We start from the raw sequence: 216,455 nt of genomic DNA on the forward strand, positions 1-216,455 counted from the left end.
GTTTGAAGTACAACCTTTACCACAGACGCCCCAGAATACCAGACACCCCTGTGTGGCCGCCCTGCCTGTCTCCACCACAGAGTCTCTCCTAGGTGAGGGCCATGTTGCTGCAAGGGAGGCTGGAAAAAATGCTTCAGCTTAGCGTTAAAGCAGAGGGGAGGGGCAGTGCTCAGCACACAAATCTGTGGTGTCTAGAAGTTTAGATTGAGACCCCCTTTTCATCCAGAGTTTTGAAAGCATTGCTCCATTATCTTAAAAGTTCCAATGAGGGCCTCCCTGGTGGCGCAGGGGTGAAGTCTCAGCGCTGTCACCAATACAGCCTGAGTTTGATCCCAAGTCAGGCAGCTACCCCCACGGCGCAGCAGACCTCTCCTGTCTCGCCTGCTACTCCCCTCAGCAGTGCACTTAGGTCAATCTGCCGGTTCTGTTCCCCACTCTGTCTCTGGTGAACCCTCTCACCACCCGCCTGCACCTCTGGCCTACACCGCCGTTCTTCTACAAATAAATAAATAAATCTTTAAAAAAAAGTTCCAATAATAGCGTTAAGAAATGCCACTTCCGTTCTGGATTCTCTGCACATGACCGGGTTTCCCCCCTTCCATCTCTAGAAGCTTTGTGGATATCCTTTGTGTCATCGACATTCTCAAATTTTAGATCTGTGTCTTGGTGGGTCTTTTCTGCCCATTGTGCTGGGGATTGTGTGGGCCCTTTCATTCTAGAAATGTGACCTTCAATTCAGAGAACGGTTCTCCTTGCTGATGATTTCCTCCCCTTAGTTATCTCTGTTCTCTCACTAGGACATTCTCACTGTAGGGTATTGGCCATCCAGAGTTGATCTTCTAATTTAGTATTTCAATCTCACCAACTCTGTCTTTTCTTTTATGAGACTTTATTTTTCAACTTTCTTGTGATTTACTGACTTTTTCCTTGAAATATTTTCATTACATTGTTTACAAATATCATGCACATTGCCCTCATTGAAAATTCCTTTAAGTGGACCTCCCCGGTGGTGCAGCGTTTGAGCGCTGGGTTGCAAAGCCGCCCGCAGCCTCTGCAGCGCCAGTTCCATCCCCTGCTGCCGGCGAGGGTCACACATGGCGAGCAGACCTCTCCTGCCGCCTGCTGCTCCCCTCAGCAGTGTATTTTGTCAGTCTGCCTGCTCTGCTCCCCGCTCTGACTCTGGTGAATTCTCTTGCCCTCCTGCACTTCTGACTGTACCCAGTGCTTATATAAATAAATAAATAAATAAACAAATAAATAAATAAATAAATAAACCTTAAGAAAAAAGAAAATTCCTATAAGTAAAAGTAACAAAATGAGGTAACAATGAAATATGCTTCACCATAAAGAAAGTTCTTGTCATGAGAAAGAAAACTTGTATGACAGAAGAAACCAGGACATAGAGGTGAACAGACGCCGAGAACACAGAAATGTGTGTGCAGAGCTGATGTACCCATCGGGCAACTCAGCATCCCATTGTCTGTGTAGTGACTAAATCAGACTCTTACGAAATAGAAATGCGAACGTTAAGAAATAAGTGACCAACCCCTGCTTCTGATTTTCACAATATCAGGGCTAAGCTCACAGCATCTGCCCTGACTCCAAATGTTAAATGTTTGCAAAGTAACAAGCAAACAACTCTTACAGCCTGTGGAGCAGGTTTTGCTGAAATAGCTGATTTCACTACACACACACACACACACACACACACACACACACGGAGCATCTGACTCAACTTACGAATTTAAGAAGCATGAGTGATAAAGAACATCAGAGAAGTGCCACTAAGTAAAACCTGCACGTGCTGGTATTGATTTGAACCTTGCTCTACTTTAATTGAATGTCCATCAAATCAGCCAATGCTCACTATCATTGGATGTGTAACATCCTCTCAGAGGCTTTCACCCACCAGAAGTTTCCAGATATCTACCCCAGATTAGTATTTGCACACCTTTGCAGTTTATTTAGAAAAGAGAAACAGAAACAAACCCATGAGTCTTTATAATTCAAAAATTCATGTTCCACAGGAATCACATCTAGCGTTAACTTTGAACCAAGTTTACTTTTCCCCAAGTTTTATTTATGCCACCAAGACTTCCTCACAAAAGTCATCCTTAAGTGCATGGATGAGACCAACTCACGGTAGGATTTCCAATGCCCGCTTTCTTCCTATTGCGAAACGAAAATGTGAACTATTCTTGATAGAGAGATCAGTCAAGATTTACGGAGTAAACATTTTGTCAGGTAAACAATTTAATGAAAAAAAATTGACCATTGGGGCCTCCCTCGTGGCACAGTGTGTTGAGCGCAGTGCTGTGAAGCTGTCCACAGCCTCTGCAGCGCGGGTTCAATTCCCAGTTAGCCAGGGAGAAACCCACATGGCGCAGCAGACCTCTCCTGTCTCGCCCGCTGCTCCCCTCAGCAGTGTTTTCCGTCGTTCTGCCTGTTCTACTCCCTGCTTGGTCTCTGGTGAATCCTCTCACCTTCCCGCAGCTCTGGCCTGTACCCCAGTTCTTGTATAAATAAATAAATAAATAAATAAATAAATAAATAAATAAATAAATAAATAAATCTTTAAAAAAATGATGATTCTTTGAGGAAAAAAAATTGACCATTTAAAAATGTGCACAATCTCATAATAAGGGCTTTCCATGTCGAAGTGCAGCTTGAATTTCCAGAGGAGACACACGCTTTATTTCCAAGGATGAGGGTGATGCTGAGGGCCGTGCGTTATAAGCTGGAATGTCTTTCACACGATTCTGCTCCTCCCTGTCCATGGTGTTTCTTTAGAAGGTGAAACACGTTCCAAACTTGGGCAGTGGTCTCAGATGATGGACTGTGCAATATATTTGACTCTGTATATTTGGTACAGAACATCACTCCCTCCGCCAAGAGAATGAATGACAAAGTCAAAAAGTATAGATGGTGGGGGGGGGCTCCCTGGTGGCACAGGAGTTAAAATCTCAGTGCTATCAAGCTATCACCAGCCACTGCGGCCTGAGTTCGATCCCTGGTCAGGGAGCTACCCACATGGCGCAGCAGACCTCACCTCTCTTGCTCACTGCTCCCCGCAGCCATGTATTTCAGTGGATCCGCCTGTTCTGCTCCCCACTCTTGTATGCATAAATAAGTAAAAATAAACCTTTTTAAAAATATATATAAATTGGGAAAAATAATAGTAATAGAGCCAAACGAACTCTTTGCTGCTAACAAAGCAGACATTTTCAGCAATATTCTTAGCCTTGGCTACTTCAAGATCTGCAAGAGCAATGCACAAATGTCTCGTTGACCTTCAAAAAATAACAATGAGAACAACAGGCCAATTGTTCAATAGAGGAAAACCAGAGCTCAAAGGTGACAGAATTATCTAGAAAAAGAACATTCCTTCTGAGGTCATGAAAATTCTAATTTACTACACGTGTTCTCGCTGGGGAATTAAATAAATCTGATTCAACCCAAACGCATTAAGTAAAATTAGCAGTCATGGTCCCAGTATTAGAGATTTGAGGAACCTGGCTTGGCCTTTAAAACTTGCACAGATGACAAAAGTAAGATGAAGTTACCTCACCAGCACAAGTGAGCAGCTCCTTGAGTGGTTTTGTTATAGAGCAACCCCGATATTAAACGGGTTCCTGGCTGTGGGTCCTCACCCGCACGCTTAAACTTAAGAATACTCCACTACAGGCACACACAAAAGGTTCATAAAAGGTTTATTTACAAGGGAAAAGGAAATAAGGAAAATGGACAACTCAGGGAGAAAATAGGGAAATAAAGTCTTTCATGCGTCCTACCCGATCCGACGACCTGGAAACCCAAAGGCACTCTCAGAGCTGGCAGGACCCTGCGAGCTGGCGGGGAGCCAAAATGGGGGCCCCCAAAGCCCACGTGTCTGCCTTTATCACAACCTGGCTGCTTAACCCCACCCTCAGGTCCCAGCCACCTTCCCTTGGGTGGGGATGGGATGTGGAGTTCCCAGTGTCTTTGGCTTTGACCTGGGGTGGGGGTGGAGTCCACAAAGCCTGTATGGAATTAGCTTTGGGACATCCTTTTCCCCCTAACAGTTTGAGAATATTAGAACATTCATATCAAGCACAAACAATGAGCTTCTCCTAAACATCAGTTGTCTCTCCTTGATTGTCTCTCCTTGTCTCAACCCTGGTGGTGCAGCAGTTGAGCGCTGGGCTGCAAGGCTGCCCACAGCCTCTGCAGCGCCGGTTTGTTCCCTGGCCGCCAGCGAGGGTCCCACAAAAAAAAAAAAAGATGTTTGTGTTCACTGAGGAGATACTAAAAACACTTCTCACAGTTTTCCGTTGACTGCAAGTTCCCTTTACCACATACTGAACTTGGTATCCACTCCACCATTTGCTGAATTCTTATTACATTCTAGAAGCTTCCACCACTGGGAAACATGAAGCCCAACTGAATGTGACTTTTTATTAGCTGAAGTTTTGTTTGCAGGTAAAATAAAACCTAAAATACATTTTAATACTATATCAGTGGGCAAATTTTTTTTTTCAAAAACAACTAACACCTTTTAAAATTCTAATAGGATGACAGAGTTGATACAAAATAGGCAAAGACCAGATTAAAGGAGAGAACTTATTTCAATTCATAAAACAGAGGGGCTCCTTTTCCACTCACTATTTTAAGCTTTTATGATGATATGTTAAAATCCTCCCTTTTTTCTGACTTCTTTCTTTCTCCCTCCGCTGTCGTTGAAGGAACGGCCATCCTGCTGCGAGCTTCCCAGCCTCTGGGTCTAGCCGATTGGCCCATGGGTGGTGGCCAAGGTTTTCTGCCATCACCCATGTTGCCTTCAACTGGTGGTTGGACCCAGAGCCCGAATCAGCTGCAGGTGGGATTGGTTTGGGCAAGAATCTTTCGCAGGTGGCTGCGTGGACGTGCTGCTGCTTTGCAGGGAGAGACTAGTGCTTGGAGGTTTCTTTTTACGGGGATGATGCAATTGTTCAGCCTCATGGCCTCCCCTCCTGAGCTCATTAGCGTTGAATTAAAGGTTTTAACAGCTCTCAAGTATGTTTAATGCTATGTTTTGATAATCTGGTGACTTCCAATGTTTCACTTAAAGCTAAATTCTGCCCAGAAATGCATCCTTGGACTGTAGCAAGGAGAAAGAGTAGGGGCTCTTCCTTGTAGTTTGCCAGCGGCTACCTGACCAGCGGCCAGTGACTCACTCCCGGCTCAGACTTTTCTCACCTGTAAAATGAGGGCATTGTCAAAAGATTCTAAGTTATTTTCTGACTCTGAAAATCAGTCACTTTGTGACTGTAACTTCCCCAGATTGTCTTGGGAATGACCCTGGCTCCAGAAACAACACCTGGCCGTGGCCCAGGTGTGTACACCTGTCTCAATAGCTTCAAGAGCAAAAGTCCTGACGTGGACGTTTTTATTGTTTCTATTGACCCATGAACAAAATTTTGGTTCGCTAGCTGCTGAGACTGCAATCATGGTCCTACATGCTGGGAGCAGTAAAACCAGTATTACTACTCTTTGGGCGAGAGGTTAAAAGCATCTCTATGGTTACCCAAGCTTCACAGGGATTTTTTTAAATTATATTTGACATATGAGTGAATTCGGTGTCTTAGAGATTTTACAAGAAAATAGTCTTGAGTATCCTTGGTCAGAGAGAAATCTGTGAGCTAATTCTGATTTTTTGCGTGGCAGTAACTACAGAATTAGCTTGCCCTTTAGATGCCTGAACTTTTCACTAGCAACAGTTATCTCACTTCAGAACCTATTGCTGTCCATCCTAGAGTTCTTGAAATATAAAAAAAAATACATTTTAGCTTTCCTTGTTTGCCTATGATTTGCAATACAAATATACTTAACAATATAAATCAGATGACTAAAAGCCCTCTTATGAATATTTTAACAGGCACACAGACAAGAGAAAATGTAAATCAAGGCTTTCAGTTAAAAGAAACTCCAAACCAATGCTGAAGGACCAGAGGAAGGATGCCAGATTGCTCCTGTTTACAGAAGGCCTAAGTTTAAAAACTGAGCCCCCAAATCCTCATCTCTGACCGTAAGATTTACCCCACGAGACCACGTGAAGATGCTCCCGCTTTGATGAGACAGATGGTCCTTCAGTGTCAAGAAAGTGTCCCCCAGACAGCTGTCTCTATCCTGCAGATCTAGACCCCCGAAGTGATCTGAATTTAAAAACTCTGCAGTGGGGACGGTCTAATTTTTTATCATGACGAAGGCAGATTGTACTTTGTGTCTGATTGCAAGCATTGCTGGCAGAGGAGGAAAAGGCCAACACGGAGGCAGCGGCTGGGGCTCCGGGCTCACCTGAGAGCTGCCTTGGACTTGAACTTTATTATGCAGATGACTCTTTTGGAATATTTTAATTAACGTATATCGAATTAGATAGGCAGCAGGAAGTTGAAATTCAGCCTCTACTCAATCTAGCAAAATGCCTTCAGCCAACATGGAACTTTTTCCTTCTAAAGTTTGCCCAGAAGGGAGGATATTTACTGAAAACAGTATCTTGATTAAGGCTTCGGTGTGAAAAGACTTCCCGCAGATATGGTGGAAGGATGCAAAGAAACAGAAGGCCTTGAAACCCGACTGCAGGGTGGTGGTTTGCGGTGGCAGGGCTCCAGGGGTATTTCGGGAGATGGGATGTTGCCATCAAAGACACCTGACAGTCACTGACATTGTTGGGGGCATGAGTGTCACCCACGGTGATGGTGCCACGTGGGATGGACCTGCCGGCTGCATGGGAGCGCCAGGGAGGAGAGGGTGTAAGCACTGGGTCTCTAGGGCTCCAAAATAAGAACTCTAAGCTGTCTCAATTTTTTAGGAAAACAAAATCTGTATACATGGATTTATACTGGTATTCTCTCCTCTGTTAAAGGACAGTAGTTAAAGCAATAAAAATGTTTTCATCCAATGGGAGCGATTGCAATGGGGGAAAGAGACATCAGTATAGTACCTGACTCAGTCCTGAATAGAGCAGGTGGAAATCTACAGCCCTATGACTTCTCCAATTGTTTCTTGTGCATCTGGGGTGGCCCCAGGGCACCCCACCTGGCTCAGCCTACCTGATAGGGTTCTTGCCAGATGCAGGCAGTGGTGAGGCAGGTATCACCAAGGGGATGAGCAAGGGTGATATCAAGGGTGAGCAAGATATCAAAGGTGATCAGATCCTGAGAGTGGAAGCTCTTTGTAAACTGACTTAGCAGCCTTCTCGAGAAGCTTGGATGGTGCAGAGTCACGCACAGAAGTCCCAAAGCAGGGCCATTTGGGGCGAACCTGCACAGAATTTGGTGAAGAAGAGAATCTTTGTCAGGTCTTCCAAACTGGATTTGATGCCAAGTAGCTCGAAGAGTATGGCTGTAAGAGAACAACTCATGCAACAACGAAAGTGAAATGAGTGAGGGTCAGTAGGGAAAATGATCATCCACATCCTGGGCTGAGCACATCTACCGTGAATCAGCACGTAACCAGCTCGGCTTTTCTCAGAGATGGAGACAAAGTGGGAAACACGACCTATTTCTCATTGCCTTTGAGAATGAAACATTCTAGTTCATCATGGAATGAGCGTTCCTGGCCCTGGTGTCTGAGAGAGGCTCCTCCGGTGGGCCTGGCGGGGCCAGAAGCTGGACAGGTGCACTCAGCGTCTCACGAAGGAGGCGCCGGAGTCTGCTAAGGCTGTGCCTTCTCTTTTCCGTCTTTTCTTTTTAGCTTGGGGGCAGACTGAAAGCTGTCATCATGAATCCTTTATTTCCATTCTTTTCTTTTAATTTTTTGGTTGAGATCACGCTGGCTTCCCGTGCTATATGTGATTCAGAGGCACAGGCTCAGATGTATGTGACCCCACCCCCCACCCCCAGGCACCGCCAGTCCTTCACCACAGACCATGGGGCCCCTCCATACCCTGCTCTCTGGACCCTGCCCTCCACGCTCCTGCCCCCACCCCCACCAGTCTCTATCCTGCAGTCAGATCTCGGGGTTTGTTACTAGTTGCCTCTATCTGACCCTTTGTTCTGTTTCTCTATAGCCCACAAGTAAGTGCCCCATCCACTATTTGTCCTTCTCCTTCTGATTCATTTCACTCAGCATCATCCCCTCCAGCTCCATCCACATGGTTGCAAATGGCAAGATTTCATCTTTGTTTCGAGTGCAGCCGCCAGACATAGCTGCGGCTAATGTGGCCTTTGAATCGAAGCTGAGCGGGAAAGTGACATTTTTCTTCTAAGACGCAGGTCTGAGGGGACACACGTTGAGTCTGAGCCTTCCAGGGATTTGATTTGGTACAAAGATAAGAAGCTTGAGGGTCAAGTTCATGCCACAGGTCTGTTCTCACAGCTGACTGTAGGACAGAAACTCTAGCCACAAGCCAGAGCTGGTCTCTTATGACCCAGAAGCATGCTATGCGCCGTGGGGGAAGGAGGTTGGGGGCAAACGGGCCCATCATGAGGTAGGAGGGGCCCCTTGGGAGCTCCAACCACCCTGGGAGACGGGCAGCTGGACCCAGCAGGTCCTTAGCCATATGGGTTTTTTATTTCTCAAATTTTGGCTTTTACTCCTGGAACATTTGAAAGTAAATTTTGTGTCACCGTTGATCCAGACTGAATATCCCTGGAGATCATTGCCAGCATTTAGAGATCACTTTAAAGTGAGTCTTTCCAAGCTTTCAGATCCCACCCTTAGCTTTTTACTAAGTGGTTTCATATATTGTATTTTGATTGTGCTTTTTCTCCATTTACCCCCAATTCCTACTTCCTTATTACTAACAATTGGACAGACAGCACCTTAGAAAGATACCCAACGTGATATGTTTGGCGGCGTGGCTTGTCTGCAATGCTTGTGCTTAGCCCTTTCCTTCCATGTGGCCATTCATTTCTCTGTCGCCTTCAGACCCACAGGATCCACTGAGACTGCACGGCCCAGTAAGATAGGATTACCCACAGGTGCCTCCTTGCATTTAAATTCATTAAAATTAAATAAAACTAAAAACAGCTCTACTAAAAATTCAGTGGCACAAGCCACGCTTCACGTGCTCTTATGGCCGGTGGAGAGACCATGGACAGAGCAAAGGGGGCATTTCCATCCACACAGAAAATTCCGTTGCTCGGCGCTGCCCTAAGAAATGCAGTGCGCTGCTATTAGTACAAGAAATAATCCGTGACGTCATAGGTAAGCAGATTAGTGGAATTGGAGACAATGGGAATGTACCCGAGACCCAAAGAGAAAGGATTTGGGTCTAGCAAGAACGCAACAACCGATGAGAACGGCCATTCATTGCTTCTGAGTAGCAGAAGTAATGAGCAGGTAGTCATGTTAAGGTTCGTAATTGTAAAGATCAAGATCCAGGAGGACAATCGTCTGACCTAAATGGCATGTGGTAGGAAAAGCCAGGAGGAAGTGTGTGGTGGAACTGTAACAGGGTGGTCCCCAGGAAAGGGGGAGGTTCCCTGCCCCACCCAAGGGAGGGTGGAGCTGAACAGGAAGAGGAGAAGCTGAAGAAGAGACTGAGGAAGGAAGCAGGATGGAGCCAGGAGACCTGGAGGAGGCACATGGAACCTAGAGACACGTGAAGAAACTGCGCTTGTCTTTTGGTCGTGGACGGGGTGACACAGATGTGGGTGAGACCCGTGGGGAGGGGACAATGGCAGCTTTTATCTTGATGTTGATTTTGCTCCTTTCCTTCCGGGCTTGTCTGGTTGTTTCTGGCCCTTTTCTGTGGGTCCCCACTGGAAGATGCTTTAGACTTGTGGCAGGCCTTGGGGCCTTGCTCTGGGCCAATCCCATTTGGATGGACTTTTACCCACCAGGGCATGGGTAACTTTGGGTGCTTGATTTAGAAACTAGATTCTTTGCCTTACCTGTATTGTTTCCTAGTTTTATTAAAGTTCCTTCCCATTAAAGTCTCCTATGTTTTGTGTTGATGCGGCGGATGGCAGAACCCATTTAGAATAGGCAGGTTTGCGGGGTTTTGGGCTGCCCTTCTCCCTGTCCTATAACAGATTCTCCATTCATTGCACAGAAAAGCAATTTGTGGACCCAACGTTCTGGAAAGTGTGGGTTAAACAAAGTCAGGATTGCTTTATCCTCAGGTCGCCTCTGAGTCTGCCTCCTCCTAATGCCTCTAAGAGTGTGTGGTGTTCCTCAGTTCGTTTGGAATTTGAGGTCTTCTCCTAAAACGAGTCAGGTTCTGAGTCACATGCTGGGCATGCTCCTGTTTGATCCTCCCTGACACCACAGGGACCTGCACACTCCTCTCCTCCCCCAAACATCTTCGTAACTCAGAACACAGCGCAAGCTTCCTGGTCCTCTGCCCTCTGCAATGGCCTTGCTTTGAAAGGTGCTGACCTCTCTGCTTGTGAGCCTGTTGTGATCTCTTTGTAGGTGGGGAGTCCACGTTCTGGGCAACATACTTACCCAGAAATGGTCCCTGTGTGCACACTAATGCTGCTGGTATTGGGTAAGCATCATGGACGCATTTCCGCTAGATGTCAAAACGCAAGTTTAACACCAAGGAGGAAAAGGGGTGGCAAAGAAAACAGAGATTAATGATCAACAGGCAATTAAGGATGAGTAATTAAGGATGAGTAACATCTTGAAGTGTGTCATAAAGTGCATCATAAAGTCACTGTAATCTGGGAGGATTGGCTAAGCACCTGAGTGGTAGCCAGAAATACCAATAGCCTGAGTTTGGGTGGACTTCTAAGGGTTTGAAGGGAAAAGAGCAGCTGCTGGTGTACAGGGGCAGAGCCCCTCTTTAGGGAACAAGCGCCAGCCCCTGAGGGTGCTGATTGTGCTTACTGCTCCCAGTTTCAGGATGCATCCCCTAGAGCCAAGCGTGGGTTCTACTGTGGTAGAATTCCCCAGCTATTGAATGCGTATCCTGTGCCTGGGGCTATGCTAACACAATGCATGAGCTAACTTGTTTAATCTTCCCAACAGCACTGGGAGGAATTTTATTATACCCATTTCACAGAGAAGAAAACCGAGGTATAACAAGAGCCAATAACTTGGCCATGGGCTTGCTTCTAGAAAATTGTAGAGCCTGGGCTCAGAGTTTATATTCAAAATCTCAGCTCCTTCCCCAGTGGCGGTGCACTTTAACAAGTTCTTGATTTTGGACCTGGTGGGCAAAAGGAGAAAGAAAATATTCCTGAGAAGAGTGGCTGGAACAGTGGAGTCTTTGAGTCCTTGATGTATTTTCTCTTCCTTCCAAGATTTTGTGATGGTTGGAGCAGTGGGATAAGTATGGGAAACAATTCTGGCAGTGCCCTGGGTCTATCTTATTACATCCCAGTATTTCCTCTAGAACACATCCATTTGACCATTCTGGACTCCTGTACCTCAATACTTTGAAAACCAGGTGAGTCATCTGCTCCCAACAGTGACAGGAAACTTGATTCTCTATGTTGATACTCTAAAAAATGCACATACTAACTCAACTTTTTGATAGCGCCATCCACATTCTCAGCCAATTTGCTACAGTCAATTCTTTTATCATCAACACCCCTAAAAATGTTTCTTCTTCCCATTTCCATTTTATCCATTCAGCCCATCTGATCAGCCTATTTTTGAAGTTTAATAAGAAGTCAAGCACAATTGTAAATGTTGACAGCAGGGACCAACTGTGTCTCAGGACTAGATTCTAGAACTGCTTGTAGCATTAGTTACTCCCTAAAGAACAGCATATGATCAATTACATCTAATGCCAAAACCACCTGTTTGGCATTCAGGTAGATAACAAGCAATTGTACTTAACAGATGAACTTCTCAAATGACCGTGAGGCTGTTTTGCGAATAATTGGTCTAGGCGCTCCTAAACAGTCTGATTGCAAAGTTATATTTTTTACAGATGTGCTGGATTAAATTAGAAGTTGGTGTCTAATAATCAATTTCTTTCCTAAAAATCTCTTAGGTCTTTCTTTAGGGTGACAAACTTGACTTCAATTTAGTGACAAACTTGACTACAATTGAAGAGATTCAGAATAGCAGCAGTTCTAAGTCATATACTCTGGGGAAATGCTATTTAAATATAGTTGTTTATTCCCAACATATAATGGAATATCTATTGTTTTAGACACTTGGGATTCATTAGTAAATAAAACATAGTCCCTTCTCTTATAAAGCTTACATTTCATGGAGAAATTAAAAATAACATGGAATGGCTTTAAATAACAAAGCCAAACAAACAAACAAAAAAATCCAGGAATTTTATACCCAGTAATGTGCTCGAAGGATTTAACAATGGCTCTGGAAAATTTAGAGACCCAATTTGCTGATTTCCGTGACGTGAAAGCTTCCCCAAAAGCCAAGTGCCCCTGGGTGCAGAGTTAGGAGCCCACGTGTACACGCAGCCCTCGGGAACTGGTGTGTTGAGCTCCAGCTCAACACAGCATCAGATCAACTCTGTTACAATTTAGATGTCCACATAGCTCAATGGAGAAAGCTAGATTTAAAGAAAATAAAGGGATAAAGGGGTCTCCCTGGTGGCACAAGGGGTTAAGCACCACACTATGAAGCAATCCACAGCCTCTGCAGCACAAGTTCCATCCCCGGCCGGCCAGGGAACAACCCACATGGCATAGCAGACCTCTCCTGACTCGCCTGCTGCTCCCCTCGGCAGTGTCTTCCGTCCATCTGACTCTTTTGCTCCCCACTCTGTCTCTGGTGAATCCTGTCACCCTTGCATCTCTGGCCTGTACCCCAGCTCTTGTATGCATAAATAAATAAATCTTAAAAAAAGAAAATAAACGGAAAAAGCACTCAAGTTTACAAACATTTTATACATTAGATAATATATAAAACAGGAAAATCTCTTATCTTTATTCTTTTCATATACAATGGTTTGCAACCATCCCCGGCCGGGTAGGTTCATTGTCAGTTTCTTGCAGATGAAAAGATAATTTTGGAGACTTCAGATTTTTCCAGGCCTTTAATGCTGAATCAGGACAGACCAGTTTCCTCTCTCAGCAATTTCCTGGCTGCCTCCTTCTGTAGTCCCGCCTCAAAGTGATGCCACTGCAGATCCCCTGGCCCTTGGCACAGGTGACCCCACTGACCTGCACTTGTCCCCTGTGATCCGGACCCAGGTGTCCATCGTAACTGGTGCGCGGGCATGACCGCGGGTGCCGGTCATAGATGCTGACGGGGAGGGCAGGAAAAGTCCGATTTTTAGCTCATTCACCCTATGATAGAGGAAGTGTAACAGGGGGGTCCCCAGGAAAGGGGGAGGTTCCCTGCCCCACCCAAGGGAGGGTGGAGCTGAGCAGGAAGAGGAGAAGCTGAAGAAGAGACTGAGGAAGGAAGCGGGATGGAGCCAGGAGACCTGGGGGAGGCGCATGGAGCCTAGAGACACGTGAAGAAGCTGCGCTTGTCTTTTGGTCGTGGACGGGGTGACACAGATGTGGGTGAGACCCGTGGGGAGGTGACCATGGCAGCTTTTATCTTGATGTTGATTTTGCTCTTTTCCTTCCGGGCTGGTCTGGTTGTTTCTGACCCTTTTCTGTGGGTCCCCACTGGAAGGTGCTTTAGACTTGTGGCAGGCTTTGGGGCCTTGCTCTGCGCCATTCCCATATGGATGGAGTTTTACCCACGAGGGGACGGGTCACTTTGGGTTCTTGATTTAGAAACTAGACTCTTTGCCTTTCCTGTATTGTTTCCTAGTTTTATTAAAGTTCCTTCCCATTAAAGTCTCATATGTTTTGTGTTGATGCGGCGGATGGCAGAACCCATGTAGAATAGGCAGGTTTGCGGGGTTTGGGCTGCCCCTCTCCCTGTCCTATAACAGATTTGGCGACCACGAAGATTTAGGACAGAGCCATCCGTGGTTAGTCAGCCCCATGGGGAAATTGGGCTTCCCTATGGCACTGGCTACCATAAGTGCAAATGTGATTTTTGGTTTTGTTAACGCCAAATCTGTTATAGGACAGGGAGAGGGGCAGCCCAAGCCCCGCAAACCTGCCTATTCTAAATGGGTTCTGCCATCCGCCGCATCAACACAAAACATAGGAGACTTTAATGGGAAGGAACTTTAATTGGGAAACAATACAGGTAAGGCAGAGTCTAGTTTCTAAATGAAGCACCCAAAGTTACCCGTCCCCTCGTGGGTAAAAGTCCATCCAAATGGGATTGGCCCAGAGCAAGGCCCCAAAGCCTGCCCCAAGTCTAAAGCATCTTCCAGTGGGGACCCACAGCAAAGGGCCAGAAACAACCAGACAAGCCCGGAAGGAAAGGAGCAAAATCAACATCAAGATAAAAGCTGCCATGGTCACCTCCCCACGGGTCTCACCCACATCTGTGTCACCCAGTCCACGACCAAAAGACAAGCGCAGCTTCTTCACGTGTCTCTAGGCTCCATGCGCCTCCTCCAGGTCTCCTTTTGGCTCCATCCTGCTTCCTTCCTCAGTCTCTTCTTCAGCTTCTCCTCTTCCTGCTCAGCTCCACCCTCCCTTGGGTGGGGCAGGGAACCTCCCCCTTTCCTGGGGACCACCCTGTTACAGTTTCTCCAGTGTGTTTGTTTCATATGTCGATTTGCTGTTGAAAAACTGTCTTGGGCTTTGTGAAGATTCTGTGTGTTTTTGTGTAATTTGTTTGTAGTGACTTGCGAAGAGATTTTAATTTGTGGAAATTGTTCTGTGCCAGTTTTACTCAAAAGATTAGGCAGTACATTGGACCATGTGGCCAGATCAAAGATGAGTGGCCAAGTGGCGTCTGTGGCCACTTGGCCTGCTCTTGTAAAATTCAGAGGTTCTTGTTGCTAGGACTTTGGGACTTTTTTTGTAATCTCTACTGTCTCATTAGCATTTCTAAAGGCAATAATGGTTCTTCAGTGGTATGTTGCTTTGTCTTTGGCTACTTCCTGCTCTCTGCCTGATGGATTTTGCAAGCCAATTGTGGAGAAGTGGTGTTTAAATTAGCAAATGTATGCCTGGGTGTTAAGGAAAGAGTAGCCTTATCAGTAACTGGTAATTGCTGGTATCCTTGATGGATTCTTGGAGATAACTTGAATATTTGCAAAGTCTGGATCAGAAAAATTAACAAGATTTTGTCTGAGTCTGAAAGGATTTGCTACTGTGAATTTTGTCTGCACAATTTGTTTTGGGCATGTTTGCCATTTTGAATACTGGATTTGTTCAATTGCTGGTGTAAGACAAGATTCTAAGTTTCTACTTCCTACTGAGGAAGGTCTGTTGTGGAAAGCACTCTTTAGGGTGCATCATGTAACCGTACCAGGTTTTCATACCTGTGTTGTTGTTGTCCCCCTCTAGTGTGGGGGAGATGTAATCTGTGCTTAGATGTTGAATCTGCTCTTTCAGCTTCTGTCCCAGAGTGGCTAACAGAAGTAAGGAGATGACTCCTTTTAATTGAAAGTTAATTACTGATACTTTGATTTTGCTTTTTCAGGTTCTATTCCAGGAAACCCAAGGAGTGCCTGCTTGGTGGCTAACAAGAGATGACTCCTTTTGCTTAAAAGTTAACTTTTATTCTTTCAGTTGCTGTACAGAACACCCCAGGATTGACTTCTAATAAAGTCTTCAACACTGAAAACCCTAAGGTGATAAACAAGGTCATGTAACTCTTGTGATTAATAAAACTTTTCCTTCCTATTTCCAAAGTCTTAGGTTTGTAGGATGACAACTGGAAATTATTCTGCCAGCAACACTCCACATTTTTTTTTGGACTTTGACATTTTTTTTCTGAGCCTATGGAGTAAAACTGCAGTTACCTAACATATTCCACGTGGCATAACTTAAAAAAAAAAAACTGTCTTTGTCTATATGTTCTATGTCTGTATGTCCTTGCCTCTGTCTTGAACTCCAGTGATTGACAACTTGGTATACATGGTGTCCATAGACCTTGGGGAAAAAAAAAAAGAGTCTCCAGTTATGAGAAAAACAAAAGGTTATGGTTTGATTGTCAACATTGTGCTACTGAACTAAGCCGGTGCCTTCATAGAGATTGAATATTGTTGTTTCTGTTATTTTTATGATATTTATGGCAAAGCTTCCCAGAAATCTAAATTCAAGTACAAATTTGGTAGCCTGTCATTTGGCTGATGCAAGGAAATTTTGTGGAACCTCAGTAGAGCTCCTGAGACACTCCACAAAGTTTCTCCCTTTCCTCCTGGGAAAGGCATTAGATGAATTTGTTCTATTTGGCTCACCTAGTAGAGGAAAACTAGAAGGGAAGCATCGTCACTTGGGAAAACGGGTAACACCATGACCTGATATGGATGTAAATTGTCAATGATGATTGTCACCTTGTAATATTGTATACTTCAATTGTTTAATATCTACAGAACTTGTTTCTGAAAATATAGGGAGAAAAGGTCTCAACAAATTCCTATTGATGGAACTATTGAGAGTAAAACTTTCCTACTAAGGACTGAATAGACTTGGAAATACTCCTCATAATTACTAAGTTTTCCTTGACATAATACTCATGATTTTTTTGCATTTTGTTCTAAATCCACAAAGTTTTCTTGTTTTGGTGACCAGGATCTGCAGCAAGGTTGTAATTTTTTTTTTCCAACAAAGCTAACTTGTGTTTGCATTTTCTCTCCCCTTGATACCAACACAGCATAAAAATAGTGGTAGTGATCTTTTACTACTTATCTCAGAGTCTGTTTTTGCATAACTTCCATAGGGATTTTGTTTAAACTGAAAAAATTGGACATAAGTTTCATTGTGTGGCTTTGTGTGGAGCTCTTCCAGAAAGTTGAAACAGAGCTGAACCAAGAAGAGGAGAACCTGTTTGCTTTGTTCGTAGGGTTCCAGAGACCTCCAAAGAAGGTGAGGAAGCTTGCCTCCATTGGCAGGACTGGACAACCCGGCCAACGAAAAAAGCCCTGGTATCCTCGAGAAGAGGAAAGCCCAGGTGGAGTCTGATGAGACCAACTTTATACCTGAAGCCTACATCGACTGCATGCCACCGGTTCGCTCTGATCCTGTATGGAGTATTTCAACAAAGCCAGCTAAAAATTGCTGTTAGTTATTTCTGCCCTGTGATTTTATGCAAAAATAGGAAAAATGGTTTAAAAGTAGATTTAGTTTGCAAACTTTTGCTATGCTGTTAAAGTTTGGGATCAAGGTTGAGAGAATTCGTTTTTGCATAAGTTGAACCATTTTAACATTTTTTCCCTGTGATTTTGATATATTTGCTGTCTTGTTTTAGCCAATGCTCCAACTTTTTTTCTTTTGGCTTGGATAATGGACTATTTTTAAGTAATGAAACTGTCATACTAGACATTCATGGACAATGCTGCTGACTAATTGTTGCTTCTCTTACACACATTGTAACCCTGAAAAAAAGACTGTCTCCTAAGATTACACCATGAGATCTGTGCCACCATAGATATGGTGGAATAAAAATTAAAAGGGGGGATTGTAACAGGGTGGTCCCCAGGAAAGGGGGAGGTTCCCTGCCCCACCCAAGGGAGGGTGGAGCTGAGCAGGAAGAAGGGAAGCGGCAGAAGAGACTGAGGAAGGAAGCAGGATGGAGCCAGGAGACCTGGAGGAGGCGCGTGGAGCCTAGAGACACGTGAAGAAACTGTGCTTGTCTTTTGGTCGTGGACTGGGTGACACAGATGTGGGTGAGACCCGTGGGGAGGTGACCATGGCAGCTTTTATCTTGATGTTGATTTTGCTCTTTTCCTTCCGGGCTTGTCTGGTTGTTTCTGGCCCTTTTCTGTGGGTCCCCACTGGAAGATGCTTTAGACTTGGGGCAGGCTTTGGGGCCTTGCTCTGGGCCAGTCCCATTTGGATGGAGTTTTACCCACGAGGGGACAGGTCACTTTGGGTTCTTGATTTAGAAACTAGATTCTTTGCCTTACCTGTATTGTTTCCTAGTTTTATTAAAGTTCCTTCTCATTAAAGTCTCATATGTTTTGTGTTGATGCGGCGGATGGCAGAACCCATTTAGAATAGGCAGGTTTGCGGGGTTTGGGCTGCCCCTCTCCCTGCCCTATAACAGAAGGAATAATAAAATCCAATTAAGAGGTAACGAGGCTGTCCAATTACACCCCTAAAACCGAAAAGCTTTTTTTCAAACTCTTTATTTTCATTCAGAAACCATCAGATTCATTCTTACCTAAATTGTGCAACATTTCAGAATTATGTTTCATTGGTGATCACAATAACCGTGCATTAAATCTTAACATGAGGGCCTCCCCTGGTGGTGCAGCGGTTGAGCGCTGGGTTGCCAGGCTGCCCGCAGCCTCTGCAGCGCCGGTTCGTTCCCCGGCCGCCGGCGAGGGTCCCACAAAAAAAAAAAAAAAAAAAAAAAAAAAAAATCTTAACATGATCATGTATTTTAATGCATTTTATAAACAATAAGTCTGCAGAGTAGCTGATATTCCACTTGAGTGATGAAGAAACCAAGGTTAGAGGGATCGAGGACCTGTTGTTTCCCATTTGTTACCTCGATCTACTTTTCAAATCTGTGAGGCAGAAGTCTGTATTTTTCACGCTGAATGCCTTTGGCTTATGGAGATGTTCAAAATAGACTCTAGTTTTCAGAAACTCTTGAAGTATGCGGCGGTTCCCTGGGCATTTAGGGCTTAGGACTCCCCCCAAGTCAGGAGATCTTTTAAAGCCCTGGAGTCCCCTGGTATCGCTTCTACTGCAGCTGCCCCCAGGGAAACAAAGCAGACCTCGGAGGGCCCTGGGGCGCCTTGATTTCAGGAAGGCTCCGAGTTTGTCAAATATTACCCAGCTGTGCAGGGGCATCCAGACAGTGAGCGAAGGCCTCTTCCCACCCCGCACGCAGGCAGCTCGGGGCGCCCTGCACCCGGCGCTGCAGCTCCTCCTCTGCTAGGGACATGGAGACTGAATGGCTCCAGTGAACCCTCAAAAGCAACTGATATTTCAAACAATTATGAAATAATAGAATTTTACAACCAACTGGGACCTTCGACATTATCTAGTTCAAGTCCTCGTGTTGGAGACAAAGAAGCCGGGGCTCAATGACCTTCCGGAGGTCACCGACCAGCTCACGACCAGCTGGCAACCAGCTCAGTGCCCCCTGAGGTTTGCTCCCCAGTTGGGTGTTCTCACCTCCAAGCCCTGCGGGGCCCCTGATGAGGAACCCAGAGCAGGTTTAGGTCCCCCAGGAGGCCTTTTTAGAGAACTTGATACCTGGGGTCAAACAAATAGAATATATAAAAACTCTCTGGAACCTCATGTTTTGATGGCAGTAGTCAGGGGCACCAGAGTGGCATTTTCATGACATCTATACACGATTGAAAATTCCTTTACATGCCTCATGTTTGCTAACAATAACACCTTCTGTGTTCATTACACTTTATAATTTGTAGAATACCGTTTCCATATGCTGTCTCATGATTAGGAAGCTTGTTAGCAGTTAGGGATTCAGAACACCATCTTGTAGATGAAGAAGCTGAAGTTCAAGGGTCACACATCATCACGTGGTAAGTGACAAATACGGGAGCAGAAGCTCAGGGCCTGCCTGGCAAGGCTGTGTTTCTTCTCATGACAGCTCAAAAGAGGCAATAAGACGCAGACTCGTATACTCTGGTTACGGCAGACCCAGGCGGAGCAAAACAGGGACGACCCACCATGACATTAAGGGCCTGTGGCAGACTCGGAGAGAGACTGGAACTTCTCACAAGATGCTCTCAAACCTGCCTCACGGCATGTCTGCCCCTCACCCGTGGCAATCCTGTGAATAGAACACTACTGAATAGATCTCAAACATCAAGCCTCTCCAAATTTGATGAATCTCATTCTGCTTGGCCTGGCGACTGAAAAACCTCGGCTCTCCAGCACAGCTGCGTGCCTGCCACTTCAAACCGCGTTCCTCTGTGGCTCTCCCTCCCTGGTGTGGTGAGCTGGAATCTTTCCGGAAGGTGCATCCTCACTAGTAGAGGGAATAGAGTCTCTTTTCTCTGGTGAATCTTATGATGAAATAATTATTTGGCGGTTAACAAGCCAAGTCTTCCTTGCCAGTTTGGAATTGCACCAAGAGTGAGGAACAATTCAGCATTGACCCTCCAAATCGGAAAGTTAGGAGATTATGGTTAAAAGGGAAACCTATTTTCATGAGGGTGGGACAGAATTTCAGTGTCTCTTAAAATTTCCATTATTTACCTTCAGGAGATCATTTCGAATTGAGGTAGTGTAATCTGGATTTAATGTCAAGAGAACTATTTGCTTTTATTTAACTGGATGGTAATTGTTTTATCATCAGTGAGTGTAACAGAAGTATTTACTGTTTAAAATTCCTATATATTCATTGTTATCATTGGATGGTAAAGATTTCAAAGAAGAATGGACTAATCCTGGTGTGACTATTAACAGAATGTGTGGACAATATAGAATATGTGGGGATACAGAGAGACATAAAAGAAAAATTCCCAAAGGCATTCGATGTATTCTTAAGAGTGCAATTGAAACAAATGGAGATTCCATTTTTCTTATTAGTTCTGGGCTTTTTGGAGATACCATTTTCCTTTGGGCCAGCCATGTCATGAAAGTAACTCCAATCTGCCTCCAAATCCCAACTGTGTAGTCTTTGCCAAATAGTTTCCCAACACGTCTCAGAACCCTGGCTGCGTAATATGTCGTGTTAGTTTTTAGACTCTGTAATTTTGTTTTATAATATTCCCTTTGGACACTGTCTCCAGAAAGGATGTGGGTCTTTAGAGACACCTTGAACAATTTAGGAAAAGATTTCATGGGCCTGCCGCGGTCACTTGGGACAAGCTGGCAAAGTCACTTTCACTCGTGTGAGTCTAAAGTTCTAAAACATTTCTTAGTCGGTGCTAAAACTCTGTAAATAGCTGAGGGAAAAACAGAGGTACTGATGCATGAGATTGCCTCAATGATTTAGGCAGATGTAGATATGATGTGAATATTCAAGGCGCACAAAGGGCATTAATAAGTAACTGGATACATTTAAGCCATTGTTTAAAGTTAATGATATTTGGAGACTATATTATGTTACTTCTCGGAATGCTTTGAGAAAAACTATTATGCCAAGCAAAATCACATTAAAACCTATACCGAAAGTTGGCATCGGAATTGGTTCTGCATGCCAGTACACAATAAAGCAAATTTGCTCATCTAAATGCTCTTTGTTGAATGGCACAACCCCTTCTCCTTGCCAATTTGTCCAGGTGCCAAGTTTTATTGACTGCTCAGGACAGTCGTTTTGAACTCTAGCTTTTGAGGTTTTCCTGTCAATACATATTACCTGACTTTCCAAGAATGCCCCGCTCTACATTTCAGGTGTCACAGGGTTTAGAATTTTGTTTGAGATTGAAAAGAGTCTGAAAGATAAGTTTCTTTTCGCTATGATATGGAACTCTCTCCAAGGTAAGTGAAAATCCAGTGGCATTTTCACCTGCGGTGAAGAGGGATTTCTGATCCAAGGTTGTTGAAATGTGCTAGACTGTTCTCCCTGGAGGGTGACTCCTCTGTTTACTCATTATACTGCTCTTGTGACTGTCACTTGCATAAACACGGTCTGGAAAATAAACATAAAACATCACAACTTTTTGTATACCGAATTCCTTCCTTTAATCTATATCAAAAGAACTATGACCATTCAATGGAAAAGAAAAAACTCTTCAGCACATGGTGTCAGGAAAACTGGACAGCCACATGTAAAAGAATAAAATTGTAACCCTCTCTACTTCAAGGCACAAAAATAAGTTCAAAGTGAATTAAAGACCTGGAGGTAAGATCTGAAAACAGAAGGAAACATCAGTGAAGCGTTCCATGACATAAGCACTGGAGATGTCTTTGGAGACTCAACCCCAATGGCAAGGGAAATGAAAGCAAAAATAAACAAGTGGGCCTACATCAAATTAAAATCTTCTGCACAGCAAAAGAAAATATCAACAGAATGAAAAGAGAGCCCACAGAATGGGAGAAGTATAGACACATCATATATTCAATAATATTCAAGCTCTATGAAGAACTCATAAAACCTGACAACCGCAAAACTACTCGACTGAAAAGTGGTCAGGAGAACTTAATGGACACTTCTCCAAAGGAAACATACAGGTGGACCAACAGTCACATGAGAAAGTGGGCCTCCCCAGTGGTGCAGTGGGTTGAGCGCAGCGCTGGGAAGCTGTCTGCAGCCTCTGCAGCATGGGTTCGATCCCCGGCTGGCCAGGGAAATACCCACATGGCGTAGCAGACCCCTCCTGTCTTACCGCTGCTCCCCTCAGCAGTGTACTTCAGTCAGTCTGCCTGTTCTGTTCCCCACTCTGTCTCTGGTGAATTCTCTCACCCCCCCCCCCCACAGCTCTGGCCTGTACCCCACTTCTTGTATAAATAAAAATAAATCTTTTTTTAACAAAAGTGCTCACCATCACTTATTAACAGAGAATTGCAAATCAAAACCACCATGAGCTATTAACTCACACCAGTGGAAAAGGCTTACATCAAAGACTAGTGACAACAGGTGTTACATCGAAAAGGCTAGTAACAACAGGTGTTGTCAAGGGTATGGAGAAACATGAGCTCGTGTACATGGTTGCTGGGAATGTAAGTTGGCACAACCATTTTGGAAAAAAGTATGAAACTCCCTCAGTAAACTAAAAATAGAACCATGATCTGATCCAGCAATCTCACTTCTGGGTATTTATTCAAAGAATACAGCATCATTAGCTCAAAGTGTTATATTACCCCAATGTTTCTTGTCGTGCTCACAATAGTGAGGCTGTGGTGACCACCTGTGAGCCCACTGCCAGGTGATCAGATAAACATGTGGTATATACATGTGGACGACTATTTAGCTGTTAAAAAAAAATGACATTTTGCCATTTGCAGAAAAATGGAAGGAACTTGATGGATTATTGCAAATTGATTGGCAAGGAGGCAGCAAAGGAGTCAAATTTTATTGGCTGAGGTGTGGAGCAAGGGCAAAGAAATGTGGCCGTGCTGGAGTTTCATGGCCAGTTCCAGGGAAGCTGATACCTGAAGCATGAAGAGGCTTTTGTTGAAGCAACTAGAGTTTCAAGGGCCTCCCCAGTGGCCTAGGGGTTAAGACTTAGCGCTTTCACCACTGTAGCATGAGTTTGATCCCCAGCCAGGGAGCTGACCCACGTGGCGCAGCAGACCTCTCCTGTCTCCCCGCTGCTCCCTCAGCTGTGGATTTCAGTGGCTCCATCTGTTCTGCTCCCCACTCTCTCTTTGCTGAATCCTCTCACCCCCACACCTTTGGCCTGTACCCCCGCTCTTGTATGCATAAATAAATCAAACAGATTTTTTTAAAAAAAAGAAAAATGAGCGGATAGGTTTGGTCTTGTGGGCAGAGAGGCCTTGGGAGGTGTGGAAAGACACAGGCATGGGTTCAAGGAAATTAAATAAATGGCAACAGTAGAAATGAGACTACTGTTAACTCTTGAAAAAGCAGACTTTCTACAAGAAAGGGAACAACAGCAGGGTATCTCTGGGCTCAGCAGACATATATATTTATTTTCCAGTGGGGCAGCGCAAATGGAGGCTGAAACTTTACCTCACACAACACACAGAAAATTAAGTCAGTGGCTCATAGGCCTAAAAGTAAGGGCTCATATAATAAAAATCTTTTTAAAAAGCACAAGAGTAAATCTTTGTGGTCTCTCAGTAAGTCATGGTATCTTGAATACAACACCAAAACCACAAAAATAGGTAAAGCAGATCACATCAAAATGTAAAACACTATGCTCCAGAGGACACCATTAAGAAAGTAAAAAAGTAATTCACGGAATGGGAGAAAATATTTACAAATCCTGTACCTGATAAGGGACTTACCTCCAGAATATGTAAAGACCTCTTAAAATTCATACAACTCATCACAGTAAAAAATAAAAATAATAACCCAGTAACTCAACTTAAAGTTGCAAAACATTTGCATAGACTTCTCCCCAAAGCAGACATAGGAATGGCCATAATGGAAGGCTGCTGGACGTCACTAGCCACGAGGGAGCGCAAATCAAAAGCACAACAGAGATGTCACTTCATACCCACTAGGGTTGTTTTTTTTTTTAAGATGTATTTATTCATGCATACAAGAGCTGGGGTACAGGCCAGAGGTGCGGGGGGTGAGAGGACTCATCAGAGACAGAGTGGGGAGCAGAACAGGCAGAAGGACTGAAAATACTGCTGAGGGGAGCAGCGGGGGAGACAGGAGAGGTCTGCTGTGCCATGTGGGTAGCTCCCTGGCTGGGGGATTGAACTCGTGCTGCAGAGGCTGCGGACAGCTTCATAGGTTGTGTCTTCACCCCTTGCACCACCAGGGAGGCCCCCGCTAGAATTTCTAAAATAAAAAGACAGATCCTATTGGCATGGCAGGAAAATCAGTGTGGGGCAACGGCTGGGGCTGGATTGGATGCGATGAGGTGTACAAAAGTGTCTCGCACACTTTTGTGAATGTTCTTTTCATTCACTCATTTGTTCACAGTGAAACGAATCATGATTCAGAAAAAACCACCACCAACAACAACACAAGATGTCCGCCCCCAAAGGCAGATGTGACCGCATGATTATTCTCATCTGCCAGAGACAGAGCCCCACTCCAGGCCCGCTGCTCACGCTGTCTTCGGGACACGCTCCTCTGTGTGGCTCCTGTTCCTTCCAGGGTCTCCTGCACAGTCACAGTAACGGGTGGGAACTCATCTGTGAGGTTCCAGAACTCCGAGCCCCCGCTTGGCTGCTGTAATACCCGGTGTGGGACCGCAAATGCTCTGGCCGCCCCTCCCCGGGGCCTGCACGGCAGGCACTGAGCAGAGCTGTCCCGTTTGGCGTGGAGACAACACGCGGTGAAGTCTCCGTCTTCAGAATACTTGCCCTGGGCAAACTCTTTGAACTCGGATTTGCTCTTCTGCAAATTGGGGCTAATGTATTATGCTCCCCAAAGCTATGTGCTTCTATTCCACACTGAAGGAAAGAAGTAACCAAGGAGCGTTTGTTTAAGAACATTCATATAAGGATACAATTCAGTGGCATGAAAGTCACCCTAAGAGCTTTTTGACACAGCATTTTAACTACAAAGACAAAATTAATTCGCAAACAAACCGAACTCTGGCAAGGTTTGCGTCCACAGTGTCTGGGTCAGCACACCTGGAGCAACTCAGTGTGGCTACCCCCTTGTTACAGGTTGGGATTGAGATTTAGACAGTAAGGAACTAGGACCACTTGTCCTGGAGACAGGACTCAAATCTGGCCAGGGCAGCCTCCAACCCAGGCCCCTGGGTCTCTAGGGACCCAGACGTGCTCCAGCTGCGGGGCAGCGTGGCTCTGGTGTCCTGAGCTCTAGGGGGACCATGGGTGGGTGAGGGTCCACACGATGGGCCTTGGGGACCCCACGGCACAGCAGCCAGGTCAAGACAGGAGTCGTGGTTGGTCTGTTTGCCTTTAAAAGCAGAGTCGCGCAGACGTTACCTGCGTTAGCCACGTCCTCGTCTGTCTGTCCGACTGCTCTGGCCCATGTAAACACAGACTCAGAGCACTTCAGTCAGCAGAAAGCCAACCGTGGGGCTGGTGCATCTTTCTTCCGGGAGCTGCAGCTCAGCCCGGGCTGATCTTGGGTATTATCTGTGCACACAGGCCTGTTTACCGCGGCCTCACACTCAGCTGTTCGATGTTATCTCTGAATAGGTTCTATAAATAGCTAAGAGTTCCACTGACGGGGTTCAGATTCCCATCATGCCACTTCAATGGTTAAATAGAAACATCAAAAATATACCACCCTTTTTATAACCCTGTTTCGAGAATGCTTATTATTATTTATTGGTTGATTGGTTTTTATTTTAAGTGCATGACAAGAATGAAACCCCATTTGTCTCTAGAGAATCCCAGTTCACGTGTCTGTTTCCTGCTGTGGAATGTCATTTCTTTGCAGTTATGTGAAATCACATAGTAATTAATGGAATTTGTTGGATTAAAAAAAAAGCCTTATACTGCCAATCTTTCGACCAATAGATCACCAATTTTAGAACCTCTGGGATAAATACCACCAACAATAAGGACAGCACTTACAGAACCAAAGCAAATGAAAAGTCTAGCAATAAAATGTCAAGATGGCTACCTGGTTTTTGGCTAATTCAAAAACTAGTTTTTGCTGAAAATACCGTGGCTTTCTTCCCTGGTTCTGACATCACCTTTCTTGAATTTATTACTAAACTAAAGTGACTTGCTCTACTTGGATTTAAAGCAGCATTTTAATTTAGGGGTTGCTTATTGCAATGGTACTTTAAGCATCTAGTTGAATACAAAAGACAAATCTTAGGTTGAATTTCAAACGTTTCCTTGCCCTTGATGGATAGTTTTGTGTTTTTCTGTTGGAATGAAAATGAAAGGACTATCACTTCTTAGAGCAAAACAACTCATCATAGTAACTAGCACAGTGTGGGGCACATAGATCGATGTCAAGGAGGACAACACCGTGTCCCAGGTGCAAGGTCAGGTATTGTAAGGACGACGCCTCCCTCTGAGTGGCTATCTCTGAAGTACACTCTCATGGCTATAGGATGGGGTTCGGATAAATCCATAAGACCATTGGGCTTCTGTGACTTAAAATATAACCGCTATCAACTTTCCACCCCAACTCCTTCCAAGTTCTGACATTTTGTTGGACGCCCAGGAGATGTGCGCTCTCTTTCCCCTGAGCTTCGCTTAACTAGTCCCTGCACTATCCTCTTTGCAATAAATTATTGCTTTTATATCTTTGTTACTAGGGAAGAGATGACTTAATCAGAATAACTTTTAGAGACCCAAAGTCATCTTTAAAATGAAATTCTGGAAGCATTTTTTGAAGATCTAGAATGTTCTAAGCTACACCAGGTGTGTGTGTGTTATGGAAACCTTGTGAGGTGAGACTCCCATTTTACAGATGAGAAAAACGACACTGTGGAGTCACTTACAGAAGTTAACAGTGAATCGATGATAAAACACACATGTAAGCCCAAGTCGTTCCCACCTCGCGTGACACTGTCCTTCTAGTGTCCGCCCTCTCCTCCTCTGCAGAGGCCTTGCAGGACGGCAAGGTGTGGCTGGAGAGCACGTCTCTGATCCCCAGAGTCGAAGGGACGAGGCCAGCACCAGTGGGTTTAGCGGCAGGTAGTGGGCTATGCGATTCCTTTTCTGTTCTCAAAATTCTCCTCTGGGGAGAGGCTAACTTGCAAAGGATGCCGCGAGCAGACAGCCCTGGGCAGGCTCCACAGGTGGGGCCAGGCGGGTGGACTCGGCAGAGGGCTGACCACTTCCTCCGTCTTTATCTCCTTCCCTCTGGGTCCCGGGCCTGCTTCTCAGTTGAATTCAAATTCTGCAGTGAAGAGAGGGGTGCTGTGTGCCTCTCCCCTGCCTCCCCTGTGCACCTGGGAGCTCTCTGGCTGCACAGGATGCCTGCAGTTGACAAGCTGCCCCCTCCCCTTGTTGGTTCTGTCATCGTGTGCCAAGGGCCTGCGCTCTGGGCTGGGCCCCTGTCTTCTGGGCCACCACAGATGCCCTGAGGTCTGCGCATAGAATGTGCTTGATAAACACATGAAGGTAAGGGTTCCAGTTCATTCTTTTGGGCAAAAATGCGATTTTTCTATTGGGGTATAATTTTGGAAGTGCCCTGGCTACATTAGTGAATCAGAAAATGTTTGTTTTCACTTCTCCTTCAGAACCTAAATAATCAAAAGATAGGGTTGCTGACCCAAGGAACTTATAGTTTTGTTCACATACGGACAAAAAAAGAATGACTCGTGAAAGTAGAGAACAAAAGCCAAATCAATTCCCCATGTAGGAAATGCTATAGCTCATGCAAGGAGCTGGTAAAGGGGAGCTTGAAATAAGTGGGGTTTCAAAGAGGGCCAGCATTTAAAAAAGAGAAAGTGACCTGGAGATGATATTTAATTAAGCAGAGGTGCGGGAGGGGCATGACGGGAAGTAGTTAACACGGAGTGTGACCCAGCCATCCCACTGCTGGGACCCATCCAGATAACCGGAAACCATTGCCTCAGAATCTCTAAGCTCCACGATCCTATTGCAGCACTATTTCAATAGCCAGGACAGGGAGCAAGCTAACTGCTCATTGATAGAAGAATAGATCAAGACCATGAGGTCTGTGCACCCCGCGGAACACAACTCAGCTGCAGGAAAGACAAAGCATTGCCATTTACAGCCATTGAAGGAATTTTCGGGAATGGTGGGCAGGGAAGCAAGTCAGAATGAAAGACAAAAACTGGGTATTAGCACAGGGGACGATTATAAATGCCAGCAAACATTAATAAATGCAGTGAGGTTTCTGAGATTAAGGAAGGAGGAAGGAGAAGGAGAACCAGGAGTAAAAAGGATGGTGGTAGGAAAAAATAAAATAAAAAGAATATTGAGCATGCTAAAGGGTTTTAATTAAGAAGTGAGTTTCAAAACGAGAAAAAAAAATTAGATTATTTAGAACTTTGCTGTTCTTAGGCGATTAGATGTAGTTTTGTAAGAAGTAAGCATGTGTGTCAGAATTATTTTGGCTGCATATGATATAACGAACTCAATCTAGTTTAAGAGGGGAAAGGAATTTTAGGGAATTTGAGTATCTTGCATGTGGTAAGTACTTTACATAGACTTGTCTGATTGAATTGAAATTCCTTTAAGATGAACTGAAAGAGTGCAGAGAAGCCCAGTAGCTGCGCTAAGGGGGCATAGAGGACAGAGAATCTCTAAACTAAAGGTGAGGCCACTCTAATTCAGTGTTCTCTTGCCCCGTCTTTATTCCTTGGGGTGCCTCGATCATTCCCAGAAGGCGTGTTTGTGGCCGGAAGCCCTGGCTATTCTGACTGTTTTCTCTCTGTCCTTATGCCCCCAGGGCCTGAGTCTCCTATGGAAGGAAAACAATTTCATGGAAGGAGCTTTTCCATTTTCCTCACCACACAAAGTACTTTGTCCATGTCTCATTCTGCACAGAGCCAGAAAAAGCCCAGTGTTGTTTTTTCTCAAAAACAAGTTTAAAAAATGAAGAGCAATGTAAAAAATATATAAAAGAAAAAATAAATGAATAAAAACAAATATCCAGAAAGGGGGAAAAAAAAAAAAGCCTAAGGGGAAAACCGATCTCTGTGCGGAGGCTTGTCAAAGGGTTTCTTCACTGTATGTCTCAATCTTATTTTGAGAATTAATTCAGAGGACAAACTCCACTCTGCCTGTTAATATTAGAATAAGCAGCTGAGAAAGCAGGAACTGTTTAAAGAAGCTGCGAGGATGGGTCAGACAAAACCAACACGCTCCGTTTGCTCAAAGAAGATGAAAGAAAAAAAATTAAAAGAAACATTGAAATCAGAGAGGAGAGAGTCTGGGAAATGTAAAGAAGCACATTTCTCATCCCTTTTTTCCTTTCAAAAAACAATTATGAACTTTTGTGACTTCGGAGACAAAAACGTTAAAGTAACATGAAATGGTTGTTGCTATTATTCCCATTTTACTTCAAATCCTTTCATGTCCGTGCACAAGCTTTACGTCATTAGACGGTACACCCCAAGAGTTGTGTTCTGGTTTTTGTCATTTTTATTTTCAATAAATGTGTGCTTGTGCTGACACTAGTCAGCACACTTATCATTTTAATATCCCTTCAGCATCCTATGTCGCTGGCTCAACGCTGCAGTACTTGGGAGCTGGAGAGGGAGTTAGAGGATTTTCACGGGGTCACAAGCCCTTTCTGGAACTACACATTGTCTCACTACACATAGAAGAACACGGGGTCAAAAATGGTGCTGGGAAAACTGGGTCGCTACATGCAAAAGAATGAAGCTTGACCACCACCTCACACCATACACAAAAATCAACTCAAAATGGATTAAAGAACTAGACATAAGACCTGAAACCATAAAATACATAGAAGGAAATATAGGCGAAACACTACGTGATTTGCACATCAAAGACATCTTTACAGACACATCACCCAAAGCAGTGATAGTGAAGGCAAAGATAAACAGCTGGGACTACATCAAATTAAAGAGCTTTTGCACAGCAAAAGAGACAATAACAAAAACAAAGAGAAACCCCACCAACTGGGAGAACATTTTTGCACCCAACACTAATGATAAAGGACTGATCACAAAAATCTGCAAAGAGCTGATGAGACTCAACAACAACAAAGAAAATAATCCAGTCAAAAAATGGGCAGAAGAGCTTAAAAGAAACTTCTCTGAAGAGGAAATGCAAATGGCCAACAGGCATATGAAAAAATGTTCAACATCACTTGCAATCAGGGAAATGCAAATCAAAACTACCATGAGATACCATCTTACACCAGTGAGAATGGCACATATTAAAAAAACTAGCAACAACAAATGTTGGCGAGGGTGTGGAGAAAAAGGAACTCTTCTGCACTGCTGGTGGGAGTGCAAACTGGTCCAACCACTGTGGAAAGCTGTGTGGAGATTTCTGGACCTACTAAACATAGAGCTTCCATATGACCCAGCAATTCCACTCCTAGGTATTTACCCAAAGGACACAGAAACATCAATTCCAAAGAACACCTGCACCCCTATGTTTATAGCAGCACTGTTTACAATAGCTAAGCTTTGGAAACAACCCAAATGCCCAAAAATAAATGACTGGATCAAGAAGATGTGGTACATATATACCATGGAATATTACTCAGCATTCAAAAAAGATAAACACATGCAATTTGCTGCAACATGGATGGCGCTGGAAGGGATCATGCTCAGCGAAATAAGCCAAAAAGAAAAAGAAAAATACCGGATGGTCTCACTCATAGCAGGAATCTAGAAAACTTAAATAATGGACCAGGAAAATGAATAACTATAAGAAAGTGAAAATCAAAATCAACAAAAAACTATGAACCAGAGACACTTTTAGGGGGGCGGGGGCGGGAGGGGAGGGATTGGGGTCAGAATGGGGGACTGCAATTGTATGGGGAATATAACAATAAAATTTATAAAAAAAAAAAAAAAGAACACGGGGTCAAGAAGGCGGAGCAAGGAGGAGCCTCACGCGAAGGGTTTTGCTATTAGTGCATTTTTTTTTTCCTCCAGGAATAAGATTTCCTTAATAACTAACTCTGCTTGTGAGTTTTTTTACCCATAAAAAACCACCGGGGCAAGATCGTAATTCGTTCAGAGTGAATGATCGGGGCCGGCTGTTGAGTGATTGCCTCTAGTTCTCCCTTCCTCTGTGATGCTGGCGCTGGGTCTCAGCAAACGTGTTTCTGTGTGGCCAGCGCCCTGTGCTGGTTCTGTCAACAGGGGCACCAGGGGGGCTTAACAAGACTGGAAGAGAAGAAGGACCTGCTTCTTCCTACTTGCTTGACTTCCTGCTTAATTCTGGTGTGACCTCTATCTACTTCCTGCCGGCCAGCCTGTCTATTTCTTGTGTGACTTCTGTCTGCAGTATGTGACATAGTGTATATAAAGGGCTCCTACTACTTGATAGCAAAATAAATAAAAAGAACCCAATTAAAAGCTAGGCCAAAGACCTGCACACACATTTCTCCAAAGAAGACCTGCAGATGCCCAAGGGGCACCGGAGAAGGTGCTCAAGGTCACTAATCATTAGAGAAATGCAAATCAAAACCACAATGAGATATCATCTCCTACCTATTAGGATGACTATTGTTTAAAAAAAAAAAAACTATTATAAATGCTGGCAAGCATGCGTTAAAAAGGGAAAGCTTGTACACTGTTGGTGGAAATGGAAAACAATATGGTGTTAACTCAAAAAAAAAAAACAAAACAATAGAACCATATGATCCAGCAATCCCAGCTGGATACATCCCCAAAAAGAAATAAAATCAGGCTTTTGAAAAGTATCTCACTCCTTGTTCACTGCAGTATCACTGACAATAACAGAGCCGTGTCCACTGACAGACACGTGGGTAAAGGAGATGTGGTGTGTGTGATGGAATATTACTTGGTCTTTCAAAAGATGGACATCCTGCCATTTGTACAGCATGGATGAATTGGAAGATATTATGCTATGGGAGACAAGCTGGACGCAGAAGAACAAATACCACATGACCCCACTTATAACAGGGTCCTAAGCAGTAGACCCACAGAAGTAGAATAAGGTAGGGGCTACCCCAATCTGGGGGGAGGGAGTCAGGGAGGTGTTGGTCAAAGGTACAAAGTTTCACTTAAAAAATTGAGTCTGACTATTACATAATCTCACTTTGCGTCATGGGGGGAATTGTGTCCCTCCAGGGTTCATATGTTGAAGTCTTAACCCGCGGCCCTTCAGAATGTGACCGTACCCAGAGACAGGGTCTTCCAAGAGGTGATGACATAAATAAGGTCATTAAAATAAGCCCTCATTCAGCACAACCAGCATCCTTATAACAAGAGGAAATTAGGACGCAGACATGACAAAGACCAAGGAATGCGTGGGGAGAGACGGCGGTCCACAAGCCTAGGGAGACCTCTCAGAATACGCCCCCGCTCCCCCGCCAACACCTTGCTCTAGGCCTTCCAGTCTTCAGAACTAGAGAAAATTGCTGTTGTGCAATTGCTGCTGTGACTCCTCCAGTCCTTTGCTGTAGGAGTCCTAGCAAATGAATATGTGGGTAGTAATAGAGATGGATGGATGGATGGATGATGGACTTTGATTAAGATCCATCAAATTAGGTTAATTTGAACATCTTAAAATGAATCGTTTTGAAAATGGGTATGCATAGCCTCTGCACTTTCTTGGGGTTCACCACAGACGAACAGCAGGATGACAAAATGTAGGAAAGAGTGGGTGGCAGTGGAGGAAGGGATCTTCAGGGGCACCGTACACGGGCCCTGATCCCTCGGCCATCAGCTGTTGAACTTCTCTTCCCTGGCACATGGGGTTTTAGTGACTAGGGAGAGCTGCTTAGGGACCACATCTGAGAGGAGCACCGTCAAGAACTAGGGCTGGGTGTGTGCATGCGTGCATGCGTGTGTGCGTGTGATATTCCTAGTAGACCTGGTCCACTTAATGTCCTCATTCTTCATAGCTAGATCTGGGAAGGGTGGAAGAGGCTGAGATTCTCTGTTCAGGCAGGCGTGGATCTCTTATCTCCGTGCGTGGAGTACTATTTTTCTTCAGCCAGCCCCTGGAGAACCAGATTGGGGTGTCTCCAGTTTCATCTGGGGGAGACGCTGCTACAAGCAGTGTCAGTGGTTTTATCCCCTTGATCTCAGCTTCTCCCGTCCGCGGGCCGCTTGCGCCATATGGCGTGGTGGTTGGAGTGTGGGCTCCGAAGTCAGACTGACCTGTTTTGGAATCTTGGCTTTTCCTAATTGTCTGTTCTTGCACAAGTGTGACTCCCTGAATCTGTTTCCATACCTATAAATGGTCGTAACAAGAGGGCTCGCGGAAAGTCATTCGAAAAGAGCGTGGGAAACACTTGGGCATGGCAAATGTGAAAAACTGAACGGGAGTTATTTATGATGGTGACCGATGTTTACGAGGCTTCCTAGAAACAGCAGCGACAGCATGAAGGCGTTTTCAGAGGCCTCTTCCTTAACAACCATCTTGGCCTGCACCGGTGAGCAACATTCTCCTCCCGATGGGGTTGACCTGAATGCAGAGATGGGAAGTTGCGGGTCACGCTAGCTCAGGGCATTGCCTTCCGGGCGTGGGGTCGATCTCCCCCAAAAACATTCAAACAGGTTTTTTCTAAACCATGTCACCTTGGTATATGGAACTAAGGTTAATAGAGGCCTCCGGCCTCTGCCATAACCTTAAACAATGCAGTTTTCCTAGACTTAGGGACAGCTCCAGAATTCATCATTTTATCAGAGAAACCCATCTCAAGGCAGGAGAAGCATCTAGAGGCAAGGTCTTGTCCTATGAAATCACCCCCTCCTCCTCCTCTAAAACCCTTCCCTTCCCCTTGACACCCAGACCCCCTCCATTCCTCGGCTCAGGGTTAAACCCTCATTTAATCTGAATTTCCAACATGCACAGTCTCCACATCTTTGCCAGGAAGTTCAGTCCCCTCTGCTACTCTGTCTGAGGTTCGTTTGTTGGTTCCACCAGCCCAAGAAGAACCTCAGAGGGGCGGGGTTCTCCTTGCACCCTCACAATAGGTAGCCTTGTGCTGCATCCCAATTCCAACTGGACACGCTTTGGAGGGTTGGGGGATCAGAAGGCTCACATCTGCACATTCTCGCAAGAGCTATGTTCTGTCTCCAGAAGGCCCACTCTTCACTAACCAGCAAGAACCTTAGCCACAGGGAATTTGCTGACCTGATTCTGAAAGGTATAGAATTAATTTCCAGATCTGACCCCCCACATCTCAGAACCAGGGCCCAGCTTTCTTCCGGCACTTTAAGAAAGACACCTCTTCAAATCCCCGACTAAACTTGGGAATATCTTCTAGCATAATTTTTTAATTGCAATGTCTGATTTCTTCTGTACCAATAATTATTGCTAGGTTGGATCTGATGCAGGCATCTGGGGTGGTTCGTTTTACTGACACCCTTATCAGCTGTTCCTATAATTTAGCTGTAATTTGGGTTTTCCCTGCTGGTGGGTTGTCAGTCCCACTGTGTCTTGGCGCTCAACACCCCATGACATCCTGCTGATGGCTTGGCTTCTCTTAGAACATTTATCACGCAGACTCATCTCGCAGAGACACAACACATGCCTTTATAACAGCCTTTCTTGTCTCTTCTTTCTCTTTTATAAAAAGTAGTCGGCATCAGCTCCTTTGCGTTTCCTTTAAATCATTCCATTACTTCACAAATGTGAGCGAGTTGTCAGAGTTAATTTTCATTGCCTTGTGTTTTTTTGTTGAGGTTTTCTTCATTATGTTTAGCTTGGTGTGACATTGCTTTTCTCCTTCTAACAATGATGTATCGGGTAGGAGAGTTAAACAGTCGGTTCATCTATCTGTCTCCTTGTGATAGAGATCATGGCTTTCTCTAGTTCAGTCTGTTGAAACAAGACTTATTTTGTTTCTTTATCAAGGCAACAAAGCTCTAGTTTTATAATACAATTGTCTGATCTGATCTTCAACTTGGCCAGGCATCCTAAACACTGCCCGTGCCCTGGTCTCCAACGAGATCAGGAGGTGAGCCAGAACAGTGCGCCATCAGCACGAGTTAGAGACAATAGCGTTACCAGTGCTCAGAACTCTTGGCCATAAAGAAATCTGCAAGATTTTATCAGCAGATGATAAAAGAGATGAGCTATTGAGGATGGTCCCCTGGCTGGGTGAGTCCTGTAACCAGGTATCGGGAGGGCGCCCCCAGCACTGGGCGCCTGTGCTCACTCAGCGCCAACGCAGCGATCCATCCATGTCAGCCCACTGCTTCTTCCATCCTTAAACCCCGAACTTGCGAGCGCTTCCTTCCCATGGACAGTGTGGCCAACCCCTTCATAGCACAGACCTTCCTGATACAGAAGTCTGGGATGAACTGTGTCCAGGTTACCTGGCTGTCAGAGTCTCAGACCTGGAATCTTCTATTCTCTCCAACATCGAGAGCCAACAGGCAAGTGGCTCTCCCTCTGAGGAAAGAAGGGCCTCCCCTCCCAGAGATGGGGGGAATATTTTCCTTTAATTCCTTCCAGATGGATTCAGCAATGAACCCATATTTTTAGCAATGAAAACAAATTTGGGGCAATGATCGATCAATCTACATTAATTTCTAAATAAGTCCTTGGGGGGTACAGATGTATATGGGCTGAATTGTGTCCCCCTATAATTCATATGTTGAAGTGTTAACCCCAGTACCTCCCACTGGGACCCAAGGTCTTCCCGGAACCAGGGTCTCCACTGAGATGACTCAGCTACCATCAGCCCAGGGCACGCAGCGTGACAGTGCGCTTCTGAGAGGAGGCGGCAAGGACACAGACACGCAGAGGGGGGCCGCGTGAGACAGGGGGACGGCGGCGTCTGCAAGCCAAGGAGAGGCCCTAGGAGAAACCAGCCCCACAGCCACCTTGACCCTGGACTTCCAGCCTTGGGACCGGGAAGGCCACCCCCAAAGTCCCTGTGTGTGTGACGCCTCGGCACACCCCAGCACAGCAACACAACACACCCTCCAAGCGCAAAGCAGGTCGTGGCAGGAGCTTTGTGAGTAGACGCCGATTTAGGACAGTGGAAGAATAACAGTCGGGATTAGCGCAGGGATAGAAACCGCAACTGGACTCCTGGATTTTAATTCCAGACCAGCCCTTGACTGCCTACCCGGCCTGGTACCTGCTGAGTAACTTCCCTAGATCTCGCTTCTCATTCTATAATAAAGGGGCTGCACCAGGTCCTTTTAAAACTCTGCTTTCAGCGGGGGAGGGAGAGAGAATGGTCAAAACGGGAGGGAAGGGCGCCCGAGACTGTGGTGATGGGTCAGGGGCCTGTGGCGGCGGGGGGGGGGGGGGGACTCCAGGGGCCGGAGGGGAGACATCAAATACTCTGCAGAAAGTAGAGAAGATGTAAGAAAAGAAATTAATTAATTTAATTAAATTTAAAAAATAGTAATAAAACCCAAATTGGGACTTGAAAATATCTCTGTTTCTAAGTCTGAGCTTGATAAAATATTTAACCCCCCCATTCCAGTTTTCACAAAACCTCCTGTGAGCAACCCTGGGGCTTCCAGATATCAGACACCACAACAAGAAGGGGCCACTAGATGTGGGGAGCTCTGTGTTCTAGGGCCCACTTGGGAGTGACCCAAACCTTGCAAGCATTTTGAAGGGTCTTAAAAAAAAATCCTACAGGAAAGAAAACTGGGTTTAACCAAACATTTCCTAAGCTTTGGGAGCCCGGATCTTGTTCAAAGCATCAGCCTTTGTAAACTTCCTGAGGGTTAACATCGAAAGACCCTGCCCAGACAGGACGCACTGCCTGCAAGTGACCCTGACATGCAGGCGACAGGGGTGACCTCGCTGGGGGACTCCACAGCTTGGGGAGCAATGGAAAACAGCCAGGGAGAGACAGAGGGTCCTGGAGGAGAGGGACTCAGGAGTTGGGGGATCCTGGCTGAACTGGCCTAACAGGATTCTTGCTGTGGCAAGCTAGCGGGGGTGGGGAATTTGATCAGAAGTAGGGGTGATCAGATATCAAGGATGGGGGGGCCTCTTGCTAAAATTAGTTGGGGGAACGCTTGTGGAAAACGGGCAGCCTGATGACAAGGCCTGGGAGAGTCCTCATCACCGGCTGGTAGAGGCGGGGTCTTTGTTGCAGATCTGGCCCTGACATCATAAGAAGCTGCCTGAAATCATTGCCATGCAATCTTTTTTATTTATTTATTTATTTTTTAAAAAGATTTATTTATTTATTTATTTATACAAGCACTGGGCACAGTCAGAAGCGCGGGAGGGTGAGAGAATTCACCAGAGCCAGAGCGGGGAGCAGAGCAGGCAGAAGGACCGAAGGACACTGCTGAGGGGAGCAGCGGGCGGCAGGAGGGGTCTGCGCGCCATGTGGGACCCTCGCCCAGCGGCCAGGGAGCAGCCGGGGATAGAACCGGCACTGCAGAGGCTGCGGGCAGCTTCGCAACCCAGCGCTCAACCGCTGTGCCACCAGGGAGGCCCCATGCAATCTTTTTTAAATTTTTATTTATTTATGCATACAAGAACTGGGGTACAGGCCAGAGTTCTGGGGGGTGAGAGGATTCACCAGAGACAGAGTGGGGAGCAGGCCAGGCAGATGACTGAAACACACTGCTGAGGGGAGCAGCGGGGAGACAGGAGAGGTCTGCTGCACCATGTGGGTAGCTCCCTGGCCGGGGATGGAGCTCAGGCTGCAGCGGCTGGCCATAGCTTGATAGCGCTGAGACTTAACCCCTGCGCCACCAGTGAGCGGCTGCCATTCAATCTTTGAATTCCTCAGTAAGTAATGTCAACGGTCTCGTTTCTGGAGGGGGCCAAGATGAGACACCAGCAACAGCATGGCCACAGTTGGTTCCGGTCCAATTGCCACACAGAATCGACTGTGAAAACAGGAAGACCTGCACAGTAGGGGCCAACCCCTCGGGGCTGACCCGCAGGGCTGACAAGGCCCTGGGCATCCCAGCCCCTTGGTGCTGCTCAGAGGCTCTTCAGGATGTTCTGACAGCCCAGGGCAGCCGGGCGATGGGGGAGGCCGCCGAGTCCGAAGGCTATTTCCGTCTGCAGGGCCGCCACATCCGCTCTTCTGTCTGTCACCTCTTTAACTCCCAGCAGCCTCGGGGCACTTCTGCGGCAAGGTGGCACCACCCTCATCCGCTGGAACATGGATCTGTGTGAAGTGAGAATGTCGTGTTCACAAAAAATGTGGCAAAAACAGTGGTGCTGCCCCTCTCCCCGCAACGTCACTGTTTATCAGAAGCTATTTATGACAAAGGCTGAAAACCCAATCGGAAGGGAATGGGGTTACAGAAACTCTTCCTTTGCACCTGCCCCTGCCCCTCAGACTACAGTGAAACGCTAAGAACGTTCAGTAAGAGTAAGGGGGGACTGGACCATCTGGCCCAGGGAGTCCCCGGTTACCTGCAGCTCCAGCATCAGCCCACCCTGTGGGTTCTACTGATGGAGGGAGAGGGTAAGGAAGGGATATTCTCAGATTTTGAGAGAAAACTACATGTTAAAAATCCCCTTGGGGTGGGCCTCCCTGGTGGCGCAGCGGGTTGAGTGCAGCGCTGTGAGGTTGTCCACAGCCTCTGCAGCGGGGGTTCAATTCCTGGCCGGCCAGGGAGCTACCCACACGGCGCGGCAGACCTCTCCTGTCTCCCCGCTGCTCCCCTCAGCAGTGGATTTCAGATCTGCCTGTTCTGCTCCCCACTCTGTCTCTGGTGAATTCTCTCACCCTCCCGCGTCTCTGACCTGTGCCCCAGTTCTTGTATAAATAAATAAATCTTTTTTAAAAAATCCCCTTGGGGAAAAAAAAATCCCCTTGGGGGCTTTCAGGTCCAACCAGGGTTGAGATTGTTGGTTCATTTCCGCCTCCTCACTTTATGGATGAGGAGACTGAGGCCCAGAGAAGGAGATCAGCTTGTGAAAGGTCACGCAGCTAATTGTTGGCAAAGCCAAAAAATAAGACCAGCATTATGCAGCACTGCAAGTTCTAAGAGGCTCTCTGAGCATCACCGGGTGACCTCACTTAGCACACAATTTCTTGCAGTCTTAGAAAAAAAGGAGCAGAATCTCGAAACTTCTGACTGGTGTTCATCTGAATTCACTCATGATTTAGTGCTGACTACAGGAATGTGATGTTACCTAAGAGTAATTAGAAAAAAAAGTTCTGTTTCAATGCTTGGGTTTAAAAGTTTTTAACGTTCACCCTTACATGGGTCACATATTATATTTATCATTAAATATCAATTAATCATTAAATATTAAATATTACCATGACCTGAAGATCATTGATACTGGGAAGAATCACTGAAAAATAAAACAGAGACTGAATGTTTACAGAAAATGATGAAAAGATGGACTGAACTTTATCTCAAAAAACGGAACGATATCTTACACTTACAGTTGCCATGACAACCTGCCTCTCAGCCTGAACCAAAATGGACAACTGTCGTTGCTTTTAACGGCATTATTTCCCCGGAACAACCCACCTCAGCCTTTACTTCTCACTTGACTTTCGAAAAATGATCCACGAGAGCACACGTGCACGAGACAGTCCGAGCTCCGAGGAGCCCCCACGCCCGTCCGTTCAGCCTTTGCTTTCCAAATCCTCCTCCTTTCAAGCAGTTTCTTCTCGTTGCCCCCTGGTCTTTTGGGGGCCATTCTTACCCTCACTTCACCAAGTTCATGAAAATCCTGTTTCTTGAAAACTTTGTACTATCACTTCGCAAGCAATTTGCTTTCTATTTCCTTGTGTCACTCCAGCTTGGGAGAGATCGGTGGAAATGCAGCTGGTGCCACAGGGGTACGGGCTGGCAGTAACTGGCACGCACATTAGCTCGGGGACTTACTTTACTACACGTGCTGGGCTCTTTCATAAATATTTCCCTATAGAACGAGTCTTTTCCACACAGCCATTGACAGCTGTGGAGACGGGGTAATGCTGATTCAGACGGTGGCCGCTCCCCACACCATGTGGCTCACCGTGCCGTTAAAGGGAACCCTCGGAACGGAGCCCACCAACCATCTTTGCAGCAGGACGCCTTGCCATCTCATGCCGCTTCCGTGCTGGTCTCTGCCTGGAGTGCCTTGCTTACCTTGGGGGTCCCAGAGTCCACCCTCCTGGCCACAGAGGATGGACAGTGACCGCTGAGTCAGCCATTGTGCTCCCCACCTTCCCATCCAGAATGTGGATTGGCTGGCTTTGTGCTTGGCCGTGGTCTCCATAGACATGCGCAGCCCTGGCTGCTGGGAGCCGAGTTGGGGGATCACAGCAAGAGGACACGAGTAATGTCGCCTCTGCCTCGAGGACTTGCTGTCTGGGATTCCTCTGCCGGCTGCCCCTCTGGGGAGGTCTGACGTGGGGGCGGTGCCCCTTGCCCTGAGCTGCTGGCAGAGCAGGGCACACAGCCGGCCCCCCGGGGAAAGGAGACAGGAGGGTGTCTTGTTGAGGATGGGGATGAGCAGCGAAACGCTCAGGCTTCCTGGCCAAATGCTGAAGGAGCAAGGCAAAGACGTGTCGGCCCCCGGCCCTCAGTTCAGAGTGATCTGCCATTGCCCTGCTGCCCAAAGGGGGTTTAGAGGGAAATAACTTGCACTGAAGTCAGGGTGGACCGAGGCGGCCTAACCTGCTGGACTGTTGATATGGCGGGTGGGCAGTGACTTGTCATTAATCCAGGGTCATCGTCCATAGCCTGTGCTGGCGGGGGCTGAGCCGGGTGCCTGCATATGGTGAGGGGGCCCCTAGACAGCCTCCAGAGTCAGGCGCCACAGCGCAGAGCGTGAGGATTGCAGCCCCCATGAGGGTGGCCACGTTTCCCCGGGGGCCTGGGTTGGGCAGAGAGACCAGAGCCAGGGCTTCAGGGCAGCCGCCTTTGTGTGTGGTCTTCTTCCTTCTTTTTTTTTTTTTTTTTTTAATAGAGGCATGTTTTATTTATTTATTTGTTTGTTTGTTTGTTTTTGTTTATACAAGCACTGGGTACAGTCAGAAGCGCGGGAGGGTGAGAGAATTCACCAGAGCCAGAGCGGGGAGCAGAGCAGGCAGAAGAACCGAAGGACACTGCTGAGGGGGCAGCGGGCGGCAGGAGAGGTCTGCGCGCCATGTGGGACCCTCCTCTGGTGGCCGGGGAGCAGCCGGGGATCCAACCGGCGCCGCAGAGGCCGCGGGCAGCTTCGCAACCCAGCGCTCAACCGCTGTGCCACCAGGGAGACCCTGGTCTTCTTCCTTCTATCACACAATTGCGGATCGTTTGCCACTGAGTGATTTTTATCACCTCCCCTAACTCTTTATTTTCCCAGCCTCACGTTGCCCTCCCTCTGTGACAGCCACCAAGGGCGAGGGAGACGCAGCTGGGACAGAAGTCGGCGTTTCCAAGCACCGGAGCCCGCTCAGGCACCGCTGAGGGAGTGTTGTGTTAATCCCTCCCTCCGGCTGTCAGGCCACAGAGCCCACGACGACCTGGAATGGCCACGAGCCATCGAGGTTATGACAAACCCACAGCCATGCACAGCCTCACTCTCTCCCTTTCCGGAGAGACACTGACAAGCCAGGAGCCGCACCCACCCTCTCGATTAACCTCGACGGCGCCGAAACGCGCAAGGCCCAGAAAAAGCCAGGACTGGGAGCAGCTAGTTCGAGAGATGGTTGGAAGGGCCTAAAATTAAGTGTTGTAATTAAATACCGTTGACAGTTACCTGATCCCAGCCCCACTCTCAGAAGTTCTCCTTCAGCCTGGAGACTTTCCAAAGGTGGTGAGTCCAATTTTCCATTTTGACACGTTAAAAATCGTCATGGGTAAATTGTTCCAGAGATAGTTTTGGGTCTTATGCCAATGCAATTTCCTGTGAATTGAACAAAATTGCTCCTAGAGCATTGAAAGGCCTATATTTTATCTGTGAGGAAAGAGACTTAGAGATGACACTTCCAACCTGGGTTATGTGGAACTTGTATGACCCCAGTTATCTCGAACCATAAAACCAGAATCCAATTTGTTTCAACCACCGTAGTTCAAAAGATGACCCTGAAATAGTTTTCCCCATGCGTGGAGCCTCCAAAGCCTGGGGGCTTCCTCAGACAGTGTCCTGCCAGCTGCATTCTGAAGACCCTAGCCCTGACGTTGCACCTGTCAACTGTGAGATGTTGATGGCCGGGAGGGCGTGGGGCAAGAGGCTAGGAAAGGGCACAGATGTCCCAGGACCTGGTCCTCACTCCTCAGGACACAGAAGACTGGGGAGGAAATAGCCAGTCTTTTTATTTATTTATTTGGAGTTTGCGATGTCATTAGTCTCAGCATGAACCAAATTTGAGGGGATGCAGGAGGAACCTCTGGTTTTATTTTTTTTTTAAAGATTTATTTGTTTATGCTCACAAGAACTAGGGTACAGGCCAGAGACGCAGGGGGTGAGAGGACTCACCAGAGACAGAGTGGGGAACAGAACAGGCAGACTGACTGAAATACACTGCTGAGGGGAGCAGCAGGGAGACAGGAGAGGTCTGCTGCGCCCTGTGGGTTGTTCCCTGGCCGGCCGGGGATCAAACTCATGCTGCCAAGGCTACAGATTATTTCCTAGTGTGGTGCTTAACCCCTTGCACCACGAGGGAGGCCCAGGAACCTCTGGTTTTAAAGTTTGAATTCTAAAATCTTCCCTGGCCAGTGCTCACAGCGCAGGATGGTGGAGGCAGCGTCATGAGTAATCACGTGAGCAGCATTAAACAGGTCACCTCGGGGAGCTCAGAGGCAAGTTTTAGCACTAACAGGCCTCCAAGAGCTGGGGCAAGAGAAGCAGTAACTGCTCTTCTACTTTTTCCTTATGGTGGGAAATATGCAACTAGCCAGCTCAGACCTGTGGACTGAAGCGCAGCCTGAGCAGACGAATTGACGCCTGCCGGCTGCGAGGCCTTGTCCCAGGCACACCTGGGTGATTAACAAAAGTGATTCCAAATTTCTGCTGATAAGTCACTAAAAGTTTTATGCTCCATGAATCTTGCAATACATGTTTAATCAAAATGTGTCTATAAACAGGACCCTACAAAGATTTATTTGCCCAGGACTCCTCAAGCCCTGGGGCAGGCCTGGCCAGATCTATATGGGCAGAGGGGGGAGAAAGACTGGCAGGGGGAGCTGGCCTGGGGGTGGAGGGAGCTGAAATATGTGAAGGGTGTCAGACTGGGGTTTGCTGTTGTGTCTCAGAGGGAAGCGGTACGGAGGGGGGTAGAACGGGTGGGGAGAGGGTGGCAGTGCCCCGTGGTAAAGTGGGTGCCAAGAAAGAGCAAGTGTGAGATCTGAGTGGGCTGGGGCCACATGAATGGAGATTAAGGCGTCAGAGATCCTTCCAGGAACTGTCCAGGAAAACTCGGGCTGATACGAAGGCTCCTGTGGAGAGAGGTGGCCCATCGGCCAGCTGGTGGTGGAAATTATTATTATTTTTTTTTAAGATTTATTTATTTTTACAAGCACTGGGTACAGTCAGAAGCGCGGGAGGGTGAGAGAATTCACCAGAGCCAGAGCGGGGAGCAGAGCAGGCAGAAGGACCGAAGTACACTGCTGAGGGGAGCAGCGGGTGGCAGGAGAGGTCTGCACACCATGTGGGACCCTCCTCCAGTGGCCGGGGAGCAGCCGGGGATCGAACCGGCGTCGCAGAGGCCGCGGGCAGCTTCGCAACCCAGCGCTCAACCGCTGCGCCACCGGGGAGGCCTGGTGGTGGAAATTAAAGGGAATAGAAGATTCTTCCAGGAGAGAGGCAGAGCAAAGACAGCAGCAGCCGAGGCGAACCCCATGACCAAGTGGTGACTTTATTTGATTCCTCCCCTTGCCCAGCACGAGATCCCAGCCTCAGAAGCAAGCAACGATTATGAAACCCCAACCACTGCACACAGCACCTACGTGCCCAGGGCTTGCTGCGAAGGGAATGAATGTACTTCTCAAGTGGAAGAGCTGGCAACGGGACACGACTTACATATTTCATTAAACATGTCTAGAATAAAAACTCAGAACTCAATCAAAAAAGGAAGTGGAGAGACAAGCGAAATTAATCTCAATGTCGTATTACTGTGTTCAACTGTTTGGTCCCTTAGGATGTCAGTTCGTATTAGCATCTCCTTCCTCTGGATAGTGATGCTTCTGGAAGGAGGGATGCACCTTTTTTTTCCTTAACAATTGGGTTGTCTAGCAAGGGAATCTAATTTGAGTTCCATTTTTAGCTATGTTACTATAAATCCGCGTTGAAGGCCTCAGGTCCTCTAAGTAAAAATAACAATCGAAGCTGAAATTAAGCAGACTTCACAACGAAGATAAGTCCAAGACGGTTACTGTCGGTTGAAGTGGAGTTAGCTATCCATTTTCATAAATACCAGGCTTTACCTCCTTCTAGATCAAGTCACGTGTATGTCAATCAACACGTGAACAATTTAGCCAGGTGATTTTCTTTTCGATTCACTGACCGCAGATTTTACCCACAAAGCCTACATCGATGTCATGACACTGGCTAATCAGCTAATCACGCTGGGAGGAAGCAATGTTCCTGCAGTGACTGTCACTGTTATTATAGCACAGTGACATAGAAGATTACACACCAACAAAAGATAAACAGGAACCGTAACTCCCAGGACCATTCCATTTTAAAAACAATGAAAAAAATTAATTTTTTGAGGAACTAGCCCACTCACCGTGCTAACACACAAAAAGTTATTTTCATCTGAACATGTCTGTTATTTTGGGGATATATATGAACACGTTGTTAGAATCACTTCATACATGTACTTTTACAGTCTGATTTTATAAAGTTTTAAATCTTAAAATATTTTGATGTTCATATATACTCCTATTCATTGTCATTTCTTAAAACTCCGCATGTTGATGAGCTATAATTTTATAGGCATTCCCTTGTGGTTGGATATTTTAGTTACTAATAGCTTTTTGCTTTACCAGGGGCCATGGCAGTAAATTCACAGCAATAATTCTCTTTCGTAGAAGTTTGCTTTCCAATGAGGACATGCAAGAGTGTCCACTTGAAGTCCCAGTTTCATCATGTCTTCACCAACATGGTGCATTATCACTTTTTAGATGTTTTGATAGATCCCTCAGCTGTAATTTACATTCCTTCGGTTATTAGAAAGAACATTTGTTGCATGCATTTGTTCACTACTATTAGAGTGCTAAAAATAAAATAAATAATTACATAACTGATAAACTGACCACAGAGATTCTACCTGCTGACCAGAGGGATTTGGTCTTCTCCCCATCTGTCAACTTCATTGCTATTAAACACTTGGAAATCTCAAGCTCCCCAGCTTTCCTGCATTCTGAGTAAGGAGAGAAGCATATTTGCTGACCCTGAGCTCAGTAACTACCTATAATCTGAAGCACCTGTAGTCTAAGGCAGCATTCAAAATGACCAATTCCTTTATGTTTTTTGTAGTACTACCATTTTGTCCCACTGACGAGGAAATTGAGGCTACGAAGGCAAATTACTTTCTCAAGCCCACAGTGATTTGGCAAAGTTACGGTTTAACTCCACATATATCCCACCAACATTCACGCTTTCTCCAACGTGCTCTTCACCCCAGCTGATCACAAAATTAACCTACCTCAGATTGTTCTAGTGAACAGCTTATTTACCTCAACTCTCAATCAATGGAAAACTGGGAGGAGATTCTCAGTAGCTTTCCTGCATTTGTGGGGAATGAGTTGAAGAGCACGAGGCCTGCCATCTCCAGCCGTGATCCCATCAAAAATGGGACACAGAGACTGACACGTCAGGGCCCCGTCTTCACCGTTGCGCAGGAACCCTATATGATGATCTCTTGCTGAGTGACCTGATGAAGGTTCCAGAACCTTGATTCACATCCCGAGATGCATCGCTCACAAAGAAGCCTGCTGTGCAGAGACCTTGGCGTCCTGATTAACACAACCCAGGACTCTTCTTTCTCTTGCTGTCTTTCCAAATGTTTCCTTTAGGAACATTTTTTTACTAATGAGATCTCGGTTACTACGACAAGAAGTCATGCTAGACAGTGCTGTTCTCTTTAACACTTCTCCAGTCTTCCACTTAGCAGTCAGTGACTGAGCAACCTTGACCGCCGGCATCACCTCAGCAGGCTTTTCACCTCCCTCCCTGGTGAAATTCATGTATTTCATCAACGCTTCCAAATAGACTGGCATAAAGTTATTAATGATGTCCTCTAATTTTTTCAATCAACTTATCTGATCTTAGGATAGCTAGATTAGCTTCCTTCTGTTTTTTTGTTTTCTTTGCATAGAATTATTTTTCCTGAACTTGATTTTCTTCTGCAACAGCCTTACCCTTCCATTTGATCTTCTGTAAGCAGCACACAGTTGGTCTTTCAAATTTTTTAATTTTAAATTTTTTATGTAGTGCACTGAAATTTAATATAATTATTGTCTATTGCAATTTAAATCTACCACCTCGTTATTTGCTGTTTGTCCCCCAGCTCTTCTATTGCCTTTCCTCTTCTTTGCCTTCTTTGTGTTAATTAAATACTTGCTACTAAATCACCAACCAGCTCCTGCACCTTTGGGTCATGGTACCGTGTTGGCGGGTGGTAAGATTATTCCCAGAAGCAATTCTTACAGAAACAACTAGAACCAACTTAACCACACACAAATGTGGATGCAAATCCCCAAATGCATTTCAACAAATTGAACTAAATATCCTCTTATCTCAGACGCCCCTCAGCCAGGTCCCAAGTGCACATCATTGATGTTTTGTCTTTCAACCCTCAGATCCTGCACATATTTCATGCGATGTGTGCTAAGTAGGATACATTTTTGGAGTGCTGGTTCAAATGCGACCCTTTTTTATTTCAATTTTTAATTATTCATTACTAAACATAAAAGTAGGATTGGTTGGGTTTTTCAGATTAATCTCGTATCATGTTGGAAAACTCACTGGAGAAACTTGCTGGTAGATTCTTTGGGGAATTCTATGCTCCTGCCATCGCCTGCGAATAGACCCAATTTGGCTCCTTCTTTCCCAGTGTGTGTGCTGTTCGCTTCTTATCTCTGCCTATTGCTCTGGCTGGGTCTCCGTTTGGCACTAAAAAGGGTCACAGCAGACAGGCTTCTTTTTTCTGGATCCTGGGGCGGGGGGGGCACTGAGCTTTCACCACTAAGTGGGATGCTCGCTGCAAGACTTGGAATACGTGCCCATTAGCGGGTTCAGGAAGTTCCCTTCATGCCTAGTTTGCTGAGAGTTTTTGTCACAAGTAGATGCTGACTTTCAGCATGTGCTTTTCCTGAGTTTTCATCTGTGGGTGTGGTGAACGATACTGACTGATTTTCAAGGTGTGGGGCATGTTATTCATTCATTCATTAGACAAAAATTTGTGAGCAGCTGTTCTGCACAGGGACTGTGTTAGGTGCAGGATACACAACTCTTTCTGTGGGGACAGTCCCTGCCTCAGGGAGCTCAAGTCTCAGAATATCCTTTGGGGCCAAGGTGAGGCCTTGAGCTCACTGTCTTGGCATCTCCATACCCCGAAGTGGGATGACTTGGTCTTCCTCACTCTCTGTCATGGCTGCACCAATTGACATTCCCACCAACTGTATAAAAGATGAATCTTCAGCTTTAAACGTGAAATTGAGCAGACCCGGGACCTGGGGTGCCTGGGGAGCCAGGAGCGTGAGGTCGCTCAGCATGGGCTGTGCCTGGCATGGGCAGTGGGCAGTGGCACCAGCGCATGCCTAGAAGGAGGTGGGTCTGGTGATCAGCAAGTCCTCTAGGGGAAGGCGTGCTCCCCACAGGTGTGAGGGACCGGGCGGTGAGTGGACACGGGCATCCTCCTGAGTTGTCGAGTTTACACAAAGATTTAGGATGAAATCAGTAAATGAAGTAGTCAGCAATTTAAATTTTGATTTTTATATTAAAGGCAACAATGGCTAAATTACGGAGCAGGATGTCAATATAGCATGAATTCTAGAACTAAGATGGGAACTTTGTGGGACTATCATGGCTTTGGAACAAACATTATGGAGCCAACGTTCACTCTTCTTGGAAGGGGTCAGGACGGCCCTGCTCACTGGAAGGGCAGCTTGACCTCTGGGGCCTTCCCCAGGGAGCACCATTTACGGGACACGGGTGGGCACAGGCAGTGCCTGCCCGTCTCTTCTCAGCGACTGCTCCCACTGCGGCTGTTGCCACACAAATGGACACAACCCAAATCAGCTCCCTGGGGCGACTGTGCCCTCACACAGCTTGGGCTTGGGAACCCCGGGGGGAGGCCCCCACCTCTGCCCACACCCCTCTGCCAGTGGAGAGGGCAGCTGGGCAAGGGAAGCGCTGCTGCAGGGGCCCGGCCTGCTTGATATTCCAGGCGCGCACAGCCGCGGTCAGAATCCCCAGCTGACCCCACTGGCTGCCCGGCCGAGCGCGCTTGGCAGGGCGGTGGGGAAGCCAAGAAACAAGCACAGTCTCCAAAGGCACCCGCTGCCAGGGGGCCAGGACAGGCAAGCCCACGGCTGCCCCGCACTGAGAAGATGGCCCCTGCTCCGGGGTCCCCGTAAGTAGGCCAGAGTGGGGGCGCTGGGATCCGGCAAGCTCACTGCGTCACTAAGGGCCTTGCTCTTTAGGTCCAGTTTGCAAGTGACACTACAGATGACAGTGGACACTGCCAGGTCCCTAAAGTCCTGCAGGGGTGGGCGTGCAGGGGTGCGGCGGGGCTCCCGGCCGACCACCACCACGTCATGGATTCGGGGGGAGTTAGAGTTGCCCAGTCCCCCCAAATGACAGCAGGGTTCTGTGCATGCGCGCTCCGGCCCCGGCCATGCCCAGGGTCCAGTGACAGAGAGAACAGCCCAGGGGGACACGTAGCCGGGGAGCTGGTCTCCTTGTCGAGGGGTCCTTCTGAGCAGCACCCCCTCCAGGGCTTCTTGCTGACCGAGTTCTGCTCAGTGGCCTCCCCAAAGGGCCCCGTGTCCATGCAGACCTCAGAGGAGGGTGAGCCAGGTGGGCTGGCCAGGCCCACATGGGCCGCTGGCCCCTCCGTTTCTGCTCTGCCAACAAGGAGCCCTCTCAGATGTTATCAGATGCGCCATGTTATCAGAGGCGCCCAGAAACCCCTCAGGCCTGAGGCTGAAGCTCGAGACCCATGACTCTCCCCCAGGGCCTCAGGTGCTGAGGTGGCTCTGGCCTGCACAGAAGGTGCACAAGGGGCACACAGCCAGGATGGCCACAGGCTCGCTGTCGCCTGGAGGAGCCCTGGCTCTGGCTGGGGCCCTGGCTGGGGGCCCTTGCCGGACCCCCACCAGGTCCTTCAGGTCTGGGCAGGAGGGTGTGGGCAGAACCCCAAGGAAGACACCTAACCAGGGGGCCTAGCATAGGCCCTCTGGGGCCCTGGAAGTAGGTGTGGGGGTACCCAGTGGAGTCTACATGTGAGGGGTGAGCACCACCCACAACCTCTTCATTAGGGGACAGTGAGATCATTAGGAAACTTGAGACAAGGCCACTCTCACTGTCCCAAAGGCGGGAAGTCCTTTCCCAAATCCTGACCCAGGGCTGTGTGAGAGGCAGACCTGGAAGGGGGGGTGGGCAGTGAGCTCAGGGAAAGGCCCCAGAGTAGTGGAGGCTTTGGTCGTAGGGGGGCAGCTCAGAAGCACCCCCAACCAGCGGCTCTCCAGCCCTCAGGCACTTCCTGCTCCAGGACCCTGGTGGCCACAGTTGGTGGACACTGAAAAGTCAGGAATGTCAGCGCTTCCTGCTGCCCTGGCAGCTGCGGCCTTGGGGCGGGGGTGTCTTTGAAGGAAATGTTATGACTATTCCTATTTATAGTGCAGCATCCTGCCCCCAGGCCTGGTCCCTGGAAGCCCCTCCCGGTTACTGCAGCTGTGAGTGTGTGGGTGTGAGTGTGTGGGTGTGAATGTGGGTGTGAGTGTGAGTGTGCCACTGCTTCGACAGTAAGTCATGCCCTTGACCTTGGGGTGGTTCTCGGCCCTGCATACCGGTGCGGGGGAATTCTTTTCTGTGATGGGGGCCATGGCACGACTTGGCTCCGGTTTCGTCTTTGTCTTCCTTCCTGGCGGGGTTCCCTGGGGCTGGTGCAGCGTGCTGGTGTGGGTGTGAGTGTGTAAGTGTGTGCATCCACCTCTCAGACTTTGGAATAGCAGTTGGATGCCCAGAGCCAGGATCTGGGTTCAAGCCACGCTGCCCACGCCATGAGGCCTCATTAGCACTTCCTGGACCTCTCTCCTTTCACCTTTAAAAAGGGATCTAACCTCTCAGAGGTCGTTCAAGAATCAAGGAAAATTACAGATGTGAAAAGCCTAAATGACTTTTTCCAGTGAAAAGGTGTGTGCAGTCGCTGATTTGTTTGCGTTCGTTCATCTGCCAAACACTCCTTGTACCTGGTGCTGTAAATGAGAAGTGAGGCGAGAGAACTGGCCGCGAGCTTGTTCTCAGGAAGTTGACAATTTAGCAGGAGAGACAGGAGTGGATACGGAGCGTGCCGCCTGTGTTCATTGTGACAAAGGGCAGGAGCAGCAGGCTCCTGAGGGGGCTACGTCAGACACGGGCTGGACCTGAAGTCCGGAAATCTGTCCACAGGGGACAGGACACAGGCTGCTGGGCCTGGACGAGAGCCTGGGAATTCGTCCAGGCAGAGACGGGGCAGAGGGCAGCAGACAGGGTCCCGGGACTGCAGACAGTGCCAGGGACGCCTCGGGGGAAGGCTTCTTAGAGGCCAGGCGTGCAGTTCTTTGGGGGAGCAGTAGGACCATCAAAACCCAGTTTCTGGAGAAGGGGGGGGTGGTAAGGTCACAGGCTGGGGGTCTGGAGCCTCTGTGGGAGCAGGCTGGAGGCTGAGGTCACAGCCCCCTCGCCTTGGTCAGGCCCTTCCCGGAGCCCAGACCTCTTCTTGGGTTTCGTCTCTGGCACCCGGGTCTCACACAGGTTCTGGCTTCCCCACCTGGGCTGGGCCTCCACTCTGTTCAGGGGCAGAACTCAGATTTAGTTCCTTTCCTGCCCCAGGCAGCACTGGCCTCCAGACCAGCTGGCCAGCCAGACCCTTCAGGCCCTTCTGGGAGGGTTTGAACAGGGAATCCTGGAGCCTCTTGTCAGGAACAGAGTGAGTTTCAGCAACTGGACAGACACGCTTCCAGACGGAGGTTCAGAGCCCCCGGCTGGTCGGCAGCAGGGTGTGGAAGGAACGAGTGAAGGAATGAGAAAAAAACCCAGAGAGCAGCCATCCGGAACCAGGGGCCTGTCTTCAACGGAAGAGGAACACTTGAAGGAGGCCAGTTTCCAATGCAAATAGAAATGACTATCGCCCAAAATATCTTTTTCTAGAGGGATTTCTAAAAGGTTAACACACACACCCCTGAAAGGGTTTGACATTTGAGTCCTACAGACACAGGAAGCAAAGCCGGGCTGGCTCCTGACATCACATCATCTGCTTAAGTGCCCTCCACCCCCACAAGGGCTTTCCTCTCTGCCCGCAGAACGTCCTAGGAGGCAGATGCTATTTGCACCTATTTTAAAGGTCAGGACAGTGGATTCAGAGAAGGCGGCACTTGGCCAGGTGTGGCTGGACGCAGCCGTCCACACCTGCAGCCGTCCACACCCACAGCCATCCTCACCTGCCGCTGCTTCGACAGTAAGTCGTGCCCTTGACCTTGGAATGGTTCTCGGCCCTGCATAGCCGGTGCGGGGGAATTCGTTTCTGTGATGGGGGCCATGGCACGACTTGGCTCCGGTTTCGTCTTTGTCTTCCCTCCTAGTGGGGTTCCCTGGGGCTGGTGCAGCGTCCTGGAGCCCCACATTTTCATCAGCCACATGCCCAGGACACTGGTGTCAGAGCCCGCACGAGTCTTGGGCTCCGCAGCTGGACACCCCGGGCCTGGTGGGCAGGCAGGGCGCCCTCCCCATCAGCCCACCATCGGGACACGCTCAGGGCCGATTCCCAGGACAGGCTGGGGTAGGAGAAGGGATGTTTCTATAAAGGAAGCAAAATTCCAAGCACATCCATTTATTGTGACACAGTAGGGGGGACGGTTCCAGAAGCAGGGCCTTGGCCACAGTGGGAAGGAGACAGCTCATGTTCATGCCATCTCCTCCCCAGCACCCACAGAACATCCCGCCTGCCAGTGGATCAAGTGTCCACCTGCTTATCCATGGCCTCTCCTGGTCCTGGCCTCCAGGCCCTCCCGATGGCCTAATGGTTGCTTCTCAACAGCTCCGTGCTGAGGACAGAAAATTCTGGGGCCGGGGGCAAACATCCTCCTGGAAGCAGGTGAAATATGTCACCTCGTGCCTGGTGCGGAATAAGTGCCCACAAATAATAAATGCCACCTAGTATCCCTACACCAAGGAGGCTGGGAACTGCAGACACGGGTTTCAGCGGGACGTGACGGCTGCAGACAGCCAGCCTGCGTGTCAAGTCCCCTTCGCTGCAGTGTTGACTTGGGGGAGTTTTGGGGTCCCCCCGCGTAGCTGGCAGCGATGGAGGCAGAATTCAGTGGTGGTTGGCAGAAGCCCACACTCCACTTCCCAGGAAGAGCAGAGCACAGGGAAGGCAGCGCCATCGTCCCGAGAAGTAGGCCAGTTAAATAAGGGGAGGAACCGGCAGGTTCCTGCGGGTTCCAGTTCTACTTGCCAGGCGGGGAGCACCAGGCGGCATCGGGCAGCAGGAGCACTGGGCTGGGGAGGGCAGGACAGCCCCAGCGGCTCCCAGCCAGATGGGAACAGGGATCGGCACAGAGGAGGCCGTGAAGGTCAAAGCCGGCACAGACGCAGCCTAGGGCTGAGGAGCGCTCTGCGGGCCAGCGCTGGCGAGGCCCGGAGGGCTCAGGGGGAGCCCTGCAGAAAGGCAAGGACCCGCTTTTATGTGGGTGTCAGGAGGGGCTCCGGGCCCAAAAAAGCCAAGTTGGAGGCACAGGCCCCCAAGCTGCATCAGAACTGGAGGGTTGAGGGGGGCGCCCCCGGTTGGCCTCAGGGGAATAAGGAAGAGTGACTTGAGTTTGGGGAATTGTTTTGTTCTGACTTTTTTCTCCCTAAAAAACTGGCATCTGAAGCGACCTCTCAGCTTGTCATTGACTAGAAAGATCAGAGGCCCAGACAGATCTCAGCAACGCGCGGGCACGGGCGCGGGCGCAGGGCTGCTGCGGGCACCCGGCTCGGGAGGAACCAAGGGAGGAAGACAAGGCCCCTCCGGGTCTGTGTCGCTTTGTAAATCAGTGGTTAATCAAGAAAGTAAGTAGATAATATTAATAATAGTGAATCTTTTTACAATAAACCACATGCGTGTCTGTGATTTCACCAAGGTTTCCCGTCCCGGTCGGTGGGTCAACTATGGCCTGAGTGTGATCCCCGGCCAGGGAGCTACCCACACGGCGCAGCAGACCTCTCCTGTCTCCCCGCTGCTCCCCTCAGCAGTGCATTTCAGTGGATCCACCTGTTCTGCTCTCTGCTCTGTCTCTGGGGAGTCCTCTCGCCCCCGCACCTCTGGCCTGTACCCCAGTTCTTCTATGCAAAAATTTAAAAAATAAATAATTTTTTAAAAGTTTCCCTTTAAAATAAATAGAAATCCCTTTTATTCTCATAAAGGAAATAAAAGGCCACATCCAGAAATGGAAAGAACTTGGCTGTAGACGTCCAGGGTGAACGGGTGAACCCGGCCGGCCCCGGGTGGCTGGTCCTTCTGTCAAGTGGGATGATGGCAGGAGACAACGGCCTCAGCGCACAGGGAGGACTCAGGTGGCCGGGAATCCCCGCAGCACACAGCCCGGGGATGGAGGGTGGCTCTGGGGTCACTCTTTACAGATAAGGACCCGCTGAAGAGTGAGGGGGCAGGAGCCGCCCCCAGCGTCGCACGGCGGCCGCCCCCCCACCCCAGGGCGGGCTTTGGCTCGTGGGCCTACCCTTCCCGGCATGCTTTGCACGGCCCCTTTGCTGGCCGCTGGAATGTGTAAGCAGGCATTGCTGTACGTTTGGCATCCCCCGCACAGAGCCTGGCACACCACAGTAGCTCAGAAATGTCTGTGCAATGAATGAAGAAGTAAGACGAGCCCAGAACAGGTTGGCCGGGCTGCGTGGGGGCCTGATCACTCGAGCCTCCGGCCCTTGAACGGCGGTGGTCACTCTGCAGGGATGGCAGCCCCACGGCCTCCCACGCCGGCCCCTTTACAGAAGGGCAGGTTGTGGAGGAGCACTCTGTCGGGGTAACAGAAATCCCCCCAAACAGTAACAGCACAACTGGGGGCCCACCGGGAAACCAGTGATGAGATCCCTGACATCAGACGGGGTGACCGGCAGGAAGCGGCTGTGGAAATGCCGAGGCTGCAGGGAGAGGGGTCGCCGCTGCGCCTGGGACAGATCCCGGACCAGGTCTTGCTGGGGCTCTGTCTGGGCTCACCTGGGCTGTCCAGAGAGGGCAGAAAAAACAAAGGCCAGGACAGAACATGGTTAATGATTAAGAGAATTAGGATTTAAGGAATAAAACCCAGGGCAGTGCTCTCTCCCTTCCCCCACCGTATTCTGGGCACAGCCCTGGCCCCCAAGGCCCCGAGGGAGTGCCTCCCTTGGTGCCCAGTGGAACACAGACATGCCTGACCCCCCCCCACACACACACACAAACACACACACGTTAGCTAACAGAAGAGGAGCAGGAGCAGCAGGGCCGCCTCTGGGTCTAGGGCAGGCTACCAGCAGCCACACCTCTGCTGAGAGACAGGCCTCCCGGCAGGCTTTCCTATAAAAGCCACTACCCCCTGCCCTGACCCCGGCAGCCCCCCTCAGCCCAGGCGGCCTGGGAGGGGCTGCACCAGCCAGGGGCCTGTAACCGCTGAGTGGAGGCGGCAGGCTGCCGCCCACGGCCTCCTGGCACCGCTGCTGAGCGAGCTCATGACTCGAGCCCTCCAGACAGAAGCAGCATGTGGCTCCTGCCCCGGGCACGGCTCAGCCCCCAGGGGCCTGCGCCCCGGCCTGCTGGGAGAAGTCACGCCGCTGCCAACACCGTGCAGGCCTGCAGAAGCGCTAATTAGGGTCTCACCTGGCCGGCTGCACCCCGTGACCAGGCGCTGGCGGCTGCTTCCCAGCCCCGGTCCCGATGGGGCTCCGCCACCGCCCTCGAAGGGGGCCTTGGATTTCCTTGATCTGCACAAACAAAACTCTGCTGTGTGCTGACAGCAGGATTAATCGCAGCTGACTCCACACAGGCCCGGTGCTGGCCCTGATGGTGGAGCCAGAGAGGGAACGGCCCCCCATGTCGCGGGGGCAAGGCCTGAGGGGGGCAAGGCCCGAGGGCAGAGGGAGGCGGGAGCGAGGCAGCTGCAGTGCTGGGCACGCGAGCTGGTGGAGGAAGGCTTCCTGGAGCACTCGCCATGCTCCGGGCCTGGGGGGCAGGGGACGGGGAACAGGACAGGACACAGACACCGCTTCACCCCAGACGTTATTGTGATGTATCAACTGGGTGGGGCTAAGGGTGCCCAGATGGCAGGCGAACAAGGCGCCCACGGCAGGCAAACATGGTGCCCCATGGCAGGCAAACAAGGTGCCCGGGTGTGTCTGTGAGGGGGTTTCCAGAAGAGAGCGGCACATGAATCAGTAGACTATACAGAGAAGACCCCCTCACCTGTGCGGGTGGGCGTCTTCCACCCCTGAGGGTCTGAGTATTAGGGGGAAAGGCTGTCCTGAGCAAACTCCGTGCAGGCTTTGTGGATGCCACCGCCATGCCATCAAGACACCGGGAACTACAAATCCCAGGATCCCCAAAGGGAAGTTGTGAGGACCTAAGGGCGGAGTTTAAGCAGCCATTTTCTCTGTTTGTAAATAAAACCAGCCGTGTTAGTGGGGTCTGGGGCAGACTTGGCTCCTGCTCTTGGCCAGGGAGGTTTGGTCTGGCAGGTCTTTTGGGATTCCAGGTCAGCAGAATGGGTAGGACGCATTTAAGAATTTATCTCCCTCTTTTCTCCCTGAGTTGTACATTTCCTCCTTCCCCTTCCCTTGTAAATAAATCTTTTGTTACCTTTTTGTGTGTGCCTGGAGGGTAAGTCCCTTTTAAGCATGCAGGTGAGGACCCACAGTCAGGCGACCCATTTTAGAGCGGGGTTGCCCTGTAACATGAGTAGGACAGAAAGGTGGAGGAAGGAAATTGCTCTGACTAAGCTGGGACACCATGTCCTCTCGGTGTCAGGTGTTGGGGCTCTCATCCGGGGGCCTTCCGGGCACTGAATTGTACCACTGGCTTTGCAGGTCCCCCAGCATGCAGGTGGGAGCCATGGAGATGTCTCAGCCTCCACAGCCATGTGAGCCAATTCCCATAATAAATGTCCTCTTGGATGTCTGTGTCTGTCTGTTTTTCTGTCTATCTGTCCTCTCTCCATCTGTCTGCTTGTATCTATCTTTCTATCCATCTGTCCATCTGTCCACCTGTCCATCCATCCATCCATCCATCTATATATCTGTTATCGGTCCTTTTCTGTTTCTCTGGAGAACTCTGACCGGTACACCTGTCTTCAGGTGACACAAATTTGGAAATATGGCAATGCCAAGTGCTGAGGAAAGGTATGGACCTACAGGTTCCCTTTGTTAGTAGGAGTCTAAATTAGTCAACTACTTTGGAAAGCAATTGACCAGTCCCCAGAGGCACCACATTTACTCTTTGACCCAGCAATTCCACTTCTAGGGAGATACCAGAGAAAACCTTTTCTGCATGGACAAAAGTGTTGCTAGCAGGTGTGTTCAAAGGCTCATCGGCAGAAGCTGGATCAGCCACCCTGGGTCTCTTCTCGCCACAGGGTTTCACACATCAGCCAAAGTCAGTGAACTTCAGTGTCACAGAACAACAGGAGTGGTGCTTATCAGCTTAATATCAAGTGAGCGGAAGATGTTCTAAAAGATCACATGCAGTGGGACACCCTCTGAAAGAAGGTAGAGACAATTAACATTTCATAGATCTATTTTAGGGACACATAGAAAAGAGACGAATGCCACAGACGACGTGAGATGACGGGGAAAGGAAAATGGGAGAGGAGCCACCCAGGATGCAGACAGGGCCTCCTTCGAGAAGGGAGGCCATGGGAGGCCACACAGTTGGGTGTGTGCCAACGTTAAGGCCAAGGTTCCAGGGCGGGGCTTGGTTCAAGGGTGGTTTTATTACTTTAAAACGTGCTACGTCACACGGGTAGATAAGTAAGTCAGTAGATAGGTAGGTAGGTAAATAGGTGGGGCCACAAATGGAGCAATAATAAAAATACATCCTGAGCCAAGGATTATGATTTAGCCAATCTGTGCCCCTGAAGTCCCGTAGTTTCTGAAGAGGTCAAGCACCCAAGGAAGGGGGGACTCATGGGCCCCATGCTGGCGTGCACTGGGGACAGAAAGGGGCCAGCCAGACCTGCTGGCACAGAGGATGGACGGCCTGGGAGTGGTCCTGCCCCAGCACCCCCTGCAGGCTCCAGGCTCTCGAGTAGGTCAGATGCTTGGAACTCCTGGAACCACACCCAGACCACTGAGGGCCCAGGCCCTGACCTTGTCTTCTAGAACCAGAGCATTGGGAGGCTCCCACCCCCAGAGGAGACCAAGAGCTGGGTGTGAGCAGAAGGTGGGTGGCGGCCCCAGCTCTCAAACCAGGGCGCACTCCTGCTGCAGTGCTTGCCTGTCCCTAGCCCTAATTGGCACCTCTGCATTGGGAAACTTTGCAGCAGATCAGCATCCTGCCAGGCCTCAGACCCGCCCACAGCCCGGGACACTGGTCTGGTGTGAAGGGAGGGCCTGGTCCTGCTTGCCAGGAGCCCTCCTGCTGGCCTTTAGGGCTGCTCTGGTGTCCCCCTCAGCACCAAGGCGGGACCCCAGGAGAGCTCTTGCCCACACCTTCTCCCAGGGCCTGTCCCTCCTGTCCCTCCCACTTCAACCCTGGACCTCGAAGCTCTCCCACTGATTCCTTCCCCTCACTCAGCCTTTGAACGTGACCAGGTCCAAACCGAGAGAGAAAGCTTCCCCCTTAACCCACCATAGTCACCCCAAACTCCCCTTCAGTTTACGTTAGGGTCTCTGAAGAAAACCTCCTCTCTCTCCACTTTGCTCTGGTTTGCCCTCCTCAGTTACTTGCAACCCGAATTTTACTCCATACCTGCCCCCGCCATGCTTCCTGCAGCAGTTCAAGCTCTCCATGGTCCTTCGAAGAGCATAAGCAGCTCCTCAGGCCCTTGCTGCCAGCCGGTGTTCCCGCAAGCCTCTTGGGTCTCACTGTCCCTCTGGCCTCCGTGGTCTCTCTCGGCTTTCCTCTGCTTCCAGGGCCCCTTCGTCATTTGTCCCTAGTGCTAAAGGGCCTGTCTGTGGCCACTCCCCTCCCCTCCGCTCACTCTCCTTGGAAAATGCAGCCATTAGTTGATTCAGCCACCCCCGCTGCGACTCAGCTCTGCCTCCAGATGAGCCATGAAGAGCCCACGTCCCGCAAGTCCTCGCGCCTGATGACCTCGGGCGCCTCAAGCTCACCTGTCACAACAGGACGCATCACTGTGGCCCCAGACTCGCGGGTCCTCTTCTTTTTTTTTTTTTTTTAAAGATTATTTATTTATTTATTTATTTATTTATACAAGCAGTGGGTACAGTCAGAAGTGCAGGAGGGTGAGAGAATTCACCAGAGCCAAAGTGGGGAGCCATGTGGGACCCTCGCCGGCGGGCGGGGATCGAACCGGCACTGCAGAGGCTGTGGGCAGCTTCGCAGCCCTGCGCGCTCAACCGCTGCGCCACTGTGGAGGCCCGCGGGTCCTCTTCTATTTCCCCACGTGGTGGGCACAACCATCAACCCACCCAAGCTGGGATTTGCCCTTGATTTCTGCCCCCCACACCCCGCACCGCTCCCCGCTGCTGAGTCAATCCTCAATTCCCGCTGATTTTACTCCCTCGATCTTTCTTCTCTCCTTTCCTGCCCTTTCCCTCCTTTGGGCCTTAGCATCTCTAGCTGTTGTGTTGCAGAGGCCTCCTTGTCTCTCATCCTTCTCAAATTCCCCTCCCGGTGTGGCGCCTGTTTCTACAGCCCAGGCCCCAGCCATGCCGTTCCCCTCAAGGAGAAACTGGGGGTTTCTGCACAGGATGGGAGGTCCCCTGAAGCCCATCCTCTCACCGCTCCCTGCTCCCCGGCCCACCTTCCACCAAAGCGGGGCTCGTTGTAGCTGCCTGCTCCGTCCTATACATCTGCCTCCTTGTAGGTCCTGGTTGTGGCCCTCCTAGGGGGCGTCCCTGCTCACCCTCAGGGAAGACAGCTCTTGCTCATCTTCTGGGGCTCGGTTCAGGCTCTGCGTCCTCTGGAGCACAGCTCCTGGCTCCCCAGTTGGGCGGGGGGGCCTCCCTAATCTCGGGGTGAACCACATCACATGCCGTTCATGTGACGGCATTTGCCTGCCTGAGTGTCTGCTGCCCACGTGGATCTGGTCAGGCGCTAGGTTTAGTCAGTCTTCTGTCCTGTTCCCCCCCCCCCAAGATGTAGCTCAGTCAGCGCCTGCTGGAGAGAAGGAATAGCCTGGGAAGGCCCTTCCACTTCTGAGGCGTCTTTCCTTGTTCACCACAGAAATCACTGAACTTTGAACTTCAAAGGAAGCAGGAGAGAAGTGAGGAATGTGGAAGAAGCCTTAAGCCAGAATCAGCACTGCTCTGGGAGCCTTTCCGTCCTCCCTGGGTCTGGTGGACTCAGTGCTGGCCCCGGTCACAGGGAACCCCTGAGGTTAAAAGCCACGTTCAGCTACTGACTTCCCAAGCCCCCTTAGAGGGTGTTAATTTTCTGGGCTTCCACCTCCCAAGGATAAAATGGAAGTAGTATTTCATGCTGGGTTTACTGGTTAAGCAGACATTCTCACAGTAGTATGTTTCCATATCTCAGCCCAGATAAGGTATCCAGTACCAGTAGGTCAAGGGACAGGACCAAAACTAGCCACCAAAAAAAAAAAAAAGAAGCAGCAGCAGCCAGAAATGCACATTTATTCTAGCAGTGGGGCTGTAAGGGCAGGAATGGATAGGGCAGGTTTTCTATGATCCAGCAGACCGGGTAAAGGAGGAGAGAGAGTTCTGGAGCCCTCAGTGGCTTTTGCAGGCTTTCATTGGGATTTACCCGGTACATGGCAGGCAGGGGTGCTGGGGGGCCGGGAGGCTGGCAGGCGTCCCAGGCCCCAGCAAGTCTTCACTCTGTCTGGGCTCTCCGGCCTTCTCTCTCGGCTTCTGCTGCTTCTTTCTCGGCTTCTGCTGCTACTTTCTCAGCTTCTCTTTTAGCTTTTCTTTTGGCTTCTACTGGTGTCCTCATGACGCCACCCTTAGAAGCCCAGTCTTAGCCCAGGTGAATCCCATCTACCTATGCCCACACCCTGCTCCAGGTGCCGCCATCAGGCATGCATTCAGGACCGCCAGGATGGCGGGAGGGCAGAAAAGCCTGACATTTTTTCCTTACCCTACAGGGGCGAACATAATTTCCAACTCTTGAAAAACCGAGCCTGTCACCAGACAAGATAGCTGGGTTTGAATAAATAAATCTTTGTATAAACAACAGAATGGGGGAAATATGTCACCCTCATTACTGCAAAAATTATGTCGCCCTTATTCCGCCCTCATTGCTGTCACTAAGAAAATGATTAAAACTGGTGAGTCGCAGCGCACAGACCTGGAGGCCCTTCAAAGCCGAGAGCCGAGAGCAGATGGTTTGCTCAGCACCGTCGGGCCCCAGGAGCCACTGTGTGTCCCAAGCCAGCCTCCAAGCAGGCTGAGCCAGGGTCCACACCTCCCGCCTGCGCTCACCTGCCTTTCCAGGTAAACAGGCGTAGTTATGTCCCCACAGCATTCTTGGGAAGATAAATTAGAGGGTTGTCGCTGTGGCAAGCATTCAAGAAATAGGGTTATGATTAATATTATCACAGGGTGAAAATGGGCAGCATTGCAGGCAGGTAAAGATGGGAGATTACGACAGTTTCAAGGTATTGAGGAGCAGAAAGATACCCAAATTCACAAGAGGCTTGAACAAGAATGTTCCTAACAGCTATAGCCTGAATTTCCAAATCCTGGAAGGAGCCCAGACGTCCATCAGTGGATAAATTGTGAGATATTCATGCAGTGAAACACTTGTCAGCAGGAAGAATGACTCATGGCACAGGCCAGAGCGGGGCGGGCTCGCAGAGCTAACCAGCGTCATTACAGCCTCCAGGTTCACACTGTGGGTCTCTGTGCCAGGGGCCCTGGAACCTGGTTTGCGGTATTGGTTGGCCTGGCCCTTGCTCCCTTCCTGTTGGTAAACACCTAATCAGTGGGCTGCGCTGCCCTCACTGTGGGGCGGGGGGGGGGGGTGAATAAGAGACTAGTTACAGCACCTGTGCGTACTTAAAGGTCCTGAAACCCAAGCTAGGGAACCGCAGAGGCCAGCCAACACCAGCTCACAAAAGCTCACAAAAGCCCCCTCAGCCAATACCCTGCTGGCCCGACGCCCCATCTGGTGATTAACCCCATAAAACCAGGACCCCCTCCCTTTCTACTGGGAGTGTGACTCAGGGCCCACCCTAGCCACCATAAACGTTCCTCACGTGAAACCAGTTATTGGAAACTCACATGGGATGAATTGATAGAAACCAGTAGCAGTTCCACTTGTATGAACTTCTGGAACTCCAAGGAACAAACCAATCTATGGTAGAAAAAATCAAAATAGTGATTGTCCCTCAGGCAAGGTCAGGGACTGCCTGGGAAGGAAGGGTGAGGAACGTTCTGTGTTGTAGCAGGTGTTCGAGGGCACATTATCAAGACACACCAAAGGCACACTTAGGAGCTGTGCTTTTCACTATCTGCAAATTTCCCTCAAAGGGGGAAGCTGTCGACAAATCTTGACCCCCTACTTGAGAGGAAGGGAGATTCCTGCAACTTACTGTGAACTGTACAAAAGCAAGAGCAAGTCTTGGTGGCCAGACCACGGCCCGGTGACCAGGAAAATCTAGTGACTGCGGAGGGCGGAAGGAGTGTTCACTGTGAAATTAGTTCAACTTTTCTGCTTGTTTGAAGTCGTTCATGATAAAATATTAAGATGAAGAAAGAATTGACATTTATAGGACAGAGCGGACTGTAGAGCTCATTCTACGTGCGGCCTGAAAATATTATTTTCATCTTTCTGCAGGATGCCCCAACCAAATGTACATATTTTGTGTTTTTTTTAAATATTTATTTATTTGTTTGTTTTTTGTTTGTTTGTTTGTTTATACAAGCACTGGATACAGTCAGAAGCACGGGAGGGTGAGAGGATTCACCAGAGCCAGAGCGGGGAGCAGAACAGGCAGAAAGACCGAAGTACACTGCTGAGGGGAGCAGCGGGCGGCAGGAGAGGTCTGCGCGCCATGTGGGACCCTCGCCCGGCGGCGGAGGATGGAACCGGCGCTGCGGAGCATGCAGGCAGCTTCACACCCAGTGCTCAACAGCTGCATCACGGGGGAGGCCCCAAATGTACATATTTTGATCCAGTAATATATCCTTGGATAATATATCCCAAAGAAGTGACTGTTAAGTATGTGTGTATGGAAGCAGAGAAATGTTAAAAAACAACAACTTCAGTTTAGTGCTGGGCACCACAGTGAGAACAGAACACCTGCAGGGCAACGAAGATGCTCAGGCTCTGCGCCACTGGCATCTGTGGCCATCACCTGTGGCCTTGGATGCAGGAGGCGCTGTGGCGCATGGGCCTGACGGTGGACCCTGCGGTGTGGTGTGGGCCTGCGTGTGGGCGCACCTGGGCCTGGGGCTGAGGCTATAAGGGCAGCGTCACAGAGGACAGGGCGGCGGAGAGTGGCAGAGAGACCACAAGGAACGTCAGAGAGTGCCCAGAGAGTAAAGATTCGCCAGGGGCTGCAAGGTCTGGCGCTGCAGACAAGGCCCCCCTACCTGCCCGGGCCCTGCCTGCACTACACACAACAAATAGTACGGAAGGGCAGGTGTGCACACTTACCTGGGACATGTCAATTATTAAAACGACATATGCATGACTCCCACACCTGCCCTCTTTCTGTGGAAAACTGGCGTTAAGCTAGTAGACGCCAGGCTCACATGTGTGTATCAGTTAACGCCACATGTAGGTGTTCATTTTCAACAGACATTTATTCAGCAATTCTCTGCACCAGGCCCTGGGAAGTCAAGAATGGGGGAGACCCGCCGTCAGCCCCAGGGCCTCATGGCCTTGCGGTTCTAGAAACTGTGGGAGAATATTGTGGCAGAGGCTCGCGAAGGGCATTCTCCAGACCAATAATAACGGTGTCTGCAGACATTTAAATGGTATGAATTGAGTTCAGTTTTCTTTTTCTCCTCCAAATTGTTCAATTTCACAGCATAGCTCTGGTCTAAGGGGGGGACTCAGCTTTCATCTCCCTCCTTGGAAGATTTGTGAGGATTCGTGAACCAGAGCAGGTTGCCAAGTCGCTGCCGGAGGCCTGGGGCACGTGGCCTTGGCCCCACGTAGCAGCCAGAACCCATCTTCCACCTGGGAGGGCCTGGGGACATCCTGGCGGGGTCGGTCCCAGAATTCTTGTTTTAAATATTTATTTATTTATGCACGCAAGAGCTGGGGTACAGGCCAGAGGTGTGGGGGTGAGAGGATTCACCAGAGACAGAGTGGGCAGCAATAAATAATTTCTAAAATGGAGGGGGGCGGTCAAGGGAAAATATCCCAGTCACCTTATTTAAAGTATGAAGGAAAATTCCAGTGCAATTGAAAGTTCTTGCCTCTGAGGTGTGGAGCTCAGGGGAAAGGGTGAGGCAAGGGACAGCTATTTTTGTTGGAGGTGTTAAATCTAGTTGACTTTTAAACTATGTACATGTGTTACTCCAGTGAAACAGGAGGGGAAGGGCTTTATTTTATAACTGTGAAATTAACAAATATTAAAAAAGAATTGTTATGAGATTGTGGTGGAGCTAGAATACTTAAAAAGTCCCGCTAACAACAGAAATTTGTACAAGCCCATTGGTGTCAAAATTTCAAAATTCCTTTGAAATTTAAACATTTCAAAGGTTGATAAAATGTCCCTGTCTTTGTTGGGGGTCTCCCCGAGGGTCGAGCGGTGAAGTCTCAGTGCTATCATCTTAACGGCCTGAATTCAATCCCCGGCCAGGGAGCTACCCACAGGGCACAGCAGACCTCTCCTGTCCCCCGCTGCCCCCTCAGCAGTGGATTTCAGTGGACCCACCTGCTCTGCTCCCCACTCTGTCTCTGGGGAGTCCTCTCACCCCCCGCACCTCAGGCCTGCCCCCCACTTCTACATATAATCTTTTTTCAAAAGTCCCTACTTCTGGGGCCTCCCCAGGGGCGCAGCGGTTGAGCGCTGGGTTGCGAAGCTGCCCGCGGCCTCTGCAGCGCCGGTTCGATCCCCGGCTGCTCCCCGGCCACCGGAGGAGGGTCCCCCATGGCGCGCAGACCTCTCCTGCCGCCCGCTGCTCCCCTCAGCAGTGTGCTTCGGTCCTTCTGCCTGCTCTGCTCCCCACTCTGGCTCTGGTGGATTCTCTCACCCTCCCGCGCTTCTGACTGTACCCAGTGCATGTATAAATAAATAAAAATAAATCTTAAAAAAAAAAAAGCCCCCGCTTCTGGACCCAGTTCCCCGCCGGTGAGCCGGGCTCTGCAGCCCCGGCCGGGCCCGCCTAGGCTCGTGCCCGTGCTGTGTGGCCCACGGGCCAGGGGGGCCGTGAATTCTATAACTGCTGAAAAGAATCGAAAGACGTGACGTTCCGTGACGAGTGAAACGCCGACTCGGCGTCCACAGCCAAGTTCCGCCTGGCGAAGCCCGGCCCCCCGTGCCCCCCCGTGCCCCCCCCGCCGGCCGTTCCGGCCGCTGAAGCCTCCCCGCGGGAGCTCGGAACGTGGCTGCGCCTGGGGAGGCGAAGGGGTCTCTGAAGAGGCGATGAAGGGCCCTGGGGGCGGCCCGAGCCCCGTGGGACCGGGGCCCCCGGGGACAGCCGGGGGCGCCCCGAGAGGCGCCGGGCAGAGGCCGCGTCTCCAGAGCGAGGGGCGGGGCTGCCGGAGCCGCCTGGCCTGGCACCCGGGGGCCTGAACTCGCGGCCTCCGGGCTCCTGAGGGAACGAGGTTCCGCGGTCTGAGCTTCCAGACTCGGGCGCTCTGCTAAGGCAGCCGGAGGCGCGTGTCCTGAGACGGTCACGGCGACTCCCAGAGAAACCCGGCGCCCTCGGAGAGGGGGAGGGAAAGATCTACTGGTCGCACTGGCGGCCCGCAGGGTGGCTCCCCGAAGTCTGAGCCCCGAAGAGCAGGAATGGCAGGGCGTTATGCAGCGGTCTGCGGCAGCCCGTCACCCCGTCCATCGTGGGCTTCCCTTACTGCGCGGACGGGGTCAGGACGGCCGTCCAGGATGGCTCGCTGAGGGCGAGCAGCGCACCAGCCGCGCCGCCCCAGCGGGCAGCAGACGCGGGCAGCAGACTCGGCCACCTCCTGCTGCGGGGCCAGTCGGCCAGCAGCGCTGAAATACCTTCTGGTGCTTTACAGAAAAAGGCCCCTGGCGCGGGCCCAGACCAGGGGTGCTCCGTGGGCCAGCCCAAATCCCAGCTCCTCTGGTCACCAGGTGTGTGAGCTTGACCAAGACCCCTCACTGGGCTGCCACTCCGTGTTCTCCTCTAAAACAGAGATCCTGTGGTGCCAGCGCGTGGGGCCGTGGCAGAGTCTCAGCCTGAGGAAGAACCAACACCACGGAGCCCTCGGCGTGTCCCTGGGGAGTCCCCAGTACTGGGAGCCGGCGGCGGCAGGCTCTGGCAGGCCGGTGCTGGCGGGGGCAGCAGCCTGGCACGTGGCACCCCAGCCCCAGGCCCAGCCATGGCACCAACCCGCCCGCTCCGTGGGTGCAGCAGAGCCACTTCTGCTGACGGCGGTCCTGAAAGTCCCTGCCCCATGGGGGTGACGAGAAGCATGGGCTTGTGGGGAAGATGCAGCAAAGGGCTTCCTCGGCAAAAATAGAAGGACCCCACACACACATTAAAAAAAGTCACACAAGTAAAACTCTGCTTTACTGGTTAAATGGGCAGTCTGTCAATACTACAATTCACATGGCTCTCTGCCTTCAGGTTTGCTTGAAGATGTTGAGGGTTACGGCTTACGGGCTGTGAGGGGGGTGCAGGAAGGAGGGAGGCGTGGGGTGGGAGGGGGTGTGGTGGCCCCGGTGGCGGTGGTGTGGCTCTAACAAACACAGTGAACTGAGGTGCAGGGAGATGCAGGGGGACTGTGTGCACACGTATGTGCGTGTGTGCATTTGTGTACGTGTATTCCTAGGCGCCGATCAGCGGCGTGCAGAGTCCCACGATGACCCAGTGTTTCACCAGACATAGTCGTGCAGAAGCAAATGCAAAATTTGAAGCCCCATCAGGCTCAGCCTCCTCCCTGCCTGTCAGCCACGCGGCACGGACGCCTGCTCCCAAGACCAGGAGCACAGCAGGACCGAGCCCACACATCCCCCAAGGCCTCCTAGACACATGTGGGGAAGAAGGTTCTAGGAGGTGTGGTCAGAGGCAGGAACTCTGCCCACTCCAGTTCGAGGTGTGGTCAGAGGCAGGAACTCTGCCCACTCCAGTTCGGAAACAAGAAGCCTGTGTGTCAGAACCCAGGGGGCCGCAGCAGGCCTCAGGGCCGCCCCAGCCCGTGGCAGGCACTGGGCCCCCAGGCTATGTTCTCCCCGCTGAGCCTCCTGCCCACACCAGGTGCCTGGGCTGCTGTTTACCAAGCCCTTGCACACACCTCTCGCCTCCTGCCGGCCTCCCGGGAACAAAGGGCAGGTGCTGGCAATCCCCACTTGACAGAAATGGAAAATGAGACGCAGGGAAGTTGACAGAGTCCCGAACGAAAGGGGGGTGCTCGCTCCACCAGGCCCAGAGGGTGCCTCGCACAGGCCCCCAGGCTGCGGGTCCCAGGAGAAGGCTGCAGGGGCCCTGCCCCCGGGAGGAAAGTGCTGGAGACAGGGAAGGCGCCTGCCTCAGGTGAGCTCACTACTCTGACACCTGTTTCTCCTTTTAACAGAAAGGACAACCTCCATCGGAGCTGCGTTTTTAAAAATCACGCCCAATGAGGCTGATGAACATTCTAGCACAACCAAGACTTTTTAGCAGGGGTGCAGTTCCGTTTCAATCACAAGCCAGAAGCCCGATAAAGAAGACATGAGTAGCCTGCAAGGTGCAGTAGGAGCTTGGTGTTGATTCTGTGCCAGGCAGAGGTTTTTATTAAAATATGTGAACTACCAGCACCTGACCCCACCTGCCCTCCACTCTCAGGCGGGGGTGGGGCTGCATCTGAGCAGAAAGAGGCAAAGCTCATGACATCTAGCAGGTGGGCTGGCTGCTCCCCCTCACTCAGTAACCCCCTCAGCCCCACTGAACAAGGAGCCGGAAGGAAGCCAGAGTCAATTAGATCCCCCCTGCCGCCGCTCCATTCTAGAGAGGCCGCCGGCCCCGGGGCCTGGGGACCATGCTTCAGAGACCTGAGTGTTTCACACTCACCTGGGCCATTGGACACGAACATTTGCACTTTATACCTGCCCCCAATGCTTGCAAACATACATACTAACATACATGCACACAAGCACGGATACACAGCACAGACACACATGCCCATACACACCCACATAAACACACCCCTATGTGCACAGGTGTGGGTGCACGTGCAGATACAGGAACACACATACACAGAACACAGGTGAGCACATGCACACCAGTGTGCTCGTAAATACAGTGCATGCAAGTGTGCATATGTTACCACTCACGCATGTAGGCCAGTGAGGGTATATTTGCACACATATGCAGGCATGCCTCTACATAAACATGTGCACCCGTGTTATATTCACACACATGCCCGCCAGTGGACACACGTGCATGAGATGGCACATGTGTGTGTTGGTGTGTGGACATGTGTGTATTGACACGTGCATCATGCATGGACACGAACGCTTTCAGGTGCCCCATCCATCCTCTAGCTCCCGGTCCCCATCCCTCCCTTTGCCCTAAGCCAGGTTATCCTTTCTCTGAACTTAGTAAGGGCGCAGCCTTCTGACCCAGCAGCGCCACCTTCTGGTCACATTGGAATTTCTGCAGAACCTGATTGGCCATCAGCACTGGAGGTGGAGAAATGGGGGGGACCCCTTAAAGAAATCACCTAGATGGTGGGGTTCTCAGATAACTCTAGATATGATATGTATTTATGGCTCTAGAGATGGACACAGAAGGGCTGGAATCTTCAAGAAGACAGTGAATCTGACCAAGTGGGGAAGGGCTGAACCCCAAAAGAATCTGGCTGACCCTGGCAAAGGTGGGAGAGTTCACCCCAGAAAAGGGAAGATGAGAACTTGCTGGTGCTGCCCTTGGTCTTCTGAGGCCTTGGGAGTGAGCTGGGCTCCGTCTCACGCTCCACCTCGCACGTGACCCTGTGGCCAGGCCTCTGGGCCGGATGGCAGCCCAGGTGAGGGTGCGCCTGGCTCGGAGGGTGGAGGGCGGTGGCAATGGTGACCCAGGGGTGGGGTTCCTGGGAATCAGGGGAGTGAGCTGATCCCTGGGGGAACCTGTAGTGAAAGAGAGTTCTGGAAGAATGAAGCCAGGGAAGTGGACCCTGGGGAAGTGGGAAATGCCTGTCAAGGTGGCTGACAGGAACAGGGTGTGCTTCTCAAGTCACAGGGCTCAGGTTCCCCCAGCCCCCCAGCAGGAGGCCCAGCAGGTCAGGAGTCTGGTTCCAGCTTGGAACTCTGACTTGTTACATAGCAGCCCCCAGCCCCCAGCCCCCCACCCCCTGCTGGCATCTGCTAGCTTGGGAGTGCTCCTGCCTTCAGATCCTCCCCCCCACCCCCCACACCCCCGCCTCTTGGAATCTACCTGCCTCTGCTTGGAGGCACATGGGGCATTCTCCCCGCCCCTCCCCCAGGCTGCTGGGGTCTTGGCTCGCTCAGGGTCCCCACCTGTAAAGTCAAGAGCTTAGGCTGTGTGGTTCCCAAGCACTCCAACACTCCACAGTCCCCTGAAAGTTCCAGAGCCGTGTAGCCGAGATGCTGGTGACAGAAGAGGAGGGTGGCAGCAATAAGTGATCTAAACATACAGGCGCACAGACAGGTGTAGAATAACTGTAGGTGCTGCCGTGTCTGCGCGCACGCACACACACATACACGTCTGTGCTTAGCCACACGCCTGCACACATACATGGGAAGGGCCTGGAGCAGTGACCATCTCCAGCAGCAATGAGCACACCTAGATAATGACCGTGAATTACACTCTCCACTCACAAGACCGGGGCTCTTTGGAAAGCTGGCTGATCTCAGTTCTCTGGGGCAGAGGAATGACAAAGGGAGCTGGGGTATCTGATTGTTCCAGAAAGCAAGGGGGCATGCCCAAAGACACAGAGACCAGCTTCCGGGGGACCCAGCCAGAGACAGCGTGGGCCTCGTGGGCAATATGGGATTTGGAGGTGAGCAGAGCAGGGATGGACACTTGGCCCATAAGCTGCATGGTCATGGACAAGCCACTTAAACCTCCTGGGTGGTCTCAGCTTTCTGTTGCATAAATAAGGTCGGTCACGCCTGCCTTGCTAGGTTGTGGTGTGACTTAGAGTTATGTAGGATGCCTGGCACAGTGATGGGTTGGGCCCTGGCCGGGTGTGCCTCAGAATCCCCTGAGAATGTTCCTGTCCAGAAGATTCCTATGACCCCCGCCCAAAGGGTCTCATCAAGCTCACCTGTCCGGTTGCAGCTGCACTTGTTCGCCTCTCCCACCTGACACTGGACCCAAGTATTTACAGTCCTAAATGCACCATCGTGTGCTTTGCACATACAGTTCACCCATGCGGGATGCCCCTCCCTTTTGCCTGATTAGAAAACTCCTACTCACCCTCCAAAACCCAGGTGCAATGCATTCCTGTTTGTGAAGCCTTTCCTGACCCCCTGCTCTCAGCGCTCCCTCCTGCGTCTGACCAGCTGTTGTTACATGCAGAAGCACCTTCCTTTTAATGACTCTCTCCTATTCACTTTACAGCGCACATGAAGTATGTCTTCGAAAAAAGACACCAGGGACTAATTATTAGCCCTGTTTCCTGTTTACATACATAAAAGCTGAGCCTCAAAGAGTTTAAGTAGCTTGCTCAGGTCCCACAGCTGGCAAGGGCAGAGCCAGCACGCAAGGCCCAGGCTGCGGCCGGGAGTGTCTGGCCTCAGCCATGGCAATCCTGGCTCTGTCTCCTCACGTGGGTGCAGCTCGCAGACCAAGGGGCTGGTCCCATTCGTCACTGGTCTCCATCAGCCAACACAATTCCTAAACACAAACAGTAGGGGCCTGCAAACAGGGTGCCTGCCTCCCACTTCCACACCCTTCCCGCCCCACCTGTTTTCTCTGGGCGGGGTGAGAGGCCGCGCAGAGGCCAAGGTGAGAGGCTAAGGAGGAGCAGGTGGTTTTCGCAAGGGGGCCGCGCTTCCCCAGGGTGCAGCGCCCGCGTCTGCCAGCAGGTGGCACTGCGGCGCCGCCCGGGCTCGCGGGCCCAGCCCCGTGGTGGGGGGGTCCCCTGGGCGTGCGTCCCGGGCTGCAGCCGTCAGAACCTGCAAAATTCAGAGCTCGTGGGTGAAAGGATTAATGTGCACATGACAGAATAAAAATATATAGAGCATGAAATTGATACTCGGGAAATAGAGCACCTCCCCCCTCTTGGGGGAAAAATACCCTCGGAATGGAGCTGCCGGGACTGTCAGGAAAGCTTGGAAAAAGGTGCCCGAGGGCAGCACTTAACCGGGAACACCTGGCTGGGCGAGCCCCACCCTCACGGTGCTCCAGGTCCACCTGGGTGTGTGGGCCGCTGGGCCTCGTGGCCTGCTCAGGGCCTCGGGACCCTCGGAAGAGATCTGGGTGACAGGCATGGAATGCGCACCAAGCAGGTGAATAATTCACATTTCCCAAGCCCTAATTTGGTGCACATGACCCCACAGAGGGTTCCAGAGCACCGCACTTTCTGGGGGTGTAGCCCACGGACCATTAAATTGGCATTTCTGGGCCAGTGACCTGGAAGACCCTGGGCAGGCCCAGAAGACCCAAGTCCCAGGGCCTGGACACAGCGTGGGGCAGGTAGAGAGTCACATGCATGCACGTTGCACACACAGACACGGTGTGCACACATGGTGGAGAGAAGCCGGTGTGTTCCTCCGGCCTATGACTGGGCAGTTTCACTGCCTGGCTTGTGCTAGAACCGTGTGAGGTGCTGCCACTGAGTGAGACCACAGAGCTAATTATACATTTTTACAACTTCCTGTGACTTTGTAATTGTATGAAAAGTTTTTTTTTTAAGATTTATTTATGCATACAAGGTACAGGCCAGAGGTGTGGGGGTGAGAGGATCCACCAGAGACAGAGTGGGGAGCAGAACAGGCAGATCTACTGAAATCCACTGCTGAGGGGAGTAGCGGAGAGACAGGAGAGGTCTGCTGTGCCTTGTGGGTAGCTCCCTGGGCAGCCGGGTGTCAAACTCGTGCTGCAGAGGCTGCGGACAGCTTCACCGCTGTGCACCACCAGGGAGGCCCTGTTAAAAAGTTTTTAAAAATGTAAAAGATGTCTGCAGGCCGAGCCTCCGGGTCCAGGCCATGCTTCCTTCCATCCTGAGTTCCGAGCATTCCCCAGTCCAGATCCCCCCAGATTCCTCAAATCAGCGGGGCCCTCCCCCCTCACTACCTCCTGCCACCTGCTCTCCCTGGTCCCCAGTCCCACCCCCAACCCCAGACCAGAAACCCCAGCAGCCCTTAGCTCCTCGGCCCTGCCTTGCCTGGACACTTCCCACCCCAAGGCTACTGGTCTTCCAGCCGGTGGCACTGCCCGAGCCAGGCCCTCATCCCCACCTAGACCACTGGCCCAGACAGCGCCATGCGGGCTCTGTGGCCCAGACTCGCCCCCACGCCTGTCCCCATCAGGGAACCGTCCTGTCTCAGTGCTTGCCGCAGCTCCGACTCCCCAAGCCTCTGGCCTCGACCCTGTGGGCGGTGGGCGGCCTTGTCCGGCAGGTGTTGCCAGTTGTAGCAAGAATCCTAAGTCAGTTTAGAAAGAACCCCGCCTTGTCACCTCGGCATCTAATCAGATCCCGCCAGCCCCAGGGCTGCCTCCAGCAAGATTCCTGCTTGGTCGGCTCAGCAGGCCGCGCTGCCCCTGCCCACGCCGGTCTTTTCCAGCTGCCGGCCCCTCCTGCTCCTGTCACCCCGCTCCTGTCCACGCTGCTTTCGGAGGTGAGCCCAGTTCCCTGGGGTCTCCCTTCCTGTCCCAGCTCCGGCTTCACACCCACGCCCAGGGCCCTGCCTGCGGACTTGTCCAGGAGCCCCGGACGGCTGCCTCTCCTTGTGAGCGGGGCTCCCGGGGCCGGGGAGAAGCCAGAGAAGCAGACACTTCTCACCCGTGTCCCCCCTCGCAGCCCGGGCACACGGGAGGGGCATCTCGTGACCCACAGCTCAACTGCTCGGGCTCAGGGAATGAAAACCTTCCGTTAGCCGTGGTTCCCCAACAGGATGGGGGTGTCCTTTGTCCTGGCCTGATCTGAACCCCAAGAAGTCAGTACGAGCTTGGCTTTTCCTCTGCAAGGAGAGGGAAAGTGAATGCCAGTCTGCACAGAAGCCCCTCATTCATGGCCGCACCCCGGCTTTGCCCAATTTTGCCCAAGGCCCAAGACACATGGTTCCAGCAGACCCTGAGTGTCCCCCGAGGCTCTGCTCAGCAGCGGCGCTGACACGCTTGGCAGAGCTTCACCATGTCTACCTATGAGGGTGCCTCGGGATGCCAGGGACACTTCCCTAATGCAGCTGGGGCCCAGACCTGGGGTTTTCTGTCCAAGGTCCCTTCTCTTTCCCCCGTGTGAGGCCTCCAGGAAAGCAGGCAGGCCCCACAGACGGCAGTGAGTGGCGCTGCCCCCGGGACCGCGGTCCATCCCTCCCACGGGAGCTTTGGCGGTTCGCGGCTCGGGCAGCGCAGAGAGCGTGTCTTCATGAATGGGCTCTGGACGGCAATTCACCAATTAGTTAGAAACGGCTCCTGATCGATTTTCCCCTGAGGTTTAGCTCCAACCGCTTCTCGGAAAGAGCCAGCTGTGTCCCCGGCGCTGCCCACGGCTTCCTGTGTCTGTGGCCAGCGGGAAATAAATCTGGAAGACAGACAGCAGTTCACTTGCGCGGCGCTTGGCTGGCGAGTGCAGGTTGTTGTTATTAAATCATCAAGTCAAGTGCTGTGCATTAAAAACAGAACAATTTTACTCGCGAGGCCCGATTGCACCCTAGTAGCCGGGGCAGGGACACGACGGCTCCTGAGCCCATGGACACCCGATGTGTTAGTGGCCCCAGCCCGGCCAGCTGGTGACCTGGACACTCCCGCCCCCACCCCTGCTCTGCCAGGACGTGTCGTGGGACTGAGAAGTCAGCCCCGGGGCAGGGGACTCACAGCTCTGGGAGGCCGACTGCGGCTGGACTCCAGTTCCGACCCGGCACTGGGAGGACAGGGCGGTGAGGGGGCAGTACCACCTCCTCCTGGGGAGAACCCCCAGTGGGAATGCAACCTTTGGCTTGGACTTGTAGAGCGGGAGGGGAGACATGAGCCCAGATGTGCGCAGTCTGGACGGAGCCTCCCGCTCAGGTCAACCTCCACCGCAGGCGGAGAATTGCTCCCGGACCTAACCGTGTCGGGGACCTGTGGCTCCCTGGCTCGGTGGCCCGGTGAACTCGGTCCCCTGGACTAGCCAAGCTGCTCTGTGGGCTCCGCCACGGCCGCCAGGCTCCAGGTGGCAACGGGCGAGCGTGCAGGCACACGTCGCTGACTTGACGAGCCTTCCTCCCGGTAGCTGAACACGAGCCGCAGCCCTGCATGGCCCACATCCACCAGCAATCCGAAGGCTTCAAAACCTCCTGTTCTGAGGAATCATAGAATCTTAGAATCCAAACATCTCAGGAAAAACAGCCATACCACCAGCAGGGAGGGGGTCCCAGCTACTAGCATTTTCAAGGCGCTGTTAGCAAATCAATTTTAATTAGGGATTTAGTAACATTCTTATAATAAATGTCATTTAGTGAAGGCCAGATTACAGAGATTATCTTAACAATTTGGAATGTTAAGAATTGTTGTTTGTGTGCTCAGGTCCTTGTAATCCTGCTTAATGTGAGGTGATGAGGGTCTGTCCAGGCAGCAATTATCCCGACAGTCTACGATTCAAGGTCAAGTGAAAGGCATTGCTTCCAGCATGCTATGGGGCTGGACAGAGACAGAAAATGATACATCTCAAGAACCAAGCAGCCAACACATGGAGCACTCTTGTGCCAAACACGGCTAAGGGCTTATCCACCCATTTCTCTCAATTCTCAAACAACCCCACTGACGAGGGATTGTCATTATATTAACCTGTTTGGAGAAGGCCCTGAGGCTGGGGAGGGCACTGACTGCCCTGGTGGTGGAACCAGTAAATGGGAGTTGGAGCGGCTGGACGAGGCTGTGTGGCTACAGAACCCGCGCTGTCAGCCGGTACCTGCTGCCCACACCCGAGGCGCTGGCGGGTAAGTCTGTCTTTGGAGATTTAACCTGCCCCAGACAAAAGGGTCCAATTGCCCCTGTTCACCGTGGGGGACTTGAAAGACCATATTCATCCTGGTTAGAAGAACAAAACCTCTCTTTCCTCTGCACGCAGCTGCAGCGTGAGGTTTTCTGACCTTGCCCGTGCCTGGAGCAGGCAGCAGGGAGCGCAGCGTCGCTCCAGGGCCCCAGCGTACTCCACTGACTTGGCCCCAAGCAGCACAAGCACTGACAGAAGAGGTGGTCCATGGCTTCCAAGGGGCGGGCTTTGAAGGGTGGTAAGTGGGTGCTGACCACCTAAGGGAGACTGCTCCGTGGGAAAGGAACAGTGAAGTCCAGGGGGCAGGGAGAGGCCTGGCCCAGCCTGTGCACAGCTGGAGCTGAGAGCTGGAAGAACGAGGCTGATGGTTACAGGAAAGAGCACGAGAAAGCGAGAGGCTGGGGCCAGGCCTTCACACTGACGTCCTCCTTATGGAGAACCCCCAGTCGCAGCCTGCCCCGCCCTGGCCACGGCATGCAGCTGGGAACCCCACGGACATGGCACCTGCAGGCGGGTCCCTCTCTTTAGGGGGCTCACCTCCCAGGGCCACAAATCAAGGCAGGAGAGGGACATAGCCCATCGGGCACAGCTGGCCCTCGGTGAGCCGGCGCTGATCGCCAGCCAGAGCCACGCTGGCCCGAGAGCGGGCCCCTGCCCCAGGCCTCTGCTGCTCACCAGGATAAGCCCGTGTCCTCGGGACTCGGGGACCCATGAGGTCCCTGCTGGCCCTCGGCTTCAATGACTATTGTCAGCAACTTGCTGCTTGGCCTGTGCCATTTATCAACATTGTCTGTTTGCAGACATGAGCCTTTCATCTCGGGCTGGCCGCCTGACCCCGTGTCAATATTCAGCACAGCAGCAAGGAGGCAGCGCTGCCGCCCCTGCCGCCCGGGCCCCAGACACATCATTAGCTGGGGAGACACTGGAAGCACTTCACCTCCGTCTGCACTGTCAGCTTTGACTTCAAAGGGCAGGGACAAGTGACAGGCAGGTAGGTCAACCCTGGAGTTGGCCGACATCGGAAAAATCTAGAGATCACTCGGAGGGCACTCGCAATGCTGCGAGAAATATGCTTTTTATGTTTCGTCTGAGCTGCTCGCTTTCCCACGAGAAAGGCAGAGAGAGAAATTCTGAGCATTCGCCCACAATAAGGCATTTTTCTTGAGCTGATTTCTGCTGAGGGATGTCAAGGAACTTTCTATCCCAAAACCTTAATCAAAATGTGAATAGAAATCAGGGGGTTGTTTTTTAAATTTTGCCCCAAAGCTGAGATTCAGCCCACGGATCAGGAAAAGTCAGTATTTTGAAGATAAAAGAAACTTCTATGTGCTGTTGCAGCATCACGAGCAACGGCAGGAAAATTCAAGCCAAGTGCATATACACAGGGGCGCCCCCACCCCGCGCAGCACCAGAAACCCTCACCCAGCAACTGAGGTGGTTGCGTCTAGGCCCCGAGGTCACGGTTAAAACACGCCCTTTGCCACCTTCATCATTCATTCGGCGCCATGGGGACAGCGGGAGCGTGCAGGCCGAGTTTTCCTGCGTCGGGTAGGGTTTGGCCCTCCTGTCTAGAATAGAAGGAACAGGACGCATGTGCAATCAATTGTTATGTTGCTCAGAGATTCTCTTCCCTACATTCCCAGAGGCAGCTCCTTCCTGCAGACAGCCCCAGCTCCGCTTCCTGCGGGCAGTCGGAGGGCAGCACCAAGGCGAGTGGCTGAAAACCCTGTAAGGACTGGGGCCTCCCTGGTGGCCTAGGGGTTAAGCTCAGCACTGTGGTGCTATCCCCCCACCAGGGAGCTGCCCACAGGGCGCAGCAGACCTCTCCTTACTCCCCGCTGCTCCCCTCAGCAGTGGATTTCAGTCAATCTGCCTGTTCTGCTCCCCACAATGTCTCTAGTGAATCATCTCACCCCCACATCTCTGGCCTGTACCCCAGTTCTTGTGTGCATAAATAAATCTTTAAAAAAAACAACTACCACCTGAGTGTGGGCAGCTCAGAGATAGGCTCAGAGATGGAGCGTCTGCTCCCAGGCAGGCTGGGGTGCCAGGGAGGGGGGCAGTGGGGCGAAGGTGCCAGGTGCCTGGATATGTGGGTTGTGTGGTACTGTGGGGTGAAGGTGCCAGGTGTCTGGGTGTGGGGGTCTGGCCTCGGGAGGGGCCCGGGGGGCTCCACTCAGTGCTTCTCTCATCCCCTTCATCTCAGGTATCTTCACAAGGGGCTGATGCCTCAGGGACGGGTCAAGTCGCCCGAGAAGTGAGCCAGGACTGACCCCCCCCCGCCCCGCCGCAGCAACAGCACTACCCCACGGGGACACACTGGCCCCGCAGACAGAAGTATCGAGTGCCCTAAAGCTGCAGCCGCCCAGCCATGGCACGTCCACAGAGGCCCCCTTTGGATCCAGCTGTGGTGCGAGCAGCCTCTTCAGAGGCGCCAGAGCACCTCAAAGGCGTGTCCAGATCCCGAAAGCCGCGTGAGCCGCACTGCTCAGCTGTCTTCCAAGAAGCCTCAGACTGAAGCTGTTTTGTTCCTGCCAAGTGACTCATGGGCGCCCGTCCGGGGAGAGTGAGCAGGCGTGTTTTGGGGAAAGCACAGAGAGAACGCGGCGCATTTTTCCAAACAGCCTCCAAGCCACCTCGCGTAGGCCAGGAAGGGCCGGCCAGCTGCACTCAGGGCCAGCTGCACTCGGGGCCGACCTCCCCCGGGAGGGCCTCATCCTGGGCCCCAGGGGACATGCTGATGCAGCGGGACAGGCACCCAGCTTTCCCAGGGCTTGGGCTTCCAGGGCACCCCTTGAACAGAGGCTTCTTGCCGCGAGAATGTTGTTTTTCCGGGTGCACATCATTTTCAGTAGCTGCATGATGAGATCACCCTAAAAAGGTTGGGGCGCGTTGACATAACACTTGCTGCGTGCTTTTAAATGTGGCTCCGCATGGTGATTCCTGCCGCTCTCACAGCCTCCCAGTGAGCACCAAGACACCCGCCCCAGGCCGCCCGCCCAGCAGGGCACAGCCGGGGTCTGAGCTGTGGAGGCAGCACATCCGTGCAACCAGGGGCACGGCCTCATCAGGCCCCTTTCGGGTCTCGTGCTTCTGGACAGTGGCGGAGCCGCCCGCCCGGGCCTCGCTTTGGTGCTCTGGTCTGAGGTCAGCACCAGCCACTTTCCAGGGCACCAGCTCTTGCTTGGAGTGTCCTCGATACACATGTGGGTCTGACCCAGAGCGGAACACATCCCTAGGGCCTGACATTCCTGCAGATGCAGACACCTGCCCTCCACTCTGCCTGGGGGTGGAGAGGCAGGAAAATGCAGGTGAGCCTCAGCTTTGCCTCAGGACATGTCAGCTCATTGCTGGGAAATGGGGTGAACTGGTATTGACAGTGATACACACACCCCCCCCCACAACCCTCCCCACCACACGCACCCCCAACCCCCGCCCCCCCCCACATTCCAGTCACCTCTGCACACAAGCAACTGCCCTGCGGAGGGCGCTGTGGATCTCATTTGTGTGCAAGGGCCGCAGGCGGGTCATGTCTGCAACAAGGCCAGTGCCTGTTGACATGAGGCAGTGTCCAAAGGGGACCCGGGGCCAGGTGCCAGAGGGGCTGGGCAGAGGTGGGGGGCCACTCAGGGAGGCGGTGAGCATCCAGCCGGGGGGCCAGCCCAGCTACGGCAGGGGCGGTGGGACAGGAAGGCCCTGGGATAGGAGGGAAGATGGACACAGGGCTGCTTGGATGCGGGAGGTGAGATGTGAACAGCGCCATGGGGAGCGCTAAGTGGTGACGCAGTACTTCGGGATGAGCTGCTGGGCAGACGGGCTGGTGAGGGAGATACGTGAGCATTTGTCAAAAGGCAGCAAGAACTGCCGCTGTGTGTCAGCTTGTTGGTTGACAAGTGGCAGGGTTGGGGACTGGAGGGCGGCTGGGCCCAGCTGTGCTCTTTCTCTGCCTGGTGACACCGAGCTTGCTGCTAAGCCCTTCTGAACTCCAGAGGGGCCGCGGCTCCTCACTTGGCCTGGCACTCGGGCAGCTCCGGGCTAACGGCCATGCCCCACACAGGTCGGAGGCGAGCGAGGTCGTTAAGCCGAAAAGAGCCGTGATAGACTCCGCATGAAGGTCCGTCATCTTCACCCTGGAGTAGACCCTCGGGGCATCAGCCGGTCCCGATAACCACTAAGACAAGGGCTATGGGGTGGGCCCGGAAGGACGGTAGGTGACCGTGTGGCATCTCAGCTTGCACCCCGCCCTGGGATGGAAGCTGGACCACGTCCTCCTTCCGGCCGCTGCGCTGCCCTCCCGAGGCACAGCCTGTCACTAATGAAGGAGACTGGCTGGCTCTGGGTGCACAAAGTCTCATCTGTCAGGCGAGCAGAGTCAATTATCCAGGCCCGGACGCCGCCTCCCCACGTGCTGGATGGAGCTGTTAGCAGGTCCTTGGCACGGACCTTGGCAGGCTCTGATGCTGCCGACGCCGGGGCCAGGCCCTCCGGGCCGGCCAGGACCAGCCTGCCCTTGGAACGGGAGCTTCCCCAGGTCACGCGGGCCAGCGAGAGCCTCTGCTGCAAGCCCACCGGCTGCCTCTGCTCCGGCCGGGCCGCCGTCTCTGCGTGACGCTGCGGAGCCGGGCTCAGGACAGCGCAGATCCCGCGCAGTGTGGTACTGGAGCAGGCGCAGAGCAGGACTCCACGATCCCAGCAGGCGGGTAAAGGAGAGTCCCGGAGCCCTCGGTGGCTTTTCAGGCTTTTATTGAGCTTTGACCTCATTTGTAGTGCGGCCCCAGGCACGCAGCAGGCAGGGGACGGGGGGCCTGCCAACCTCCTGGCCCCCGGCGAGTCTTCACTCTTTCTGGGCTCTCCGGCGGTCTCCGTGTCTCTGCTACTCTGCTGGTTCTGCTCTCGTTCTGCTGCTGCTCGTGCTCGTTCTGCTGGTGTCCCCATGACGCCGCCCTGATAAGCCCAGCCCACCTACACATGCCCACACCCTGCTCAAGGTGCCGCCATCAGGCCATCAGGCATGTAGGACCGCAGGGATCCATCATTAACGCTAATGGCGGGAGGGCAGAAAGGCCTGATCATTTCCACTTACCCTACTATGTCAACAGCGGGGAGGCCAAGGGGCCCGCAGGCCCGGCTCCCTGACCCCTCAGGAGGTGACACCAAACCGGGGCCGGGGGGCTGGGGGTTGCCCAGGTGCTAGACCAGGGCCTGCCTGCTGGGCCCATTTTGCCATCAGTTCAGGAAAGCGCTTCTTGAAAAGAGAGGGAAAAAAAGCAGAATTTGATATTTAGACTTTGCTTGACCTTTAATTTCCCAGAGAGGTGCTCTTGCCTGGACATTGTGAGGAAAGGGGGGTCTGGAGCCCTAAACGGCCCCCCTTTTTCCTGAGAGACAGGCCCGTCGCAGCGCTGATGCCCATTCCAGGAGACGCAGCAAGCAGGCCACCGCCGGGCGTGCTGCGAGGTGTGCTCTGGCGTGTTCCTCCTGCTCTGGCTTCTGATCCACTGGGATGGGGTTTTCTTTTGTGGCAGGGAAGGTGCGACTTGGGGTTGGCGTGCTCCGAAGGCTACACCACCTACTCCCGATGACTTTAGCACCTGTGTCCTGACTTCCTGTCTGCAGGGGAGGTGGGAGGAGAGCTGGGGTGGGGGAGAGGGCCCTCCTGTGCCCAGCACTGCCCTCCCCGGGGTGGATTGGAGGTCACTTCACTGTCAAACAGGGGCTAACACCCCTCCAGATTGTAGAACCACTCACTCCTGAAAAGCCCCTGTCCACACCTGGCCGGGATAGCATCCTAACCCGTGAGTCTTTTTATAAGACCTGGCTGCTGTCTGCTGAGTACTTAACTCACATGTTGAACCCCATTCACTAGAGGGTTCGGGAAATAAAACCTAGGGGTGAACCATATGAGGCAACCGATCTGCATTTTCAAGGGTCACTTTTAGGAAGATCTTCTGGCGCCGTGTAGCAGCGTGGAGGGGTGTCCAGAGCAATGAGTCGCCTTCTTCTGCGCAAAGGGCGAGGCCCTGAACCAGTGAGGGAGGAGGCGGCACGGGGGAGGGCTAGACAGAGATTCACCTGTGCTCCGAAGGGCTGGATTCATGGGGAGAGGAAGGGGGAGGTGGAGCATTGTTTCTGTTTGGACAATCAGTGAAGGTGGAGGAGTGAAGTAAATGGACAGACAGGCTGTCGCTCTCGGGGGCCTCTGTCAAAGGGCCCCACCTCTGCACAGCTTCGGGTTGGCCTCTCTGTAGGGAGCCCGCCCGTCTGTCCTTTGTGTGCCGAGGGACTCAAGACAGACAGAAGCACTTGTTTGGAAGGCAAGTCAGCTGGACTCTGGGCCCCTCCTCACCCCCAAGGAGTCCATCATCCCCCCGGTATGACATCAGCACCTTCAACAGGATTCCAGGCCTGTGAGAGGAGACCTTGGCTCCCCGGAGCTATAGGGTGTGCAGCTGTGACCAGTGATGGGGCCCGCATGGTCCGGGCCCCTCCTCGCCACACCCCACCCCTGAGCCCATGTGCCTGCCCACCCTGTCCCTGGGTCTGGCACAGCCCGGCTATCTTGTAATGTCTGGGCAGGGCCCAGCGGAGGCTCAGGACAGGACCCCACACAGGTTGGGAGCCCCAGAATTGTGCTCTGAGCCTGGTGGAAACTGAGCAGACAGCACAGTTCAGTTCTTGGCATCTGCAAGTGGGACTCACCAAAATGGGATGCACATCAGAGTGAGGTCAGCTTTGGCTGAGAACCTCAAACAGAGGGGAGTCCAAGAGTGAAAGGAAGGGGACCCTGGGTACATGCAACCAGGGTGTGGCCCTGGCTTAAAAAACAGCCACAGATAAAGGAGCTTGGAGGACGAGAGCTGGGCTCACCAGCTTAGTTGGGCCGGCTTCTCCGCTGATGTCAGGCCCGGGGGCCGCCAGACCCTGCGCTAGATTCAGCGGCCAGGCCAGCGAGAGCCTTGGGGAACAGCTCACAAACCCTTTCCAGGGAGTCACCCCAACAGCCTCGCAGGCATGCCACAGAATTGAGAAAATGAAGTGTCTTTAAAGCCAGGGTCTCTTCTGTGATCAAGAGGCAGAAATGGCCACAGCTCCAAGGCCGCCGCCCTGGGCAGGAGTTAAGCAAGCACTTTCAGAATGAGCTTTTAGATCCCTGGGGAGGCTTTTGCTCTCAGATCCTAACTTTGTAAGTGGTTCCCCAGAGAGCTGAGGGAGTCACACTCCTCGGTCACAATCCCATCCCCAGGATCGGCCCCCACTCGTGCAGGTAAAGAAACCCAAGCATCCTGGTTCTGAGTTTGTCCTCTAAAATGCTAGCTAAAGCTTCCCAAACCTGCTTTTTCTAAAACCTCCAGTGCATGTGTTCAAAATCCAGATTTCCAGGCCTCTCCCCCAGCAGCTGTGTCAGTTCCACAGTCGGGCCTTCTGGAGTCTGGATTTTCAAAAGGGTCCCAAAAATTCTCACGTGCAGTCAATGCTTTTGAGCCAGTGTCTCTGGTCAAGGGTCTCTGGCTATTCCCAACCCCGGCAGGTAGGCCGTGACCACTCCGGGGAGGAGACCGTGCTGGCCTGGGTGACCGGTGGGACCTGGTCCCGGCCTGTGCTGGGCAGGGACACTTAGAGCAGGACTGGGCCCGGGGGCAGATTCTGCCAACCATTCAACTTCCTCAAAGTTCACAAGACCCTGCCTGATGAGATATTCTGAACTAGGCCGCTGCAGACATGATGAGTCATATCACTAGGATTGTGGGGATGGAACCTGTTCCAGACTTAGTGGCAGTGAAATTAATTAGACCGGCTGGAGAGTTAGGAGAAAATGTAATGGGAGGGACCTTAAAGCACTTGATGCTGAGAAACATGGCGCCGTGTCACAGGGATCCAGCCTGGCTCGGAGTCTACTTCTCGTCAACCTGAGCTCCCCTTCTGTGGCCTTGAGGGACTCTCCTCCGAAGGGCATCGTTTCTGAGTGAGAAACCCACGCCCCTGAAGACACCACCTCCCCTGCCTCTCCATGTCCCCAGGACAGCGGGGATCTGCCCAGCATGTGGCCCACGAAGCCCCGCGGTCACACTGAATGCCCGTACATCCCTCCTGACCGCAGCGCTCCTGGCCTGTGACTGGGGTCAGACTCGCGAGCAAGGGAATACTAGGGCCTGCTTCCTCTTCAAACATCAGGACGTGCTTAGACTCCATGTGGGCAACTTCTCCTCCAGGGGCATTTCTGGGTCAGTTGCTCCCCTCCCCTGTCAGACATGCTGACTCTGGGTGCCCCCCCACCCCCCCAGTGGACCAGCTAAGACCCTCCAGAGGCAGAAAATAACCCAGGGGCCGATGGGCGCCTCCTGCCCGCCTTGAGTGGCTCTGCCCCACCTTAGCTGTGCAATCCGGCCTCACCCGGCCCCGGGCACCCTCTGAGATCACCTCCTCTGGCTCACAAGCTTCCAGCGGCCGGACTTCTTCCCACAAGTCCCTGCCCCATTCCGCCTCCCGACTCTGTGCTCCCTGTTTCCCCGAGATGCTGTCCTGAGGGGTGTGGGCGCAGCGGGCCTCTCTTCACGCCGACCTCAGCTCACACATCACCTCCTCCAAGAGCGTCTCCTGACTCTGCACCTTCCCGGCCCCAGGTGTTTGTTAGACACCATGTCCCTCGCCCCCATTGGGCCCACGGATGTCACTCTGCATATTCACCTGCTCCCTGCCTTTCTCTGCTGGAACCCAAGTTGAGTAACAGCTGCGGCCTGTGGTTCGCTCCCTGACGCATCTTAGCGCAGCTTGGCTTGAGTCACCGAGCAGCACAGCACGGCAGCCCTGGAGAGAAGGGACCATTACATGGCACCTTGAGACCCAAAATAAACCTTCAGTCTCGGGACTGGAAAGAGCTTTGGTCCCATCAAGTCCCATGAGGCATCGAGGTCACCTAACTTAGAATGTCCGGCTTCCGGCAGGATGTGCCCCAGCGTATCCTGTGTGGGCCCAGGATGCAGGCTTCTCAGATTACCAAGTGCAAACAGGTTACTGTGGGCCTTGTTCCAGGCAGACTCTGGCCAGCAGGTCTGGGATTCTGTGGGTCCACCCAGCTCCCAGGGGATGCCGACGTGGCTGGCCGGGAACCGCACTTTGAGTATGAGGGTTCAGGAGCATCTTAGCTCACGGGGATGGTCTCCTCGCCAGATGTAGAAAGAGCAGCACAGCTTGCAGGAGGAGGGGAGACCACACGCTTCAGTCTCACACGGGGCAGGTCATCAGCAATCCCGATCTGGACTTCACTCGACAAACATCTTTCGCTTTTGTTTTCTTTCTTGTCTTTTTTTTTTTGCTCTTGGTTTTTTAATCTTGTTTTTTTCCCTTTCTTTGGTTTTAATGTATTCACACTTATTGAATTCCATTTATTTTTGTGTTTTATCACCAAGCATGTCTTTTCATCGTGACAGGACCACCACTGAGGCCCCAGCCCAGGGAGGCTCAGCTTCTCCCACGTCTCTCTGACTCTCTTTGGCCAGCAATATTGCTTCACCTGAAGGTGACAATGGACACATCAGGGAGGAAGGGCAGGGGGCACCTCTGACAGCATTTTAAGAGGTGAAGATGGGCGCTGGAAAAGGTCAAAAGTATCTGGGTCTGGAGGGTGGAGACGGTGGATTCGGCCGATAATGTTCAAAAGCAATTCCAGGAGGGAGCTTTGGATTGGATCCTGAGAGAGGCCCAGAAGTTCATCAGCTGGACGAGAGGCAGAGTGTTCTGGGCCAGGGGTGCACGGTGAGGAATAGTGGGGTGTTTGATGAACAGTGCGAGGTCAGGATGGCCGCGTAGGGGCTAAAGGGGTGAGGGGCAGTGAGTGGCCAGGGTCGGGGCTGGTGCAGTGGGGATGCCTGGGAAAGGCCTGGGGCTGTAGCTGGAAGGCAGAGACCTGCATTCAATTCATCCAACACAAAAGAGCTCTGAGTTGGAAGAAAGGAGAAGCTTGGTGCAGGTAGAACAAGGCCAGCAAGCATTTCTGCAAAGGGCCAGACAACACTGACCGTTTGAGGTTGGTGGGCTTCGGGTGTCCTTGCAGAAACTTAGTTCTCCCACCACGGGGAGTGTGAAAACGCATGTGTGGCCGAGTGCAAAAAAACCTCTTTTTTTTTTTTTGCCAATAAAACTTGATGAGTACATGAATTTGCATTTCGTGTCATTTCATGTGTCATGAAATATTCTTCTCCTTTTGATGGTTTTTAACCTTTTAAAAATGTCAAAACTATTTGTGGCTCAAGGGCAGCATGAAACCAGGCTGCATATCTGGGCCATATCTGGGCCCAGGCCACAGAGGGTAGGGACAATTTTTTCGGGTGAGGGACAAGTGAAATTCTGTGCCACCAAAGAAAGGGTTCCTACTAAATCTAAGAATGGGTCTCAATCGAGGGGGAAGTGATTGGATTCAAGAAATTAAATTATTGCAAGAGTTCTTTAGGCAGCTTAGCGAAATCTATTTACATACAGGGTACTAATTAAACATTTTTGGCCTTTTCATTAAAACAGACCGCACCCTCTGCTGGCCTGTGTTTGTGTTGTTCTAAGCACTTAAAGACAGCAAATGGCATTTTCTTAATTACCCTAAGACAATTTTGATTAACACAAGTTGCTTTTGTGTGCATAGTGCAACTCATTGAGGTTTTATCCCATATGGGCTTGACCCCGTAAGCATGACTCAGAACTGGTAGGTCAAAATGCCCAGCCTCTTGGCAGGGAGGAAATAATTCTACCCAGAAGGGGATGGTTAATGTTTAACAGCCTACTCTCTGAAAAAATGTATGGGCATATATAGGTACAGTTGTTTCATTTTCACGGAAAGAAAGGTTGTGAAGTGCCCAATTAATAAGTGATAAATTATATAATACTCTTTATTGTGAATTCCATATAGCTAATTAATTCGCATAGAATGCATTCGCTCATTTTTGCTGAGCTTTTGCCTTCACAGCTCACCGCTGCTTGCAGCAGTCATAATTTGGCAAAGCAAAACTATGAATACATGTTTGATTATTATCCAGTCAGCCCAGAATTTCCTCATGTCATTGATAAGTGAAATGAGTCCCAACATGAATGTTGATTGACATTTTTATGTTCGTGACTGAGGCCTAAAGGGGAATGTTGCGACTTCAATGACATGAGCAACCTCTGCTGACTCATAGGACAGTTTGAAAATACTGCCAGAATAGTCACTCGAACAGTCTCACTAGTCACAACATAAGGCTGGAGACATGGCACATTTTTAAAATTTAATTTGCATTTCCCCCGGTTTCCCTCACTTTATTTATTAGACAATAAATAAAATAATAAAGTCTCGATTTTTAGCGTTTGCCAATTTCACTGGTGTAAATACTCCCACCCTGGATCATTTCAAGCTACTAGAAGGTAGAGTTGGGAAAAGATGTACCGTTATGATATTATTTCTATAGTACAATCAACAGCTTGCAAAATTCCCGAAAATGTGAAGATCAGCTCTGGAGTCAGCTCAGACTGGCTTTGGCTTGAGTACATGTTACATCTCATTTATCTAAAACTGTCTTGCAGGTAGCAACCAAGAACTACTAAAGAAACTGCTTTGTTAAAATTTAAAAAAAAAAAAAATGAAAAGACAGTAAGGATCTCACTACGCAGATAGCTCAGAATCAGTTTGTCATCTAAATCTACCAGCTTAATAAAATGACAACATTCTCAAAAGTTAACTCTAAAAAAATTAGCCCTCGAAACACAGGATTCTCAGGTGGCTGAGACCAAAGATTAGATTCTCTGTAGCTATCTGGCCTGGGGCAATGTCCCTCCTGCATCCAAACTACATTTAACTCAGATAATGGAATCTGGGATGTCAGAGCAGGAAGGAGCCTTGGAAATTAAACAGTCCAGTTTCTGCTGTTTTGCAAATGAGGAAAGTCCAAGGAGGTTAATTTACTTATCCAAAGTCACAGAGATGACATCAAAACCTAAGTTTTCACTTGTAAAATAGTTTCTGTGTGCTAATTCCCATCCTACCTCCCCGAATGGGTGCCAAGGTGACATCACGTGGTAAATGCATTCAAACTTCTCTCACTTTGGGGATAAGTGGGTCCCTTCAGCAATACAGTTTGGGGGAGAGTGTTGTTAAGCGATGGAAAAGAAATTTCTGGTTATGTATACGCATGTTCACACCACTAGGTTGTTAGTTTGGTTGTTTTGTTTTGTTTTGCTTTATTACAGTGTTTACCACGGTTCCATTAAGGTACGGATCTGCCCATTCCCAGAGTAATCATTTACAAATGACTACCAAGAGCACTGGATAAGACTGGTGTTCAACCTACCCAGCCTCAAGCAAATTTCAGAGTTAAGAACATATTTTATACCTTGGTCTGAGAGTCAAAAATCTCTGGTTCTTGAGAACTGTTGGCAGAGCTCGGTTCCTTTGGAAAATGGGCGTTAAGCAATCTCAGTGGGCTGCTAAAAATTTCATTTTTTGAAAGGAGAGTTTCTTTCCTCTTCCCTGGAAGTGACAAATCTGCCACTGTACACCTTCTTTGCTTCTTTTTCCCCCCTCTCTCTTTTTTAAATAATACACACTTATACCCTCTTTTCTGAAACCCTGGGGCCAGATAAGAGCGGAATTTCAAGTTTTTCTACTTTTAGAAGGGTAGCACTGCACATACACTGGATCTGAAGTCACATTAGTGGGGTCTGGAGGAAGACTCCATAATCAAGCACATTTCTATATTGTGGCAAACTATAAATATTCATATGAAGTGGGATAAACAAACCTATAAATAGCTTCATGTCAGTGCATTTCAGGTCAATTTTACCACTGATGGAGTAATCTTTAAAATTAACATTTCAGAGCTATTTAGATTTTTCAGTCCTGGCTAAGAAAGGATAAGCCTGTAGTGTTGGCATCAACGTGTTCTTCATGCATTAAATAAATGTGTGTATGTGTGTCTGTTTTCTTGGTCCACATTCAACCCTCATTTTATTAATGCACATTGGAAACGGCTCATTTTTGTTACATTTCTCTCAGAGAGGCGTTAGCTATATTTCGCTCTGATCTTGCTTTAATTCTTGGCTTTGCTCTGGGTGAGGTTTTCTGAGATGCTTCGGGATGGCTGGATGAATAAATTGCTTTCATGTTCCATCTCAGATGGTCCCCTTGCACCATCAAAGGACTTGGTAATGACTTGCTTTGCTTTCCACTTGTACAATGCAATGCAGTTTTGTTATTTTATTTGGGGGGGGGCTACTAAAGGTACCCATACCTGAATAAAATTATATTCAGAAAAAAAAAGGTGCAGGTAACGAGAGAACAGAGCACACTGTTGAACTGTCTCCTTGCAGAAAAAGAAGTCTTGACCAGTCTGATTCATTTTGGAAATGGCAAGGAAAACTCTACTTTTCTTCTCGAATCTTCATAGTCTGATAAATACTAGTGCTCTAAAGATAGATACTTGAAGAGTTATCCAGAATATTCTTCAATGTCAACAATGAAAATTGTGTTGGAAAACTAGCTAGCAGGGAAAAAAAGGATCTGCCTGGTGTAGGAGAGGCTATATCCACAGAAATAATATGTGCAGGACTTGAATTGTTGCAAACAGAGGAAACCACTGACTATGCCAAAAAAGTGAAAAAGAAAGAAGCAAAGAGCTACAGGTTTTAAAATTGTAACTATGGCCTAGTGTATAATAAAAGCTATCCAGTAGCAGAGCTATTTCCGAAAGCCACTTTTCACATGCAATGCCACTAAAATACCAAAGGCCATACATAACGTCTGACCCTTGCTGCCACCTCATATAGAAATTCTTACATGGGAGCTTAAAAAAAAATTTTTGCTTGACTGGTCCACTGTCCTGCGGCCACGGAGACGGCTTTGTCTGGAATATTCCATTTCCAATGTCTCTCACACTTCCCTCTTTTCAGATGCACAAAAGGGTTTTGTAAAGTTTCTCTTGGTTTTATTGCCGGCGGCTGCAGAAACCACGCCACATGCCTGCTGGAGGGTTATGGGGTGTGATTTTATGGGACTGGTGTCTTCCGAGCTGCCCAGATTTTTTTAATACGGGTGAGTTTCCCGAAGGGCTGTTCAATGAAAACCTGTGGTTATTCCAAGTCTTTGCTGGACGGCGGTGAACAAAGCTCCTTCCCGGGCCGCACGCGGGGCCGGGCCCGCGCCTCCTGCAGGGACTCGGGGTGCGGGCACCCCTTCTCGGGCTAGGTCCTGGGCTTGGGCCCTAAAACCCTTTCTAACTAGTGAGACTGCGCCGCTTGTGCCGGCTCCGGCAACACCGCGGGGCGTCCACTCCGCGGCCCCAGGAGCCCCCTCGGCCAGTGGCCGAGCACCCCCGCGCCGACGCCCCGACTTCTGTGTCACCATTTCTCTGTCTCCCTTGTTGGAGGCTCACTGGGGTAGCCCTGGTCTGCGGGGGGCACCGCCGGGTCTGTCCGCTCCGCAGCGCGCACCTCGGCGGCCACTTTCCACGCTGCCCGACGACGGCCCCTCTGCCCCTTTCACCCCTACAGGGCACCCCTTTCTCGCTTGCACCCGCCTCCCCGCCCCCTGGAGACCTCCACCCCTAAGAATCGGCAAAGAGCCCCCCCTTTCCCTGCCTCGGAGGGGGTGAGGCCTGGGTGACTCCAAGAGGCCGGGCCGGCTCCAGCCTCATCCTGGTGGGGGACCCCGACCCCAAGTGGCGGGTGGGGGGGGGGCCGCGGGCGGAAGCGCCCAGAGCCGCGCGCAGCGTCCGGTAGGGGGCGACCTCCCCCCGCTTTCTGGGCGGCGCTCTGGCGGGGGGGACCCCAAGGCGGGCGGCCGCGGGGATGGGGGCGCGGGGGCCGGGCCCGGCCGGGCGGGGGGCGGGGGGCGCGGGGCCCGGCGCCGAGACAATGGGGGGGCCGGGGCGGGGGCCGGGGCGCGCGCGGGGCGGGGGCGGGGCGCGGCGCCTCCTTCCCGGCCGGCTCGGGCGGCGGCGAGCGCGGGGATTGGCGGCCGGACCCGCCCCCGCCCCGCCCCGCCCGCGCCGCCCCCCGCCCCGCCCGCCCCCCGCCCGCCCCCCGCCCGCCCCGCCCCCCGACTCGCGGCGGCGGCGCTCCGTGTGCCTCGGGCTCGGGCTGCTCCGGCGGCGGCGCCTGGGGGGCTCGGCGGGCCTGAGCGCGGCCCCTGCTCCCGCCGCCGGCCCGCGCCCCGCGCCTCCCTTTGTCCGCGGCCGGCGAGCGGCGTCCGGGCGGCCGGCTCGGCCCCGCGCCCCGCGCCCCGCGCCCCCCGCGCCCCCCGCGCCGCGGCGATGCCGGACCAGATCTCCGTGTCGGAATTCGTGGCCGAGACCCATGAGGACTACAAGGCGCCCACGGCCTCGAGCTTCACCACGCGCACGGCGCAGTGCCGCAACACCGTGGCCGCCATCGAGGAGGTGCGCGGGGGGCGGGGCGGGGCGGGGGCGCCCGGTGCCCGCCCGCGCGGCCGGGAAAAGTTCCGTCCCCCGCCGAGCGCACGGGGGGGCGCGCCCCGCCGCGCCGGGGCCCTTTGTTCGTGCCGGGGCCCCCGCGGGCCTCGGGCCGGCCCGCCCGCCCGCCCGCGCCCCGCTCCCGCCCGGCCCCCCGCCGCCCGCGGACCCGCAGGTCGGGGCGCGGACTTGGGGGCCCCGCGCCGCCGCCCGCCCGGCGCCGATCTCCCCGCGCGGGGCGCGCGGCCTCCCGGGTCGGGGGCGGGGGCGCGGGGAAGGTGCGCTCCGGCCGGGGGCGCCCGCCGAGGCCTCGCCGCGTGTCCCCCCGCCCGCCCGCCGAGGCCTGGCTGCGGGGCGCCGTCACCCCGCCCGGGGCACGCGGGGAGCCCCCGCCGGCCGAGCATCCCCGGCGCGAAGGGCAGAGTCTGGGGGGCCGGGCCGGGCAGCCCCACCCCTCAGGCCCGCCCGCCCGCGCGCCTGCCCGGCGCCCCTCGGGGCTGCGGGGTCCGGGAGGCGCCCCGAGACCGGGACCCGCCGCGGAGCCGCCTCCGCCCGCCGCCGAGACCTCAGCCTTAACATGGGGGTGTTGTGGGGCCTCGGGAGAGGACCGGCGTGAGGAGAAGGGCGGGGGCTCTGGCGAGGGGTGCGCGTCGTGTCCCCGAGCGCCGCGGGGCGCAGCCTGCGCGCCCGGGAGCTGCTGAGGGAAGAATCCGAGCCGGCCCCGGGCTCCTCGCGGACCGACCTCGGGCCCGCGCAGCGCGGCCAGAGCAGACGAGAGAGACTCCGCTTCTGGATGCTGTGCGCGCACGAGAGCCCCCCACCCCCCCACAGTTGGCGAGGGGCTCCCCTGCGCCTCCCCAGCTTCCCTGACCCCCACCGGGGCTCCACTTGCGGCGCGGGGCTCACGGTGCCGCCTTCCCGGGGCAGGTGGCCGTGGGTGGGAGTTTCCCCAGGAGCGCTGGCTGAGCAGCAAGAGGGAATTTTTTCAGTGATTTCAAAACACACCCCCAGTGTTTGTGGCGGGAGGACGACCCCACGGCCGCTCTCACTCGGGGACAGGAGGGTCCGGGCGCACCTGGGAGAAGCTGGGCCTCACCTTCCGCTCTTTCCCCCCTGCAGCTTGTCAGGTAAACACAGTGGGCCGCCGAGCTTGCAAAGCCGAGCAGAAGGGAATTGCTGTTAAAATTGCTGGTACTTTTGCTGATTAATTTTTGTCTACACTGTCATTCCCAAGCCCTCCCTGTGTTGTGAGTAGATCACCCCAGCTCAGGGACCCCGCGGAGGAGGAGGAGACTGGGTGTCGGTGGTGAAGTAACGGTGCTGAGAGGCTGGCCTGCTCCGGGCGGCCGTCCGAGCCCGGGTCAGCGCAGGCCTCAGAAATGAAGTCGTGGACGTGGCTCCCTGTCTTACTGTCAGCAGCTGCCATACATGACAGCAGGACAGGTGAGCCGGGGCTTGCGACCCAACTGGAAAGTTGTTTCCTTCCTGAGGGTCGTTCCCTGGAGTCCTGGGCCGGCCGCTCCTTTCCAGAGAGCTTGAGTCGCCCCCATTCCCCAACTTGTTCCAGCTCTGGTTGCGCGAACAAGCAATGCCCAGGTATCTCGGCTCTCAATAAGCCTCTACTTTCTCCTGGAAACAAGACTGGAGAGCAGGGCTGGTGACAGAAAACTACTCATTTGGCTGAAACTCAGCACACAAAATGGCAGTTTCCATTGCAGCCGGCGAGCGCTCGGCTCCGCGGCCCGAGGGTGCTGCTCTGACCGGCGCGCCCGGGCTGGACTGTCCGCAGCTCCTCCGTCCCCATCTGCGCTCAGCCCACTCCTGTTGTGGCCACACCTCACCCCTGCCTTGCCCGAGGAACCTGAGACTGGGAAAGGTTTGTTTTGTTTACTCAAGGTGACAGAGCCATTAAGTGGAAGAGCTGGAGTTTGAACTTGAGTCCAGCTGTTTTCAGAAACTGCCGCTTTCTGTTTCTTCTGACAGTGCTGAAGGCTCCCACCGCCGCTGTCAGCCAGGCCTGGGTGCAAGTTCATTCTCCCACTTGCTAGTGGTGTGAACTTGGGGGCGGGGGTGGGCTAACATTTTTTCCTTTTCATTGGTTTTAAAGTCTGGCTAACAATGCCTGTCTGCTTCAGAGGGCCGGCCTAGGCTTCCGACATGACCCACAGCTCTGGGCCTGGCAGACAGGCTTTAAAGATGCTGCCTGCTGCACGGGCCATCTTAAGTTCATCATTCACAGAAGGGCAGGGTTGGGGGGGGGGTGTTGGGCTGAGGATGGGGATTACCTGGGGGAGAGGGGAGTCGAGGAAGCGGGTGAAGCATGAACCCACACTCCCCTTTTAACCCTTGTCATGTCAGAGCAGGTGAATGTAAAACTGTTTAAAGCACTGACTTGCTGACCGTTTTCTCTGGGTGAGTTATTTTGGACACTGGTGCTGCAACTGTTGTCTGTCCTGTGTTTTTGGAAGCATTGGGGAAAATAAGTAGATGTGAAGTCTGAGAAGTGAGCTGCCGGGTATTTCAGTTTCAGTTTCATTGAGTCTCTGGGCCCTCAGAGATATTCTCAAACAGGGGAAGACCGTGTGCATACTTGGCATATTCGTGTGTATCATTAGACTCCCCCCTTCAGAGCCGCGTCCAGCCGGCCTTGCTTATTTGGCTGTGTTAGATATGGGGTTTTAAAAATAAATTGGATGTTGACTCTAAGTATTAAATTTTAATCTGCTTCCTTCCGGGGCCATAATTCTCTACTCTGTTGTCCTTGGTTACCTTGGAAATCTCGTTGCTGTCACAGCACCGGGCTCTCACTGCGGGGTGCAGTGAGCATCTGGGCGCGCCGACTCCCAGGGGGCCCTGCTGTCCTTGGGGCCAGGCGCCCCTCCCCGCAGTGACAGTGGGAACCAGGCCTGCCAGCCTTGCAGGCAAGAATGTGATTCTGAATCTCGGCGCTTGTGACTTCTCCGCGCAACAGCTCCTCGAGTCCCAGATGGCAGATTTCAGTTGCGTTGTCAGGCATCACCTCCTGGCCCGGTGCCTTCACGCAGTGGGGCGCGCCCGTGTGGGTCACGCTCGGCCACCTTTGCCTCCTGGTTCTGAAGTCTGGATCTGTGTGTTTGGGGACTTGAGTCATCCAGGGAGGGAACGATCTTGAGTGATTCCTCCCCCATTCAGCTTCTCCCCTAGTGATTCAAGGAGCGGATGCTGGCCCTAGAGGCGCCGGCCCTCCCTCGTGGGCAGCGCGGCTGTGCGTCCCGGCCGTGGCCTGCTGGGTGGAATTTGTTCTCCTTTGGAAGAGCAGGCAGCTTAGTGGGGCAGACAGAAAACCTATAAACAGGCCAGTGCAACAAGATGCGGCGGGGACTTTGGCCCCTGGATTGCCCAGACTCCTGCATGCCCAGGGATGGACACGGTCAGGAGCGCCTGGGGCTGTGGCTGGGAGGGCCTGGTATGATCGCGCGGGCTTGAGTCCGGGGAGTCAGATCTGTGGTCCCCCAGCTTCAGTCACTAAGGCCTCTCAGCATGGCCTTGCTAGCTGCCTCCCTGCCTTAGGCAAATATGGGTCCACCCCTGCGGTGGCGGCCAGCGAACCCTCCGGTCACGTTCACCCAGCACCCTTCACAGGGCTGCTCAGGGCAAGAGTTTGGCTTCATACACTCATGGAAGGCGCTGATGCCTTCCTAGACACGCGCGGCCTCCGTCGTGTGTAATATGAAAGGTGAACATTTGCTTCCTCAGCAGAGCCGTCCGCATCGCAAGTGGCCACACGTGTGCTGGCCGGTGAGCACGTGGTCCTTGTTGCAGAGTTATGTGGACAGTGCGCGTTCAATCCCTGCACCTCCCAGAGGGCCCCCAGCCCGCTGCCTGGCTCCAGGGAGCTGCGGGAGCCGAGCCCTACCCGAGAACAACGAGTCCAAGCCCACACTCGGGCCTTCCCTGGAAGCTTTCGGCACATTAACGCTGGGGAAGCTCTGGCCGGGCCAGGAATCCTGGCTGCGCCTTAGCATCACTGGGGCGGGGGGTGGAGCAGAGACGCCTGGCCCCACTCCCTGGGGGCCAGGGAAGTTCAGACTTAATTGGCTGGGGTGGGCCTGCAGTGTTGGCACTTTTGAAGGTGATGTCAGGTAGCGGTGAGTGCCGTGAAGAAGAGCTTGGCAGAATACAGGCCTCGGAGGGGGCGATCAGGCGAGGCCCCTCTGGAGAGGTGTTGTCAAGCAGAGCTGGGCTGGACTGGAGAGGCACCGGCCTCTGGAGAGGCCAGCGTTCGTGAAGAGACGAGGGGAGGAGAGAAGAAAGAGAGGAGAGGCGTGGGCAGGACGGCATCACCCAAGGCCTTGCCGGTCTTGGTGGGCGATTTGGATTTTGTGCCTATGCGACGGGAAGCTGTTGGGGAGCTTTGAACAGGGAATCGTTTGATCAGATTTACATTTTAAAAATTCCTCCGTGGTGGTTCCTGGGAGAATAGACTCACGGGGCTTGAGCAGAAAGAGGCAGGCAGGGTCAGGGATGGGGGTCTGTGGCCGTCGGAGGGTTTGGGCCAAGTGGCAGCTGTGGGGGTGATGAGAGGTCAGGGGGAGGTGACGCCTGGGTAGAGGGAGGTGACGGCCGTTCTCTGCTGTTTCCAGGCCGACCACAGCTGGTGACACTTCTTGGCCGTGTTGGCGCCTGATGCTGGCCCGACCTCAGCCCCCGAGCTCTCCTCTCTGCCTGCCGAGAGGCGTTGCACTCTGCAGCCTTGCTCGCGCTTCTCCCCGTCACGCGGCCCGGAGAGCAGCTTGCAGGCCCTTCCCGGATCTCTGTGCCATGGGGGGTGTCAGCTCCGGTGCTGAGTGACCCTTCACCCACCAGCACCAGGCTGTGATGCCCCGTCGTGGTGATGGTGGTTTTCTCAAGGACTCTGGTGTGTGTTGATCCTTAAGTCCTTAAGTTACGTGGGGGGCGCCCCAGGCCGGGGCTGCAGGGGTGGGGTGGGCCGCGCTTGAAGCGCACATGCGTGTATTTTATGCTCTTGACCTTGTCTGTGCCGTGGGCCCCCGATACTCTGGTGACGGCAGAGGCTCGCTTCAGAGGTCATAATGCAAAAACTGAAATACACAGCATCTCACAGGGGCCCACATATATAGAAACAGTTGAAAAATCGGCATCCTTGACGTGTGCGTCTTTGCTGAAGCTTCGATATCGAGATTCTGGAGTGACTTTGGTAGATGTCCTCACGTGGCAGCGCTGCCGGTGGCGCGACCTTGCCAGCTGTCTCCAGCCTCGCCCAACTCTGCAGACGCCTTTTGTTGGTGCCACTCGTGCTGCCGGTGTGCGCCGTTTTACATTCGCGATCAAGGACAAATGCTAGTTTTTCATGAGGGACAATGAAAGGCAGGTGTAATTCTGCTTTCCTGTCCCAATTGAGGGCACCCCGGAATTCAGGCTGAGAATGGCAGGCTCGATGGCAAGCTTCTCGCGCGAGCGGTACCCACGCCGGTCAGGAGGCTTCCTCCTGGGGATGTGGTCATCGTCGTGAGTTGGTCTCGGGGTCTAGGCAAGAAGGGCTCCGCTCTGCGGGGGGAGCTTTTGGGGGGCACCCTCCACTGGTGGTGGTTTGACCGCTGTGGGGTGCGCTGCACGGTTCTAGCTAAGGGCTCGGGGGTCCCTGGGTTGGTCCATCTGCTCACACACGCCCCGTGTTCGGCAGAACTTATGTGGCGTCTCAAGTCCTGGGCGCGGGTCCTTTCTGCCGGCCAGCTCTGCCGCCCTTCCAGGCCCTGTTCTTCTAGCACATCCTCCACTGTCTGGCGCTCCAGGGAGTCACCCCGGGTCCCTGCCTCTGGGGTTAAGGGAGACTGCAGGCTGCGTGGCTTTCAGGGGGTTATGTGCGCCAGCAGGCGCAGAGCAGGACTCCATGATCCGGGCAGGCGGGTAAAGGAGAGTCCCTGAGCCCTTGGTGGCTTTTGCAGACTTTTATTGAGCTTTTTACATCATTTGTAGCGCGGCCCCAGGCACCCGGCAGGCAGGGGGTGGGGGACCGCGAGGCTTCACTCTTTCTGGCCTCTCTCTGCTCTCTCTGCTTCTGCTGCCAGTGCTGTTGCTTCTACTACTGGCGCCCCCGTGACGCCGCCTTATAAGCCCAGTCTCTCAGCCCAGGTGCGCCCACCTGTGCATGCCCACACCCCACCCCAGGTGCCGCCATCAGACGTGCCTTCAGGACCGCAGGGGTCCGTCATCAGTGCTACTGGTGGGAGGGCGGAAAAGCCTGGCAATTTCATTTACCTACAGTTCCAAGTCTGGAGAGAGGCTGAGGATGCGGGGTGTGCTGGGGTATCCAAGGCATGGCCTGCCTGTCACTGCCCCGCACCAGAGGCCCCTCACGCCCCCTGTCTTATTAGCATCTGCTGGGTGCTTACTGGGCGCCAGCTTGCTTCAAGGCCTTTACATACACAGACTATTAACTTGTTTCATTATTACAATCACCCTGTAAGGTCCAGAGGACCTGAGACACTTCACCAAGATCACAGAGCGGGGAAAGGTGGGGCCTGGATTTGAACTCAAGCATTTGGCCGCCAGAATCTGCTCTTTCCACCCACATGTGGAATAGAGAGCACAGAGCCAAGGAGCAGGCAAGCTGACCAAAGTGTACCCTAGAAACAGGCCTACAGAATTGCAGATCCTGGGGGGGAGGGTAGAACAAAGGGGGGGAGCCTGGTGAACTGTGGAGGAGACTCGGGGTGCTCCGGAGTGGGTGAGTTGTCGTGACATATGCATCTGAAGAGGCATGAGCCTGTCTCCTAAATCGCGTACAGTGCTGTAAGCCAGGGTTACACCGATAACAAATAAAAGATAATTTTTTTTTTAAAGCATCTGCTTTGTCCAGCCTGGGCTGGTGTCCTTGGGGGCCCTGGGAGCCGCGTGGCCAGTCCCCACTGCTTGTTTCAGAGGGTTTGTCTGTGGCATTTCTGGAGGGGCTGCCCCCGGAGGCCCGTGCTGCCGCTGCTGCTGCTTGGTGCAAGGTGGTCGTTGCTGCAGGTTGAGAGTTGCTGGCCGTCCCCCTGGCTGCTAAGAGAATGCGTGGTCACCTGGACTGAGCCATCGGACACGAGCCTGGGGGTGCTCCCATCACAGGTGTTTATTAAATGACTTTAACTGCCATGCCGTGAGTTAAAAGGACAGACCGACCCCTTTCAGGGGACACTGTCACCGCAGGTTGTGGACCCGGGCATCACACAGCCCGGGGGGAGCCCCGCAGTTGTCGGCTGTGTCAGCAAGTCTGTATCTGGAGAGGTAGCTGCTGAGGCGTGACTGGCAGGTGGCGGGTCTAGGACTCAGCTCTGCTGTCAGAGAGGGCACCTGGGAGACGCAGAAAGAAGGGGGCCTGGCAAGTCCTTCCCCGCGTCTAATCCGGGAGGCCCCGGCCTGTGACTAACCAGCTCTTGGACGTGGGCAGGAGCCTCACGGGTCCAGCCTCACTGGCCTCGTTTGTAAGTGGAGAGTTGGGTGAGATGAACCGCGGGGACTTTGCAGCCCTGACACCTGTCTGCACCTGCCGCACAGCTCGCCTGCCTCTGGCCGCACATGACCTTTTCAGCGTCTCCTGCACTTTCTCTTCGTCTTGCGTGTTCCTAGTTATTCCTTTCGGGTCCCCTTTAAAAGTCCCTTGTGTGCTTGGCCCCGGGACCGGACCCTGCAGGTGTGTGGCTGGTTCAGGAGAGAGACGGGCTGGGTCGGCGGCCTCCTCTCTCACCCTGCCCCGATCCCGCAGTCTTCGCTCCCGATTATATCTGTTGTGCTTTGCCTCAGGGGAAAGGCAGGTTGTGTTCGTGGTCACAGGGTTTTGCCATCATTAAATAATTTGGACTGTTGAACTTCGCATAAACACTGAACTTTCTTTTATTTACGTTCCAGTGGCATGTCCCTGGGCGTGGGGGAGCCAATCTTCTGCCCCTTGGGAGATGCGCTGTCGTCTCTAACTGTGGGGTGGGCTGTGTTTCTGTGGTGGAGTGGAAAAATGGAAAACTATTCTGCTTCTCATTCTGTCTCCGCTTTGCTGTTTGACCTTGAAGGGGTCATTGCCTTGCAGCCTGGCCTCCAGTGAGGGGCTGTCGGACGGGTTGATCTCTGATTTCCCTGCCTAGCCTGAAGACCCCGGGATTCTTTGCGTCGCCGATATTGAGAATAAAAGTCAGCAAGGAATGGCCAATTTGTTGTCCTGAAAGAAAGTCTAGATTCTCAATGGCATCTTTAAGTTGATTTTTCTTTTCTTTAAGAAAATCTTCCTGTGGGTTCTTGAGACACTTATTTTGTGACGATGCTGCTCTTTAAAAAATTGAGATGCCGTACACGTACTGCAGAACCCACCCTTTCGAAGTGTCTAATTCATAGAATTTTTTTAGTATAATCCTCAAGTTGGGCAACCCTCATCCAGTGTCCAAATTCCAGAACATTTTCATCACCTTAAAAAGAAACCCATACAAATTATGAGTAATGCTGTTGTGAATATTCTTTTTTTAAAAAAGATTTACTTTTATTTATTTATGCATACAAGAGCTGGGGTGCAGGCCAGGGGTGGGGGGGGGGTGAGATGATTCACCAGAGACAGAGTGGGGAACAGAACAGGCAGATTGACTGAAATCCACTGCTGAGGGGAGCAGCGGGGAGACAGGAGAGGTCTGCTGCGCCATGTGGGTCAGCTCCCTGGCCAGGGATCGAACTCAGGCCACAGTGGCTGGCGATAGCACGATAGCGCTGTGACTGTAACCCCTGCGCCACCAGGGAGGCCCTGCGGTGAATATCCTTGTATGTGGGTTTGTGTAAGATGGACATATGCTTTCCACGGTTTATACCAAGGAGCAGAATTGCTGGCAGGTGGTGTTCTGGTTAACTTTCTGACGAAGTACTGGATTGTTGTCCACAGAGGTGGTGCCACTTTGCATCCCCAGCAGCAAGGGGTGGGGTTCCACTTTGTCCATGTCTTTGTCCACACTGGCTGGCTGTCCTGAGTTTAGCCGTCCAGTGGGTGTGAAGAGGGAGCCTGTGGACTTGGTGTGCGTTGCCCTGGTGGGTAGGTTGATGCCTTCATGCGCCTCTCACCATGTGTGTCTTCTTTGGAGAAATTCTTTGCTTGTTTAGACATTGGATTATTTGTCTTTTTATTGTTGAAACGCAAGAGTACTTCACATATTTTAGAAACTAGATTCACACACACACACAAGCATCTATATATATAAAATCTACGAAGATTTTCTTCTACTGTTGGGTCATCACCCACTTGATGGTGTCCTTGGAAGTACAGAAGGTTTTACTTTTTATAGTCTCAAACATCTGTTTTTCCTTTCATTGGTTGTACTTTTGGTGTCGTACTTTTGGTGTACTTTTGAGACCAACGTAAATCACAAAGATCTGCACCTGTATTTTCTTCTACGGGTATAGTTTTAGTTGCTGCGCTGAAATCTTTCATTTTTAATTAGTTTCATATATGATGTGAGGGAGGGCGTCCCTCTTCATTCTTTTGCCTGTGAATATTCACTTATTCCAACACCATTTGTTGAAAGGACTAGTTTCATGGAATTATCTTGGCACCCTTTTTGCAAATCAATTGCTTTTTGATGTATGGGTTTATTTCTGGACCCAAGATTCTGTTCCGTGATCTTTATGCTGGTAGCATGAAGTTTTGGTGATAGCAGGTTTGTGGCAATTTTTGAAATGAGAAAGTGGGAGTCCTCCAATTCTATTCTTTTCCGAGATTATTTTGCTATTCTATGAATTGTTGTATGAACTTGTTGATTTCTCTAAAAATATCACCTGGGACATTGATGGGGATTGCACTGACTCTGTAATCAGCGTGGGGGAGTGTAGACATCTTAATAACTCACCGTAACATCTTCCAATCTGTGAATTTAGGGATTTTTTCTACTTATTTAGATCTTTAATTTTTTTTTTTTTATTTTTTGTGAGTTTCCAGTGTACAAGTGTTGTAGCTCATGTTAAATATATTTCTAAGTATTTTATTCTTTTTGATTCCATTACAAATGGAATTGTTTATTTGATTTCTGGCTTGCTCACTCCTAGTGTATAGAAAGAAATGAAATTAATTTTTATATATCAATCTTAGTGTAATCCTGCAATCAGCTTTAGTAGTGTGTGTATGGCTCGGGCCCTGGGGGGCCCTCACGGCGTCTGACTGACCCCGGCCGGCCAGCGCCGGGGCTTTATCTGCTGCCTCCCTCGGACCACTTAGTCTCAACCTCCACGTTGTTTCCAGTACTAGAGAATGCAACATGACTGAGGATTCTCAGAGGAACTTTGTTTCAGTTTATTATGAGAAAGTGGGGTTTCGTGGAGTTGAAGAAAAGAAATCATTAGAAATCTTCCTAAAAGATGATCGTCTGGATATTGAGAAACTCTGTATTTTTAGTCAGATTCCCTCTCCCGTCCATGTACCGTGCGTAGGTATGGAAGGTGCTTCTAGGGATCCTACCTCCACATCATGAGTCCCGGGCCCAGGTGATGATGTACCGTAAGGAGCAGCACTCTGATGTCCTTCGCGCCTGAATGCTGTTCGCTTTGTCAGCGATGCCACACCTCAGGTTGAAGTCTATCTCCGCAAGTATCAGCTGGAACCTGGGAAGTTGCCTTGAAGTCCCTCCTCTCCACTGGAGACAGAAGATGAAGTATTTCTTGCCATTGCAAAAGCCATGGAAGAGATGGTGGAAGATAGCGTTGACGGTTACTGGATCATCCGATGCTTTGTCAACCAATTAGATAACAAGTACCGGGAAGCTTTACCCCAACTGCCAAAGGTGTTTGAACAATACTTGAATTTGGAAGATAGCAGATTGCTGAGTCATCTGAAGACGTGTTCTGCACTGTCCAAGCTTCCCTCTGATCTCTGGTGTAAGAGGTGCTTTGCTGGATGCTTGCCTGAATCCAGTTTACAAAGAGTTTGGGATAAAGTTGTAAGTGGATCCTGTAAGATTCTAGTTTTTGTAGCTGTGGAAATTTTATTAACCTTTAAGATAAAAGTAATGGCACTGAACAGTGCAGAGAAGATAACAAAGTTTCTGGACAATGTTCCCCAACACAGCTCAGATGCGATTGTGAGCAAGGCTATTGACTTACAGCACAAACACTGTGGGGCTCCAGTACATCCATCCTGAACATACCTGATGGTTGTGGTCAGTCAGAGGCCTGCCCTGAGCATTTTGTTTGTGGAACATATTCTAAACTGGTTGAAAATAGGGTTCTTGCTTTGGTGCTCAAAGTGTCTATTTTTTATTGCCAGTAAAATTATTGAATTAAAAAAAAATAGTGTGTGTGTGTGCACACGTGCGTGTGTGTGCGAGCTTTAGGATTTTATATAATCATATGTTCTGCACATAGAAGTAGTTGTATCTCTTCCTCAGCAATCCAGGAGCCTTTTATTTCTTTTTGTTGCCTCATCAGTTTTTACTCCTCTTTAAATGCCCAAAAGGTCTCACAAAATATGGCCCCAATAACCCGATGCAGTGACTGACTTTGGTATTAAGACAGTTTTACAAGGACAGCTGAGATTCCTTGTATTCATTTGTCTTGTTTGTTCTCTGAGAAAATGGGAATATTTGCCTGCTTAGTCTTCAGCTGCGCAGTAAGCTAGCGGGAACATCACTTGCACTGGGAAAGTGTTTCTGCAAACATTGGCCTCGTTCAGTCCGGGTGTGAGGTTGTCACCTGGGAGGTTCCGTCCAGAGCCAGGCCAGGCCTGCCCGCTGTAGCCTGAACCAGGGGCCCTCAGGGCCGTCACTGTCACTGTTTGTGTGGCTCTCTGCTCGCTTCTTTCCAGAATCATCACCTTGATTTGTTCATCGTGACCACTCACTTCTTGACAGAAGGTAACATGGTGATTCCAGGTTTTCTTCTCACCTTGTAAATTCTCTTGTTTGTTTTTCTTTCCTGGCAGGTGGGGATGAGGTGTGTTTACAGCTCGGGCTGTTGGGCTGTCAGAACCTGTAGCTTTTGTTTGCCCTGCCGGTCGCTTGCCAGGTCTCCAGTTTTTGATTTGGTAGGGAGGCTGGTTGGGTGTTTGCCAGCAGGGAGAGAGCTCAGTCTCCGTGAGCCAAACTCAGCGGCTCTCGCCTGCATCCATCTTCCTCCCTTCCCACCCTCCTCGCTCCTGCTGTCGTCATTTCCTGGGGGACCGGGTTGCCTTTGCTGCAGTCTGGGCCGTGGTGTCCAGTGTGACAATTCTCGTCCCCCCACCTTCTCTCTTCCCTGCACCGCTGGGTGTGTTCACAGACCCTGGCCCTGTTTACTCCTCCGCCCGAGGAGTCTCGGGAGGGAAGGTTGCATTTGGGATTTCTCAAGTCACGCTGGGGAGAAGACGTCAAAAGTTGGCTCCTCTGATTCTCTCTTTACAAGTGATGTTTGGTCTTGGACAGCAGCGCTGGCGTTTTGAATCCTGCCATCCTCTTTACTGTCAGAGCGAAGTACAGGCGGTCTGACCGATCTCAGGACAGTGTTGCTTTCGTCACAGCAAATCTGAAATCTCTTACGGCCTCCTAGGAGATTTTGCTCTTTGAATTTATGAACCTGCACGGTCCCTCCAGGGTCTGTGCACGAAGCCTGACCAGTCTCCGCCTGGTTCCGGCTCCAGACACCTCCAGCCGCCACGGGTTCTGACGCTTGGTTAGATTTTGGGTTGACTGAGGGAGGGTTCCAGAACTTGATGTTGTTTTTCCAAATGAAAATGTACTATTGAATAATTAAAGCACAGGAGCGGTGGGGGAGGAGAGTTAGACCCGCTCACAAGTGGGGTCCACCACCTGCTCCGGGACTCTCTGGGCCCCCCGAGGGTCTCACTGCACCACAGCGGAGCGCGTCGAAGCAGAGTCGAAGCCTTGCAGACGCCCCTGGCATTGAAGCGGCTTCACAAAGCGGTGGCAAGTCGGTTCTGAAGAATCGGTGCCCTCTGCCGTGGCACCCAGGGTGCTCCCTGCCTCCGGGCAGGAGTGTTGCCATGAAGGGGTTCTGAGCTCTGCTGTGTGATTTGGCCGAGCTTTAGCTGACTGAGAGATGAGCTGACACGGAGCCGCACCTCCCTTCACTGGGCTGGGCCCAGGGAGTTAGTGGGGCTGGGGCTGGGCCCTGCGCCGGGCCCAGTGGAGCAGAGGTCTGCCCTGCCCATGGCCCTGCCTTGTCCCTGGCCCTGCCTTCATCCCATGGCCCTGCCCTGTCCCTCGGCCCCTGCCCCACCTCATGGGTCCTGTCCTGTCTCTGGCCCTGCCCATCCCATGGCCCTGCCCTGTCCGGGGGCCTGCCCGGCTGCAGGACGCAGGGCACATGAGGGGGAGGAGAGTGTGCGGTCTCCTCTCTGACCTCAGCTTATACCAGCACTTCCTTTTTGGGGTGAGGGCTCTTTCCCACATTTTCAGTCATTAGTTTTCTCCTTGGACTCTGCCCCAGGCAGAGTATGTTGCGGGGGGGTGGGGGGGGTGGGGTTGCTTAGACTCCCCAGGGCCCAGCAGGAGCCCAGCTCCTGGTCCTCAGCAGGGTCCTTGATCCGAGGGGTTGTTCACCTCTCACTCCCTAAGGCTCGCCCTGTGCTTAGAAAGAGATCTGCTTTGACTTGAGAAACCCACATTGCGGTGTCATCCTTGGAAACAGCTGGAGAACAAAGTCTTCTGAAGAATGGCCCGACCCTGCTCTCCAGGGCATCCCAGGCGTGTCTGACTTCTCTGTCCAGCCTTCCCCAGCATCGCTGTCCGTCCGACTGCTGGCCCCTCTGGTTCTAAAAGCAGCTCCTCCCTGCCCACCGTCCTTCCATCCTCGGGACAGACCTGGGAGGTCTCGCGCCCGAAGCATGGGGTGTCCTGATGTTACAGGGCAGAGGTGGGGGGCACTCCAGACCCTGCGAACCTGCCTGATCTAAATAGGTTCTGCCACCCGCTGCATCAACACTAAAACATGAGACTTACAATGAAAGGGAACTTTAATACAGTTAGTAAGCAATGCAGAAAAGGCAAAGAATATAGTTTTAAAATCAAGCACCCAAAGTGACCCGTCCCCTCGTGGGTAAAAGTCCATCCATATGGGATTGGCCCAGAACAAGGCCCCAAAGCCTGCCCCAAGTCTAAAGCATCTTCCAGTGGGGACCCACAGAAAAGGGTCAGAAACAACCAGACAAGCCTGGAAGGAAAAGAGCAAAATCAACATCAAGATAAAAGCTGCCATGGTCCCCTCCCCACGGGTCTCACCCACATCTGTGTCACCCCGTCCATGACCAAAAGACAAGCACAGTTTCTTCACGTGTCTCTAGGCTCCATGCGCCTCCTCCAGGTCTCCTGGCTCCATCCTGCTTCCTTCCTTCCCAGTCTCCTCTGCAGCTTCTTCTCTTCTCTTTAGCTTCACCCTCCTTTGGTGGGGCAGGAAACCTGGAACCTCTCCTTTTCCTGGGGACGCCCCGTTACACTGAGACTGTGGTCAATGCAGCTGGGGGTGCTCCCGTGGGTGCCGTGGCCTCCGTGGACCAGGAGCCTCACCCTGGGAGGAGGAGGCAGCCGGAGCGGCCCTGTGGACGTTGGGACTGTGCCCACTGGGTTTAGGGCGCTGAGTTGTTGCTGTTTGGTCAGGGAGAGTTTGGCAAACCGCACCCCACAACCTGGCTTTGTCTGCAAAAATATGTCAGCTGAAAGTGGCGTCCATAGTTTCAAAAGAAATCTGATGACTCTGCAGCAGAGGCCAGGGCTCAGTGGGCAAAGCCCAGCGCGTGTGCCCTCTGACCCCTCGTGGGCCCTCCCTGCCCTGGCCAGAGCACTCAGCTCTGGGTGGGGAGCGTCTCCCTCATGCTGGGGCAGAATATGTGGGTGCAGAGATGATACTGTTGCTCAGCTGAGGGCCACATGTCCACGGGCCCCTGAGTTCACCTCCTTGTTCCCACCCCAGGTGTGCCAAGGGGCATCTGAGGCTTGCGGTGGGGTGAGATGAGCAGCATAGGGGCCAGGGGTGAGAGATCACCAGGGAGAAGGACCCCGGTGAGGAGCCCAGTAGGGAGAAGTGGGCTTAGGCCCTAGTCTGGGCCTTGGGCACACGCGGGAGGGGCCCCAGCAGAGGGACGAGGGCTGCTCCCTGTTGGGCGTCCCCTGAGGGGGGTTGTGCTGGGTGGTCCAGACTCTGTCGCTTCACTAAACACCTGCAGAGCCTGCTCTGTGGCCTGGACTCTGGAGATCCTGCCTCAGGGGCGCCCGTGGGCCAGATGGGAGGAAAAACGGTGTTTCTACCAGTGAGAGGGTGAGGGAAGCTTCTGGACGGGGGCAGCGGATAAGCCCCTTTGGCCAGGGGTCCTTCGTGTGTGTGTGTGTACCACTGCCCTGACTGCCGGGGGCTGGAAGTCCTGTGTTTGGTCTCTGGCTCAGGCCATGTGCGCCGAGTGTGACGCTGTGTAGAGTGACATCCGCTGACAGCTCTGGCTGCAGTCTTGCCGCTGCCTTTAAGGAACTTACCTTTTGAAAGTGGAAGATGAGCCATTTACCAACAGCCTGTTTCTTTTATATGAAGTGTATGACACACCTGTGTGCAGGCGTGTGGTCACCTCGTGTGCACAGTGGTCACCCCATGTGCAGGGAGGCAGGGTCAGCTCCCCCGGCCATGTGGAGCTCAGCTCTGGTCAGCCTGCTGCACGCTGACCTCTCTCCTCCAGACGCCTCTTGGAGTCAAGATCTTGATCTGACCGTGTCCACCTGACTTCGAGGCCCCTTTGGGCTTGGTCCATGAAGTCCCGGGCTGGGCCAGCCCGCTGGGCGCTCAGCTCAGGGAGTGGCTGGAGGAAGCGGTGCTAAAGCTGTCCAGTGCTGAACCCTGGCCTCTGCCAGCAGGTCGTCCCGCTGTCCCGGAGGGGTCATCCTGGGTCACTGCTCTCTGCAGACTGGAATGTTGGTCCCAGAGCTGCCTCGGGGTGGGAGGGAAGACTCAGGGGGAAGCTGGAGAAAGCCCGTGCCAGCCACTAAAATGCCCACCGTCGGCAAAGCCTGCCTGCACTCTGCTTCCCAGCCTCAGTCTCCCCTGCTCTCCCTCCAGCCCTGCCCTGGGCGTGAGAACTGCCTGCTGGTCAGGAGAGAATGCAGGCGGCACTCTGCCGGGAGCAGCTCCTGCACACACCCTGGGCCAGGGTCACGTCGTTGTCCAGCCAGCCCAGCCTGCAGGGGAGGGGGCTGGTGCACACCCAGCCAGGCCGCTCAGTCTGCTGCCTGCAGACGAGTTTGTGCCAGGGGCCGACCCGGCAGCTCCTGCCCAGCCCCACTGTACCTGTGTCTGTGTGTCGCCGGTGGCCTCCATCAGCCCCAGGGCACCCCAGCCAGGCTTGACCCTTCAGCCGTCACTATAAAGGCCACACTGACTGAAGGGTGGGGCTCGGGGCAGGCCCCCTGTGCCCGCGGTGCCCAGCACGGAGGTCCCTCCTTAGTGCCGAGTGACTCATCTCTTCGGAGACAAATGCACCATTCCACTGCGGGCCTGCTTCCTGCGTTTGTGTTCTCGTTTCCTGACTCCCAACTGCAGACTCCTGAGAGCAGGAGCTCCCCACCCCCCAGCCCCAATTTTTCTCAATAATAAGCTGGCGTTTTTATTTCTATTTGACTATTTCCAAAATGCTGCTTGGGTGGGACGGGTCTCGTGCATGTTTTACAGCCGAGGAAACAGCCTCCTGCGTTTGCATGTTGAACGGGGATTGCGGCTCTTGTGCAGGAAGCTCTTTCTGTTACCTAGAACCGCCGAGCGCTGCGAGCCTCTCAGGGCGCGTTTATGGCGCTAGACGGGGTGGGGGTGGGGGTGGGGCTGGCGCTGGGCCACGGGCCTCTGCAGATTCCACGTGCATCAAAACTTCCGAAATTGCAAGTGTTGTACGTGCGTTGTTGGTTGCCCTTTTTAGAGATGACTGGAGAGGACAGATAATTTAGAAATATTTGCACATGACGTCAGAAGAGAGCGAATAGTCCCCGTTACTATTAATACTGGTGGTATCAGCTGTTCCGGGAAAAGGCATCTACTGCTTGCTCCTAATAAGCAGGTAACAGCAGCGGGATCCAGGCGGCCCAGACCGGGGCGCGCGTGTCGGTGTAGGTAGAATGTACACGTACGTGGTGGTTCGAGGAGCTCCTGAGTCGTAGCGGAGGCCGGGTTGGCCGTGTCTGGGAATGGGAGGCACCTTTTGACATTGGCGAACTCATCCGTTTCGAACGTTTACCCTTGGAATCAAATATCCTTCTGCGAGGATCCTGTCTTTCTTCAGTGTTAAAAATATGTTTGCTCTGTCACGTCTGTTACGTTGCCGATTTCCCTTCAGCAAGTCCCCCCACCTTCTCTTTGTTCATCCTGAGGAGGGAGGAGGGGTTTTTAGCTGCTTGCTAAGTGGGGCCCGGTCTTCGAGGCTATAATCCCTTTCCCCGTTTTTCACCATTTTCCTCGTTCCTTTGGGTTGCTGTGGTTTGCCGTTGGATTTGGGGTGTCTGGGGAAGAAGAGGCGGTGGGGCAGCTGCGGGAAAATCGAGCCTCTTGGCTGAGAGCCGGCGGAATTCACCAGGGGGCCCGGGGGTATCTTTGTGTCTGGCTGTCACACCGGCCGGCTGTGGAACGAGGGCGTCCTTGGACATTGAAGTTGTCAGACTCCCAAGGGGCAGCAGAATGTGGCCAGGTGCAGGCCTGCCCAAATGCAAACGACTTCTATTGATACCTAATGCATGTAAATTTATGCTGCTGGGTTGACAGACTCGAGGCTGGATAACCAAAAGCTTAGTTTTATCTCCTTGAGCTTCTGTGACACTTCCAGCAGCTCCAGAGTCCCTCGAGAGGCTCCCGCCCCAGAGGTGGAAGGTTCTCATCTTCGGGCGGGGCCACTGCCCGGCCCCTGCTAGAGACCTGGGCTGCCCCTCCCCGTGGAGATGCCTGGACTGAGGGCAGGGAGGGGGGCAGGTGGGCAGCAGGATAGGGATGACACTCGACAGAGAAGGAGCGTCTTAGTACACGTGTGGGGAACGAGAGAAGAGAGGAAGGACTTTGGAAGGAAGTTACCATGGTTGGGGTGCACGTGCGGAGGAGCCCCCGAGTCTTGGCGATGCGTCCATTTTCTCTGCTTTGCAGTTGCTCTGGGGAGTTGGGCAGATGTGGCCAAGTGGCAATGGCAGGGGTGATCATTGACCCCCATAATCCCAGTTCTGGTGCCTTCATCCCCTGATCCCGTTGGGTCTCCACTGACCCCTCTGCCGATTAACCAGCCTGAGCACCCGGATCCAGGCCCCGCTGAGCTGGGCCCTAGGGCAGCTCTGGCCACGCTGCTTGTCTGGAGAGGAGGGTGCTGGTGGCTCCTGTGGGGGCCTGAGCCTTTGGGGAGCTGCAGCACAGGCGGGGGCCGGCGGCCTGGTGCACAGAATACCACTGGAGCGCGTGACAGGATAAATGATGAAGGGCGAGCGTTGTCAGTGGGGGAGGACCCAGCATAAGGCAGACTCGACAGGACCAGGAAGCGGGTCCTGGAGGCTGTGCCCACCCTGGTCACCTCTAGCCTGGGGGGTGGCTTGGGGCTCTCTGTGGGCCTGGGTGGCTCCCATCTCCCTGGCTCTGGCAGTTGTCTGGGGGGCTGGGATGGAAACCAGCGCGCGCGGTGAAGAGGGGCCCGGCCTTCCTGCGAGGAGAGGGTGTTGGTTGAGAACAGCTTAATGATTCTGCACGCGGAGATGGCTGCGTTTGCGCCTGCACTGTCACGCGGAGTGTCCGCCCTCCGCGGGCCCTGGGGCGCCTGCTAGCCTGGAGAGAGTGCCCAGCTTTCTAGGACTCCAGTCTCCCAGCGTAAACAGACGCGTAAACAAGCGATTGCTGTACGTCTGGTCAGGGCGGCGAGGCAGAGGCTGTTGCTACGGCAACGCCAGTCTCTCAGAACAACCTGCGGCATGAACAGGCTTGCTGCCGGGGTGGGGGGACCCAGCGGGCCAGGATGGGGACTTGAGGGCTCTAGCCTGCAGAAGTTATAGGCAGACGTGGGCTCTTGCTCTGGAAGCAGCAAGAAAAACCCACGCTGGCTCCCCAGAGGGCAGCCTCCGGCCAGATTGGGGAAGTTGTGTCTGGGAGGCACACCTCGGGGAGGGCAGCCAGGAGGGTCGCTTCTACACCCAGACCTGGGTTCTGCCCGGAACCCAGATTCCAAATACAGTCCTGCGTCCCCCGCACTCAGGACAGGATGTTTCTTGTCTCCCATCCAGGTGGGGTGTAAGGGCTGGTGTCAGGAAAGCAGGGGAGGTCTCCCCAGTTTGAGGGACGGGGGTCAGCGGTCACAGAAGGCGCCAGGGCCCGGGAGGGCTCCCTGAGAACAGTGAGAAGATGGTGGCAGCGCCCGGTCAGCGCCAGGCTGTGCTGTGAGCCGGGCAGGGGTCTGGCAGGGCGGCCCTGGGCCTTTTCCACGTGGGACAGGACGGCTCAGTGTCAGCCTCCTGACAGCCGGAAACCTGCCCTCTCCTGGGGGGCACTGACTGCCCCGGCGGCCTGCCTGTGGTTATGTGGGCCACTTTCCCTGCCTCTTCCTTCCCTTTTCTTCTCAACCAGTCTGAGCAAGGATTTCCTCTGCCCCCTCCGGCCAGCAGGATGGACGGCCAGGCCTTTCTGCCTGTGGAAGGGACAGGGACAAGGGCTTGTCACCCCCGGGGAGCAGGGGCCGTTCTCTTGACGCCTGCTGGGGCTCTCAGGCTCCGTGTCGGGTCCTGTGTCCTGCCTCCCCCCACGCGCTCTCCCCTGACCACGGTGCAGAGGGCCCTGCTCCGGGGTGGCCATGAAGTCACGTCTCACGCTGAGCCCGGTTTTCTCGGCATCTGGTGTGGTGGTGATGGCCGGCTCCGTCCAGACTTGGGTTTGGGTCACGGCAGCTCTGCCACCTGCTCAGCAGGAGCCAGTCAGTGGCTGTCACTGCTGTGGACAGGCGCCTTCCTCGAGGCCAGCGCGGCCCCTGCCCCTGTCGAGAGCCCTGGCCCCTGCCTGCCCCGCCCCGGCAGCACCACTCCTGCTCCTCCAGCTCCTGCTGACTGTGAGTCAGTGCCCCCCTCAGTTGCTTACCTCTGACCTTGACCTCACCCTTCTCTACAGCTCCCAGCATCACCCAGAGGCCCCTGACCCCCCCCCATCAGAGTGACCTTCCTGAAACAAAGTCTTGACCTTCAACTTGGGAGTGAAAGTCTCACAGGGGCTCCCCTTGTATTTTGGCTCATGACCAGACTCTGGCCCCGAAGCCCTCAGTAGGGGCCCTGCCTGCCTGTTGCCATCAGCTCCCCCCACACGCCCGCTCCCGCCTCTTCCTGCTGTGAGAGTCGCCCCTCCTGGCCCTCAGGGTCATCGGCCCGGCTCTTTCTGGCGCCCCCTTTGACGGCGACCTGGGGCTGAGAGACCTGGCTCCTTTGTTTGGGGTCCGCACTCAGGAAACGCTGGAAGTAATGTTGCTGTCTGGTGTGGTTCTTGGCGGGAGAGGCCCTTGTCTTCTGCACCAGACCCCGCCTCCTCCGCCCGGCCATCTCCTCTCCCCCATCCCCTCCAGTCCCTCACCTCCGCAGACGTCGCCCTCTCAAGGGCCTGCATGCCCCCTTTGAACAGCCCCCCAAACCTCTCTTCACCTCCACAGGTTTTACCGCCTCCTGACCTGGGACGTGACTTATTAGCATTTTCATTCCCCCTCACCCCTGTGCGCTCACAAGCTTCACGACCAGGGCCTCGGGCAGGGAGTTTTTAACTCAGTTAATAGCGCCTGCCACAGAACACACGTTTGTTGAATGAATAAAGCTGGTGGCAGGTGCAGGTACAGGTGCGGCTGCGGCGGCAGGAGGGGGGCACGGTGTGGAGGTGTGGGGTGGCGGCCTGGCTCCCGGTTCTCTGGCCTTTGGGAAGACTTGATTCTCAGGAGCAGCGTTTGAAAAGTTGAGTTAGGGCAAGTGCAAGCCTCTAGAAACGAGGGCATGTGTGGGTGACTCCGTTCTGAGCTGCGGCCCTGGGCCAAGGGACGCGAGGTTGCCTGTCCCCCGAGGAAGGGACGGGGCTGTCCAGCGGCTCCTCTGCCGCAGCGGCCTGGGCCTTACCTGCAGGGCTCTGAGCAGGGGCTGCTGCAGAGTGTGGGGAGCCCTGCCAGGGGCTGCTGCTGTTTCTTCTCAGTGGGGCAGAGTCGTTCCAGGTGGAGATCCAGAGAGGCCGCTCGGAGCCGACTGAGGCGAGGGCTGAGCCCCAGGCCGCGGGGAGGCTGGCGCGGTGTGGAGACCCTGAAGCGTCCGTGCGTCCATCCCTGAAGGAGACAGGGAGGCCCCCGCCCGGCTTCCTTCCGTCTGTGGTATTGTCCTGTGGGAATCGGTTTCTTTGTTAGTGTTAAGGCCTCCAGAACAACAGCTGGGACTGGACTCCGGGTTACAGGCTCCCCGAGGGGAGGCCTTTGTGTTTTCCTCCTTTTCTTCTGCGGGTCCTGCTCGTTCTGCAGTGTGTGTCGTCGCCCTTCAGGGACAGCTTTTTATAGTCTTCAACTTCCACTCTGTGGGCAGCAGCTCCAAAACTTGTGCAGGGACCTGGTGCCCGTCGGCCAGAGGGGCACCTGTGCCAGCCTGAGCTACCCCTTACCCGCTGTGAGCTTTCGGCTGCTCCAAAGCCACCTGGACACAGATACCGGTTAACACCTGCGTGCACACGGGGGCTGCCCTGCTGGCTTGTTTCATTTAACAGACATAGGCGCTTGCTGCCGCGGGCACGGAGGGCCCCAGCCCCGTGGGCAGGGAGCATTGTTAGGAGGGGAGGCTGGGATGCAGAGAGGCAGACCTGCCAGTGTCCCCGCCGGCAGCAGTGGGCATGGGGTCGGCACGAAAGTTCAAGGACAAACCCCAAGTGGGACCCTTGGCCCATGCTAGTGGGCGGGGCTGCTCCTCGGTCCAGTGCAGGGAAGGAGGTGGGAACGAGGTAGTGCTGGCACGGTGTCCTCCCTGAGTGCCGGCCCAGGGTCCTGACCCCACCTGCGAAGTAGGCAGTGCCCCGCTTGATGGATCCAGCAGGTGCTCTCATTGCTTCAGAAGCCCCCGCTTGACTACAGTGAGTTGCTAAAGAAGGGTTTGCTGGGGGTCCAGGGGGGAGTGGGGGTTTTAAGGGCTGGGCCCCTAGGGGCCAGGCTACAGAGCCCACTTCCGGCTTGTGAGTGCCTAATTAGCTCCGCATATTGTCTTTCTGTTCTCTCCTTTAGACATTTTCTCCCACACCTTCCTTCCAGGGGCTTGCTAGAAATACCCTCGCACATGACTCATCGACTGGACACTTCCTGTTTGGGGAAGTGTCGAGAGGAATTTCGAGTGGTGTGCAGGGTGCCCGAATGATGAATGGTGCAGGTGGGAGACGGCTCTGCTTTGGGGCTTCCCCCAGGGAGACCCAGGCCCCACCCTCCTGTGTGGTGTCTCGTGGCCTTGACCTGGGGTCCACCAGCTGGACTATCCCCGGTCGCATGGCAGGCAGGGGTCTGTGCGTGCTTACAGAAGGGAGGGGCGGTGGAATTAATCTGGTTAGAGATGGGACCTGGGTTTGAACCTGGCTGAGTTGGGTGACCCTTTGAACCAAGAGGCTGGGTGCGTGCATGCCCATGCGGTGGTGATGAGTGGAGCCAGGCCCTGACACCTCTGTGGTCCCAGCCTCGGGCGGCCATGCCTCTCGGCGGGCGGCACGGGTGTGGCATCTGGGGCCTCTCCTTTGGATGCTCAGATTTGCTGTGACTCACTGTGATTCAGTTTTTATTAGCGGCCTGGCTCATTCTTACAGAGGCCGGATGTTTTAAATCATCAGTGGGGCTCCCTTTGCACAGCCCCAGGCCCTTGGCAGGCCGATTGGAAAGCTCCAGACACTCGGGAGTGAGAGGATAGTAAAACAGGATCAGGAGCACCCGAGCCTCCATGCCCCGATCTGGGGAGATGGGAAGGTGCAAGAACTGGGGTGCCCATGGTGGGGTACGGGTTTCACACCCTGGAGAGCATCGAGGACATTTCAAGAGAAAATCAGGCTGTTTGTCTGACACGCAGAGTGGGGTAGGGGAGACCCAGAGAACATTGGTGGAAGAGGCAGGGGTGCCGGGCTGGGGGTTGGGGGTCGGGGCTGAGCTTCCAGCAGAGCTGCCCGGCCTGGAACTTTTGGCAAAGTCCAGAGATGGGTTTGATGGGCACAGCTGGGCACAGCTTGTATCCAGTGGGTGGAGACCAGGGATGCTGTTACCCACCCTCCCATGCCAGGACACCCCCAGGGCTCCAGGAAAGTTGTCCAGCACAGAGAGCCATGGGGGACCCCGGGGCAGCCCTGTACCTGTGTGCTGTTGGGCCGACTCCCCTGCGGGAGGTGGGGGACTCTGGGTGATGCTCAGTTTCTTTTGAAGCTGCATAGAATGAACATGACTTAGAGGTTTCCATAAGCTGCGGCTCATGGGTAATCAGGCGCCACAAGGTAGCGGGCTGACTTCAGCCTCCGATACATTAGGTCAGTGAGAGCTTCAAAGAGTTGCCCCGAAACACTGAGCTGCTGGGACACCCGACGTGTTCGCGACTTCTCAGGGTTAATGTTTGCTGTGTTGAGGCCAAGTCTTCTCTGGGGGGTGTTTGGTTCCTTTTTCGTTACAAAGATGAATAAAATTAGGGCTGCCTTAGTGCTGACACAGAGATCTGGAATTTAATTTACCTTGACAATTACCTGTATTTAAAATATCTTAATTCAGTAGCTATAAAAGTGGGAAGGCTTTCCATTAACGAGCTGAAGGGAAATTTAAAGATTGCTAGAAAAAAAAAGCAGGCTGTTACCCCATTATTGACTATTGTGAGCTTGTGGTTGTGTAAGGTGGTGGTTTTGTGTGTGTGTTTGTGTAGTTGTGTGTATAGGTGTGTGTGTGTGTAGGTAGTTGTGTATGTGTGTGAAGGTGGTTTTGTGTATACGTAGGAGGTTGTGTGTGTAGGCTGTGTGTTTGTATGTAGGAGGTTGTGTGAAGGTGTGTGTGTCATTGGTTGTATGTTTGTAGGTGTGTGTGTGTGGGTGTGTGAGAGAGAGAGAGAGAGAAACACAGGAAGCATTCTACTCTTTTTTCAATGCCCTGCCTTTAACATTTAGAATCACACTTTATTTCCAAACCAGAAGAAAAAAATCCTTTTTCCTTTCTCCTTTCCTTGTCAGATAAAAGGTATTTGTTTTCTTCTGAGGGTGTGTTGACTTCTGCTTTATTTCTTAACAAAGCTGAGCCTGGCGCTGAAGCTCTGGACATGGCCCTGCTTGTGGCGGGAGTCGGGGTGAGGGGGGTCAGCAGGCCCCTCTGAGGCCGGCCGCGGGGCAGGCAGCGGCCAGGGAAGGGCTTGGTCTGAGGTCTGCGCCTGGGCAGGCACCAGGAGCCAGGGTGGACGGGCCACTTGGGGAAACAGGACCCGCGCCCTGGGACCTCACGCCTATGGGGGCTGAGGAAGGGGTGGGAACCCAGGAAACACCCAGGTTTCTGGCTTGAGTGCGTGGGAGCTGGAAGAAAGAGGGAACCCCGTGGCGGTCACTGCTGCTCTGACTTTGGCTTTTCAGAGTGAAAATGGAGACGTTCTAACAGCCGCCCAAGGCCGGAGGCTGAGTGGCGCGTTGAGACCTTCTCACTCGCTGTGAACTGCAGGAAAGAACCGCACTTGCTGCCTTTGGCAAGAGGGACAGAGGCTGCCGCTTCCTTTCCGAAACTTGGGACGCACGTTGGGTCCGTCAGCCAGAGAGGGACAGGCTGGTCCTGAGCGGCAGGACAGGCCCTCAGGATGCTGCCTTGATTTGGCACCTGACATCTGCCAGCTTGGGCGCTGACCTTCCAGTTGCTGCCCGCAGTGTCCTGGGCACGGCCCCTGCCGGAGGGCGTGGGTCCGTCCCACCCCTTGTGCAGCTGTTTCATCCCTGGGTTACTTAAAACGTCCTCCTCAAGGGCCTTTTCTGATTTCTAAGTCTCCCTTGAGGAGGGGAAACCACAGCTTGAAGGTTTTCAGACGTCAGCCCACCGTTGTGTTTGCAAGGGGAGGAGAGGCGGCGGGCTGCAGCCGGGAGGCCTGGCCGAGTGCCGTCCAGCTCTGCTCAGCTCTGTGGCGGTGTGATTTACACAGAACAAGGCTGCTGCCCTCAGAAACCTAACTTGATGAGCTCTGACTGCCACGAAGTCACCACCACGGTTATGATACTTGACACTTCTCTCTAAACCAGCTCCCGGTGGTTCCTCGTCTCTCTCTCTCCCCGCGTCCTCGGCGCCCTCTGTGAATGCCGCGTCTTCCCCCTTCCTCCCTCTGTGCCTCTCGCCTCTTGCTCTGGCCTGGGTGCACGCCACAGGCTCGCTCTGCAGGCTGAGAGGTGGGCGGGACCCCGGGCCTCCCCACCAGGTTCCCTGAGCTCCCGGCAGCCCTCCCCCGCCCCCCGCGCCTCGCCCTTCCCCAGGGTTTCTTCTGCTCTAGTCTGCCGAGCGTTTCCGTCATGAATGGGAGTTTAATTTTGTCAGATGCTTTTTCTTGCAGTGGCCATATGGTTTTCCTTTTTTAGCCTGTGAATGTGGTGAGGATCATGTTTAGTGCGGTGACTTCCCTCTGGTGTGGCAGCCTGAGCGCGGGGCGTCTCCGTACACCCCGTTACACACAGCACCGCAGCCCCGACACCACAGCCATATAAATAGCCGCCCTCGCGGGGCATGCTGAGCTGGGGCTGCTCACCTCCTCGCCGTGCGGCGGTGGCCCACCAGCCCTGCGGCTGTGCTACTGCTGGGCACTCACGACCTCATCCTTCCTGCGCCACCGGGGTGCAGGCACCGTGCCCCCTTTCACAAACGAGGGGCTGGAGCTCCACCTCCGGGGGAGGGAGGGCGCACGTTCCGTTTCCCGTGGCCGTGTTGGAGCAGCTCCCCGGCCGTCGCCGCCCGCCTGCAGGCCTCCGAACACGGCTGCATCGCCTCCGCCTGGAAGCTGCCGGCGGAGGCCCGGCTCCCGCTCCCGGCCCGACTTCCCCGGACTAACGACTGCTGCTGGGGGAGGCGTGTGGAAGGAGTGGAGTGGGGGTGAGGGAACCAGTTTCCTGGAGCTGTGCAGGCGACATTTTCACAGCCCACCTTTCTCAGGCCCGCCCGAGTAGCTCCGGGAGCCGAAATACGTTCCCAAGCTGAGCTTGTCTCACCTGTCATTGGAGCCGTAGTCTGTCTTAATTCGCGTGCCGGGAGACAGCCTGGAGACGAAGCAGCGATGCTGCAGGCTTCGGTCCATGTGGAGATGGCGATGCTTCACCTGATTAGGCTTCAGGGGAGTTTTCACTGGACCGTTCTGCTCCGGCCGGCAGGTCCACAGCGGTCCGGGGTCCTTCCACAGCCCGGAGCTGAGCCCGTGCCTCCTGCGGGGGGAATTGCTTGATTAAGCGAATGCTCGGGCCCCAGCAAGAGGCCTTCCCGCACGGGCCCGTGTGTGTTCACGCCTCGCGTCTGCCCTGGTGGGGCGAGTCAGGGGAAGGGAGAGGACAAAAGAATGGCCCCAAAGGGTACACTCACCAGTGAGAAAGAGAAGGCTCAGCAAGACTGGGCAGGCAGAGGCGTCTCTGCTTGCTTGTATTGGGGTCCCGGTAAGTTTCATGTTCAGGGGAGCATGTTGGAGGGGTTAGGAGCTTGGTCCTGGAGGGACACGGGTGACTTTCAGGCCCTTTGGTTAGCCGAGTTTAGCTTGTTTCCTCATGTGAGAGGCGGCGAAGGGGCCTTGTCTCCTCACATCAGCAGGTGTGTGCTCCTGTCTTGGAAGTGCGGCCGGAGGCCTGTGTCCGCGTTGCACGAGACTGGGCCAGGCGGTCTGGAGAGGCGTGCGGACGGTGATCCTGCAGGAGCAAGCTCTGGCGGGTCACTCAGGCCCCGCGCCCGCCTGTGTGGTGCAGCCTTGGCCCCTCACCCAGCGCCCTGGGTGATGTTGTGGGTGAGCACACCAGGGCTCCGCAGTAACCGCTGGTGCTCTGCTTCTAGAAGTCTTTCCTGGAGGAGTCACCCCTTGGGAGGTTGGGTATTGTCCACCGTGACTGGCCCTGCCCTGCGGCTGCTCTGTCCAGCTGGCAGTGGTGGGGTTTTGCTGTGCCTTGGGCCTGGCCTGGAACACACATCTTGGCGGGAACAGTATTCTGTTCTTCTGCCTTCTTTCTGAAAGCTCCGGCAAGTACCTGGTGGCAGCATCCCTGTTGGAGGAGGCTGTCCAGAGTCCGTGGCTGCTCGCCCTGCCAGAGGACACCACCACCGCTGGCCACCATTCTGTCCCTTTTTCCTGTCTCCCTTTCTGCTCCCGCTTTTCTTCTCCTTCTTTAGGAGCCCTGTCTGGGCTCACCCGAAAGTGGGTGTTGTGCAGCGTCCCAGGCCAGGCGGCTCACGGTTGACTCGGGCAAATGGGTAAAGAATCTTGGAGCCTCAGGTCTCTCCAACATGCCTTTACTGCTGAAGAAGGGGACCGGACCACTAGGCTCCGCGACTGCCTGCTTCTTGGCCCAGCGTCCGTGTTGAACAGGTGCTTGTGCCCCGTGCTCACACTCCTTAATGCTTTTGCATCATGGCATCACGTGTAGGTAATGAGACCTGGAGGTAAATAAAGCCGCAGGTGGCGGCCGCAGGGGCTGGCAGTGGAAGGCAAAAAGGAGCCTGAGTTACCCCACGTTCATTCCAGCAGAGAAGCAGTGCCTGCCACGGGGGGTGCATGGGTCTGAGACCTTGGTGAGGTCCCCTCCTGCGTGGACGTCACTCAGGCCCAGATACTTAAAAATACGGTTTTGCTAAAGAAAAGATGCACAAACAGCCTTATGTGCTAAAATGTTGGGCTTTAGGCATCAGAGAGAGAAGGCATATGGATTCACAAAGGCTGGTGCTTCAGTTTCCAAGAACGGGAACGTTTTGTCCTAGCAAGCCTTAAATTTTTTTATAATGCACATTTTTTATTCAAAGATTAGAATCCCAGTTGGTATAGGAACTCAGATGGAATATGGCATTGAATCCGAGAAGGAACTGTTAAGATGATATTTTGTTTAAAAGCATCTGCTTACTGTGTGCCAGGCAGATGAAATTAATTAAAGTACCTTCAGGACCCAGTTCAGTGGCAAATCGCAGGTGCACTATGTGGTGCGGGAGGCGGGGCTTGGAGGCTGAGGTGGTGTTTCCACCTGGGGCGACGGACTCTTGTTTTCTCCTTCCTGGCCTGACTGGAGCAGATTGGATATATGCCAGTGTGCGCTCATCACTTGTTTGTTCCTTTACCCACCAAGCAGCTTTTCGCTGAGAAGTTCCTACGCAGGGCCCTCCCGGGGCTCCGTGTCTGTGGTAGGGGAGCGTTGTAATTAGGAAACTGCAGAAATAGCCGGCCAGTGTCAGCCCCTAACGAGAGGTGTGGGTGTGTGTCAGCGTCCATGACTGTACGAGAAATTTCCTTGGGGGAATTGGTGGGAAAATCACTTTCCTGTTGACTTGCCACTAGAGGAATTGGACCGTCCTCGGGCCGCCGCATGCAGAGCGCCGTCACGGCCGAGACAGAAGGATTCAGTTCAAGGGCTTGGTTTTGGAGCATCAGTGAAGGTCAGCCTGCCAGGCCCAGAGGGCTCTGTGGACGCCTCCCGCGGAGTCCCAGGGTTCACGGCGCGGTGGAGCGGATCTCGGTGAGGACAGCACGGAGCCGCCCTCACTCGGGGGCCGCCCTGTCGCTCCAGGTTGAGGTGCCTCTCACGTCACGCGTTCTGCCTCGGTGGCTCTGCTGTTTGCTCGGCTGGAGGACAGAACCCCTAGCGAGGGCTCCCGAGTTGTACCCGGGTGTAGACGAGGCTTTTACCAGTGCCCGCTAGTGTGTGGGAGCACATGTGCATTTACTGATGTGCCGGCAGACATCCCCAGAGGCGCTTTGGGAGGCCTGGAGAGAAGCCTGCAGAGGCCCAGCCAGTGAGCCTCGCTGTAGAGTAAGCGGCTTCCTTCACACGGCCACCTCTGGTGCTGAGGCCGTTCGTGTGTAGACAGCGTGGGGTGGATGCTGACGTGGAAAGCAGAAGCAGCGATCACACAGGCCTGCCTTGGGTGTGGTCTTTTGCCCTGATGGGGAGCGTGACCTCGGGCACGCGGAGAGCCCAGTGTAATGATGCGTGTTCATGCCTCTGGCAGTTCACTAACCTGGTGCCCGGTGAAGGTGGTGATAAAACCATCACTGTCACGCGTCCGGGTCCCGGAGGTGCCAGGAACTAGGCCAGCTCCTCCCAGACAGGAGCTTCTGGTCTGAGACAGTTTGGTGATACCTCTGCTGGGAGGATCTTTCTAGACCTTAGCTGACTCTGCTGTAAAGGTGCTGCTGCTGTTGGAAGGTTCTGGAAGCCCCTTGGGTGGGCTGGGGGCTGCCTGTACCAGGAGGGCCTGCTGGGCCAGTCAATTCTGTGTCTGCCTGACCCTTCCCACTGCCAGGTGCGGAGCGTTCTGTGAAAACAAACCCTAAATGATTAGTCACAAATTTATTTTTAGTCACTTCTCGAAATGACGACAGCTACCTTCTGTAGCGCACGCTGGCTTCTAAGTCTTCTTTGCACGGGCTGTGCCCAGGCCTCATCTCCCCCTGACTCCCCTCTCTGAGGAGCACCAGATGTTACCACACCATGCCCACCACTCACGCCCCAAAATCTTCCACCTCTGTCCACTGGGCTCCTATCCCTGCCCCCTCCCTCCATGGTAGCTTCCATTCTACAGTCAAATTTTAAGGATTGTTTTGGTTTGATTTAGCTTTTTCTGTTGCTGTTTGTTTCTTTATATCCCAGTTATGAGTAAAATCATCTGACTTATTTCACTTAGCATAACCCCCTCCAATCCCACCCATGTTGTCACAAATGGGAAGAGGCCATCTTTTTTATAGCTGCATAGTATTCCCTCATATGTAGATGTCATCTTGATCCACTTGTCTGTCCTTGGGCACTTGGGTTGTTTCTGTAACTTGACTCAGTCGCACTGCAGTGGACACGGGGGTGCAGATGGCCTTTGCATTAGTGTTTTTGTGTCTCCCTCTCTGGCGTGTCCTAATGCTGTCACTGCCTGCGCTGCATGCCCACACTCGCCCGTGTCAGTGCCCCTCAGTGTGCTCCGACTTCGGGCAGAGATGTGTTCAATTCTCTACCAGCTCTGGGCCCGAGCGTAGCTTTGGACCAGTTGGGTCCTCAGTACAGATTTTGCTGTCAGGCTGGTGGTCAGGGCTTACGTTAAAGAAAGGTGGTCCCCACCTCTGATTACACAATAATCGAAACTTCTTGAACTATCCTATGTGGAGGGGGCTGTTGAAGTTCAGTGAAAGGACGGTGGGGCAGGAGCCCTGGTTTGTGGGCCTCTGCTCTGAGGCTGATCAACTGTGATTGTGGCAACTCTATATTATAATGTGAGTTAAAAATTGGATGGGGTGGGCCTTCCCTGGTGGCGCAGCGGTTGAGCGCTGGGCTGCGAAGCTGCACGCAGCCTCTGCAGCGCCAGTTCGATCCCCGGCCACCAGTGAGGGTCCCCCATGGCGCGCAGACCTCTCCTGCCACCCGCTGCTCCCCTCAGCAGTGTACTTGGTCAGTCTGCCTGTTCTGCTCCCCGCTCTGGCTCTGGTGAATTCTCTCACCCTCCCGCACTTCTGACTGTACCCAGTGCTTGAATAAATAAATAAATCTTTTAAAAAAAAAAAGTTGGATAGGGTTTTCTGTGACGACACCCCAAACCTATGCTCCCAAACCGTTAAACACAGGTAGACTTCACCCGCTTTTCCTGTGCACGTAGCTTCTCAGTCACCCAGGTCGTGTGCTCCGCAGGGGAACCATATGGAATTGTATAAGTGCGGCTTCCTCCTGCGTCCCGAGCCTTTAAAAAGCTGTCAGGTGTCTCCAGTTTTGTCATTGCCAGTATAATAAAGCTTTCCTGCTCTTCTGTCCTTGGTGCTCTCCCTAACCTGCACATCCAGTTCAGCGAGCCGGTGAGGCGGTGACGGCTTCTCGACATGAGGAAGACTCCCTGGGAAGTTAACGGCTTCCCGTGCCCTGTGTGTGGTGTGGAGACGCGTGGGCCCAGCTGGCCGCAGCAGTCCGTCCATGTGTTTTGACAGCACCAGCCGCAGGGAGCCGGGTGGGGGGGCTGCAGCTGGAAGTGCTGATGAGGATGGACTCGCTGCCCCTCAATGAAGGAGACTTGCCCTTTGCCAGAGGCAGCTTGGATGGGCCCAGGCCTGGCGCCTGGACGTCTCAGGTGGTCCAGGGCCCTGGGCAGCACAGCGATCGGGTCAGCGGTTTGTCTGATATGACCTTGGCCTTGCGGACCTTATGCCCCACGTGCTGCTTCCTGGGGTGGTTTCGCGTGAGCCTGGTGCTCTGTGGAGCGGCAGCTGCTTCTGTCGGGAGGGTTTTTAAAGCGGGGAGCTGTGGTGAAGGAGCATGAGTGGCGTTGGCGTGTTGCAGGGTTCCGCTCCCACCTCCGCTGCTTACGAGCCGTGTGTTGGTGTTGAGCGCTCAGACTGGGCCTCACCTCCTTGTTGTGAAATCATTCATTAGTTTAAGCCGTTTTCAGAAAGCTCCGAGACCGCAGCGGGCAGAGTAGGTGGTGCGGGCGGGGCCGTCGCTGTCATCTCTGTGCGGGTCCCCGGAGCCTCTTCCTTACGTGCCGAGGCTGTAAAAGGAGGGCTGTGGGGAGGGGTCAGCTGCGCGGGGCTGGCTGGGAGCCGGGCGCGGTGCGGTCACGGTCACGCTGTGCTGTGTGCAGAGGCTGGAGTCGCCCCGAGCCCCTGCAGCTGACGTCAGCCTCAAACCAGTGTTAGTTCCTCTGAAAAAAACTTAAAATCTGGTGCTGCTGAGCTCAGTGACCAGGAAACTCTTGGGGCTGGCTCCTCGCCCCCTCCCCCCACTCTGATAACCTCCCTACGCTGGGTCCCCCCAGCTCTTAGCGTAATTACGCTCCACTTATCTGGAGGTCAGGCTTTCAGCAACCCCTGCCATCTGGAACTTCTCCAGGAACCGGAAATAAACAGCAAAGGCCTCTGAGCTCAGCTGCCTGGAGTCGGGGCCAGAGGACGCGGGAGGGACACAGCACAGCAGAGGGCCCTTCCAGCAAGGCGGCCCTGGCCCCCAAAACCCTCGGCTGGGGTGCTGCAGGCGGGCGGCGCTCGGCGCTCCCCGTGGTCCCGAGTACCCGCAGGATCGGGCTCAGCACCCTCTAAGAAAACGGGAAGATAGAAAATTTGGTTTCTGGGATTTACAAGCAAGATCTTAAAAAAAAAACCCTCAAAAAAAACCCTCTGAATTTGGGCCCTGTGTCTGCCCTCGCTGAGACGTCTCTTTCCTGAATCCAGCGGGCACAGCGTGTTCAGTCCTGCCATCTTCAGCTTTTGTCCCAACCCCCTCCCGTGTACAGTCTTAGACCCCCTAGAATGTTGGGTCCAGAAGAAGGGAGCGTCTCGCATTCCTGAGGCAGGCTGCAGGTGCTGGGCAGGGCTGGGAGGTGGCCCAGGCAGGGCTGAGAGGTTGTCCCTCGGCCCAGGCACGCAGGCTGTAAGCGGGCCTCTCCCCTGGTGACAGCAGGTGGGTCTAGTGCCTCGTCCTGCTGTGAGGCCTCAGCCTCCCAGTTCTGCCCTGGGGACCCTGCTTGGCAACCGCCCCAGGCCGGCTGGGTTCGTGGGTAGATTTTTCCAGGCCTTTAATGCTGAATCAGGACAGACCAGCCTCCTCTCTCCGCACTTCCCTGGCTCCTCCTTCTGTAGTCCCGCCTCAGAGTGACGCCGCCTCAGATCCCCTAGCCCTTGGCACAGGTGTCCCCAATGACGTGCGCACACTCTATGCACTCTGGACCCAGGTGTCCGTTGTTACAGGAGCGCGGGCACGACCACGGGTGCCGGTCACGGATGCTGATGGGAGGGCAGGGAACGCCTGCCCACTCGTTTACCCGCAGACCCTGCCGCATGGGGCGTGCTCAAGTGCCGGCGTCTGTGTGCCTCCCACCCCGGGCTGGCCCTGCCCGCTAGCCTGTCCGCCCTGTGTCTCCCCAGGGGCGGCACTGCCGGCTCCCGGGGGCTCCTCCTGGGGCCGAGTCCTGCCAGATGACCAGGGCTTTGTTGGGGCCAGTCCTGCTGAGGGTCTGTGAGAGGAGGGGGGGCAGCTGGCGAGGTGGGCTGAGGCCCCCGCCTGCTGCCCCCTCAGGCACAGTGCTGCTTGTGGGGGGCATCCCTGGGGGCTGCGGGCTGGGGAGGTGGAGCCCAGGCAGCGGGGTGCTTGGCCTGCTTCTCTGGAAGTGCGGCCCCCTGGCCTCCCGCTCCTGGCTCCTGCCTGTGGGCGGAGGGAGGAGATGAGGCTTGGGAGCAGGTGGAGGGACCCGTGGACAAGCGTCCTGCTGGGCGCCGGGCTGGCCTCTCCCAGGGACTGCGGGTTGTGATGGAGAAATGGCGTGGTGGGGGGCGGGGCCGTGCGGGACGCGGGGAGGGCCGCCCGGAGGCTGGGGGCCGTCTGTGGGCAGAGGGGCCCAGCAGGCCCTGGGACGGGCTGGAGCGGGTCGAGAGGAGGCTCCAGAAGCGGGCAGTGTGGGCCGGCATCTGTCTTTCCTTAAAAAAAAATTTTTTTTTTCCAAAGATCTTCCCGCGTGGGGGGCTGAGTTTCTTTCATCAATGTTTTGTAAGGAGCAGACTGGGTCCTCGGCACAAGCCAGGGGGTGATAGAGGGGCAGCGTGGAGCACGTCTCCCCAGTATCAGGATGGTGGGCAGCTCACACCACACAGGCCCCCCGGGCCCGGGCCGCGATGTTGGGCGAGCTCAGTGTTGAAGGAGCTGTGGGGCCGGTGGCTCTAGAGAAACTTACTTGTTTGATGAATCTGCTTTGGAGGCGTCTGCTCTGGCAGCATTGAGGAACACTGCGGGGGGTGCCTGCGCTGAGCCCCAGAGCCCCAGTCTTGCCCGACTGTATGTGGTTTCCCTCCGCCTCCCCCTGCCCGCGTCTCCCCGGAGCTAACCCCCCGGCGTCACGACACCCGGCCACGGTGGGGTGATCATCAGAAGCCACAAAGGCTTCCCGAAGGTTATTTACGGGAAGAGAACAGTCATTTGAAGGAAACCAGCAGGTTGGGAAGCTAAGAAAGGAACCCAAGTCGGATTTTTTGGTTCCATTTTCAGTTTTGAAAATTGGCCGCGCTGAGGTGTGTTGCACGCAGTGACGGCCGCGCTTTCCAGCGTGCGGCTCAGCGAGCCGTGTCAGATTCCAGTCCTATCACTGTACTGGGGTCCCGACACGGGAGCCCCCGCCTGGTGTCCTCGGGGTCAGTCCCGGCTGGCCCTGGTGTCACTACCTGTCCCTGCTGTTTGCCTTGGGGGGATTTCATGAGCATGGAGCTGTTCTGGGATCCCCCCAGAAGCAAAGGGGCCTGGCACCAAAATGAATTCATTTTAGGATTATTTATTGGTGTGCCGGTGCGTAGCTGTGGGGAGACCACGCTCCTGGACCCCGAGTAAGACCAACCGGGCCTCTCTTCAGTTCACACCAGAGAGGTGTGGGGGCTCCATCGGGGGTGTGGGGCCACGACGAGCACGGTGGGGGGTTAGCTCAGCCCGTGTGTGTGCAAGGACAAGGCCTCGGTCAGCCACAGGCACAAACCTCTCCATGTTGTGCTGTGACGGGCGCCCTCTGCGTCTCCAGTGTCTGGGGTAGACGTGAGGACTGCCAGGAGGCGCGGGCTGCTGTCCTGAGGGAGAGCTGGTGCTACCCCGTCTGCATTCGTTTGAATAAAGAGGATCCCGGCTGTGTTGTGAAGGCCGTCCGGGCCATCTGACTCTCCGTATGTGCACGTCGCAGCGTCTCTGTCTCGTGTGCTGCAGTGTGCGGGCCCTGGCCTCCCCCGCCTGTTTCCCAGGAGTAAAAACAGCCTTGTTCACATGGACTTGGGTTACAGACGTGATGGTACTTATGCCTCCGAGCGGCCTGCACGCTGTGAGAGACCTTCCCGTCCTTTCGCGCAGAGGAATTCAGTTGTTTTTAGAAACACAACCTGGTGGATGAAGCGCACCTGAACTGTCTCTGAGCCGTGTCCCGTCCTGGCCGAGCACATCCTGCCCTCCCCGGCCAGCCCTCCCCGGCCAGCGCCTGCCCTGTGTGGCTGGCGGGTCCACCCCCTGCCTGGGGTCCCTGCCTTTCCCTCAACCTGCTGCTTTCTTCAGGATGTGGCTGTGTACTCCTCTTTAAAGAGCAGCTGAGCGTGGTCTCATTCCAGGCACATGGAGTGTTCCAGGTGCCCCGCTCTGCCGGGGAGGCCGGAGCCCTGCCCTGAGGAGCGGGTGGCCCAGGAGTCTGTTTGCTGCCCCTTGTTTCTGAGGAGTCTTGTCTTTGAAAGCAGAGACCGTTTCCCAGACACTGCCCCGGGAGGAGACGGCTTTATTTTCTTGGTTTGTCGTTTCTTGGCTAATAAGAGTGGTTTGCCTCGAACAGACTAAAGAAACAGCACGTGATGTCAGAAAGAACCACAAATGAAGAGAATGTGAAAAAGTATTTTTCGGGCTGAAAAGGAAATTCCACAGGTGGCGTCTTGGTTTATCACTTGGCAGCCTCAGTGGCATGTTGTTGAGATGCGTTGACCGTGGGCACCGCTGCGGAGCTGGGCGTGGGCCGGCCTCGTCGTGGCTGTAGGCCCTGTGTCTTGACGGCGCCGAGCAGGCGGAGACCTTGCTAGTGCCTCCCCCACAACGCAGCGTCACGTCTGCCCGGGACCCGTGCCTCACTGGTGCACGCACACGCCGAGAGTTTTGAGAAATCCAAGCCCAGGAAATGTAGAATCTTTAGTTAAAGTGACTTTCTGTCATGACCGAAAATTTTCGACCTTTGGACTAGGACTGGCTCACGATATTAATAGCAAGTCACTGGTTGATTCTTTTATAGAGCCTGTCAGGCAAGGCTGTTTCATCTGGAAAATTAATGTTATATCACAGACCTTTGCAGTGATTGCAGCCCCATCTTGGAGAGAGAGCTGAGGTCAGACTGTCTTAAAGACGGCACTTCCTAAAATTTTGTATCTGGAACAAGGAGGGAAGTGACTTGTCCCCGGCCCTGCTGGGAGTAGGGGGCAGAGCCCAGCTGGTGCCCAGCCCTTGCCCTGGCCACGGCCTTCCTGGCTCCACACAGCCCTGACTCGCCCAGCCCTTCCCCTCGACGCCGCAGGTAAACGTGCCAGGCCCGGGCCGCGCGGCTGAGCCCGCGGAGCCCACCGCACGGCCTTTTCTGCGGGCCACTGCCAAGCCCACCGCACGGCCTTTTCTGCGGGCCACTGCCGCTCCCTCCGGCTTCTCGGGACAGCAAATGCTTTGCACGTTGGCCTCAAAGCAGGTAGCGCTCTGGTCTGAAAATCCTGGGCTGCCTTTGTGGTTACGTCTTACCTCGATATCTGTCTCCCTCCGCTCCCTTCTGTGCTGGGGCTAAAGCAGTGACTACGGGCGGCGTCTGTTCTCAGGACTGCGCGTTCTGGACTTCCCTGGACTGCCGCGGACAGCGGACAGCGGGCAGCGGGCGCTGCAGGCACCTGTGTGTTTAGCAACCCTGGGGGGCTGCACCCCAGTGCGTGTGGGGGAAGGATCACCCGGCCCCTCACTGGGGCCGCCCAGGGGCCCTTCCTCTTGCTCTCCCTCCTGTTTTATGGGCTGAGGTTTTGAATATTTTTTCTTTGAATGGAAAACAGACCAAGAAAATAAAACTAATGGTCTGAAACCTTCCCTGGGGAGACATGCTCAGGGCCCAGATGCTGAAAATAAACAACCTTTAATGACCCTTGGAGGCGAAGGAGCTTCTGAGCCGCCCCTGCCAGGAGCCCTTCTGTCTGCTGCCTGGGCCCTCCTCGCCTCGGTCCTCTGCCCTTCCCTGGGTGCCTGCTCACCTGGCCGCACCTCGCCGGTCAGGGGCTGCTCAGCGCGGCCAGTGTCCTTCAGAGGGACGAGGTGAAGGTGGTGGGTGGCATCGAGCCGGCTCCCCCGTGGCTCCCAGGCCCCCTGCTCCCACGACCCCTGCCAGAGGGCACCCTGTATGGCCTCCTGTCCTGGGCAGCGGGAGCCAGGCTTGTGTGTGCGGTGAGTGTCCTCCAAGGAGCACTCTGGAGGCCCGCGTGGAGAGCCGGCCACTGCGGACTGCAGGACAGGGTGAGGCTGGGGGAGCCAGAGCAGGCCCTCTGCAGCAGGTTCCCCTCCCCGCTCTGCCGCGGGGCGCTCACGGCTCAGGTGGGCCTGCTGCTGTGCCTTCTGGGGGCGCCGGGCAGGGAGGCCCTCGCACAGGCCCAACACGGCACAGCTGCCCGGTGGGCTCCTTCCAGTGCAGCCCTCGGGACGGCCTGGCCGAGCACCCAGGGAGGTGGACTGTGGGCCTGGGGCGCCGAGCAGTTTGTGTGTGTGGCAACGAGGGCGTTAAAGCCCGGTTCCGCCCTCCCCAGGCCCCCCACCCCATAACCACGCCACTCGGACTGGGGGAAAACGAACATTTAGTTCCGTGAGATGACAGGTCTGGGGGTGGGAGGCACCGCACCGGGCGGTGAGGCAGATGGGCCTGAGTGGACCTCAGCGTCAGCCCCCATTGCAGAACCCCGCACCCCGCTCCCCTGCCAGCTGTGTGCGCGGCCAGCTCCAGGCCTGGGGTGCCCTCCTTCCTTCCTCCGCCTGCCGCTTCCTGGAGCTCCCGCCTCCGGCTTCCCGCTCCGTGCTAGGGCCGGCCCGGCCTGGGCTGGGGCAGGAAGTGAGAGCCCGAGAGCCAGACCTGACTGCAGACCCTCATCTCCCTGTAGCCAACCCCTGCCCGGGCACGGGTGAATGGTGGCACCACCCCTCCCCCCAGCTGCCCTCACCCCGCCCCCCCCACCCCCCTCCCCCGCCCCTCCTGGAGCATCTGAGGCTGCAGAATGGGTCACACAAGGTGGTTTGGGCGGGTGACCTGGGTAGGCAGCGCTCAGGGCGGAGGCGTGGCCAGGGTGGCCCAGGCGAGGAGCTGCTGAGCAGCTTTCTGGGTGAGTGGGCGTGGGCAGGGCAGCTGAGGGGCAGGGCAGCCCCTGGTGGCTTTAGCTCTGGCTGAGCCTAGTGGGGAGGACTTGGAGGAAGCATGAGCACGGGGGCTGGGAGGGGTGTTTCCCCAAAGCCTGGAGAAGGTGGCAGCGCCTTGTGCTCTCCTGGCTCTGGGGGTTGTCGGAGGATGGGCTGGGAGCGCAGTTCCGGAAGCTTCTTCGACTGGCTGGAGCTCTCCTAGCCTTTCATTAGCTCCAGTCAAACGCCCTGGGGCCAGTCACCTGGACTCTTTGGGTCAGTGCTCTCTGGATGGGGGAGCCTGAGGGCGGTTTCGGGAGCTGCTGTAAATACTGGGTCAGGTGATGGATGTTCAGGTGCTCCGTGGAATGTGGTTTCGTGTGACACTCAGGCCACCTCAGCTGCTGTCCTCGGAATTAGAAGCCTGTCTCCAAAGCCGACCACCTCACCTAAGAAGTGGGTGGTCCTTTTGTTCCCTGGGACGCTCTCAGAGCTTTGGGGGTCATTTGCTTCCCCCCACACTGTATACAGTCTGGCTGTTCGTGGAGGGAGAGGACAGGCCAGCCAAACCCACCTGGAGGCAGCCAAGGAGTCTGCAGGGTGGGGATGGGGGCAGCAGACCCCAGCTGGCCTCCTGCTCCCCTTGCACCTTAGAGTGGGGCCCCACACTCTGTTCTGGGTACCCTGACACTGAAGGCCAGGAAGGGTGAGTGACTCCCCTCCCCAGTGACTCCCCTCCCCAATATTATAGTTGGTACAATAATTTTTAGCATTGTAACAGATTTAGATTCTGTACGTAGTCTAGACCATATGTGTTTGATACTGACCCAGAGACCCTGCCAAGCCACCTGCCAAGTGGCCCTGCCTTTGTCCGCCTCACCCCTGGGGGGGGGGGTGTCGGAAATGAAGTTTTAATTGAAATGTTAACGGGAAACCGTATTAGCTGGCGCAAGCCACAAGGCATTATTTTCTCATAAACATCAGACCTGAGACTGTTTCTCGTAAGACCGAGGCATATTGGGGCATCTCAGCTGCGGCCCCGCTTGGCAGGGGTGGCGTTCACTCCTTAGAGGGCTGTTGGCTGTGAGGGCCCTGTGTCCCCCGAGAGCTCAGCCCGCGGGGTGGTGTCGTGAGTCCTATTTACAGAACGGACGCTGGGGCGAAGGGGTTTGCCCAGACCCGTCACCCCTAAGTGGGGTCTGGTTTAGGACCCAGCATGTCGGATTCAAGGACTAGCGCTACTGAGCTTGGGCACTGAGGGGCAGAGCCGAGGTCAGTTCTTCTAGGCGCTTCTTCCCCGTGTCGTTCGGTAGTGGCAGGTGGAGCTGGTCAGGGCACGCTGGCGGGACGCTGCCCCCACCTTGCCGCCTGCGCTGCGTGTGGTCGGCCTGTGCAAGGCGCATGGCGGGCAGCCAGAGGACTCCAGGGAGGCCCATTGAGGGCCGACTTGGAACTCGAGAGCCCAGAGTGCTAGCAGGGTGGGGGGCAAGAGGAGGACCCCAGAATAGTGAGCAAGCTGGTGTCTCCAAGCTGAGTCCCGAGCCTCCGGAACCACCCAGCCCCTCGCTGCCCGTGGAGCTCAGAGGGACATGGGCCCCTCAGCCGCCTCTCCCCGTTTACGTTGTTGGAACAGAGCTCGGGACCCTCCATCCCTGCTTCCCGGGGAAGCCGGCCTGGCTCGTGACCCCACGGTCTCCCGGGACGGAGAGGGGGGATCCTGGCTGTCCCCCCAGCTGCCGGTCACCTTCCCACCGCTCCCTCTGCTCCCCCTGCCGTCTGTCTGTCTGTCTGTGACTGTTCCCCGAGATGGCCCGTTTCCTGCCGTGACCGAGCTCTTCTGCCGTCCTGGGGGGCAGAGCTGAGGTAAGGCGGGTGGGGGCCCAGGGCGTGAGGCTGGGGGTGCCCGTCTCTGCTGCTGTGTCGTAGCCGTCTTGACAGAATTCAGCTTTCCCTTTTCAGCTCCCAGAAGCCTTTTCCTCCTAATTGAAAACCAGGACGTGGAGACTTTATAAAGCTGGCGATCGCTTCCAGCTGCTTCCGTTTCGCTAGCACAGTGACCTAGTGGAGCCCGTGGGGCTGCGTCTCCAGCCACGGGCTCCCGAGTGTGAGGCGCCTGGTTCTTCAACTTCACACCCGCCCCCCGCCCCCGGGCGCTGTCCTGGTCAGCGTGGCCTTTGTGCCTCTGGGTGCATTGCCTGGTGCTGCCGACCCCCGGGCAGCGGTGCTGGCATGCGTGGTGCTGCTTTTCCCGTCTCATCCCAAAGGCCTGCTGCGCCCATCTGTGCAGAAAAAGCTCGCGTAGAAAGGAGGGGCCAGGCCCATGGCTCCGGCCACCCAGGCTTGCTCTCCTGGAGACGGCAGGCAGTGCTCCCGGCACCGTCAGGCCTGGTTCCCGTGTTGCCCACGCCCGGGGCCTTGCCCTCTCTTGCCGTTTCTGTCCTCTGCCCAGGCCGTCTGCGTAGCGCCTCCGGCCGCGTCCCCCTGGCCCTGCGTGGCCCACTGTCCCCTTTCACGCCACAGAGCTGTTCTCTTTTTAGCCACAAATTCACCCATAAATCCACTCCTGGAGTAAATATCTCAAACTACCAAAAAGGGGTCTCCCTTCACGGGCGTTCCCGTCTCCTTGGCAACCGCTGTGCGTTTCGTGTGTCTTACAGAGGAATTTTCCTGGGTATACATTTACACGTGGGCATCAGCAATTCGAGTACTTGTTATTTCTCTGGCAAGTGTTTGTGCGCCATGTGAAACAAATCCACTGTCCTCAACTGGACATAAAAGTAAGTGAAAGAAGTTCCCTTTTCATTTTCCTTGTTAAAAAGAGAAACTCCGGAGCCAGGAACTCAGGTCAGGGACAGCTGGGAAGCAGAGATGCCCTAGGGCCCCGCGGCTTCCCGAGGACACAGCTGCTGCTTCCCGTGGGGTCCGGCTCGCCCTTTCTTTTGGAATGGGTCACCCTCCTTTGCAGAGGCCCGCTCAATGGCATTTATGAGCGACCTATGTTTTCTTCCCAAGGAGCTCTGGAAAAGCGCTGTTGCATTTTGATCTTCGGTGAAGTTGCTTTGATTGTTTTTTATTCTCAGTGTCACCTACACGTGAGTCATTGGCCACGGCTGGCCCCATGCACAGGGCTGGGGTGCAGGAGCCCTTCCCCCGATGGCTGTGCGGCAGGGCGTGGATGCACCTGTTGTTAGCCCTTGTGATTGAGGACGTGGTGAAGGCCAGCAGGTGGTTGGGGTGAGGGACTGGCCTCCTCTCAGATGCCCTTGGGCCCCAGCCCTGGTAATGGCAGAGGCACGGCTTCCCCTTGAGAGGTGGCCGCCATCCGGGCTCAGAAAAGCGTTCTCTTGAAGATCTGATGAAGTGGTTTGGTGAGATTGTGCCTAAACATTGACTCCCGCAGCAGGGAACGTGGCAGATGCTGCAGGAACAGGCCAGGTGGGAGCTGGTGGGGCTAGGGTGCGTGTCCACCGGTCTCCACATGGCCTTGCCTCTCCGGCTCTCAGTAATTTGGGGCTATGGGACGGGGGCTCCCCTAGTTCCTCTCACTCACTGTCCATGACCAGGATGCGGGGCTGCCTCTTCCCCCCAGTTCTTAAATTCTTTTCTATTAAAAAACTGCTTTACACTTTTATTAATATAAGCAGATCATCTGTACTGTGAGAATATACTGTAATTTAGATGATCATGAAGCAGCTGCGCACTCAGCTATCACCTGTCCTCCTGGCCCTGGTCAGCAGCCCGTGAGTCCCTTGTGCCCAGGCAGCCACCGCCCCCACCACGCTGTCCTCGCCTCCTCGCTCCGTCTGTAGATTGAAGAGCCCTTATCCACCTGCAGAGAAATGAAGACACTCAGGCTCTTGCGCTGTGGGCCTCTGTGGCTCTCACCTGCAGCCCTGAATGCAGGAGGCGCTTGGGAGCGTGGGCCAGGGCAGCGTGCCTGACTATGGACACCTGAGCATGCGTGTGTGCACATGTCCAAGTGTGCAATCTGTGCCTGCAGGGCAGGGCTGTAAGGGCAGCAGAACGGCTGCGGGAGACCGTGGCTGCAGAAGCGGTGAGACCGTGAGACGACACCAGCGCCCAAGGAGAAACACATCCAGATTGCCCGGGGGCCAGGAGGCCCCCCAGCCTCCCCCGCTTGCCCGCCTGCCGGCTCACCCGCAACAGTTGGTGTGGAAAGAGCATTAAAGCCTGAAAAAGCCACTGAGGGCTCCAGGATGCTCCTTTACCCGTCTGCCCGCATCCCTAGAGAGCCTGCCCTGTGCCTGCTCCCACCACACCCCTAAACGTAAATTAGATGGGATCTAAGTTTTTGAATTTGAGGACATTGCAGTTTGCAATTGCAGTGTATGTTTCTGCAGTTTGCTTCTTTGCTTAACTTTTTTGTGAACACTCATGTGATTTTGGGTGGTAAGGTTTGCTCTTCTCCGTTGCTGCCTAGCGCTGGATTCTGTGAGGGGGCCGCAACCTGTCTCTGCAGTCTGCCTCTGACCGGCGTGGGGGCTTCGCTTCCGGCTGTTCTGACAGTGTCGTGCTGAGCATCCTGCGCGTGTGCCGTGGCGCCCGTGTGTGTACGCTGCGAGCAGCCTCGGTTTTCTTGGCTCACCCAGGCTGTGTCCTTCTGGTTTGGCCCAAGGCTGGGCACACGTGTTCTCCACAGCTGTGATCGAGCTTGGATTTGTATTTGATCTTAATACTTAATGACACCTGCTATTCCCCAGGCCTCAGCTTTATTCCCAGGAGGGAGATCCATTATTACTCTGGCTTTCAATTGAGGCTGCAGGCCACTGTGTATTTCTGTGCTTCCCCAGAAGCTTCTGGAACAATCTGACACTGTCCCCGATGCTCTGCATTACCGCAAAAGCAAAGGCAAGTGTGCGCTGAGGCAGGGCTGCCACCTGAACGTCCACGTGGCTCTTTCTAGGAAGAGTTGTGCCGGGGGCACGAAGCTGAGAGTGGTTTTGTTTGTTGTGGTCAGAAATGTCATTTCTGCTCTTGGGGGCCATGTTCAGCAGGCCATGTGTGGCTGCAGCGCTGGAAGAAGGTGGCAGGACATGAAGACACAGTGTTTGTCTTGTTGGATTTTAACGAGCCCGTGCTTGGTGTTGGTGTGTGGCTGGTGGCCGCCCTACTGCACAGCACAGGTCTGAAAGGAGCTGCGTCGTCTGAGGCCTCTGTCTTGGTCTCTGTCCCATCCTGTCCCGTTGCTCCCTGTGGCAGCCACACCTAGATGAGCAGGGAACCCCCTGAGGAGAGCGGCTTTCTCAAGCAAGTAAGAACCACGCTCTTAACACCCCAGCTTGGGCACTGGGACAGACACTTTTAGAGTGGGTGAAACAGGTGTGTGCTTCCTCTGACATGTGGCACACACGCCTGCAGCCTGGCTCACTGCTGTGATGAAGCAGAGCTCACAGATTCACGGGCCTGGCCGGACATGGCGCCCGACGCTCAGCGTCCCCACCCGTCTCCCACCCCAGCCCTGGCTGCAGGGACGCAGCTGTGGCCTCTTCATGCACATGTCCTGGGGCTGCCCAAAGCCTGGTTTCCTCCTCCAAGCCCGGAGGCGGTGGGTGAGCACCCGATGTGGGGAGAAACAACACCTGGTTGCTGCATACCTTGGTTTCTTGAGAATCTCAAGTTGTGTTGGTTGCAGATTCCGTGCTGAGTTCGTGGTATCCTTGCCTGAAGACTGCTGCTAGTGCCCAGTCTTCACCCTTCTGCCTTCTCTTGACCCAGTGTAATCTTACTGTCCATCAGTAGGTACCATAGTGGTGTGTTTTTGAGTGGAGGTAATTGCTTTTCTCTCTTGCAATTTTAATTAGAAATTATCTCTACGCTGACCTCACCTTTATTTCCAGTCTCTTCCTCGCCGACTGCAGGAAAGTACATTCACCCGCTCAGGCCTGGTTCAGGACACGGCACTCCCCTTAGCACATGGGCTCTCCGTGGGGGGCGGCATATTTCTACAAGACCCTCATGCAGTCAGTGATGGGGAAGCGTGTGTCCTACCACCTAAAGTCAGAGGAACTTGCTGGAGTTCACAGTGTTGTTGTTTTAGTTTTTTATTTTATTTATTTATTGTGTAGAAGAACTGGGGTACAGGCCAGAGGTGTGGGGATGAGAGGATTCACCAGAGACAGAGTGGGGAGCAGAACAGGTGGATCTACTGAAATACACTGCTGAGGGGAGCAGCAGGGAGACAGGAGAGGTCTACTGCGCCGTGTGGGTTTCTCCTTGGCCGGGGATGGAGCTCAGGCTACAGCAGTGATAGTGCTGGACCCAACCCAACCCCTAGGCCAGCGGGAGGCCCAGTTCACGGTGTTGCACAGTACCCCTCCCCTGTGGCCTCCCGTTCTGAAGTGTGTGACCACCACGGGCCCCTTTCCCTGGGCATGATTATGCCAAGCTCCCATGGACAGAGCCTGGAGGGCACAGCCACCAATTTCCGTGGCCACTCAGACTTTTCTAGAATGTCTGCTGCTTCGCATTGAACCCAGGTGTCCCCTTCGTGGTGGGCCCGGCCGGGTGCCTGGATCTCCCTCCCTGCAGATTCTCATGGGCTATTGTTTCCTTTCTTGTAGATTAGAGACCTCTGGGGAAAACGAAGTTAATTCTCCATGAGACATTTTGACTCCCCGCTATCAGTCCTTACCCTTTTCTTCACTGTATCGGTCATCATTTTTTAAATGCCAACTTCTTTTTGAATCGTAACCAGCCTGTCCAGTGCCTCATGGCCATCCTTCCATTTAAAACCCTCAGCACTGTCACATCTGCTTCCAGCATCCAGCAGAGTAGTTGCTGCCACAGTAGAGCTGGGACTTGGTTGCTGTGTGGGGCAGGGCTCGGAGGTGCTGACTCAGGGAGGCTGAAGTCGAGAGTGTTTCTCTGAATGGCTGGTCCATTCCAGGCAATATGCCACTGTGGTTTTTTATGGTCAGAATTCGTAGTGGGTGCTGGGACTGTGGTCAGGCACCTGCCATATCCCAGGCAGTGAGCAGGGGCCTCCTGCAGGCCCCAGCTGGCCTTCCCGGTGCTACTGCACTTAAATGTCTGGGCTGATGGGCTATGGAACAAACCCCATGAGTGTCACTTGGTGCCGGTCATTGCTGCAGTGAGTGGTTGGTCTGTGAATACTTGTTGAAGTCTTCGTGTTTTTAATCATTCAACCTGGCAAAGTCGGAGCTATTACTCCCGGTTTCTGGGAGAGAAATCAGACTGGAGAGGATTAGGAACATGCCTCTGGGTCTCTGCAAACCTGAGCGGGTCTGTCTTCCACCCGCCCCGGCAGCCTCCGGCCAGGGCCCACCATTGCTTTAAATTAGCCATCTTGGGGGGGCACAGGGCACCCTGCCCACCATCTACCTGCCGTCCCTAATTCCTGTTCACGTCCGCTGACTCTGTCACGGGAGGAGCGTGACACAGTGGGGCACCCCTGGCAGCAGGCGCATCCAGAGCCTTTCTGGTTCCCAGGGAGAACTGATACAGAAGTTCTTCCCAGGCAGAAGTAAGGCAGTCCAGGCCCCTCCACATGGCCCTGATCTGGCCACTCTCCCTCTGTAGTTGTGACTGAAGGTCCAACACATGTGTTAATTGATGTATTCTCTGTGTTTCAGGCTTTGGATGTGGACCGGATGGTTCTTTACAAAATGAAGAAATCCGTGAAGGCAATAAATATCTCCGGGCTGGGTGAGTATGCCTTCGTTCCTGGCCTCCGTGGGGGACGTGCTGTACTGATCACTGTTCACTGGGCGTGCAGAGCCCTAAGCTCTGCGTTGGGGTGTGTCCTGCCCAGCCCCTCTCCAGCCCGCCTGCCTGTTCCTCCAGCCCTGCCCCAGCTCCTCCTGCACTTTCTGGTTTTCTGTGGCCACCATCACTAATGACCCCCAACATGATCCGTGACGCTCACAGTTCTGGAGCCAGGTGTCCAAAATGGTCTCGCGGGGCTGAGCGCCAGGTTTGCAGAGCTCCTCTGGGAGGCTCTGGGGAGAGTTGCCTGGTCCTCCCAGCTTCCAGAGGACACCTGCATCCCCTGGCTGTGGCCATCGCCCCTCTTCAGAGCCAGCCGTGGCTGGCAGCGTCTGCCTCGCATGCCATGTTCCTCGGGCACTGGCTTAGACTTCAGAGGCTGCCCTGACAAAGCACCACAGACGTGCTTCCTCGCGGTCCCAGAAGCCAGAAGCCCAAGGCCAGGCCACCAGCATGACTGGGCCCTGGTGATGGAAGGCGTCTCCCTGGCTCGCAGAAGGCCACCATCTGTCACTTATAAAGACGCTAATCCCAGCACAGGCCCAACCCATGTGGCCTAATGTTAACCTGATCCCCCTAAAGGCCGCCCCTCCAAAGGCCATCACAGGGTTAAGAGTTCCACGTGTGAATGGGTAAAGGCGGGGTGCCGTTCATTCCACACCAGACGCAGACTCTTCTGCCCCCCTCCCACATGTAAGGACCCTGTGGGCCACCCAGCTGATCCAGGATCTCTCCCCAATGCAGGTTTGCCCCATTAACAACCTCAGCCTCCATCTCTGGCTGGGTGGCATAACTTCTCCCCAGGATCCAGGAATTAGGAGGTGCCGACTTGGGGAGTGTCTTTGCCTACCACCTCCCCTCTGAGTTCTGAGGCTAAATAACTTCTGATTAATGAAATAAAGGAGAGAGCAGATCTACAATGCAGGCACAGTTCACGGTAAATGCTGCTTTATGTTTATTGCTCCCTAATAGTTTTATGTCTGTTGACCTTTGCGCCTCAAAGAGGTGGCAAGTGCAGTTCTTGGGGCAGAGTACAGCAGGGTAAGAGCACGCGGCCATAGAACCCAGGAGGCCTGGAGTGGAGCTCTGTGCCCCTTAGGTCTTTCTGAACCTCAGTTTAATCTTGGAGCATGTCAGCCACAGATTTGCTTCCGGGGCATCCTGAGAGTGGCTGGCACGGGGGCTGCTGGCACGTAGCGGGCATGCGGCAAATGTTTGTTTTGACAGTTCTGCTGGACGCTCTCAGGCTGCCCTTGCGGTGTGGGAGAGAGACTTGCCATCTCGGGCATGTGCTGTGTCGGTCTGCAGGCTCTCTGTTCTGTTAGTTGACGGTTTTTATCGGATTAAGTAGAAGAGGGATTTGAGATGCCTCGGAGCAGCCATCTTTATTTTTACAGCCTGGGAGCTCAGATGACCTTCACTGTCTCACCACTTACCTCCGCCATCACCTCAGTATTTTCTCTTGGCCTGCAAAGCCTTTCCTATTTATTCCCTGACTTTTTAGGGAAAAGTGTGCCAACCCTTGCTTTAGAGAAGTGGTCTGAAATGTCAGCCTGTCCCCAGGACCCCCTGGAGGGCTTGTTACTACGAAGATTTCCTCCCCCCCCCGCCAACACATACCCCGCCCCCCCCCCAGTTCTGGTTCAGTATGGCCAGGATGGAGCCTGAAGAATTTGTAATCACGTAAGTTCCCAGGTTGATGCTAAAGCTGGCGGGCTTGGAGAATGCTGTCTTTGATCTCGCCTCTCACCCCCACTTCAAAAACATTGTTCTGGACCAAAGGGGTATTGTTGTGACCCACATATATACAGAACAATCGTTTCATTACATAATGGCAAGTGTATTTTATTTGCTTCCAGTTTGCAAAAGGATGGTGAATAATCCAGTTGCATGTATTTTCTAGAACATTTTGTCTACAGGTTTGCAAAAGTAGTTATTATAATGACTTGTTGAGAAACTTTCTACAATCATTTTTTCCCACTCATCATAGATGATTATGTGATCTTAAAAAAAGAAAGAAAAAGCCCAGTTCGAGCACTGAAACTTGCACAGCTCGAAAATTTCCCAGGCTCTGCCTCAGGCCAGAGGTGTGTTTCCCTCCCCAGGAAGTTAAAGCTAACATTTTTCAGCTGTGTCTGACATAGCCGTGGGTGGAAAATTTCATCTTTATCGAGAAGTAAGCAACAAAAGACTTTCATTTTTCACTTCCCTCAAATTACTCAATCTAAAACACTCAGTGGAGCTCTTCTGGCCCCTCCACCTGAATGTCCTGGAGGAATCCGCACATCTCTGAAAGAAAAAGGATGAACAAAGACATACTCAGGTTCCCTCAACCCCTTCGCATCTTCCACCTGCAAAGAAAATGAGAACTCCGCTCTGCGTTGCTGTTACTTTTCATGCTAGTTAGAACGTGGCTGCAAAGTTACTGCAGAGCTTACAATTAACGCCAACAATTGCTTCCATGAAATACCTTGTATGATCAGGATCGCGCCATTCAGAAGGATCAGGCCGTAGTTTAGGGCGTGACCTGTAAGACATCTGGTGTGGCTTCCACCTATTACCCTGAAAATAACCTGCCAGCAAACCTGGGGAGAAGGCCCCTTTGTTGGAGGTTCTGGGAAGCACTGGGAGTGCATGGCAAGAGAAAGGAAAATCTTCACATGGGAAGACACACAGAGTGCTGTGGCGTTGCCGTCCCAGTGCCAGGCCCCAGCCCCCAAAGCCAAAGGGGAGAGCCGTGGGCTGGAGCCGTGGCTGTGTGGCAGCCGGTGCGGTTCCTGGTGCAGACTCCAGTGTGGGCCACCCCTGTGATGACAGGAACAGAGGCATGTGGCAAGTGACCATGGCAAAGAGAAAGTGACTCTGTATTGATGCCCATGGGCTTCAGAGCAGAGAAAGGAACCGCAGTGGTCCTCTGACACTGAGGGCGTCTTTGTCACAGGAGGCACTGGGCAGTGCTGTTCCCAGACGCCCCGCCTCGCAAGACTCCGTGTTTCAGTCCCGGCCGTAGCCCAGTCACAGATGCCGTCTCCGAGACCCAGAGCAGGAACGTACCTGGGGGTTTCCGGAGCCAGAACTGGAGGAGCTGAGACTCAGAACCAGACCAGCTTCCCTGGGTCTGCTCTGCTCGTGGCACCTCACTGCCTGGGTGTCGTCTGGGCCGGGCTGAGGGTGTGCAGGACAGAGACCACGTGGTCTCTGGGAATGCCACGGGGACATCCCAGCTGTCACCCAGCCGGGCACAGTGATCCAGTGAGAGCACCAGGTGGTTCTGCTGGACCCCCAGCTCAGTAGCAGCCAGTGTGTGACAGCCGTGCCCAGGTGAGCCCTCGGCGCCCGCGGGACGCGTGTCGTGCCTGTGAATGTGAACCCTAAGAGCAGTTTCTCAAGCAGAACGTCAGACTCTTGGAGCTGCAAACTGCTGTGGGAGAGCTGGGCTCGGGGCGCACAGACACACTTGGGGCTTCCTTGGGAAGGGGAAGCAAGACTTGGCTGTTCCTCTCTCGAGGGTAGATTCATGGGAGCAGGTTTTGACCCGAGTGAGGGAGAAGTTAGCAGGGTGAGCAGCCCCAGTGAGACTTGGCCATTGGGGAGGAGGAGGGTCTGCCGGGGGCTAGTGGCCCTGGACTGGAGGGAGTTGCAGGGGAAGGACTGTACGTGACGCTAAGACCTTGCTGTGTCTCTTCAAGTAGAAGCTCTGGCAGTTGCTATTCTCTGGCTGAGAATAGAGGGGTTCAGAGGGGTGACTTGTGGGTTGCACTTGCTAGGAAACAAGGTGGTCCAGGCTAGGAGTTTTTTCCTACCTGGCATCTTGGTCTGTGGACAGGTGCAGGTGGTCTCTGCACCCCAAGAGATGGTATGGAACACTGTGCAAAGCTGGTTCTTCCTGGAGAGACAATCCCAAACCCTTTTGTGACTTCTAGTATATGTGCAGCCAAAGTGAGTGTGTTGTCCTGACTTTTGTTGGTATCTGTGAAAACCAGAAGACGGAAGGACCTATGTAGCCACAGCCTGCAGTTACAGTGGGGCGCCTCGGGTGCCCTGACCAGCTGTGACGCCCTACAGCGCCACTTAGCAGCTCTCTGGGCCCAACTCTGCATCTGGAAACCTTGCAGTGATAGAAAAGATGGAAGAGAGAGAGAGAGTGTGTGTGTATCCCATGAGTGGTAGCTATTGTGATCGGTGGCTTTGGCACCATGGACATTCTAGGGCTACATGTCCCTGAGGGGCGCTGGCCCCTGGGACTTATCGTAGGAGGCCTCTTTTCCTCCCGTCTGTGCTCTCTGCGGAGGTGGGGTGCAGGGCATCTGGGAGCGTCTGAAAGCACACTTGTGGTGGCAAAACACACATCCTGTAATGCAACTCCTCAGATTGCTCTTCCAACTCAGGAATCAAGGTAGCTGCACATACAAGTTGTGCTGTCCGGCCCTCCACACTTGCAGCTGCTCCAAGCACCACCTGGGGTTCCGGCCACAGGGGAGCTGGCCAGCTCCCGCGTGAGGCCTCTGTCTGCTGGCTTCAGTGCTGGTCTGGTCTGGCAAGCAGCTCCCCGGGGAAGCAGAGTCTGGGTGGCAGGCAGCAGGCACCCAGCCTTCACCTCACCTGCTGAGTGGGAAGCTCCTGTCGCTTCACCGCCTCTGAGAAGTCTTTCCTGTCACCAGCTCCAGGAAAGTGACTTATCCTCACAGACAGTGTCGTCTCTCCCTCCGGGAACGTGGGTGTCACGTGTCGAGCCTCACAGCTGTGTGGTGGCAGGTGTGAAGCGTCATTCGTCCTTGGCCCTCCAAATCCTGCCCTCGTAAGTGCAGGGCCTGTCACGTCACCACGCTCCCTGGTGGCTCCTTCGTTCCTGGGGTGACGGTCTCCCCGGCCCTGCCTGCTCCCGGCCACCTGCCCCGGAGCCCCATGTCCTCCATCTCGCCTCTGACCTTGCACCAGATGGCTGGCGTGAGTCTGCCTCTCGCTGAGGCCTGCTCGCCGGGGGGCCTGTTCCATGAATCTTAATGGTCATGTGGTTGGGTTTTAGCCGCAAGTGCCCAGAAGAGTCTCGAACAAGGAACAAGAGTCAGGAACAAGGAACAAATAAGAGTGAGCGTGGCGTGTTTTCGGTGCTGTGCGCGTGTGACGTAAAGTGACAAAGCACCAGCGTGAACACAGTCGGTTTCCAGTGGCTCCGTCTCGATTCTTCACCCCTCTCTCTCCAGCCAGAGACACGAGCTGTAGTTTCCCGTGGAGTAACTGGCGTGTTACGCTCTTCCCACAGACTTTCAGCTACCATTTTCTTGCCTCTAGTTTAAGACATCAGAGAAGGTGGGGTGAGCACAGACGCCAATTTTCATGTTTCAGCGGTCAGCTCACACCTTGGCCTGGGCGCGCGTGCAGCTGCCCGGCCGGCCCTGCCTGGACCGAGCATGTCCTGGGAGGACATCCGCAGGGACCGGCCGTTTCCTGAGGAAGAAGGGTCAGAGGGGTCACCCGTGGAGAGGCTTCATGGAGATGAGTTCTGAATGGGGCTTTGGAAGTCAGAAGAGCACAGTGTGGTGGGGAAAGTGGAGGACGTGTCGGGCGAGTCGCCCGGGGCCTTCTCCAGCTGCTGGCTTGAGCCTGGGCTCAGGGGCCGCTAGGAGGAAGGGCGTCCTCGCTGCACCCACAGGCGTGGGCTTGGTGCCTTCAGAGGTGAGGCAGGTGCTCAGGTTCCAGCTCACCCCGGAGCACTGGGAGGAGAAACATGGGGTGAGATTCTCGACCAGCACGGGCACAGAGAACTGGCCGTTGGAGCTGGCACTTCTGATTTCTCTGTTCTGTTTTTTCCTTTCCTTGCTTTCTGAGTGTGCAGGTAATTGGAGCTTAGTTTAGAAAATTTAGAAAATCAGGGAAAAAAGAGAAAAAAGTCAGGGCCTGGGCTGGGCCTCTTGTCCCCATGTCACACAGAGGCTCGGGGAGGCCGTGACTTGTGCGCCCCGGCCACGGCCGCAGCCTGGATGCTCACAGTGGCCGCCCCGGCTGGGGATTCACATGCCTGGCTTGTTGCCACCCTGTGAACCCCACCTGGGAAAGGGGCCAGTCATGGGGCAAGCACTTGGCCTGGCATTTGGCAGCTTGGGGTCACGGCTGACTCCACCGTCAGCAGAGGAGGTGTTCGCCCTTCACAACGCTTCCTGCGTCTCACCTGTGGAATCGAGAGGAAGTAGTCAGTGGTGTGTCCTGCCTTTTTGAAACTTGGCCTCTGTCCTGACCCTGCTCTTGCATGCTGGCCTGAAGCTCTGGGACGCTCCGTCCTGCAGTGACGCTCTGGGCCGTGTCCACACTGCGGTGCCGGCCACACTTTCTGCTTTCACTCCTAGAAGCTGATCTGTCTGCACGTCACCACGAGTGTTTCTAGTCATCGATTTTGAGAAGTGGGATTAGTGGGTGGCAGAAATCATGGGGGGTGGACTCAGTGCAGATTATCTATCGAATCACGCACAGAAAGCCCTTTATCTGGGATGGTTCTAGAAATAAAATTCTAAAAAATTATTTCTTCCATGGGATGGCCAAGGGAGAGAGCATGTGCAGAAGTGGGGGTTCTCTTGCTTGAGGTGTCTCTTTCCCCTGAGACTTGAGACCCAACGAGGTGGAGGCCCAGCTCCGGGGAAATGGCCAGAATCCACTGCGCCCATCGTCAGCCGCCCTTGCCTGGGGCACATCTTTAGGAAGCTGCCCGTCTTTTCAATGAGCTGTGTGGCCTGGGCTGCCCCGGGTTGGTCTGGAGGGTGGGGGGGCTGGATGCACCCCAAGAAAGTATCCGCAGCTTCTGAACAGGGGGCTGGACGTTCCCCAGCTGACACCTTCCTGTCCTGCTGCTTCTGTTTGGAAGCGGCTCCTGACTTTGGAGCCCCAGGCGCTGGGTCCTCCATGCCCCGGCACATGGCAGGCATCGCTGCCTGGATTAACATGTCTTCCTCGACATTGATGGCACTGGTCTTTGTCCCCCGTGGCCAGGCTGTGACATGTCTGTGTTGGGGCTGGAAGTAATGAGTGCAGCATCTGCAGTGATGCGGAGGCTCCTGATGGAGCAGAGGCGGCCACGGTGGATCGCCCTGACGCAGCATCTGTGACTGGCTTCCTCAATGTGGCAGCCCCTGGAGTAGGACTAAAGGGGCTGCCTTGTGTCTTTTTTTTTTTTTTTTAAGATTTATTGATTTATTTATACAAGCACTGGGGACACTCAGAAGCGCGGGAGGGTGAGAGAATTCACCAGAGCCAGAGCGGGGAGCAGAGCAGGCAGAAGGACTGAAGTACACTGCTGAGGGGAGCAGCGGGCGGCAGGAGAGGTCTGCGCACCATGGGGGACCCTCCTCCACCGGGGAGCAGCCAGGGATCGAACCGGCGCTGCAGAGGCTGCGGGCAGCTTCGCAACCCAGCGCTCAACCGCTGCGCCACCAGGGAGGCCCCTTATGTACTTTTTTGGATCCAACAATTTTTGCTTGAACCAAAAATGCTAACTGGTCCTTTTCCCTGATTTTTGAAAAATAACAGAATTGAGTAAACTAAAATTACACCCCCAAACCAGGCCCTCAGCGCTCACCGCAGTGTGCACCTCGCTGGCTTCATAACAAGGCCTGAGCGTCCCTCCTCATCTTCCTGTGCGCGGCGTGGTGGGAAGCGTGACTCCTGTGCAGCCAAACAGGAGCGCTGCGGGGTCACACCCGGGAGGTGCCGGGTCTGGCCCTACCCTGGTCTCAGCAACTCCGAGTCTCGCTTTCCCAAGCTCCTCCCACGTCGGAGACTCTGAGGTCTGGATCATTAATAAAAACCAGAGTTGAAGATATATTTAAACAAGTGGGAGGTGGGAGAGCGAGCTCTTTTTAGAAGATCAGCTTTCACAATTCTGGATATAAAAGCTGATAGACCCAGTTTGGGTTCTTTCCAGAAACTTTATTATTCCCAAGCTATTTATATTAGGTTCCTATTTTAAGTTTGCTTTTGGCAAAAGAAACATAGACGCGCTCGACTACTTTCTGTCTAGTAAGACAATCTCAAACTTGGGGGATCCGGAACAGCTCACAGGTGTCTGTGGAGGGGGGGCTTGCTGCCCTCACAGTGGGTGCTGCAGGCTGTTCGGGAAGGCAGGGAGCGACCCAGGGTGGTGGCTTTATCCAGAAGCTTCCAGTTTGTTTGCAAGAAGAGAGAGATGTGTTATAGACTCCAACTGGAGTGGCAAGAAGAGATGCCCCTGCCCCACACTGGGGCCGTTGGCGCTTCCGGCAATGATGATGGTGGCAGTGGAGCCAAACACATGAACTATAAATACATGAAATGAGCAGGAGGAGCCAGAAGACTCACCAACCCGCCCCGGACTGCTGAGGCTGGCGCGTTATCTGGGGATGTGTAAGGGCGGGAATTTTACCAGCCGGACCTGTACCAGGTGGCCGGTCGGGGAGCCCAGCGGGAAGGCGGGCGGCAGCCTGTTCTGTTTCTGGAGTTGGCGCTCAGCCTCGCTGCGCATCCCTTCTTGGGGGCTGAGTCCTGGCGAAGGGAAGCGGGGTCCCCCCTGCGGTGCCTGTGGGCCGGAGCAGCCGCCGTGTGACCGTGCATGGGACCTGGCTCCTGTCTCGCCCCCTCCCACTGTGCAGTCCTGGGCAGGTCATGTCACCCCTCTGAACCCCAGATCATCCCAAAGGAAAAAAGGGTGATCGTAGTTGCCTCAAAGGGCTATTACCTTGAACTGAGCAAAAGGCTTAACAAAAGGCACGTACTAAACCCTCCTCACTGTGGGCATGGACCTAAACTGCTGTAACGGGGTCCAGTCACCATGTTGGGGGGGTGCTCAGAGCTCCCAGGGGAGGTACAGCCCTGCTCAGCCATCTGTGCTTTTGCACTCACCTCCCCCAGCCCCATGAAGGATACCCCGGAGCAGACTCCTCCAGGGTGTTGCCAGGAAGCTGCTGTGAACTAGGGGGGAAGGGGCCGCAGCCTTGATGCTGTTCGTGGCCACCGCTCCCTCTAGACCACCCTGGCGTGGCCCCTTCAACCCCTAGTTCTGAGCACAAAATAGCATTTGGTTTGTAAGGATCTGCCTGTGGTAACCCTGCATGCTAGAATTATAACTAGTGGGAAATAGGAGGCACGACTCTGTCGGTCACTGAAACGGAATTTTTCACACTTGGGCACTTTGGCCGAGGTGAGCTGCTCTCAGCCACAGACGTGCGCGTCACGGGGGTGGGGGGTGGTTTTGGATGTCCAGAGAGTTGGGTTTAAACACCACACCCCAGCTCTGCCCTGTCCGGCTGTCTTCTGGGACAAGCTGTGTGATCTCTTTGAACCCCGATCCCCCTTCAACGTTCCGAGAATCGATACCTGTGGGGCCAAGTGGGTGTGAGTGCAGAGACCACAGATGAGGAGTCATCTGTGCCCCCAGAAACGACACCTGTGCTGCTGTCGGCTGGGACTGAGCTCAGGTCCCGCCTCGTTCTCAGATTCCAGCCTGACCCCAATCAGGTCGCAGCACCTCCCTCCTTCCTGCAGCCAGACCCCAGCCCCGGAGCAGGAGCCCTCCAGGAAGGCACGGACTGGAGCCAGGCCTTCCGTGAGCCTTCCCGGGGCAGGGTGTATGTGTCCCTCTGTCCGTCCATCTTAACTGGTTTGCTGAGTATAATCTCAGAAATTTATTTGTGCAGAGCTCTCCGATTCTTTTCTGGAATATCAAAAAAGAAAGACCCAGAAGAGTGAAATTGTTTCTCTTGTGACTGTCAGATCCACATGGCGACCCCCAGGGCACCGGGTGCTGCTGGAGGTTAGGGGTGAACACCTCCCTGGTAGGCTGGGCTGGCAAACCCTGCTCCTGGGGGTCAGACCGAGGCCTGGCCTCCTCCACAGCCGCTGTCCCCCTTGTGCCTATCAGCCAGCCAGCTGGCATTGCCTGGCGTTGGTTTCGTGCCCTGACAGACAGTCGGGCGCCACAGGGGCTTCAGCCTGGTTCCCACTGCAGACGCTGCAGTGCTCCATCCTGACGCTCACCCACGTGCAGCTGTGCCTCTGCCCACCTTCGCCAGCCGCCAGGCTCGCTGTGTGGCATTTCTTACTGAAGTGCTGAAAAAACAGAAATCAGGCGTCCATGCCAACGGAAGCTGTTTTACTGGAGACTGGCTGGATTCACTTTAAAACATCTGCCCTGAAGCGAGGGCGTTATTCCAGCGTCACTGACTTCCCTGTGTCTCCTCCCAGGGCTCCTGCTTCTGTGGCTGGAACCGGGAGGGACTCTACATCCAGCAGGGTTGGGAACGTGGGAGGCCCGAGCCCAGGCGCCTGCCCTTGCATTGCAGGTGCTGCTCTGAGATGGTGGCCCTCAGGGGCCGTCAGATGGCAGGTCAGGGCGTGTCTCTTCTCTCCAGACGTGATGTGTAAAACTTATGCCTGCCCTGAGGCACCTCCAACATATCAGACACTCATGCACCAGACAACTTCAGTGTAACATGCTAAGTGCAAGGGCAGAAAGGTGCCCCGGCCAGACACCAGCCCATGGAGTAGTCACGGAGGGCTTCTTGGAGGAAGGATGGGTCTGTGGGTGCGCAGGAGGCAGGAGGGCAGGGCATCTGGGCAGAGGTGTGGAATCTGAGCCTGGACACCATGGGTCAGCACCATCGTGAGCTGCAGGCTAGCGCAGGCAGGCCTCTCCCCTGGCCTACTATAGCAGTCAGGTGTTGAGCCCACCGACTTGACAGCTGGCGCTGGGCATCGCACGACGCCAGGAGTGGTGCTGGGACACGTGGACAGCATCAGGGCTCCTTGGCCTTCGCACCCGGGAGACTGTTCCCGGAGGGAGGCTCGTCTCGTGCCCTCTGGCCGTCTTGTTCTTTGGGGTCCGCTGCTGCCCGGTGGGTCGCTGTGGTAGCAGCACTCTCTGTTCCTGGCGTGGCTTGCATTTCTCCACATGTTGCAGCCTGTTGGCAACTCGGAAGCCCCGGGTGGATGGGCAGAGGGGTCAGTATATTAACAGTGCACCCCCTGCTCCCTTGCAGCGCATGTGGAGAACGAGGAGCAGTACACCCAAGCCCTGGAGAAGTTTGGTGGCAACTGCGTGTGCAGAGATGACCCGGACCTGGGAAGTGCTTTCCTGAAGTTCTCTGTCTTTACCAAGGAGCTGACCGCGCTCTTTAAAAACCTGGTAAGTGCAGTGAGGCGCGTGGCAGGCCAGGGCTGCGGCCCCCGAGCTGGACAGGCGGCCCGAGAGGGCGGGGAGGGCTCACGGCCCCGCGGGGAGTGGACGTCGGGCTCCTGTAGCACCTGACAGCGTCTGTTTCCTACACGCGTTGCGTCACTTTGGAGTAAATGTTAGAACCGTGATTTTTGTTTTAAATTCAACTCAGCATTTTCAGCATGCACAGCTGTGGAACAAAGTGGGTAAGTGCTTTCATCTTCTTGAGGGCCTCTGACTCCAGTTTTTAATAATTTCTGAACTGCGTAGAGTCATCTGTTTCTGGTAATTATAGTAGGCATTTAAACGGATAATATTTAATAAATATGTTTCAGGCTTGTCTCACACAGCAAGCTAACCTATAATCAAAGCCCAGAAATTACCACGAGTGTTTAAAGGCCTTTTATGCTCCGATCCAGAGTCTGAAACAGCCTCACTTCTCAAGCGCAGGCTGCGAGCCGCTGGGCCGTGGCGGGCCTGGCAGCGGGGCTCAATGAGCTCTTTCTTGCACTTGGCAGCTCGGTGCCGTCCTCGTGGTGGGAGGAGTCCCCAAGTGGGCAGCCCAGAGGGCGCATGACCCTGCCCTGGCCCCCCACCCCCAGGGGAATTGCGCCGAGATCTCCCGGCATCTCTTTCCTGTTTTTCTCCCCCAGCTTCTCCCAAAGGCCCTGGAAGAGCAGACCAGGTCAAGAACTCAATAATGCCCCTATGTAGGTCTCAAACAACAGTGTCTTTTTCATTTCCCCTGTCAGCGAGCTCATAACATGTGAAGAAGCAGTTCATCACTCTGGGAACGGGCACGGTGCTGATGGCAGGGTCTCGAGTCTGGCCGTCGACAGGCAGAAACAAGGGGACACAGTGTGCGCCCCTAAACCGCAGGGAAAGAAGCCGGCCATTGAGGCTCTTGGCCTCCCTCCCCAGCTTCAGTTGTAAAACCTCCCAGTTGGAAGTGGTGGAAAGAAAAGGCTCTCGCTGCACTAGGTGTATCCTCGGGTTAACCTGAAAGCATCTGGGACTTTGAGCAAGTCCCATATGTGTGTTTCCCGCTGCCCCCACAGCAGGCGCCTGCGTGCTGCCGGGAGCCCCAGCCCCGGGGCGGGCCTGCTTCGGGGCTGGTGCAGACGTGCTGGTGAGGGGCTTGGCCCTTGTCAGAGCAGAGGGTTGCTCATTAGTGGAGGTGGCTGGTGCCAGGGAGCTGCTCTGCCAGTGCTGACGGGGTCTCCAGCGAGAAGGCCAGCCCCCAGCCCCTCAGGGGCGAGCCCTGCCCACGCAGGCGGCGCTGCCAGCTGCGGCCAAGCTTGGGGCCTGGCTCCTTGGTGGAAGAGAGCAGCCTCCAGCATGCGAGGGGGCACGCTAAGCAGAAGAAGCAACAGGGAAAACAGGCGATGCAAAGACCGGAGAAAACTTTGAAGAAACCACATGTAATTCTACTGAGAAATGGGAAAAGACCCTGTGCCAGGAAGGCAGGAGCGGGATGCGCTTAAATGAAGGGGAGAAAATGCGTGTAAGAAGGTATGAAATGAAAAATCAGAAATCCAACAAGAAGGACTGGAGTGGAAGAAATCTCCCAGAAGACAGAACAAAAAGACAAAAAACGGAAAATATAGGAAAGATGAGACGAGGATACAGGAGTTTTCAAAAATGACAACAGAAGACAGGAGGCGAGAACGCAGCCAAGGCCTCGCGCCTTAGGGAGCAGGTGCGCGCAGGGTGCAGAAGAGGCCCACCCTGGGGTGAAACTGTGGGAGACATTGGACACTCCAGAAAGCACACAGGATCAAGACCCCCAGGGCCAGCCACGTCTCAACAGTCACTCTGGGGACTTTAAGGAGCCATCCTGCTGCCACCCCAAGGAACATAATTCTACCTGGAGTACCCAGACCACTGAACTTGAGAGCAAAATTAAAAGTATTTCCAGACGCGCAAGGCTCAAAAGGCTTAGCAGCGCTTAGACCTCATTTCTCTGGAACTCCTGAAGGATGCGCTGCAGCACAGTGAAGAGGGGAGAAAGGCAGATGTGTGAGCCAGGAGAGCAAGCAGGGAGAGGCACCGGGGACAGGCTGGGGGGCCCGGCGGGGCCACCAAACAGGGAGCTGAGAGTGTGGCCAATGCAGGACGCTGCCAGCCGGGGTCTGTCCCCCACTCCAGCACCGGCTCCTTCATCTTCACCCAGCTGCTGTCTATACCTGGCTTTTCAGTGCTGCAGGCTGGGGGTGGCGGCCCCATGCTTGGGTCAGTGTATAGGATGTAGCCAATTGTTTATACACATTTCGGATTTAATATTTATTAACAGCCCCACTCTGTTAGCCCCACTCTGTAGATTACATTATGAGACTCTGGGTGGTTTAAAGAGTTGAACTTGCTCCTTGCTGGCTTTTGGACGTGAGCCTCAGGTGTAGAAGGGCTGCATTACACGGGGAGGACCTGAAAATACCAGCCCGTCCTCGTGTATCAGCATGGGCAGCTGCCCAGCTAAATAGAAGCAGTTTGCTGCTGTTCTTGGTTTCTGCAAAGCCAAGAGCAGGGCAGGGCCCAGAGGTTGTGCAGGCATGCTGCCCAAACCCCACAGCTTCAGCGCTGCCGGCACTTCAGAAACCCCCACAAGGCCCAGCCCCACCCTGCCCTCTGCAGCCAGTCCCTGGTGGCTGTGTGTGGGCAAGCGGCCCGGTGAGGCAAGCAGGGCGAGGTGGTCAGGTGGGAGAGTTCTGGCAGCTGGGTGGCCTGTGCTGCTCTGTCTGCCCAGGGTGCTCCTGCCAAGGCTCCTCAGCCTGGGACCCACACCCAGGCCTGATACTGCAGAGCCATCACTGTGGCATTTAAAGACATTAAGGCCTCTTGTCTCCTCATTGGAGGAAAAGAAAAACCAGGAGTGGGGGTTGGAATGGGGTGCTCTGCTGGGGCGGCCTCATCTTCAAACCCGGATGGGGAAGCCATGGCACTTCGCAGGGTCAGCCTCCCGATTAAAGGAATTTAATGTCTGTGGCAGACCCAGCACAGGGGACACTCTGCTGTCCTTGGGACGGGTCACCTCAGTCTAGTCCAGCGGCCACAGCATCACGTCCACGCTCATCACTTTAGCTTCAGCTCTGACTTTAAAAGGGAGTTGTATTCTTGATCCTGCTTCCCAGCAGAAATAGAGGGAGAGAGAAAAATCTCTGATTTCAACCAAACTGTCCTTCCATGAGGCCTGCTTCTCAAGGCCAGGCCGGCGAAGGCCCCAGCCCACGGTGCCAGCATCCCCAGTGCCAGGGCCCCAGCCCCAGAACCTGCAGCCCCTAGCCCCAGGTCCACTCCTGAGGTGCCATGGTGGAGAGCAAGCCTGCGAAAGGAAAATTCTCCTTTTTTGGTATTTTGTATACCATTCTTATTCCCGTTTTAGGCCACATCTGTCCTATCTCTTATTTTTAAAGCATTGTTTGCTCCCCGCCCTCCACCCCAGGCAGGAGAGCCACCACCTCTCTGTATGGCGAAGAGCTTCGGTCCCCCCTTGTCCAGAAAGATCTACCACCTACCTGCATTGCAGCGTGAAAGAATATTTACAAGGAGTTGGAACGCTTCCAAAGAAAAGCCAGCTTAACGAGAAGTGCGATTTTTCTTCCAGCGGGCGAGATTCTCACCTTCGGAAAGCCAGCGCGTTTCTCTCCCCGCAGCCGTGCAGGATGAAAGGAAGCAGAAGTGCCAGAAATGTGACACGCGTGAAACCCAGCTGATTACAGAGCCCTGCTTCCCTGCTACGTAGGTTCTTTTCCTCTTACCAGATGGATGTGAGAAACCTGGAAAGATTCTCCCAGATTCGCCTCTGTGCTTAAGTGGCTTCAATTCTGCAGTTTAATTGTCTATTACGTTGTTGGAGGTGACCTTGGAGACAACACTACATGTTGTAGGTGTTTATGCCCTACAGTGCCACACCCGCCACCAGCACCCATAGCTGCCACCCACCACTGGGGTCCCCACCCCCCGCAACCCCCACCCTGCCGGTAGCCTCAGGTTTACAGTCAGCTTTTCAGTTTGTTTTGGTTCAAGTTTGTCTGTTCCTTTGCTTTGTTTCTCTATATTCCACATGAGTGAAATCAGTATTTGTCTTTCTCCTGACTCATTTCACTTAACAGAACCCCCCCCCCAAAAAAAAAAAAAAACTTTAAAAAGTGGCTTTTCAGCTGCGCTGAAGAGCAGGCTCTGAGAAGGGTGCCCCCAGCACGTGGGCTCTGTCCAGGGCGTCAGAGTTGGCCAGTTCAGCACCTGCTCGAGGTGGGAGCAGGGCCGGCCGACGCTGAGCCGGGTTGGAGACCCCACCGTGAGGGCCCGGGCGCCTGAGCGTGTCTCGTCACTGTCACTAGCATTGAAAGAGGAACCTGGAAGTTCCACCTGCAAACGACATGCACACAGTAATGTCTTCCTGCAGAAACGGTAGGAGTCGGACAGCATCATAGCCGCCGCCGAGCGAGGGGCTGGGAGGCTCTCCGGGGGAGGGGTGGCTTGTGGGGCTCCCCCGTGACGCTTGTGGCACCGGCAAAGGGGTTCTCAGCAGCTGCGCGTCCGCAGGGCATGGTTGCGTGTCGGGGGAAGCCTGCTCCGGGCTCCGCGGGCCCTGCTCTTCCCTCCCCAGTCCTCACCTCGGTCCCCCCGAGGGCCCAGCCTGCAGTATGGGCGCGGGAAGATGTGGTCCGTCTGCACGAGGGAGGACTCCAGCCGCAGGAGAGACGAGACGCGGCATTAACGGCACATGGGTGGTTCAGGGGCTGGGGCATGTCAGGCACGTCGGAACCACAGAGACGTCCATGGAGCGGGCGGTTCGGCCATGCGAAGTGCTGAGGACAGCTCATGAACTTTAATAAACGCAGTGGGGGCCTGCGGTTAGCGGGTGTGGGGACAGGGAAAGGGAAAACTCTTCTGGCCCTTTCTAAAGGGCACTGGTACTGTTCGCACCCTTGGGGTAGAAGATGGCGTTGTTTGGGCCATGGGTCCAAAGAAGCCTGGGACTCGCCAGTGGCCCACGGCATGTCTGTCCCCAGCCGTCCAGGCCGCCGACTTGCCAGCGGCCCTCTAACCTGCTCTCCGCGCGCTGCGGGTGCTGTCCCCGCAGCTCAGACTTCAGTCCAGGGCTGGGAGCCCCAGGCCTGAGCCCCGGGGCTTCTCCGGGGGGCTTCCACGGGGTCACACCTGCTGACACTCACACCTGGCACCTTTGCCCCGATGTACGAGGCCACACAGTACACAGCCCAGCTGGATGCTTCGAGACGCGCAAAGCCTTAACTCTGAGCGGCTTTCTGGGCTCACACAGCCTCGACCCAAAGGGATGCCCAGCCCCGGTGTGCCCCGAGCCCCAGAGAGTAGTGGGGCTGGTGTTGTTATAGGGCAGCCCCGATATAAAACGGGGTGCCTGACTGTGGGTCCTCACCCGCGCGCTTAAAAGGACTTATCAATGCTCCACTGCAGGCGCACGCGAAAGGTTCATGAAAGGTTTATTGACAAGGGAAGGGCAACTGAGGGAATGCACAGCTCTGGGAGAAAAGTGGGAGACAAAGTTTTAAATGCATCCTACCCGATCCGCCGATCTGGAATCCCAAATGGCGCTCTGATTGCTGGCCGCCAGCCAGGAGCCGTGAAGCCGGGAGGCGAGCCAGAGAGCGAGAGACCCCAAAGCCCACGTGTCTGGTTTTATACCAACTCTGGCTGCTTAACCCCACCCTCAAGTCCCAGCCACCTTCCCTTTGGTGGTGATGGGATGTGTCTTTCCCAATGTCCTGATGGCTTTGGTCTGGGGTGGGGGTGGCGTCCACAAAGCCTGCATGGGATTAGCTCAGGACATCTTCTTCCCCGAGCAGTGTCAGCCCCGAGTTTGGGGCTTTGATAGTGTTGTTAGCACTACGGAAAGATAGCACTTCCCCTAGTCACCCCCAAGGCCTGTGAGGTCAGGAAGGGGAGGAAAAGCCCCCTGGGAGGGGACAGGGCAGAGCGAGGCCTGGGCGGGAGGGGAGAGCGCGCGGGGAGGGTGAGGCCAGGACACTGCTGGCCACTGTCCAAATGCCACTGAGCCCAGGGCAGGCAGCGACTCAGGCCAGCCTGGGGCGAGGGCTCCGGACACCTTCCCTGCCTCTGCTGTGGAGGAGAAGCCTGTGAGAGCCAGCAGGGGAGGAGAGACTGGGTGGTCACTGCTCCAGTGTGAGATACGCCCATTTCCAGGGGAGGGAGCTGGTGGTTGGAGGAGCTTGAGGGCACAGAAGGGGGGGCATGGGCCAGAAAGACTAGGGGTACCTCCATCTCCCGTGGGTGATGTGCTCAGGGGCACAGAGGCTCTTGCCGGGGCCTTGTCAGCCAGTTTACACTGATATGTTCAAGGTCTCCCCTTCAGTTCAAGGTTTCCCCTTCATCGTGTGAATCCCCTTTTGGGGATGAATTTCCAGCAGTTCATTAACCACTTGTTCAAGTCTGAAGCGGAACAAACCACATCAGTACCCTGCCCTCCAGACTGCGCTTACAGAGCACTCGACCTGGTCCTTTTCAGCTCCACCCCCCGGAGCCCAGCCTCGCATCACTGAACCACTGGGGGCTCCTTAGAGGTGCAGCCTCCAGGCCCTCCCTCCCTTGGCTGCTGGGCCAGAACCCTTGTTTTCCTAAGCTCCCCAGGGGTGCATAGGCACATTTAAGTTGAGGGGTGTTGCTTCAGAGCAGAGGTTCCCAAAGCGCGACCCCTGGACCCACACAACTCTAGCACCACCTGGAATGTGTCAGAAAATTCATGTCCCCCCCCACCCCAGGTCACTGACCTGTGGTCCTCAACTCAGTGCCCCTGAGCCCCGCAGAGCAGAGCGGCGGAGCGCCACCCCCGGAGCTGCTGGTCCATTCGCAGTTCTAGTAAGTTCCCTAGAGATGCCAACCTGGCTGGGACAGTGAGGTCCTGGAGGATGTGGTGGCGTCTTCTGACTCTGTGATGGCGAGACTGGGGTGGTGCCCAGGTCCCTCTGAACCACAAGCAGCCCCGAACCTCTGACTCCATGTATGAAACCATCTAGAATGGGAAACTAGTCTCCAGTGACAGACGCAGAGCTGCAGTTGCCTGGGTACCACTTGTTGGGGAGTGAGGAGCTGGGACCTGGGGACCCTCAGGGGGCACAAAGAAACAGGGTCATAGATGGATGTTCTTTGGACAGTGCTCTAGACCAGCATCTTACAATTTAGAAATTTAGGCCACTGGTCTAGAGCATTCTGTCTCCAGAACTATGTGCACCAAACTCCTGTGTCTACAGCTACTCCACCCAGTCCAGTAAGCCAGGAGCCACACGTGGCTAAGCAGCCCCTGAGGTAGGGCCCTTGCAACAGAGGAATGCAGCCTTCAGCTTGATCTAGCCAACCAGAACCTGGCCCACAATCTGCGTTGCCCTTACCAGCTCTCTGACACCCCTAGCAACACCCCTCCCCCCAGCCTTAGGCTCAGCCCCTGGAGGTGGCCTGAAATGCCTGGCAGGGGCTGTCCTTGGTAGTGGCGTCCTGGCTGCTGCGGACCCTCTGCTGGGAGGGTGTGGGGGCTTGGGCGACTCTGCTGCGTGCACGGCCTTCGTCCGAGCCGGGCAGGTGTCGGCCTCTGTGTGCTGGCTTCGCTCCTGGTCAGCTCTGCGGTCCAGCATCATTTGTGCAGGTTCTAAAGGAAACTCCACAGGTCCCAAGCGTTTTCCGCGGTGTCTCAGGTTTCTAAACTCACGTGACACAGATGCGTTTCCGATACGATTCTCTGGCCGTTTCATGTGGTGATGATTTGATCTTTTGGTTACCCGCAAGGGGAGTTGGACTCTCTTAAGGGTTTTGGAGGAGAGTCCTGGGAAGACCTGTTCTTTAGTTTCATGAGCCCAGAGCCAGGAAATTGCTGCCTGGGGCCTTTTTCTGTTCTGATTCTCTCTTCCCAATGCTGCGGCTTAAAATGACTGCACTGGATCACGAATCCTGCCCAGGCTCCCGCTGGCAAGGTCGTTTGGCAAATCAGACTTAACTCATTGCCCGAGTGAAGGAGAAGGTAGCACAGAGCTGGCCCTGCCCCCCCGCCCTCCCCCAAACAATTAGCACGAGAAGCCTTAAAGATGAGAAACCTTAAAGATGACTGTAGCTGGCTCTCAGCGGCCCCGCCCCTTGCCTTATCTGACGTTATCTGCTAATCGGTGGTGGTGGCAGTAGAATACCGTGTCCCTCCTGTACGATGGCCCACCCTCCCGCTCTCCCGTCCCTGCAGGCTGAGTCATTTTCCTCCTTGTGCGATTACAGCTCTTTGACTACTGATTGACTCATCTAAGTGAACCCAGCAGAAGCCCTGGCAGACGGGGAGGGCTCCGTGAGGACTCCCGTTGCTGTGGAGTTTGCCTCCTATTTAAGTGAATGAGATAATTTGATTACAGGCACTGGCTGCTGTTTCAAAATGCCTGTTTGTATCCTTTACTTGTTGCAAGTAAGTCAGATAAGAGAAGGCCCAGTGCTTCCTTGGGGCGGAGGGAAATATCCTGGTTGAGTTATCCAGGGCTCATTTCACTCTTTCTGTAGATCATTACATTTTCATTACTCATAAACTGAGGCTGGCACTGCTGGAGCTCACGGATGTGCAGTAATCTTTGGGGTGTGGTTTCATCCTGGCCAAGAGGTGAGACTGGTATCAGCTGCAGCCTGAGGCAGGCGGGACTGCCCCTCCACACACAGGCAGGCTCAGAGCGGGACTTAAGGCCCCGGGGCATTCGTGCCAGGGCAGGACATCTGGGCTGCAGAGCTCTGGCTGTCTGGGCCCGGGCAAAGGCGAGAACAGTCATTTCCTGGACGTTCACTCTGAGTCAAAGTGCCCTTGCGTGGGGAGCGTTCCATCCAGAGGGCAGTTAGTGTAAAGGGCAGACAGAGGCTGGTGTCCAGGAGACACAGGCTGATGCTCATTCAGTCCATCGATGGGTTTGAGACAGTCAGTAAAAGAAATCGTGAGCTGGTAGGGTGAGTTGCCCCACTTCCATCTGAACAGGTGGACTAGATCGCAGACTGGCAGGCCCTCCACGCAGTCTGGCTCTCCACGCTGACCAAAGGCACCCTCTAGACAAGAAGCATTAGACCCTGACTAGTGTTCATCTCACAGTTCCCAGAGGGAGCAGGCGGAGAGCCCCGTGCGCAGGCGTGCCCAGTGCAGAGCTGTTAGGGGAGGGCACTGCGGACCATAGGCGCCATCCTCACCCCACGCCTGTGCAGCGCCTTGGACTCCGGGCCCAGTGCGCCATGAACAGACCTCCCGGCAGCCGAGCTGCTGGAGCCAGGGCAGACTCATGGGACGGGAGGTGGCCACGCTCTTGCCTCTGCGCCATGCTGCCCCCGGGCCTCCTGGGAAGGAGACTGGGAGGAGACATGGGGAGGCTACTCTAGTTCTTGGCAGAGCAGCGGCAGCCATTGTCTTGACTTCACGGTGGATTATCTGGGACACTGTGAATTCCGAGACTCTCCTGTCCCGGCTCCCTGGGACCTGCTCGTCCCCGCCCTGCGCTCCCACCAGAAGGCGCCTAGACGGCGGCGAGCTTTCAGGTCCCGGCTGCCTCGCTTTGAGCTGGCCCTGGGCATTCGTCCATGGGCGTGGGAACTCTTTGGGGTTTTGTTGGGAACAGCCTTTCTTCTCTCCCCTCTCTGCGCACTAAACTTACTCCAAATCTAGCGCCCTGAGTCGCTTCCTTTGCCTTTGTGCGGCGGATGACTGGACCCTTTTAGGGCCCCGGGGGGGTCTCTGAGTGCCCCTCAGAGACTAATGAGACTAATGTGCTACTGAGAGACTCAGGCTGAACCCCTCTTCTGCACAATTCGCTCCTGCACATGCCCCTCAAAAGCCCTGCCTGGTTCAGTTACACCTCGCGGGCTCCAGGGATCTTCTCTCTGGGAGGCAAAGGGCCGCTCTTTGGGGTCAGGTCTGTAACTGTGTGTGGAACATAAAGGAACAGACAAAACCAGACAAACCCTAGAAATAGGACTGCAGACTTGAGGCTACTAAAGGGGAGCAAAGGGGCGGGGGCACCCGCAGCCTGCGGCAGAGCCTGGGTGTCTGGTGGGGGCTGTGGTGTGGCAACACACGTCTGAGGAGTGGGATCCTGTTCCCCTAAACCCTATCCTGTTGTAAGACACCGTGACCTTCAGAAAGAGAAAACTTCGCAAAGATAAAGAGAGAAATGAGGTCGACACACGGGAGCACGTCTGCTCAGCCACCCGGAAGAAAACGTCTAACTAGCGTCAGTCATAATTGAAAGGATAAAAATGAAAATTGCATTAACCTCTCACATTTTCAACGATATATTTAGCTGTCAAACGCTCAGTCTTGATGCGGGCGCGGTGAGAGCCACTGTTGGCTGCTGGTGAGAGGCTGCTGGGTAAGCCGCTGTGGAAGGCCGCGGAGTGATGTCCACTCAACATGTTTTCAAATGCCCATGCCCCGTTCTCTTCTCGATTTTTAATTTTATCTTTTAAAATTAATACTAATAAAATGATCGGGCCTCCCTGGTGGTGCAGGTGGTTGAGCGCAGCGCTGTGAAGCTGCCCGCAGCCTCTGCAGCGCCGGTTCAATCCCGGCCGGCGAGGGTCCCACATGGCGCGCAGACCTCTCCTGTCTCCCCGCTGCTCCCCTCAGCAGTGTCTTCGGTCCGTCTGCCTGTTTTGTTCCCTGCTCTGTCTCTGGTGAATCCTTTCACCCTCCCACACATCTGGCCTGTACCCCAGTTCTTGTATAAATAAAATAAATCTTTTTAAAAAAAGAGAAAATGATAATGCACACACATTAAAAAAATAAAACCCCCTGGGATTCAGTTTGTATTTGTAACAATTAAAAACAAATACAGCGTTAATGATGTAGAGCTTATGCGGAAAATTCACCCATTTCAAGGGTACAAGTCAGGAATTTCTAGTAGCTTTACCAAGTGGTTCATCTATAACCATGAATCATTTCGGGGACACTTATCCCCATCCGCACCTCCAGCCCCAGGTAACCACTAATCTACTTTCTGTCTCTCTGGTAATGATTTAGCTAATTATTTTCTGATTACACAAGTAATAGTTTCTTATTTTAGATCATTTGAATGACTCAAAAAAAAAAAAAAGACCCACCCTGGAAGGACCCCCCCCACCACTTGCTGCCTCGGCTGTGGCTTTGCCGCCCCCTGCATGTGTGACGGGTATCCTGCTGCCCATCTGCTTCTCCGCCCGGCACTTTCCCCTGGGGATGCCCCTGTCCACCTTGCAGGACTTTGGAGGCTGACTCAGCCCCGCTTAGTGACCGCCTCCCTGGAGGTGGGGCCAGAAGCAGTTTTCTCTCCTCTGAACCCCTGGGGGTGGTTTCCAGCTCTTGGCTGACTTGGTGTCCAGTGCGGACGTGAGCGCCTGAGGACTGAGGTTGTGCCTGTCACTTTGGCCCCTAAGCCTGTGTCTCCAGCGTCCCCCGGCCCCTTCCTGAGGGCGTCGTGCTGGGCTCTAGCAATGCAGTTCTCACCGCCAGGCACGGGCCCTGGCCCAGAAGCCAACCCGGCAAAGTCACTCACGGACACAAGTGAGTGAAAGCGGCCTCCCAGGGTGTGGCTATGCCTGGATTTTCACTCGTCTCTGCCGTAAGACTTCGCTGGTTACTGAGCACGACTCCTCTCCTTGCCTGATGTTAGTCACCTGTACCCACCTTCTTGTCCGAGTGATATAGTGACTGGCATTAAAGTGCTATGTGAACCACACTGGGGCTGGCGGCCTTTCCGCTGCTGTGGACAGCCATCTCGCTGGCTCGTGCTGGCCCTGCATGCACGGCCTGTCTGCAGGCCTGCTGCAGGCCTCCCTGGACATGCCGCGTGTGGACGGCAAGCCAGGCTCCCCCCAAGCCCCGTGTAACTGAGTTCTGGACCCTTTGCCATGGCACCTCCCCCAGTCCTGACCCTCCCTTCTGGCTGTTTCTGATGCCCCTAACCTGCCCGAGCCTGGTCCACAGTGGCATTGCCGTGGTCCTGTTACAGAGCACTCCCTCCTGTCACCTGTATGACCTCGTGTTACACTCACCTTTGCAGTACTTAAAAGCTGACCTGATCCAGCCAGTCTCAGTGTGGGGGTGCAGGCACATGACAGTGTCCACCCTGTGACCTGTTGAGTGACCCTTCTGCAGTGGCCGGCGTCCTCGGCTGTGCTCACACACGTCCTCCTGTTGCAGCCGTGATGCAGGGCGCCAGCCCAGCCTGCCGGCAGCCACGGAATAACCCAGCCTGGGCGATGAGACGCCGCGAGCTCACCTGGTTGTCCCATTGAGGAAGCACCTTGTTGTTCTGGAACCTGGGCAGTCTCCCCCTGGAACGTCTCCCCTGGAGCTCCTGGCTTTGCTGCCCTCATGTTGGGACATTTGCTCCATGTTGACAACTTCGGACACCACCAGCCTCTGGCCTTGCTTCCGGGCGAAGCCCAGGGCACCTCACCCAGTGCCTCCTGCCCCTCCTTTTGTCTTCTTCCCAGTGACACACGCACACACACGTGCATGTGCCCCTGCACGCACATTCGTTCTATTTCTCAGTCTCAGTGATCGCCCACACACATTCACAGGAGACAGGAGCCCCCTCACTTCTGTTTCTCCTTTTGGTGTTCCTCTTGGGCACTGTGCTGAGGCTGGGGACCGAGCACTGAGCAGAGCACGGCCCGGGCAGGGACGGCACATGGTGGGCAGCGGGCAGGCCTTCCCTTCCTGCGGTCAGCGTGGCCCTTCATTGGTTATTTTCCGCTGTTTTCACCTTTCACAGACCTCGTAGGTGGATGAGGAAGCAGATCCAGAGGCTTCATTAGCCACGCTTCCCCCGCGAGACAAGAGTGTTACACGTGGAGGGGAGAGGCAGGCGTCCCTGTGCGGGCTGGGTGCAGGGGAAGGTGACTCGCCACCCAGGGGCCTCGCGAACACCCCATGGCCCCGGCTTCAGGCACAGAAGGAAATGAACTGCTCTGTGCGTTTCTGTCTTGCAGATCCAGAACATGAACAACATCATCTCCTTCCCGCTGGACAGCTTGCTGAAGGGGGACCTGAAAGGCGTGAAGGGGGTACGCCAGCCCATTCATGCCCCACCCCGTGGTGTCTGCCCAGCCGTGGGGCCCTCCCACATGGTGCCTCCGACTGGCCCTTGACTCCATCTCCTGGGACCAGCCCTGGAGGGGGTGACTCGATGTCCCACTGGTCACCCTGTGCTAACGGTGGCGGGGAGGGGGGGACGTGCAGGGAAGGCAGAAACGGCCCATTTAGGGACAGCAGCTGACACCTGGGCAGAGAAGGCAGGGTCCAGGCCGCGTGTCCCTGACGGGGAGAGCTGCACTCGTGAGCACAGGCTTGTCTCCCGCCCTCCAGGGGATGGGGCTTGCTGCACCCTGCCTCTTAGCAACGCTTGGGCTGTGAATCGCCCCCTAATTTGTGGGTGAGGAGAGTGGGGCTCGAGGGGAGCAGCAGACAGAGCAGCACCTTGGCTCTGCATGCTGTGGCACAGACGTGGGGTGAAAGGGGAGGCCGGCGCCAGGTTTCCAGGAGACCCGGAGGGGCTCAGCTCAGGATTCCCAGGGCATGTCCGCACATCGCAGGCCCAGGCTGGCCCGTGTCAGGGACGTCTGCAAAGGCCTCTCAGTCTCCCTCCCCAGCGTGCCCAGGGGAGTGGCAGGCAGGGAGGACAGGCCAGTGGCCGCAGGACACCGAGTCATCTACCAACTGTCCCCTGGGTGCCAGGACACGTGCCGCCCCAGGAAGCCATGGCAGTGTGGGGGGGGGGGACACACCCCGGGTAGAGTTTGGGCGCAAACCCCCGGAGCCTGACACCACCTGCACCTTAGACTCTGGGGGCCTGAGGCCGCGAGTCCGCAGCTGCTGGACACGAGATGAAGCTTACGGGGGTAGAGCTGAAGCCCAGGAAGAATCCAAAATTATTGGTATAAGCCCCTCCCCCCAATGTTCTCTCGTAAAACTACCCCGAGAAAGGGATCATGAATAGAGAGGACCCCTCGAGAGAACTTCAGGGGTTCAGGGCCTGTGTGGGCCGGCCCTCATCAGGAGGGTACTGAGTTCCAGACCGAGAGGAGGTGGGGAGCCCAGGAGAATGTGAATGGCTTTTCTAGTGGAATTATTGGGGTTACATGCGTCAGGGAGACTCATATATTAGCAAAAAACGTCAGAGTCAAAATAAATTTCTTTTACAGACGAAATGTTAAGACCTTCTGGGTTTAATTTCAGAAGGATGCCAGGGCAGAGGGCAGAGTGGGTGAAGCCAGATGGGCCGGGTGAGGACTCGTTACAGTGGGGCGGCATGTGCGTTACAGGAATCTTTCTGTGTCCTCTGTAGTTTCTGTGGTGCAGTTTTGGAAAAGAAAATGAGACAAGGCGAGGCCTCTGCTCATGTACCTAAAAGCCTGCCCGTCTCTCGCGGGGTCACGCGCGTCGTGTGTTTTAGAAACTAATGCCCCTTTCACGACTAGTTAGGACTAAGCGGGTTTCTCGTGCCCACAAGTTAGTGATTAGTCCTGTCTAATTTATGCCTCTCTGTTTCCAGGATCTCAAAAAGCCTTTTGATAAAGCTTGGAAGGACTATGAAACAAAAATGTGAGTGTTTTCGTTTTTAAAATAAGCATAAGTAACGCGATTTCAGTTTAAATTGGGCTTTTATTGCTTAAAGGTGTTGTCTCAATAAACCTTAATCCAGGAGAGAATTGACCTGACGCTGTTGCTGGGGTCTGTTAGAGGCAAGGCACCCTGATCCAGGTCCCGCCCCCCCGAACCCCGCTTAGGGTTTGAGAAGCCGTCCGCTTCTGGCTGTGTCTGCATTTCTCTGCTGCTCCGTCCCCTTGGCTTTGGAAAGGGGGAGAAGAGTCAGGTGTTGGGGTGTCCCACCTTTCTGACGTTACATGATTGCGTCATCTGCCAGGAGAATGGGAAGAGGGGTTGTGGCTCCCAGAGGCGCCAGGGCCCGCCCACAACTCACTGCCAGGCTGGTTGACCTCAGACCGGGCGACCGTCCCAGTCAGGTCTCCTTCCCAGAGGGGCAGTGGGACGAGCGGGCTGGCCGGCGCTGGCCTCAGTTACTGCACCCGCCTGGGGAAGAGGAAGGGCCCGGAGCCCGTGCTTGCGCCGTCGTTGCTGCGCGCTGGGTAATAAGGAGCGTTTCTGCGTGACTTGACCCCCAGCCACCTGGTGGAGAGCCAGATGGAAAGGTGGGGCCCATTTCAGGTGTAACCACCAGCAGTCACTGGCTGGCGTTCTTGTATTACCAGCCCTGGGCATATGTTTGGGGGTGATGAATCACAGAAGTCGCACCAAGGAGAACACAGCCCCTGATGTCATTCCATTCTGGGGGTCTGCATTTCTGCCTCTGAGCTTGTGGGGGCCGGAGGGTGGGGGTGGGTGTGAGGCCCCTGGGGCCGGGTCTGGACCGAGCGGGTGCTGAGGGAGTAAGTGTGGAGCAGACTCTCAGCAGAAGAGCGTTTCCCTTCCTGGCGGCCGAGAGGCTGTCCTCATCCACAGAGGGCCTCGTTCTCACAGGCTGGGGCAGGGTCGCGCGAGGTGGTCATTCTGCAGCGCTTGCCCGCGGCGTCGTGACTGACCATGCTCTGTTCACACGCAGAACCAAGATAGAGAAGGAGAAGAAGGAGCACGCCAAGCTGCACGGCATGATCCGCACGGAGATCAGCGGGGCCGAGATCGCCGAGGAGATGGAGAAGGAGCGTCGCTTCTTCCAGCTGCAGATGTGCGAGGTGGGCGGCCGCGGGCGGGGGCGGGCAGTGCCGGCCTGTGAGTGTCCCCGCTCCCTGCTAGCGGAGCCTCGGTCTCCCGGGGTGGGACTGGGTGACACCCACTGGGCGACGCCCACTAAGCGCAGGGGCCAGTGGCTGGACCTGGGCATCCTGAGCTGGAACCTGAAGTGTTCTGAGAGCGCAGGCTATGGCGCTGGGCCAGTGGTTCTCGGGGGGGCGGCTCTCCTGGTGGGGTAGCTCGGTGGTTGGCGTTGTTGTCAGCGGTTGATGTGCACTGACGTCCCTGTCTCACTTTTGGGGTTTTCCGCATCCCTTGGCTCTTCCTGTCCCTCTGTTCCTTGTTCGCTGCTCGAGTTTTTTATTACTATTTAGAAAGTTATCCAGAACCCAGAGCGTTAGGCAGGAGAGGGTATTTTATGCACGTGTTTCGAACAGACCTCCCGTGTGCTGACACCTGCCTGGCCTGTTGCAGGTGGTGCTGGGGAATCAGCTCAGATGCTGGGAGACAGGTGTGCTGTGTCCTCAGTCAGGGACACGCAGGTCCTTGTGTCTGAGAGCAGGTTTGGAAAGGGCGTGGTCAGGTTGTGCCCTCTCTGACTAGCTCGGAGGAGCCCGATGACCCAAACTCGGCTCACCGAAAATGCCCCGTGAATGAGGCCCAGGCAGCAGGCTGGTAGGTCTCGAGGAGAGGGTGCTGGTCCACACGACCTGCCCTGTCCGGGCCCTCTGCGGGGTCCCCCCGCCACTCAAGATTTCTCTCGGGTCCAGGAGAATGGGTCACAAGAACTGACTGAGCTGTCCTCCTGCGTGCACTGCTGAGTGGAGCCTTGAGGTCTTAGCTCAAGCCACCTGCTGTGCTGGTCCCGGTGCCCCTGGGCCCTGTCTGCCCGCATAGCAGGGACTGTCCATGGACTCAGAGCTTCCGGAGGGAAGGCATCTGAAAAGGATGTCAGCTGGTAGGCAGACACGGGCTGGCAAGGGCTTTCTGTGGAAGAAGGAGCCCAGGGCAACACCTGAAGGCGCATACATAAGCTGCAGCTCAGATCTCTGGTCTGTTCCAGAGACTGTTCCTCAAACAGGAGATCCTGAGCTGAATAAGCGTTTGACATCCTTTAGATGTTTAAAATTTGAGCTGCCTGTTGTCCATCTAAAGGGAAGGCTTTCAGACTTTTATTTCCAGATGTAGAAATCCATCTTCAACGTGCATTTTATGAAGAAGTTTCACAGGTTCACTGCGTTGCCAGATGGGCGTTACAGAGCTCCTGTGAATGGAGAGGGTGTGGGAGAAACCCAGGCTGCTTTCTTGATTGTGAAGTGAAATCTGCTCTTAGAATTCAGTCAGTAGGGCCTCCCTGGTGGCACAAAGGGTTAAGTCATAGCACTATAAAGCTCTCCACAGCCTCCGCAGCGTGAGTTCAATCCCTGGCCAGGGAGCTACCCACATGGTGCAGCAGATCTCTCCTGTCTCCCCGCTGCTCCCCTCAGCAGTGTATTTCAGTCAGTCTGCCTGTTCTGCTCCCCACTCTGTCTCTGGTGAATCCTCTTACCCCCCACACCTCTAGCCTGTGTCCCAGTTCTTGTATGCATAAATAAATCTTTAAAAAAAAAAGAATTCGGTCAATATAAAAGATATAGCAAAAATTTCCCCAGATTCTGTGCACCGAAAGATAGCCAGTTTAACACTTAGCTAAACAGCTTTATATGTGCCTTCATGAAAATTAATTTGCACAAGCAAGCTCAGTCTCCACGGATGCGTTCTGACCTGGCTATTTTTGCTCACGAGTCTGTCCTAAATGTCTTTCCCTGTCGGAGACGTTGCTTTATGGGCTCCACGGCTGTGTAATGTTGTCTGTGCGGATGCACCGTTTATTAATTGCCCACTTACTGCATTTGGGTTATTGCCATTTTCACAAGGAAAGCTTTCAAAAGAAAGAAACTTCTCTTCTATTCATCTGTGTAAACGTTTATGATGCTCTTCTTAGAGTCAGTTCCTGTAAGAATTTCTAAGCCAAAGGTAAGCGCTTTAAAGTTTGACATATTGCCAAGCCGCTTCTTAACTATTTAATCATTTTGATACATTGCCAGACATCTTATTCAATTAACAGTGAATAAATGCCACAAAGAAGGGAGACGAGGACTTAAAGGCAGTGAATGTAGGTGAGGAAATGCTGTCGTTTCCTGTGTCAGAGCCCCTTCTGGTCCCCTGGGCTGCGAACCTCCTGGGTTCTTCTTGGGAGAACCCCGAAAGCGAATCTCCCAGTTGCAGCTGGAAGTGTGGCAGAGGCGCATCCCCTCCAGCGACCCGCCTCCTGGGCTCTGCAGACCACACCAGGGGGCGGAAGGAGCGGGCCTGACAGAGCCCTGGCCCTGGCTCTGTGGTCCAGCAGGGCACGCGCCTGCACGGCTGCTGTGCCTCCATCCCCACGGCCGCCTCTTGTCTGGAGGTCGCTGGATGCAACTTAAAAATGCCTTTAATTCATTTCAACTTAAAATTTGGTTTTTATCGCCATCACGTGCTTTCTCAGTTTTGGGGAGGGGGATTAGCGGCCTTGATGGGACGTCTTAGCTGCCCAAGGTCAGTAGCTGGTGCTTCAGGCGATGACCTGCCTGAGGAAAGGGAGCGGGCCAGGAGCCTGCCGATGGGAGTGCCAGGGTGGCTGGGCCCCTCGCGCTCATGCTGCTGCGGTTAACAGGGGCGCCTTGGACCAGGTGGTCCAGGCCCTTCCGTGTTAAATGACCCGTGTATCCGCTCATCCTCCTGCACCACTTGGACACGCCGTGTGGCGGGCAGAGCACCACCGTCCGCCCGGAGCGCTGCCCGCTTCAAGGACGTGGATGAGACCAGCTCTGACCTGGGCAGTGCACGTGCAGCTCATGCTCTCCCTTTGTTGTCTCTTAACAGTATTTGCTGAAGGTCAATGAAATAAAGATTAAAAAGGGAGTGGACTTACTGCAGAATCTCATCAAATATTTTCACGCCCAATGCAAGTAAGTTCTTTTTCTTTGTTCTTGTGTCATTTCAAATGTTTGCTTTTTTATGGCGAGGTACAGATCGTTGGCCCTGGGCCTGGGAAAAGAAACACTCACTTAAAAATCCCGGGAAAGGGAATCCGGTGTGGATGCGGCCATGGCAGAGGAGCCTTGAAAAGCTGCCCCCAGGAACGGCCATGGCTGGGCCACGGGGCCGTGTGATTTCATTTCTTTGAAAGGTCAGGAGTGGGCAGCTGCAGAGACAGAAACAGGCAGCGGCTGCCAGGATGGGGTGGGGCGGACGGGGCTGCCGGCCACAGGGTTTCTCTTTGTGGGGCTGCTGATGCCCCGGATGAGATGGTGCTGCTGATTCAACAGCCCTGGGAAGGTGCGAGAAACCACCTCAAAAGTGAATTTTTGAGAACATTTGAGAATTAAGTTTCAATGAAAAAGATGCCACAAGGACCTATGGTAATGACCAAATACGTTTATTTTTGTAGAGGCGCAAACTGGCGTGCCCTAGCAGACTCTGGTAATTCTCAGATGCTCTGATTCGTACTGAGCCACTGTGTTAAACTGAGAAAAGGCTTCCATCCGGTAACCTGCGGAGTCAGGCCGTGATGAACTGAGGAGCCTCTGTGGGGACGAGAAGGAGAAACTCCAGGTTCCAGGGCTGCCCAAGCACCAACAGGCGCACCCTTCCATCTGGCCCTCACCTCCCAGCCTTGTTTTCTGTCCTGCTGCTGCTTTTCCTCCCAGACCCCGGCCCCCTGGGGCCCCTGCACATGGGGCTCCTCCCTCATGCCTGCTGAGTGCGTGGTGGGGAGCAGCCCCGAAATGCCGAGGTGAAGTGCCTTCCGGTCCAGCCTCGGCGCCCATCAAGTAGGGGAGTCAGACATCAGCCAACAGCTTTTTAACTGGACGTTTTAAAGGGTTCAAAAGGACTGAATCAAAGGAAGACTGTAATAGAAGGAGCTCGGGTAGATGGAAATTGGAGACAGGGATTAGAGGGTTTTGTTTTATTTCTTGCTGTTTTCCCCAGCAGCTAGAATGCTGGCACACAGTAGGTCTTCAAATACTTCCTGAATTGGCTGTAAGCCTCTTTAGGGGAGACATGTATCCTGAGATGTAAAGGGTGAGGAGGGGCTCTAAGGGATAGAAGAAGAACATTCCAGGCAAAGGCCAAGGCTTGAGGCCATTCCAGGAAGGCCAGTGGGACAGGAGCTGGGGGTGGCGCTGGGGAGGGAGAATTGTCCTAGGACCCCAGGGGCCGTGCACATCTCTGAGGCTTTTCAGCCCGGTTTTACATTTTATCCCGCATGGATTAGGAAGTTCTTGAAAAGGCTGACACCGAGCATCCATTAGGCAGGTGTTTCCTGAGCTCCTGCTCTCTGCTTGGTGCTTTTTTTTTTTTTTTAAAGATTGATTTATTTATACAAGCACTGGGTACAGTCAGAAGCATGGGAGGATGAGAGGATTCACCAGAGCCAGAGCAGGGAACAAAACAGACAGACTGACAAAGTACACTGCTGAGGGGAGCAGCGGGCACAGCACTTGAGGTCTGCGCACCATGTGGGACCCTTGCAGGCAGCTGGGGATTGAACCAGCACTGCAGAGGCTGCGGGCAGCTTCGCAGCCCAGCGCTCAACCACTGCGCCACCAGGGAAGACCCTCTGCTTTGTGCTTTTTAAGGTTCTGAGGTACATCAAGGAGGAAGCAAAGGTCTCGCCTCCTGGACCTCATCCTCACAGGGGCAAACAGCTGTCTATGCCCCACAAGTCCAGTCTTGGGAGTGAGTGCGGCCGGGAGGGGACAGCACTGAGTGGGGGAGCAGGCTGGTACCCCACAAGGCTCCTTCCCTCCCATGTCTGCTCAGGTGAGGTTTCCATGTGTGCTAGATGGCACCGGTGGGATGTGGGCCACACCTGGGGGCCGGCGCTTGGGCTAGACAGAGGGTCCACAGGCAGATGGCGGGTCTGCCAGGAGAAGTCTTTGGGGTCAGATCCGGCCCCACAGGCCGAGTCCCACGGGGGTGAGCCTGTACGGAGCCCACCCCCCTCTCCACCCCATGGTCCAGCTCCGTGTGACGACTCCTCTGATGCGATTCTCTGCCCCGACGGGGCATCTGCTCTCCCTCTGTGTCCCCGCCACTCTCTGCACCCCTGCGTCAGGGCAACTTTCCTATGCTGTCCTGCCCCCATGGCACTGTGCACCTTCCAGGAAAGGGCCGTGACATTTATTTTCATCTGTTGTGCCACCCACATTTACCTGACACACTTTCGCAGCCACGACTGGCACTGTCGAATTAAACCCAGCTTTGATTTGGAATCCCCAAGGCAACTTTGGGGACCTTGCTTTTCTGAAGTAGGAGGTCAGACAGCAAAGCAAGTGGCCAAGCAAGTCATCTGAGGATAGAAGAAGAGGAAGCCGATCTCCTCTCTCACGGGTAGAATTTCCAAGGTGAATTATTTCACAGAGACCATGGTCCTAGCTGTGACTAAGGCAGAAATCCCTCTTTCAGTTCTGTGCAGCCCTGAGTGTGGCACTGTAGGAAGTGGGCCACTTCCCTGCTCATACTTTATTTTTAAGAAGAAGCTATTCTGGGATTTCCTTTTTTTTCCTCCCTTTATTTTGCCCAAACTGATCAGTTGGGTAGCAACTGACCACGGTGGAAAGTGAACTGTTGGCCTTTTATGGGCTTTGGCCCAGTAACCTTTGGAAATGACGCGTCTCCTGTCACTTCCTTTGTGGATGTGGGAGAGGGAGCACTCACTCTCAAGTCGTTCAAATAGCTGGACTTTTTAAAATTCATAGTTTGGGCATAAACTGTGTCTTCGGATGAGAGTGCTGGTGGCTCCATCACCTGGCAGCCCTGTGGAGTCCCTGCCCGTGAGGCCCGGCCCCTACCCAGGGAGCGGGTCGTGCTGGGCCGAGGTGTGGGAACCCAGACTGCCTCTGCCTGTTATTTGATTTGAGGAAAGAATTTGCATCCCCCCTCGCTCTGCACTCCCCGCAAATGTGTCTTATCAGCTTTTGCTGCTAAGCTTTGAGGATCCTGTGGTCGAGTGGATTCTGGAAATGGGTTAAATCACTTAAAACCAACACACGGTCATGTGCTGCTAAGTGGGAAGGGGCATGGACTTGACCTGTCCCTTGAGCAAGGGCCTGCAAGGGCCACTCTGGCAGCTGCTGCCCAGTGCATGTGGCACCCGTTGGCCGAGGCACAGTCCGGGTGGCCTGGGGGTGGCAGGGAGCCGGCTGCCGAGCACAGACCCCTCACGGTGTGAGCCCCGGGGGGCTGTTGTGCTCACCTCCGTGGTGGCAGCTTGAAGGCTGACTGAACCTCCACGAATGTGTTTTAAAGGCTTGGAATTTGGTCAGGCCAGCTAGAAAACATTTGATTAGAAGAGTTGGCATTTGGCGATATTAACGGGGGTGTTGACGGGAGCTCGGGAGGTGTCAACAGTTCCACCTGCCAGGGGGCGCGCGGGGTGGCTCGCGCTGATAGGCAGCCAGGTGGCGACAGGACCCCTTTCTTTGACACCAGCCCCACCCCACCCCCCGCCAATCTGATTTCATTTTGGGGGTGCACCTAGGTGCCAAAACAACGCCTCCATGGGCAAGGTGTGGAAGGACAAAGGCTTCGGAAATAGAAGGTTTCCAGGGTGATGCTCCAGCTCGGCAAACAGACTGCAAAGGCGAAACCAAATGTTCAGTGGTGACTCCAGGGGCCCTGCCCCGCGTCACGCTGGACGCCATGTCCGATGGGAAAGGCCCTGGGCCCCACCTCCAGGCCAGGAACCCGCCCGGGGACCATCACAGCAGCTGCCCTCTGCCCGGGCAGAGGCGTTTACTTCCACGCGGCCTCCTGATGTCTTCCTCCCCTCCCGTGCGCTTCCGCTCTCTCCCTCTCCCGGCTGCCTCCCCCTCCCTCTAGCAAGAATTGGGGGGGGGGGGATGAGGGAAACAGTTACATAAAGACTATAGCGGAAACCAGCAGAGAGCAAATGAGCCCATGCGGGAGAGGAAAGCTCAGTTTCTCTTCCAGCGGCTCTGTCTGCTCTGTTTCAAAGGGCGCCTGCCCTGCGCGCATCTTTGCCATGGAGGCTGGGCTCAGAGCCGGGCCCCTGGTGTCTCTGCCCCGGGTGTCTCTGCCCGGACGGTGGAAACACTCCCGTGGAGAAACGGTTATAACGCTGACGCCCTTGCTGTGCCGGGAGCTTAGTCTGTACTGGGGAGATGAGTAGGCGAAGCGGGCGGGGGGATCAGGACACAAAGAATGAAGTCTGAAGAGTAAGGTAAGCAAACGCACAGCCCAGCCCCCATGATTCCCATCGGCAGGGCCCCTGGCCACGTCCGGAGTGCCCCTTCTCCCTTCCTTCCTCCTGGGAATCGCTGCTCTGAAGCCATCTGCATTGTTTGTCCAGCCCCTCCTGTTTACTACATGCTCGACATGGGAAAGCCCCACAGGACTGTTGCTAAGTCTAAAAGAAATAAATATCCCCTCACGTGGACACAGGCGAGGCCCAGATGGCTTTGTGAAGATGTTCTCCTTGGCTGCCAGTGAATTATTTCTTCATTGGACAAATGTCATGCGCTTGAAATGTGCCAGACTTTGTGGATGTTCTCAGACTCCTAGAACTTCAGATCTCATGGGGTAATTTTGCTTTAAATAGTCCCACTCATGAATCCACAGCTGCAGCTCTGGTGAGCGTTTTGAAGTAAAAGACAGCATGCTGAGAGAAGGGAACCTCTCTCCAAGTAGAGGCCGTGGGAAGCATCACTCAGGAGGTGATGCTTAACTTACAACTTGAAGACTGAGTGGGAATGAGGTGAAGTATCGATAGAGGATATGCTGCGGGGAGGATTCTTTACTGGGAAGCAACAGCAGGTGCAAAGGCCCTGAGCAGGAAGGGCTTGGTGGGGGGGACAGGCAGGTGTGTCTGGCATGTACAGAAAGGAAGAAACACTGTGTGAGCTGAAGCCTGCAGTGACAGGGTGTGAATTCTGTGCTGAGCAGCTCTGGAAACCTTCTCTCCATCCTCCCAAGGCGCACGGCCTCCTGTTGCTGAGCGGAAGCCTCCTGTTGCTGCAGAACCTGTCCTGCTTCAATTGTGTTCCCCAGTCACTTGCTATAAATGAGTCTCAAGCTTTGCGTCTGAACTTGAAAACAAAGATTCCTTTTGATATTTGATCTCCAGGCCTCCATGCCCGCCTCCCTTCCCTCCTGCGTGGGGGAAGCTTGGCGGTTAATGACATCACACCAGCTTGTTTTTTTTTTTTTTCCCCTGCATTCTCTTCTACTAGCTCTCATCTGTCAAGGAAAATACGTGTATGTGAGATTCTTGTTTGCGTTCTCAGCCTCAGCCTCTTATGCTCCGGGATGAAGCCTTTGCTGTCATGTTTAGCTGAGTCCTGTTTCCCTTTACAAACTGAAAATTCAGCTCTCACTTAACAGGGGGGTCAAGAAAAATGGCAAATAACTGCAGTCACGTTCAAGAAGTGTTTTCCCACCACCTGACAATTGTTTTTCTTTTCACCAAGCACAATCTCTGTTTTTTCCTTCCTCCTCTTAGTTTTTTCCAGGATGGACTGAAAGCAGTAGAAAGCCTCAAGCCTTCCATTGAAACCCTCTCCACTGACCTCCACACGGTGAGTAGAAACACTCTCCCATCAGCGTGGAGACGGTGTCTGTGCAGCTGATGCTCCGATCCTGTGTCATGTCTGTGTCTTGCATTTGCTCCTCAGCCCAGCCCCAAGGGGCTCGGCCTTCCCCTCTGCCCCCTTGGCTGGAAGGAGATTTAAGCAGTAGGAGGCGTTTCTTACATTGATGCAGACCTTCCCTGGGAAGCCCGGCATTTCCTGTGGCCTCCGTCCTGCTTCTCTTTGCTCTTTTTAAACATTTTTATTGAAATAACGTTGGTGTGTAACATGATGTAGGCTGGAGGCGTACAGCCTTATAAATCAGCACCTGTGTCTACTGCTAACTAATAAACAAACAACAAACTCTTAGACTGCCCACACAAAATGGTGGGTATAGGGTCGGGGAGGGGAGAGGAAAGAGGTGGGTAAGTGGGGTGACAGGGGGCACTTGCATGGTGGAGGATGGAAACGTGACTTGTTTTGTTTTCTACAGATCAAACAGGCCCAGGATGAAGAAAGAAGGCAGCTGATTCAGCTTCGAGACATTCTCAAGTCAGCGTTGCAGGTTGAACAGAAAGAGGTGAGAAGATTTAATTTTGAAAGCACGCTCAGAGGCTTTGGGACTGAGGGTGTGACATCCGTCCCCTGGGTACTCGCGTCTCAGTCCCAGGCTGTGTCGATGCATGAAGACGTCCCGCTGGCCCTTCGGTTTCAGGCGACCACCTACCCAGAAGCCTTTATTTCAGCGGAAACATTTCCTCTAGGTGTGGCCTTGATAGCCTGTGCAACTTTTTTGCACGGTCATGTGCCTGGTGAGGCTCAGGGCCGGCGGGTCTCTCTTGCTCCCCATTCGTGTCTGTGATTCTGAGCCTGGAGCTCTGCAGGCCCTGCCTGTCTACCCCAGCAGGCCTCTGAGCCATCGGCCCCGAGCCTGTGTCCTTAAGCGTGAGCAGCTTTCCCATGGACAGGAAGCCCGGGTTCCTCGGCTCCACCTTCACGTCATACTTCTCTGCACGCAGACACATCAGCAGTGACATTTTGTGTTTGGGGGCTAGTTAAAAAACAAAACACTGAGAGTACATTTTTAGGGTCATTCTATGATGATTTTGCTATAGTGGGGCTATATTATAAGGTGAGTTTGACATAAATCCACATCCTTGTCAATGAAGGGTGTGTCTAATGCGTAGCTCCTAGATTTCAGGTAAGTGCCTGTTTAGCGTGAGGTCACTGTGGACTGTTCGGTGTGCTGCTTCCAAGTTCCTGTACTTACTATAACGGAATGTTCTTTTTCTCCCAAATGCATTTACCTTTGTGACCGAAGTCTAGGAGAGTAAGTAGTTCACTATTTTAATGAATTACGGACGTTTGCATGCTTCCTCCCCGTCTGTGTTGCTGGCCGGGAGCTTTCACCTTCCCCCTTCCTCTGTCCACTGCCGTGCGTTCATAAAGCCTAGAGAATTTGAACGCACAGATATTAGTGCTGCGGAAGTTTCAAGTTTACATTTGATGCTTTTGGTCCTTTGTGAAGATGAAGCCACTGTCCATTCCCGCCCACGCTCCCCGGCCCATGGGCAGCCCGGCCCCCCGGGGAGCCTGCGCTCACCCCGCAGCCCGTGAGCTCCCGTCACAGGCTCCCTTCGACTTCTTTCCATCTCGCTCTCCTCTGGACTGCTGGCCGTGTCTTCATCTGCAGACACTCCCTCCTTGGCCAGTCCGGGAGCCGGCTGTGGACGTGACCCCCCCACCCCGCCCTCCCCTGTGGCTCCCACATGCTAGGGTCATTGTCTCCCCAGAAAGAAGGCTTTTCCCTTGTGTCATGTTCCATTTGATTGAAACGGGGGGTTGATGTGAAAGGGCTGACTGTGCTTGAGCAGGTGGCTGTGAAACCTGTGTGAACAGGTAAGAAGAGTGATCTTTGTTGGCTCACCCTGAGGATGCTGAAGTAGTTTTAAAGCAGGTACAATAGCTTAGCTTGGGGTTTGGCCTGCATTTTTTTCAGTGGTTCAAGAAATGCCTGGTCTAGAGAACAAAACGGTCATTTCTTCCTTCCCTCTGGCATCGGGTCAGGCTCTGTTGAAAGAAAAATGTCCTTTATCTCATGCGCAGACCTGCAAAGAGTCAGCTTAATATGCTCGGCCTGGACGCCCTCAGCACTGCTCACGCGGCTTCTCCACGGATTTTGTGCAGTTTTTTTTCCTTCCCAAATCAATAGGCACATTTCATGGTTGTGCAGTTCAGTCTTTTGACAGGTTTATTTTTAGTCTTTCATGGAGATTCATATAGGTGAGCACTATTTCTCCATTTTCCCTTCGCTGCATTTATTTCCAGTAATGTTTAAATCTGGGTTTTCGCTAGACTTCTGGTGCCCTTCTGAGAGGGTGTGGACTGAGCCATCCTCTCCCAGGGAGTGAGCTGCCTGCCCTTGCTGTGCAGCGAGCCCCCAGCGCCACCTGGCCCCCCGTGCAGAACCAGGCCCCCTCTCCTTCTGGGTTTGCATGTCCAGGCTCTGTTGTTGGCCAGTAATGGAATGTCCACCCCCAGTTGACTGCTGTGTGGAAGCTTCTTCCCCAAAGTTGTCCCCCATATGTTGCGGAGTTTAAGAAGTCAATGCTAGACAGCCCCCCGTGGTCACAGACTGGAGAACTGAACACCGTCAGCAGGTCAGTCCTCCCGCCGCTGACCCACATTAGTAAAATTCCAGCTGCCTTTTGCAGAAATTGACAAGCTGACACTAGAAGTCTTATGGAAATGCAAGGGGCCCAAATAGCCAGAACAGCCTTAAAAAAAAGAACAAAGTTGAAAGTGTCACTCACACTTCCTGATTGCAACCCTTAACCACAAAGCAATGATAATACAGCTTTTATAAATGGAGTAGATGGTATTTAAAGTACTTAAAATAGATATTTAAATAAGCACTTAAGAACTTTGTATGTAAACAGAAAGACACTGTAGAACTTGCATAAGGTCAGATAGATCCGTCAGTGGAATTGAGTCGAGAGTCCAGAAAGGGGCCCTCGCGTGCTGGGTCAGTGGTTTCAGCAGGGACCCCAACATCACCCGACGAGGAAAGAATAGTCTTCTCAGCAACCAGTGTTGAGACACTTGGGAACCACAACAGGTACAAGAATGGGTTTGGACCTCACACCTTATCAAAAATGAACTCACAATGGATGAAAGACCTCAGCGTAAGTGCTGGACTGTCACACTCTTGTTAGACGGCTCAGAGGTGCGTCTCTGTCACCTTCCACCCGGCAGTGGTCTCTGACATGTGACATCTGAAAATACACACAACAAACTGATAGAGACTCCATCAGAATGAAAGTCTTTTGTGTTTCAAAACCTTTGAACCTGTCATGAATCCAGTGTCTTGCTTGGTTTTGGATCTCAACCTGCCTGTCCCTCCACCACTTGACCCACTTTCATCCTGGCTGCGTGATCTGTCCTTGTCCCCTGGGGGATGGGCCAGCTTCCCCCAGCTCTCCAGGCTCTGTATGCCTTCCCCACTGCTTCCAACTCCTCACCCCCTCAACGCCTGCCTGCTCCTCAGCACTCGGCCTCCACACCCTCAGGCCGTCCTCCACAAGCTGCTCACTTTTCAGGGCATCCATTATAGGGTACTAGCTTTGTCTTGTAGGCCTTGCCTGCTCCCCCCAAGGACAGCCAGCTACCTGGTGGCAGAGACTAGTCCAGCCTTGTCTCTGGGAACACCCTGAGGAGCCCCATGTCTGTGCGAACCCTTTGTCATTTCTGTACCTCCTGTGATGAAATGCGCTCACCGGGGGTTCTCCCCCGCAGACAGGGGCTTGCACTGGTTGACTGGGGAGCTCTGCTCACGCTTGGCTCCCTGGTTTCCATGACATCTGCGAATTTTCAGCGCTGACCCTGGCTCAGGATGCGGGCACACCCTTCAGATGCCAGCGGAGCATCTGCTGCTGTGCACTCTCGGCTGGGGTGGTCCCACACCATCACAGATTCAAAGGCTGGAGTTTCCGGAGTGGCAGCCTTAGCCAGATTCTCAGCCACCTTAGCCACCCCGAGGCTGAGTTCCCTGTGGTCACTGCTGGAAGCAGTCCGGCTCAGGGCCGGCCCCTCTGCTGGAATCAGGGCACGCGAAAGGGACACTGGTCAGTACCTGTTACGTTCTCCAAGTTCCCACGCATGGCCCTTGTCAGACCTCCAGCTATTTCCTGTCCTTACTGGGTGTCATTTTCCCATTCTCCAGGGAGGAAGGTGCGGCCGGGAGTTTGCCACTAGTGTCGAGGAGAGGGGCAGGTGCTGGTTTGGGCTCTCGCTTGAAAGCCCATCTTTTCCCGCACTCATGGCACCTGGTTCTCTGGGCTCTTTTTGCCACACAGTCCTCTGGAGGGCACAGGAACTCAGTGACGTCGAGCCCGGTGATGCCCATCCTCGGGGCTCGCCACTGCAGGTGGCGTTCACGAGCTCCGGTGTGACCTGTGTGTCCCTGTGTCTGGTGTGATGAGCAGGGAAATCGAAACATGTTAAGGCCTTGCATCTCCTTTGTGCACTGCTTCATCTTTTCTTTTAATTGGGATCTGGACGGGACTGAAAACAACTTCTGAAACACTTTTCAGGACTCACAACTCCGCCAGAGCGCAGCCTACAGCTTGCATCAGCCTCAGGGAAACAAGGAGCATGGGACCGAGCGCAACGGGAACCTCTACAAGAAGAGTGACGGGTAGGTGGCAGGGGGCGGGGGTGCAGCAAGCTCCTTGCCCGTCCAGGCTGTCTCACCTCTTTCCCCTTTATCTGTAAGGATCCGAAAGGTGTGGCAGAAGAGGAAATGCTCTGTGAAGAACGGCTTTCTGACCATATCCCACGGCACGGTGAGTGTCTCGCGCCCCCAAGGCCCCTGCAGTCATGGGGCCAGGGGGAGAACTTGGCACGATGCGGGAATCTCTCCCCTTGCATGCACACTTGTTCCACTCGTGCACACGCGCACCTGCACGCCTGTTCTTTGTGGGTTAGGACATTAAGGGCGCGTCCTCTGCTGAAGACAGCTCAACTGGGTCCCTTCTTGGTCTGGGGCACCTGCCGACCACCCCGCCCCTTCTAGCCGGGGTGCCATTCTCTTCCTCTGCCCGACAGGCGGGCACACCCGATGAGCTGGGGCACCTCTGGACCCTGTCCCTTCCAGAAACAAAATCAGCAGGCCCCTTCCCAGCTCTTCTTGTCTCTGAAAATCGAGCCTCTAACTAGGGAGACCACCCCTTCTCCAAAGGGAAATAGCGTTTATGTGGCCTGGCTTCGGAGCATCAGGAGTCCAAGAGGAGAGATTTCCATCTCCAACACTGGATTCTAGAAACCTCACTCACCGCGCCAGCCTTTATCAGCCCTGCCCTGTCACCGGGCGACGGGCCCCACGCTGGGCACCGGGGCCGTGTTCCCAGATCATGGGAGCCCCTGAGTTGGCTTTCTAGACCAGGGAGTCTGGCCAGTTACAGACACAGCCCTCAAGCCCTTGTGCCTTCAGTTCGCCTTGGGGTGGGGCCTGGAGGAAGCGGAGGTGTTTCTGGAGTTGTAACTGCTTCCTTGCTGATGAGCACACGGTGAAGGCTGGCTTTTCTGTTCCTCACGCAGAAGGTTGTGCGGTCGTGACACTGGGTCTTCACCTGACCGTGGTCATCCCCAGTCCCCCACAGGCCCCTGAGAAAGGCAGCGCTGGGCAGAAGCACAGTCTCTTCTGAGCCCAGAGAAAGGTCATGGCTCACAGGGGGTTCTGGAGAAGCAGCCCTCTCTGCACTCACAGTGAAGAAGCAGTAACCCCGAAGGGGGCCTGGGGCAGGCGTCTCTTCCCCTTCGCAGTCTCTTCTGCGGGAAGGGAGAGACACTGATGTCAAGTGTGGTCTGCGGGGCTCTGGGGGCCTCTGGGCCACAAGTCCTAGGCGGCCGACTGTGTTTCTCGCCTGTCGAGTTAGGCCTTTTCTCTTTTCCATGTTCAACTCTCACCGGCCTTGCTCGAGATTCCCTCCCGGGCCGGACGGTTCGCATCCCCACCTGCGTCCTGTCCACCAAGGCACATGCCCGGGGGCCTGGGCTGAGTGCCGCAGGCCAAGGGTGCACGTGTGCGGGGTCACCCTCCTCTTTAAAAGTGGAAAAGGGGAGAATCTGTCCCCATAGGACAGATTTTTCCAATGGGCCCTTCCCACGTGACAGTGGGAAGGCACTTCCAGAAAGATGTACAGCCCCTTCCACCCTCCATCCCTCTCTTGCACTCGATCTTCAAGAGGCAGCTGACCAGGTGACTTCAGCCCATACGTTAAGTAGGAATCAGTGATGCCATGTGGGTCCATATTTCTCTAGCGGGAAATCAGTGATGCCATGTAGGGTCCGTGGTTCTCTAGCAGGGACTGGGAACTGTCCCAAGCTGGGTTATGCCTCCTGAGCAGAGACCCTCCTCGTGCTGCGGCTTTTCTTGCTCGTGTGTTCAGCGGTCTAGTGCTTCAAATCCAAAATGAGAGGAAAGCTGTTCTGTATCAACCAGCGTAGCAATAAATGTTTTATTTTAAAAGCAGAAAAAATAAATAAGACAGAGAATGTGGGTTGGCAGTTGGCCCGGCCCCTGGCCTGCCCGAACACCTGTGGTCTGTGGTCTGACTCCAGACGCCTGCCCCGCCGTCGTTGGCTTTACCTCGGCCTCACCGCCTCCAGGCCGAAAGTTTATTAAATAAGACTGAGTTTCACTCCGTGCTGGTCTGGAGCTCTTAAGTCATCAGGTGTTTGTTTCGTGACAGCTTCCTGCTGGGCCCAGGGCCTGAGCTCTGCCCAAGCAGTTCTCCCTCTGTTGCCGAAACAGAACAGGCTTTGCTGCGAGCACATGGGCGGCCCCTGGCTCCCAGGGCGTGGGCTTCCTCCAGCAGACGTACAGGCTGCGCACACTGAGTGCAGAGCCGCCTGCAGTTGGCCGCCAGCACAGTCGGAGCCGCCTCGCTAGGGGCTGACAGCTTGGCTTCACACAACCAGCATGTTCCTCAGTGCTGTGTGTATAGTGAGGGACCTCCCTGGGGCGCTGGGTGCCTCCTTCTGCCACAGCCACCGGCCTGGAGGTCTGGGAGTGGCCAGTGCATGCACCCCACCCAGGGGCAGGTGGGCTCCACCCTTGGCCTTGCCAGGAAAGCAAGTGGGCACATAGAGCACCGTGCCTTGAGGCACACATCTGTTCTTGCCTTTCCTGGGTGTTCTGCATGTTCTGGAAAGCAGAATCCTTGCATGCACATTCACTCACTCATGCACACACTCATATACACACACGTGCACACGTGCTAGCCCTGCTGCATCTGACGAGTGTTCTTCAGTGACGTGAATTAACCTCTGCCCTCAAGAGCTCACGATGCCGTTTGGTTGGGTTTGGCTTTGATTTGGCTCCCCATGTGGCCTACCTGTTTAGCCGGCATCTCCCCAAATATGCTAACTTACCATCAGGCTGGGAAGGGGAATTTTTCAAAGACGTAACTGATGAGGCAGGCGTCTGCAGATCTGGGCCTCAGCGGAGAGTCTGGGCTTTAAGTCATGGAGACACAGGGAGCCTCTGCAGTTAGAAGGACCCGTTCCTTCCAGGAAGGGCAGCCATGGGGAAGTGGCTGTGGTGTTCTGTACACCAGTGGCAAGGTCATGGGAACGCGGGTCTGAGTTCCATGGACGCCAAGTTGGTATCCCCGCAAGCCAAGGCCAGTTGTGTCCACTGGCAGTGGAAAGAAGTGATCCTGGGGACAAAATAACTAATTAGGTGTCCTCTTTGCCAAATCATAGCTTGCCACATTGCCAAGACTGTGTTAAGCTAGAAGAAATGTCCACTGGTTTTTACACAATCTAAAAATGTTTTTAATCATCAATCATGCAGAAAGAAGAATGTCGATTTCCTTTCAAAACGCCTGAAAATTGGGAAAAAATAAAATCACATGAATAAAATGGGAGCATCCCGGGCGACTCCTGCCTTGCAGGCAAACCCCGAGTCTCTGGGTCTGCGTCCTCCTTCCTGAGCTGCTGACCCAGAGCTTCTCAAATTCACCGTCTGGTGACTAGACCTGGTCTCTGCCTGAATTAAATGATGGCGTTGTATTTTCCCAAGTTGCAGCAGAGAGGAAATTTAGTGGATAAGATTTTGTCTATTTAATTTTTTTCTCCCACAAATTTTTCTTACAGCTCTGATCGGCTAATCCTTAATCAGAGTGAACAAATAGCAAACAGTTGTGACTGTGAGACTGAAAACAGCTGATACAGGTTATGATGGTCAGCATCTGTGCTTTGTGGACATTCTGAAGGCTCTTGTTTTTAAATATGTAGGCACATTTCTCCTTGTAATTTTTACTTAAGATATTGACACTGGTCACTGGCCCTGTTTTGGGGGTGGTGTTCATACACTGCGGAGTAAGAAGTCTTTGATGGTAGTTGAGTCGGCAAGAAGAATCACTTTTCCTGTAGCACAGGGGAATCGAAAGAGCAAAAGTTAGAGGCAGAAAGGCCAGAGGTTAGTTTTTAAACGTGCTTCTTTGCTGCACTAAGAGATACTTAAAGATGAATCCAAGGAGGTGGCTCTGCTCTGCGGAGAGCCACATGGAGGGTGGGAGGGGGGTGGCTCCGGGCCGGATGGGCTCGGGCAAGGGTGGATATCACCACGCCCAAGCTGTATGACCTCAACCTAATTGTCCCGCAGCTCCAAGCCAGTATCTTTATCTGCAAAATTGGAGTAGGCCCTACCCCACCAGCCGGTAGAAGATTTAAATGAATTAATTCGTTAGAAACACTTAGAACTCTTGCTTTGTGACAACCTGGATGCAGCTGAAGGGGGTAATGCAAAGTGAGATAAGCAGAAGGAGAGAGACAAATGCCGGATGGTCTCACTCATGTCAAGAAACAAAACAAAGGAACAGACAAAAACTAAACCAAACAAACCTTGGAAATCTGCAGATTTGAGGCCAACAGAAGGGGAGGGAGAAAGGGGGCGGAAACAAAGGGGGGAGAGGGCCCAGTGGTCTATGGTGAAGAACTGTGGGTGCTTTGATGGTGGGTGTGGCGACATACTTCTGGGGTGTGAGCCTGTGCCCTGGATCACGTGCAGTGTTGTAAACCGGTACTGCTTCAATTTAGAAAAATAAAAAGAGGCTTAGAATAGTCCTTGCCTCCTATAAGCACATAATTTTACAAAATAATATTATTAATTGAATAATTACTGTGTCATTATCAGTAATAGCTGGATAAATGTCGCTAATACGATCATTCAAAGTCACCTCATCCATGAACCTGTCTCTGTTTACCAAAGTGCACCAGGCCTGCTTACTGCTCCTGTGGACACCGGCCGTCTGGAATAGAGCAGGAATGCCAGCCGAGTGCACCCCCACAGTTGTGTGACCACGGGAGGTGATGGAAAAGACAGATTTTAGGGCCCGATACCTGTGTTAAGGTTCTCGGGTGCCCTGGGTAATTCTGTCGGTAAAGGTTAGATTGATGGATGCTTTTGCTTGAAAAGTAAAGTTTGCAAACTGAGGCAGAGCTTGGCATCTCCTAGCACTGGCTTCTGACGTGCCAGGGATTCTGTTAGGCTTCAGGTAGGAGCCACAGCCCAGGAGAGTCCAGACAGCCCTGTTTATCCAGCTTCTGCTGATATCCAGACTCTGTCCAACCCAGGTTGCTGACACAGCAGGGCTCGGGCCTGTTTTGTTGGAGACACACTCCTCAGCCTGACCCGGGGCATTTAGTGGAGGGGAGTGGAGGTTCTCCCAGTGTAGACGCCTGTATGGATCTAGGTTAATCCCACCTCCAAGCTCTTGCAGGCTCTTGGCCGTGGGAGGGGCGAACAAGAACGACCAGCGTCTAAGCCATGTTTATTTTCTCTTTCTTCACCCACTTGGCAGATGGGAAGATAAGCCCATTCATATTTGGAGAGTTCTCCGAGGCGTTTCGCCATTCAGAATTTTTCCCCTGAAATAATCTTCTCATCCTCTGCCCTTTGCTTCCCAGACTAATTGTGGTAGTTTTTGAAATGGTGATAAAATAAGCCACTTTTGACCTGTCTCTGGCAATACTGTAGTGTGATCGCTCGTTAGCATTGTTGAGGGGGTGCGTGTGTGAGCGGGGCGGGTTCTGTTGAAACGTAAGTGACAGATGGTTGGCGTTCAGGATTATGGATCTAGTATCTGTCATCACTTCAGAAAGGAGAGAAAATTATGTCTCTGTCATTTTTGCTCAGTGAGATTACTTCCCCAGTAAGTGTTTACTACACTCAGAAAAACAGTTTTTTTAACATCGGCAGAAATGGAGCGGGGCGCCCGGGTCACCAGCAAAGTTCCCGTGTCCGGAGCAGGAGTCGGCACTGTCTCGGAGCTTTAGTCTGGGAACATTTTGATCTTGGGGAGGCCACAACCCTCAGTGGGTTTGTGGGTACCCATTGCCAGGAAGGTTGCTCCCTTCTCCAGTAGAGCTAAGGTCTGGGGACCCTGCGCCTCCCTGCATGCAGTCCGCTCTGAAAGGACTTCGTGCAGACCCCCGGACCCCCGGCTGCCGTGTCCTAAAGAGGAGTGTAGCTGCCTGGCTTTCCTTCCCAGTGTCCTCATCTTTCTGTTTCCAAACAGGCTAACCGGCCTCCTGCAAAGCTCAACCTGTTAACCTGCCAGGTGAAGACTAACCCAGAGGAGAAGAAGTGTTTTGATCTTATTTCACGTAAGTTTCTTTCTCAGCTGCTGGACCGCAGGCAGTGAGGGCAAGCTGCCTCCTGGGGCGCCAGTCCTATTTCAAATACTGTGAGCAGTTGATTTTCAGAGAAATCGCCTGGATTTCTAGCGGCATCCTCTCCCTTCCTGCCCCTCCCCACTGCCGCTGTTGTGGCTGCGTGAGAAACACTGCTGCCCGGTGCTGGCCTCTCCAGGGGGCCTTGAAGTCTTGTCTCCGAGACGGTTTATCTTGCGCACCGCAGAATTCATCTTTCTGCTTCTGTGTGCTGTTCTGTTTGGTGGCACACACAAAAGAATGACCACAGAGCCAGCTGTTGGCTTTTCCCTAAGTAGGCCAGAAACATCTCAGTTCCCCACTTTAGAAAGGCTTTTGCTATTAAAGGGCCTTAACTATTACTTTGGGGGGCCAAGTCTGGAGCAAGCTTGAAAGGATAGTGACAGTTTTCCTGGAATAGCTGCAATTTGAGGGGAGCTGCATGTCTCTAGTCTGGAGGGAGAACTAGGCAGATTCTTTAATTTGCATCACAAAACCACAAAGACCAGCGACTCAGCCGCATGGAAGGACCTCAGCATGAGAGCATGTTTGTGTACAGCTCACCCATTCCCAGCAGAGTTAAGACTGTTCCCGAGGTTAAGGTCTGTGGGACTGTGTGCGGGTGACAGTCTGGGCTCAGAGCTGATGAATCCTCTCGCCTGCAGATGACAGGACGTACCACTTCCAGGCCGAGGACGAGCAAGAATGTCAAATGTGAGTTCCTGTGCATTGGGGCTTCGGGCTGGGGCTCAGCAATCTGTGGGATTTAACCCAGCCCCACTGTGATTTTCCAGCTGGATGTCTGTGCTGCAGAACAGCAAAGAAGAAGCTTTAAACAATGCATTTAAGGGAGATGACAACACTGGAGAAAACAACATCGTCCAGGAACTGACCAAGGAGATCATCTCTGAAGTGCAGCGGATGTCGGGCAATGATGTGTGCTGCGACTGCGGGGCGCCAGGTGACCCAGGCCCTCCCCAACCCCCCCAGGGCCCCCCCAGGCCCCACAGCTCATTGCACACAACCCAGTCTGATCACCCCTTTTTTTTCCCGAGCACTGAGTTTAGCACAGCCTGGCCGCCCCTCACCCCGACTCACCAGCACACGGCCCGTCAGCATGTGCACCTCCTAGGGCAAGGGTGGGGCATGGGCCCCGGCCTTCGGAACAGGACCGCGTGCAGATCGCCCAGTATCGCTAACAAGGCCTAAATGCTCTTCGGGGGTTGAAAGCTGAGACACACAACGAGGGTAGGGTTGCAGTGGCGGCTGTGCTGTTGGCTCCAGAAGTCGGGCGCCTATGGGACTTAGCAGGCTCCTGCCGCTGCATAGACGCTGCAGAGATTCTAAGGTGCTGTCAAGTGGGTGGCCTGGAAGAGCCCCCGACTGTTAGACTCTGGTTTTCCTGGCCGGAAAATGCAGCAGCCGGGAGATTCTTTTCCAGCCCCTCCCACCCTTCACATTCTGTGAAATGAGATCTTTCCCTTTGCATTTCAGAAAAGCCGGCAGTGTTGCTGGTGTTAACAGCAATCAGTTGTCTTCCATTCTAGTTAAGATGCGGTGGTCTTGTGGCCCAGGGAGCCGTGGGCCAGCCTTTCCTGAACGCGTGTGAGATGGGAAAGGTGGTGGCTTAGGGTGGCCGTTTGCCTTTGCGTTCCTCTAATTCTATGCCAATTTTTTTGAAAAGCAAACAAAACAGAGCCAGAGTGGATGGCCGAGAAGGGCCGTGAGCTTCCCGTTCCCCTGGAGACTAGATCTGGGCATCATTTGAGGAATTACCTCTTGAGGTTTGAACCTCTTGAAAAATACCTTTTTGGCAGGAGATGAGGTGGAGAGTGGCCCGTGCTGAATCGTGCTGCTTCTTAAGAGAAGGACAGAGCAGTACGTGGCCTTTTAAAAGACTTCCATCTAGAAGTCGAAGTTAGGTACATTTTTGTTCAAAAGGCTGAGGCGAGATGGGTGAGGCAAAGACTTGACGGGAAGTAGGCTCAGTGCCCTGTGACCACCCACATGCCAGGAGCGACCCAGGGTGCAGGAGACACGGCTGCGAGGGCTGGGGACATGCCCTGCTGATGCCCGGAAGTGTTTCCTCAGGTAGATGACGTCTTTCACAACTTGAACACTTGAAAAGTAACTTCCCGGTGATCTTACTGACCTCAGTTGCCATAATTACATAGTTGCCATGAGTGTCTTAGGGCAACAAGCTATTATTTCAAAGAGGAAGGTACTTGTGGGCTCTGCCAGCACGCCAGTGTGTTTGAGTTGTCCGTTTTCAGCAAATTCAGCATTCATCTGTCAAGCATATCTGAGTCCCTACTGTGTGCTTGGCTTCCGAGAGGGGGTAACTGTACAGTGAGGGGCGGCACAGATACGTGTGCATGTGGGCGTGGCCAGACTGCACCTGCCTGTGTCCTCCCCATGGCCCCGCACCTTTCCAAGCATTGTGAAGACACCTGCCTCCTCGGCCTCCTGAGGCTCCTGCCTCCTCGGCCTGCTGAGGCGCTCACCTGTATGAGGCGGGGGTCTGGCAGCACAGCTGTCATTTCTGAAGCCGCATTAGCTCTCAGTGTTTGCTCCCGGTTGCATTAGCATCTTCATGAACACGCAGGCTTGTGTGTGTTTAGTCTGTTCCCCACCGGGCTAGACGCCAGCACTAGGCCCCATGTCTCTCGCTCTCTGTTGCAGGCACCACCTGGTGACGCCCTTGGTCTGTGCTCAGCAAGGTCCTGGAGGGCCCCGTGGCCGCTAGAGGTCCCCGTGCCCCTCTTGCACACAGCACCTCTCAGGAAAGGAGGGGAGGGAGGGGGTGGAGGGACCAGGAGAGGAGAGAGGACAGCTGTGTGCACACGTGTGTGTTGTGTGTAAATTGGTGGAAGGTGTGGATGAATGAGGGCCTCAGACGCATCGAGGATCATGAAATCATGCCTAGAACTCCTCGTCCGCAACAGCAGAAGTTCTGCCCCCAACGTCTGCTCACTGCAGTTCTGTTCTCCGGCAGATCCTACCTGGCTGTCGACCAACCTGGGCATTCTGACCTGCATCGAATGTTCCGGCATCCACCGAGAGCTGGGTGTGCACTACTCCAGGATGCAGTCCCTGACGCTGGATGTTTTAGGGACATCTGAGTTGCTGGTAATTCCCCAGTCCTTCACTTTGGGCCGGACTTGAGGTCCTGAAAGCTGAGGGTTTTTTGGTTGGTTTTTTTTTTAAGCTTTATTTTTTATGTATACAAGAGCTGGGGTACAGGCCAGGGGCATGGGAGGGTGAGAGGATTCACCAGAGACAGAGTGGGGAGTGGAACAGCAGAGAGACCGACAGCACTGCTGAAGGGAACAGTGGGCAAGACAGGAGAGGTCTGCTGCACCATGTGGGAATCTTCCTGGCCGGCCAGGAATTGAACCCCGGATGCAGAGGCTGCGGACAGCTTCACAGCGCTGCGCTCAACCCGCTGCGCCACCGGGGAGGCCCCTGAAAGCTGAGTTATTTTGGCATGAGAATCCATCTTGTGAGAATCCATTTTGTGAATGTGAGATTCCGCTGGGCTGGCAGGGGGCACCACGTTGCCAGATGGTCGTGGGCGACCAGAAGCGCGCTGCGGACTCCTCCCACCGGCTGCTGCTGGTTGAGGTGCTTCTTATTGCCAAGCTGAGTTCATGAGTGAATAAAATGAAGTCAGAAAGGAGGGTAGAGACTGGCCTGGGATTCTGCCATCACGTGCTGGCCCCGTCTGGTTCGCCCCAGACAGAGGCAGAGCCCAGGGCTCGGGCGGAAAAGGACTCGTCCTCCCAGACTCGGCAGCCGGCTTCTGCGGGACTGCAGTCACTCCTTGGCCCGAGCTCTCCCTCTGGGAGGGACCCTTCGGGAGGGACACTGGTCTTCGTTTCTACTGCCCATCTCCCACTCTCGTTCAGGGGTAACACAGGAGCCGCATGACGCAGGTCACGTTTGGACAGTGAAGCGTTTCTGTGATGTGACTTGCCAGTTTTCAAGACATATCATGCGGGGAGCTGCAGTGCTACCTGGAAGGGGGGCCTCGGGGACTCTGCTCGAAGTCCCTAGTTGCTGATTAGGTCAGAGGCGTGTTTGAAGCTCTTTCTGGGCAGTGCATATTAATTAAGTGGCTATTGAGCACCATTGATTTTAGTGTCAAGAGCAATAACCTTGACAGAAAATCAGTCGTTCTGGTCAGCACCCCCCGCCCCAGGGGCCTTGCATCTTACAGACGCCCACTCGGTCTGCATCTGAAGCTGAACTTGTAGTGCGTTTCCAGCTGTCTTGTCAAACACTTCCTGGCCCTTCCAAGGAAAGACAAGCTGAGATGAACTCAAGTGGGTTCTGGTGACTCCGTTAGTGGCACCCCTTTTCCATCAAGCTCCACACTGAGCTGCACTCAGTAAGGCCCACCCCCCCACGTCCCTGGCCACGCTTGGGCAGCAGCTGACATGCTATCGGCACCACGATGTGGAGCGTGTGCCCGCGGGCTGAGGGTGCTGAGAATGGCATAGGTCTGGGCTCCTTGCAGCCTGTTTTCCAACAAACCCAGCTTCTCAGTAAGCCCCCAGCCATGCTGCCGCTCCCGTCTGCTCAACTGAATGGACGCGCAAGGCAGCGTAAAGTGGTGATGGCTCGTTCTACCCCACACCTTGCACTGCTCTTAAGGGTGAGCTCACTTGCCCTCCATGACAGCCCTTTGACCTGGGTGTATCCTCCCCACTTTACAGAGGAGGAACTGAGGCTCTGAGTGCGTTGACACACCCAGGTCATACAACTGCTGAGCCAGTCCTGGGGGGCGGTGTCCCTGTGTTCCGATTCCAGAGCTCACCCTTCACCCAAGGTGTAAGCAGCCTCAGCAGCAAGTCGTTACCTTATGGGGAGCACTCCTGTCTCTCCTCCCACCCCATCCCCCCACAGATGTCTAACAGCCAGCTCCTTGGGGAGCCCAGGCCTGTTCCCCTGACCTGCTGGACCCATCTGAGGCTGTGGGTGTGAGCCACTCAGCGTGGAGGTGAAGAGGTTCTCCTCAGTAACTCACCTCACAGCTGCACAGTCACATCCCAAGCTCCACCAGTGACAGCTGCGGTGAAATCACTGGAAGTGATGAGTGTTGAGTATCTACTACTTTGTTTATAGTGTAACTTATTTCAGTATGCGTTTATAGGGTGTAATTTTTTTTTTTTTTAAGAGTATTTTTTTTTTTTTTTTTTAGAGGCATGCTTTATTTATTTATTTATTTTGTTTGTTTATACATGCACTGGGTACAGTCAGAAGCGCGGGAGGGTGAGAGAATTCACCAGAGCCAGAGCGGGGAGCAGTACAGGCAGAAGGACCGAAGGACACTGCTGAGGGGAGCAGCGGGAGGCAGGAGAGGTCTGCGCGCCATGTGGGACCCTCCTCCGGTGGCCGGGGAGCAGCCGGGGATCGAACCGGCGCCGCAGAGGCCGCGGGCAGCTTCGCAACCCAGCGCTCAACCTCTGTGCCACCGGGGAGGCCCTATAGGGTGTAATTTTTAATAGTGGCCTTTAATAGTTGGCTCCCAGCCTGGTAGGAACCTGACCCAACACATCTGTTAGACCGGCTTAGACGTATCTCAGGAACGTAAGTGGTGATCTGGGGAGGAAGGCCCCAGCAGCCTTTGGAAGGGCTGCATCATCTCCGTCTGACAGTGAGACGAGGTGACTTCTGATCCTGGCTCCGGTGTATTGCCTCTGTCTGTACAGTCCCTTAGACACTGTATGTACTCTGTCTATACAGTTTAGTTTAGAGTTTGAAGAAGTGATTTCTTCATCACCATTGAGAGCTGGCTGAGAATTGAGTCAGGCAGAGCCTGCTTAATCAATACCTGCAGATATTTTTAGCATCTAATTTCTGCCTTGGTTTGAAACGCTCCCTTCTCTAAGCCTCTTCCTCGATGGTTGTCAGAAAAACAAAGGGTCGCACATGGGTGTGGCCTGTCCCCACATCTGCCCCAACCCCCTTTGCTGAGTGTGTGGGGATTAGGGGCGTGTCCTTGTGCCCAAACCCTCACTCCTCAGCCACCGCGTTGAACAGCACAAGGAAGAGAAAATAACCGGCACGGGCAGGACCCACCCTCCCGCCACAGGAACGCTGCTCTGTGACAGGCACTGCTGCACCAGGGTCCTCTCAGGGCACCCTTGGGTCTGTCCGTCTTCATAAAGGCAACCACCTATCGCCTATTTCTCAGTGGCGAGGAAGCAGCCGGCAGGTGTCTGAGGCACGTGCCGTGGGCGGCGTTAATATTTGAGCGGCCTGTGTCCACTCTGTCTTTGCAGCTGGCCAAGAACATTGGGAATGCGGGCTTCAACGAGATCATGGAGAGCTGCCTTCCAGCAGAGGACTCGGTCAAACCCAACCCCGGCAGCGACATGTGAGTGCGGGGCTGCCCAAGCCGGGGCGGGGCGGGGGTGCGGGGGGGGGGCGGGGGGCATCCTCCGCTGCCGCGTCCTTAGCAGAGCCTCAGCCGAAGTGGTCCTGCTGTAGTCACTTTACCCCGTGGGTGTGCAGACGACCTGGCATGGCTGTCTTTCTCGGAAGAGGCCACAGCAAAGCAGATGGGGGTGTCTGTGTCCGTGGAGGGGTGGCCGTCGCCCTCTGCTGGTGGCCGGTGGCTCTCCCTCGCCCTGCGCGGCACGCCTGGCCGTCACTTTCCCATCCTGGTCCTCTCCACACCAATCTGAGCCTGTGGAAACCATCCGTTGTCAGAGATGCGTGACTACGCACGTTCTCTTTCCCAGGCCCTTGCAAATGTGGTGTGTTGTTTCCTGCAAAAAAAAAGTTTTAAGTTTTAGTTTTACTGTCGGCACAAAACTTGGTTGAGAAGTTTTGGGGCATATCCGCACCCAGCTGGCCCAGTGGAGGGATTCCTGCCAGTCTTAGGGATGAAGCATAAATGGCCCAGGTCACACTGGCCTGTGAGTGGTGGACGGCCACCAGCTGCCCGGGCAGTGCATGTCCTGCCCACTTCAGGCTCGCGTGGCTTAGCTGCCCAGAGGCTGGTCACTGCTGCGGCCCGAGGCAGAGTGAGGCCAGACTGCAGGACGGGGCGGAGTGTCCCCAGGCCAGGGAGGGGACGCGCGGGTGCAGGGTGGGCAGCTGGGAGGAGAGTGTTCTGGCAGGGGAGTGGGGGGAACTGCAGAGGAAGTGGAAAGTCCTTTCACAGAGACAGCCCCTCCCTTGGGAGACTCCTGAGGCGGAGGTGCTGCAGGGCCCCGGGGTTGGCCACAGCCCAGCAGTTAAGAGGGAGCGGGGCCGTCCTCCTCCGTGACTGCCGCCTGTGTCTGTGCAGGCGCCTCGCCTCGTTCTCTTGCCCTTAGCAAGCTTGCAGGGTGCTGATGAACGGGGGCAGGAAAGAGGGGCTTGACCCTTAGGCGGTGGGTTCGGGCCCTTTGTGAAAGCAGAGAACGCCGATTTTTGTAACCAGTCTGTGGGGCGTGTGGCTGGGAAGCTGAGCCCGGCTCCCATCCCGGCGCTCAGGTAACCGCATCCGGTAAAGGCGCTTACCCCGCCGGGAGGGGGGCACGGGCGGCGCGGCCGGCAGCCGCTCGGCATCAGGCAGCTTAGGTGGGTATTTAGTGGGCGTTGGGGCTAAGTCACTTACGCTTGTGACCGTAGCAGAGGCTCGTGGTGTCGCATTCCCAGGAGCCTGGGTAATGCGAGGCTTCAGAGAGCAGGTGCGAGGCTCGTTAAGCAGCCCTTATCCCTCCGGGTGAGGCTTGAGTTTCAGATTGACCCAGAGAGGCTGCGTGGGGCTGAGGCCACAAGGCCGGGCGCCAGGGGCAGGTTCTCATTTTCCTGGTGGGGTCGGAGGGAGCGCCCTCTCTGAGCCTGGGGGCATCCGCGGGCGAGGAGGCGGACAGGCAGTGGGTCGGTGTGGGCAGCAGAGGCCACAGAAGTCCCCGCTGATTCTGCACCTGAAAACGTAGGGTCGTCTCAAGTTAGGAGAGGGACCTGGGGGGCCGGCCCTCCCTGGCATATCCTGCTGGGTGAGAAGTCTGCGTGGCTGCGGGAGCACAACTCACCTGCTGGGAGGTCTCAGTTCCCACCTGCAGGGGGAGGCGACGCCATCCTCCCGGCGCAAGGAGGTTCCCTGCAGGCGCACCTCGCCGCGGGCCCGGCAGGCTCTTGGGTGTCCTCGCTGGACCGGTGCTGGAGGCCCTGCGCGATCCGCAGGTGATGGTGCTTGATTGCAGGAACGCGAGAAAGGACTACATCACCGCCAAGTACATGGAGAGGAAATACGCCAGGAAGAGGCACGCGGACCACGCGGCCAAGCTGCACGGCCTCTGCGAGGCTGTCAAGATGAGAGACGTGTTCGGGTTGCTCCAGGCATATGCCGACGGCGTGGACCTGACGGAAAAGATCCCCCTGGCCAATGGACACGTAAGAGCGGGACTCGCTGCTCTAGAGAAACAGAAAGGAGGGGGGGTTGGCTCTCAGCACCAGCGCCGCGGGGACAGACGGGCGGTTTATGCTTCCAGCCAGAGTGGGACAGCGCCAGCCCTGGAGAGAAGCCCCTCGGAGGCCCCCCCAAAGGAAGCCTGTCTTCAGCAGCGGGGTGCGGCTCCTGGGCCACCCCCCCGCAGCAGCTCCCTGAGTTATGGGGGCAGGGGGACAGCCTCCCTCAGGATGGGGTGCAGTCCTGATTGCCTGCCTGGCACCCTGTGGACGCTCACACTCCTTGGAAACCACCACCCCCAGAATATGGGGCTGGGCTGAGCACCCCAGGAGCCTTCGCGTCAGCGTGAGGCCACGAGAGGCGGCGAAAGCCACACTGAGCTGTCCCGGCCGGAGAATGGGGCAGCCTGGGCTGGCAGAGCAGGCAGTGCAGGTGGCATTGGGGTCACCCCCTCTGCCTAGGTTCCCTGTTCCCGGATCTTTCCTCAGCCTGCAGCCCTCTCCCCCACCCACCTCCTAAAGTACCCCCTATTGGGTTTCTCCCCCACCTGCCAGAACTTGCTTTCAGGAAAGGCAGCAGGGCCACTGCCCAGCACAGGGGAGAGTGGCAGGGGGCTGGCACCGCCGCCCCTATAAGGAGAACGTGGAAAGATCTGAAGAGAGCACCCGCTGGCAGGCAGCGCCTCGAGTTGTGTGTAGGGCCAGGGACACAGAAATGGAGGGGACTTTGGAATGAAACCCCTGAATTTCTTGCTTGCCTCCCATGAAGAGATGAGCAGAGGGACCGACCTCTAGCGCGTGTTCCCGGGCAGAGCCTGTGCGTGGAGATGAAGGTGCTGCAGAGCTTGGAGTGGTGTTTTGGGGAAGAGCGAAGAGGAAAGGGGTGCACGATTCCTCTTGTGGGGGACCCAGGGTTGAGTGTTGCTGTGGGGTTCTGGAATGTTCGTTCCTCTCTGGTTTTCAGGAGCCAGATGAAACAGCCCTGCATCTCGCTGTCAGATCCGTGGACCGGACTTCCCTTCACATCGTTGACTTTTTGGTTCAGAACAGGTGAGTGTCCTAAAATTAGGGGAAGCGTCAGATTTTGCCCCTTGGTGTTTGTAAGGGAGGAAGCAGGCATCATTGCTTCAGGTGAGTGGCTGAGACTGGGTAACTTCCAGGGTCTAAAGTTTAATTTTGGGACCAGGATGATGTTGCCTGGCCTGGGGTGTTCCGGTGTAGCCCTCCACACGCCCTGGAGTGAGACAGAGACCCTTGGGGGACACGCAGGGTCCAGCTTCTACTGGGCAGGCCTCAGGGAGACCCCCAGTCCATGCACCTGCTGAATTCCAAGCCCCTAGCTCTGTCTGGGGTCCCACAAGACCCAAATAGGGTGCCCTGAGCAGAGGGGAGCAGTAGAGGGACTCACAGATCCAGCTGAGATGGTAAACCAGGACTCCGGGGCGTAGACCACTGCTTGGTTGGAGAACTTGACTTCATCCTTGAGTCAGAAGTTGGCTTTGCAGGGGCGTGCGGTGCACTCGGCACTGCATGGTCTCTGCGGCCTTCTCGGTTCCGCTGCTGTGGTGCTTTGCCTGCTGGCAGCTGAAGCTGGGCTTGAAGGCCTGTCCAGGTGACACTTGACTCTCCGCCCCTGCCGGGGTGGTGTGTAGGAGGAGAAGCCTTTAAAATTGTCCCACGTGGAACAGGAGATGCTGCCATGCCCAAGTGGGGGCACTTCTGCCTTCCCTGCCTTCCCTGCAGCAGGGGTGAGGAAGGGCTTGGGCGGAGGGGGTGGGGGGTCGGCTAGGCCGCCCTCATGGAAACTGCTCAGAGGGTCTGGATGCCTGCCCAGCACTGGCACGGGGGGCCCCCGACCTTTGACTTAATCCCCAGTGATGGCTCCTCCCTCAGGGTGAACTCTCAGGGGCAAAAGAAGAAAGTTCTGGTTTCTGTTCCAGATTGAGAAGAGGAGCAATCAGAAAATATGGCTATTTTTACACTGAAAGCTCCCATGGGGCGCTGGGGCGTCACCCTGGTGGCCACCACACTGTCCCACTGTATGTGGGGGCACTGCCCCAGTGTGATGATGGCACAGTTCAGGGCTACTTCGCCAGTGAGCCAAATGTCAGGTCTACCTTAGGGTGCTCCAGCACCTATTAGGCCACCTGGCTTGGCTGACGTTGGAAGAACTGATCCCTCCTGCCCTCCCCTGCCTGCAGCATGTGAGCGCGTCTGATGGGGGACACTGAGCATGAGATCCCCACAGACCCATGTGCCACCCTGACCCCACAGCTCTGGCCACAGCCTGGCCTCCTGGTCTCCTGGGCAAGGCCCCGCGCCTCGATGAACAGAGCTGTTCGGGAACATCCCAGAAGCCTGGGCGGGGTAACGTGGCTCTTCTAGTGCCTTTTCACTGCCTGGACATCACGGCCTGTTTCCGTGGCTCTTGGAACTACCTGTGGAAGACGCGGCCCCGCTGAGGTCATGCAGGAAGCCACAAAGTGGGATGATTCTGCCCCCCAAGCATCTGCTTCTAAGAGCCGCTTATGGAATCCGATCAGCTTAAGAGAGGACTCATTTTTTAAACTGTTTCCGGGTTTTTGCTGGTGGAAAGACTGTTTTTTACGTTACACTCAGATAAGGAATTTAAAAGGGGAAAAAGAAAAGAAGCTCTTTCTCCTACAATCCCCCCATTAGCCTGTTTTTTAAGGGCAGTCCGAGGGGGGCCAGCTCAGGGGAGCCTGGAGATGCTGGACTCGCAAAGGGGCTTTCTCCTTGGGAGGGTGTCAGGATTAGGGGGCTCACGCCTCCCCCTGGTGCTTGGCCCTCTGGCCCGTGACTTACGGCTCCTTCTCTGGCTCTGCCTGCGCCCGCAGTGGGAACCTGGACAAGCAGACGGGGAGGGGCAGCACGGCCCTGCACTACTGCTGCCTGACCGCCAACGCCGAGTGCCTGAAGCTCCTGCTGCGGGGCAAGGCCACCATCGAGATAGGTGAGCCCCCACTTCCACGGTTTCTCCATGGGGAGAAGCTAGTTCACCCCGCCCCCCGGTCCAGCCTCGGGCCCCCCCCTCCAGGCAGCCAGCAGGCCTCGCCAGCCGAGACACCTGCGGCAAGCGGGTCACCAAGAAGTATTTTTGAAAAACTGTTGAATGAAGAGCAAGGAGGTAGAAAAAAGTCCAGCCCTGCTGGAGGGCCAGGTCCAGCCACAGCAGGTGATAGTCAGACTCCGGAGACTTGTTTAGAAGAAAGTACAGGGCTTCAGAGGGAAGGCGCTGAGGAGGCCGCGTGGGGCCTCCAAGAGCAGGGCCCAGGCCTTGGGCAGTGACTGGCAGCCAGGTGTCGGGGTTCACACCTGTCTCATCATGCTCACCTTAGCCTGCATGCGCTGCTACCTGCCCCTACTGAGACAGCCTCAGCCGTGACTGGGTGGGCCCTGACTTGATGGGTCACGTGCAGCTTCACTCACCCCTTCCTCGCCCACCCCTTAGCCAACGAGTCGGGGGAGACGCCGCTGGACATCGCCAAGCGCCTGCGGCATGAGCACTGTGAGGAGCTGGTGAGTGTCCATGCAGCGTGGACAGTGAGGGGCTGCGCGGCCACCCTCTGAGGAGGACTTTCTGGGAGCCTCTGGGTGCAGGCCATGTGCGGTACCTAATGCCCTCGGGGAAGACTTAGCGGGTGGCTGGAGAGGAGGTGACTGCCTGCTCCTGGGGGGCTTGCTGGAGCATGTGCTGGGCATGGCTGGGCAGCACAGCTGGCTTCACCACATGTCCTCTGAGGTCTCTGAGCTGTCAGCTTACCCCTAAGCCACAGCACCTCAAAGCTGGCTTTCTTCTTGCGTTTCCCACCCCCAAATCATACAGTAGTCCTGTGCCATCTTCTCCTGTTGCGGAAGAGTTGCTGGCGCGGCCAGTGGACAGGCAGACCTGGATTTGCACTGGGAAGTCCCAGCAGCACCGTCCACTCTGCCCACAGCTGTCAGTGGGCTCTGAGAATTATTGTTGGGGTTGAAAGCATTGGTCACTCAGCGGGAGCCCGATGATACGCTCCTGAGGCGATGCTGTGGAGTGCAGGCCGGGGGCGCGCTGCCCTAGGCCTTCCACCTCTGTTAGCTCGTTCACTCTCCAGCGCTGCCTCGGGACAGGGTTTTCCCCGTTTTTCCCATTTTACATGTGAGGAAATGGCACAGAGAGGTTAAGTAATTTACCCAAAGTCACACATCCCCAGCCTCTCAGCTACTGTCTGGCCTTGGAGAGGAGCAGGCCCTTGTGTCCTGACACCTGTTGCAGCTGATGAATCACACTCTCTGTGCACCCAGAATGCTCTCCCTTGCCTGGGAACCGTACTTTACAGTCTTGAGGCACCATGGGCCGAGCTGCAAGGGTTGCCCGTGAGCTGGGGCCTGGGCTGCGTCGCAGCTCAGCTGGCCGTGGGTGGGCGAGCTGCCCACATGATCTGCCTGCGGACCACATGACCTGGCAGCGTCCCTGACCCGCTTTATCCTCCTCAGCTGACCCAAGCCCTGTCGGGGAGGTTCAATTCCCATGTCCATGTGGAGTACGAGTGGCGGCTGCTCCAGGAGGACCTGGACGAGAGCGACGACGACGTGGAGGAGAAGCTGCAGGTTTGTGTGGGCGGGGCCTGTGGGGGCCACGGCCAGCACCACCCCCAGGCCGGGCAAGGCGCTAAAGTACTGGCCTAAAGTACCACTGTCCGTGGCAGCAGCTGGAGCAGCTGGACAACAGTAAGCCAGCAGCGTGCTGTGTGCCAGGAAAACCTTTGCAGCAGCAGGTGCAGGCCCGGCCATGGCTTGCTCGCCCCCAGTTAGGGGAGTTCCGGGACTTCCAGCTCATACAGGAAGACACCATGGATCCTGACTGTCGGGGTGGGTGCAGCCGGGGTCCCAGAGGGCTCCTGTACTATGACATAAGGACCACGTTTATGAAGGGCAGTGCAGGGCTGGACCAGGATGCAGGCTCACGAGGACGAGCTCACTCTGTTTAAAGCCTTCACGGAATGGAGACTTGTACCTTGTAAACCATGGCTTTCTGTGGCATGTGTGTTTCCATAAGAGACGTGATAAAAGCAAGTGACCGTCTGGAGAGCCAGCGCCCCCAGGCCCAGGCAGAGTCGGTGCCCTGAGGTCATCCCCAGAGGTCATGTCCCTCTTGTAAGTGTATCTCACGCTCTGCCTGTCCCCCTCCACAGCCCAGCCCCAGCCGGCGAGAAGACCGGCCCGTCAGCTTCTACCAGCTAGGGGCCAGCCAGCCTCCGTCCAACGCTGCGTCCTTGGCCAGAGACCCCGCCGGCCTGGCCAAGGACAAGCAGAGGAGCTTCGCGCCCAGCCTGCTGCAGAACGAGACGTATGGGGCTGTCCTAAGCGGCAGCCCGCCCCCTGGCCAGCCCTCGGCCTCCGGCGCCCCCCCGCTGCCCCCACGCAATGTCGCCAAAGGTACTGGGCTGTTGTGGCTGTGGCTCGGAGGTGTGGTTGTTTTTGCCGTAGATGCGTGTGTTTGCTTTGCCCTCGGCTGATGCAGGTTGGGGTGCTGGCCTCCACTTGGGGTCTTCATAGCTATCTGGTTCGCATCCTAAAGAGATCCACCACGTGCTGGATGGTGGTGGAGCGGCTTGACTTTGTTCATGATTTGGGGAACACAGGGACCCCCCCCAGGTGGGCCTGGGCTGGGGCAGCTCTGGAAGCTGGTCCCAACGGTGTTTCCCTGCAGACTCTCTTGCCCTTTTCTCTCTGCTTTTCACCCCTCCCTTTGGCCTGGTCAGCTTGCAAAATACCTGTGATTAGTTCTTATCTCTACGATCCCCACGGAGTAAAGGATAAAAAGATACCAATTTGGAGAACAGTACCCAGCCTTGTGAAAATACGGACTATTTCCTGTGGAGTGTTCCCTTCAGTGCCAGCCCTGTGACACTCACCCCAGCCACTGTCACGGTGGCAAGAGGTGGAGTTTCTTGTTTTATCAAAATAGAAACTGAGGTCCCTAACAGTGAAGTCATAGTCCCTGGCCGCTGTGCTCCTTGAAGGCAGGTCCAGAGACTGGTCAGCTGGGCGCTGGGCTGGGGCTGCCAGCCATGGCCAGTTGGCCACCAGGGGGGGCGTCCAGGGGCAGCAGGGACAGGGGCCTCCACGCGACAGGGATTGAGGGTGCTCTGGGCAGCTGGCACCAAATAATCAGCCCCAGTGGTATTTGTGCAGGAGCTGCTCTCTGGGCAGGAGTGCCGTGAGGGGCGTGGCCGTGCTACCAGGTATGGACTGAGGGGCGAGGACGGCAGCCCTCATCCCGGGACAGTGCATCCTCGCTCCCAAGACCAGCTTACCCAGCCCTGCCCCGGCACTACCCTTCAGAGCACACCCACTGAGAGGAGGGTGGGACACCAGGGCCCCCGAAGCCCCTACCCCTGCCCCCGGGGCAGTCCCTGCACCTCGGCCTGCTGGGGAGGCCCAGCACGGATGGAATCTGCAAGCTCAAGTCCACAGCGACCCTCCCTGTCACCTGGCGGGTAGCCGACGGAGCCAGGCAGGGAGGACAGCAGGCAGCTGGGCCCTGGTCAGGGCGTCTCACACCTCCCAGCCTCCCCCCACATCCTGTGTGCAAGTGTTGATTTCGTAAGGCTGAGTACAAGCAACTTGGTCATCTCCAAGCCCCCACGGGGCCTCTTAGGCGTGTTGTGTGGAGGAAAGTTCTGTTGTGGCCGAGCTGTAGAAAAGCAGCAGAAAGCTCGTCACCTCCATTGCCTTCAGAGCTCTTGGAATGAGGAGTCTTGACTCTTCCCGTTTCTTTGTGCCTTTCTGTGTTGAGCTTGCTTTCTCCCTCTGCTGACGTGGGGTACACGTCCTCCCTGCAGGCCCCACGTGGCCCCCAGGTCTCCGTCCCATCCACACTCCGTCCCATCCCCACAGCAGGTGAAAGAGGCCTCAGGTGTTGTCAGACTGGGCCAGACCAGATCTTGCCCACTGCAGCCGTGGAGGGCGTCCGAGGGCCCGGGGCCTGGCCGGGGCGGTAGGACCCACCTTGGTCTCTGTGTGCCATCCTGGACACGGTGTCCTGAGGCCCCAAAATCCCGTGCCCTGAGACCCTGGACCTCAAGGCCCTGATGCCTGAGACAGATCTGGGCGGTGGAGGGCGCTGTGACCGAGGCAGTATCATCCCCCAGGGTCCCTCCTGAACCCCAGGTATCACCTGTGCTGACCGGCCAGAAATACATCGGCAGGGGGTGGGGCAGTGTCTGACCTGCCCCCTTCTCTCTCCTGCTCTGGGTGAGGACAGGGTGGGCCCTGCCAGCCAGGAGGGGACTCGCGCAGGGGGAGGAGCAGGCCACAGACACCACGAGGCGCGCTCCCGGCCCGGCGTGCTCCTTTCCTCCTCTGTCCCGTGCGTGCTGTCAAATCAGAAGCGCTCAAAGTTCAGCGAGGATGAGACAACCAGCTGGGGATGTCCCCGGAAGCCTCCTTGCTTCTTCCACTACACCAGGGGCGAGAGTTTTAGAGCCCAGCGTTGGGTCGCGGCTGCTCACCGTTCTGGAAGGGTCGTGTTTGCCGCTTTATGGGGGAGAGGATCAGTAACGCCGTCTTCTGTTTCTGTTTTTGTTCTGTGCGCGTGTGCATGCCTGTGTGTGTGCACGTGCGTGTGTGCATGCGTGTGCATGCGTGTGCAGTTCAGACAGCCTGCTCAGCTAACGCCGTGTGGAAGACAAACTCTGTAAGTGTGGACGGTGTAAGCAGGCAGCGATCTTCGTCAGATCCGCCAGCTGTCCACCCACCGCTGCCCCCTCTTCGCCTGGCATCTACCAGTACGTTTTTCCTTTTTCCTTTTCGCCCGCGGGCTCTGTAGGTGTGGATGGCTGGGGTGCTGTTGGCCGCCAAGTGGGGGAGAGCCTCGGGCCGAGGCCCAGACTCCGCCGAGCCACACGGGGCCAACGGTGGCTCCTCCCCAGGCCCCACCCTTGAAGACACTCCTCCCCGCTGCACAGACCCCTCTGCCCTGCACCCCCACCCATGGGACTGCTCCTCGCTGCTCCCCGCTGGCGCCTGCCTTCACGCATTAGCCCCGGGCTCTGTTTCCTAGGCTGCTGGTGCTCCTCAGTATGGGGCGTCTCTGGATTATAATCTGGCACGTGTGCTTCTTCCATGTCCCAGAACGGGGGGCAGGGGTGCTTGTGCCCCGGCATGCAGGGCAGGAGCCCCTGACAGGGTCGGTGTAGCCCTGCCCCGAGGTCCCGCCTCTGCAGGGCTCTAGACAGAGAAGCCCTGACAGTCGTTTCGAGGTTTCCCGAGTGGGACGATAGATGCGCAGCCCAGCTGCAGCGGGTGCCGACGGCCTGCCGGTGACAGAACAGGGCACTGTGTCGGGGTCTCCGGAGGCTGGGGGGCCCCTGCCTCGACCTGGCGTCCTCTGAGCTGTTTTGTGGTAGATTTTTATAGTCTTCTCTTTGTTCTCCTTCAAAAGAGAAAAAGAAAACAAGAATTAAAATAAGACCAGGGGGAGCCCTCCTTGCCCGGGGGCACCTGCCCCCTGGCTGGGCCAGCAGGGAAGCTCTACCTCTTGGGTGTCAGCGCCTGCCGAGGCGGCTGTCCTCCACAAGGACCCTGGGATGAGGATGCGGGACATCAGGGAGAGCCCCGATGCTCGCGAGAGCAGACCGGAGGGAGGCCTGGCTGAGGCCCAGCCCGTCTGACCGGCTGTGACCCCACGAGAGGACCTGAGCCTCAGTGTCCGTCCTGTCAGTCAGCGGTGGGGACAGGCCGCCCACCTCCCAGACCCTGGAGTCTTCCAGAATTCCCGTCAAGAGTATTCCTAGGTTGACCTGCCTCGCAGCTGGGGAGGGGGCAGGGCTCAGGGGAGGCCGAGGCACAAGGAGACTTGCCCAAGAAGGCCTGTCCCCCAGGGGCAGGAACTCGGCCAGAGGGGCCCAGACCTCAGCCCCCCGGCTGCCGTCCTCCAGGGCGCGGGAGAGACCAGAAAGCCAAGAAGATGCTCACGGGCTCAGAGAAACATCTGAGTGCGGATTTGTGATGGTCAGGGGCCTTGGGAGGGACCCCAGCTGTGACTCCTTAGTGCCTGGACCTGGCGGTGGGACAGCAGCGGTCCCCCCCGCCCCCCAGGACAGCAAGAGGATGACGCACCCCGCGGCACCTCCCGCGCTCACCTCTGCGTTTCTGTTTACTCTCTGCAGATCCTCTGGCTCCCACCCCACCCCCTCCGGTGGCCAAGACACCCGGCGTGGTGGAAACCCTGAGCCAGCAGAGCAAGCCGGCCCCGCCTGGGGCTCCCCTGAGCAAAGCTGCGCCCCCGCCGCTGCCGCCCCAGCCGCCCCAGCCGCCCAGCCGGCTGCCCCAGAAGAGGCCCACACCCGGGTAACCCCCTGCCCATGGCCAAGGCCCAAGCCTGGCCACCGGCTGCCCTGCTGCTTGCATTTGGGGAGCCTCCAGCAGCAGCCCCAGTTCCTCCTCTGCTGAGGTTTCTGTCCGGACCCCGTCCCGCGGTAGCCCTGCTGTGACGTGGACGTCCGGCTTTGCACGATGGCTTCCTCGGGTCTCGGGGTCTGAAGGAACTTCCCGGCGTCTTTGACCTGTGAGGTCATCCTGCAGAAGGGTGTCGCGCAGCTGCGTCACGAGTTCTGGTTTCCGCTGAGCACAGGGGGTTGGGAGTTAACGTCCTAGAGCTGTGAGGCCTCTGCCTTCTGTCTGTCGCTCGCTGGCGAGGTCATCTTGAGCACATGGGGCTCTGGGTGTGCGGCGGGGTGTCCCCTGGGAACAATAAGCCAGCGAGGTCAGGAAGCGCGCGTGGCTAACCTTCAGCTTCTCACGCGTCCTCAGTGTCCTGACCGCCAGGGGCCCGGGTCAGTGCAAAGTGGCTTCTCTCTGTGCAGATGAAAGTGAGAAACTGGGACCTGGTCTGTGTGTGCTGGTCCCGGTCCCTGTCCCGGTCAGAGTGTCCCTGTCCCTGGGGCTGTGGGGTTGGTGTCAGTGTTGTGACTGGCCGGGCGAGTCCCCAGGCTTCCCTCACGGGCCAGCTACAGTAGCCCCAGGGAACCCGCCTAGAGCCCTCTCAGCTCCCCATACCACACTGGTGCTCGTCCCTATTTGGGAGGTGACAGAATTGCTGTCACACCTTTCGTAGGTGACGGTGCTAACTCCCAGGAAGCCATCTCTCTGGCCAGCCATGGTCACTCTTAAGTTAATAGACTCCCCAGTGCTGGCCCAGAGGCTCCCGGGGAACCCAAGCCGTGGTCAGCCACCCGGCACAGGGCCACACAGCATGGAGGCGGGGGTGACGCCTACTCCTGGTGCCCAGACAGGTCCTGCCGTCATTGGCCCTGGTGTTGAGCCAGCCCTGTCCTCAGACATGAGAGACCAAGGCCCTTGAGGGGCAGGGATGAAGCTGATGGGCCGTGTTCAGCCCCCAGCCAGACCTGGGTCCAGCGTTGCTCTCCGGGCCTCTTCCTTTCTCCAAAGCCAGGCAGTTGAAAGGCAGTAGATAAAATCACTCACCTGGTTCCAGCTTGCACGGTTGGCCCCTCGCAGCAGGGAGGGGAGTGGCAGCAGGGCGTGGCTTTCTGGCCTCAGTGTCCGAAAATCTGTTTCCCTTCTTTGCAGGGTGGACAAGTCAGCCCCACTGATCAACAAAGGCCAGCCCAGAGGTCCTGGTAATGACTTAATTCGGAACTGGGGTTTCTCCTGCTTGCTCTTGGGTGGCTAAGTGGGGACATTTGCAGCTGTGGTCAGCCCAGGGTCAGGGCCCAGCTGTCCCCTACATGGCCAGTGCCCTGCCCCAGGCCTGTGGCTGCTCTACCTGGTGCCCACCCAGCTGGGGGCAGGGCCCGGGGCCTGTGTAGCAGGCGGCCCCCTAGGCGCCCTCTTGTGTCACTGGCCCCAGCAGCTCTGAGGGTGGTGTGGAACTCGCCTGGCTCTGGCTTTTAGGGGACTTTTCCCTCCAGAGACCAGAAGATCCAGGAGCCTTGCCTTTCAGACAGATGAGTCTTGTCTATGAGAGGTTTGTGTCTGGTGGTGCTGATTGATGGGCACATTGTGAAGTTGGTTCATTTTGACCCCATAGCAGCAGATCCCTCGGGAACAGAAGCCCTGGGTGCTCTGTCCAACACGGTGGTCCTCCAGCCCCCGGCGCCCATGCCCAGGAAGTCACAGACGGTCAGTGCACAGCCCTCCTCTCTGCCTCTGCCCTGGCGGGAGTGCACGGGTGGCTTCTGGGGCTCTGAGGCAGCAGGTCTTTCCTGCCTCTGCTGGCTGGGGTGCAGGAGGCACCTTCCTGGGCCCCTGGCTCTTTGAATCTCGGCTCCGGACGGAGCCTGTGCACGCCCACTCCTGCTGCCGCGTTCCCAGCAACCCGCCGTCAGCCTGGGTCTCTTCCCTGTTCCCATCCACCTGCTCCTAGAGGCCCTGCAGCCCTGAGACCACCCATCTTGACACCCCCGGGCTCCCTGGCCTGCGTCCGGGACCCTTGGGACCAGCTGGAAGCCAGATGGCCCAGTTCTGTGCCCCAGGAGCTGACACCCCGCCACACTAACCTTGCCCCCCGCCCCATGCAGACCAAGCTGAAGCCCAAGAGGGTGAAGGCCCTCTACAACTGCGTGGCCGACAACCCCGACGAGCTGACCTTCTCCGAGGGGGACGTGATCGTCGTGCTCGGGGAGGAGGACCAAGAGTGGTGGGTGAGTCACGGCTGGGCTGGGGAGGGCCTTGGAGGGGCAGGGCTAGTCCCTGCCCACCTGGCCTGAGAGGGGAGTCCCTGGCGCAGCTTCCTGCACGTGCATCCTGGGGCCTCGTCCACCGTGCCCCTGCAGTCCCTGGTGTCTCTTCAAGTACAGCCGCTGCTGAGGGGCCTCATGTATCCCCCGTGGGTTCCTCCCACCTTAGGCCATCTGGGCTGCAATTTCCAGAGCATACCTGAGTCTGAAGTGAGGTTCCTGCATCTGATGCCTTGAGTTCTAGGTGGTACCATCCCCCCCACATCTCTAGGGAGAGTGAGGGTTGTAGAAGGAGCGTAAGCAGCGTATCTACAACAGCCAGGACGCGGGTCACTGAAGTGCCTACCTGCAGAAGGTACTGCCGTGCACGGAACATCGGCAGCCACGAGCAAAGACAAAACGCTGCCGCCAGCATCAGGAAGGCGCCCGGGAGAGGATGTCAGCCGGGCTCACCGGGGACAGAGACCAGTGTGGATGTCTACGCAGCGGATGATTCGACTGAGCAAAATAGTTTCTGAAAACCAGCAGAAGCTAATAAGCACAGTGAGGTTTTGAGGTTAAGCAAGGAGTGGGAGAAAAGGTCACAGGCACAGAAGGCTGGCAGGAAGGATACACAGAACGTCACCCGCAGGAAATGGCAACGTGCAGCGGCGAGGAAATTCAGCTCCAGACTGTCTTGGCGTGAACTGCAGCTGGGCTGTGGGCACGCAGGTCCAGAAAGGTGGGAAGGGTGCCGGGTGAGGCGAGGAGGGCGGAGGTGTCTGGCGCCCCCTGCAGAGCTCGTGCTACAGGGCCCGTGAGGAGACGGGGCCTTCAAAACAGAAAGGGCACCCAGAGGGCAGGGTCCTGGGTGGCAGCTCAGCTGGAAGCTGTGCCCTCCAGGTGGGTGCTGGAGCAGGGTGTGGGGCATGGGGTTCCTGATGACCCTTACAAGCAGACGCAGCAGCACAGGCGGCCAGTGACCGGGGCAAGTGGCTGGCGTCACTAAAGCTCGGCAGGCTGGGGAGATGGGACAGAAAGATGGGGAGAGCGCGCAAGGATGGTGAGCTCAGCCACGAGTGGTCACCCGGGCAGCGGCTGCCACACCCATCTCTGTGAAGGGAGCTCTGGTGATGTGAGGGGCAGCTAGGACCCGTGGGGCCCCTCGGCCTGTCCTCACGGAGCTTCTACCCCTGCCTCTAGCACAGCTGGGTTCCGGCATCTTCTTGTGGGTCGTTTCCCCTTGAAGGTCAACCTGGCCACATGCAGTGCAGCCAGGAGCGGGTGCTGCTCCTACCCGCTGCCCCTGCCGGATAGTCCCTGGGCAGGGACGGCAGTGAGTGCCCAGCCTGCGTGGATGGCACCTGCCTGGGTGGTGGGAGGGTCGTCCCTCCCTGACGACCCACAGTCCCAGGACCTGACATGGCCCCCAGGGGCCCACCGTGAGGACGGCCTCCAGCAAGCCGGGCATCTGGGAAGCACCTGTTCATTGCGGGACCTGAAAACACAGACAGGTGCAAAGAAGGAAGTAGACGCTGCCTGTAGCGCAGCCACCCCCACCAAGGACTAAACCCAGTGTCTCTAATTGGGCGACTTTGTCTTAGGTTTTTATTTAATGACATAATGTGCATTGTTGGGATCATACTGGATGTATAATTTGTATCATTTACCCAGAGGGAAAACGAAGGGGCTTCTTAAAGTCTTCCTTAAAGACTGAGTTTAAATAGGGCCAAAATAGAGGTTTGCATCTCCCAAGCTCCAGACACGCGGCTTCTCCATCGTCCCCAAACAAGGCAGGCGGGGGCACTCGGGGTAGCTAGCTGCCTGTCGCCCGGGCTGCCAGACCCATGCCAGGGTGCCTGTGCCCCTTCCTGCCCGCGCCCGCGCGCCTCCAAGGTGAGGCTCCCTCCAACCCAGCCTGTCCTTCCTTTCAGATTGGCCACATCGACGGCGACCCCAGCCGCAAAGGCGCCTTCCCTGTGTCATTTGTGCACTTTATCGCGGACTGAGCCGCCGCCGGAGCCCCCTCGCCCGCGTCCCGCTCCCACCGTGCGTCGGTGCCAGACTCCGGCCAGAGCGCCGTCCCCCGCCTCTCCGCGCCCTCCTCCCCCGGTGCCGCCGCCCTTGGGGAGAACTCGGAGGCAATTTATAGATACATATATAAATGGATCATTTTTTATCATTTGTGGTTTTCATGAAACATTGCTACACTTTATTAGGAAAACCTGAATGTCCCAAAGGTGAACTGAAAAGTGCTTTTTAACAATGTGACCAAGATCCCGAGTCTAGAATGAGCTGCCCCTACAGTCGCCTTTGTGGCCTGGCATAAGTTCACCCTGCCCCGGCCCCGTGCAGCGGGCAGCCTTTATGGACGTGGTCTTAGGAAGCCAGGCTTTGGAAGTCCTTAGCATAGTCCAGAAAGTTCTGGACGTTCTAGAGAAAATGTTTCAGTTCACCTTTAAAGGTTTTTTTGTTTTTAAGACTGCCTTTGCTCTCCACCCACTGTCATTTCCAGCAATCTCCAGACGTGCGGGAGGCTCCAGCCTCCGCGGTGCCCCGCATGCTCCCAGCCTCTTGCGAATCCTCCTTCACAACACCACACGGCGGCGGTTCCTGACGCCCAGGGCGACTGCCGTGCGCTTGGCCCACGCCCACTCCAGCCGTGTTTCACGAATTTGGTTTCAAACTAAAGATAATAGATTATGAAACATTTCTCTCAGCTAGTTTTTATACATTAGGTGTTTTGGAATTTGCCTTCTAGAACTTCCTTAATCACTCAGAAAGTTGTGCACAGCTTGAGCCCTGGCCACGCGCTGTTAACACTCCCTCGCTGCTCACCATGAAGTGTGCCACTGCCTGCCCGTTCTAGCTCCTGAGAATGTGTGACTCAGTTTAGTGTCTTGTGTTTATATAATATGCCAACAGGAATGGTAGTTACACTGTCTTGATGTTTAATCTGTCGTTTGTTCATAATCCAGAATGTATCCAAAATCCGTAGGTCCCCAGGTGAAAAAACACTCCCCAGTACCCCGGTTTTGCTATTTAAGTACAGCATATTGTTCAGAAATTTAAACTATGGGGGGTGGGAGGCTCGGTCATGTGTGCTAAACTCAGAATTCATTATTTCAGTGGCCTTTTTACACCCCCGTTTAGTCCCCGCAAGCCTGATTGGTGGCCGGAGTCCTGAAAACATTACTCTGGGAATAAACAAGCGTGTGATGCCCTCTTGGATTTTACCAAAAGCAAAGGAATAAATTTTAGCATATAGGCTTGGAAAGCGAGGCCAGGCGCTTGTATTGCATTTATAATCATGGTACAGTTGATTGAAGCAGCCTGTCTTTATTATACAAGACTTGTTAACGTAGAGTTGTGGGGGGTTTTGGTTTTTTGGGGGTTTTTTTGGTTGATTTTTTTGTATTTTTTGTTACTATTATAGAGGAAGACAGAACAAACTGGAATGTTTTCTGATATGCCGCGATTGCTTTTGCCTTAGAAATTCCGAGTAAAAATGTGTTGGTTCTATAATTAAAGTCCTTTTTAAAGCACTACATCTATTTTCACTAATTGTTCATGTCTGCCCAAGCCCTTCACTGAGGTCATTCTCTCATAGGCCTAGGAAAGTAAACAGAAACTTTGCACAGGGCACCTCCTATGTATGATCTACCATAGCCCTCTTTGACTCGTAGCCATCTTCAGCTTTGGCTACCTGGTGCCAGCTACGTAAGGAATCACAGTGACTCAGATCGACATTGGAATGTCCCAACCGAATCTGTCAGGTTCACTGGTACAAAATATCTAGGAACTGTGTTTCCACTCTACAATTTGGTGGTGCTATTGTGCAGTCATCAAGATTCCTCGTGCCAGAGGAGAAACGTTCACTTCCCTGCTAATAGCCTTTCCTAGTTATTTGCTCTTTGCAAATTAAAAAAAAAGGAAACTGAAAGGAAAACATTGTAGATACCTATTTATATTTGAAGTTTATGTTTCCTGACCTTAGCTGCAGGATTCTGGCATCTGGCCCTGTCCCATCAGACCCGCTGGGGTGAGGGCCCAGGCGTGGACGCAGACAAGCCACCGAGCGGCTGTGGGGGGCAGGGGGTTGCGAGCCCCGCGGCCTGGAGCGTGCGCTGAGATGTACGATACTCAGTTCGGTCACTCGATTCCTTCTGTCCAGTGGCAGCGCAACTGTATATACTGTATAACCTAAATCAATTCTTATTTTCATTGTCCTTGATGCGGTGATTTATAACTAGAGCATGTTTAATGGACTTACTCTTCCTGTTAGTCATTTGACTGGAAAAAAATAAATACTTTTAAATGGACTTGGCGTTAATTTTTGTTTTTAATGTCTAAAGCATGCTATGTGAAAAGCATCCTTTAAAAGAGACACTAGCCTACTTACCGTATGTGAGGGTCTTTAAATACTATTGCTGTTAACAGGAGCGGTACCCTGGTAAGGTTCTCTGAACCCAAGATAAGCACAGCTTGCAGCCTACGTCACCCTGACGGCACGCTACGAAGGCCGACTTTGTGTCTTTTTTTTTTTTTTTAAACTTTTTTTTTTTATAGAGGCATGTTTTTTTATTTATTTATTATATTTGTTTGTTTGTTTTGTTTATACATGCGCTGGGTACAGTCAGAAGCGCGGGAGGGTGAGAGAATTCACCAGAGCCAGAGTGGGGAGCAGAGCAGGCAGAGGGACTGAAGTACACTGCTGAGGGGAGCAGCGGGTGGCAGGAGAGGTCTGCGCACCATGTGGGATCCTCCTCCGGTGGCCGGGGAGCAGCCGGGGATCGAACCGGCGCCGCAGAGGCCGCAGGCAGCTTCGCAACCCAGCGCTCAACCGCTGCGCCACCGGGGAGGCCCCGACTTTGTGTCTTGAATCGGCAGAGCCACTGTCCCCAGCCAGCCTGAGCTGCTGCCCGCCAGATCCAGACCAGACGCCACGCCAGGGAGGCCCCCCTCCCGCAAACTGCTGCAGGACAGCCCAGAAAGTTCCCGGTGCGTCCCCCTCACTGCGTGCACGTCTGTGACACTAGTGCCAAGCGTATTGGTGGCTAAAAGTCACAAATGAGGTTTCCTTTTTAGTTCCAGAAAAGAAGAGACTTCATTGAGAGTCAATTCACTCTTAACAAGACACATTGTAACAGAAAAACAAATGATCAATATTTTATACATTGCGTTTATTTTGGGAAATTTAGAGCAAGGGATAACTTTACATTTCTGTAACAGCTCAAGTTACAGACTGATAAGTGGACAATTTAGAAAAGTGCTGAACTTTGGCCTGAGGTCGACGCCACTGGCTGGCGGAAGTCACGCTTTCTCAGATGTTAATACAGAGTCGAAGGCGGTGGCCAAGACTTTGCAGATGGCCTGTGCTTGCTCCTGCAGTAGTGAAGAGACCCGGTGAGGGGGTCAGTGCCTTCTGAACATGACCAGAAGAGGGACAAAGCTGACGCTCCCAGCACTTCCTAAAATGCACCCTAGCTTGGGGAGCCCCCCACCACCACCTCCACACACTCCTTCCCGCACCTGGAGAGCACTGCACAGTGACAGATGGAGCCAGCACCTCCGCCAAGGCCAGCAAGTGTCAATAAGGACAATGACATACAGAGAGGGCACCCGCTTTCCTCACCTGCCTTGGGCTTACCCTAAACGCCCAACCCCAGAGAGCGCTGCTCCCGGCCTCAGCTGATGACCCGCAAGCGGTCGGGCAGCCACTGGCCAGACCTACAGCCGTCACCTCATGGACAGCACCCTCCAGCCTCGGAGGGGACTAGGTGGTGGCCACTCAGCCGCTTGCCCAGGGTAGGGGTGGGCGCTCACCAGGCTGTGGCACTGGTAGACCCACAGGCTGTATTCCTCGTTGCTCGCGTCTGTGGTCTTCAGGGCCAAGAGGCTCCTTCCCGCCCCCAGCCCGTCATCGTAACACACCATGCGGATAATCAGGTAGAGCGCGTGCCTGTGCAGCACATCCTGTGGGCCGAGAGAGCCAGGCGGCGGTGGCGGTCACAGGCCCTCAGGCCTGCAACGCACTTTCCACGCAGGATTCCCTGTGGGGCTTTGGCCGGAGCACACCCTGGGCCAGGCAGGAGGCCCCAGAAAGACCAACCTCCAGAGACCGGCAGGATGACCCAAGCTCAGGCCCCTCTGTCCTGCAGGGAAGCCCCTCCTCCAGCTGACTGGGCTCTGAGTGGGCTGGGTCCCAAGTGGAAAATGTGTTAGGGACCAGTGATGGGGTGTTTGCATGGCCAAAGGGGAAAAAAGGAAGCCCCGGGCACCTTCCCTGGGTAACCCGTCACTTTCCAGACCAGCTGCCAGGGAATCCAGCAGGGACCCACAGCAAACAGGAGCCCCAACACGCCGGGGCCGGGCTGGCCCGACGCCCCAGCCCTCCTAGCACATCCTTCCTTAGTGAGTAAAATTACTTACGTACTGATCTGACGTGGACACTTTTATGCCATACTTGGAAACACCCATGATAAAGTCTTCCTCCAGAGGCACGAAAGGCAACTTTCCATCTTGCTTTAAAGTAAAAATAAACCACGTGACAGGCATTAAGCATCGCCTTGTCTCCTGCAGGCCGAGCAGCCAGTTTAGTGCCAGACCACCCCAGACCCCAGCCTTGCACAACAGCCCTGCAAGGACTGTTCTCCAAAGAGGCAGAAACGTAAACATATACTGCCTCCCACCCCTTTTTTAAACAGTTCACAAATGTGAGCCAAATCCAGCTCCACTTTAGTGTATTCTACCCGTCTTGCTGCTCACCCTCTGACAGGTGACTCTCACAGGTCTTAGGTTGAAACACTTATGTGAAGAAAAATAGTCTTAGTTTAAATTCTAGAGCTTATGGGAATGTGAGCACGTGAAAGGCTCAGGAAGAGGTGGCCTGAGGACGGCTCGCTCACCCAGGCGCTGACCCTTCCAGGGTCAGCTCTACCCACTCTTCCCTGCAGCCTTGGCCAGGTCAGCAGTGGGGAAGGACGCTCGGCTGGAGAGACCAGTGGGTGCTCTGAAAAGCTCCAGGATGGAAGAGGCTCTGTTGTTAAAAGTAGCCAATGCTGTACCCTGTGGGGTGACACCTCTCCACCATCTAGAAACTCAGGAAGTGACTCCCTGACGGTAGCATTGTCTTCTGTTTCATTCCTTCCCGTCACTGACCTGACATTTCATGCACTAACCTGAAACCTTTCATTGGTCTTAACATTTTCATATTTAATTTCCCTTCTTGATGATTTATCTTCTCAATCAAGATCTAATTTGGAAACCCACCTCATCTCAACTCTTGTTGGACACAGGGTATGAAGAAAGAGGTGCCCTAAGTCCACACCCCAGGAGACAGATAAGCCAGGGAGCTGCAGCCCAGCTTTCCCTGCTGTCAAAGCCCCACCCAGGGCTCAGCCCCTCGGCCTCATTTCAGCAAGCCCAGCCGGCTCCACTGACAAGCACAAAGGACTGTCAGGAGGAGGAATTCTGCCTCTGTCCCTCCGTTCCTGTTCCATCGCCAAGGCCCGTGGGCCCCCACAACCACAGCGCACCCCATGAACAGGCCCTGTCGTGGCCCTGGGCTAAGGCGGCAAAGACCTGGGCAGTCTGCGCCCAAGGCCTTAAGTTTATGCTCTAGAATCTCATGAAAAAAAAAAAAATTTTTTTTTTTTTACCTGGGCGACATCTATATAATTTATCAGGTCTAGTGGCCCTTCTAGACTTTTTCCCTCAGAAAGCTTCAGTTTCTCAATGGCCCCGACGTATTTTATTCGAAATTCTGCACAGGTATCAGAATTATTGTTGCTTTGTCCTAAAAGTGAAAGAAGAATTATAATAGTAAGACTTCAAAACAATTATCTAAAAAACAGGCTTTGTCATCAGAACTTAACCTGTAATAAAAAAAGAAAATTAAAGTAGAATATTTTGCTGTAATAGGAAAGAACTTAAAATGCCACACCTTTTCTTCCGTGACTCACAGTATACGAAAGGTATAAAAGTCTCAGCAGGAATAAATGAAGGGTGGGTGTCCTTCATTTCAGAGAAACAAGAATACTAAAATAACCAGGTAATGACTCAGTGCCTCTATAATGCACAGTGACAGTTATTTTTTTGGTTTCTTCTCCCTCCTTACCATGTTAACATTTAACTTTCTTTCCTGATCCAGGAAACAGGGCCTGCCCCTGAGGGGCAGTTAGCAAAGACCAGACGGTTTCTGATGATGTGGGTGGAATAACGCCCCAGAGGCAGAAGCACCAGCAGCACAACAGAGGCAACAGCCGAGGAGCCTGGGGGCCCACACAGAGCCCCAAAGTATCCGGGACACCTTCCATGCTGGGTGTGGGGGTGGGCTGTGACGCCTTTAAGCTTATGCTCATGTGGCAAAAATGGCCATATTTTAATATTCTGCAGGCATCTGGAAGATGCGCTTTTGCAGCCTATGGTTCTTCTCTGCTGCTCCCCTACACCACCACCGTTTCTAGACGGACGAGTCTGACCTTGAAGGGAAACGTGGAAGGCTTTTAGACAAGGAAATGGATGTAGTATAGCTGCTGTCGTATATCTGCGATTCGACCGAATTAACAGGTGGGCTGGAAGCCACCTTTGATTTCTCCGGAGGTACTCATTCCAGGGGTCGGTGGCGGACGCGGCCCTGGACCTCCAGTCACTCCTGATGTTAACGAGCTGGTGCGCCTCTGGCCGAACAGCTCTGAATCCTCTTCCCCAGCCAGACGTTTGCCCCACAGCCCACAAGTGATAGGATTTGCCCTTTGCCACCCCCTGCTCACTCGGCGCTGAGAAAGGTTTCCATCCCTCTTCGCTGCTCTAGACCAGCGAGGGGAGTCTGCCCCGTGCCTTAGCCACACCCCCGCAGTGGCTCTCCCCAACCACCCTGCACCCCCAACCCACGCTCCACCAAATCTGGGGCCATGTTTATAACTTATTTTTAATATTTATTTATTTATTTATACAAGATCCAGGGTACAGACCAGATGCGCGGGAGGGTGAGAGGATTCACCAGAGACAAAGTGGGGAACAGAACAGGCAGACTGATGAAATACACTGTGAAGGGAGCAGTGGGCGAGACAGGAGAGGTCTGCCGTGCCATGTGGGACCCTTGCTGGCCAACTGGCCGGCCGGGATCAAACCAGCACTGCAGAGGCTGTGGACAGCTTCACAGCACTGCTCTCAACCACCTGCGCCACCAGGGGAGGCCCCATGTTTGTAACTCTTATCCAAATCAAATGGCAGTGGGGAAAAGAAAGTCCCAGCACACAAGGGGTCACGGTGCCCACCGGGTGAGGCCCTGAGCATGGGCAAAAGCCTCGGGCAGCTCGTACCTGAGCTCTTGGTAGAGTCTGTGTCCAGGCTGGCCACGGTGCTGGACCGGGAGAGGCCCCCGAGGCTGGAGTCCACGGACTGGGAAGTAACAGACGAAAATGTAACATTAGACTTACTGTGTCCAGTGGCTTGCTTGTTACAGCTGATCCAACACGTGCAAAATCACCTCAACTAGGCAGGTCAGCTGTAAGGATTTTCTAGAAGACAAACTATGGCAAACTTCAAAAGACAGATAACACCAACGGCTCCTTCCATAACAACAAGTAAGTGGGGTGTCCACACCCCCAGCCCACATCAAGAAGCTGCCACTGTCTCCTTCCAAAGGACCTGACATTTGTAGTGTCTGAAAATCTACATTAGCCCCCAAAAACAACCCTGTGCAGAGAGCAGCTGGGAGTTTTATCCGGTTTATTAAATGAGCAGGGACTCAAAGAGGATTCATCCAGCAAAGACCTGGCTCTCCTCTCCTGCAGCTCCCCAAATCCCCAGCCTGGGGCGTCAGTAGCTCTCCTACGAGCACCTGGCCTGCAACGGGCCCTGGTGACCGGAGCACCCCAGTATGATGTGCAAGAAAAACAACCAAACCACTAAGCAGAACAGTCGCACGTGGTGGTGTGGTTTGTTCTACAGAATTACGTTCTCGGTGTGCTTAATTTCCACGTAGATAACATCTCGTGAAAACACTGGGTTGAAAGGATCCGTCCTTTTTTTGCACCTCGAATCAAAAATTTTCAAAGTGCATTCAAATGTTTTAAACTTTTAAGAAGTAAATCGAGAATGCAAAAGCGAAATAATGCTTTTAAGAATGCAAAAGCGAAATAATGCTTCGTCCCTTTTTCCACAGCTGCGCTTCATGGGAGATAATCTAAAAGGAGAACAGAGCCGGGTGCAGAGCGCTCCCCAGGCCACATGAGCAGGAGATGAAGCAGGACCGACCTACATACGCAGAGGCTGGGGGCAGGGAGTGGGGTTCAGCTGCTGCTGCAAACTCGGACTGATGTCTGGGCCAAGTGAGTATGATAAGCTTTTGTGCTTCAAACTACCCGCCGCACACATGCATAGGAAAACACCCATCCTAGTGACCCCGAGGACAAGGAGAACAGGAAGGGAGAAACCCGTCTGCTTCCCATGTTCAAAATATCCAACAACAAAAGCACACACCACCCTCAAATGCAAATCTGCCACAGCTTCCCTTAGAAATAAGTCCTGTGGCGGTTCCCGCTCCCTGCGGGGTGAGACCTCCCCCCGGGCCCCTCTGCGCCTCTGGCCCCTCCACCCGCCCTGCCCGTGTGTGTCTGGCCACGTCAAAGAACCCAGCCCAGCCCGATACTGCAAGTGGCTAGCGCGATCCTTCGGGAGTCAGGCCTCTAGTCCGACCGCCCAGCAGCAAGTAAGTCATGATGTCTCCCTTTAGCCACTTTCTGGCCTAAAGAACAAGAGCTGAGCCGGACACTGGTTCCCAGCCTGGGGTCCTCCACGCCAGGGCTGGCAAGTCACTGCAGGGAGGGTCTTGATTAGCTCCAGGAGTTCAAAGCCCTTATCTCCTGCGGTGGTGCCTTCCTCCTGAAGATTCGCTGAGGAGTGGCCATCGTCACCCAGAGGGGTGCCTGGTGATACATCCCCTGGGATAGGTGCCCCAGCATTGTGCCCTGGGTGCCCCTCTTGCTTGCCAAGTCCTGGCACTGAGCATACATGTCTTTTACAATAGAGCAGCCCCGGCCAACTAGGCCTCAGGGCCGCAGGACCCGTTCAGAGGCACATCGTCTGCTTCTCAAAGGTCGTAATCACGGCATTGGCCACTCTGCCCAGTAAACGCGCTGCTAAGCAAACAGAACTATTGTGTCCTGGACACAGCATTCAAGAGCCAGCCCTGCCTCCTGCTACAAGTCCATGGAAAAAGTCTGAAGTTGGTGTTTCAATGACACCATTCTAGGTTAGCGGATTTAAAAGTTTCAAAAAAATCTACCAATACAGAACAGAACTGTCTCGAGGGCGGGGCGCGTCCACGCCTGGCGTGAAGGTCAGACTCCCCTGTCTGAAATGTCAGAGGCTGCCTGTTACACACTCTCGGGAGAAACCCGACCCGAGGCCCACCTCCCTACCTTGCTCTTAGTGCTGATCTCGCTGCTTTGGGAGCTGCTACTGCTGTGCCGCTTTTTGCCCTTCCGAAACATTTTCCGCCACCGCGGGGCCCGGAGGAGCCCTAGGAGAAGAATCCGGTTGGTTAGCCCGGGACGGGCAATATGATGTCACCACAGAGCAGAGGGAACCCCCATCTAGTCCAGGGCGCCGCCTCTTCTGAAACAAATACTTTCCTTGGACCACGAAATCTGGACGCCATTCTCCATCATTCTTTCTTTGCAAGTGGCAAGGGCCTAACCCAACAAATCAAAAGAGCAGAAGCCTCGTGGTTGCCGAGGTGAGGAGAGCGCTGCTCTTGGCAGTGACACGTGCAGGGGCCGAAGCGGCCGGGTGTCTCTCTCACCCAGTCAAGATGTGGGTGAAACAGGGATTAAGTGGGAGTGCAGGGATTAAGTCTCAGCGCTATTAAGCCATCGGCAGCCACTTTGGCTTGAGATCCATCCCCGGCCAGGGAGCTACCCACATGGCGCAGCAGACTCTCCTGTCTCCCCGCTGCTCCCCTCAGCAGTGGATTTCAATAGATCTGCCTGTTCTGCTCCCCACTCTCTGGTGAGTCCTCTCACCCCTGCACCTTTGGCCTGTACCCTGGTTCTTGTATGCATAAATAAATAAAAGACGTGGGTGAAATACACAGCCTGTCACTTTACTGGCCCAGAGACTGAGACCGAGCCACTGCCTTGGGTCGACACTGTCAACAACACAGCTAGAAACAAGCCATGCTCCGCCTCAAAAACGTTGAGTTTCTCTCAAGTCTTGGACTCTTTAGGTAAAAGTTGTTATCACATCCCTAGGTACCCACTCCCGCTCCAGGAGGCCAGCGGAGGACGTGACCTGGGATCTCCCAGGGTCGGGCCACCCTGTCCTTTGTTCAACGAGTGGCCTCCCCCGCCCAGCGCGCAGGAGACACACACAATACTTGGGAAATGACTGACTGGCCCGCACAATGCTTCATGCTCCAGACCCACAGTGTTGTCCCATCCTCACAGCACCCTGATGAGATGGGGCATTTGTCGGGCCTCCCGTGCCTCCTTTCACCCAAAGCCCCAGCCTCCCGGGCTTACAAAGTAGGCCATCACCTGCATTTCATAGGTGAGGGGACTGGGGCCCACCTTTCAGGAATATTTGTGAATGAGATACTAACAAATACTCACCAAATACTGGAAAATCTGCAGCAGAGACAAGGAACTCTACTTACCACGAATCAAATGATTTTATTGTCTTCAAAGGTTCCACAGACAGTCGTCTGCACAGAGCGCGCCTCTTCATTCCGACACGGTCAGCTTCTCAGGGAAACAACGTGCCTGGTGAAGGAAAAGGGTGAGTCCATTGTGAGTTGACCATGAACAGACCTCCCTGCTCCAGGGAAGCTTCTCCAACTGCACCTGGAGACCCCGCGCTACATCCACTTACCTGGGTCTGACCTGCGGCCACTGACCCAAGACTTAGCTGTCATCCCAAGCTTTGGAATCAGCCTCATCACCCAATTTGTTTCTATAGTTTTGCTTACTTTTCAGAATGAATGAATGATTCATTCATTCATCCCGGAGGAGCGCGAGGGCCAGAAGATGCTGGGGCCCGTCAGTGAAAAAGACAAAGCCCCGACCCCAGGGAGCCCAGTTTATTCTTGAGTGTTTCATGTGCACTTGAGCGAAGTCTGCACGCCGTAGCTGTGGGTTGGAATGTTCTGTAGATGTCCCATAGTCCTATCTGATCATCTTCGAGAGCTCATCTTCGAGAGCGACTCTCCTTATTTATTCTGACTCACTGGTCTGTCTATGACGGTGTCATTGTCATCTTTCTTTCATTCCTGGGCGTCACCTCCTATGTCTCGGGGCTCCACATTTGGTGCGCAGATATTTATAAGTGTTTTGTCGCCTTGTATTAGGCAGGGAACTCAATTTTAGGAGTACACAGACCAACAGGAAAACCAAATATAAAACAGTTTTTTTTATTTATAAAACAAATGGCTAAGTAGAGAACCAAAGCAAATGAAAGAGACACACAGTGATGGAGGGAAGGGGTAAGATTTTACAGAGTGAAAGATGCTCTGAGGCTGTAAGAGTCAAGGAGTCCTGATCAGTCTCAGAGGGAAAGCATGAGGGGCAGAGAACAGGCGGTGCAGAGGTCCTGGGGACACGCCTGATGGGAGAACACTGCGAGGCCATCGTGACTGGCGCAGGAGGGGACAGTGCCGATGGCAGGAGAGAGCCACACTCGGCCTCTCAGGTACAAGTCTGGGTTTTATTTTGGATCTACTAGGAGGACTCTACAGGGTTTTACAAAGCACTCAAGTGGGATGATAAGATTTCATTTTTGGAAAGAGGGTTCAGGCTGCCAGGTGGGGAACCAACTACAAAGAATAAAAGGGATACCTACTTGAAGGCTATTATGGATAATTTGTTGCAAAGGACAGCCTGGTCACCACAGAAAACTTCAGTAAAGGAGAGCGAGGGCTAGTGCCAGGACTGCACAAAACTGGGTTAACCTGGCAGCTTCCAATACTGTGTGGCTGATCTCTGGCGGGTTAAAATGTCAGGGTATACATATTGAAGCACATTTTATTTTAAATATTTACCTACTTATGTATACATATAGATTTAATTTTATAATTTCAATATATGATTTAAAAATAAAATGTCCTTCTATTGTTAGTGAAATCCCAAAGCATCCCTTTGAATCCCTACACTAGTCTAGAACCACTGGGAGTCAGCACATTATATCAGACACCTCCTCGGACTCCTAAGATGTTCTTTTCATTGTGCCTCTAGGAAGCTTCGGGACAAAAGGCATTTGTTAAGATCTTTGATATCTGCTGCTATTTTAATGCATGTTCTTAAGCAAGTCATTCTTGTCTCTAAATTATTCACGCATGAAAATGAGGTCAAAAACAGACTGTCACTTAGCAGGAATGTCTAGAGCGGAACCCATCAGCCCCATCTCTGCTTCCCCCCCTTTCTGAAAATACAGTATTTCAAGTAGAAGAAACCCACCACCCCCACCTGCCCC

General features: G+C 54.3%; 2 protein-coding genes and 1 pseudogene across 8 annotated transcripts; 2 read left to right on the forward strand and 1 right to left on the reverse strand.

Moving 5' to 3' along the window:
- Positions 1–89,765: 89,765 nt before the first annotated feature.
- Positions 89,766–203,989, forward strand: ASAP2 (ArfGAP with SH3 domain, ankyrin repeat and PH domain 2; the record flags this gene model as incomplete). 6 transcript variants are annotated; one of them, XM_084235004.1, is made up of 28 exons in its annotated part: positions 89,766–89,891; positions 135,521–135,593; positions 146,654–146,799; positions 159,796–159,870; positions 161,358–161,407; positions 162,426–162,555; positions 165,458–165,543; positions 171,102–171,177; positions 171,662–171,748; positions 175,761–175,864; positions 175,943–176,012; positions 181,755–181,842; positions 182,553–182,601; positions 182,682–182,848; positions 184,883–185,016; positions 188,175–188,269; positions 190,092–190,281; positions 191,261–191,346; positions 193,155–193,270; positions 193,769–193,836; positions 194,791–194,907; positions 195,489–195,762; positions 197,952–198,086; positions 199,470–199,650; positions 200,893–200,942; positions 201,359–201,444; positions 201,843–201,965; positions 203,915–203,989. In XM_084235004.1, the coding sequence occupies 28 exons, from the start codon at positions 89,766–89,768 to the stop codon at positions 203,987–203,989; spliced, it is 3,057 nt and encodes a 1,018-aa protein (XP_084091130.1). The 6 variants fall into 6 exon arrangements, with proteins under 6 accessions (XP_084091130.1, XP_084091131.1, XP_084091132.1 ...); XM_084235005.1 differs by having other exon boundaries at positions 194,791–194,904; positions 195,489–195,732; positions 201,353–201,444; XM_084235006.1 differs by having other exon boundaries at positions 194,791–194,904; positions 195,489–195,732; positions 201,356–201,444.
- On the forward strand, positions 100,184–101,062 carry LOC311171954 (TBC1 domain family member 7-like; annotated as a pseudogene). Its single transcript has 2 exons — positions 100,184–100,310; positions 100,375–101,062. The product of its transcript is annotated as a TBC1 domain family member 7-like (transcript).
- Positions 203,990–207,293: 3,304 nt separating the features above from the next.
- On the reverse strand, positions 207,294–213,481 carry ITGB1BP1 (integrin subunit beta 1 binding protein 1; the record flags this gene model as incomplete). The annotated part of the gene is made up of 6 exons (XM_084234378.1): positions 207,294–207,365; positions 207,807–207,956; positions 208,413–208,505; positions 209,642–209,778; positions 211,307–211,385; positions 213,410–213,481. 6 exons carry the CDS (start codon positions 213,479–213,481, stop codon positions 207,294–207,296), a joined length of 603 nt encoding a protein of 200 aa, XP_084090504.1.
- Positions 213,482–216,455: the final 2,974 nt, after the last annotated feature.

Source organism: Talpa europaea (genome assembly GCF_964194135.1).
Source record: "Talpa europaea genome assembly, chromosome: 6".
Taxonomy (NCBI): domain Eukaryota; kingdom Metazoa; phylum Chordata; class Mammalia; order Eulipotyphla; family Talpidae; genus Talpa; species Talpa europaea.